The sequence below is a fragment of the Centruroides sculpturatus genome, unplaced genomic scaffold (genome assembly GCF_000671375.1).
Source record: "Centruroides sculpturatus isolate CEXI.00-Female unplaced genomic scaffold, Cexi_2.0 scaffold244, whole genome shotgun sequence".
In the NCBI taxonomy this organism is placed as follows: Eukaryota; Metazoa; Arthropoda; class Arachnida; order Scorpiones; family Buthidae; genus Centruroides; species Centruroides sculpturatus.
This window is the reverse complement of record NW_019384450.1, coordinates 314,185-547,264: the sequence shown is the minus strand read 5'-3', so window position 1 is coordinate 547,264 and position 233,080 is coordinate 314,185. Positions and strand designations below refer to the sequence as shown.

Below are 233,080 nucleotides of genomic sequence, written 5' to 3'. Positions count from 1 at the left end.
CTCCCACTATCCTGTCTCCTTCGTAAAAGGTCTTACTGACTCCGCAAAGACCATCTCTTCGTGACACTTTCCCTCGAGGAATTGCTGCTTCGGCTGAAAGGGATCGAATCATATTTGACAAGAGGAAGAAGTTAGATTAACTCCTTTAGCTTCATCCCATTTACTTACTACTGACGTACGTCCCGAATATTTACAATTTTATCACTAGGAATATTCATTTTTAACACGTTAAATCTGGGGTAAATCGAAAAATATTCCCGTTTTCTATATATAAAGTCACTTTATACTTTTAAAAACTTAACACTAAGATTAAACAAAAGTTAAAACGTTAAAAATTTATTAAATTTAACTCTTATTTTAAATGTTTCATACGATATTTTATATAAAAATACACTAAAACATTAGTTTGTCCGGTTAAAACCGGACACACTAACATAAAATTTCCCATTAAAAACATTAGCGTGTCCGGTTTTAACCGGACACGCTAATGTTTTTTAATGGGAAATTTTATAACTTTAAATCAAATTTTTTATTGCAGAAACCCATAACTTAATTATAATATTTATTCTTTATTTATTTTTACAAAAAATAATGATAAATTGAGAGTAAAAACGTCGAGCGTATTCCGAAACTAACTTAATTAAAACTAATAGAATCAAAGCGAAAGAGGTCGAGTTTTTAAATGTATTGTTATATAAAAATATAAAACATTATATAAAAATAAAATTTAATTTAAAAAAAAAAGATAAAAAAGGGTTATTATTATTTTTTTTTCCTGTTATATCTTCTTTAAAGTAAAAAGATAAGTTACAAGATTTCAGTACTCTTTTGTAATATGTTTCATAAGCGAATTGAAATCTTAATGTGACATTGTAATAACGAGACAATGCCAATGTAAAATCAGATAGAGAGTCTGAAAGCCCGGAGGTTTGTCTGTCGGCATTAACTAAGGCAACAACAGGATGAGAGTTATTAACTTACCAGCCCACTATTATCGAAATTCCGATCGCTTCGTCCTCGAATTTAACATCGAGAGTACGTATCTTAAAATACATTAAAATTCGAAAGAGGAAAGGTTTTTAAACCCCCCCTCCGAGTACTTTTGTCTATCGGGAGGTGGAGGGTATTCGATAAACACGCTAAACGTTACAGAAAACGCGATAAAATTGTGTTCTTTACCATTTTTTTTTAAAGCTCTCAACGATACTGAAGAACAACGTTCCCCCTCCGCTAATAAATTACAAAAGAAAACTTTTCTTACCTAAATACAGTGCAAGAGTTAGAAGTAGAAGATGCAAAAGAGACATTTTTAAAAATATATATATATTCTTTTCTTGTATTTAGTTAATGGAAGCGAATGATTCGGAGGAGGGACATTTCTTTTACTTATATACAAAAGCGGATCATCCCTGTATAAACAATACATAAGACAATTTGGATAATGATGACAGCGGGGATTTACGACCCGGATAGAAAAGTTCGGGAAAAGATAAGTTCGAATATTAAACGTTCCCGAAAACGGTAAAGGAACGTGGCACCCTCCCTATTCTACAACCGTTTCCCACCCCTCTCCTAAAGAAGGTTCGAAGAAATAATAAAAGATGAATCGATATTAAAACCATTTTTACGTATTCCGCATCGATCCAAGGTAAAGGAATTATCTCTGTAATAATCGAACGGATTTATAAGGTTATCTAAACAGTATTAGAAGATAATAAATTCTTCTCCTTAATCCCCTGCTCAAGGACTTCGATAGGAAGAAGTAAAAATAAGGCATCGAAGCTAATATAAATTCCTATAATACAGACGTCTAAAAACTAGTAGAAGAATTTTAATGTTTTTTACCAATACGGGGTGGCCCAAAAGTCACTTAACCGAAATCATAGCCGACTTTTGGGCCATCCCGTAGGCAGGCAGGCATTTGGAAGGTATCTTTTATATAGAAAGGTATATAAAGGAGTATCGGGTAGGCACGGCATTAACATGAAAGTTAATAATGCCGTGCCATCTAGTGTTGTCGAAATGTACTATGCAAAATTATGTAGTAATAAAAAGAGGATCGTTTGATACCCCTTTAACTAATTTTAAAAGGAATTAATATTAATTTAAGAACATTATTAAGTTCTCCCGACACCACACCATTTATTATAGGTGTATAATAGTAATTAATACGTATATGTAACTAATATTGTCCAGAGCATTCCTGTGATCGATATAAGAATAAATTGGATTAATACAACGAACTTAATCCGAGCTATCTTAAGTAAATTCATTTATTATTTCGTGTATAAGCCCTGTTAATCCACGGTTTATCTAAAGATATAAATAAATTCCAACTCGTATTGATGAATTAATTCGAAGTTTACGTTGATTTCTATACATACAATGAGGGGAAAAAACACCTTTAAAATTAGTCTTACATGCGAATTAGAACGTTGCAAATGATTCAGGTATTAATAAATGAGTAATTACTCGGTAACTTTATCATACGCTACAGAATTAAGTAATGGAAAATGTAATTAGTTTAGTTATTATTGTGGATAAAGAACGAAATACGAGAAACATAAAAAAATGGTCGCTGTTCGGGGGTTGTTTTATATACACTTTTATCTAAATAAACACTGCCGTTATTGCAGGTTCGACTGTATTTATTTGTCCTTATTTTCACAGAATTTTGTGTAAAAAGTAAATATTGAGTAGAGTTTATATGCCATTTAATTCCCACTGTAGCTGTATTGTTCGTAATAAAACACATAAAATCACTTTTAATTAATTTAAATGAGTTTCCTTGTATTACCTTTTCACGTCAATAATTTTATGCCACGTCCATTCTTCTCATTTCGATCTAAATATTTTAATTTTTTTGCTGTTTGTGTCTTAATATATCGAGTGAACAACACACAGAATTGTTAAGTCACACGTGGCACCCGTGGTATTAAAATGCAATATAAAGCTTTACCGTATATCCGCAATTAAGGGTTCGAAACTCTTCATTTTTGGGTGGAAAACGTATTGTTTTCTATTATAGAAATTATATAATTAACAATTTACAATTTTCGTGGAGTTAAAATCATTGTTTTAAAATCGATATTCATATTTTAGTACAGATATCTTGCACTAGATGGAAGCATTTATCGAATTTAGTATCGTTTCGCCGAAAATTCTAACCGAATAAACGATTTTATTTTTTATATATTACCTACAAAATAACTGCAAACTGCTGCCAGACGGCTGGCAGCAATTAAGGCATCGGCCTACCTCACGTTCTTTACTGACCCGTTGTGGATCTGGCAGAACCCATGCTGAGCACGGAGAAAAAAAGGCCTTCTTAACTAAAGACTACGGCATTACAGGGTGTTTTGCCGGCGAAAGAAAGGGAAAATAGGGAAGAAAAGGGGGCGAGAAGATAAGGGAAAGAGGAAGGATTCCTTTGAGTACATATGTTCGGTTACTGCAGCCTCTAGGCTTTATTTTGGCGTATAGTTTTTAGGTTGCGTGGATTTAAAAGAATACCCGAGTTGTATCATACAATATGTAACGAAGCTACATAAAAGCCTGACAGAGTAGAATTAGTGTCAAGTGGCTGTTAATGGAGGTTTAAACTAATACAAATCATTTTTTAAACTTCGCGCGTTAAAGACGTAAACGATGATTAGTCGAGGAAATGGTTATCTTAACGCTGATTGGACGAAGAAGCAAAAATTTAAATATGCATATGTTCGCTTCGTGTTTTATTAAATTAATCGTTTTTTTACTTTTTTTATATAACCGCCATTTCTTTTATAGAAAAGAATAATATTTTCTTTATGATTTCGTCGTTTTACAAGTTATTTCACTTTGCGCCATTGGAGTCCATCTGTGCTAACGTTTAATGTTGTACCAGAAAGATTTATTATAGATAAAACGTATCTGTTGTCGTATTTCAATTATTGATGGTTTCAACGGCGAGTTATATTAAAGATTGAGAATTAATAAAGCTAGTGTTAACAGTTTGAAATTTTTAGCAACGTTCCGTGAAGTTACAATTCTTCTTCCTATTCCGAAAATTGTCGTGTTATAAATTTTCATTTGTAGAATTCTACACGAAAATTATAAGATTTAATTTTTCAAATAATGTTATAACTTAATGTGTTAGACATCATTGGAATAAATTGGGTTGAATTGATGGTATAAAGGAAGCGCAACACACGGGAGAAGAGGAATGTCTTCCAACAGGACTTTCTATAGGAAATTGGCTCCTATTTAGTTACGTACGCGAAAAAATCCGAAAAATCCCACGTGCCAATCCATTTGTCGGTAGAAAAACCACCATTCTTCAGTGGTTTTATGGCTTTACTGCCGGATGGTGGCAACTTACGGCTCTGGGGAATCCGGGATCAGAATCCGGACGGGTAGAAAAACCCCCAGGGCTGGATTTTCCGGGGTTGGTCCGTCCGGATATCCATTCAACCGCCCCATTGTGGGTCTGACTCAACCCACGATGAGTACGAAGAAGTCTCCTTTAGTGCCTACAGAATGGAAAGAGCCAAAAAAAAAAACCTATGTATATACAGGGGGACGTACAAGTCTCTACGTAAAACAAACACATACCTTAAAGGATACACGTACAGTACGTACGCATCATACGCGTTAAATTTGATTATTTATCAGAAAAGTAATAAAATTTAAAAGAATTTTGAAGTAGTTGTTATCGATAAAATAGCAAATCGATGGACGAAAATTCGAAATAAAAATCTTTATTTAGCATATTAAATTATTTTATGTGATTTTAAGAGTTAAAGTTTATATAAATAATGATTTAAAACAATTTCTGTACGTTCCACAAACGATTTGACAGACAGGAAAAGTAAATGTAAGTGCAAAATATGGAGCGTGTTATATAAGAAAATGCCGACAGGAAACGTCAATTGAAAGCGATTTCCCCAATATAACCAAAGTGAATCTTATATATTAAGTGTAATTGGTTGTAGTAGAGGAAATTCAAGGACAAAATCTTTGTAAATATTCGGAGAAACTGTTTCCTTCTCTTGTCATTTGTCTTAATAAAAATCGTGTTGCGAGTATTCAAAGTAAACAAAATAACACCGAATAACTGGGGACGTCGCTTCGACTGATTCTTTTAGCGGGGAATATAACGTATGACATGGACCAAAAGTCGATTAAACGTGTTTCATTTTGGTGCATTTCTGATATACCTCTCAATATAAATCGTAAACGATGCGCTTATCGGCAGTACACCTGCAACGGGTGCACCCGCGCAGGGTCCGCTTGGAAGGGGGCCCCAAAATGCACGTATTTGTTTTATTATTTTCAAAAACCTAATTAATTTTAAGGGGCCTAAATGTAAATTCTTGCACAGGGCACAGGAATGTCTAGTTACGGCACCGCTTATCGGTACAATCGATACCAAAAATACAAAGAAAAAAATGGTGTGTTAACATTGGTAGAAGGGAGTAGCCGGAATAGGAGTACTATTGACACGGACACAAGCTTTTATACTTTTGCACGTGTTGATTCGAATCGTTTCGTATATAAAATGAGTAAGAAAAATTCCTCATTGTGAGGTTTTGAGTAAATAAGGCGCGCCTATTGTGTACAGTGTACTCGGTTCTATTGTATTAGAGTATAAAATAAAAATACGTATATATCTTGGAGGGACAATTTACTGGTGCAGAAATATTGGGAAAATATGCCGTTCTTTACTGATCGACGTCGGTATCGATGTATAAAATAAATCGACTGTACACCAGAAAGGAATAAGGCAATGCAACACTTGGGCGATCTGTGAAGAAAGAGGTGTCTCCCGGGAGGACTTTGTCTGGAAAACTGGCTCCTATTTAGATGTTAGACACGGGAAGAAAACCCGGAAAACTGCACGTGGCCAGCCACTAACCACCAGTGTTTTCGGTGGTGTTACGCACCAAAACACCAAATCGAAGACGACCTTTTAAAAGCGAGATGACATTAAATGGAGTTAAGCTTTATATGAAATTCGCATCTTTTACAAGCACGTAACTACCGTCGTCTTTTAAAAAGTGGCGAAAATTACGTATTTTGATTTTACGTTCAATTATATCAAATACGAGGCGCGATAATTAATCATCATCAATCATTTGCTGTTTGTCTTTCGAGCATTCAGTCTTTAAAATGCTCTCTTTTCATTAAACTTCTTATACATCATCATTTCTAACATCTGGTACTTAAGATGCAAATACTAGCAGATGCCCCCCTTTTTTTGTTTTTAAAAACAACCCCGTGATGTTTTTTGGGCCGCCATTTCCACGCTTCTCTTTTCTAACTTTAAATTCAATTTTCTTCAATTATTAAAATCCAAATCGATTCCAATTTTATACACTTTATTGGTTATACATATAGAAAAATCAACATCCTCTTAGTATAAAGTGAGCGACTCTCGATATCAAAAGCAATGATTGGTTTATTTGTATACGACAATGGGCAATCTACCGAGGGGTGCCATCCGGAAGAAGTTTTATGGGAAATTAGCCCCTATTTAGGGGTTAGAAAATACAAAATTATTCGCTATATCGGGTGTTCGCCACACCAAGTGTCGCCGTTTATATACATTGAGTAGGTTTATGTATTCTCGTAGTGTTTACAAGGAACGAAGACATCTTCTAAGTCTTATAGCAGCAATCTGGAACGTTTAAAATGTAAAGGACAGCGAGAAAACTAAAAGTTTTATCGGAAATTATCTCCGATTTCACGTCTTGTGAATAATCAAGCGGAAGGATTAAGTTTACGCAGCATAAATAAGTGTTAAAACGATGGAAAGAAGACGGAAAATTGCCCTCCTAACACGATGACGATAACGCCGTGACACTATTGATAAATGTTAAATGGAGATAGGGATGGATATATTTGTGAAGGAATAATGAAATATTCATTATTCTTTACGTATGCATCTTAATTAAGAGATAAACAAATCGATTTTGGATTGATCGAGAAGAATTTCCGCCGAGAAAAGAAAAATAATGGAAGGATGAAGATCGTTAAGAGATTCGATGACCGAAGAGCGATGTAAAATTATACAAAGGTCGTTGGCATTCGTATGCCATGAAATTAATGCTCGGAGCTTTATTGAAGCATACTTGAACAAGAATTCATACCAGCAATTAGGAACGTTCTCAATGAAATAAGAAAATTGTTCTGTTAAAAACACATTTACTTGGCTTATTTCCGGCGCTGTTTGCTGAGTTTTCTTATTCGGAGTTTTGCAAACAGTTCATTCACGAATCAAATTTAAAATGTTAACCGGATGAAGCTTAGGAGAAACCATTCTTTACAGTCCATATTTGCTTTACACTCACGTAAATCCATGCGTATACGTAACTTCAATAATACTGACAATGCTTCATTTTGTATGGATCAACTACGTATTTATTTCGTTTTCTTAATTTTTCTCCTATTTATTCGTATCTTCGATTAGATCTCTCCGCGTATTGATTAGATTTCTCTGTCAAATGTTGGATTTTTGCCACTTTGCATCATCCGCAAACAGGCGATTCCGGCTTCGTGTGCCTTTACGCTTACGGTTGGGATAATTTCGGAGGGGAAAAGGGAATTTTTAGTTAGAATTTAAATTAATTTTTACAATTTCTTACGTCTCAAAGATTATATTTGAAATGCCTTCACGAAAAACTCCTCCCCGTACGGATCATCTTATTACGTTCAGATATTCACGACTTCGAAGTATCTACGTCATATTTCATAGTCTTATTCTCCACATCCTTTTACATTCTAACGTCACTACAGCATTTCTTATTCGTCTTTTTTTTTCTCACTGGAAATTATTCACCCTTCGCATTTCCTCTCTCTCCATTCCGGGATTTTTTTTTTGCTGGAACCTATCTTAGAGCTTAATCAATAGAGAATATATCAGAGTGAAGAATTAGCCCAGAGCCAAAAAGAAGTCGGTAATTCCGAAAAGACACCTCACAGCACGACCCGTTGAGTTATTACTTGGTCATTAGCCAATAAAGAAAAGTCGATACCTTCGTTTCCCCAAGGCTTTAACTTGTGGCCAGTTCTTTCTCTTCGATTTTTGTGGATTTAGATCCGAATTCGACTTTTTTCAATACCGTTTCCTCAAAATAATACTCGATATTAGTTAATTTTTTAACTATTACGACCGTTTCTGTACGTAAATTCTTGATCCTCCGCATCGCTTACGAGGAAATGCTTCGTTCTGAGTAGTGTCCGGAATTATTAGAAAGAATTAACAGGGAAAATTACCCAAATTTTAAAGATTAATTTCATATATATTGTTTCAAATATCTTCTGTTCTTGCTCGGATGAAAATACTCTTCTCGAAGAATATTTTTGACTCAAATCCAATGTAATTTTCTCTTCGTTGGATATATTGCAACTAACGCATCGCCCTGATTTACTGCAATACAGAAGATTCCTTCTTATGGGAGTTATTTCTTCCATTAGCAAGATGGTCGCGCGGTAAAGATCTCTCCAGCTGAGGAATTTATACAAGATCCTTATAAATTTTCATGGATATTTCGTTTTGAGACGTCGTTCGTCGTTCTCAGTATGCTAGCGAGTCGAACTAATTCGTAATGGATATAATTATAAGTATTTGGATCTCGTGTAGTGTTGTCACGCATCACGAATCCTCACGGAATATCCTATCACGTGGAGCATCTCTTCCTAAATTGAAACAATTCTCTTCGATTTATTCTAATATAAGGAGCATTCACGTACTTGTTTCGCCTGTCGCATCTCTTTCTATACAGTTAAACTTCTCTTGCAATATAATTCGTATCGCCCACGTTTAAAACATTTAACACGTTTAAAAATTATCATATGTTTAAATATTTTACCCTAATATAAACCTACACGTTTATATTATATATACGCATTATTTATACGTGGTTTAATAGAGCTCTTCTATCGTAAACGACAACAAACCCCATAAAACTAGATATAAATGTCTTCTAATCATCCCTACCTTCTACTATTGAAGTGTTTTTTATACGTAGCAATTTACGATAAACGATAAAAAAAATAATATAATATAAAAACATTTTAATATTTGGAGTATTTCGGCATTTAATGCATACAAAAATAAAAAAAAATACATTTCTGACTATTAATTTCCTAATGTTATCGGGTGGAGGAAGCGCTTGTAAATCCGCTGTCGACCCCGAGTTTGGGCCATTAAAGGAATTTTTATGATCCCGTAAAGATTATAGTGAAAATTGGATGCTTATTATATGGCCAAAATGTCTGTACTATGGCAAACGAGTGTTTGAAAGGATCGTAAAAGTTCGATATGTCCAGTGTGAGAAGAAATAGTAATTACTCCAACAAACGAAGACATTTTAGGCGTATAACAACACAACGTCTCTGAAGAAAATACATTTCTTTAATGTCGTAAACTTAAAGAAATAACATTAAATTTAGCTTAGTTTCAATGTTTATATGGACACAACACCCACAACTATTCCTCTTTTACACCGGATTGATGATTCCTCGTGTATTTCTATGGAAGAATTGGAATTTCTTGTCCGTACGGGTGTTAAAAATGTTTAGTTTTAATCATTTTCACTAAATACGAAGTGATTTTTCACACACGAACGGTAGAGTTTTCAGGGTTTTCTCGGAGGCACCCTCCCTCGACAGATCGCCCACGTGTTGCATCGCCACAAATAAACCATTCGTCTTACGTTATAATACGTGTACTAATCGATGTTTCGGGGGTCTGGCAAGATGCCGAATCGCTCAACTTTTATTTTAAGTTCTCGACAAGACAACGCCCGGTTTAAGAAGGAATTGAAATGGTCAATGAGAGCGAAGATAAGGTGGAAAAGTTGATATCGATCGCAAGATACGTGGCAACCGACTGTCGACAAGTTGTGCGAAAGTTTACGCAGAGATATCGATCCAAATAATATTTGCAATTTGGACATCATTTAATAATATCGTCGCTTTGATTTATTCCAATGCAGCAAACGAAACGGAAATGCGCCAGCGTAAAAAAGAGAAGCATTAAATCCTTTCGAGTCCAATGTTAAATTAATTATATCTCAGCAGATGGAACTGTTTATACAAAATTACTAATAAGTTTCTTTTTTTTTTTTCCTCTTTCTCCTTCTTCTTTATTAATTATTCTCGAAATTCCATTAATTCGAAATTATTATTTCTCCGACGAAAAGTTAAAAACTTCAATGGTTACAACATTTATAAAATCTTTTCTTGGATCTAATAACAAATATTAAAGAAGGAAAATTATTAAAAAAGTATTTTATTTATTTCTTCATTTTTCATTTTGTTTCCATCGAAAAAGCTCACTTCTAAACTCTTTTTTTTCCCCTCCCTTTTAATTTCAATTAACCATTCTTGATGGATCTTGCTGCTCTTTTCTTCTTCTTGTTTATTATTAAATCGAAGAATGGCGCATTTTTAAGTTTTACTTTTCTTCCTTTTTTATAATCGGTGCTTTTTTCTATTTGTTTCCTTCTTCGTTGGAAAGTTCTAAAAGTCGATTTTCGGTAAATGTTTTAATTAAAAATTGAAGGAATAAAAAGAAAAAAAAGGAGGAAAAAATGTCACCGGTTGATACAGATACCGACTCACTCGAGAGTTTATCTTTGTCCAATTTCTGTTACTTTTAATGTAAACTACTTTCGATCTGACACCGGAGGAAAAAAAAATTACAATCGATGGCTCGAGTTTTTAATTTTAACAAATTTTCGAATTTTTCTTCTACGTCAATCGTTTCTACTCGTGTTCGGAGCCGTTTTATCCATTAGGCACGTGCCTAAGGCCCGAGAAAAGGGGGCCGAGGCACGATAAGATGTTAAAAACAGGGACAAATACTGTTTTATAAAAATCACTAAACCTTTCTATAAAGGATTCTATACGTGGTACGTGGTAATAGAATCTCTACGTGGTACGTCTTGTACGTGCCATGGTTTACATATATGGTTTACATTGTGTAGCATCAACGAGCAGTCATTATGTAAAACCACCCTAGAAATTGCCAGGCATTGATAGGGCATTAGCTAATAATAACATTTTATTCGCTTTAAAATGTTACGGTATTATACCCACGAAATGTGCTTTGCCGAAGAGCCATAGAAATATTTTTGAAAATGTCAATATAATTCCTTGGGAGATCTTCAAATTGAATGTAAGCCTATATACTGTGGTCCATAGTCTGTTTATGGTAAGAATAGACTTGGATATTAACCGATGACATTGCTTGACGTATTAAGTGACGAGTGCTGACGTAATTAGGGAATGTTCCGATTGGTTTAACTGAAACGACATCGCGCTCGACGTTGCTCTCGAGTTGATTCTTTCCATAGACGGACTATAGTACTTACCATACCGGGGCAAGGGTAAAGGATTGAAGTGCCGGAAGGGACCCGAAATACCCGAATGTCTAGGGGTCGTGGGTTAATACCGCCCTGCTCGTGGAAAAGGATTACTCTTGATAACTTCGTATCAAGAGTAAAAAGGATATGGATTCGAATTCCATCCGTATTTTGTGATTTTGGGGTCGAAGATTCATTTCTTTCCTTCGGTGGTGCCCATTCTTTGGTTTCGTTTGATGAGATACGGTAACGCGAGACGTGGGTGATTTTCCAAGAGGGTGCCTCCCAAAAGGACTTTCTAGGGGAAACTGACCGCTATTTAGATGTTAGACAGGAGAAGAAAACCCAGAAACACCACATAGTTGGCCTGTTGGTAGGGCGCGAACCCGCCACCATTATTTGGTGATTTTATCCACTCGGCCACCGGTGGGTTCTATTGGTTTTATTTGTATACGGCAACTCGACACTCGGGCGATCCTCCGAGTAGGAATGCTTCCCGACATACCTTTTATGGAAACTTGCCCCTATTTAGACGTTGAAGAAGATAATGGGCTCGATAAGTCGAATCTTATAATTTACATGTTATTGCCAATGTAAAGAGCATAAAATCTAAATACATTACTTTTTCTGTTGAAAAATCTTTTCCACGGGCACTAATTCCTTCGTTTGATATACATTTGCAGTTTTTTTTCTGCCCTGTGTCCACTAACAGTAATCATACCATCGTGATTTCCCACCAAAAAGTTAATTTCTGCCCGTCAAAATATATTTATTTAATTAATTTCGTGTAGCGAATTGCGAATCTGAAATTTTCTTTAATTTAAAAGAGGAATTTACAAATTTTCGAGTATTAAATTGTAGTCATTTTACTAAGTTTTCTATAATTCTTTTTTTATGTGATCGAAGTTTGGAAACATTGCAAAACAAAATAAAATACATTTCATCTTTTTATTTTAGAGAGTTTTCTTTAAAATTGTAGTCAGTTCGAAAACGTTTTTACAGCTTGGAAACGACTTTATCAAGTTGTCTTTCTTCACTTTTCTTTCATTTCTGCCGTGTCATTTTTCACCGAAAGCCGTTTCGCATCCCGTCCGATAGTGTTTTTTTATTTTAAAAACCAATTGTGAGATCGTTTCGATTGTTTTCTATCGACGTGGCTACTCCGTTGACCACGTAATGGCAATATTAGCTCCCGACAGGCTGTACAAATTCTGTGGAAAGAAATGGGTAAGACAGAATTATCTACGATCCGAACGAAAATGGACCAATTTCTATTCTATTCCTATGATATATCGTGTTTTAGGGAACGTTTCTACTAACGAAATAATTCCTTTTATGCCTAGAAATTGCTTGGAGATTGTAAACGTAAAGAGTATTTTCTGAACTATTGAAATCTCTCAAAAAAGGGACCCGTTAAGCACGTAAAAGTAAACTTGAACTCTAATGATCTCTCGTAGTTTCACACAACTAGTTCCTTTCCTTGGTACAGAGGAGTGTATTGCTATTCCCTTGTACTCTGAAGGGAAGAAGAGATAGGAAGTAGACCGCAAGAGCTAGACTTATAGAAGACGGCCGGAAGGTGGTGTATAGCATCCCTCCCGGGAGGACTTTTATAGGAAGTTGGCCCCTATTTAGGCGTCATCTGCAAAGAGAAAACCCGGAAATATTCAAACTGCCAGCCTGTCCGATCGAGGCGCGAACCCACAACCGAATTTCCTAGTGTTTAGGGTCTGGTCACCTCCACTATGAACTGATATGGGGTCCACTCAGCCACTGGTAGGATGCAACTAGTTCGTGATACGCAATGTTATTTATAGCTTACGATCAGACGTAATTATTCATAGAAACCGCGCAGAATTCTTTGCAATTTCTATAAATCCTACAAGAATTGAATGTAGATACGAGCATTTAAGAGCCCAAAGTTAGTAAAATATAACGAAATAGTACCTTATGAAATTATCATTTAAATGTTAAATTTGAGAAAGAAGAAATTGAAAATTTCATTTGTACAAAAGAACTTTCGGGTTTCACAACCGTAAATCCACCCTCGGCACTATTCCAACACCTTATTTCAGCCGAGAAAATGTTCAATAAACGTACACAAACGTTGAATTGTGTACATTTATCGACGGAAACTCGTAAGTTTCCTTCTTCTCCAACTGTTTTTCAGCTTCATTTCGAGAAACAGAATACATAACGTTGATTCTTTCATCCACAACACTACAACAAATTTCGAGATAGAACATATTTCTACATTTCATTGATATTCCGTTTGGATTCTACCAAGAATCACCCATTTATTTATGCTAATTATTCTATAAAATCCAGAATAGAACTGGACATTTGGAGGAGATCAGTCATAGAAAGTTATACAGGAAAGGTCTTACGCGCGATTCTTTTCTTAAAGAAATACTTCGACCCCCTCCAAAACAAAAAAAAAGAATCTTTCTAGATTATTTTCAGTTTGTTTTTTCTGTTTTTTACCGCAAGATCATCGTCGATATGTGGAGGAGTTTGACGATTTTTTCCATTCAAAGTGATCGAATTCTTCAATCGCCAGTCTCCACCACTTCTGTTTACTGTTGCAGAATACTTGCAGATTGACCACAAATGCCTAACGGTTTACTTGATTTTTTTACTTAAGTTCGAAAGTTAACGTTGGAAATTAATGAGTTTACTCTAAATGTGCGTGATCTTTCAAAAAGTACGGAAATTAATGTGCGTACAGAGCAATCCGTGACGTCCAACGACGGTCTCCGTGTTTATCGTGATTTTTAACAAGTAATTTATAAAGAATATAATAGTTTTATAATTAAAAAAGATTGTTTTTTTTTAAATACAAGATTCGTGAATTATCGTTCGCCGTTGTAATAAGGAATTTTTTTAAATGTAATTTTCTTGGACGAATCTGGGACAAAATGCCGTGTATTTAATTTAGTAAAAACTTTGTTTTCGTGTACGTAAGAAACAAGGCGACTTTACAAGAATTATTTTTAATTTATTGAGCCCAATAAATTATACAAAAGACACGGAGTATTCCGACTTTTCTTCACGCGTGCAACACCTAAATAGGAACCAGTTTATAATAGAACATTCTCCCCAGAGGCATCCACGTGTTGCGTTTGCCGTATCGCATCAAACCAAACCAAACTTTTCATCGACAAATATCAATCCCCGCCCGAAAAGGACCCCCCTTCTGACCGATGAGATTGAGGCATTATCTACTGATCGTACTCTTTCCTGAAGTACTGTACCTCTACCAGTATTATATAAGGATTATTTTACTTTTTATACAGCATTATAATTAAGTAACATTTTATCGACGTTTGTTTTGTACACAAGAAAATGCAGCGGATTCGGAGAAACCGCCAAAGAAATCCATAAAATCGAATTGGTCTTCCGCCAACAAAGGGCGTTGTTCAATGTAATTCGGCCGACGAGTGCCTTTTTTCGTCAATAAATAAAGATCGGAAATAAACTGTAGCTTCCAGCTTAAAGATTCTCACAAATTAAGATAAATTACGCCGAAGTTCCAACGCGCTGAGTAACAATTTTTCGTTTTGTTTTATGTGGATCAATTAAAATTACGAGAAATTTCTAGTAATTAGTGTAAACAAAATGGAATTAAATGGATGTTTAATTAATTATTTTACTCCTCTTGACCAGCGTAATTTGCATATTTACGCGTTTGATATCCTACAACAGTACTGTACAAAGTAGCGCCCCAATACAATAGATCGATTGCTATTTTATGCCAGTAAACTCGAGTTTTCAGTCGGTCTTGCTGGTGCAGAAAAAGCGGGATTATTCCATTCTTTGGCATTATCAAACCACCTGATTATTTGCCCTCGTGTTTTCCATTCGAATCTTTTCACTGCGTTTATACATTCCGCTGTAGAATTTAGAGAGATTTCGCTAACGTATTCATCGAGAAAACTTTTCATTTATTATCGTAGACTTCACGAATAAAGATGATTGTGTAAATAACAAAAAGAATTCCTAAAATGATCGAAAAGATGTACTGAATTGCAGCGTCTACTCCTCTTTGAGTGCCCATTTCTTTGCCAGGACGTAACACTGATATGTGGAGGAGGAATATAGAAAACCTCCCCCAAAGGTTTTTCTTTAAAAGGATAGTTTTATGAAAGATTAATAATGCTATAGGATAATGGCGATTGCTACCACGATAGAATAGCTTATAGGCTAAGTAATTTTTGTCCATTCTCGGTGATCTTTCTCAAAGAAACCAATATTCCAATCACAACTGTTCGGCGAAAATCACGAAAGTCTGGATAAGATTTCAGTCCGGATTCTTTATGGCTAAATCTATATATTAGCATGCCTAGAATCCTTTAGTACAGCCTTTTTTTGGTCCAAACCGGAGCCTTAACAACGTCGTGTCTAATTAATACGTAGAGGAGATCTAAATGGGTAGTTTACCATTAGCGGCGAATTGGTTGATCCGCATCCTAGTTGAAGGAGGAATACTACTTTCATCTATTCAAGCGGATATTATGGATATGAATAGGCATAAATGAAATCTATCGGGTGTAATACAGTCGACCCCCCTATAACACTGTTGATAATTCCGTTTTATATGAATTCCATGTTGTACGAGTCACTTAGATTTTACAAATAAGCGAGTCGTTCACAGCCCGGCATACGTATTTGTAAAATCTAAGTGATTCGTACAACATGGAATTCATATAAAACGGAATTATCAACAGCGTTATAGGGGAGTTGACTGTATTTACTCGAAAGGTCATATCGGATCACGTGCTTATCTGAGGGAAGAAAATTCAAAGGACCGATTATTATTGGTGGTGATAGACGGAATGGCTCGCGACATTTTTCCGTTATATTTCGACTCGTCAAGGAGTCCCGATCATTAAAGGTCATCTTAAATGTTTTTTATTATATTATCGGCGGGGTGACCTTTCACGCGCGAAGGCGAAAATGGATTAGAAAATTTCTTTCAAAATGTGAATCGATAATCGTATATTGATCACAATAAGCGTAGGTAATTAAATTCTGTATTCAGAAAAAGAATTGTTATGGATTAGTAATTTATTATCATTGTCGTTTAAGAAATTAAAGTTCACTTTATCGTCAGCAGATGGAAGCACTTTATTACGTAAATCATTATTATTATTTTTGAATTTTATAAGTTAAATAANTTTGAAATTTTAATAATGATAATGGCATTATATTCCATTGTTTATAATTTTTTTTTTAATTTAATAATATTACCAAACGCCATTTTTTCTCACCAGAGGGTACACGATCGAATATCGTCTGCTTCACTAAAGACTCGAATAAATTACAATAGAAGGTAATTTATAACGAAAAGCTTCAACGATTTGTACAGAATTTGTATCAAAAGATGTTTTTTTATAGATATTGAATACTTTTTTCTATTTTATTTTATTATAAATACATAAAAATGTTAAATCGATAGCCGAGTGAATATTTAACAAAGGCAACAACGGCTAATCGATGACATTTTCAAGTGTTAAAATATTTAAATTTTAAGAAAAATATCGATTTTTCTTCCAAATATTTCTTATTAAATTTGTTTTTCAGAATAATTTCTATCCAATTTTATCGTCTATGGCTCCTGACATGCTAAATATCCAAATTAAGAATAGGGGGGAAAAAGCACATAAATGAAGTGAAACGGCGTTATATCGAGGAGTTATAACTAAAATGTTGCCGATCTAAAAAGTACAGTCGAAAGAAAGAAAAATCAGGCAGACAAATGTTCTAGAATATTCCCCATGCATCTAGAAGGAAACTTGGAGAACAAACTCTATTCAAGAACGGGTGGCAAACCGGAGGCCCGCGGGCCCGATACGGCCCTTAAAGGCTTGGTATCGGGCCCGTGCCTCAATTTCTAAAAAAAAATCAACGTTTCTAACATCTTGAGGGGATTAAAACAAAAAATTCGTAAAGGCCCGGCCACAAAAGGGCCTTTACGACTTATTTTTAGTTTAAAGTATGATTTGATTTACCGAATACAAGTCGACCCCCCTATAACACTGTTGATTATTCCGTTTTATATGAATTCCATGTTGTACGAGTCACTTAGATTTTACAAATACCTGAGCCATCCACAGCCCGGAACACGTATATGTAAAATCTAAGTGACTCGTACAACATGGAATTCATATAAAACGGAATAATCAACAGTGCTATAAGGGGGTCGACTGGTAATAACGAATAACGAATAGAACGCCCGCATCTATTTGAATGGCTCTATGCGTTTGAGATCCCTATTCTAGAACAATGCAGCGCGATCACGTAGTATAATTAAGCGATTGATAACAGAGTATTCGTGTTTTTACTATTAAAAAAAAATGAAATGATTGATATTGAATTATTTAAGACGAAGTATTTTTAATTTAAATTTTATTCTTAAAGCCTCCGGCGAGGGATCCAACACCCGCATCACCCCCATAAGTACGTCACAGTACGCAGGGAAAGAAAAGAGCCAATTGGAGATAAGGAAATTAAATTTTTTTTGGTAAGCTTGATTTTCCTTTCTAGATTATTCAAAGATACAAATAATCGACTGAGATCTTTTAGGAAAAAAATTAATTTATCGATTTGCTATTTGGATATAATTTCGTTAATTAGGTTATAAAAATTCTTTTGGTTTTTAACAAGGATCATAAGAGGAACCGGATATAATAGGTTATATCTCCGCCCCGTTTGATCGATAAACTCGAGTGAAAAGAACTTTTCTAACACTAAAATCATCAAAATTTAACGTGGCAGTTTTTTTAAAATCAGACACCAAAGTGAAAAAGTTACCGCAGTAGTCTGGAATTAGCCCAGGGAAAAATTGTAATCCTGTGTCTGCAGATGTATAGAAACAAACATCCAAAACAAATGTCATAACAATGTTTACATGCTCAACAAATAAATATAACCAGTTAATTATATAAAATAATTCATAATTAATATGCTGACATGAAGTATATGCAATTAAATCAATCTCATTGCAATTTTAATTAGAATACGAGCAGTCAATTATTTATTGTGACATCTTCACAATGATCTCGATTTTAGTGGTGTTTTCCCTGTAAAACCTACATAATATTTATCCTCTTAGAGTCGTGCCATTTATCTAACTCCTTTCAGGGGAAATTTTTGAACTAAATCCACGTGGCTTCTGGTGTAGACTGGAAGTTCTTATAAAGTTAATCGAGGCCTACTAGTATAACATTTCAATATCTAACCTCGGCTTTCATCTGTCTCCGTTCTTGAGATTAAGGAAGGACAGACAGTGCAAATTCATAGGTCTACAATTTTTCAAATTTCAGCCTAATTAAGTTAATTTTGCATAATCAAGCAAAAATTTGTGTTTATATCCTATTAATACATATAACTCTCGTTGTTTGAGGTCTACCAATTTAGCACCAGCCTCTGTAGAGAACAATTGGAGGCTATAAATTGAGGTTTAATTGTACTGTATTAGAAAATAGTTTCATATGACTAAAAGCAAATGTTGTCAAGTTTCAGATAAAATTATGTACAGTACATTTTATTACATTTGTAAATATTTATAAAACATATGTAACTTTTTAAAACATATTAATGTTATACGTTTATGGAAAATTTCTGAAATTTTGCAGGGAGGATTGTTTATAAGGGGATTGATGCTATTCGATTTTTGTGGTTAAAGGTCGTGTGTCATATCTCGAGTATGGTAGCACGTTCCTCGAGGACCTTTTAGCTTGTTCTTTTCTTAAAAGAAACAATAGTTATATAATGATGCAAGTTTTCCTTCAGTAAAATTATTATGCAGTATATTTTATTACTCATAAAATTATTTTGCTTTTCTTATAGTTATAAGAAACATNATTTTTGTGTTCTTATAGTTATAAAAACTTATACAATCGTTTTTTAAGTATTAATTAAAAATATTAATAAGCAAACAACGCATCAAAAAAGTAGTTTAGGTTTTTCTTTATCTTCGCATAAGTGAAATACACGTTAATAATTTTTGTATGTAGGTCAAGCCTATGCAACAAATGTATATAAAAACAATGATATCGAAACTATTTTATATAATATGAATGTCAAAAAAATATAATATTTTGTTTTGTACGAAATTCAAAATTTACTATTGTATAATAAAGTTAAATTGCATGTATATTTATATAGTTAAATGCTTATAAGAAAAATCATTTATATAAATTTTTAACATATTCTTATTGTTTTGAATTTTTATTTGTGAAAATTATTTAGGAATTGGCTACTGTAAATGATGAAAACGACCATGAAAAAATTTGGTAATTCACAAAAAATAAACTAAAATATTTTATGTACAAATTATTTTGTATGAAGATGATCATTTTTATTTGGCTCGGCTGCTACTTTCTGCCTCTTAGACAATGTCACTTTTTTGCCAGTTGGTTTCTTAAACTTGCCAAGATGCCCATTTTCTTCCAGCTTTGACACCAAGCTCTTCAACTGGTCCTTAGTTATTCCATAATATGGAACAAGTTCTTTTTCTGTAAATCTGCAACTCTCTGGTTTGTCTGAGGCAGCAATCACTGTAATGCCTGAAGTCATAGAGATACCAGTGATCAGAACTCGTTGAATAGGATACTCACCTATAGGTGGCCTCACAACCTGAAGAAGGATCTGCATCATCAGACCAACTGTCACTCAACTCTTGACTTTTTGATGCATCCACCCCTTTCAGGGCTGCATTAATAATGGAGTCGTGCTCATCGATGAGCACCACTACTTTCCTTCCAAATTACAAATGCAAATATTTGCAGAGACTTTTCAAACCCTTCTCTGGGTTAAGACCCTCATAACTGACTACATCACACCACTTTTCACAGAATTGTTGTGCTGACTTATTCCACGTATCATCATCATCATCGATTTTGACAGGGTTTAAATACCTATGTTCACAAAAAGTCTTGTGAATCACTCTTTTGGCGTGGCTCAGTGCATCCTCATGTGATCTAACTCTGCTTGTCTTGAAATCTAAATGAACCACAGGATATCTTCAAAGATGCTCTTCTACAAATGTAGAGCTGGCCATGATTTCACACTTAGCAAAGAGTCCGTAGTTTTTCAAATTCTGAAGCTCCTTCCTCCCTGCTGGTTGTTCCACACAATCCTTGCATCCCGGCATTTGTTTTCACAGACTTTCCAGCAGAAGAATCCCATTGTTATTTACCTCAATTTCAAAAAAGGCCTTGATCATACAAAGGATGCAGTCTTGCAGAAATGAGAGGGGGCAGCTATGAACTTCCGTCGCTCTCCATCTAACATCAACGTTTCAACAAGCTTTGTGTGATCAACAAACGAGGGCTGCTTGACAAGGTCTTTGAACTCTACAAAATCGGTCTGGAAAATCTTGGTAGATCAAGACATCTTGAATGTTTCAACCTATAAACACAAAAAATTGCCATTAATCTGTTAGCCTGCTACAGTATCATTATTGAATGAAAGCACAATCCAAGATCACAATGAACTTATTAAACAGGAATAATAAATTGGGTGATTGGTCATTGATCCATTGCGGGAACTCCCAGATGGAACAGTTGCACTGGTTAAACTAAAACAAAAAAAAAATAAATATCACATTGAGCACATAATTATGATCTCCACTTCTATAATCACACATTTATGGCATACTAGTGCCTGATTGCGGGAGATGGAAATACTACCCTAACCACATGTTTATCATCATCTCATTAATGATTGGCACAGATAAAAGTATCGACGTAATAATCATTATTTCACTAAGGCAGAGTTTAGCCTTCAGCAACAAGGAACTTCCTCACATTAATCATACTGGTACCTTACACTTTCTTTGTAACTACATGTGTACCATCAATATTGGTGTGGGTGTATTGATAGCTGTAATACTGTTTATAAAAAGTCTTCAATTTCTAGAGTGTGTAGCATTTGATCCCTAAAATTAGCCCCTTTCTTAGTGGTCTTCATGTTTTTAACTTGCTTTTGGTATAAGTATGAACTCCTTCTTCCATGAAAATTGGTTTAAAATCATCATGGAATTTAATATCTTTAATGGTTCTTAGATCAAAGATTTTCAAAATTTCAAAGCTGCCTCAATCCACCTCACTTTCTCTGGATAGGTTAGGCTTACAATGAGAAAGAAAAACACGCAAAAGTTAGTATTCCCGGAATATCATTATCCTTAACTTTAAAATAAATTATAATAAAATTATTATAAAGTTTTAGGCCCCTTACCGCTCAGAAAGCACAAAGAGGCCAATAATATTATTATTATTATCTTGGGTTTTTTTAATAATCTTGGGTTAATAATAATATTATTACAGTAGAGCATTGATTATCAGACCCCCGATTAACCGTCACATCGGTTAACCGACCGTTCTAGTCGGCAAATTTCAAATGTCCGCTAGTGATGTGGCACTACAATATTTGTCTGTCTTGGCTACTTTAATATTATTTTTGTTAAAATTTTGCGTGGTTCAGTTGGCAACATGGCTCGACCATTGAAGGGAAGCCAGTATTTAAACGAGACTTAATTTTCTAATTATGAATGGTTGTTTGTTTTGTGAGCAATAAAATAATTTACAAATAATTTTTAACGATACAATAGCAACGATTATTATTAAAAAAAAAAAAAAATTGTTAGGCTTAACATCGATGAAAATTCAACGCGAAGTTGGTTAATAGCGATATACTAATATACTAATTACATGGGATATAATAATACACTATATTAATAATGTATTTTTTCATTTTTTCGGTTATCCGATTTTTTCAGTTATCCGACCAACCCGAGTCCCCAATTGAGTCGGATAATCGATGCTCTTCTGTACAGTAGAGCCTTGATTATGCGACCCCAGATTAACCGACACCTCGGTTAACCGACCGTCCTAGTCGGCAAATTTCAAATGTCCGCTAGTGATGTGGCGCTACAATATTTGGCTATGTCTTGGCTACTTTAATATTATTTTTACGTGTTTTAGCTGGCAACACTCATTCGACCATGAAAGGGAGCCAGTATTTAAACCAGGCTTAATTTTATAATTTTTAACGATACAATAGCGACGATTATTATTTAAAAAAATTTTTGTTAGGCTTAACATCGATGAAAATTCAACGCGAAGTAGGTGAATAGCGATATACTAATATACTAATATACTAATTACGTGAGATATAATAATATACTACACTAATAATTGATTTTTTCATACTTTTCGGTTATCCGACTTTTCAATTATCCGACCAACCCCAGTCCCCAATTGAGTCGGATAATCGAGACTCTACTGTATTATCATTATCTTGGACTGATGGAACTGTCTCTCAATCATAACGTCGGTGAGTCGCTTGACACGGCTAAAAAACATATACCTTAAATAGTTTGATAGAAATTTAAAATTTGCGATGAGAGGAAGGAGTTGAGCGTAACTGCTGACATATGGACGAAAGGAAAGAACAATTGGTTGAAATCGGCACAAAATCCGGGCATGCAGTTACAGCAAAGGCCATGGAACGTGGTTCCATATAGTGGGGATGAGGGACGTAGATCTGTTTTTTTTTTTTTTTTTTTTCTTTTCTTTGAACTCGGATTACTTTACCATAGTCTAACCAAAATTCGCCAAACTCCGCAAAAGTATAAAGCAACTGTCTAGCTTTATAATCCAGAAAACAGCAGCCAAAAATGTCAAAATACTTTTTAGTTAAATAACGAAATGTATTTTGACATTTTTGGTCAAAAAGACGAAAAGTCGACACTTTTATTTTTTAATATATCTTTTCTCGGCCTCAATTATATTTTCCAGAAAACAATTTATGCGCATGGCAGAGTTTTATCGAGCATTGTAAGAAAATAATTGGCAAAGCTAATAAGAGAAAAACATAAATTCGAGAAGCAGACTCATTAGAAAGTCATTTACAAAAGGATTTTTCTGTAAGTTATAATCATCGTGTAATATTTCATTCTTTTTCTTCAATTAAAGGAATTTCTGTATTAACAAATGAATTATTATTATTATTATTTTTGAATTTTATAAGTTAAATAAATTTAAAATTTAAGTAAATGCAAAAAAAACATAAATGGGTTGTTTATTTTACTTTAAAATTTTTCTTTAGTCAAAACGGTAATGTGTTTTTTCTTTTTTTTTTTAGTTATAAAAGACAAAATTGTATATAAATCCGTATGTGGCCTAACAAAATAAATATTGTCGAGTAGACAAGTTCACAAAAACATCTTTCAGCCAATCATACGTTACTTATTTAATGATTCTTTTAAATTAATAGTCGGAAGCAATTTTTATCAATTTTCTTAATCGTTCGGCTTCCTGTTTCATCCTTCCTAAATTATTTTCCCTAGCTACTGTTACAGTATCATCGACTGTACTGAAACAATATCTCTAACTGTTATTTTTTATTACATATATATATTTTTTTTAAACCATTATTTCTAATTCCGACATTCTAAATAAAAATTGAATAGTCGCAATGAATTATCGCTCCTAATTTTAAACAGTATTAATCTTTACGCTATTCTCTAATGTACTTATTTATGTACAGTACACTACATTTTTTTGAAATTCCTTAATTAAAATATAAATTTATTAATATTTCCTTAGTATAATACAAGCTCGTTTTACATTTGAATATAATAGCGAGGTTGAGCTTATTTTGACATTTTTTTTCTGTCATTTTACTGCTTATGAATTAACTCTTTTTTAAAAATTTATAATTGAATTATTTTTGTTAGACATTTGTACTAAAATATTTGAATTTTTTTTAGTATTTATTTCTTATTTTGAAAGTAGATGGCGCGTATGTTTATCGCAGGCCATTGTTGTATTAACAGTGACGTCTGACATCCTGCCATTTTTTATTTCTTGAATACAAATTGAACATTTAATATATTAACGAATAGATTTGTCTACTGTTTTTTTTTACATTATCTCTTATAAGAAATAAATGTCCTGATTAAATTTATTAATTTTTTCTACCGTAGAAATTTATCATCGTTTAAACCGGGGCTTACTTAGATTCACACAATTTGCCATTTTGTTCCAGTCGATTCTGCGAAGTGTTTTTTTTTTTTTTTCTTGATCCGAGAAGCAGATGAATGTGTTTTATTTTTATAGCCTTTTTTTCTATTTTCCTATAATAAATCTGAAATAATGGCGAGTTTCTTTTTTTTTTCTTTATTGAAATCTAATTGGTTTTTGTCTAGCCAAGATGGGATCTAATTTAGAATAGTCTGTATCTTTTAAGTCTAAAACAAAAAATTTACTAAAAATGCCGACGACTTTTGTTATTTAGTAAACGAATTCTGGTCTAACTAACTATAAAATATTTTTATTTTTTCGACTCTGTTATACGTAAGAGGGAAAGTATAACCACCGATCAAATGATCTACTAAGATTTTTACATTTTTGTACTTCGAAACGTCGAGAAATGCGAAAAATTCGGGGGGTTTCTTCTGTATATACGGATGTTAGTGTATGTAGGGACACGATTTTCTTCACTCTCTTTGAAGTTTAATGATGCCCGTGATTTTTGTCGAAAATTTCTGAAATTTTGTATGGAGATTCGTGTATTATGAACATTGTTGCTATTAAATTTTGGTGGTTAAAGGTCGACGGGGTGGAAAGATAGAGGGGGGTCGAGTATCGTATCTCCAATAGGATCGGACTTAATGCCGATTTTCCTCGTTATTACCATTTATAGATTTTATAAAACCCGTTTATACCCTCAAATTTAAGTTTTTTTTTGTAATTTTATAATAATTAAAAATATTATAATAGATAGATCTATCAAAATTTTAAATGTTGCCAGGAAAATTAAGCAACTCTTTGCTGGATTGTTTAACTAATGAAAACATTGTTACCTTACTCGATTTAACCTGATTCATTATAATCAATCAATATTTTACATAAATATAAACTTATACAGCGTGGATCTAACGTTTATCATACCTTTTAAGCTATCAAAAGATGAAAGTTTTTAATACATCGATCATTTTCGCAGCATCTCCTGTATTTTTACTTTTTTTTTTACGAGCGGTGCCACGTTATAATTAACGGTAGTATGTTACATAGTACATGATACTGATTATGCAGTAATGCATCAATTTGATTGCATAAACTACTTATGAAATATTCAACTGTCAAACTATAGTTATAGGCGTAATGGCGATAATTATAACTTTGTGGCTAAAAGCACCTTCGATATTTCATGATAACATCTTCATAAAAACACTTTAATTTTAAAAGATATCAAATTTTTAATTCTAAAGCTAAACTTTACATTTACTAAACTTTATAATGGTCAGGATTGTTAATAGACCAGGCACAAACATCGATTCGCTGCAATACCAGATGTGTTGAAGTTCATTTGTAAGTGTAGGGGAGATCGGGGCAAGATCGGCATGTTAAGCTTTACTTAAATTTTGTGTAATAAATACTGCTGTAAACTGAAAAAAAAGCTTTGCATATTGTCTATTGGAATGTTACCTTACTATAGAACTGGTTAAAATCAGTTTGGAAATAAAAATAATTAAAATAATTACAACTTTACAAGAAGAGAGAAATTGACGAAGTTGCCCCGGGTATAGGGGCAAGATCGGCAACTTCTCTCTTTTTGTAAAGTTGTAATTATTTTAATTATTTTTATTAAAGTTGCCCCTGGTATAGGGGCAACAGTAATGGGGCAAGATAGGCACGTATATAAAATTATGTTATTAACAATGTATAAGTTGGAATTCACTATTAAAACAAAGAAATACAAATCCAACACCCATTTAATATTATTACAACGAAATGCAAGTTCAAAGACATATATACATGAATAACAAATGCAAACATGTTTTCATTTATCATCTGTTTGATTTTTATCCTTTGCTTCTAATGTGGCTTTATGTTGCCGATCTTACCCCGCTAGTCATGATTTCGAAACATTAAGTACAACCCTGAGAACAGAATGCCAAGCCACGATCTGGCCACGTGAATAAGTTGAAGTTACATCCTTCTAACAGGAAAAGTAACTTTCGTTATCATGGAATTATAACAAAACCTGCCAATTCAATATAAATGGAAAAAAAAAATATTATATGGAATTGAACGAAAATGAAAATTTGCTTGATAATTCAACTACGCTTGTTGGAGAACAATAAAAACACTACACTCAACAAGCCACCAATAAAACTCAACTCCCTAACCTATAACCAAAGTCTCCTTTTAATTTGTTTTTTAAAAAAAGCGCTTGACAAACTTGCCCCGCATGCCGAAGTTGCCCCGATCTCCCCTATATCCAGGTTTAGTTCTGTCAAAGAACTCCTATCTGGTCGAAGAATCTTAAAATATGAGAAACTTGTCTTAACTTTATAGTAAGCAATTTTAATACATGGAATTTTCTGCTTGGCAAAACGGTTCGACTCCTCCGGTGTTGTGTATATTGTATAGGTGTAAGTTGTTACAAATTACACGCATCCTGAAAATTTGCTAAAGAAAATTTGACGTGGTAGCTTGTATATGAGGGCATTGATGCTATTAAATTTCGGTGGTGTAAGGTCGAGAGGACAGGGAGATAGAGGGAGATCGTGTATCTCGAGAGGAGTAGGACTTACCAAGATTTTATTCGTTATTACACTCTTTTATACAGCATTTTAATCTCATTATTATTATTATAAACAATAGAATTGAGGTAAATTATAGATGGACGTCGAAATGTTATATCAAATTGAGTGTCGAGACAAATTCTACGACCGAAAGAGGATATAGTTGACGTTCTGTACCGTAACAGGCACACTTTTCAAAGATGTAAGCTCCTTGTCCAATTTTTCTAAATCGGCTTGCAGAATAACCTGTAAAAACAGCTATTTCTATCTCGTTAAAGTGTGTCCTTCTCGTATATTTCAAATTAGCGAATTAAAAAGATCCACGCCAGTTTTAATATCCTTCGTTCCAGTCGACACGATTCAGTAATTCTCTCCCCGAACGAAATCTTTTATAATTTTCCATAAAGCATTCTATTATCTGAAAGTAAAAACATTGTACGAACAAATAACAAAACTATAAAACGGCATAAAAGTTTACCTTTGAAGTATTCGTCGATCCTCCTATGTGAGGTGTGACGATAATCTAAAAATAAATTATATTTTTGGAGGAAATATATTTAAAATGACTAATTATTCAGGTGTAAACTGATAAAAACTAGTGTAATAATCGAACAACAGATGGCGAGAGGATTACTTCGACTGTTCTAAAGTGACATTGATCAATAACAATGTTTATTTACACTACTAAAATAATATTTAAACTTCATATTTGGTTTGGTTTCGTTTGTTAAAAGACGTGAAAAATGTATAACTTATTTCATTCGCGCTAACATACCCGCATTTGCTATTCAGAAAATGCTCGTTCGTTTAAACAATTTCCATATGTCTTTTTCTATATTTAAACTTACTTTCGGGTGGCTCCACAAAACGCTGTCGGCTGGTAAGGGCTCTTCTTTGAACACGTCTAAAATGGCCTTACGTATCCAGTTTTTTCTACGAAAAACGTTTATCGATTGTTTATTTTAAGACATATTAAAAAGTCGGTTTTATACTTAGAAAATTGGGGAGGGGGGTAAAGAAAAGCTGACAATACTCAATGGCGTGGAGTAAATCTTCCTCGTCGATGACGTCTCCTCTGCCCATGCTAACAAACACCGGCTTCTGTCAATAAATCGGATGTGTGGATAAAAATGTTCGGGGGGGTGCAGGGATGTTATAAACGACCTACCTTTTCACAGCTTTCTAATGCATTTCCGTTTAGAAGACCCCTGGTAAGATGCGTGCTTGGCAACACGCTACAGACGTAATCGCAGTCTTTCAGAAATTCGTTCAAATTCGTAAAAATTCTGAAATATTCAATTATTTCGTCTATTATTTTAAATCAATGTAGTAAAATAAGGTTTAATTGTAAGAAAATTTACTGACTTATCGCAATATTTCGTATCGGAATTCTTCCTTATTTTTCTAACCAATCCGTAAACGGTAGCTCCTCTTTCTTTAACAGCCTTTGCGACTTAAGATGAAAAAATTCTCACTTTTCACTAATACAAAATAGCTATAAAAGGGTTTTTCAATCTCTTTTCTACTCACTTTGACCTCCCAAAACGCCGATTCCCATTATTCCTATAATCAATTCGGAAACTGTTCGACAATTCAGGAACACTTCTGTTCTCCTGAAATGTTTGTTTTTGTTTTAAATAAGCGTATGAATCATCACGTAGGATTTTATATTCGAAAGCTTTTCGTGTTGTAATGCTATTGTATGGTTTTGTTTTACTGTAATGTAATCAATACGGTAAGACTAATTTTCTAGTGTAAGCATTACTTGAAAATGACGTTTTACAGTTTGTTGCGGTTAAAATACTTAATTCTATTGTTTTTTAATTTAAAAATTAATATTTATGTAGATAATTTTTAGTGTAATTTTCAAATTTATTAATACTTTTTTCTATATTTATTTACCATTTACTTATCTTTTGATTATCCCACATTTTGTACATAGATCGTTCGTTATTAATGACCTGGGCTAGAAAATATTCGGCCATGGAATCACCAAATCTACTGTCGCCGTATCTCGTTAGAGTAAAGACAGGTAAAGGCTGTAATTATCATAAAATGATATATTAATATTTTAAGCAAGATAAATAGTAAATTAATATCGATTATTATGGGCCTAGTCGGATCTAACGGGAAATCCGCCACCGTCCCTACTTACTATACCATTAAAAAACTTAAAACAGACATGTCAGCATGCAGACGGATACTTCTTGACAAATACACCTATAAATTCCCATTGTCTTTTCTTAATCTCGAGAACGAAATTAGATAGATGAAATCCGAGACCAGATATAGAAACCTTAGGAGCAGGAGGCTCCGATTAATTATATACAAACTTCCAATGCCAACCGGTAGTCATGTTGTTTCAATTCAAAAATTTTCATCCGAAAGGTATTAGATAGATGACCGGCACGACTCTATTGTTTATCGAGATTGGGGTGGAAACGCCCTACAATATGAACTGTAAATGAACTGTAACAATGTTGTTACAGTTCATTTACACACGCGCGTGTCATGATTAAATTCTACATTTGGTTATGCTTATCGGGTTCGAGATGGGAGGGATGGTGGGGGGATGGTGGAAATCCTATGCACTAATACAGAAACACAACCTAACAGAGCTTCTATAAGCACACAACTAATTAACACTCAAATTTATTTCGAGAAACACTCGCGAAATACACTGGATTAGACCCAACACAGAGAACCACAAAATATAGGCCTATACGTGAAAACAACTGGAGAAAATTTTTCTTATCTGATTAACCAAAATCAACACTTTAAGCAAACATATCCATACAATTAAACTCCAAAACCTTCACGTGTACAGCCCACATATCAGTTTGCAAGCATTTAGTACTGTACATACAGATTACGAACATCGATATAACCGAATATGAAACATAATAAATCAAAAAAACTTAAACACAAATACAAGCTATTACACATTCGGGACCATACTACAAACATCTATCGTAGAAGACCATAGAAACAACACAGATAAAATCCATCACAACAGAGCAGACATCATAGACATAGCTGTACAAAACACCCACAACACACAAAAATGCATACACACACACTAACATCCATACATACAGAAAAAAACCCGATTTTTTTTAAATTTCTCGACGTTTCGAGGTGTCTCGAGTCCAAAAATGTAGGGCCATTTTTTGATCGATGGCCATACTTTCCTTCTTATATATAACAGAGCCGTGAAAGTAAAAATTTAGAACGTTACGGCTTTACAATAGCATATACATTACGCTAAAGAACAGCCGTAATAAATATACGTCACACGGATACACAAACGAACATCACGTAAACAAATTAATAACTTTTTCTTTAGTTATCCACAATGATGAACTTAAAATATTTCGTGTTTTATTTAAATTTTTCTATAATTTACAGTAAAAATACTTTCCAACGACCTTGGAAGATTATCCAGATAAAAATGTAATTAAGAGTTTCTACAAAGATGCCTTTCCTCCGATAAAGGTTACATAAGATATCAAATGTTTGGATAAAAGACCATTTTGGTATTGATTGATTGAGGAAGACGAGAGATACACTACGGCTAAATCTCAAATATTTTTAAAATATTTAAACAATTAATTATTTCCAAAACTAATAATATCCTACCGGTTTTTATTAAATAAGGAACAAACAATTTTTGTACATCCCTAGGCTTTTTCAGTTACGTGTGCATGATGTTCTATTGTTTTTTTTCGATAAAGGAGTTTTAGAAACTATAGAACAATATGAATGTTTGGTTGAAAAAGCCTTCAACACTAAATTTCAGTCTTAAATGCGAATATTAATACACATCGCCACCATTAAGAAGGAGCCCATACACTCCATTGTGATAGGTTAAGACCAAATACAGAAGGTGTTATCGCCCATTAAAAGAACAGAATCACCACCTTCACTAGATTACGGTGTGACGTACTGATTAAGGATATTGTCCCGATACCTCTGAGTAAGCTATTTAAAGTTCCTCTAGTAAAAACATGGAGGTCAGTATGGCTGTCCAAACAGATCCTTATTCAAATTATGACACACTGCCGCCTGTGTAATTGTCTCGTTCAAGAATATTAGATTGGCTGTTCCGTGTTCTCTCCAGAGCATATGACACGAATCAGATTGTAAAATGAATACAAATTCAGCTGTGAATAGTACTGAATTTCATTACCGTATGCTAGAGGTAACGTACTGTCTCGTTCATAATGGAACTTCTCTGTGTGATAGAGTAACCCAATACAAACAATCTCCTTTCATTTTCGTAGCAGATATTTTTCCAGTTGCTACAGAATGTCCAGCTACGAGCTAAGCGATGATGCACTATCGTATTCTTCCTGTTTTGCGCCGAAAGTACCACAAAACGGTCTTTCGGAAGGGGTTGTAGCACGCGGGCATCTGGAATATTCACAATCTTAACTTTAAAACGGGACAACATTAGGATTTTTTAATAATATATGTTTTATCCGTCTTGCTGTCTCAAACAGCGATAATCCCCTTCCATTAATTTTCTGTTTCCCATATTAATAAATCGGTCGTCCGTATGTCTGTCCGTCTGTCTTTCCTTAATATCGAGAACAATATTAGATAATTGAAATTCAAGACAAGATATGGAAACCTTAGGGGCAGGGGAGCCCGGCATTGTAACCACGTCACAATAAATACTTGCTCATTTTCTTAACGTTTTGTCTTTGGTTTCGTCAAATTTTTTTACAGAAAAACTGTTTGTACCGTAAGTTTTGGAGGACAGTAGACTATATTCAATTTAATTTTCTCCTTTCCGTAGCTTAATATTATTTTAAAAGATTTAATAAAAACTACACGTAAATTTGACATTTGTTCTATTACGCTAGTGTTATATTATAAATGAAGACAAACCTTTTCGGGATCCAAACGCTTGAATATAGAATCCACACCTAGTATAAATAACAATAAAACAATAGATTATTTTTAATCATTTTAAATAATATTTTTCAATACAGTATTACAATTTCTTATCGTACTTTTTATGTATTAATTATAATGCGGGTCTGTATTTATCCCATTGTGATTTTAGTATGAAATTTGCGATAAGATTAAAGTAGGACAAAGTATAATCAATGCAATAAAAATCGTGAATAAATAACGATACGCCATATTAAAAGTATGCAATTTTTTAAAATATTTTGTGTGTCTGTCCGAAGATAAAAATATAAGCAATTTGATTTTTTTTAAAGAAATTTTGCTTACCTGCCCACACTGTTTGGACCCATTTTAGTTTGGGTAAAGAGTACATCAACTGCCCCACCGAAGTATTGTCACAGAAGAGAATCTCCGCATCTTTCACCAGGTCAATTATTTTTGGATCTAACACTCGATGCCAATCGAATTTCGCTTTATTTAGGGGGAAAGAAAAGAAAATCATCAAAATTATCCAATTTTCTTCTTATTTTTCTAAATTAATTAAAACTTCGATTTGCAAATTATAGTTTTACGTTAAAAATTAATTTCGAATATAAACAATTTTCCTATTTGCAAATATTAAATTAAATGATTAATGACGTAACAGTATTAATTATTTAATTAAATATTTAAAATTAATTCGAAACTTAATTAAATGTGATAAATAGATTTTTTTTTCCTATTAATCTGATTTACGAAATGAATTAGCCTAACCTATTTTCGAGTAAAACTTAAATCTATCCTTTGGCCTACTTAACACTTAGTTTTTTTTATTATTACTTATATACTGTCGTACATTATATTTTAATACGTACGGTACAACTGCACTTTAAGTGAGTTAAGCGCGAAAGAAACTTACAACGTAGTAGGCCCGGCAAAACTTCATAAAGATACGTTAATATTTGCGAAATTAATTTCAAACTCTCACCTGGTAGGGTGATGTTCTTGATACGTGTATGAGGTAATCTTTCTTGTAATAGTTTACCTAAATTAGGCACCTGAGAAACGACGTAGATCGTATCCGACTCCATGTCTAACGATAAGAGTTCATGGAAAAAGGATACATCTATGTCAAGGTGACGGAGTAACCAGTCGACCTTTCTTCTGTTTACAGTTTAAACTTGGCGTTAAATAACCTCATTTTACTGTGTTTTATACGCCGAACGGGCGCGGCAATCGATTTATCTCTCGATTGATTTTGACACGGAGCGATGAAAGATGGAACTTATAATGAATTTCAAATTTTTTGATAAAGATCTACGTTATATCAGTTTTAATGTACAAGGTAGTTTACACGCTAAAATTTCGGGTTTTTTTTTCTATATGTATGGATGTTAGTGTATGAGGGGCACGATTTTCTTTATACAATTTAAAGCTTAATAACTCCCGTGCTGTTTGTCGAAAATTTCTGAAATTTTGCAAGGAGGTTTGCGTATTAGGGGGATCGATGCTATTAAATTTTGGTGGTTAAAGGTTAAAGGGTAGGGGAGATAGAGGAGAGTCGTGTGTCGTATCGCGAACAGGGTCAAATTTAATGACGATTTTACTGGTTAAAATACGAGGAGCTACTCTTAAAAAACTCCCTCGTACTCTCTTGCTAATCGATTTAGTTACTTCTTATTTTATAAAGTAGAATTGGAGTTAAATTTTATATTAAAGCATGTATTTTGTACTTTATTCCCCTTTATAAGAGAGGTATCTGAACTTTTATAAAGGTTATCCTATCTCGAAATATATGTGATAAAGTATATCATTTATATACTGTAATTAGATCTTTCTTATCTTTTCAGTGGTCGAATGTAAAGTTTTGTGAGGTAACGACGAATTAAATAAAAAAAGGGGGAAAGAAAATCACGTGGAAATTAATGGTTACAATCAGTTTATGGCTTTGTCTTTTATTTATTTTTGTAAAAGTCGAATTAAGAACTTGGCTTAAGAGATTCGTTAAATTTCTATATACTATTTCGATAGTTCAAAGACCACCGGACTAAGTTCACGTGGTGATCGAAGAGGTCGTTGTATAGTTTATAAAAGGAAAAAGTTGTGTACGAAATATAATAAACTGCCGACAAGATTTTAAAAAAATGCATCCGATAAATGCTTTAACGGAGTGTTAATTCCCTAGTAACAGTGTCACGTGTATAATTCACCGTGTTGTACGGGAAAGGCGAATGGAAGGAGAACTATCGAGCGTGTCTAACCTTTAAAGCTGGGAGACGTTGATGCGAGCTTCGCAGCAAATACGTCAATGTTGTATGCCTCATTACCGCTGCACATATTGGCAGCGGGGGTAGCAACACCAACAGCCTTTCATTTGTCACGTGGACATATATTACTTTTTAATCCCTTGGGTGGTGTGACATGATGGATAACGGCGGGCCAAGAAATAGATGCCGCTGCCTCTATACATCCCAGAATGCTGCTGAACTTTCATGAAATTCATGAATCTAGAGAATTCTTTTCCTCGCTGTTTGATTATTTGGAAAAGTGACTTATGGATAAAAAATAGTACAAAGTTATAAGCTCTGATAAATCTTAAATAAATCTAATGCGGTTTGATGTTTGTATTTTTTTTTCTATATTTCTTCTACATCAATCCACTCCGAGATGAAAAAAATAAAATAAAACACGCAGAAAAGTCGATAAAAATCGGAGCTTTGACCGAAAAAATCGCTCGATTTATGGCATTTTTCTATATTACCGGAAACACGTCGAGTCGAAAAAGTTTTCTCCAATTTACTACGTAGAAAAATTCTTAGACAAGCAGAAAATACAAAGTGTTTCTTTTACCTTCGAGGCGTTTGACCGTATCGAGAACTCGTCTCCAGGGATTCTGCATCCAGCTCAACAGTATTGGTAAGAATAGCATCGGCGGACAAGACAGAATTTATCTGTAATCTACGTTCGAAAGATAAAGTATTTTCGAAATTACTTTAACTCCTGCTCGCAAGAGTTTCTCGTAATCTTTTATAAGCTTCGGAAGTGATAAGCGCAAAGAAATGTTTCCACCATGTATACGAACTTTTCTTTTTCTTTTCTTTTCTAAACCGGCAATTCCTCTCACAAACTTCTAATGTTTTTTGGTTTCGTGCCAAAAACAGTCCATCATTTAATCTTCGGTTACTACTAAATTAAACTTTTTTTTTTCTTTTTCTACTCTTCTCCGATACATCAATGTAGATTTATGGACTTTTAAAGCTTTACAATTGCATAATATAGGTCTAATGGCTGTAATATAATTACCCAAGTTTTTCGACTCTTAAGAAAATCATCAAGAAAGTAAATTGAAAAAAAAAATAACTCGATATTTTTTGTCCGTTTCCTGGTACCAAATAGGAAAAAAGAAGTAGGAGAGAATAAAAAAAAAATAAAGTTGATAAATTTCTAGAAAGAAATTGAAGTGGATGTGAAGGAATCAGTTTTAACACGAATAACCCGATGTGACTTGCAAGATTAATTTGTCTACATTGATTGTGTTCATCCCTTAGGAATTCTCCCGACTCATACATTACTTCGGACTTTGTACGTTACTTACACTTCTCTAGTTTTATTTACAAATGCATATTTACTGTAGCTTTCTCACACGTCTGGTTAATGGCGACGTCTAGTTTTATACTTTATTTCCTTCTCTGTCGTATGTAAATTACGTCGGGAATAAACGTCGTAATTAATAGCGAGGTTGAGGCGTTTGGAATGTCGAGCATGATTCAAACGCCATTGTCAAACTTCTAGGCTTACAGGAAAACGTCGCCGAACGTCCGACGTACACGTTTCGAGTTTAAAACTTCGGCCTCAACCTCGTTAATTATATTCGATTTTCTACGTCTATCCGCCGAATTCGTTTGGTCTTTGTTATTCGAACAAACCGATACAAATCGGATAATTACGGAAGGGTTTTAATAATACGTTCTAAACGGGCCCATTAAATGTTACTAATGTTACGAAATTAGCTTATGTATTTTATCCGTACTCGTTAAATGGTTTAAACGGGCATCGGAAACCATTTCATAATGGTTAATCTGATAATTGTAATTAATTACGGTTAGTTAGATTGCCCCGAATAAAAATACCGAGCGATAAAGTTTATCGCCACAATTACGAATCTATTATATTATAACGTTTAATAGGTGGGAAGATAAGCAAAATTTAGCAATTTTAAAAAGCATTTAACTTCGAAGAAATCCGCTGCAGAGAACCGACAGTCATTAATTTGCCACCGCGGCGGCCATACTGGCAAACTAGACAAATATCCAGCAGTATCAATCTACTCTCCATTAGCCAGGCTAAGATGGCGTGACCGTTGTAAGATTACAGGGCACTTCTTGGTTTCTTTCTGTCGTCTCTCGCGGAGGGTGAAAAAAAAAAAAAGCGTCGGACATAATAAATCTTGGCTTTGTGCCGTTACCCAATTAAAACGTGAATTATAATCCCGGTTTGCGTCGGGAGTAAACAGCATCCGGATAATAAATAACGGGGGATAGAGAAAGATTCGGTAGTTGCTGCGTGGATATTCAGCGGCCAACCTGGAAATCCTTTGGCCATCCATTACTCTTAAAAGTCATACGTCACTGTAAAAAAAATTGCAGGTAAAGAAGGGAGATATCGTTTAATAAACGATAAAAGTGGAAGACGTTCGGAGGCGAAGATTGTAGAAGAAGTGTCGGATCGGAGGCGCTTTTAATTCCTAGAGTACCACCGGTACAAAAAAGTATCCGGCTATTGGTTGCTTCCTTTCTGGAGACGTCCAATGGTCGTCATTTGCATCCTTCTTCCACGCTGGATTTACCATTAATGCCGGATTTTCTCACGACTATTACTACTGCCGAAGTATAGAATGAAGGCGGAAGTTGCATCATTACTCCATCTCCATCCAGATGTGGGAGACGTTTCCGCCAAACGACCTTCTCCGCCATTAGAGGACCCCGGGAAAAACTTTTAATGGCGCCGACCGCATTGATCTTTTGTGGTGTGCAGACGCCAAGCGGTAAATGTTTGATTATTTACTCGCGTGGACTACAATTCGCCCCCGTCTATCGATTGTTTAGAGAATGGATGCGCCGGTCGATACCCGGAATTTACATGCAAATTTCCCTACCGGAAAATTCTTCGCTTTCCATTATGCGGCCCATTTTCCTCCGCCAGTGAATTAAAGAAGTTTAAATATGGCCAAGATGAGCCTCGCCACCGTCTCCTTCTTCCAAATTTATGTCTTCCATCTTCGGCCGTAGCGTTGTGCGACGTGGGAGGTAAAACCCAATGTAAATATCGTCCGTTGCCTATCGGATCGATTCTAAACTTTTCGTAAACAAGAAGAAAAGAAGGGAAAAAGAAACTCAATTCTTTCTCACTTTTTTACAAAAACTTGGACTAAATTCGGGAAAGAATGGCTCTTTTTCTTTTTTCAATTGTCTGAATAACTTATAAAAACAATCGAATTTCTTTTTTACTCTAATTTTATTCTATTGTATTACATTCTTCTATGGCGAAACTTGAAATTAGTAAGAATCGAAACTCATTTATTCGGTGTTGATTCGTATGTATGGATTGCCATTTCCTCCTAATCATCAGTCGTCCATCTTCTGGCATTTGCCGTGTCGTGTCACGTGATTTCTGTAATACCCGCATTTGAGCGACGATTAATCGATGTAAATAGCCAGAAATGTGAATTATTTGTACGGGGGGTATCGACCGCACTTTATGAATTTTGCTAATTGTTTTCTAATTTAATCAATTAATCTATGTATAATTTTATTGTTTAGTTTAGTCTCTCGATTCCTATTACTTAAAAGTCTGTCTCGGAGAGAAAGACAAAAGAAACCACTTAACAATAGTTTTCGGCATTGCTCTCGGTTAATAAATGAATTAAAAAAGGCAAAATGTTTATTTCATTTTTACTAATTTCTCATTTAATTGTTGTATAGATCATAATTACATCTTTTCTGTATTATATTAAGGGTCGGCGTGTCTACAGTGGGGCGTTATAATTTCGTGGGGCCCAGGCAAATTTGAATTAGGAGCCCCACGTACTGCATAGTGAATTTTTCTTCGGGAGAACTTTTTGGGGGAAATATCTTCTTATAAAACGTTGACTCGGGGCTCCCTGTTTGGGGGGACCCAGGCAATTGTCTTTTCTTTTCTTTTCCACCCTTTTCTTTCCAAAATCCCAGGAAATTTTCGGGGGATGGCCCATTTTGACACGCGAGATCCGGCCGAACCCAATACAAAAGCCCTTTTAAGTATCCACGGGGTCGAAATAGTTAAAAAAAACTATACAGTTTGGCTCTTCTATTATTTATTATTGAAAAAGCCGCTACCCCGATTCGGATATATCACGAAAGAGCCGTGATAATTTATATTTATTTCCGAATTTAGAGTACGAATGTTTACGCTCGATCCAATTACTACACTTTAAAGTTTAGATAATAAGATTTAAAAGTGGATAAACTTAAAAAGGACCGGGCATATTACGGATACAATTCGTTACGGATACAATTCGTTACACCAACACTTTCTTCCCGGAAAGAGGGAAGAGTCGTGGAGTTTTTATTTTATTTTTGGGCCGTCACTAAAATAATTCGACGGTTCTAAATTCGAAAAAAGCCACTTTTAGCTTTGTTCGCTTTCACTTTTATTCCAATAAAAACGAAAAAAAAACTGGAATATTCGCATTTTTATTTCCTCGGAAACTAAATTCCCGCTCTTAGCTACGAGATAAAATGACATTCCCGTAAAGTATTGCTCGGAAAATCGCCCCTTTAAAAGGAACCCGAACCGCGATTCCGACTACGAAATGTAAAAAAAAAAATTGAAACACGCAAACGTCTTTCAATTTTTCTATTTCGTAGTCAAAATTCAATTTTATCCTCCTTTTTTGATAAATAATTACGAATGCGCCGAACTTTCTTCGATGGGAAATCTTCCCTTCTATTTAAAAGTAAAAACACATTCTTCACTACGAAAATCAGTGGCGAGTTGTCCTACGGGCAAAAGGGCCCACCGGTGGCCTAACACTGGGAGTTCTGGTCGTGGGTTCTCTCCTCGCTCGGACGGGTTGACCACGTGGAGTTTTCCGGGTTTTCTCCGCATCTACAACGCCTAAATAGGAGTCAGTTTCCCTTAAAAAGACCTCCCGGAAGGCAGATCGCCCAAGTGTTTCGTTGCCGTAACTAAACAAACAAACCTACCGACAAAAAGGGCAACATTATCCGAGGTTCCCGCTAACAGAGGATCCAAATCGATAAGAAATTATTCCCCCCCGAAGAAACGTGTCCTAAATCGACACCGCACGCGGTAGACCCCTAATTCAAATTAACCCCTTTGTATTGTGCCGTAAAGGTTTGGTTAATTAATAACCCTACAGACGTATACAGTACATAATTATACACATAAAGTTAGTTTTTTTTTTCCAGGAAAATGCTGCCGTTTTACTTTACCAAATTGGCTTCTACACTTGCAGATAATAATGTAGAAAAATTGCGGAAACGGAATGACACTTGGTTGGTTCTTCCGGGTTATTCCGACTCGGAATATTCACGTGTTAAAATACATTTCCGTGTTTTCTTTTCTTCGCTTTTCTCTCTGTTTAACGTTGAGAGACGAATTCTTCTCACTCTTAATTTATCGAGCGCGGCGACTAAATTAAATTTAGTCAATTAAATTGCGGAAAAGAATTCGACCGGGCTGCGGTTTTTAAAATCTAATTTTATAAATTTTCAAAGAAAACATCTGGCATCCCTCTTCATTTTGTTTTTTAATTTCCTATTTCTTTTTGTGTTATTTAACTTAATGTTTGGATTATTTTGATTGTCGGAAGTTAATTATTTTCTATTCTTATTAAAGAAAAATCCGTTTGTTTGCCGCCTCGTTCGCTAATATACAGCCTATATATATATATATATTTTTTCCGGAATTTCCAATTCGCTTTATTAATTTCCCCGTAGGAGAATGCCGGTTTAAGATGGTCTTTAGCCTATTAAAATTTAATTGGAAACAAACGGAAGCGGAAAAATTGTCCAGAAATAAGTAAACAAATAAAATGCCTTCTGACGAATTAGTCGAATTTTTCACGTGACATCTTTTCCCTGAAAGTTAGGTAATATTTCTTTGGAATTGCAGCCAGCTCTCAACTTAAGACCGGAGACTCCATATTTCTTTTCCCCTGTAGAAAAAGAAAGAGTAGAAGAGAAGTTGCTGTTCTGTCAGAATTCCTAGAAGTAACTTGTGCCGAATGCCAGCCATTAGATTTTTTGACAATTGATGGTCTTCCACTAAAATATGTATACGTCTAGGTAGGAATAATTTCAAACAAGTCCTTCCTCAAACAATATTTTATACTCCTTTATTTATCTTTAAAATGGAATTTTTCTTGTTTTCTTCTATATAAATAAGTATTAACAAGTTTGGCTTCGAATTTATTTATTTATTTCTTATTTCGGCTTATTCGCTCCCTTCTACTTATATCACCTTTATGTATAGCCTACCTTTTATCCAACACGTGCGAATTTCTTTTAAAAATATACTACTTTATACAGAAAGACGACATTGTAGTGGTGGGGGACACTCTCGATTTACGCGTAAGTAGACTACTACTTGTGTCAAAAGCACAATATACCGTACTACCGGCCGCTTTAATAATCGTAATGAAGGAATGTAAATAAATGTAGATCTTTATCAAAACCGGATAATAAAAGTTTATAATCGATAGAGGGATAGACATTTTTATAAAGAAGTTTTATTTTGCGCTCGATACGACTCGATCCGTGTAGCGAGGTGGGCTACGAGGTGTGGCAAATGCCACAAAATGTCGTAAAACCACAGAATTGAAAATCGATACGGCAGTTGCTGTTTTCTAGATTGTATTTCTAACAAACTAGTTAAAGAACCTTCTCTCTTATTTTATTGCCTTTCCTTCGACTTCCACATCTCCAGATAACTAACGACTTCGATTAACGTTGGAAAACATTTTATATCCAATTTCCAAGGAAGGAAACGATAGGAATTCTTTCTAAATTCGTCAGCGCGTACATCGTTAAGCCAATTTATGCGCCGCTAAACTTACTCTACGCGCCGTAAACCCTTCCGTTTCGCGAATAAATTTACCTGTCTAATGCCTTTAATCCGGCGATAACCTCTCCCCGTCTACGCGCCTTAATAATTAGCGTAGATATTAAGCGCGCAATTCTTTATTTACCTCACTATTTACTAAAGGCTTTACCAGTTTACCACCGAACTCGCAAAATGGAAGGAAGGTACTAACGAGGAAGGTAAATACACGCGTATAAATAATAATAATACATTAATAACACTCTCCTTACATTTTAAATAAGGAAATAATAAGTCGATTTACAAGTTTTTCCGGGCCACCTCCTTTAATTAAAATCCGGTGGTGGCCGTAATTATCCTCTCTCCGACTATTGTGACGTACTGTACGTAGACAGAGATAATATAAGCAATACTTTCGACACAAACCGGAGACGAGCGGAGGAACCGAAAAAAGTAAATTTACGGAATTTTAAATATTTAAAGGGAAGAAATAAATAAATAAAAAGGGGGGAATAGGTAGAGAAGAACATTAAAATATACGGGGGGGAGAGAGAGAGAGAGAGAGAGTAGCCAGACACGAAAGCATTAGAGTAATAGGTAGTAACGAGAGGAAAATCGTCATTATAGAAGAGAGTGCAAATAAAAATCTATCTTGTGACGTAACATAAGACGAGACGGCTTCGGTTCTAACGGAAATATTGATCTAGTCGGAAGCGGCCATTGAATGTTTCAAAAGGCGACGGATATTTTCCGGGGTGGACCAAGCGCCCGCTTTGTATTATTCACAATACCGCTTCAGTTATTTAAAAGCGGACTAAGTTAAGCATTAACGTCGTCCCGGCTTTCTCTCTTCCTCCACTCACGTTTCTTACCATTCTTCTCACGATCGCCCCCTTCCTCCCTCACACCACTCCGATAAAGTACGCCCTCCGATTTCCTAATCCGACAACGGAATAAAAACTTTATAATTATCCCGCTGGTCCTTCGCGTAGCCCGTATATTCGTGCGTAACGCGTTCGGGTTACTTTATATATCGTGGAGGGACGGTTGCGGTAATTATATTTTTTTTTTCGGCTAAAAAATCGAAAATCTTGCCGACAGATGGAGGCACGTCGAACGAATTTAAAATTCGGGAAGAATTAGGTATAAGAATCCACGCCACCGTAGTGATTTATCGCGGTAGAGAGCGGCGCGCTGACGTATTAAGCCGTAACTATAAAGACTCGACCTCGATATACTGCCTTTAATTAATTAAAACGTGCGTAACGCCGCCGAATAAGTTAATTATAAACCCGGTTACGTGGCGGATTAAAACCGAAAACAAGACCCGTTTCCGCGTGACTCGGCCAATTAACAGTGGCCAAAACAAATTTCGGTGTCTGTTCGCCTTCAAAGTATTCCGCCCTTCCCCCCTCTCCCGTTTTCGCTGTTATTGGCGTAATAAACGGGTAAAAATTAATCGTACACCCGTTAATAAAAATTAGACGTCGTTATAAATAACAGAAATTCGCTTTTATTATAAACGGGGATGAGTAGATTTGAACGGCGTTAACTCGAAATACCCCTTTTATTAAAAAAATAAGGCATTTCTATTTAATTTATTAAATATATTATCGATCTTTACCTCCGTAAACAATGCCGTTTGTGATTTAATTAACCTTTCTTTTGCCTGGGGGAAACTTCTTTTTTTTTCTTTCTTTGGGAAAGACAAACAGAATGGAGGAGTTTGGGAAAAACCACGCTCCTGTATTTATAATCTTTGCACGAGTTACACGCCATTTATTAAATGCTTGTGTGTGGAAAGTTTTCACTACATTTTATCCTTGCGCGTAATTTTTAATATTAATTATTAATAGCCAGGTCGCGGCCGAAGTTTTCATCTCTAAAACGTGAACGTCGAACGTCGAGCGCCGCTTCTTGTAAGTGTCGCTCGACGTTCGACGTTCACGTTTTAGAGATGAAAACTTCGGCCGCAACCTCGCTATTGAAATTCTCGTACGAAAACGGTACTTATCCACGCCGGGTTATATTTTTTTCCACGTGTTATCGCCGATGATACCGCCGAGGTGACGTTTTCTAATAACAAAGGAGTAAAGAATTCATCGGGAAACTCGTCTGTTTCTAGAACTTAATTGTCTTTAATCACGTTACTGGGTGAAGAACGGGAAACAGCGGCATTACACGGGCAAAAATGGGCAATTTCCCGAAGCCCCAAACCCATCTTTTATAAGAAAATATTCTCTCCCCAAATGTACGAAGTCGATACCGTACGCTGGGTCCCCCCAATTCAAATTAGCCTGAACCCCACCGAGCTATAAGGGAGAAAATTTGCCGACGACTCCTGACGACAAATAATTTACGCGAAATGCGGGGTGGAAGTAAATTAAGAGAGGTGGCCGCCCCACCGGGTAAAATCGAGTTAACGACGATTTTCGTGGCGTAGCGCGTTCTCGAAGTGTATTACGCGCACCCTCGGTGTTGGGCGAAAGATCGTTATTAAGAAAAAATGCTGCTGGTCCTATATATTTTATATGAATTCTTCTACTCGAGGTGTGGTGAGTGCCCCACACACAAAAATGACTGTACCGGGCACTCGGTACTTAGGAAAGTTTATGGAGTAGCCTAAATCTTTGGGAAACGAGGAACCGCGAAAACAGATTTTACGGTTAATCGGATAGCGGAGGTCTGGTATCCGAATTTTGTACGGGTGCCACGGCTACCACCCATGGTTAAAAATACGTAAACCGCCGGTCCTTATCTAATTTCAGCGGAATAATCTTTATACGCAAGAGGAGGGGCGGAAGGATTAACGGGTACGTGTATTGGAAATTATTAAATATAAAACACGGGAAAGAAAAGATTTGGACCGTCACCAAATTCTATATAAAGCCATTTCCGAGAAATAAATGGAGTTAACTCAACACCCGACGCATCTAAATCCGGGTTATGAATCAATGCTTCAAAATATATACAGTACTCTAGTCACAGACACCGACTTCTGGGAGGAGGAACCGGAAACCTCTTCCCCGATTTCTCGCGCGGCTACGTTACATCGGGGTCTTTCTCACTCGAAGTCGGAACCCGTTTCCCGCTGGTTTACGGACCGATGTTTAATTTGAGGGGGAAAGTTCCCGGAAGGAGAAACACCGCGCTAACGGACGGGGAAAAATCCCGTTTTCCATTGCGATTTCGGGAATTCTCGGACCGGACGGAGGAAATTAGCGAGAAGCGAGAAAAGAAAGGGAGGCCGAAATAAAGCGTCCGGGTCTCGATCTACCCAACCACGCGCTCCGGAAATTCGCGCACTTTTAAAACGGCCGTCCGGGGTTGGCCCTCCGGCGCTCACGTGACTCGAAGGAGTGACGGGCGCCATTGGTCGGAGGGCGCGACCGACCCGCGACGCCGTCCCCCTGACGGCGGAATGCGAAGTTAGAGTCATGGAGGTCGTCTGCGGCCGAAGGGAAGAGACGGGCGTGTGATGGTGGTCCGAGTCGAATACGTTTTCGTTTATTCGTGCGTATCGGGTCGACGTTCGACGCCCGGATATCACCGGAAGACATGAAGACGTCTTCGACGCGTCTACCGGCCTTCGTTTACTGGATCGCGCTGTGGACCGGCGCCTCGTCTTCCAAAGGTGAGACTCTCGAATATCCGGATAGAAAAAGCACGGCCTCTTCTTCCCCGCCGACGTCCGGCGTCGGTGCCCTTCCGCCGCCATAAATATTTACGGCACGAGCGGTGGCGGTGCCCTCCGATCATTCCCCTCCCCGCGCCACGGCACGCTTTCCGTCGTCGACGGTAATTAGCGCCCCGAGCGGGCACGGCGCGCGCTTTCTCCCAAATGTCGGATGGTCGACCCTTCTCTGCCGACGGAAGACGACGACGCTGCCGAAATCTCCATCCGACGCGCGGCGCCGGGAGGGAAGAAAGCGCGAGAGGCGCTCCGCCGCTCCGTTCCAAACAAAGAAATCGGAAGCGGAGACGGGCGCGCGGAGGCGTCGCGAAACCCGTCCGGGGAGGACGGCGGAGGGAAAGGAAGGTGGAGGCATTCCTCTCCGGTCGGTGGCGGTCGGGGCCCTCCGACTTCGGGCCCAGGATTCCGACCTCGGCTCCCGTTCCCCCCGGCCACATTGGACGGAAGTCCGGGACGACGCGCCATTCGCGGGCTCGTTAAGAAAGACGCTCTCCGCCTCCGGCCGCGGATTTTTCGCCCCAGCCCCCCGCCCGTCCACCCTAGCTACGCGACGGCGCCTCCTCCGTCTCTCCGAACGCCGGGGGCCACCCCGGAAAGGAGCCACTCGGACCTTTCAGGCGGGCGGCGCCCTTTCCCTCCGCCCGCGGGGCCGAGATAGAAGTCGACCTTCGCGGCCCGGGGAGGGGGAATTCCCGTTTTCGGACGATCTACCTTCGACCCGGAGGGAAGTGGAGATTTTCGGGCGGACCGGGCGGCTCTTCCACCTTTCTCCCGCCATCCGGAGCGCCGCAGGGATCCCGACAAAATTAATTAGCACGCGCCACCGGGAACGGAGGAGCGTCTAATTAACGGAGTCGGTGGAAGGAGCGTCTCGCGGCCTCCTTCCCCGTCGCCAGGGAAGGGACCTTCTCGTCCCTCTCCGCGGGAACGTCGAGCCAACGGCAGAGGTCATTCCGCTTTCAGAGAGAAGAAGACTCTTTCGGAGAAGGGAAGACTCTCCGAAGATGAACGTAGCTTCCCGGGAAGAGTTTTCTCCGGCTGACGGAGAGAAGGGACGAAGGATCACCCGTCCTATTACGGGATGCGGTTCCTATTTTCGCCGCGAAATTTCACCGGTTAGCTTCTTAGCCCGGAAATTCCGCTCCTTTGGCCCGTCCGACGGGGCGGAAGTGGTGTCTCTCGTCGCCAGGAGGATTCTTCTCCTCTTCTCGTCCCGTCCGAATTCTCGCGGGACCCTCCCCCTCCGCCCGGGTAATTCTCCTTCCTCGTTCTCGGAGCGGGCCGAAGCGCCGGAACAATTGCGGAAAAAATTGAAATCCGACGTCTCGACCGACCGACGGACACCGGAATTTGTACCCGGCGGTATCTTTCCCCCAACCGATCGATTTTCTTCACCGTTCCCCGTCGACGGTGGGCGACGCCCGTTCCCGACGCGCTTCTTACCTTCCGGTATAAGTAAATAAAGCGCCGACGCGTCGCGCACCGAGGAAATTCGATTAATCGGAATTCCCGACTAAAGCATAAAGTAACGGGTGAGAATCGAGCGCGGGCATGGAAAACCCGGGCGACTCCCCCTCGTCCAACCTTCCTTCTCCACTTTTCCGTCTCTCATCTAGGATTTAATCGCCTCTTCCGGTCGAAAACTGCCGACGCGGCTTTCCCTTCCTCCGTCCCGTGCCTCTGCCAAAGTTTTCTTCTTCCGGTAGTCGGAGAGAGAGAGAGAAATCCGACCGGAAACGGATATTTCCACTCCATTCGGAAACTCTCGGACCCATCCGATTACGGAATGCTCCCTTAAAAGCGCCCATTAAACTTGCGCACCGGAATTTTCTTCGCGCGTTAATTTAAAGACTCGTTCTTTCTCCGTCGTCACCCTTTCTGGAAATTGCCATTCGGAGGTCGGCGTTGGCGGTTTAACCCTCCTTTATCGGTTTAATAAATATTTACGATTCGTAATGAAAGTTAAATTTGAAAAATACGCGTAAAGGTGACCCGCGTGGCGCTTCCGCTTCGATTTCCGACTCCCGGCGCATTCCTCCGCGCGCTGGCTTTCGCCCCGCCGACGTAAATAACCGGAGATTTATTCCAATAATAAAATGCCGATCTCTTTTATTTCTCGTTATTTACGAGACACTTTCCGACGGGTCTTTTTTTTTTTTCGACCGTCGAAACCGGAAAGACCACGGTTCGTTTCGTAGGCGCAAGTCTCGGACCTTTCGCACCGTCCCGATTAATTTATTAGGTTATTGCAGCGCGACGCGCGGGCGATCTGCCGAGGGGTTGCCTCCCGGGAGGACTTTTTTTTTTTACTTTTATAGGAAACTGGCCCCCTATTTACGTGTTACTAACGTGAAGACAACCCGGAAAACACCGGCCACGCGGAGTATTCCGGGTTTTCTTCACGTTAGTAACACCTAAATAAGGGGCTTATAAAAAGTCCTCCCGGAAATAAAACTAAATGCCATTGGTGGGTTAGGAACGTCCCGCCACGCCGGCTTCGGATCCTTTCCCAATTCTTTTAAAACGGAAACGGTCACTTATTCCCGGAGCCGAGAAGTTGTCCCCCTTCTGGGAATGTCGAGAGTCGAAAAGATTCCGGGGAGCGCGTGCCTGGTTTATTTGTTAGTTGTTAACTAATTACTAATACGGAAATGTTATTTATTTATTTATTTTCTATGGTCAAGTAGGCCTTTCTCGAGTATCTTAGAAGAAAAAAAAAACAACAAATAAAACCATAAGTCCTTTTAGTTTAATTAATAACAATTCATTCCTCTTATACCAACAGTTTTAGAATTATTAAAAATAACACAGCTCTAAAGTCGTAATGGAAGCAAATTACTACGTAACAATTAAATCAAACACCATAATTAACTGTATTCAAAGACACGGAAGAAAACGGTAACGATGACAAATGTTTTAAACTTAATAATTCCGAGCTTTATAAAGAGAACTATCCGAATTCTTTTCCAAATCTCGAATACCCCCCTCGAGTTTTGTTTTCGATAACAAACTACTCTAGTATTTTAACGAAGGGGGCGATCAAAGGATACAAAGTCCTTTCCGCCACACTAGCGTTAAATAAGCGCGTAGTTTTAAACTTTCCTTTCTGGCGTCGTTCGAAGGCCGAAAAATCGAGAATTTCCCGGTAAATCGGGAGGTTGCCCCCCTCCGTCTTCCGCTCCTTCACTTCCGAGCGCGGAGGAAAGTAACGGGGGAAGAGGATCGTCGCGAACGGATAATCGAATGCCACTCTTTGTTTTCCTGTGTTAAAAATGCGACGTTGAGGCGATTATCGCCGGTAGTTGCTAACCGGTAACGAATTTTCGCTCTTATCGGATTAGCGAGTAAACGGAAGTGGATAGACGAGCGGTCTACTTTTTACGCCACCCATAAAATAATTAAATACGTGACGTATTTTTTATATTATTATTATTATTACACCTCTCGTCGGCCGTCGGGATCGATGGGAAATCTCGTACGTCACCGGAAGTTCTCCGCGTCAAATCCGCCGTAGTTTACGCGTCCGGATTATTATTATTATTATTTTTTTTTCGAAGGTAAAAATCCGGTGTATTCTGCCTTAAGAGAAAAACCTCCCCTTTAAAAGTTGGGCGTTCGATAAGCGGAGCGTCTTTGTCTGATAAGAGGGAGAGGGGTTCGTTTTGGCAGGTTGCCAGAAAAGACGGCACCCGACGTTGCCAGGTGCGACTACACTCTTTTTATTTGTCTCCCTTCGATAAACTCCTGACTTTTCTCTGCGGTAAACCTCCGATTCACCTTTTACCTTCGTTTTATCGGGTTTTAAGTGTTCGTTTTCGGAACGGAAGAGTTTTTAAAACTTCGATTTAACGCCGAAATTGGCAATAAATCGAGCCGAGCGCTAAACTGGAGGAATAATAAGAATCGTACGAGTGCCATAATGTCGTTAGCAATGCGGAATACGTTAGTTTTACACGGGTATCGAAGGGTTGTGTAATATTCTATAAGCAGGATACGTTTGACTGTATTCATTGGCGGTATATCGAGGTTCGAGGAATGCGTCGAACGTGACTAGCGTGTCGTAACGTATCGATGTATTTATCTCTCGTGTCCTACTTGTGTATAAGTTCTACAATGAGGGACGCTTGGGGTTTTTTTTTAAACACATCGATTCCTTCCCGGAAAAAAAGGGCACGCGAAAAATACACCCCGTTGAATATCAGTAACCTTTCGGTCATTGAAATTTCGATATATTTTCTATTTTCTTAAGCGATAATGGAAAAGATTATAGGGCATTTATTGCAGACGGAATCGCCTATGTACACTTTCTAATCTTAATCGTTTAAATAACGAACGGGGCGAGGAGGGTATCTTCTCTTGTTAATAAATTAATTTTTCCCTTTAAAATTAATTTATATCGAGTTTAAATTGGGCTTGGATGCCGTTCAAGTGTAAAAATTCGTGTTCGAAATTAATTTTTAAGGCTTATTTTGCTACGTTACGTTAATAACGTGACTTAATAAGCCGTGTCCGTTTTAATCGATGGCGGTAAATATAGCCATTTTTATGACTCACCGCTACAGATTTCGATTAAAAATCCCCTGTTTTAATTCCCCGAGGTTGGAGCTTGATTGCTTATTACGCCAAAAGCGCGTGGATTTGGGGGTTCGAATCCCCTTAAGGGGAGAGAATCCAAGCCGTTTTAAAATTCTATAACGTAAAAGAAATGGAGGAAGTAGACCAATTACCGTGAAAATAAATAATTAAAGACGGCGAAATTCGTTTCTCTTGTACCCCGTTACGCGGCCAATAGTACCGGTTACGCAGTCGATACATTCCCCCCGGAGCCATATGTCTCGTATATAAAGGTCGAGTCGCTAAAACGTTCTTACTTATCTCGATTTATCGAATTATTTACTAACATTACCGGGGCATCTTTTACGTCACGGGCGAACACTACCTTCTCCGATAAACAATGCAAATTTCGGCTAAAAATTAATCCCTTTATAATAATTAAATACGGACGTGTAAAATTTAAAAAAAATGGCCGAACCCGTTAATCGGTTTTGCCACTTTAAATATAATTTTATACGCTTTAAATTATCGAATTAATATGGTAATTAAAACTTTAATTCGATTATACGGCGTATTGCTTCGGCCAATTTAATTAATGTAATGTTTACGTCCGAGCACGAGCGATTTATAAACATTTGGACTACGTTACCGTACGTTCCAACGTTTTATAAATAACGTAACTCATTCGTTACGATGCTCTGTTCGTGTTAAGTAACGGTTCCGCTTCTAATTTGTTACGCTAAATAACCCAGTATCCACGTAGAGGAAAGTCTTATCGGCTTTTAATAGTAGTTACGAATGTTCGTTTTCGAGTAGTTTCGAACGTTCGATGATAATCGAAATCGATTCGAATCTTTTGATAGCGTAAAGAGCGTTTAAAAAATTCGGTTTACGTGCCCGGTACTTAAAACAAATAGAAAATGGTGGGAAAAATGAGAGTAATGGCCGCAAAATTTGTAGTTGGCCAACTATTATTATTATTATTATTANTTTTGATATTTAGTATTCTTTTTCATTTTCAAAGCCTCATGGAGTTAACCAAGTGAAATTTTCAGTTTTGGGGCTACAGATTGAAAGAGAACCTTATGACTTCTTCAAAGATTCTCTTCAATCCTTCCAACTTGGCTTTTGTTAGAATTTTTGCTTTTCTACAAGACCCCATTCTTCTCTTTGGTGATAATCCACTCTTAAAATGGAGAATACAATATACAGTCCATTTGAAATTCCTTCATTTGCAAAATGGTTCATAGTAAACTTTTTCTCTATACAATACACAATTCAACTATTATTATTATTATTATTATTATTATTAGGCTACTGAATTTATTACACAAATAATTATACCAAATTAGACGGGTCGGGATTTAGATTCGTGACCCTAAATTATAATATACGAGGCCCTTTTCTTCGAACGAATAATAAATTTTAAAAGAGCGGGCCTTAACTCGTAGCTCGAGGCCCTAGCATGGTTAGTTTACGTGCAAATCCGGTCCCGTCCGTAGTGCGTTATTCAGTTCTATTCATTGCAGTTATTATAAACGGAGCAAAAAAAAAAAGGGGGAATAAATATCTGGTCGCGGGACTGGCGTACTTCATCAATTCGTAGCTGTAATGGAAAAGGATTTGAATGGCAACAAATGACGTCGGAGGTTACCTCCTGTTGCCATTCAAAACCTTTGCCATTGAAATTTACTTCTTCTTCACCCGGGGCTAAGGAACGAACTTGTAGAACTGGGCTTCTATAAACTAGTTTGACTGCCTCACCGTTGGCCGTTACGGGGAGGAGAATTCGAATGTTTTATGTTTTAGACGCAAATAAAAAGTAAATAATCTTCCGTTTGGCCACGGCGTTTAATTAACAATGGATAACACACGATAATTGACAAGTTACGTATTAAACAGTATGGAAGATCGATTTGTGTAAATGTATGCAAAAATGGGAAACGAAATGCCATTTTTAAAAATTTTAATGAGATTTAAGAATAGAATTCGAATAAATAAATGCGAATTGGAAAATAATTTGTAAACCAAATGACTTTTACTTGTAGATTATCGATCGTTTTTAAATAATACGACTAGAAAAGTGAAAAGTTTCTAATCTAAAACTTTTTAAAATAATAATAATAATAGAAGCAACGACGTAAACGAAAAATGTATTGTGTTTCTTAAATCATTAACAGTTCTAAACAGGAAAAAAAATCATTTTGATATTTTAAATTTAACAAAATGGCTAGAAATTGTTCGGTCCAGTTAAATAAATAGATTAGATTCTCTGTTTTGATTGTTTAACTCGTTGCTTCTATCATCTGAAGTGTTAATTTACATACAGGATATAATTGTAATGCATTTAAAATGCTGTACTGGAAAGGAGTTAACTTTTATGTTGTTCCATATTTTATTTTGAATAGAAATTGCTTGTTATTTTGAAAGTTTTTGAGAAACTGTTTCGCTTTAAACATTGCGAACATTACGTCTTTCCTGTATCAACACACCAATGCATGAAAATCCAGTCTGGAGAAAGAATTCATTGGATTGTAATGAGAAATAAGTAGCAGACTACTTAATACATTAGTCTGCTACTTACTTAATAAGTACAGTACTACAGTGTACAGTTTTATATTACTGTATAAACAAAGTTTAATTATTATGTGCATAATTTCTGGGGCTTTCGAGAGCTCGTACGGAAGAAATATATAGAATATTTCTTTAGTAAGACATTAATTTATAGGGGATATCAACCGCTACAGATCCATAAATTTTATCTGGGCATAAGTTGATGGAGAAATTATTTTTTTATTAGGTAGATATAATATTTATTTCAGAAATTTGAAGTATATAAATATCCTTATCTTTCCCATTACAAAATGTTTTCTTTAATTTATTTATTTGTAACCGTATAAATATTAAATATAGAGTTAAGTTCGACGTCTAAGTCTCGAAACATAAAAAGAACGAGAAAGGTGTCTTGCTGCAACCGATGTTGAAAACTTTGGATAATAATTATTTTATATAAAAATTTGTTTTGTGTCACATTAACAAAAAATGATAATGAAGTAATTATTAAATATTTAATTAAATATTGTAAATCAGGTTAATTAGCCCATTTTTTCAAAAAATTTTTAATTGGTCCCATTATTGATGAGAGATGGAAAGAAATTGCAAAGGCAGTCTTTAAAGAAAGTTATTAATTCAAAATATGAAAAAATAAATGATTAACGTAAGGCAGTAACAATTAATACCGAATACCAGAAAATAATCTTGTCTAAGTAAATATCTAAAAGTAATGCTTCGGCATTGTGTTCCGTAACTGAATTTGTGAAGGCCGATTCGCTCCTTTAATTTTGTGCATTTGGATTCGTTATTCAATCTTTAGACAATGCTCGAGCTTTCTTCTTAATGCCATATCTTTATATTTGCCCTACCAAATTTCTGCTAGAGTGTTGTGGGTATATCTTTATCTTCTGGAGCAATTATTTTCCAATGATTTATTTGATTTTTAAAAGAATGCAGTTTGCAGTATCATTTATTTTACAGTTTTCTGTAATTATAGTAGATTTTTGTTATTCGACAATTGGACGTTTCAAATTGAGTACGGCCGGATGGTGAGAGACTGGACACTGTATTTGAACCGGACTGTCTCAAGAAACTCCCGAGGAGCCTACTCCTATTCAAAGCATGTACCATTAGCATGTTTTTTTCAATCCAAATGGCATTATTTTCCAATGAAACAATTCGCTACGAATGACAAATATATGATATTGACATTTTAAGATCGAGGAATTTTATTAATACCTCAAGTCCTTCTTTTAAGTGAGGGCAGTTAAATAATAAAATGAGCTTTGGTTACTTCTAGGATTAATTAGTAGGATAATGTAAATATAAATTCAATGTGAAGCAACCAAATCTGTATCAATATGTTGCACGAAATATATTGTTGTAATTTGCTAAATTTTTCTCATTATTTTTCTTTAGTCAGGATTAATGTTGTTTATTTGGTGAGGAAATTTTATTTACTACATTCTAAAATCAATTTTTCAGCCATAAAATGAAATATTATCTAATTATCCTCTGTTCCTAGTCTGAATTCTGCTCTGACTGAATTGTAATTTGATAAATCAATTTATTATTGAGTTTTGTTTTGTTTTTACTCTATATTTTCTCTCTAGATGACCTAAATTGTTGCAGTTATCGTAAATGAGCTTTATCCTCTCGATCGTGCTTTTTCGTAAAGGCATCATCAACCCAATCCCTTTATCGATGTGACACTGCTATCTAATAATAAGATAACATTCCATAATACTGATAATCTTTTATACTTGAATTTATTTATCAATAAAATTCTGTTAGTGTCTTCTGTGTGTTTCTTATATATTACCATTTAAATTATCTTTTACAATCCTGTAATAAGTGCTTGATGCTTATAGTGAATGTTTTAAATGGTCTATGATAATTTCAATATTCTAGAGATTTTACTTCTCTGTTATTAATATATAAAGAGTTCAAGTTTCTGCAAACCAACCACAATTGTCCTATTTGGTTTCTTATGAGAGAAAGTTGCTATTTTGTCATCACAGACTTTAGTAATATTGTTTGTAAGGTACAAACAATATTACTTGGCTTGAACTTTTATTGAACAAAGGGACAAAGCATGCTTTTCAAACATTTTTAAGTTTTGCAGAATATATTATCAAAGACTGCATGGTTTAGCGGGAGTGTACTTTACTTGTTTGATAGATTACTGGTTTGCATCTCGACGAGTGAGCTTTTTTAAATGTGATCTTTACATAAAATAATTGTAAATTACATGGATTTATACATTAATTATTTATTTTCTATTAAAAATGTGCATTTTCTTTGAAAATTTGTTTTCGGAATTGCTGTCTTCCCTTGTTAAATAAAAGATTTACCGTTCTAAAAATTTTTTGAATAATTTATTTAGAACCATTAATTATTTCTATTAGTGTTCGGACATTGCATAAATTTCCATTATTATACCGACGGTTACTTTCTTTTCAGATTGCGGTTTCCCTGTCAAGCATTTTTAGAAAGCCTATTTGATACTTCTTATCAGTTAATCGTTATTAAATTGTCTGTACCGTAGAAGTAGCTGGTAAACTTTCTTTTCCTAATTCTAATATACTTAAAATCGTAGTTATTCAGTTTTTCTGATTTCTTGCAACTTTTTTAATATCCGAAGTTTATATATTTTCTCATTTTATATATATCTTTTCGATTTCTGACCAATTCGACAGTCAAAAAGATCAATTGAAAATGGGAATATTCTGCTAAAGACAGTTTTAGCTTTCCTTAGATACTAAGTTCTGGTAGAAGAATTGAAACTATTTATATATCAGATATTTAGAGATCTTATTGATTTTATTTTTCTTTCTTTTTATTCCGACTCAGTTCTTCTATTTTATGTTCTGGTATTTCTAGATAGCAATCATTTTATAATTTAAAAACATCTGTAATTTTTTTTTATCCTGGATTTATCAATAACACCTTGTCTTTGTTATAAGTTTGTCATTTTATTATTATTGGATTTTTTATATTGAAAAATCCAGTCTATTTCATGCTTTCCACTCTTCAGTATTTTTAGTTTTTCATTGACTTTCTATGACATATGTTCATTGATTTCACTACTATCCTTGTCAACTGTACCAATAAAGTTTCAGAAATGTAATGCGATGGTAAGATTTGACAGAAAGACACTTCTAATACATGATACAGTAGATGTCACTTTTGGATGCTAGTTTTCATAGATTCAGCTGACTAGTCTAGGAAGTAGCTTTTCAAAAATACAATATCTTACTGCAGATGATCCTTGTAAGAACATTGTAGATTTACCTGTCTTTATTTCTTATCAAGGTTTTCTCTATGAACTACACCATTTTTTTTTTTAATTTTTTTGTGAAAACATCCACTTGACAGTCCAAAAGTAAGAAGAATTTTCTGCTCTTTCTCTAGTTTCCATTCTTCCTTTATAGTTTTTTTCTTACCTCTCTTCTGTGCTTTTCTGCTAATACTTAGAATATTTTATAGCAGTGGCTTAAATTTTAAGTAATCAATTAGACGGATTTATTCAGAACTTCTAAAAAGAGTGCTACCATTTTAAATTACTGTAATTATGTTAATTATTACTAGACGAGTATGCGATGTACATCAATCAATAGAGTAAATGTCCGAGTTTGTCTACCATTTGCATATAAATGTCTTTTTATTTGCTGCCTCCAAGAAGTACTGTAAACAAAAATGGTGACTCTGTAACAGAGAAAGCATTTTGTGTTCTGCAGTTCACAAAGTTGGAATCGGTCGATGTAGCGACGACTGTCGTCGTGCAACGTGAGTGTCACAGATAATTTCGGTGATCCACCATATAATGCAAATATTTGCATTGCTTGATAATGATTGATTTCAAGTCTGTCGACAGTAGAACACAAAATGTATTCTCAGTTGTGGAGGCACCATTTTTTACGGCAATTCCTAGAGGCAGCAGACAAAAAGATGTTTGTATGCAGATGGTAAATGAAACTTAGGCATTTACTCTATCGACTGATGTACATCTCACACTTTTCAGGTATAATTAATATAATTACAGTAATTTAAAATGGTAGCATTATTTTTAGAAGACCTTGTATTTATCTACCAAAATTATCTGTCACATCCGATATCAAAAGACATACCAATTTTACAATCCATTACTTTGTCATTTCTATAGACAAATTAATCTGCTCATGTTGAAGCACATATTTCTTAGTTTCATTATTTTTAAACTTAAGCATAGCTTTGCAACTCAAAGTCTTTTACCTTTCAAGATAATTACGCATTTAAAAACTATAATTTTCTGACAGATTGCTTTTTAAATAACAAATAAATTTAATGTGCTAGCTTAAAATTTAAAACATGAATTATTCTTAATTCTATTGGTCGTTGAAGAAAGAATGCAAAGTAATAAATTCATTGAAATATTATATAAGTTTATATAATATATTTATAATTATTTGAGAATTTGGAACATTGCATAAAATCCTTTCTAATAGTGTAACAAATTTTTGAGTGTTAAATCTTTGAAGATGATTATAGTTAAAAAAATCTTAATTTCTTGGGTTACAGCTTATCTTCATGTTTTTTGTGTTTAACTATAAGATATTCCAACAAAAAGTCAGGATTTTAATGTTTAATACCTCCTGAACAACTCATTTTAAGCTTTGCACTTTGCACTTCTTTTTAAGTTGAAATACCATTTCTTTACTTTCATCATTTGCCTAGAAACAGTATTTGCATTCTTGACACTTATAAGAATTAGTACTGAACAATATATCTATATTCTTAAATAGTTTTATGAATATAAAAGCAAAAAAAAAATTGAGGAAGTGTGGTTCATGCAAGATGGGGTCTCATACCTCAAACATCAAACAACATTTTGCATTTTCTTAAGTCAGTATTTGAAGAGAGAATGATTTCTCATTGCTATCCAGAAAAATTTAATGTTGGTTACATTTGGCCACTCTCCAGACATTAATCCATGTGATTATTGAATTATTGGTCTCTTCAAGTCTTCAAGGCTTGCTATGTGGCATCTGAATACTTCAGTTTTTAAGAAGTCCCGCAATAAATAAAGTTTTGCAGACTAACATTTCAAACCATAACTTTCACGCTGACATCACCCTTTCCCACAATTTGTAAAGGTTCACTATGAACAAAGACTGGCAGTTAGAAACTGATCTTTGTCAAATGTGACATGATTTGTTGCCCCTGACTCTATGATCCATTTGTTCCAAGTTTTTGAATCTACCACAGAAACAGCAGACTGGTCGCAGCTATTTGAGTGACTTTTATCTATATTTGTCTATGGCATTCCTTTGTTTTATGTTCAATTTTGTGACATTTAAAACATTTTCCTTTAAATGAAATTTCATTATCAGGATATTTCTTGTCAAACTTACTAACTAATCATTTAGATTTTTCTAATTCAGGTGGTCATTCGTTTCTGTTTTATCTCTTCTTGAACTAATTTTTCAAACACAACAGCAGACAGGGGCTTATGGGAACTTTGGGTTAATGCTATTATTAAACTATTGAATTCCCTATGTACTTGAGAAAATAACAAACCTTGTCCTCACCTTGTCCATGCTGTTTAGTTTGTTGACTATATTTTGGAGTGTACAGATGTAGTGTTCCATGCCTTTACAGTTGCTATAATTAATAGAATAGAGCTGCCTCTGTAGTTGGATTTGATATAGTAGTCCATTGTCTTCAAAGGCAAGGCAAAGTGAACCCTGTGCTCCCTTAGCCATCTTTATATATGTATTCACACTCAGTGAATACATATAAAGATGCAGTGCAGTCATCACTAGAACTTACTGAACATTGATCTTTTTTGATGAATTGGCCTGGTTGATTTCCACTGGTTACTTCTCCTTCAGTCGAACTAATCATCACATGGTTATCTTCAATGGTGAACTGCAGATATTTTATTAGTTGCATCTTCATAGACTTAATATTTGTAAAATATTAAGTTATTTTTATTTACAGGATTGATTTCTTTTTATATATAGGCTAGCTTAGATTTCAGAGTTGTTTTTGCTTTTTACTAAAACACAAAATAATTTTACATCAATACAAATTTTGTTCTGTATGCATTATTATTTAATATTGTCAAATATCATTAATAAAAAAATTCATGTTATAATCTCCATTATTTGAAGTATCTATAGTGGTTCTCTAAACTAAATATAATAGCTTCCAACTTCCAAATAATGGAATTTATTCTAATAACTGATAATGTAACTGTTATAACATGAAATTTATTTTACTTGTATTTCTTTCTCTGTATGATATATTTCTCTTTCACAAAATAATAAATAGGTATTTAAAGTATTTTAAAAGGGAATTTAAGAACAAGAGCTCAATGGAAAGTATGAATTGCATGCACTTAAAGTTACTGGCAGAATAAGGATGTAGTTGATGTAGTTGTTAGGTTAAATTGATGATCAGGAACTACAATGGCTTCTAATAACAATTTGCAAAGTAAGAAACTTTTTCTGAAGCATATTCTATCATAACTTTATAGTGTATAAATCAAATCATTTATAGTTTCCAAGTATTACTAATATTTAAAACTTTAGATAATTTTAAATATACGAGTAGTTTATTTTTTATTAGTTCAATGTATAATACTTATTAATAGTTTTTACAGTTTTATTCATGAAATAGTTCCTTTACGATTTACTCTAGTAATCCCCAGATTCAGTAGGTTTTGCTTTAAGTAATCAAGGATTGATCTAAGAATTTATTAAATGGACAATATTCGTAACTGGCAAATAAAACCCCAGATAAATAAATGTAATGTTAGAAATGCATTTAATGATACAAATAAATATATTGGTCAGTCTGAATGTTTGTAAAATAATTTAAAACTAGAAAATGATAGAAATGAAAAAATAGATATTAAAAATATTTTTATTTTATGGGAAGTGATTAGAGTTCTACCAAATGAACTGAGTTGAGCTGAGCTACATCTCAGAATTTTGACAGTTAACTTAACTCTCAACTGGAGTCTAGAATGACAGACTGGCTCTCATCTCTGGTCTGCAATCACAGCTTTGCTCATAGCTCGCCTGTCAAGACCTCAGCTCAGCTCGTTATTTCCAAATAGCTAATCTGAGCTTTGCCAAACTCTACGAACTACTGTGATTGGTATATTTGATTCCAGTAAGCAAATATACCGATCACACTATACCTTACACACTGTTCCAGCATTAGTTTAATAAAAAAAAATGTTTTCAACCCCATTCAGAGGTCTACATTATGTTAAAAACATATTAAAATACAAATTAAAGAAAAGAACTGAGTTCTAATGGTAGAACTATAACTGCTATTTTTAAATTTACAAAAAGAACTCTGTTTTTTTTTTTAAATTTATATTTTAATATGTTTTTTAACCTGATGCAGACCTCTGAATGTGGTCAAAAACATCTGTTTTGATTAAACTAATGCTCAAGGGTAGTGTGATTGGTCTTCCATTATAAGTCTACATCATATATTCTATTAACAATCACACTTCTGATGATTTTTTGATTGTTAATTAAAGAATTAACAGAGTCATCAAATGTACAAACTTCATAATCTTGTTACTTTAAACTTATAACCTGAGGCATCATAAAAAATGAAATCAGATAAATGGATATCAATGAAATATAAAAAATTCAGTAAAATTAATTAGATTTAGACTTCAATAAAATATAAAAGCTTGCATTTTATTGAAATAAATTTAGTTTTTTTATATACTGATAATCATAAGTTAAATTACAACAACATGATTGTTTTTATAAATACTTTATTAATTACTCGGACACTCAAGAAACCTTCGTTGACAGCAAAAAACGATTTAATTACAAATTTTTTGGTTACAAAGATTTCCCGAGTGTCGGAATATCCAAAGTTGCAGTTTCTATTTCTTACTTTATTAATTACAAAAGAACTCTCAATTAACGGCGTAATAAATTTACAAATGGAAATTTAATAACTACATAAATACATATTAGATTAGATTTTAAAAATATTATCAATGATTGAAAGGCTCATACAGTGAGAGTTATTGAAGAGATAGAAGAAGAAATATTTCATAAAAATAACATTAAAAGTTGAATAGGAGTAGAAAGTTGTGCACAGTTGAAAATGACCGTTCTCGGTAGGATATTATTGATATTCTGTACTTTCAATTTCTGTAATAAGAACTTTGACATGATGATGAAAATATTGATATATAAATATGTCAAAATTACTTATAAATCATCATAGTGATGTACTTTTAAAATAGTTTGTGCCAGAAGGAATATCAATAAATTTGTGCTTTAATATTGTATTTCCTATCTTAGAATATTTATTCGCATTCAGATTTTTATATATATATAAAATTATAATGTTGTGCTTATTAGTATTAAATTTTTTGTTGTAAGTAATTTAAAGTTTTGCATATTAAATGTTAGAATTTACAGTTTAAGAATGAGTTTAAAGCTTTTAAATTTAATAAGTTAAAGTGTTTTTATTGTAAAGAATGTTTATTTATTAATAAGTACTACTAATAAAAAATGCTATTTAATAATAGAACTTATTTATGTATAATAATTTATTTATTTATTTATTTTTTCAGATGTTAAATTTGCCAACTTTCATTTTACCATTGAGCCTAGTGATAATGTCATAGTCAAAGATAGTTCGGCAATTTTAAAATGTTCGGCTGTAGGAAGTCCCGAACCAGTAATTCACTGGAAAAGAGAGGGTTCGGTTGTTCAATTTGACGACGACAACAGAAGGTAAGTAAATGCACTAGTGTTATGTAAAAAAAATCATAGGTTTAAATATTTTAAAGGTATTGAAGTTTACTTTTTCTTTAATTACAATTTTTTTTATATTAGTAAAAGCAGTATTAAATGATAAAGAAGAAAAATATATTTATTTTATAATTATTTTTTATTAATTTCGATGACAAATTTATACAATATTTTTATATAAAAATCATCACTTAAAATAATAACAATGTTAAAGGCTTGATGCATAAAAGATTCATTAAATAAATGCCTTTTTATCCTTGAATCATTTCGTTCAGACATTTTTTTTTTTTAGAAGGTAATGCTTTGCTATTTTATTTAATTATCTACAAAGCAGTGATACTAAACAATGCACAGAAGTTAATTTTTCATCCATCATTTTGGAACACAAAGAGGAAGTACTCCACTTAACAGTGATTTCTATTATGTAGTCTGTCAAATGCTTCTTGTCATTCATCTTGTCTATCATTAGCAGTTGCAACAATTTTAAATGATTTCTTTAGAATAGATGTATTTAAATATTTTTATTATATGGTTTATTATTAAATATACTAAATGAAAATTATTGTCTTAAAGACCGTTGGTTGTAGTTATTTACGTAAGACATTTTTCTGTAAAAGATTTTTATTGATTTTTTCCGAGAGTTTATCCATTTTAATAATAAATTTAGTTTTATTTTGGTATTGATGATTATTTTATTAGAGAAACGTTTTGAAATTATAATTGGATTAAGAAGGAATATTTTATTAATCAAGTTTTATACAGTATTAAAATGATATATTTTATGTAATATACATGTAGATAAATTTATCTGGTTTATAAATAAATTCATTTTATATTAATTTTAGTAAGAAATATGAAAATTTGTAATTCCAAAAATATATTAAATGGTTAAAGATATATCATCATTCTTTTGTTTTAGTGTTATGAGACATAAATATGCAAATGAGATCACCTATCAATGAAGGAAAATTCATGCAAGTTTGCATGACATCTGTTTTGAACAAATTCGGAACAGAGCAATGGCCTGTGAAATTCTCCATGTGCTTCATGATTAAAGATTGTGTACTTTGTCATATGCTAATTGGAGTATCATATAATGAAAAACTGTTAGAATAATTTAAGTATCGCGCATGACAAGTTTTAAATATAAAACTTTTTATACGTGTAGGCTACAAATTAAAATAAATTAGAACTATAGATTTTTGGTGAATAAATTTTATTTCATTAGATTTCTGTAAAAAAAAATATATATACACATAAAAGAAATTATTTTGTAATAAGACATTATAGTTTTTATTTGATGATTTGAATCAGTTTTTGTAGCTAGAAATAAATTTTTTTTTTTAAAAAGTAATAACTGTATTCAAAAATGGATTATTTAAAAAATTATTTGTTTTAATATATTTAATGGTTTTATTATTCTATTTGTTAATATAAAAAAAAGTTTTTATTCGAGCTTACAATTTCATTTTCGTTCTTAATTTTTTTTCAATTTATGAAAGAAAAACAATAATAATAAAATCCTTTTTTTATAGTTGCTAAAGATGGGCAAATACTATTGGCATATACTTGAATACTTGATACTAGAAAGTATCTGATATTCGAGATCTCGTGTATTAAGTTAGTTAAAAAACTAAATTCAAATACAATGGAATCCCATTTATCCAACTGAAATGGACTGGGTCTAGTCTGTATAATTTGGAAAATTCATTAACACGTTGACTACATGAGAAGTACATTTTTATTCAACAGGAAAGTAGCAATTTTTTATAATTAAAAATCTTAAAACGTTCAACAAGATATTAAGTAAACTGAAAGAACGCTCCCATGAAATGCATAACAATGAACGTCATGTACCGATTCATAGAAAACAAGTCTATTCTTGCAAGCTGCAACGTTACGCTCAGACAAGAATGTATTTAGGAGTTATTGGATTTTTTTGCAGTTATAGGTTATCTGTATATCTATCTTTATACTTCTGAGACAGGGATTGTTTTATAATCCTGATAAACTGGAAATCTGGATTAATGGATTCCACTGTATTACAAATACCTCCAATATCGTGCCATACATACATAGTGGCACGTCCATAAGTGCCTAAAGGGAGCTAACTCAAAAGTTAAAAATATTTGAATAATTAATAAGTACCGGTACCTTTTATTAACAAATGCACAACAATCTTATTGCAGATGGACCAATAAACGATATTTGTTACCATAGATGTTTTATAAAAACAACATTTTGAAGTCTGAACAAATTAATTTTTTTTGTCAATAGTATCTCCNAAAGGATTGGAAATATTCTTAGGAAAACTTTTCTATGAATCTCACACTTTGTGCCCTTACTGTACATTGTTAACAAATGCACAACAATCTTATTGCAGATGGACCAATAAACGATATTTGTTACCATAGATGTTTTATAAAAACAACATTTTGAAGTCTGAACAAATTAATTTTTTTTGTCAATAGTATCTCCTTATATCCACCACTGTGTACATAGTCTGTTTGGCAGCTCTAGTTTAATTTATGACAAGAAAAGAAGCAGACTAGATCATGAATATTTTTGAATTCCTTGTTTTCTTAAATAAAAATCCTTAGTAAGTGAAGATGAGAACATTTATTTGTTAAATTAATCTTTTGTAATTGAGTTAATAGTACCTAAAACAGTTTAAAACTTTAAGCGAAGTTGTCTTGTCACAATTAAAAGTTTGAAATTTCATTTTTTTTTAATTTAGTAAATTGTTTTTCTTTTTGCTTTCTGTTTTACTCAATTAATATATTAGAATATATTAAATATATTATTAACTAAATAAGTTACATAAGGTAATTAAGTATACTAAATATTTGGGGTGTTCAAATATTTGAGATCTGGTTAATATTTGAATTTGAGAAAAAGTGATATTTGTCCATCTGTAATATTTACAATAAAATAAATAAGAAGTTTATTGAAAAGAATATTAAATTAAAATACTAGTTTCAAAATAAATTAAATTTAAAAAATAGCCATTTCTATCAATCTACTCTATATTTTAAAATAATACATAGTATATAAATACAAATATAAACATCTGTAAGCCTTATAGTTGTATTAAAGCCATACGATTGTCAGATTTGATGGTAAAGCGATAGCCAGCTGCGTGCCATAGTGGGAGTTTATAGGCCGTGGGCGTTAAGTCGTCCCCAGTCAGCAACATGTGTAATTGGTATGGTTATATCTAAATTAGTAATAAATTTAATAAGAGATGGCACCTGACACATACATCTAGGCCAAATTACTTAGCATTTAATTATTAATAGTAGAAGTAATATAGCCCAATCTAATCCAGAAATTATTTGTTTTAATATATAAATAGTCTATAATATAATATAATAAATAATCTTAAAATTGTCACAACACTTTTTTCTATCACAAAAAAAGAAAAGAAATAGAAACAGTGGCATTAGGAAAATGATTAATTATCATAAAAATTTTTTATGAAATGAGTGAAGCAAGGTTAGAGCAAAGCAAGTGGGGGTTGAATTGAGTGAAGCAAGCAGGAGTGGGGGATTGGCCCTCATGGGGAAGTTGAATCAGCACAAATTATTTAATTTTTTTTGTCTAATAACCATTTCTGCACACTAGGAATATCATTAATGCCCCTAGCATTGACCACTTCACTTTTCTTACACTACCTATAAATCTACCTTTTCCACCGTCAAGATATTTACCCTCTCCCTATCTTCCATCACTGTTCTATCCCTTTCAATTTCTACATCCCTACTATATGCATCTATCACTAAAGTTGTTCCTACTCTGCTTTACTTTACATCTTCCTGATGTTCGCTGATCCTCTTTCTCAAGGTATCAGGGAACCTTCCATATGTAGCAGCTGTGAGACACTACTACTACTCTAATCCTGGAAAAAAATGGATGTCTAGTCTACCTTGTGATGGAAATATGGTCACATGCTACTCAAGGAACAATGCCGTATAAAACTGTAATCATGTAAACTCAGGCTAAAAATCATAGTGTCAGCTGCTATGAATAGTAACAGTATCTGCTCAAAGATAACAGGTTTGATAGAGATCTTATAAACATTGGGTATACAGAAAGGTTTCTCAAGCAACATATTCCTGAACACAAAAATGATATAGAAAAGAGGAGAAAAACCACTGCCTTAGCTATATTTGCCAGTGAGAATGGGATTAAACCAGAACTACAACAGGCTACCCTAATATGACAAATGTGTCATATAAACAAACTTTAGAGTTTGGAGGCGTCGGAAATATTTAAAGCAGACCACCAGGGCCTATCTATCAATTTCAAGGATGAAAAGCAAATCTCAAAGGCATGGCAAGCTATGTTTGACCCAACATTATGACAAACAATGTAGGTGCACCTGATTGGATAACAAAAAAAAAAACATTCAAAATTCGAATGTGTTGAAATCATATGCATTCCAAAATAGAACACTACTAGCACCAGAAAAAAATATATTTTAGAAGGTTCTGCCTGAGGAATTGTCCTAGAAGTGGACGAAAAACGTTAGTAATGTAATAGTTTTCAAACCACGTGCAAAACACAATAAGGTTTGTAATTTTTATTTATAATCAATGCTTTGTTGTTAGAAGATTACTTTATAGAAACAGTCTGTTATATTTTGCTGTAAAAAAAGCATCTGTAAATGCTCACCTTATACCTGTAGTTTTAAATGAAACTCAAAGAGGAAAATACTCAAATCAGTGATGCTTGTTTTGGATATATGTCCTTTTCACAAGACAACAAAGATATGTCATCTGCTAGTCTCAGGAATATTGTCTAGAGCAGTGATTCTCAAACTTTTTCGATCCACCGCCCCCTTTGTTCCATAAAGTTATACCCAACGCCCCCTAACCCATTTTCTCTTGTGTGAGAAAAGGATTGGAAATATTCTTAGGAAAACTTTTCTATGAATCTCACACTTTGTGCCCTTACTGTACATTGTTCTCATCATCTGGAAACCATTAAACGCAATGTTTCCTCTTATCAGCCCCAATTTTGCCTTTGGTCACCGTTCAATACCCTGCCTCTATCATAGATCTATTCATCGCGCCAGAAGGGGGCGTTATTGCTTACTTTGAGAAACGCTGAGCTAAAATAAAAGTCAATGTGTTAGAAATATTCAAGTTGTGACCTTCAATAAAAAATAAAAAATATATAAAATGTCAACATTTTATATATATTCCGTCAAATTTTTATATATAGAATTTGTCTGCCGTCGCCCCTCTATATTTCCTTAACGCCCCCCAATTCTCTTTGAGCCTTCTACTGCCCCCCTGAAAGCCTCCAGCGCCCACAAGGGGGCGTTATCGCCCACTTTGAGAAACGCTGGTCTAGAGTTTTAGCCATCTTAGTTTCCAATTAAACCCTATTAAAGAATTGTTTGCAAAATGGAAAGCACTGTTACATGCTAGAAACTGTTGCAACCAGGTGAAATGTACAGATTCTTTTACAGATGACTGCCATGGACTGTAATCACTTTTTTGAACTCATGAAAACATTTATTGTCAAGACCCAAGATAAGGACAAATTCTAAACCTATAAAGCTATGTTTCACAGAATAATTATCCAAACAAATTGTTTTTACTGCATGTTGTACTTTTACTTTTGCATATTATATTATCTGTTTCACACAAATTATTTAACTAACTGAACTTTTTATTTGTCTGCTAGGAATATCTATTCACTTAAGTGACATTTTCTTTTCACAGTGAAGACAGTATTATTCTCTGACTGTAAGTTATTACTAAAAGTGTGACTAACTATAATATTACCTTTTCATAGTCTGCAGATTTGTAAAAAATTCTGGCATGATTATAATTTATTAGCTGTATTGAATAACTTCTTGCCACTTGGCTGCATATTTTGAAAGCACCCCATTACCTAAATATGGGCTTGCTTCACTCATGCATGCATGAGTGAAACTAGCTGGGGTACATGCCAAAATTCCTCATGAATGAACAATGAACAATGCATTCACACTCCGATTTGATATTTTAAGTTAATTTTGATGATTTGACTTAAAATGTTAGTGTACCATGTATAAATAAGTAAGTCTGCAGTCATTAATTCATTTCATTCAGTACCCTTTCCTTTAAAAATGTCTCCAAATATTGCTATTGCTTCTGGAGTCCCATTTTCCTGGAGGCAACCATCCCCAGACTCTGCAGCTTCCTTGCAAACCACAAATGGGAGAATTTCCCATTCCTATTTCTTGGTCCTTCATATCTTCACCTTCATGAAAAATGATTCTCTTTCACTGTCACATGCATAAACATGATGTTAAATCAAATTTACTCACATGAAATGCAACTATGCAATTATTAATTTTTGTTTCTATTCAAATTGAAAATGGCTGATAAATGTAGCTTAAAACATTTGTTATTTCTTCAATTTATTGATTTGCTGGATTAAAGATTATTGAACACTTTGTAAAGTAGCAATGTACTGTACATTATTAATTAATATTTAAATGTATTTGAGATTTCATTATCTTGTTCTTGGAAGTTACATGAATTTATTCAACTCAAACAGAAAAATAGGTAGCATGTTTGCACTTAATGCAATGCAGTGAAGAATAGATAAGCAGAAGGAAATTATATAGAGTGGTAGAGAAACAGTATATAATATTAGCACAACAAATATATAAAAAGTTAATAATCAGATAATACTATCTCAGTATCAATACTGATGATCAATTTTATATGAACAAAGAGAATCTTTTAGTATATGACTTATGGAAGAAATGACAATAGAATTGAAAAATATAGAGGAAAGCTATAAAAAACATTTGGAAGGAAGGAATGAGATGGATCTATGGATATATCCTTTTTTTATTAGCAGTAGATCATAAAGATATAAAGAAAGAAAAGATATTGTAGTTAAAGAATAAGTTGTGTGAAACAAGTAGATAAATTTGATAATTGCAATGGTGTAAAATTCATTTGATATTGAAATTGTAGAATTAAAATACAGTCAACCCCCATATAACACTGTTGATAATTCTGTTTTATATGAATTCCATGTTGTACGAGCCACTTAGATTTTACAAATACGTATGCAGGGCTGTGAATGTCTCATGTATTTGTAAAATTTAAGTGACTTGTACAACATGGAATTCATATAAAACAGAATTATCAACAGTGTTATATGGGGGTTGACTGTATATAAGAAAATCTTTACACCAGAAATCCAGTAAAAATAGGTAATATTTATTAGTGAAACGTTTGATTCACTATAATCTCTGGGCAGCAAAAGAGTAGACATAAGTCAGTTTGAGTGGTATGAAAGTGATGGAAGAAGAAATGTGGGAGGTGACACATGTCTTCTTCCATCACATTAATAAAATTTGAAATAAACAGTAAAACAATAAAATTTTTTATGNCATTTTGGTTGCTATGCCTTGACTCTGGTCCGGCATAGTACACAGCCACCAGTGTGAGTCGAGTATAATCCACTCGATATTGTTAATAATTAAAAAATAAAGTTCTTAAAAAAAATTGTTCATTCGAATTCATTAAATTTTTATATGTTTAAATTTGTTTACATAAAGTCTTTTATAAATAATAGTACATATTAATCAACTATATTTTGAACCTCAGGTTTTTATGGTTTCATTAAAAATTTATTTTTAAATTTTTCTGTAAATTTGTATAAAATCATGCCAAAATATTACATAAAATATGGAAGGAGAGGGGGGATCAAAGAAAATATTACGGTTTCTTACACAGCGGTGAGTGGGACTAGAATTGCCGAAATCGCCCTTACGTAATTTAAGGACGGCTCCTTATCCTGGATCCCTTAGAGTAGTAGGCTCAAGATTTAATCTTTTGGATTTTACGTATTAAAGGCACGTGACACTAAAAGTGCATTCTTATATAGTGGTAGCTCTTTGTATCTGCCATTAAATAAGTGTGTCACTGATTGTTTATACATATCTAGAATCAACAGTTAAAAAACTAAATCTAGCAACGAGTTGCATAATTTTCTCGGCTGTTACGAGTATAATTTAGAAAATAACTTTTGTATTATTAAAGCAAAAAAAACATTTTTTTAAAAATATAAAATAATTGGCTGATCTGGCAGCCAAATGTGTTAAGATGTTATTTCTAGTTCACTAGACTGTGGGTTTTAACCTTATTTTGGTTACAGACATTTGTGATTGCCAGATTTTAACAGGGATTATTGTTTTGTGGAAATACCTGAAAGCTACTAGTATGACATTAGTTATTAATTTTAAAAAATTAAAAATTATTTTATTCGTTAATTTAAAGCCACACCAACTGCCATATAATATCGAGCTATATTCTGGCGATAATAATTTGAATTACTGATTAATTTGCTCCTAAAGTTGGTATGGCTTTATAGTAATGAATCAGGTTTCAGAAGATGTTTATATATTCATTAGTTTTTTTAAGTGTTATAAATGTTTGTACTAGTTTTGTGAATGTGATTGTTGATAACATTGTTGAAAAACATTTACAAGGAGAATTTAATTAAAGCCAGACAATCTGCTGAATTATTGGGTTATGATTAGGCTAAGTTAATAATTAGATACAAAGTAATTTATCTAGAGGTAGGTGGTTAAATCACCATCTCATGATAATTCTAATAAATAATTTAATAAATCTTCTAGACAAATTACTTCGTTTCTAATTACTAACTTAGCCTAATCATACCCCGATAATTTGCGGATCATCTGGCTTTAATCAAAAATCAGATTTGTTGAGTCGCCGTTTACGTGTGCGCCGATGATTACGAAAATAATCTAAGTAAAAAATGGGAAAACGTTGAATTTATTTCACAAACTATTCATAAAACTTTACAATTACAAAATAAAACTATTTTACAAGAATAAAATAATATATTTCTGTTTTCTCTTTTATGATCGAAATAATATATACAGTATATTAATATTTTTAATTTTTACAGATGTCAAAATAACTCCAAATGAAAAATGACTTAGGCCACTTTCATAATCACTGTCATGTAAATTTAATTATTAAATTAGTAAAATCTAAGCAAAGAAAATTAAAAAATAACAACTTTATATAAAACATGCAAAATTAAACTGTTTTGAGAATTTCAGTCTGAAAATTCAAGTAATTCTAAACTATAGATTTTACCTTTTAACTTTTAGAAATTTATCCTATATTAGAAAATCATTACTTCATTTTGTTTAATGTTATCTGACGTTGATTACAACTATTTTTGCTTTCTATTTAATCATTTATTCATTAAAAGAAATGAGTATATAATAAAATTTTAATTCTTACAGTTTTCATTTTATCATTTTAATATCTGTCTAGTCCATATGCTAATCCTTAACATTGTTTTATTGTGTGCTTAAAGATTTAATGGAATGTTGTCATAGATAATTAATGCATATTAAAAATATGGAATGTTGTCATAAACAATTGTATGTATTTGTAACAAAGATAAATTAAGTGTCATAAATTTTTATCGTTAATATGCGCTGTTATGTGCTACAATTACAAATATAGTCAAAATAAGAAGTCACATTTTTTTATAAATTATTGATNAGTTTTTTTTAACTCAAAAAAGTGAGAAAAGATGCAGATAAATATAATAAAAATATAATTATATTTTAATTTAAAACTAAGCTTCAAGTGCCATGACATTTCCAAAGTCTTTAATGTAGAATCCAAATATTATTTTAGTATGTCTGCCATTAGTAATTTTTTTCACATACTCCTGGTTTGGAATAGCTGCTGTAGATGGTTAATTACTAAAGACCATATATTACTGTAAACTGTAATGTCATAATATTTTTTGAGCCAATTTCGAGTAATAATAAATTCAGCAGTATGAGCTATTAAAGTCTAGTAAAACTTATGTTTAAAGCTGATCTTAATACATTACTGTACTGTTTATCCACCTTCCTATTTTCAACATCATGGGAAACCTGCTAAGTCAGACAATCTTCATCCCTTTTAGTCCAAGTTAATGGGGATTTACTGTACTTATAAATTATATAAAAACACAAACTATTCAATGTAATAATAGAATTTTCAACATCATGGGAAACCTGCTGTCAATCTTCATCCCTTTTAGTCCAAGTTAATGGGGATTTACAGTACTTATAAATTATATAAAAATCAAAATGTAATATAGAAGTTAAGATTTTTGTGATTTATAAATACAGTAATTTGAAAATAACATCATATTTAATAATTTTATACGAAAGACATTGAAACTTCAGGAACAGAAACTTTAACTAAAAATAGCTTTATTGGAATTTGAGAAATTCTAACAAATTTCAATGTTTTTACTTATAATTAGCATCTTTTAAGGATATATTTATTCAGTTTTAAAAGAAATGAATAATACATTTTAATTCTGAGTCTTAGAGTTACAAATGCTTCATCAACGATAATGATTCATTTTAGTTTGTTAATGAAATGTTTGCACTTTTGAAAATTAAAATGTTTAATAATTTTTATCGTATGCTTGTTTTTAAAATTAGATTGTAGATGAGTAATTACATCTGAATTTTTATTGTTCTAGTTCTGCCGAACTTCTATAAAAGCTATCAATTAATAGTTTTCGGAGAAGTCCTCCATTGCATGCTCACTAATTCAAACTATAATAGAATCTTGTTTTAATGGATTTCTCGGAATAATGATTTTTTCCCAGGTCCCACCAAACCAATGTAATTTTACCTCCTTTTAGTGGATCCGTAACTTGGAATAACAGATTTTTTTCTAGCCCAATCTGTTGTAAATTTTGCATTTTTTTCAATGTCTAGTTAATATTTGTGTATTTATGGGAATTTGCAGAGTTCAATGATGCATTTCTTATACCTGAGATATGTGCAATTGAAGAATTGTACAAAAAGAGTCAGCAGGCTGATAAGATTTAGGATGAGTCATTTTACCCACAGTTAAATTTTGAAATTGATACAAATTTGCCATATTCAAAATAGTATAATATCACAAAGTAACCCAGTTTATAGTACTTAAAATATAAAATAAACAATGGAAAATAAAGAATGAAATTGTATTTAACAGATTCAAATTAATATACTCCTAAAGCAGGATCTGTTTGATCACTGTTAATTATCTTAAAATGTAGAATACCATGCACACAGCCTAATATATAAGGGATATTCAAGTGAAAGTGAGAATCAGGTTATAAAACAATAATAAATGTGTTTATCCAAAAGAAGTCCTCATGAGCATTGAGACATTTATCCCAATGCTTAACAAGCTGACAAATATCATCTTCAAAGAACTCGGCTAGCTGTTCGGAGAAGCAGGTTTTGAACATTGTCATCTGATGAAAATTGGTGTCTCTTGACATGTTTTTTAAGAGGTCCAAAAATATGGAAATCAGAGGGCTAAGATCAGGGTTATATGCCCTGATCTTAGCCCTTTGATTTCTATATTTTTTTTAACACTTCCCATTCAAAACAGTATACTCTGTCTGTGAAGGAGTGGGTGGTATGTTGTCATGCATTATCATGCAGAAAAACCACACCAGATGACGGATTGCCAGGGTGCTTAGACTTTACGATGTAGTGCAGTTTTTCTAAGAGTTTATAGTATCTGACCAGGTTGAGCCCCTGTGACTTCTGCACTCATAAAAAAACAAGGGTCCTCAGTTTGCAATGGACGAGGTTCAACAGGCTGTGAGAACCTGGAAGGAACCTGGTCCGCCCAGCAGCCAGCCCAGTTCTTTGGGGACAGTATTTGTCAGCTTGTTAAATATTCGGATAAATGTATCAATGCTCGTGGAAACTTCTTTTGAATTGAATACAGTATTATTATATTAAAACCCAATTCTCATTTTCATTTGAACATCCATTATGTATAATGTAAGATGAAAATTAAATGGAAAAAGTAAAGAACAAAGAAAATGAAAATTATAATAAATTCCAAACAATAACTTCCCCTTAACTCTGAGAGAATCTCTTGCGCACGACAGCAATCACACTGAAATTGGCACGGTGTGCTGTTTACGCCATGGAAACCAAAACAAACACCATGGAAACCCAAAGCAGACACATGACAAACGACAGCTGTACTACAGTCCACCAAATTTGAAAATAGCCAGTTTCCTAGTAATTTTGGATTTCTCGAAGCCAGATATTGGTCTGATACTATACATTATTTCAATTCTTTTCTGTTGTTGAATGAATAACGTCATGGATAATTATTATTAATTTGTCTATAGTTGAGAGAGAGTATTGTAAATTAATTTCTGTATGGATTATAATGTTTTAAAACTGTTTATGAATGACATTAATTATTTTATAATAATAGAAAATACTAATATTTTTTATTATTAATTTAAATGTTTCGTAGTTACTGTTCACAGAACTTTATGTAATTTTATATAATTTCTATTAGAAATTATCTATAATATAAGTTATAACAAGTTATAACATGTCACTGAAAAAGATTGATGTGGTTTAATTTATAATCTCATTCTTTTGTCTTTCCAATTGAATTTTATTACTAGTAGTTTTTTAGCTAATGTAATACAATTATTAGATCTACAAAAATCATTTATTTTATTCTATCCTAAGTCAGATTATAGGTTTTCCTCCATTTAAATCATAAATAAGATCATCAATGAATTTATTTTATTGAAAATAAAAAAAATTAATATAAAAATAATAATGCAGCAAATTTGTATTTAATATAATGAAATATCATTTTGAGGAGAAAAAAAATTAAACGAACAATTTAATGCTGTTACATTTATATCATTTTTATTGGAGTTTCAATAAAAAAAATTTTATTCGTAAAGTGCATTATATTTACGATTCACATAATAATGTAGTTGGATCGTCAGAGGATTTTAAAGTTGAGGAGATTAACTCTTAATATTTAATCTATTCCACAGATAACAACAACAATCCATCTATTTATCTGAGTTATTTATTATAATTATTATTACTTTCTCAATTATAGGTTCATCCAAAATAAGCCCCTGTGTGGATGAGTGCCAAGTATCGCATTACTTTTTTAGTATTATTGAATTATAAGAATTAAAAAGATATAATGTAGCTACACGAAATGGCATTTGAATTTGATGTTAAAGAAAAACTAGAGAAGTGAATAACAATTAATAACTTAATTGCTATTCACTTCTCTAGTTTTTATAATTGTCAATTATTAGACAGTAGTAGATTAATTGGAGCAATGTGTATTTGCAAATATTTACAGTAATTGTTTTCTAACTCCATAAAACTATTTTTCTTAACCTGCTATGGTAAAATATAATTTGTTACAAGATGTAAGGTTATTTTTTGCAACAAATATTTTGCTTTTTTTTTATTTATGCTTTACTAAAACTTTTTATTCTATAAAATATAATTTATTCTGCTTATTCTTGCTATATGATTTGACTGCTATGATTATGATATGATTTGTATTTTTGGGATATAACTGAGGTATTTTTTATAAATAATTTTTAATTTAATTACATTATTATAAACTTATTTGAATGAATAATTTTTCTTTATAAACAGTTTAAATTGTTTACACTTATTCAAAATAAAATAATGACAAATTGAATAGAATTTAAGAAAATTTTTCTGTGCTTTTACGATTTTGGAAAACAAATAATTACTGTAGTTGCATTGAATTTGCATGCATATTACAAATAATGTATGTGTCTAAGGCAAAAAAAATTCAAAAAGTAGTCGTAAATGGATTATCTGTATTTGCGGTTGCTAGACTTTTCTTCCGCATCAATCTCGTGGCTCCGGATTTATCCGGCTACCTCTCAAATTAATGTCTGTGATGATTGCAGGGAAAGAAAAAAAATACCGTCACTCTATCTCTTTCTCTTTTGCCAGCATCTCCAATTAGAATAGCTACAGACTAATACATCCTTTAGATGCCTTTTAGTAGGAAAATATAATATAGTTAACTTTATATTATTCTAATATTATTTGTCCAGAAAGATGTATATTTCTAATAAAATATTTAAAATATTAAATTTTTTAATTTGTTTTGTGTTAAAAAATTTATTATGAATTATTCTCCAAATAATTTATTTGAACTATTGCATAATTTATTGTTATCTTTATACAGCATTTTTTTTTTTTTTGGCATCCAGTAATACAAAAAGTACTATAAAATATTGTCTTGCCATTTTAAAGTTCAGTAAATTTGTTTCTTTACTCGATAAGTTGTTATAGCATTTAATAACAAAATGAAGTATGGAAAAAGTCTGTTCTATTTATATCAAAATGAAATAATTCTTATATTCTTGTTAATTTTTGAATATTAATCAAATCCCGAAAAGTTTAGACAGAACAAATTAAATTTATATTGTTAAAAACAGAATTTATTGACTAATTATTATTATTATTATTAATAGTTAGAGATAAGAAAAAAATTATAATTAATGTTTTTATGATGCTTGTATGGGATTTATTTCAAAAACTTTATTCTGTAAAGAAATATTTCTGCAATAGTTAATTTATCAAGACTTTTTAATTACCTTATTGATTAATTTTATACCCAAGAATAATTATTTATAATTTTGGAAGAGGCATATTAATTAAATCATTATTTTTTTATTTTCCTGTAGAATGCATCACAGGTTCGATTTTTATATATTATATGAAAACATATATTTCATTAAAAAATTTTTAATGCTTACACAATTTTATCTGCAGCTCCTCATTAGTTTGTTTTTTTTCTCATTTAAGAATGGAGTAAACTTCTTGTTTTTTGATATCTACCATTAATCATTGTTATAACATTCTTAGTTAAAATTTAACAAAACAGATGTATATTATTCTATAAGTAAAATATAATTTGTAACGATAAAATAAGACTTTTTAGAATTTACAGATTGTATATTTCAAGTTATGTATCAGAATATATATAATAATGTAAGGCCAAACGAACATAATTTATCAACGATATTGTAAACATTATAGATCGTGTCTCGTTTTACAGTAAAGAAAAAGAAGAGAGCGTTGGGGATGAAGTTGAATGTCGATGACAAAGCAGTTACCAATGTTTGTGGTGGAGGTTAACTACTTACTATATATCACATGCTTTAGATGAATGTAAACAGTTGTATCTGAAATAATGCGACAGTCTGTGACGATTATCACTTATAAGTTTATTGGAATTTTAATAATTTAAGCGATTTTAAATGCGTGAGAGGAATATCCTTTTATATTTTCATTTTTACTTGTCTTTAGTGCGCCTCGCCCAAGCGATTCTTATTAAATATTCACATTCTTATCTGAGGTATAAGGAGGGTAAGGAAATGATTTGTTTTCATAGAATAGAAGTGAAAACAAAAATGCTGTTCAACGAGAAAGGTATTAAAATAAAAAAGAAATGAAGTAAAGTTGTTATGGGCATAAAAATATTTATTATCTTATTTATAAATTTGCAAAGTTTATGTCATAAAATAGTTATGGAGCAATTTCACTATACCAAAGCTATTCTATTATTCATAAATAGGTGCAGTGCAATCGTGCCACTAACATTATATATATATTCCTTATACGTTTCAATGCGGATTGTAATTGTTTTCGTTATAGTTAAATAATTATGGATTTTTAGGAATCAATATATGGGCTCATACAGAAATTACTTAACGCTACTTTTATACTCTACCAATACCATCACACTCTCGTAACACTCGAAAATACTGGGTATATACTGTACTCACCCCAAATTAAGATAACACATACTGTACCTTTTAATTTTACTAAAGAATAATGCAATAGCATGAGTTACAAAAAGTTACATTATTGTATTTTATTAATTAATTACATACAAAACAGTGACATTAACAGTACGGTTCCCTATGCAACTCTTTGGGAACAAAAGTGAATCATTCTGTTACCCTAGCATTACGTAATGTTTTTGTAAACAGCACCCCTTTGTAACGCATGGTAAAAATTTGTCCGGAATAGAAATCATCATTGTCTCAAATAACTATAAACACGAAAGTAATTAGCAGTATATATTTATTATACATTTTCCTATCGAAATATATGCAGATTACGATGAATTTTTGAACTGAAAACGTGCTGTAAATATTTGAATTAATTAATGCGATAGAATAATGGCGGCACTTCCAGTTTGCTGGAGTGAAACGTTAGACTTGTATGATTGGCAGAATATAGATCACGTGTCAGAGGAAACCGATTCTGATTGGTTATATGCAACATTTATTCCTTTACCTATAAAAAATAAAGCCGAAACAACAAACAAATTGAAAAGCAAATGAATGATTTGGTATGAAAACAGAAACAAAAGACTTTATCAATAAACTGTAGGCTTTAGGATTTATTGTAAAATTTAAAATGGGTTTGTGAAAGATTAATGAATGATGGATCTCGTTCTAACAATCAAATGATACAGTTTGTTTATTCACGATAAAATATATGTATTAATTTTCAATTAAAATCATTAATTGAATTAAAAGATGCATATGTATATGAATTATAAAGTAAGTGTATATGTATATTTTACATGTAAATTCGAAAGAAAAACAAGTCTAAATGAGCAATTATTTATTGTGACACGGTCACAGTGCCGGACTACAAATTTTAATCATATTTTTAATTAATTTAAATTAAAATATATGCGCTCCACCTCAAAATATTGGCTACCTCATCAAACTAGGTAAAGATATTCGTGAGTAATTAGATAAAGTAACAGCTGCAGACTTGGATTGATGGGATAAATCAATGTAACACGTGGGTCATCTGCAGAGGGGAATGCCACCCGGAAGATTTTTCTATAGGAAAATGACCTCTAAGATGTTAGATACGTGAAGAAAACCTGGGAAAGTCCATGTGGAGTTAGTAAGGCGTGAACCCCCTTACTAACTAACTACTAGTGTTTTCAACGGTGTTACGCACTCGACCACAGATGGGCCTAATTGCGGATTTAAATGCAAATATTCTTACATTGCATTTTTCCAGAATTTGTTGCAGATGACTTTTTAGTTTTAGTTTTCATTTTCCAGTAGATTTATTTGTTAAAAATCTGTTCTGAAAGCAATAAAATTTCATTTAGAATCCACACAGTATGTAAAAATTGGCAAATATTTTGTTTTTCTAAACTCTGTATTCCTTCTATTGTTTAAATTTGATTTATGATAAAGATTTGTAACTAAACCTACATATATATATGCATTATTGTCGGCTATTTAAAATGCCATCAGTACCAAAGAACAAAATAATTTTGAAAAAAATGTGATGGCCGTGATATATTTTGATGAGTTACACTTCTTACAAGAGCGTAAACTTTTTACGATCCTACTCTAAATCCCCTTTAAAATATGAAGAATAAAACTCGACTTGAAAACCAATAAAAGGTTTGGAGTTGAGAATTTATGAGACTTTTCCGAGCACCTTTCTTTTCTTATATGATAAAGATTGTATGGCAACAGCTTTTAAAATACTCCATTATGCCTCGAATTTAAATTATAAAATTAAAAATTTCAATTGCCAGTTGAGTTCAATTTTAAGAATTGATTTTTGAATAAATAAATAAATTTATTTTTAGAATTTAAGTAGTAAAGGGTGCTTCTAAAGGTCAGTTCGTATAAGTGGCAAAATTAAGACGACAACCAATGTCTACAATTGGTCTTTTTTTGATGTTGACAATCGATGGAGATGATTAGTTGATCTTGTCATTGTAATTTTGTGTGTGCAATCCCGTAACTTTTCATCTGAGATATGCCCGGCCTCGCCCCACCACACAATCACTCCCATTGTGGGCCTGGCCAAACCCACAATGGATAATGAATAAAAGGCCCTTTTATTGCCTTCTCCTCCTAACACCAGCTTTGAAGTTTCTTTAAAACTATACATTCATATTTTAATAGCTTTGTTAAGAAGGTTTGTGTTTTCTTGCCAACGTGTCCCCTTTGCAATGAATTGGTGGTCCATTGTTGGCTCTCTTGCAGGCACTACTGGAAGGTGAGGCGGAATCTGTGTGATATGCTCTTGATTTTGGCGTTAGTTGATGTCTTTGCTACTTTGATTTTGATAGGTCCTTCAGTGAGGTATATTTGTTACGCTGCATTTTTTTCCCTTGTTGGCTTAGTTTTTTTTTATTGGTGTATGATGATGCGACGCATGGATGATCTGCTGAGGGGAAATTGCCTCCTGTGAGATCTTTTATGGGAAACTGATCCATATTTAGGTGTTACTAAGGAAGAAAACCTGGGATATGCCACATGGCCAGACACGAGCCCAAGACTGACTACCAGTGTTCGGTGGTTTTATCCACTCGGCCACTGGTGTGTCCCCATTAGGGTTTCTCATTTCCCAGTCTTTTGCTTGTCCCGGGATTCCAGGATAAAAGTGAACTGTTTTCCTGGATTCCGGGAAATCCCGGGATATACTGTAATTAATTATTTTTAAGATATAGAATAAATCTTAAAATAGTATGATATAATTACTTTTCATTTTTAAGTAATTTAGTATGTCCTGCAATCTCTAAAATAATAATAATAATAATGCTGTGTAAAATATGTATAAAAAATTACTTTTGAGTTACATAGAAATTTTCACAAATAGAAAAAGTTTATTAAAGTTTGTTGGAAACTGCATACAACAAAAATGCCTTTGAATTGAGTTAAAAATTTAAAGAAAAAATGAACTTAGATCAAACTTCTAAGTTAGAAGGTAATTTTTGTTATTTAAATAAAACATAATACAAAATATTATTGTAAATTTTTATAATAAGATTTTAAAAAGCAGAGATGGTCAATACTTCAATCACTCGATCTGGTTCTTATTTAACTAATGAAAAGTCCTGCTACCAAGAATGCCCTTTCCGATTCAATTCATGTGGGTGGAATCGTCTTTAATGCATTTGAGAGAAGACAGATGTTATATGTTTTTTCATCCGTAGCCTGTAAGATTTCTAGTTCATTTTTGAGATGCGTTACAGTATTTCTTTTGCCGTCTAGTATTGTTGATTTGTCTACCTTGGCTGCTTTAATAGCAACATCGAGCTTACAGCCCAATAATTTGACAGTTTGTTTGGTTATAATAATCAGGTTTATGAAGAAAAATTTCATACTTGCAGACTTCGTACTCGTTTGCGTCCATGCCCAATTTGCACAACCTGGCATTACGCAGTTATTGAAGCTACCGGCATAAGCACAATTATTCCAGATATTACAGGTTCTGACAAGTAAAGAATTTTCAGAGTTTTGTCACAAATAAGCTACATATTGATTATTGACAATCTGTAATGTACCATAATAAGCAAAAATTTAAAAAACTAATAAGCAGGCTTAAAATAATAAATACAAATGTATTCTGACAGTTTATGGGTTAATAATTATACTTTCTATTTGCAAAATATCTTCGATTTTAACACAAAATAAGAAAAAAGTGTATTTTTAAGAAATTTGCTGGATTTTCCGGGATATTTCCTGGGTTAAAAAATAACCTGGATCCCGTTTGAGAAACCCTAGACCCCATTGATACTGAGTACAGCATAGGGAGGTTGCTGTTTTCCTTTTCATTTTACTCTGGGTCTAAACAGTTGATCACAACTTCAATCCCTGGTGTTGGAGAGTAAGGCAAACTGACCATAACTATGACCGAACAAGAAACATATTTTAACATTTTTATCAGTAAAACATAACAAAACTGAAAAGTATGTTGCAAGTTTATGTGGTTTAAGCAATTATTAAAGCAATGAAACTTTATATACTGTATTACTTATTTCATTACACGAAGTAAAAAATATGGCAATTAGGCCAAAAGAAATGGTCTCTGCTTTGAAAAAGGTCTTAATCTTGCCATTTCTTAATAAATTTAGCCAATTTTAGATGTAATTTAACTTAACAAATTGATCAAAACCAAAAATTTTGCATTGAGGCATCCTCCTCGGCATTGTCGTAATCAAATAAATTAATCTAATTGTCGAAAGTTCAAAATCCTGACATTTAACATTGTCCATTTTTTATGAAAATAATTATTTTCTTGCATTTAACCTCTTTGTTTTTTGTTTTAAATTATACTGTTACTCAGTATTATTATATCTATTATTCAACTTTGGGTGTGAGAGGCCCTAGGCAAGCATGGACACTCCAAACTATTTAATATATGATTATATAATGAGTAAATCTTATTGCAAATACTTGATATTATGTAAGATGTAGGTTACAAGCTAGTACTGAATTCCTAGTTCAAGACTAGGACTTGAGTATCAACAAGCATGTACAGTATTTGTATGTGTTTGAGACCTCTAAAAGTGCAGGACTCAAATGAAAGCTTAGGATGCCTCTGCATAAAACTATCAGTGCTATTATTATAATTTTAAGTAAGCAAAGGTGTCAATTTTTTTTCTTCTAAAGCAATTTTATAATTTGGTTTTTGAAAAACTCAAAAATAAACACAATTTTAAAAGTAAATGCAAGTCTTGAAATCTCTCACATCAAATAAAAAATCAGAAAAGTGTCAAGAAGTAAATAAAATAAAAAATGATATTAAAATGGATTTTTTTCTAATGTAAAAAATGGAAAAAAAATCTCATTTAATGTCACTTTTCGTGTTCTGACGTTCATAAGTTTTGACATCTAGGATTGCTCTAATTATTTCGAAGTAACATGACAACTGCTGCCGACGTTTTTCCTTTCTATTCATACTTTCTTTACCCGATTTCTGAATTGTATTCCCTATTTTTGTTATTTGCTGCATTAATTACTCGTGTCTAAACTTTTTTTTTTGTATTATGCTTATTTATTAATAGTAATTTTCTGTAGTATTCATTTTGACACTCTTTGTATAATGTTGTGTAACTAATAAAAATCATACAATAGCTGATCAATCTTACATAAACCACTAAAGGGATAAAACATCCTTAAGATATTAAGGAAGCTTTATTCTTGTTTATATAGGAAGTAAAGTGGATTATATGCATCATGTAGATATCTAAAAGGCATAAAAGTATCATAAATTAGATCAGACATAATCTCAACTTGTCCTCCTATTTATAAATGGTTCCCTTTATCAAATCACAGGACAATATCATACTAAGAATTGATGTAGTCAGTGAAGTTTAGAAGAAAATTTAAGTAAAGCAATAGGTTTAATTGTATTCATATATATGTACATTTTTTAAATTTAATTTTGTTTCCATTTAGATCAATTCTTCCAAATGGCTCACTTCATTTTGCTCGCATTTATCATACAAGGTCGGAAAGACCAGACGAAGGCATTTACCAGTGTATTGCTACTATAGAAAATATCGGAACAATAGTCAGCAGATCCGCAAAATTACAAATTTCTTGTAAGTTTTATGTATCTAAGATGATTAAAAAATAAATTCTTTGAATTTAGTTCAATTTAAGTTATTAAAAGAAAAAAAATCTAATTAATTTAAATTCAGTAAATGTTTTCGTTAATTGAATTGGACAGATTTCATTTAATTTTTTTGTGATTTCACAATTATAAAATTAAATAATTTGTAAAATGAGTCTTTTTTAAATTAGTTTTTTTAATTTCAATAAATTTTATGATATTTATTATTAATGCTTAATAAAAATTTTAAGGTTTAATTTAATAACACATATTTGAGTAAATGAATTTTCTAATTTACTGATTAATTATTACATTTGTAAGTTTCGGATAACTTAATTAAAGTTTTCAATTAAAGTATCATTAACCGTATGAATTTGATACAAGTTAAATTAGAATTTTTCTTAATTTTAAATGATTTAATTAAATAATTAGTGGAAATTACTTGAAAATAAGAAATCTTTTTTCCAAAGCGTATATAAAATTTGTCTTACTTTGAGTTGAGATATAATAATTCACATTTTTGTTAGCTTTACCCCGATTTGATGAACAACCAGAAGATATTAATGTTCATTTGCATCAGAGCGCATATCTTCCTTGTGCCATACAAGGGATTCCTCCCGCTACGATAACGTGGCTGAAGGACGGACATCCGTTAAACGTAGAATCTTCTCGCATGATGGTACTGCCGAGCGGAGCGCTAGAAATTGACTTTGTTAAGAAATCCGATGCCGGAATATATCAGTGTAATGCGACAAATATCGAGAAGTTTCGTCTCAGTTCTCAGGGTATTCTTAATGTCAATGCAGATTACGGTAAGTTTTATAATTTTATTTTGAGATTAAATATTTCCATAGTTTTAATTATTGATTTATTTAATATATGGTAGGCTCTTGATTTAATAGACAAAAAATTTCTGTCATAAAGGAAAAAATTTAGAAATATTATTCTAATTTCCAAATAGAGAATGCAAAAGGCAAAAATGAGTATAAATTACTCAATGTACAGTACTGTACATTATAATAACATTTTATTTATAATTAAACATAGAAACATCATTTAAATAAATTTTATACATTGCAAATTTGTTAGTAATATATCTTTTTAAAATACATTTGAATTAATGGACTTTGCAACAGTAGAACATCCCTTCCCCAATTTATCCATTAAATCAAGGGCCTACCGTATTTTAAATATTTAATCATTTTAATAGATGCAAACAAATCGTTAATGTATTTGCAGCAGAAAGAAAAAGGATATCGGCTCCTCAATTTATCGTTACACCCAAGAACATGATTGCAAAAGAAAATGATACAGTAACATTAGAATGTGCAGCTAATGGTGATCCCAAACCTAAAATTCTGTGGCTAAAAGATGGTATCACAATTGATATGGCGTAAGTTCAATATTCGACATTTGTTAAAATGTATTCTAAAACGAATGTGTTAGAGATACAAAATAACAATAACAGAAACGTATGTTTGAGTGAATAAACATTTTAGATGTATGTTTGGCATCAAGCATGCTTTCAACTTTTTCAATAACAAAATTTTACAACTGCAAACATAACAGTATAATCAGACTTCATCTCTATATAAAATATATAATTAATTCCAATATGTAATTTTTAAAAATAATTCCGAATACAAAGCACAGCATCATTATTCACTTTGTAACATTTCATAAAATTCAGTATTTTGAAAGATTCAATTTTTTCTTTAAGTGCCAAATGAATAAATTTTACTCATTGACTTCCTATAAATAATTGAATACTGTCATTCTTATTTTAAGTATGGCACCTACATTATTAATTCTGTATTATTTTCAGTCATTTAGATAGTCGTTTCCAAGTAGTAGGAATAGGAAGTCTGCAAATAGAAAACATTCGAGAAGGAGACGAAGGTACCTACATGTGCAGGGCCGAAAATCTCGAGGATTCCGAGGATGCCAGTGCTACATTAGAAGTGCAAGGTAATCAAATCTTTATTCTATTCATTAAATTAAAAATTAAATAAAATTTAAATCCAATATATTTCATTTGTGCAATACACAAATACAGAATACAGTTTCTAATATAGTTGTTTGAGAAATATAACCTGTAATTAAAAGATCATGATTAAATGCTAAAACCAAAACATTTTGAATAGGTTTTTATATATTTAACAAATTTTAGAAATTAAAAAATTTTTTACAGTCCGAACACTTTACAAATGAGTAGATATTTTAGATACCAAATTTTATATGGATAACTAGTGGATTATTTGTGTTGGCAAGTCAATTTGAAAGTGGGTAGGAGTAATGCAACAGTGTGGGTTGTCAGCTGATTTTAACTCTCAATTAAGAATGCATCATATAGCTTTTTCTTTAGTAAAAAGAAAAACCGACGAAACGATAAAACAATTAATATATAATGGGGAAACCTATAATGATGAAGATAATATCAGCAAAATCATTACTGCAAAATGGCTGGTTTTACAACAATTCAACAAACTTCTATGTTATTTCAGTCAGTCTCAAATAGAAGTTCTTCTAATTCCGTTCTTGTCGAGTGTACTTCACAAGAAATATATGATACAATTATAAATCTAAAGAGCAATACATCGGATATAGACAATATTAATATTGGAATATTAAAACAAATAGCCGACGTAGTTGTGATGCCTATTTCATGTTTAATAAATAAATTGTTTAGTACTGGGATTCTTCCACATGAATTAAGTCATGATCTTGTTTTAACAGTTTACAAGAGAAAAGGAACCAAATCAGATATTGAAAATTAGATTGATAATTTCATTATTATTATTATAGTTTTAGTTTTAGCTAAGGTTATTTAAAACTTTTTTTTTATAAGAGATTTAGCAATAAAGTTCAATACAGTTATAAAAAGAATTTCTCCACTAAACTGACACTTTGTTACATTTCAAGCTATCGGTTATTATTGAACTTGACAAATCCCACTCGGTAGTATCATTATTTGTTGATATCTCCAAAGTTTTTGATGCTGGCTATTATCTTATTTGTCAAATCATATAATACATGAAAATAAAAAAGCTGTATTTCAGATTTGTTTATATCTAACAAAGGAGTCCCTCGAGGGTCCATTTTAGGTCTCTTATTGTTTAATATTTATGTTAACGATCTTTTTGAATTTCTACCAGAAATTAACCATATAATGTATGTAGATGATACTGTAATATCGTACTTGGACTTAAATACAAAGATTACTCAAGATAATTTAAACAATATATTAAAAAACTAACTGAATATATGTAAATTAATAATCTGTGTAACAACACTGATAAGACTAAATTTCTGTGTTTTACAAGTAAAAATAAATATATATATCTGATCAGTTGCAAATTAAAAGAAATAATAAGAAAATTAGTCGAGTCGATAACTTATAATTCCTAGGCATTAAGACAGATGATAAATTTTGATGGAATCTGCACATAAACAGTCTTACTTCAGCATTGGCTAAATTCACTGGAATAATGAAAAGTATACAACCATCTTTAAATTTTAATTTAATTTAACATCTTTGCCAAACTTGTATCCAAACGAAACTTAAATACGGAATATCAATCTTCAGTTCCTGTTCATATTATTATTTTAAATAAGTTGCAAATACAACAAAACTATTTTATCATATAAATTAATAATTTGTACTGTAATGATTCTGTCTACCTATTATATTCAAGATAAAATATTTAAAATATTAACTTTATATAAAAACGACTACTCTTGGATGGCTTTAAGTTAATTAAACAACAAAAAACTGACTGTTTTCTTTTTGATTTAATCAATAACTATCATAGACCAAAGAACTACAGTTTCAAAATAAAAAATAATTATTTGTTGCCAAAAATTAAACTAGCAGTGGACCAAACAGGTACCTTTGTTTCAGTTGATAAGATTTTGGAATGGTTTAAACAACAAAATGAAAGAGTTAAGCAACTATAAACTTTTTAAAAGGAGCTTAAAAAAGCATTTTTGATTTTTTTTTTCTTTTTGTAGTTTTTCTTAGTTTTTGTTTGCTTGTTTTCTTGTATTGTTTTCATCAAACACTTTGGAAAAGGCCGACAGGCCAAAGTGTATTTTAAACTGTTAAATTATTAAACTTTGTCTAAATTCATCAAGAGTGTCTTTAGAAAATGTGAAAAATCCTTTAAGGGCCACAGACTGTTATTATTTTTTATTCTAAAACCATCAAGAAAACCTATATTCAAGTCTTGCCTTCATTTTATGAGTCAACCTTGCTTTTATTATTATTAGACACACCTACTTTAATTTGAAAGTGGATAAATTTCTGGTTAATTCCTCCCCTGTGTACGGTCATCAATTTAGAGAACTATTTAAAAACTGACTGTTGAATTTATATGTTAACTCATTACTTTTTTATTGTTGTAAAGTAAATTTTGACAATTGAAGTAATTATATGTTTAATATTGTAACAACTATGAAGGTCTAAAATATCATAGAAACCATCCTTGCACCAGAGTTTGTAAAAATATCAAAAACTTTATTAAACTTAAAGTTTCCAAAACTTGACTTTCTGACTACAAAACGTTTTACAATGCTAGTAATTAGTATAAAACTCAAATTTTACAAATTTCAATTTGGTATTTACAACAATAAAATCAACTATTCGTACATTTTACAAAATTACAATTATTTAAAATATCAAACATTTAACATAATTATGGAAAAGAATGTAGCAGAAAAAGACCTTAATCAGTACCAGTTAATTGCTTACAGTTCAATGGCCATGCACTGACCAGCAGACATTAAGGTTAACTCACTGTGCCAGTTTGACGATGGTCTTTTATACATCGTTCATCTGCATACTGAACGTGCTTACAAAATCTGATAACAAAAGTTATACGTAGCATATTATTTAATATTTTAGTCACATTTAAACCCTGACTTAATAGGATGCAATTGTATTCATTATTCAAATGTCATTATGAAAATGAAGCTCTAGCTGGGGAGTGATGAGACAACAGTCAAGATTTAACATAACTCAATCTAAAAACTCAAAATAACTGAAACAAAATGAAAAATAAATAATATAATTAACTAAATATAAATATAAATATAAATACCAATTCTTCTCTTGTTACCTCACAATTAATCTAGTGCACTGATTTAATTATTGTACAGGGTTGCTTGGATTAGCGAAAACTTAAATTAGCTGAGTCTTGTATAAAGAAAAGAAAACCAAAATAAATACACGTTAAAATTGTATGGTATAAATGTAGATCTGAATGAGGCACTTGACAGTGGACATGGTTTACAGCTCTAACTATGCCCATAAGAGTAAAAAAGTCAGGCGAACCAATGTGAGCCTTCTCAAGATATAGCCCCTCGAATCTGCCTGTCCACAGTTTTGAAGATCCTCAAAAATGGTGTAAAATTTAAAAGTGAAAAAAATCTGGAGCTATTTTTCAAAACACTATAAACTGTTTTCCACTTTACTAGAGCAAAACATGAGAAAAAGCATTGCACCGACTACTTCCAGGGCACGATTGGAATCACACTGCACACTCCATTAAGTCTGTTGCATGTTCAACAGATAAAATTGTAGATGGACTGATTTCAGGGGCTTTATCTTGTGAAGGGTCACATGTAAACCATCAGTTTCTTTGACTTTTTTACTCCAATGGGCACGGTGTACAGGTCTCATAAGGTTTCAACTATTTCATTTAGAGCTGCATTTGTACCTTTTTAATTAAAAGTAATATGATTTCTTTTTGTTTATGGCTGGAACATTTTAGCATTAAAGTAAATAAAATTGAAGTGCACTGCAATTAGATAAGATTCATAAGTAGATTTGAAAGTTTATTTTAATGATCACTAATACATAATATATAAACATAAAAATATATTTAAATTCAAACAGTTATTCTGTATATATTTCTTTCATTATCTATATTTCTTTTCATTTGAAATAATAAAACTTTCATTGCAGTGCCTCCACATTTCATAGAACAACCAGAAAATAAATACGCTTACGAAAAGGAAGATATTGAATTTAAATGCGAAGTTTATGGTAAACCACAGCCGACCGTTCAATGGTTAAAAAATGGCGAAATAATTACTCAAACTGAATATTTTCAAATTGTGAACGGATACAATCTTAGAATTCTAGGATTAGTGTATTTGGATGCAGGAATGTATCAATGCGTGGCTACTAATCCCGTTGATAATATACAAGCATCTGCTCAACTAATTATTTTGGATAATGGTAATTTATTGCAAATTTAATTTTTTAAAACAAACCAAGGTTTTTATTTCTTTTTTTAACATTACACATGTAATTCCAAATTATGACTGAGAAGGAGAGGGTCATATGTTCAGGTCTCTAATTTGAACAAAACTTGGTCAGCATGAAGCCCTAAACTCAATCAGCTCCTTTCCACTTCTCAAGCATTTCTGAAAAACGGACCTTTGAAAATTGAGTGTTTAGTTTATATATCTTTGAAAGTTTTGTCTCTCTTTGGAAAGCTGAGTGGATATCAGATGCTAGTCAATGGAGCTACACAATGTAGATTCAACTCTTTGCAATTTTAGTTTTTTTTGTGTGTAACATAATTATTTTATTATTCTTTTGTATCATTAGCATTATTACTATTATTCCTCAAATTTAAAGCTTATAAAACAAGAGATTAAAAATCATGATGTAATTTCTTGTTTAGTGAAAAAGAAATCTCTTGATTTAACTCTTTTATGTCATTAAATAAAATTTTCATTTCTTCATATTTATTTTCAGATATGGTGTTATTGTTATATTTGAAGTGTAACAAACATGAGAACATGAGGAAATTGTCCCTGAAATTAACAATTAAAAGGAAAAACATTGCAAATACACTACACTATTTTAATATCAGACTTGTCTTTCTCATCCATACATAGTAATGTCTGAAGTTTATTTGTGGTGACATGGTATGTAATCATGAACAGAAATATCTAAAAATAAATATGAAGATATGAAAATTCTACTTAGCAACATAAAAGAGTTTAAATCTACAGAAACTTCATTTTTGCTAAACAGGAATTGTTGTCACAATTTTGTAATCTCTTGTTTTATAAGCTTTAAATTTCAGAAATAATAATAGTAATGATAATGATACAATAGAATAATAAAATAATTATGTTACCAAAAAAATAGAAAAAAGCTAAAATTGCAAAAATTTGAACATACGTTGCATAACTCCACTGCCTAGCATCTTATCCACTTGGCTGTTGCCTTTCGAAGAAGACATGAAACTTCCAGACTTATAAGCTAAACACCCAATTTTCAAAGGCCCGTTTTTCGGAAACACGTGAAAAGTGGGTCCTATTATTTGGACAAGGAGCTGATTGTGTTTAGGGCTATATGCTCACCAAGTTGTTTGAATTGAAGACTCAAATGTCTGACCCTCTTCTTGTGAGTTCTATACTAGGATTCTATAAAAGTTGGATTAGTCATTAGCTCAAACATAAAATTTAATGGCAATAAAGGGATACAGTTCTCATTATCACATACAAGTTATAGAATACTACATATAAATATCATTGCAGAAGCTGATTGGTTTATTTATTTTAATGTTAGTTAAAGTTAATTGAGTTTAATAATAAATAAAATTATTATAAAATTGATATTAGAATAATAATCCTGGACTCGAGCATCTCTGCAGAAAGTTCCTTTTCCTAATCAAACATCTTTACATACCCGATATGATTAAAGCTATCCATCTACCAAAGCTGTATATTACCGGGCTAGAAATGGCTATAATACTAATAATTTAATAGACAATTTGGCATTAGAGTTAGGTGCCATCTCTTGATAAATTTAATAATTNCAAACGAATTAAACAACAATGATATCGTCATTATTCTTTCTTCTGCTGGGACATTTTAAAAGTTGCTAGTGCATTCTTATCAAAAATATTTTTCTTAGCTTGCTTAACATGGGCAATTTCATTTTACTTTTAATCACAGTTTACACATTTGAATAGATTTATAAACATCAATATTACTAACACTATTTTTTTCATGATGTAAACCAACTCTTTCCTTCATGAATTTCATTTGAAACATCATTAACATTGAGCATACACCCTGAGTGGAATTAGTACTTTATGACCAACTCGTTAGTAATTTGTTTAAGTTGTTGGACATTACAAACATATCCTACACTGAATGGTTTGTTTCAAAAATGTATGCACTCTTCAAGGCAAAATCATCCACTTTTTTGAACTTCATAACATCAAATATTGAAAAATATTATAATACAAATGGTTCAATATATATTTTTGGAATATCTCAAATAAAAGCTTTACTTTTTGCATTCAATATTTTGTTTTACATATGCACAATTATTTGCATGAGCACAACTAATTATTTTATAACTAAGTAAAATAATAAGTACAGGTAACTCTTGTATAACATGGTAGTTAAGTTCGAAGAAAGTGTCGTGTTATGCGAATCTGTGCTATACGAAAGGACTAATGCAAAACACAAGGTTAGGTTCCAGAAGTTAGCAAAAGTATACAATTTTCAAAAATTATAAATTCAAAAAGTATACAAATTGAAAATTTGTTGTAGCAGGTTGTTTGTTCAGTTGAGCACTGAGCAACTTTTTTCCAAAATTTGTGTTTGAATAATGAATTGTACTTGAACAATTTTGTTTGTCATTTTATGAATTATTCTTTTTCTATGAATTATGAAAAAAAAGTTTCACGGCACTCATCTAAATATATTTAAATAAACTTTACTAAATGTGAAGATTAATGTATAAAAACAAAACACAGTGACAGTATTAAGTCTGAAAGCAATGACAATGATACTCGTACTTTGTCAATAGGAAAGCTAGGACAAGGAAGGAAAAAATTGTACTGTCAGTTTTCATTAAAGTAAACCTGATGAAAGGCACAAAATAATTTGAAAATTTCAATATTCTGAAATCCATGGGCAAATTTGAGACAACGTGCGCACTTGCTTCAATAAAATAAAACATTGAATAATGAAATTTACACTTAAATTTCTGAAAATTGTATGGAGGTTTTCCAAAACTGTTAGAGCAAAACTGGAAGTCGTCATGTACAGGGGGATATCCTCAATTTCCAAACCGTGTGGTACGGGAGACAACTGTATATAGTATAATACAAAAATGTAAAACAATTGTGAAAAATTCTATAGAAATAGCTTTGTTATAACATGTTTTCTATAAAGTTTTTCAAAAGAACTATTTAACATTGAAAGTTATAAATTCTTAAATCATCTCTGAGTCATTTATAAATTGAATAAAAAATTTAAAAACTTTTATTGTGTTTAAAATAAAAGTTTAAATTCTTTATTTGTTAAGATATGTTTTCTAATGATTATTTACAATGATAACAGCATTATGGTAATTTTTCCATTCACAACTTTCAGTTAAACAGTTTGGTATGATTCTATATAATATAAAATGCAAAAAAGAACTTAAAAATATTCATTGTAATATTTATATTTGGATAAAATCAGTTTATTATTATTATGGAAACTGGATGGTCATTCTACATTTCAATAAGCAATGCAGTGTTTTAAATTATCTGTTTAATCACTGATTAAGAGCGAGCGTCAAAATGCATATTTCACAAAGTACTATAAACTATGCTATTATAAGTTAATTAGATAGAGCTAAGATTTTATTTTTTTTAAGTACAAAAGAAATATTTACACTTACACTTGATTTGCTAAATCCTATTTTTCTTGGAGTAAAGGGATTGATATCGAAAGTAGTTAATCATTTGGTGAACGTATAGAGTAAATACTGTATGTGAAGAAGTACACTCGTTCTCTTTTATATACCTCGTATTACTAAATGTAAGGATTGACTTGATAGAATTGCCTACTCGTACGCTGACTAAGCCAATGTTTATGTTTATTTTGTATTTATTATAATGTAAAAAGACATAGTAAATCTAATTAAGGCTCAAAATTAGCTTTCTGGTAATATAAAAAAGGGAATGTTAAAAACCAGATATTAACAGTAATATACAAGAAATTGCAAATTATACAAAAAACAGAAAAAAAATTGATGTAGTAGTATTATATTTTTAAAAAGTTGAGATATTTAGGTAAAAATTAATATTAATACTATAATCTGTAGTTTTTAATTGGTTTTGTATAAAATGAATGTCTCAATGGAGAATCTAAATTAGGTGCTTATTACCAAAAGTATTTTTATTTCAAAACAAATATAGTTTGTAACGTAGAGAAACAATAAATAAGAATATTTCATCTTTATTCGGATCTTAAAAATAGACACAGTTTGACGTTGGCACCGTTTCAGACAAACTTACAGCTGTCATTAATTTTCTTTATGCTTATATCATCTTTCCTAGCTTTATCTTAGTATTGGATATTGTNTTTTAAATGTTCTATATATTTATATTTATTCCCTTTATGAAAATATAATGAAAATTTATTTGAAGTTTGTTTTAATTCTAGTTTGTGATATTTATGTATATTTAACGTAGATATTTTTTGTTTTTTTCTCCTATTCTTAAATACTATTTTCTTGTGTCTATGGTAACTGTTCCTTATTTATATAATCTAATTATTACATTAATAATATTCAAAACTGACTTATTCTGGTATTCCCTTTGCCGTTTTGCTAATCTCATTACATTAAATACGTAAACAAAATTTTCTGCATGTACTATGATCTAAAAATAGACTTTCCCCATCCCACTACTCATGCTACTATCACTACTTTACATCTGGATCGAACTTCAGGAGATCAACCTCATTCCAAAGATGCACCTTCTCAGCCTCAAGATGTTTCTGCAGTAATCGTATCCACTAGATTCGTTACCTTGTCCTGGCGCGAACCCGCCAAAGCAAATAATATCTTTGCTTATTCTGTTTATTATAGAGAAGAAGGTTCTACTAGGTAATTTATATTATTTATTAATATTTTAAAATTTTACATAAAATTTACATAGATTTTTTATTAATGTTCAGAGAACGGGTGGTCAATACTTCCAAATCGAGATTAGAAGAAGTGAGCATTCAGGGATTAAAACCGTCTACGTCTTATTTCTTTCGAGTGGTCGCTTATAATCAGCATGGAGCCGGAAAGAGTTCCGAAGAAATTATGGTCGAAACACAGGATGAAGGTATTTAAAGCTTAACTTTAGTGGTATGAAAAACTTACAACGTATATAGCAAGGGTGGGCAACCTTTTTTATAACATGGGCCAGAATAAATTTTACGTTTTTTCCGCGGGCCATAGTAGTTAATTGACACCTTGTGACCTGTAAATTTTTAGTCTGCAAATATGAAATAAATAAATAAAAGGAAATTAATTACTACAGTCGACCCCCCTATAACACTGTTGATTATTCCGTTTTATATGAATTCCATGTTGTATGAGTCACTTAGATTTTACAAATGCGTGTGCCGGGCTGTGAACGGCTCACCTATTTGTAAAATTTAAGTGACTTTAAACACAATAAAAACAGCACTATGCAGTTGGATACGACAGACATTACATTTTCTAATTGCATAGCTTTTGCACATAGATTTTCTTGATGGATGATGCGATGAAATATAATTTAGAAAAATTCTGTTCTCCCATTTTTTGTTTGAATAAAGAAATGACTCCCTTATTTTTTCCTGTCATTGCTGCCGCAACACTTCAGAAAATAATATTCAATTTAAATTAGACGAATTACTTCGAAAAATATTTATTTATAATTTCTTCTAAACATCTCGCGGGCCGGATAGAAACTCTTCGCGGGCCGTAGCTGGCCCGCGGGCCGGGGGTTGCCCACCGTTGGTATATAGTACACATTTTAAGATAATCTTATTCTTGAATAAATACAATAATAATTATTTTTCTTGCTCTGTGCTAGAGTGAGCAAAGTCAACTTCAATCTTTTCACAACAATATATTCTTAGAAACATAATGATTTACTTTTAATGCTAGTCTGGGTGAGGTTTTATTAATTCATAGCCATAACAAAAACATTTTAACGTGTTAAAGTTAAATATAAGAAAATTCATTCATACAGTTCTTGAAACGATTTGGTTGGCAGCACTGTCATTTTCTATGGGTATGTTTGTAAAGTCAAACGAATTAAACAACAATGATATCGTCATTATTCTTTCTTCTGCTGGGACATTTTAAAAGTTGCTAGTGCATTCTTATCAAAAATATTTTTCTTAGCTTGCTTAACATGGGCAATTTCATTTTACTTTTAATCACAGTTTACACATTTGAATAGATTTATAAACATCAATATTACTAACACTATTTTTTTCATGATGTAAACCAACTCTTTCCTTCATGAATTTCATTTGAAACATCATTAACATTGAGCATACACCCTGAGTGGAATTAGTACTTTATGACCAACTCGTTAGTAATTTGTTTAAGTTGTTGGACATTACAAACATATCCTACACTGAATGGTTTGTTTCAAAAATGTATGCACTCTTCAAGGCAAAATCATCCACTTTTTTGAACTTCATAACATCAAATATTGAAAAATATTATAATACAAATGGTTCAATATATATTTATTTTTGGAATATCTCAAATAAAAGCTTTACTTTTTGCATTCAATATTTTGTTTTACATATGCACAATTATTTGCATGAGCACAACTAATTATTTTATAACTAAGTAAAATAATAAGTACAGGTAACTCTTGTATAACATGGTAGTTAAGTTCGAAGAAAGTGTCGTGTTATGCGAATCTGTGCTATACGAAAGGACTAATGCAAAACACAAGGTTAGGTTCCAGAAGTTAGCAAAAGTATACAATTTTCAAAAATTATAAATTCAAAAAGTATACAAATTGAAAATTTGTTGTAGCAGGTTGTTTGTTCAGTTGAGCACTGAGCAACTTTTTTCCAAAATTTGTGTTTGAATAATGAATTGTACTTGAACAATTTTGTTTGTCATTTTATGAATTATTCTTTTTCTATGAATTATGAAAAAAAAGTTTCACGGCACTCATCTAAATATATTTAAATAAACTTTACTAAATGTGAAGATTAATGTATAAAAACAAAACACAGTGACAGTATTAAGTCTGAAAGCAATGACAATGATACTCGTACTTTGTCAATAGGAAAGCTAGGACAAGGAAGGAAAAAATTGTACTGTCAGTTTTCATTAAAGTAAACCTGATGAAAGGCACAAAATAATTTGAAAATTTCAATATTCTGAAATCCATGGGCAAATTTGAGACAACGTGCGCACTTGCTTCAATAAAATAAAACATTGAATAATGAAATTTACACTTAAATTTCTGAAAATTGTATGGAGGTTTTCCAAAACTGTTAGAGCAAAACTGGAAGTCGTCATGTACAGGGGGATATCCTCAATTTCCAAACCGTGTGGTACGGGAGACAACTGTATATAGTATAATACAAAAATGTAAAACAATTGTGAAAAATTCTATAGAAATAGCTTTGTTATAACATGTTTTCTATAAAGTTTTTCAAAAGAACTATTTAACATTGAAAGTTATAAATTCTTAAATCATCTCTGAGTCATTTATAAATTGAATAAAAAATTTAAAAACTTTTATTGTGTTTAAAATAAAAGTTTAAATTCTTTATTTGTTAAGATATGTTTTCTAATGATTATTTACAATGATAACAGCATTATGGTAATTTTTCCATTCACAACTTTCAGTTAAACAGTTTGGTATGATTCTATATAATATAAAATGCAAAAAAGAACTTAAAAATATTCATTGTAATATTTATATTTGGATAAAATCAGTTTATTATTATTATGGAAACTGGATGGTCATTCTACATTTCAATAAGCAATGCAGTGTTTTAAATTATCTGTTTAATCACTGATTAAGAGCGAGCGTCAAAATGCATATTTCACAAAGTACTATAAACTATGCTATTATAAGTTAATTAGATAGAGCTAAGATTTTATTTTTTTTAAGTACAAAAGAAATATTTACACTTACACTTGATTTGCTAAATCCTATTTTTCTTGGAGTAAAGGGATTGATATCGAAAGTAGTTAATCATTTGGTGAACGTATAGAGTAAATACTGTATGTGAAGAAGTACACTCGTTCTCTTTTATATACCTCGTATTACTAAATGTAAGGATTGACTTGATAGAATTGCCTACTCGTACGCTGACTAAGCCAATGTTTATGTTTATTTTGTATTTATTATAATGTAAAAAGACATAGTAAATCTAATTAAGGCTCAAAATTAGCTTTCTGGTAATATAAAAAAGGGAATGTTAAAAACCAGATATTAACAGTAATATACAAGAAATTGCAAATTATACAAAAAACAGAAAAAAAATTGATGTAGTAGTATTATATTTTTAAAAAGTTGAGATATTTAGGTAAAAATTAATATTAATACTATAATCTGTAGTTTTTAATTGGTTTTGTATAAAATGAATGTCTCAATGGAGAATCTAAATTAGGTGCTTATTACCAAAAGTATTTTTATTTCAAAACAAATATAGTTTGTAACGTAGAGAAACAATAAATAAGAATATTTCATCTTTATTCGGATCTTAAAAATAGACACAGTTTGACGTTGGCACCGTTTCAGACAAACTTACAGCTGTCATTAATTTTCTTTATGCTTATATCATCTTTCCTAGCTTTATCTTAGTATTGGATATTGTTAAAGTAATTAAATTTGGCCTGAAAAAGTTATATCAGAAAAAGGATGAAACTTGTTTGTTCTTAAGTTGACTATTCTTACTTAAAAAATGTTTCTTAAATTTTAATTTTGCAATTAAAATAATAATTTAACATGTAAAATCTATTAATATGAAACATTACTATTTATTGAAGATATATAAAATCTAGTTTTACTATAAGGCAATGTATTTTGACTCCTGGAACATTAAAGGTTAAATAAATAAAATGTCGTTACTATTTTCATATTTTTATTTTAACTATTTCAGTCGATGTTCCTGGTCCTCCTCTCGAGTTGTCGGCGCAGCCGCTGTCGGCGACTTCTATTCTCGTACAGTGGCATCCTCCGGTTATTTTAAACGGACCCATCCAACAGTATAAGTTGTATTACATGGAAGTGGGCACGTCGGAGGAACACGAAGTCATTACGTCGGAGCCAAAGTACATTTTGCAAGGATTAAAAAAGTATGCGGAATACAGTTTTTGGGTGATTGCGGAAAATCAGAACGGTCCCGGACAGAGTACAGACGAAGTTGCCGCCACAACGTATCAGGACAGTACGTATACTTGTACTTTAATGGGAAGTTAGTAAACAAATTGTCATTTTATGAAGTTATTATGTAAGGATTCATAATCAATAATAATTTTATATGAAACATACCAACACAAAGTCATTATTAATTGTGGATTTTTAGTTTCCCGAAGTCTGATCCATTTTAATTCATAAAATGAGGAGGATTTTAATAAAAAAAAATTTTGATGTATTCAATGAAAAATAATTTATAACAATAATCTATTTCTAATAGTATATTGAAATTCTTGCTAAGATGAAATTTCTAATAAATTTTAAAAATATTATTGAATGCATAAAATTCCAAAATTGAGTATTAAACAAAATATATACTAGAATGCTTTAATGAAGTTAACATATGAACTGAATTAAATCAGACCAAATTCACACAGTTTAAACATACTTATGTAGTTGTTGCTAAGTACAGTCAAACCTCAGTTTACGAAGTTAATTCATTCCTAAAAGTTGTTCGGAAACTGATTTGTACTCAAACCAAAACAAATTTTCCCATAAGAAACAATATAAAATGGATTAATCCATTCCTGACCCCCAATACAAATTTTTTTTTAACTTTTTTAGCTGTATTTCATGCATAAAATGCCTATAAAGCATTTATGGAATGGAATGGAAACCTACCAAAAAATGGAAATAATGTCTTTCCCGCATATACATTGATATCTAATTTAAATAGCAACGTCGTCGATGATTCGTTACGTGATACCAGGCTATCTCAGTGCCACTAACTTACAAATCGGTAGTCATGTCATTGATTAGTCGGGCCATCGACTTTCTTTAACATAGGAAATATAGGAAGTTGACTGTCAGTAGCTGGCTCTGCCGAGTAGCTTGTTTGGAAACTGAGTTATTGTAGGCAACCAGAGCAAATATGGCATTCAAAATTTTGTTCAAAAGCAGGGCTGTTAATAACCTGAGATTTGACTGTAATGATTAAACCAATACAAAATTGTTACATTTTACAGAATGTCTTGAATATGATGATAAAGAATTAATACTGTAGTATAAATTTTGTTTAATATCATTAACTTCTATGAATCTGTTTCCCGATCCTAAACAATACCCCTTTCGATAAACTTAAACAGCAAATACACATAATTTAAGGTAAAAATAAAGCAATTAAATGCCCTAAATAATAAATTAAAACACAAAAACAATAAATAAAATATGTAAACACTGTATAATAAAATGAAAATTGCATTTACTGTATGTTAATGATTGATGATGTCCCATTTCTTAAGGTCATACAGCTTGCTTGGTTTTCTCACAAATAATCCTCTCAGAGATGATGTCATCACCCAATTGCTTTTCATTTACCCACACTGGGAGGAGTATTTTCATGTTGTCAATAACGTGATCTAGAGATCAATGTTGTCACACCTTTAGCCACATTTACTGCTTTTATTGCTCCCTTGCACTTAAGAATGGTGCATGCCATTGACTTTGGCATCTTAAACAGATCTGCCACATGTGTACCACTTTCTTGTTTAATTTAGATTCTAAACTATTTAGACATAGTAATTGGATTATTTATTAATTATATTATTGATTGTAGAATTTTAATATTTACTATTTTTTATTTTTGATGGTATTTAATATATTAAGAGTTTTATAAGCCAAAATAACAAATAAATAAATTTTTATCTTAGTTCCCAGTGATACACCACAGAATGTGACTTTAGAAGCCGCTAGCTCAACGGTATAAATTTTAAAATGTGTAATTATTAAATTATTTATGTAAAAGTATTCATAAGAAATTTGAAAAAATTTTCAGAGTATTATTGTCAGATGGGAACCGCCACCGAAAGAATCGCAAAATGGAATTATTACGGGATATAAAATAAGATATAAACAAAAGGGGAGCCGGAGAGGCGAAACCGTTACGACTGACGGCAATAGACGATTGTACGCTCTGACAGGTATTGTACTAAGTGTATTTTTATAGAAAATATAGAAAGTATAAATAAAACACGATCCATGGTGGTCTAGAGATATGTGGGCAAACTACCGAGTACAGGATCCGAGATCAAATCCTAGTAGTGAGTGCTTTTTTCTTGTCAATAATCCAAGATCATCCAAGTTTTTTCCCAATGGATGTCTAAGTGATCTCTGGGAAGTAAAGTTGACTTGAGAAGTGAATAACCTACTCTATTCATGTCTCTGACCAGGTTATGAATAGGAAAGGTTGTATGCCTTCTTTCTCCAATGCATCTTATCACCTATAATACACTTTAAGTGACTGCTCCTATAGATATAAATTAAGTGTAGTTTTTAAGTAATACATAAAATGATTACTTAAATTGTTAAGTTATTAATTCCTTCATTACCTGAGGGCATTTATTATAATTTTCTTATCATGACATAGTTACACATACATTACAGCTTATTACACAGAATCTTCTCAACAGAAAAGAAATGCAATAAAATGAAATTTTTAATGAGCCAATAAATAATTTTTTTTCCCAAAATATTTGAAATGCTTTCAATTAAAAGCTAAAAATATTGTTCTAATTACCTAGTGTACATCATTATACATTATTTTTACTAGAGAGATGAATTTGCATTTATAATAGATCATTTACTCATTCCACTTTTGAAGTAGGCAGGGAAAAAGAGCTGCAATACAGCAAAAAAGTGGCAAGGAAGCACAGATTTTGTAACAGTGTTATAAACAATATGATAAAAGCTGCCACTACAAGATTTCAAATGAAGGTATTTTTCTAAAAGAAGAAAGATACAGAAAATAATCTATCAGTCACCAATAAGGTTTTGGTCACATTAGCTTCTAAGTATACAAGAAATTGTGATATTAAGTTGCTCATTAGAAGACTACCTACAGTAATGGATACTCTTTGCAGCAATAAAGTCAAAGTTTTTCTGTTTTAAGTCTGCAATTTACACCCCGCAGTTAAACAAGAATGGTAATAATTTTTATCACATAGGTTCTACTGCCTGGTCACTTTATAAAAGAATTAAAGAGCTCTTTCAATTGGTTGAAATTGCATCTCAGTTTAATACATGCTAATAATGCAGCAGACTTAGATGAATATTGGAAATTGGTGCTCAACAAAATATTGACATCTTGGTTAATCCAAAGGTTAATATCATCATCAACATAATATCTTTTCATCTTTTCATTTAGTTTTTTATTAACATTGTCAAGAGTCACGGCAATGACTCTGTGCCAAGTAAAAAGTCACTAACTGATTATATATACAGGAATCAGAGTTGCCAATTTTTGAGGGTTGATTTCACCACCCATGAAACACATATAGTAATTCTGAATATCTTGTTCGAAAGAAAATTGTTTTCTTAGGTAGTGTGCAAAATTTCACATTTTTCTATAAAGGGGTTACCAAAATATAAACAATTGAAAATGAAAAAATTACCAAAAAAAGCCGTGTCTTCTTTTCTCCATCCGGCATTGTGGACATTCCTAGAGAAAAAACTACTGGATCTAGAAAGCTCAAATTTTAAACTTATGCTTTTTTCATTGTCAATGAGTTCCTCACACGACTTCTGGATTGATAGGTCAAATATCATGGGGGGTTCTCCATAGAACTATTTACTTTTATGCTTAATTTTATACCCATAAGGATAAAATTGCATGAAAACAAATGATTTCATTTAAAATGTTATCCAGAATAAAAAAAGAAAAGCTCAAATTGAAGCAAATTAAAACTTTTTGTAACGATTTTACTAACAGCATATCAAAAGCATTTGATCAGTGGCTGTTTTGTTGCCAAGCACCAACTGAAGTGTATTTTGTTGTCTTAAGTTTCGATGTAATAACAATCATTAACCAAAACCCAATTGATATTCAAACAAAAGCATCTGAGATTGACCAAGTAAAAAATTATGACAATTTAGAAGACAGTCAAAATTCTTTTCTTAAGAATTTTTCTTTAATAAAGATGAGCTTGGTACTTCAAAGTGAGATGTAGGAAAGAATAATGAAAATGTTTTGGGTACCTCTTTGAAGCATCAAACTTATCTGTACCAAAGAAAAACTCCCAAGAAAAAAGTTTATCTTCTAGATAAATTGTCATAATATTTTACTTGGTCAATTGTTTTACATCTCAGATGTTTTTGTTTGGATTTGTATATATCTTTTATCATATTTTCTAAAACATTCTATATTTCAAAACTTAAAAAAGTTCTATAGATGTTTTATTCTTTTTATGGCCGAAGCCAGCTCTATAGAGCCTAAAACATTTTTGAGAAATCTATTCATGTTTGGTTTCCTCAACTAGCAGCTTTAAGAAAAAGACAGATAATAAACATGGTGCCAAGTTTTGATTATTGTAATAAATAATATGTTTATTTAATATCCTTTAAGAATTGATGTTATTTAGAAAAAGTATGGTGTTAAGGTGGCTTTATGATTGCATTGCGATTTATTGGATGTTTGTATTGTGATATTGTAGTGACTGTAAATTGCAATACAAAGCCGATACAAATGAAATACGGCATAGAATATCTTCATGGAAATACAGTAATTATGTGACAAGTACAGTACATAGATGAACAGATCGTAATAATTTGTGTGTGAATGACTATAAAATACTCATCTAGAAATACAGACTGCCATGGAAGATAATTTCTCACCCTTATTCTCCACCTATAAAAATTTAAATAATTAATTAATTAATATAATATTTTTACTTACATAAAGTAATTTCTTTTGTATAAGGTCTAGAAAGAGGACTTCAGTATTACGTAAAGTTATCTGCTTTATCCATTAACGGAAGTGGTCCTTCGACCGAATGGATTGCGGTAGAAACTTATCAGAACGATCTGGACGGTTAGTAACACGCTCGAAACAAATCTAATTTTCGAACAAAAGATTAAATTCTAACTACTTTCAGAGAGCAGAGTACCAGACCAACCTCACTCTCTCCGGGCTCGACCGTCGTCCAATTCCATTTTTGTAAGTTGGGCACCGCCTAGAAATCAAAATATTATGGTGCGTGGTTATACTATTGGTTGGGGAATTGGCTTTCCGGATGTTTATACAAAAGTACTGGATGGAAAACAGAGATATTATGCTATAGAAAATTTGAGTGAGTTTTTCAATGTCAGATTATTCATTTTTTTAATAAAATTGTTTAATTTATTTTTAAAATATGTGATAAATATGCTAATATTTAAATTTTAAACATTATAGTGTTGTAATTTTATCAAGAAAATATGAGTAAATGGAAAGAGACTTGCAAAATACAAAGTATAAAATGTATTGAACAATTAAGAATATAAATTATTAAAAGATTGTAAAAGAATTTGTTTTAGATATTTTTCAGTAATATTCATTGGTATTTTTCTGTTATCTGGCTTGCGAGATCATTTGATCGATTTCGTGGATTTTTAACTCGGAATCGTCTTAAAAATAATATATTTTTAGGCATACTCGTACGAATTTGGCAATAAAATAATTGCTCAAACAAAATACAATAAGTACTATATGTCTTCTAAAATAATTAAAGGTAATGTTTGTAAAGCTAGGTTCAGATTGGCATATAATCCATTGCAAAGTAGATATGAACTGCTGGTTCGTTCCTTTCGGCAAGTGTTTGACCAGTTTCTTAGATGTTAAAAAATATCTTGACTTTTGATGAACGTCAGTTTGTTCAACCGATCGTCTTTTCACAACTAGCGTTCGAAATCTTTTCGACGTATCTAGTTCTAACTCAGTGTATCTTATGTACTACGATGCAAACAACATTTCGTTTTGATTAGCATTCGTTTCGCTCTTTCTTAGTGGTTCATATAACAGAATCTAGCTTAACATTGAAGGAAGATTCTAGTTTGTAATGTAATATTGTAAAGATTCTAAATAAGCATATATTTGTTAATGTCTATTATTTATTTTAATTATTCTTATTTAAATAAATAAATTATCATTATAAAGTATTTAATTTTTAGTGCACGTGAATGAAGATTATTAGTCATTCTAATATCCATTTCTATGTGCATTTCTCTATTGTCCAGATTGGTCTTATTGCATCTGTTTTAGTATTTAGAATATGTCTGATTTTACTCTTACCGTCATGGCACCCCTCTTTGCCATTTCGGCTATTAATTAAACTTACTTCCTTTGGATATAAGAATGCTTCCAAAAAGAACTTCTAGAGTTGACATTCTTTTGTCGGTTTGTTATCATTTTTAATCTTATAATACAAATAGGAACATTATCTTAAATTAAATTTTGGTTGGGACGACCAAATAAAATGGCATCTAAACAAAAAAGAACCCTATGGGGTAGAGACAAAGAACTACATTTGAATTAACATCATTGACTTAATGTTTAAGGACAGATTTTCAATCGAGGTTATATTTATTTTCCATGGCCGGTGGTTAGATTGGCAGACTATACGTTACCACATCTATGGATTTTAAATATCTTTTTAAAATCTAAAGCCTTCGGAACAAGGAAAGACACCTAACCTGAAAAAGTATTTATAGAAAAAAATTTGTGCCAAGAAATTTTATTAGTCTTATGTTAATAAATTTATTTGCTTTTTTATTTTTCTTAGTTATTTATAATTTAACAATATTTTACAGCCAATATTCTGATGGCTACAACTAGTTATTGCCGTTTGTCGTCGTCTGACTTTTCTTTTTCATATTAATTAATATTTGGAATTTCTTATTCTTTCATTGCCTGTTCTAATATTCTTAAATTTCATTTGTCAATATTTTCAGTGATGATGTATCCCTCTACCCGTTTGTCCATTGCATGTTTGGATGTATTCATCTGTTTATTCCAGCAAATTTTATAACTGATGTCTTCTGCTTTAAAATTTGCTACTTTTACTGTCACAAGCACAAAAAAAATCCAGCAACATTTAAAACTGCACGTTTGGTGCCGTCTGTTAAAATATTTTAAAACTTTTTTATATTTTTAATTATTATAAAACGGCAAAAGTTTTAGATTTTTCAGAAAAATTTTAGAAAGGGAAAACTTTTTTGATTTATTAGAAGCATAGAAAGGACTGAACTTTACTCTGTTACACATTTGGGAGAGTCAATGATGTCCAATATACTAATTGATTATTGATATTATTAATGACGGCGTGCAGGTTACTTATTAACCGTTAGATTTTTTTAAATAAACCGCCTCTTCTCTCTTTTTATTACCTGTTCTATTAATAAAATGATCCTTGCATTAATTTTACTAAGCAAAGGATTCTCTCTAAATATACTGTTTTTTAGGTCAATCAGTTTATGTAATTACACAAACATAATAATAATATTTTAAATATTTATAATATGTAAATAAATAAATAAAATTTAATAATTAAAATGTATTTTGCATACAGTTCCCTCTTCGGAATATGTCATAAGTTTACGAGCTTACAATCAAGTCGGGGACGGAAGACCGATTTATGAGACCGTAAAGACACTGATTGAAACAAGTATGTAAAACATACTTTCGTATCTGACATTAACTCGTTCTTTTTTTCTAGGACTAAAAATTTCGTTATTTTAGCCCCGGAACCTCTAACGCCGATGATACCGCCGGTAGGCTTGAAGGCAATCGTTTTATCTTCTACAACGGTAGTTCTGTATTGGACGGACACGACTCTGTCTCGGAACCAAATCGTCACCGACAACAGATACTATACCGTCAGATACACTAGCTATTCCTACTCTGCAAATCCAAAGTACAGATATTTCAACTCGACGGAACTGAATTGCATGATTGATAATTTGAAGCCCAATACTCAGTACGAATTTTCCGTTAAAGTTACGAAAGGGCGCCGAGAGAGTACGTGGAGTATGAACGTCTTGAACACCACTCAGGAAGCCGGTAAGTTGCAGCGAACTTATAAACATTACACAAGTTTCACATTTATTTAAGAAAATGCTTCAGAAAGTAAATCACACTGATTTACAATTGCATTATCATTTAGCTCCATCATCTCCTCCTAGAGATTTAACCATATTTGCTAGTGAAGATGATCCGACTACTATAAATTTGCATTGGCAGCCTCCGAAATTTCCAAATGGACAAATAACAGGTTAGTTAAGAATTTATGTATATTTTAATTATATTTTAATATATATTCAAAAATTACCTTGTGCCTTACATGCTGACTACTGTAGGCTACTGATATTTCTATCTAGTATAATTTCATAATGCTATTATTTTCGCAAACAATACTATTATTATTATGTTGCGAATGTCGTGCTCGGTCGATACTAGTGCCAAGTACTATACCAGACTAAAGTTAAGGCTACTCAAATAAGTGTTACATTAGGCTTTTGTGTAGTGTATGTGGTATAACACCAGTAGAAGAGAGGACAACAGGTACAATAAATATCTTATCCATTCTCCGTGTCTATCTTATTTCTTGAGTAGAGTGGAATGTACTTGTTGATTTTTTTTAGTGTGAGCATTTTTTATGTCATGAGTGTTTGGAACAGAGATGTCTATTATATTAATGTAAGCGATCTTACTGCATTTGTTTATAATACTGTTATATAAGCAATCATTATTGCATTCATCACTCGTGTCAGATCTATTGTGATGAATTGTTTTATCTGTGATTATGGCTCTGTTGTTGTATATTTTGTGTCTGTCATTTTATAATACTGCCTGTGGAGTATATTTGTAGTATATTTGCAAACAAGCACAGATTATTAAACACCCAGGTACCAACCTGGGTGTTTAATAATCTGTGCTTGTTTGCAAGCTGTTGGTGTATTATATTTGCTATTTGATTATGCCTATGTAAATAGCCTGTTTGTGCTAAGAGCTTGCAACCAGAGGTTATATGTTGTATTGTTTCTGGTAGAATGTGGCATTTTCTGTAAGAGTCATTTGTGAGTGATATATCCTTCAGAATGCGTTTTCTATAGTTTTTAATATTTATGACCTGATCTTGAGTGGCAACCATAAACCACTCAGTCTCTCTAAATGGACAGCTCCTGGTCAGCCAGTAGTTTGATGCAGTTTTGTCAATGTAGTCCCGAGCTAGGTCGTAGGCACGCCTGCCACAAAGTGGTTTAATGATGTGATTAATACAAAAATATTTTTAAGTCTTCTATGCGTCCATTCCGACTGTCGAAATGCAATTTGACGCTAGTGGAGTCGATCTTTCTTTATAAGCACTTCTCTGCCTAGACGTATACAAATTGTTTAAAAATTCCTCTGGCATCGGATACTTGTAAAAGTACTTTAATTCTTATTCTTTATACTTTTGAGAAATTTTGATTAGGAGAACTAAAAGTTAATATAATAAAGACGTCTTAAATGTCCTAAATGTGCACAAAAGAAAGATCATTAGTTTAATTAATCTTTCTGCACATGTCACTGTTCCTTTTAACAGACTTGTCTTGATGATTGGAGGTGAGATTAAAAAAATCCAGAATGTTGATCTGGAGATTTATATTCTGTTAAATATTTTTAAGCAAATACAATCACCTAAGTACGAATACAAAATACTGAAAGCTGGCAATATATTTTAATGTTATTTCCTGTGTTTTATTGTGTTACATTCCTGCATTTTTTTTTAATAGTTTAAAACATTTTATGGTTTGAAATATTTCTTTAAATGCTTTAAAATTTTTTTATTTGAATTTATTTAAATTTATCTTTTTCTTTCAGGTTACGTAATATTTTATACCACCGACAACACGCAAAAAGACAGAGATCGTGTGGTCGAGGGCGTGGTGGGAGACAAAATGACAGCCACGCTGAAAGGTCTGACCGCCGACACCACATACTATTATAAAATTCAAGCCCGAAACAACAAAGGTTACGGTCCGATGTCCGCCGAAGTCACTTTTCGTACCGGTTCCGGTAAGCACAAACCTTTATAAAACTCTAATTTTAGTTTTTATGAATAAATTGCAAAACAGTTAAGAATTAAAAAATAACTTTTATCCTTATAATAGACAGTACTTATGTGAGATATTGCATAAGTACCATCTATTATAGAATCAAATGTATTTCTTAAGTACCGTACATCTACATAAATTAAATTACTTTTTGATGATGAAATTATTTACAACTATGTATTGCTTTACCATTAATTAAATTGTATAATACAATTGATTTTACACTCTGCCATCATTAGAAACTTACAATTTAGATATACAAAACCTTTGTCGTATGGAGATTGTATTACATAGTTACCTTGTTTTGTTTAGCATCTTAATGTATTGCAAACTGTATTTCAATTTCATTTAGTTACTTAATTTATAAAAATTTGCATTATTCAACCCCGTAAAAGACATATTGACAATGTTCTAAGGCATTTTAAGTGGTCCTGCTGTTAAATTATCCAATTAAAATTACACCACAAATAATTCCTAACTTTAATCTTTATTTACTTATAGAAAATTATTATTATTATAAATAGTTATCGAGAATCTAAACTGAGAAAAGAGAATAGATTTATTGTCGGTTTATTACTTAAAGTTTTAGGAGGGTCTTGATCAAATTTTGCATCTTTAAATTAAAAGATTACCATATAAATAACTTTTATTTCAGGATTTATCTAGCTTTTACATTATTAGTAATTAACAACACAGACTTAAGGTCAGTAGCACCAAGTAGTATGGAATGTACTACTGTACTAAACTCTATTCACCAATTTCTTCTATTTACTTTTCTTTGTTGCTGTTCCATTTTATCATCTTATCTTACATTTTGTTGTATGGAGTATAAAATCAATATATTTATACTAGGTTTTGTTTTCTTTAATTATTATTTGTGATGTTAGGTGCTTGTTTATCTATATATATATATATATATAAATGGACATGTATGTCCCTATATTTCACTTTTCTGCCAAAACTACACATCGCACGTGAATGGTGTTTGTATGTGGTGGTAGCCCCAAGTNAACAAAGGAAGAAAGCAAATTCTGAAAGAAGAAGATTTACACAAAGCCTCTCAATATCACACCTCACAGTATCTTGGGGATCTACTTCAAAAGTAAGTTTACTATTTAGTTTTGAATATTCATATTTCAGTTATTATTTCCTAATATTTTAAGCTTCATTATGATTTTCTGAAGTTTAACTAAATAATTAGAGGAAAAACTAATATCGTTTCATTTCTTTTATTCTTTTGTATATATTAATTACTTATTGTTACTTTTGTAATGAAACACTTAACTGAATATTTGACGTTATAGAAAGTTATAACAAAATTCATAGTATATAGTTGATTGATAGTAAACTGTTAATTAAATAAATTAATTTAAATGTCACTTTAGAAGCCGCTAGCTCAACGGTATAAATTTTAAAATGTGTAATTATTAAATTATTTATGTAAAAGTATTCATAAGAAATTTGAAAAAATTTTCAGAGTATTATTGTCAGATGGGAACCGCCACCGAAAGAATCGCAAAATGGAATTATTACGGGATATAAAATAAGATATAAACAAAAGGGGAGCCGGAGAGGCGAAACCGTTACGACTGACGGCAATAGACGATTGTACGCTCTGACAGGTATTGTACTAAGTGTATTTTTATAGAAAATATAGAAAGTATAAATAAAACACGATCCATGGTGGTCTAGAGATATGTGGGCAAACTACCGAGTACAGGATCCGAGATCAAATCCTAGTAGTGAGTGCTTTTTTCTTGTCAATAATCCAAGATCATCCAAGTTTTTTCCCAATGGATGTCTAAGTGATCTCTGGGAAGTAAAGTTGACTTGAGAAGTGAATAACCTACTCTATTCATGTCTCTGACCAGGTTATGAATAGGAAAGGTTGTATGCCTTCTTTCTCCAATGCATCTTATCACCTATAATACACTTTAAGTGACTGCTCCTATAGATATAAATTAAGTGTAGTTTTTAAGTAATACATAAAATGATTACTTAAATTGTTAAGTTATTAATTCCTTCATTACCTGAGGGCATTTATTATAATTTTCTTATCATGACATAGTTACACATACATTACAGCTTATTACACAGAATCTTCTCAACAGAAAAGAAATGCAATAAAATGAAATTTTTAATGAGCCAATAAATAATTTTCTTTCCCAAAATATTTGAAATGCTTTCAATTAAAAGCTAAAAATATTGTTCTAATTACCTAGTGTACATCATTATACATTATTTTTACTAGAGAGATGAATTTGCATTTATAATAGATCATTTACTCATTCCACATTTGAAGTAGGCAAGGAAAAAGAGCTGTGATACATCAAAAAAGTGGCAAGGAAGCACAGATTTTGTAACAGTGTTATAAACAATATGATAAAAGCTGCCACTACAAGATTTCAAACGAAGGTATTTTTCTAAAACAAGAAAGATACACAAAATAATCTATCAGTCACCAATAAGGTTTTGGTCACATTAGCTTCTAAGTATACAAGAAATTGTGATATTAAGTTGCTCATTAGAAGACTACCTACAGTAATGGATACTCTTTGCAGCAATAAAGTCAAAGTTTTTCTGTTTTAAGTTTTTGCAATTTACACCCCGCAGTTAAACAAGAATGGTAATAATTTTTATCACATAGGTTCTACTGCCTGGTCACTTTATAAAAGAATTAAAGAGCTCTTTCAATTGGTTGAAATTGCATCTCAGTTTAATACATGCTAATAATGCAGCAGACTTAGATGAATATTGGAAATTGGTGCTCAACAAAATATTGACATCTTGGTTAATCAAAAGGATAATATCATCATCAACATAATATCTTTTCATCTTTTCATTTAGTTTTTTATTAACATTGTCAAGAGTCACGGCAATGACTCTGTGCCAAGTAAAAAGTCACTAACTGATTATATATACAGGAATCAGAGTTGCCAATTTTTGAGGGTTGATTTCACCACCCATGAAACACATATAGTAATTCTGAATATCTTGTTCGAAAGAAAATTGTTTTCTTAGGTAGTGTGCAAAATTTCACATTTTTCTATAAAGGGGTTACCAAAATATAAACAATTGAAAATGAAAAAATTACCAAAAAAAGCCGTGTCTTCTTTTCTCCATCCGGCATTGTGGACATTCCTAGAGAAAAAACTACTGGATCTAGAAAGCTCAAATTTTAAACTTATGCTTTTTTCATTGTCAATGAGTTCCTCACACGACTTCTGGATTGATAGGTCAAATATCATGGGGGGTTCTCCATAGAACTATTTACTTTTATGCTTAATTTTATACCCATAAGGATAAAATTGCATGAAAACAAATGATTTCATTTAAAATGTTATCCAGAATAAAAAAAGAAAAGCTCAAATTGAAGCAAATTAAAACTTTTTGTAACGATTTTACTAACAGCATATCAAAAGCATTTGATCAGTGGCTGTTTTGTTGCCAAGCACCAACTGAAGTGTATTTTGTTGTCTTAAGTTTCGATGTAATAACAATCATTAACCAAAACCCAATTGATATTCAAACAAAAGCATCTGAGATTGACCAAGTAAAAAATTATGACAATTTAGAAGACAGTCAAAATTCTTTTCTTAAGAATTTTTCTTTAATAAAGATGAGCTTGGTGCTTCAAAGTGAGATGTAGGAAAGAATAATGAAAATGTTTTGGGTACCTCTTTGAAGCATCAAACTTATCTGTACCAAAGAAAAACTCCCAAGAAAAAAGTTTATCTTCTAGATAAATTGTCATAATATTTTACTTGGTCAATTGTTTTACATCTCAGATGTTTTTGTTTGGATTTGTATATATCTTTTATCATATTTTCTAAAACATTCTATATTTCAAAACTTAAAAAAGTTCTATAGATGTTTTATTCTTTTTATGGCCGAAGCCAGCTCTATAGAGCCTAAAACATTTTTGAGAAATCTATTCATGTTTGGTTTCCTCAACTAGCAGCTTTAAGAAAAAGACAGATAATAAACATGGTGCCAAGTTTTGATTATTGTAATAAATAATATGTTTATTTAATATCCTTTAAGAATTGATGTTATTTAGAAAAAGTATGGTGTTAAGGTGGCTTTATGATTGCATTGCGATTTATTGGATGTTTGTATTGTGATATTGTAGTGACTGTAAATTGCAATACAAAGCCGATACAAATGAAATACGGCATAGAATATCTTCATGGAAATACAGTAATTATGTGACAAGTACAGTACATAGATGAACAGATCGTAATAATTTGTGTGTGAATGACTATAAAATACTCATCTAGAAATACAGACTGCCATGGAAGATAATTTCTCACCCTTATTCTCCACCTATAAAAATTTAAATAATTAATTAATTAATATAATATTTTTACTTACATAAAGTAATTTCTTTTGTATAAGGTCTAGAAAGAGGACTTCAGTATTACGTAAAGTTATCTGCTTTATCCATTAACGGAAGTGGTCCTTCGACCGAATGGATTGCGGTAGAAACTTATCAGAACGATCTGGACGGTTAGTAACACGCTCGAAACAAATCTAATTTTCGAACAAAAGATTAAATTCTAACTACTTTCAGAGAGCAGAGTACCAGACCAACCTCACTCTCTCCGGGCTCGACCGTCGTCCAATTCCATTTTTGTAAGTTGGGCACCGCCTAGAAATCAAAATATTATGGTGCGTGGTTATACTATTGGTTGGGGAATTGGCTTTCCGGATGTTTATACAAAAGTACTGGATGGAAAACAGAGATATTATGCTATAGAAAATTTGAGTGAGTTTTTCAATGTCAGATTATTCATTTTTTTAATAAAATTGTTTAATTTATTTTTAAAATATGTGATAAATATGCTAATATTTAAATTTTAAACATTATAGTGTTGTAATTTTATCAAGAAAATATGAGTAAATGGAAAGAGACTTGCAAAATACAAAGTATAAAATGTATTGAACAATTAAGAATATAAATTATTAAAAGATTGTAAAAGAATTTGTTTTAGATATTTTTCAGTAATATTCATTGGTATTTTTCTGTTATCTGGCTTGCGAGATCATTTGATCGATTTCGTGGATTTTTAACTCGGAATCGTCTTAAAAATAATATATTTTTAGGCATACTCGTACGAATTTGGCAATAAAATAATTGCTCAAACAAAATACAATAAGTACTATATGTCTTCTAAAATAATTAAAGGTAATGTTTGTAAAGCTAGGTTCAGATTGGCATATAATCCATTGCAAAGTAGATATGAACTGCTGGTTCGTTCCTTTCGGCAAGTGTTTGACCAGTTTCTTAGATGTTAAAAAATATCTTGACTTTTGATGAACGTCAGTTTGTTCAACCGATCGTCTTTTCACAACTAGCGTTCGAAATCTTTTCGACGTATCTAGTTCTAACTCAGTGTATCTTATGTACTACGATGCAAACAACATTTCGTTTTGATTAGCATTCGTTTCGCTCTTTCTTAGTGGTTCATATAACAGAATCTAGCTTAACATTGAAGGAAGATTCTAATTTGTAATGTAATATTGTAAAGATTCTAAATAAGCATATATTTGTTAATGTCTATTATTTATTTTAATTATTCTTATTTAAATAAATAAATTATCATTATAAAGTATTTAATTTTTAGTGCACGTGAATGAAGATTATTAGTCATTCTAATATCCATTTCTATGTGCATTTCTCTATTGTCCAGATTGGTCTTATTGCATCTGTTTTAGTATTTAGAATATGTCTGATTTTACTCTTACCGTCATGGCACCCCTCTTTGCCATTTCGGCTATTAATTAAACTTACTTCCTTTGGATATAAGAATGCTTCCAAAAAGAACTTCTAGAGTTGACATTCTTTTGTCGGTTTGTTATCATTTTTAATCTTATAATACAAATAGGAACATTATCTTAAATTAAATTTTGGTTGGGACGACCAAATAAAATGGCATCTAAACAAAAAAGAACCCTATGGGGTAGAGACAAAGAACTACATTTGAATTAACATCATTGACTTAATGTTTAAGGACAGATTTTCAATCGAGGTTATATTTATTTTCCATGGCCGGTGGTTAGATTGGCAGACTATACGTTACCACATCTATGGATTTTAAATATCTTTTTAAAATCTAAAGCCTTCGGAACAAGGAAAGACACCTAACCTGAAAAAGTATTTATAGAAAAAAATTTGTGCCAAGAAATTTTATTAGTCTTATGTTAATAAATTTATTTGCTTTTTTATTTTTCTTAGTTATTTATAATTTAACAATATTTTACAGCCAATATTCTGATGGCTACAACTAGTTATTGCCGTTTGTCGTCGTCTGACTTTTCTTTTTCATATTAATTAATATTTGGAATTTCTTATTCTTTCATTGCCTGTTCTAATATTCTTAAATTTCATTTGTCAATATTTTCAGTGATGATGTATCCCTCTACCCGTTTGTCCATTGCATGTTTGGATGTATTCGTCTGTTTATTCCAGCAAATTTTATAACTGATGTCTTCTGCTTTAAAATTTGCTACTTTTACTGTCACAAGCACAAAAAAAATCCAGCAACATTTAAAACTGCACGTTTGGNGATGATGTATCCCTCTACCCGTTTGTCCATTGCATGTTTGGATGTATTCATCTGTTTATTCCAGCAAATTTTATAACTGATGTCTTCTGCTTTAAAATTTGCTACTTTTACTGTCACAAGCACAAAAAAAATCCAGCAACATTTAAAACTGCACGTTTGGTGCCGTCTGTTAAAATATTTTAAAACTTTTTTATATTTTTAATTATTATAAAACGGCAAAAGTTTTAGATTTTTCAGAAAAATTTTAGAAAGGGAAAACTTTTTTGATTTATTAGAAGCATAGAAAGGACTGAACTTTACTCTGTTACACATTTGGGAGAGTCAATGATGTCCAATATACTAATTGATTATTGATATTATTAATGACGGCGTGCAGGTTACTTATTAACCGTTAGATTTTTTTAAATAAACTGCCTCTTCTCTCTTTTTATTACCTGTTCTATTAATAAAATGATCCTTGCATTAATTTTACTAAGCAAAGGATTCTCTCTAAATATACTGTTTTTTAGGTCAATCAGTTTATGTAATTACACAAACATAATAATAATATTTTAAATATTTATAATATGTAAATAAATAAATAAAATTTAATAATTAAAATGTATTTTGCATACAGTTCCCTCTTCGGAATATGTCATAAGTTTACGAGCTTACAATCAAGTCGGGGACGGAAGACCGATTTATGAGACCGTAAAGACACTGATTGAAACAAGTATGTAAAACATACTTTCGTATCTGACATTAACTCGTTCTTTTTTTCTAGGACTAAAAATTTCGTTATTTTAGCCCCGGAACCTCTAACGCCGATGATACCGCCGGTAGGCTTGAAGGCAATCGTTTTATCTTCTACGACGGTAGTTCTGTATTGGACGGACACGACTCTGTCTCGGAACCAAATCGTCACCGACAACAGATACTATACCGTCAGATACACTAGCTATTCACTCTGCAAATCCAAAGTACAGATATTTCAACTCGACGGAACTGAATTGCAATCTTTATTTACTTATAGAAAATTATTATTATTTTACGAAAGGGCGCCGAGAGAGTACGTGGAGTATGAACGTCTTGAACACCACTCAGGAAGCCGGTAAGTTGCAGCGAACTTATAAACATTACACAAGTTTCACATTTATTTAAGAAAATGCTTCAGAAAGTAAATCACACTGATTTACAATTGCATTATCATTTAGCTCCGTCATCTCCTCCTAGAGATTTAACCATATTTGCTAGTGAAGATGATCCGACTACTATAAATTTGCATTGGCAGCCTCCGAAATTTCCAAATGGACAAATAACAGGTTAGTTAAGAATTTATGTATATTTTAATTATATTTTAATATATATTCAAAAATTACCTTGTGCCTTACATGCTGACTACTGTAGGCTACTGATATTTCTATCTAGTACAATTTCATAATGCTATTATTTTCGCAAACAATACTATTATTATTATGTTGCGAATGTCGTGCTCGGCCGATACTAGTGCCAAGTACTATGCCAGACTAAAGTTAAGGCTACTCAAATAAGTGTTGCATTAGACTTTTGTGTAGTGTATGTGGTATAACACCAGTAGAAGAGAGGACAACAGTTACAATGAATACCTTATCCATCCTCTGTGTCTGTCTTATTTCTTGAGTAAAGTGGAATGTACTTTTTGATTTTTTTTTTTTTAGTGTGAGCATTTTTTTGTCATGAGTGTTTGGAACAGAGATGTCTATTATATTAATATAAGCGATCTTACTGCATTTGTTTATAATACTGTTATATAAGCAATCATTATTGCATTCATCGATTGTGTCAGATCTATTGTGATGATTTATTTCTATGTGCATTTCTCTATTGTCCAGATTGGTCTTATTGCATCTGTTTTAGTATTTAGAATATGTCTGATTTTACTCTTACCGTCATGGCACCCNTCAAAAATTACCTTGTGCCTTACATGCTGACTACTGTAGGCTACTGATATTTCTATCTAGTATAATTTCATAATGCTATTATTTTCGCAAACAATACTATTATTATTATGTTGCGAATGTCGTGCTCGGTCGATACTAGTGCCAAGTACTATACCAGACTAAAGTTAAGGCTACTCAAATAAGTGTTACATTAGGCTTTTGTGTAGTGTATGTGGTATAACACCAGTAGAAGAGAGGACAACAGGTACAATAAATATCTTATCCATTCTCCGTGTCTATCTTATTTCTTGAGTAGAGTGGAATGTACTTGTTGATTTTTTTTAGTGTGAGCATTTTTTATGTCATGAGTGTTTGGAACAGAGATGTCTATTATATTAATGTAAGCGATCTTACTGCATTTGTTTATAATACTGTTATATAAGCAATCATTATTGCATTCATCACTCGTGTCAGATCTATTGTGATGAATTGTTTTATCTGTGATTATGGCTCTGTTGTTGTATATTTTGTGTCTGTCATTTTATAATACTGCCTGTGGAGTATATTTGTAGTATATTTGCAAACAAGCACAGATTATTAAACACCCAGGAACCAACCTGGGTGTTTAATAATCTGTGCTTGTTTGCAAGCTCTTGGTGTATTATATTTGCTATTTGATTATGCCTATGTAAATAGCCTGTTTGTGCTAAGAGCTTGCAACCAGAGGTTATATGTTGTATTGTTTCTGGTAGAATGTGGCATTTTCTGTAAGAGTCATTTGTGAGTGATATATCCTTCAGAATGCGTTTTCTATAGTTTTTAATATTTATGACCTGATCTTGAATGGCAACCATAAACCACCCAGTCTCTCCAAATGGACAGCCCCTGGTCAGCCAGTAGTTTGATGCAGTTTTGTCAATGTAGTCCCGAGCTAGGTCGTAGGCACGCCTGCCACAAAGTGGTTTAATGATGTGATTAATACAAAAATATTTTTAAGTCTTCTATGCGTCCATTCCGACTGTCGAAATGCAATTTGACCCTAGTGGAGTCGATCTTTCTTTATAAGCACTTCTCTGCCTAGGCGTATACAAATTGTTTAAAAATTCCTCTGGCATCGGATACTTGTAAAAGTACTTTAATTCTTATTCTTTATACTTTTGAGAAATTTTGATTAGGAGAACTAAAAGTTAATATAATAAAGACGTCTTAAATGTCCTAAATGTGCACAAAAGAAAGATCATTAATTTAATTAATCTTTCTGCACATGTCACTGTTCCTTTTAACAGACTTGTCTTGATGATTGGAGGTGAGATTAAAAATATCCAAAATGTAGATCCTGGAGATTTATATTCTGTTAAATATTTTTAAGCAAATACAATCACCTAAGTACGAATACAAAATACTGAAAGCTGGCAATATATTTTAATGTTATTTCCTGTGTTTTATTGTGTTACATTCCTGCATTTTTTTTTAATAGTTTAAAACATTTTATGGTTTGAAATATTTCTTTAAATGCTTTAAAATTTTTTTATTTGAATTTATTTAAATTTACCTTTTTCTTTCAGGTTACGTAATATTTTATACCACCGACAACACGCAAAAAGACAGAGATCGTGTGGTCGAGGGCGTGGTGGGAGACAAAATGACAGCCACGCTGAAAGGTCTGACTGCCGACACCACATACTATTATAAAATTCAAGCCCGAAACAACAAAGGTTACGGTCCGATGTCCGCCGAAGTCACTTTTCGTACCGGTTCCGGTAAGCACAAACCTTTATAAAACTCTAATTTTAGTTTTTATGAATAAATTGCAAAACAGTTAAGAATTAAAAAATAACTTTTATCCTTATAATAGACAGTACTTATGTGAGATATTGCATAAGTACCATCTATTATAGAATCAAATGTATTTCTTAAGTACCGTACATCTACATAAATTAAATTACTTTTTGATGATGAAATTATTTACAACTATGTATTGCTTTACCATTAATTAAATTGTATAATACAATTGATTTTACACTCTGCCATCATTAGAAACTTACAATTTAGATATACAAAACCTTTGTCGTATGGAGATTGTATTACATAGTTACCTTGTTTTGTTTAGCATCTTAATGTATTGCAAACTGTATTTCAATTTCATTTAGTTACTTAATTTATAAAAATTTGCATTATTCAACCCCGTAAAAGACATATTGACAATGTTCTAAGGCATTTTAAGTGGTCCTGCTGTTAAATTATCCAATTAAAATTACACCACAAATAATTCCTAACTTTAATCTTTATTTACTTATAGAAAATTATTATTATTATAAATAGTTATCGAGAATCTAAACTGAGAAAAGAGAATAGATTTATTGTCGGTTTATTACTTAAAGTTTTAGGAGGGTCTTGATCAAATTTTGCATCTTTAAATTAAAAGATTACCATATAAATAACTTTTATTTCAGGATTTATCTAGCTTTTACATTATTAGTAATTAACAACACAGACTTAAGGTCAGTAGCACCAAGTAGTATGGAATGTACTACTGTACTAAACTCTATTCACCAATTTCTTCTATTTACTTTTCTTTGTTGCTGTTCCATTTTATCATCTTATCTTACATTTTGTTGTATGGAGTATAAAATCAATATATTTATACTAGGTTTTGTTTTCTTTAATTATTATTTGTGATGTTAGGTGCTTGTTTATCTATATATATATATATATATAAATGGACATGTATGTCCCTATATTTCACTTTTCTGCCAAAACTACACATCGCACGTGAATGGTGTTTGTATGTGGTGGTAGCCCCAAGTCTCCATTCGTGGATAGGGGTGGTTGCGTCTCGATAGCTATAAGGGTGCGGGAGATATGAGGCTGAAAGTGGTTGAAAGTGGCTTTCTATTTCGAATGTTTTGTTCGAATTTGTTCGAATTAAATTCGAACATAAAATTCGAATATTGGTTCGATTATAGAACGATTGTAAACGTTCCAGAAACGTTGAAAATAGTTCGTTTGACTAAACGTAAAAATTCTCTAATTAGTCTGGAAACGGGGGACCTAATTCTTGCATTCTGTGAAAACGGGTAAGATTAGCTATAATGTAATTATCTTAATCTTCACTATCGTTACTTTTTGCCCAGCGAAGCGGGTCCTTGCAGCTAGATTCTATATTACTTAGAAAAACAGCCTTTTATATATATAAAAAAACTATATTACATAAAAATAAAAACCCAGCGAAGCAGGTCCTTGCAGCTAGTTTAGTATAAAATGAAAATTATTCATTTTTCTGCATGCGGATGTAAAATATATAAGTAAAAGTACATACATAAAATGACACAAAATCAAATTGAATGAGCAAATATTTATTGTGACACAGTCACAATGCTGGGCTGTAATTTTTCATTTATTTAATTTAAAACAGATGCTCTCCACCTCAAATTAGTATCAGCATGATCCCATACATCATACTTTTCCTTTAACAATAGGTCATCTAACACCTTTTGGGAAAAATTTTGGAATTGCAACAACACAACTTCCGGTTTGCGTCGGAAGTTCTTATATAGTTAATCGGGCTTCCCGCCCCTAGAGTTTCCATATCTGGACGTCTGGTCTTTGTCTATCTAACTCCATTCTCTAAACTTTTAATGTTTCTACACCAAAAAGGAAATTATGAACAAGCATCACTTTTTACAATAATATGCCATTTTTTTTAATTGTATAAAAAATATTGTGGATTTTAAAGAATTAAAAGCTATTGTTTTTTTTTTTTTGGTAACATATCACACAAGAAGCAGTTTGCGGATATAGGCTTTATCGACAGAGGAAATGCATTTCGGGTCTTAACGATCCCTCTTCAGTTCGTATACTTTACAAAAGGAAGATTTTATGTATGGTATAATCCTCATCTAATACATATAATTTTTTTTTAACTTACCTAGTTGAGTATTGGTTACAAATTGACATTTAAGAAAATATTGAGTGATTGACTGGGTAGAATCTGTTTACAAGGGTTGCCATATAAGATAAAATATAAAAGAAAATATTTACTTTATGACTGTTTTAATTAAAGTTTAAGACTGTCATATTATAAAATGGTATAGATTGTTATTACCGGTAGACGGGTAGAAAATACAAGGTGGGCGGCATTTAAAATACCAAGAGAGTAAACTAAGTATTTAATGTTACCCGCGGGCAGAGTTCGGATCATCCTCGAGTTCGCGGCCGCACTTGCGGAATGCAGTCGCATCTGTACGGGAAGGCACCAGACGGGGCCATCTAGGGAGGTGGGGCGAGACGGAATCACTTACCGATACTACCCATGGAGGAGAAGTGGTTTCCAGACGTCACTAATAACTAAGTTTTTATTTTAGTAATTTCCAAATGTTCAAATAATTTCCTTTTTATAGTATTTTTGTTAAATCGTGCAACCTTCACTATTGCAATGTACGGTTACGGTAGAATTAGCGTAATTAAATTTAATAGCACGCAAATGTTCTTTTAGTTTGATTTTTAGGGTTCTTCCAGTTTCACCTATGTATTAGTAATATACTTTATAACTGTTTTACTTATCCTCCTTTATTTTATCTTATACAGCAACAGTTGTAAACAGATTCTACCCAGTCAATTACCAAATATTTTTTTTAATGTCAATTTGTAACCAATAATCGACTACGTAATCCTCATCTAACTTCCTTTTGTAAAGTATGAGGACCGAAATGCATTTCCTCCGTCCATAAAGCCTATATACACAACTGCTCCCTGTGCCACACGTTACCAAGAATAAGCCAATAGCGTTTAATTCTTTAAAATTGCAAAGCCACACTTTTATATTCGGTTTTCCATCAAACCTCAAAGAAGGAAAAGAAAAAAAAAAAATACGAAACGAACAGCCGGATTCCTTTATCGGGCTATTGGAGCTAAATAATTACTAAGCAATTTGGCAAGACGCCAGGCGCCATCTGTCGTTAGATAAATGAATTAATTTTACAATTATTTTATACAAGAATTATTGTGTTTTAATAACCGTACTTATAATTAATGCGTATCTTAATAATCCATTAATTAAATTTAAATTTTTCGTGTCTCCGTTAATATGGAAAAAATGAAAAAAGTTTAAAGGTCGGGCCTAGGACGTGGACATTTCCGCAACGATTATAATAACCGACGAACGGATCGATTGCAACGTCAGATTCACCTAATTAGTTTTTAAATATGTTTTTTTCTTTTTTACCAATTTTATTTTTGCATGATTTGCCTGTTGATAAAATTGTTTTATTTTGTTGCAACCATTTATAGGTTTAGCTAATGCACCCGGAGCCTCTTATCAGGGTAAGAAATTTTCTATGAATGAATGTTTTATTAAATTAATATTTCTTTTCATTCTTTACTTTAATTGCACGATTCTGGAATGTCTTGGCTCTCTCCCCCTCCCGTAGTAAATTAAAACGGATAGAATTAACCTGCCGTTTGTGGCTTCCATTTTTACAAACAATTGGAGCGCGTGCTAGACGTTTAACCACGAAAATCAAAGGTTGCGGCCGAAGTTTTCATCTCTCAAACGTAAACATCGAACGCCGCTTACAAGATGGCGGCGCTCGACGTTCGGCGTATCCGGCCAAAGACAAAATAAACGGGGCGAATTTTAGGTTTTGTTCCGGCCCCGTCCACGTGTTTTTTGGGTGTCGACATTATCCGTACGATACGTAAGAATTCTAAAGAAAATGGCGAAAAGTCCGGCCGGTTTTATCGCATTTAAAATTCGTGAGGATTAAAGAAATAACGCAAAGCGTGCACTTTGTATTATCGTAGGAGTTACGTTATATACACTAATATTCCCACGAGGAATTTATCGAGGAGCCGCCATTTGAACGTTTAATAAAATTGGAAGTCACAATGGCATTTTGTTTAACGAGTAAGAAAGGTACGTAATATATCTGAAGGAAAAAAAAAGTAGTGTGTTATTTATAGCGGTGTTCTTCGATCTCGGGTCCGCGGACCGGCGGAAAATTTTATAATAATAATATATTAATTACGAGTTTAAAATCTCATTTAAACGGGTTTAATTTTTACTTTCCCGGCAGTTATATATAAGCGGGAAAGTAGGCCATCGGTCAAAAAATGCCCCCGTCAGATTTTTACATTTTTGGACTTAGGACATGGCGAAACGAAAAAAAATTCGGGGGTAATTTCTATACGGTAGGATGTTAAGTGTGTGGGGGACACGGTTTTGTTCGCCCCGTTTGAAGCTTAATAACGCTCGCGCTTTTTGTCGAAATTTTCTGAAATTTTGCAGGAAGGTTTGCGTATTAGGGGATCGATGCTATTAAATTTTGGAGGTTAGAGGTCGAGGGGGTGGGGAGATAAAGCGGTCGCGTGTATCTCTAGTAGAATGATTTTACCGGTTACTAGCATTTACAATTTTTTTTATAAAACCCGTCCCTAACCTTAAAATTTAGGTTTCTAACATATACTTTTAATTATTATTATAAAATGGGAACGGATGTGGCCGGATTTTTATTATTAAAAGTGCAGACTCGGGAGCGAGTAACGCCATTGTAATACACAGTACCTGGTGTCTCGTTACGGCCAGTTACGACAGTGGCACTCGCGTCTTTATGGACTTCGGCCGGTTCGCGGGTGCGAAAAGATGGAAGAACGCAGATTTATAGAATATAAGTTTCTTATTAACTTTACCGGGTTATTCGGTAGAAATAAAGCGGAATGCATCCGTTTATTTAGAAATAATTTTTCCTTAATAATAATGAAAAAGTTCGTTTATTCGAACATTGCCAGGGGGCCAACGGTGGCCGAGAAGGTCGATCCGCGGGGCCGACTTTATGTATTTATAAATTTTTGATTTAATATTTAAGAGAAAGCCGAGAGTTAAATGTCTTTCCGTCGGGGTAGATGGCCGCGGTCTGACCAACAACATGCTGTACATCATCATCGCCTGCGTGTCCGGATTCACCCTGCTGGTCATCGTGGTGGTCAGCGCCGTCGTCTGTCGTCGTCGTCGGGGTTACCTCGGACCCGTCAGAAACAAAGGGTAAGTCCCAGGCGCGCCGGAACTCGAGTTTCGGCACTTGACGCCGATCTTGACCCGGCTGGCCATTTTCGTCGCAGGTACGGCTCGGGAAAAGGAACAGCCAAAGGTAAAAGCGCGGGCAAGGAGATAAAACCTCCCGACCTGTGGATTCACCACGACCAGATGGAGCTCAAGTCCATGGACAAAGGCAACAACGGGGAGACGACCATGACCGTCACCCCCATTCCTCGCAACTCGCAGGAGCTGGGAGACGAGTCGCTGCTGGACACGCTGGAGAGAAAGAAGGCCGCCTACGTGGGTAAGACGTCGCTTTCTTCGGCACCGACGTTGCTCTCTTCCCAACCACCTCTAATCTTCCGCTCCTCCGCAGCCGTGGCCCCCGCCGTTCCGGTTCCGGTTCCCGAAGCGGGACCCGACCGGCCCCACGAGGGATCCTCCGGCAGTCTGACCCGGCCGCCCTATCCCCGGACGCAGTACAACATCCCCCGGGCCCACGTGACGTTGGACGCCGCCCGGCCGGGCACCTCGTCGGAAGCCGCCGGCCTTCCCTCCTACGAGCAGGTGACCACCTCCTCGCCCCGGCAGCCCCCTCCAGCCGGCGCCGGGCCCGGCCCGGGGCAGCGGGCCGCCTACACAAGTGCACTTATCGTGGCCGGCGCGGCCGAGGCGGCGGGCAAGCGAGCGGCGGGTCACCCGCTGAAGAGCTTTAGCGTGCCCGCTCCCCCACCGCAGAGCGCGCCGGCCACGCCCCAGCCCAAGCACGCCGGTGAGTAGTCGTTTCCTTCCCGACTCTTCGTTCCTTCCGTCCTCCATTTTGTTCTTCTTTCCGGCAGTCAAACCGCCGCAGAGTTGCAGTCCGCACAAGAAAGCGTCGGCGGTGCCCGGCGCTCCGCCCGCTCCCGCCCAGCCGTCGCGTCCGGCGGCGGCCCGGACGCGCGAAGCGGAGCAGCAGGACTCTTCCAAGGACGACGCCCCGCCCGTAAGTATCCATTCATTTCGCGTCGATTGCTGGCTAATGCCGAGGAAAGAACTAGAATGCGGCGCTTGTCTTTTCAGTTGTCTTACAGCACGGAGGAGCTGAACCAGGAGATGGCCAATCTGGAAGGACTGATGAAGGACCTGAACGCCATCACCGCCTCCGAGTTCCAGTGCTGAGATCTCCCGTGCCATCCCCTGTACATAGCGCTCCCTTTTTCTTTTTGTAGAAACGCGCGGGCGGAGGCTCGTCTCTCCTCCCGTCCCTCCCCGCCCCGGAGGGGGTCGGGCTCGTCCGAAGACTCCGCCCTGTGTACATACCACCCGAATATTTATTGCGGGAGCCGTTCTCCGCCTTCCCCGAAGGAAATACGTAATTTATGCGGACTCGGCCGTACTTTTTTATACGAATTTACACTCGGTCTCTCTCCGCCTCGTCTCGTGTACCGTTCGAACGATTTTATAGTAAAGATCTTTTTAAATAAGTCGTCTGCCTCCCTGCCAAAAATCCAGCACACCCTCGGACGGGACAACACTTTATTTAAACCACAACGGAAAGACAAAACGGACAAAAGGCGGGTTCCGCTCACACCACCACTTCGTTTCCCAAACGGGATATCTCTCGGACGATGAAGTCCATGTCGGAGCGGCTAGGAGGAGGGGTGCAGTGCAGGGGAACTCGGAAAAAGTTGACGTACGACTTGGACCCCAGCGGATGATAGTCGATGATCAAGGATCCCTCCAGCACCATCTTCTTCTTGATGGCCGGCGCCACCTGCCGGAAGAGAAGAAAGTTACCGCCGGCAGGTTACGTGCCAGAGATAAAGACGGATGCCCACCTTGGCCATTTTGCTCCAGAATTCGGGCGAGTCTTCTCGTCCTCGCAGACAGGGGGGAACGAACCAGAAACAGACGTTGGTGCACTCGAACTGAAACGGAACGGAAAGGGCGTGGGTTGGGAAACGGAAACGCGGGCGAGAGGTCTGAGTCACTTACCCGCGGAAGAACCAGTCGAAATCCCTCGGTCTCCCTCAGTCTGTCGGCCAGGTATCTGAAAGGAGACGGATGGAGCGTCTTTATTATTAAAGAAGGAGAAGGACGGGTCGAGCGGGAAAAGGTCGTACTCGGCCATGGCGAAGGCGTTATCCACCAGTTTCTCCATGCCGCGACTTCCTCTTCCCTTCCACACCAGCCACAGCTTGAGCGAGTCCACCTTCCTGCCGCACTGGATGCTCTCGTCGCCCACGTCGTACGTCACGTCGTAGTATTTGTCCGGCTGGAACAGGTACTCGGCCGAGAAGCCGTTGCATCCGTACAGCATCCCCTGCGGTGGCGACCGGGGTTAGCCTCCGGGGCGGGCGGCGGTCCCTTCCGCCCCGGTTACCTACCTTGTGTTTGGAGAGATAGACGCTACACTGCAGGGGCACTCCGGGCATCTTGTGCAGGTCCCAGGTCACCGAGTCCACCCTGTCTCCCGAAGAAGAAATATAGAATTTTCGACCGGGACGAGGGGCGCAAGGAGGCGAGAATGTCTTACCTGTCGATGCCGTCCAGCAGGTGGCGGTGTTTTTCGGAGAAGGCGGCCGCTCCTCCCCAGGCAGCCTTGGAGATAAACGAGAGGCTTAGAAAGAAAGGGCGAGAGGAAAGGGTTGGGGGTGGAGTTTACGTACGTCCACGTGTAGCCACAGTCCGTGTCTCTGACAGACGTCGGCCAGCGGAGACAGGGGGTCGTAGGCTCCCAGCACGGTGGTTCCGGCCGTGGCGCAGACGAAGTAGGGTTTGTTTCCCTGAAAGAGTTGCCACGTTTATTGCAGTTTCGGACAGGTCCGAGTAAAGTAACGGAATAGCACCGACGCCCCCGGGAAACGGAAACAATTGTCGTTTAATTTATGACACTTTAGAAAGCTCGTTCCGGCCCGGAAATTATAATAAAAAGACAGAGGCTTAATTAATAATATAAAAGTTATTATTTGATTTTTTGCGTCGGCCGGGAAAGTTAGGCCACTCGTGGCCGAATTTTACATTATTTATTCTCGGTGGAATCATTAAAATACCGTAAGGATGGGGAGGACAAATGAACCCCTATAAAATAATCGAAATAACGGAAGCCGGGTGCCGGCAAACGAATAAAATACAGCCACGCGTCTCTTAAAATTCGGTGGTAGAAAATGTTCAACGACCCAAATATAAATTTAAATTTGGTAGGCGGTTTGGTTTCGTTATTTGGCTTACGGGCACGGCACTACCCACGTTTTTCCCGTTTACGGGGATTTTAACGCCTTTAGTAGCGCCATTTTTCCCACCGGCGGCGGTGGTGGGTTCGCGTCTGGTCTTTCTATGGGAAACGAAGGAAGTCTTATGTAACGCCTTTGTGGAGAAAAATTTTAATCGGAATCACGAGAGTTTCGGTCTAGCCAGAAGCTTTATCTATCTGGTCTCGACTTTCGTCTATGTAACATTGTCCTCGGGTCTTCAGTAAAATAAAGCCGGTAGGGGGAATTCGTAACAAATATTTAAAACGGAATTAGGAGAAATGTCCGAAAGTAAATAAAAAGCAACGTTTCCCATGGAAAAGATTAAAAATAGTCTCGGCTTCCTCGTAAAATTCTATTACGGCAACCGTCTTTTCTAAAATTTGGACTGGGGTAACGGCGCGGGACCACGTCATCTGGCGGTTATTGGCACGAGACGTATTACCTCATAATTCGCGATAACAACTGCAATTGCTTAATTGCAAAACCAAATAGTTCGTATCGTTAAATTGCCGATTAGCCTAACGACGCGTACGGGGAATTCTTTATCACTAAACGGCCGGTTCCGAAGATTTTTAATTNTACTAAACTGGAAAAAAGAACAAAGTAATTGCAATACGTCGAATCTTTGGACAGGGTTTGCTATTGGTCAGAACGAAATTTACTCGTTCTTTATGAACTGTTTGAAGTTCGTCGCCGGGCTTCAAAGTACAGTCATCGTCCTTGTAACCCAAGGACAATGTTACATGTTTATTGGGTCTGCAGTCCAATAAATTCGTAAAAAGTATTTAAAACGGAATTAGGAGAAATGTTCGAAAGTAAATAAAAAGCAACGTTTCCCATGGAAAAGATTAAAAATAATCTCGGCTTCCTCGTAAAATTCTATTACGGCAACCGTCTTTTCTAAAATTTGGACTGGGGTAACGGCGCGGGACCACGTCATCTGGCGGTTATTGGCACGAGACGTATTACCTCATAATTCGCGATAACAACTGCAATTGCTTAATTGCAAAACCAAATAGTTCGTATCGTTAAATTGCCGATTAGCCTAACGACGCGTACGGGGAATTCTTTATCACTAAACGGCCGGTTCCGAAGATTTTTAATTCTATTTAAGCTGCGACTTAACCCAAATAAAAGCGAAAATTCCGCTTATTTTTCTGCAACGGCGTTGAGCGACTTCGGGCTCGGGGTCCTCCTCGAGTCTCGGAATTGACCCGAACGGAGAATTTTCCACAACCAGCCAGGAAGGAAGTTCGTCCACGACTCGTACCGAAGTGACCCGAGAACCAATTGTAAAGAAATCTCACCTTTCGTTTGGCCTCCAAAATGGCCGCTTCCAGTTCTCCCGGGATCATTCTGCCCAGGGAATCGGTCTTGACTCTGACCACGGTTTCTGTGCCCATCCCCAGGAAGTTCTGACCCTTGACTATGGAGTAGTGACCCTGTCGAAAGGGAAAAAATCGTGGGGAAAAAAGCAGGGGGAAAGAAAGAGACGGCGACTCTTACCTCGTCCGAGACGAAAGTGACCAGAGGAGGGAGGTAGCGAACGCCCTTCTCCTTCACCGAAGGAAACAATTTGTACCGGGCCAGGGCCATCCCGTACATGTTGGCCAGGGATCCTCCTGAAAAAAACGCCCGCGCCCGGCTAAATTATCTCGATCCGGAGGAAGAAACCGAGGCGGGGGGAGGAAAATACCTGGACAGAAGATTCCGTCTCCGGTCTCCCATCCGATGAGTCTTCGCAGGTGGTCGAGCAGGGCGCGTTCCAGCAGAGTGAAGACCGAAGCCACTTCGTAGGTGGTCCTGTCGGGTAAAAGAGTTACTACCGTTGCCCCGCAAACCGGGACTGCGGCCGAGGTACCTACTGGGTGGTGTTGAGAGCTTCGGAGAGCCAGGCGCCGGCCAGTCCGTAGCCGTCCACTCCGTGGTACAGTCGGCTGAGGAAGAGGGGATGGCCTGCGAGAAGAAGACCCGGGTCAGCCGGGATCTGTCCGCACGTTCCACGCGCGCGCGCCTCCACTTACTGGTTTTCAGGCTGTAGCGCACGAAGTCTTCGCAGAATTTCAACAGGCTCTTCCTGTCGGCCGGTTCCTCCTGAACGTCGAAGTCCATGAATTTCTGCCGGAGGAAAGGTAATTAGGGGGGAATTTTTGCCGAAAGAAAGGATCCAATTACCTTTAGTTCCTCGGGCTGTCTGAAGTCGATGACCCGGTGTTTCTCCTTGATGGTGGCCGCGTTTCCGATGATGTCGGAGCGCAGCATCATCTTAGTGACGTCTTCCAAAAATCCGACGTCGTCGGCCTTGGCTGAAACGTACAAAACGCGTCACTTTTGCCCGTTATAACCGGCAAGACGCCATTTTATCGGTACGCGAAAATAGTTTTGTCCAGATTTGTGCCGGATTATCGGAGGTTAAAACCTTCGACAATCCGCACAAAACTAAAATTCGACAGGTTATACGAGTTCCGGAGTCCGTAACGCTGGCTCTCCGCGTAGCGGTTGCCCTATGTGCCACGCACTCGGCGAGAAACGGAAGGCGATTTGCGACGAATTACGGAAATTTGTACAACGGCGGCAAACCTTTCGATTTTAAAATAAAGTTTAAAAATAAAATGTCTGATATTTGCTATTTTTACGTACCTTTTCGAAATTTCCACCCCACGTAAAGACGGGTAAAAATACGACGTGGCGTACGGGTGCCGCGTGTTTCTCGGTGGCCAGGCTAAAATACGCGTTACCCCGGTACTCGAAGCGATTTTACCGTGCACGAGCGGCGACGAAATCGCCCGAAAATCGTGCCAACCGGAGTGTCGTCATAAATTACGGTGACGGCTACCGTATACCGCTAGTTTCTTTACGCATTCTTTTATCGGCTCGAGACGATGCGTTGTGCGAAAATAAGGCGCAAGATTACTTCCCTTCGAAGAAAAGGCAAAGGAACCTTTAGAATTATCGCGTAAAAATCGATGATTCGCGCGCGTTTGTTTTCCGGGGTCTTTAGCGCACCACGCGTCCGTTTTTAACGGGCAATTCCGGAACCTGGGATAATTTCGGCTCCGAGGGAATTAAGAGTTTGGCGGATAAAATAGCCGAAGGCGGGTTTGCGCCCTACCCGCGGCGGCTACCCGGGTTTTGACGGTTTCGTAACCACGAGGTTTTTACGGTCGATTCGCCATTGTTTACAAAAATCGCCGTAGCTATTTACTATTCCGCGTTAAGTAACGCGAGCGGAGAATTTGGAGGAAGGAACCGTTGGTGGTTCCGGTCCGACCAAAGGTGCAACGGGAGGGCAGGAAAACACAAGGTACTGTACTCACTTTTGTTATTTTGACCGTCCATGGGGCGGGAAACGTCGAGTCTCCGGAGGTAACGAGTTTTCTAGATTCCACTTTCTGGCGATATCGTCGGAGTTTGCCGAATCGTCCGTCCGAACAAATAATTCTGAAAAACAACCCGTCGGTCGATCAGTCCGGCACCGGGAACTTCCTCCGCTCCTCTTCTTCTTTTAACGGCGGCTCGGCGCTACTTTCTACGTTCCGACTTCTTCCGGTTCCTATCGAAACCCGTAGAAGTGCGGCCCGGTGCGCGCGGAAAGAAATTAATTTCGCCACGGTAGCGAAATCGCGGCCGTGGCTATAGTCAGTCTGCGGAAATGACTTCCGGTCGGTAAAACGGAATTACGGATGCTCGGCCACGTTATCGGAATATCGTACTGGGAAGTTGGCTGTAGCAGTCGTTAAATACGCGATTCTTTACGGTTAATGCCCGCGACGAAAATTAACGCCGTTAACGGAAAACTCGTCCCGCCATCTGGTGAGAGAAAATAAAATAAAGTTTACGCATTGTCTGGCATTAACCCGAATCAACTTGACGCGTAGACAGATCGTAAATAAGAAACGAGAGAGAGTTTGGTCGGAATGGCGGGCGATTTTTCCCGTCTCCTTTAGTTTATAAACTCGGGACCGACCGACGTACCTCTCGGAAAACGTTTGAAAAGTCGGCCGGACGACGGGAAAAAAATTTCCAACTTAACACGAAAACAAGCGATAACCCGGCGAAGAATCCGCCTCGTGACGAAACGACGAATTTCGGTTCGAAATTCTATTATGTAATTCGGTGCGTAAATACACAACTTTTTGCGACGTGTTTTACGTCATAATTATAAACGCGTAACGTTAGATGGTGTTGGCGCACCCAAGCCGTTACGTCGTAGGTCGGTGGGAAACGGCCGAGGTTGCGCGGCGGCATTAAAAATCAATTAGAGAAGACAAGTAGGGAAGCAAAAGCAATACGTCGATAAACGACGGGTTCCGCAATTTTATAAACTCGTAACGCCTATCCATAAAATTATAACGGACATTTTCGTAACGTAAAATACGTCGACACCCCGCAACCGCGGGACCCGGTCGAGTTTTAAACGCGCAATTACGTGTTTTTTCTGGTTTTCGTGCAGAAAAAGGAGACTCTTTCGGGATGTAGCCAAAAACGGAGATGGACCGTTGGCCAATTTTTCTTTTATAAAGGCTTAAGCCTAAGGGAGGGGTGGAAGTTGGATTTATTTCGTTAAATTTTATACATTGTATTATTGGTAAAGTTGGGAGAGGGAGTAAAAGTACGTTTACTTCTACGGCCCTGGTTCTCAATCTTTTTGAAGTCGGGGAACACTCGGTCTAGTTTACGACGTCGTCGGCATTTGTCGATTACATTCCCATACAAAAATTATTTTACATCGTATCGATTTTTGCAACAATTTTTAATTGTATATTGGATTTTTTTCGCGGAACGCTCGAAGCGGCTTGAAGGAGCACCCGTGTTCCGCCGACCACGGATTGAGAACCAAGGTTCTACGGTATATAAGAGGGGGCGGAATAGGTCGGGCGCCACCGGAAACCATCCGTCTTCCGCGGCAACCGAACGGGGAATTTCCACAACGTCCGTCGCCCTGTCGTCGACTCGACGTCGTTCTGCCACCCTCGGAAGGCAGAACGACGTCGAGCAGGTGCGCGCGGCCGGGAAAAATCCGTGGTCGAGCCGCGTCACTTCCGCCCAGGTAGCGGGCGGCGGCGCAGTTCCGGGCACTCGTCCTAATTAAGTAATCGCGCGGGTGGCGGTCGGGCTACAAATTGCTTCCTTCACCCACGCGAAGCAATCGGACGGGGCGAAAGGTCATTGGAAGCCTTCTTCCTTCGTCCCGTTCCCCCATTTCGGCGGTCGACCTCCTCCCGCCCGGTTGACGGCGAGAGAAACCGTGCGGCCCGACCCGCCCGCCAGGGGGAACCATCGACGGCTAAAATCCCGCGGGAGATACGATTCCGGACGAGAAAAGTAAGACGTTTCCCGGGGTTTCCCTTCCGCAAAGGACCAAAACAAAAAGTCTTTTTTCCGGCGGTCCCGTCCAGCGTCCCGGTTGCCACCCGCGCGGCCGCGGAAGGGAGAGAAGACTTCCGTCTGGACGCGTGGAAGCGGAAAGAGGCGCCCCGTCCCTTCCCTCCTCGGGCGGTGGCGGAGACGGAAGGGGCCGCCGACCCAAAGGCGGAACGACCGGAGAGTATCGAACGGTTACTTACGAGACGAGCGACTCCCGACTCCCGCGCGCACCCCGCGCCTTTTATACCCCGCCCGGACCACGTGCCGGGCAGAGGCGGAGTCCCGATTTTTCCTTTCCCCGCCTCCCGCATCCGGGGAAACTAAACGGTGGCTCCCCTTCTCCGGCATTTTTCCACCCGAGATGTCGTCCGTCTTATCGCCGGGGGGGGGGAGGCCGCGGCCCGCAGCTCCGCGGACGACGCCCGACGCTCTCGGAAAATTCCACAATTATATTCGACAAAAACGGAATTAAAAGAACCGCTTTATTCGTGTTTGGGGCGGGGAGGGAAGGGGGATCAGTCGGGATTCTCCTCCTCCTCTTCTTCGCTCTCCTCTCGGTCTCCTCGGGCTTCCAGTTTGGCCATCAACTCTGTAAATACAAAAGAATCGGGCTTCAGTCTCCGCGGGGAAAGGGTGGACGCCGGTGGGAATCCGTCCCCGGTCTTTCCCGCCCCTTCCACCCACTTCTCTCTTTCGAAACCGGAAGCGGCTTATCCGAAAATCGCGTCAAGACCCGGTGGTTGCGTCCGTCGTCCCGCCCCGCACGTGGCATTTTTCCAAATATTACCGCTATCTTTTCCCGCCGAGTTTGGGTGAAAAACGCCGCGCGCCCTTTACGAAGTTTACCGTAACCACAGACGGGACGGATTTAAACCCGAGGAGGAAGGGCGATCCCTCCGGAACTCCACCGATCGATTCTTTAAAACGGAAGATACGTCAAAGAGCTTCCTTTCTCGCCGACCGGAAGTCCGGTTCCATCGACGTAATTAACTCCCTACCGAGGGTATCGGATCGGTAACCGATTAAATGGCAAAAAATAAACGGTAGGAAATCGGTGGGTTACCTTTGGCCGGGTTGAAAATGCCCATGGTCTGTTTACTGCACACGAAACACCTTTTGGATTTCTTGTAGTGCTGCAACGCGCATTTCTCGCAAAAGTAATGCTTGCACCTGCAAAAAAGCATGGAAACGATTATTAAAACGTAGGTTGGGTTGGGACAGGATAGAAAATCTCCAGCCTTTGTTTTCCCATCACCGGTTTCAATTTTTGGGAGCGTATATCCGGAAAGAAAGTCACCCTTAGGGCGCGACTATGCAGACGCGAGCGAGCGAGAAGAGGCAAGACGCGATAAATATCAAACCCTGTCAGATATGTGCGAGAACCAGAAACTCGCCAGCGATATTTCTCGCTTCTCGCTTGTGCATAGTTTTCCTTTGCGAGAACTATTTCGCTCGCTACTAAATTCGCGTCTGCATAGTCGCACCCTTACGCGTGCCACAGACGGAATGAATAGGGGATTCCCTATCTTAACGCGCGCCCGTTAATAAAGTACTGTATAAGAGTTATAAGCGACGACTGGATATAGATTTATCGTACTTTTCGTCCGAGCAAGTAAATGTAAATAAATTACACCAGTGTACGTAAATAAACCGGGAAAATGTATTAAATTCGAGCAGATAATAATAAAGTATTGTTAAGATTAACGAGGAGATTGCTTTGATTCGCTGACTCCGAAATTAATCCCGTCCACTTTAAACCGAAGAGTGATGCATATTTAATAATGTTTCCCGAAACAGAAGACGACGTTAAAATAATAATAAAATAAATGCAATTGTAGTTTGCAATCTTCCTAAAATCAATGGAAAAGGACCACACAATTGTAAGATTAAAAGCTACATTTGTACAAGCTTTCCCTTATTAATCTACACTTATTCTACTTTACAATCTTCAACTGATTTTTTACAAAATTCGAGTTTGGCTGGAGGATAACCTGGTGTCTCGCATACTTTCCAACCGAAACGCGTCTCCGTCAGTATCCTTAGAGGCCGTCCATAAATGACGTCGGCATTTTTCTGGAAATTTTTACTCTCCCTCCTCTCTTCGGACGTCCGACGAAACTCGACCCTTAAGTCCTTTATCGCCTTACCGAGGAAAGATACAGTAAGAAGAAATGAAACGTACGAGAAATTTTGGAATAAATGTAATCAAATGCGTAAAATGTAATGAAATAAACAGAGTCCACGCCGAAAAGAAGGGGAAGGGTCGAGCTTTCCCCTCCCCCCTCCTTTTCGCAATTTGTGTGTATACGTTCGTGATAAAAGCTCCACGGACGAATCGCAACCGGGCTTAAAAGGCAAAGTAAACACCGTACGGAAAATCCGGCGAGTTGCCTAACTTTCCCGGCAAAAAAGTTAATTTTCAGGGTAGAGATAAGTTTTATAAGAAAAAAAATTTATTATAAATGCTAATAACCAGTACTATCTACGTTAAATCCGACTCGCTCCGGATACGACGCGCGACGTTCCTCGACCTTTAACCTCCGAAATTTAATGGCATCGATCCTCCTAATATCCCAATCTCCGCGAAAAATCTGAGAATTTTCCACAAAGGGCGGGGGAGTAAAGCTCCCGGGGGACGAAGAAAATAGTACGGGGAGCACGAACGTCCGTACAGGCGGAAGAAACCGGCAAATTTCTTTCCCGAGTCCAAAAACGTAAAAATTTCGGGGATGACTTTCGACCGGCGGCCATACTCCCCCCCGTTATATATACAACAGCCGAGGAAGTGAAAATACGCGGATAAGTCGAGTAAAAAATAGAAACGAGGGGCCAAGACCGTTACTAAACTAGAAAAAAGAACAAAGTAATTGCAATACGTCGAATCTTTGGACAGGGTTTGCTATTGGTCAGAACGAAATTTACTCGTTCTTTATGAACTGTTTGAAGTTCGTCGCCGGGCTTCAAAGTACAGTCATCGTCCTTGTAACCCAAACCGCGGACAGATTGCCTCTAATTTGCGAAATAAATTTCCTGCACCTCACCTCCTTAAGACCAACGTATTGGAGGACACGGTAACCTACTTAACGGCGGCGTTTGGATATTTGGTACGAGAGGATTCGCTATTAATTTAACGGGGACGATGGACTTATCGAGATAAACTATTTTGTTTCGCAATACGTCCGTTATCTGAAACCCATAATCTGCTAATCTATTAACTCGATTTTCCGGTCGTCCGCGGCGCGACGAAAGGCAGTTTTGACCTTAAAGCAACGCGCGACGTTATTTCATTTGTAAAAATACGTTAGCGTTTTATACGAATCATCAACGGCATCTTTCTTTTCTAAGCGACTTACAACACAGTAGTGTAAGAATGGTTACGATTTATAGCGCGATGCCGAAAAAACCCACGGAAACGAAAGAATAAATGGAATTTTGACACTTTGCCACCGGAATTACGCAGTAGGCGTTAGTATCTCCACCTCCATTGTTTACGATTCTGGTCCGGTTCGTGCCATTGTCGTCACGGCGATAATTGGCAAAACAGTTTACATTAACCGAAGGATACGATTATGCCGTAAACTGTTAAATGTCGAGTTACGTATGGCCGAAAATGCCGGAGTAGACCTACGACGCCAGTGTTATACGCAACTGTCAAGAGCGTTACTAATCTTTTCGCCCAGTCTCGCGCTAATAAGCAGCGAGCAAAGAGAATTTTGCCCATTTCCCGTGTCCGAAAAATTCGGCGGAGTTATCTTTTAGGAACCGTCGATTACGGACAGATCCCTTTCCTTTACCGACGACAGTTTCGTAACGAACAGCCTATCGCGAATTTACGGTTCGTATTATAAGTACAGATTAGAACCGTGGTATTACTTTGCGCCGTTTTATATATTATATAATAAACTAAAACCAACGGTGTATATACTTCCTTTACAAATATATACAGCCTATATTATGTAAGGTAATCATTTTTACTATGTCTGCATAATCTTTAACTGTACATTGTTTAAACACGGATCACTGTTTACTTCGTATAGGTAGATGCCAACGAATTCTTATAACGATCCTTCGACGATTATAAACCGATTCCTCTACTGTAAACTTTCGATTTATAAGTGATGTGGTTTCGACATTCGTCGAAAGAAGGATGTTTACGTATCGGATAATTACACCTACGCGTAAATGTTTACGCGGAATAAAACGTCGTACGCGATTTTTTTTCTTTCCTCCTCCGATAGGTAAACGAAAAAGACGAGGAATTTGCCACGGAGACCACCGATGCGATAGCGCTTCGATGGTCTCCGTGGCAAATTCCTCGTCTCTTTCGTTCATTATCGGAATTCACTCTTACCATTCAAAACTAGAGATTTTTTGAAATCTCCTCGGACTGCATTAAGCCAAGCGATTTACATTTTTATTTTGACTTTCTTCTAATAACAACCGACGTAACGTTATTCCATTAAAATAATAATAATAAAAGTATTTGCGGGCGAAGACACTCGGAGGCGACGCAATAATTTCACGTGTGTCTTCACGTGTTTCTTCGCGTGTCGAAACACCGCGATAGGCCGAGTGAACTACGATCGTGACGCACCGACCCCGTATGTATTTAACCACTTCAAACCGTCCTTCGATCGCCGATAAAAAAACTAATTTAAACCATCCGATTATCGACGAATTAAAGTTCGTTTCGGGTTACTTAACGTTTCACTTTCTCCTCGTTATAACGTAAAAAGACAAGATTACCGCCGCCGCCTTATTCGCCACAGTAACTAACTCCGTTGTATCGCTACGCCCGGTAGTAGCCATGGAATCGCAGTCACCTTTAACTTGGCGGTTCGACGATCCTTCGATTTTAGCCCAACTTTTAAGCTAGCCTATAATCGCCCGTTATCTCTTTTTTATTATTAAACCATTTTTAATGATAATTTTTTTACAAAGCGATTAAGATATAGAATTTGATCCTTTTCGGGTTCCGTCCATCGATCATAGAATGAAATTCCGTCCGAGCCGTTTAAATTCGTTTGTTTTAAACACATTTCGATGAAAAACCGTCGGATCCTTCGTCCACCCCTACAGTCAAACGATAAAACATTGAAATATTAAAGCGGAAAACACAAAATCTTTCCACTTATTTCTGGGCCACCCTTTAAGGCTGAAGGATTGGGTATAACGCCCCACCCACCCGATACCGTTCCGAAATAATTCGAGTTTAATACCAGACACTACTCGGATTTGAAAAATTATCTGTAACTAGAAACGGTTTCCATTATTAGCAGACTATCTTTGTCTACGCCTGCATTTCTCTCTTCGAAATCTCCCGACAAATCTATTATAAAACAGACGTTCCGAAGATCGTAGCGTAATATCGGGGTTTTCGTTAAGAGCGATACAGCTTTTTTATTATTATTATTCCGGGTTAATTTACGTGCGCGTTCTCTACTGTTTGGCAAAATGACGGCGGAAAGATTTACTATTATGGGATGACATTAAATCCCCCGTTAACTTTTTACTTTAAATATATATAGCAACGAGTTGCCTAACTTTCCCGGCAATAAAGTTAAAATTACGCGTGCCGCCATCTATTACGAGATTATTTTTTAAAACTTTTTATATTATTATTAATTATAAAAATCACAAAGCTTAATTTCGAAGTTACATTAAAAAATTTGTAAGTGCTAACGAGTAAAATCTTCATTAAGTTCGACCTCCTGGAGATACGACACGCTACCCCTTATCTATCTCCCCACCTTTAACCTTGACCTTCGGCCACCAAAATTTAATAGCAACAATGCCCCAAATTCACAAACTTCCCCGCAAAATTTCAGAGATTTTCGATAAAAGGGACGAGTTATAAAGCTCGAAAGAACGAGGAAAAATCGTGCCACCCCGGGCGCACTAACATCCATACATACAGAAAAATCCCCCAAACTTTTCTCGACGTTTCTAGATGCCGCCAGTCCAAAAATGTCAAAATCTGAGAGGATCATTTTCGACCAGTCGCCATACTTTCCTCGTAGGCCAATATAACGGCCGGTAAACCGAAAAGTCTCGCGAAGAGATAAGCCGGATGCACACATGCGGTGCGGCAAGGAAAAGCGGTGACACAAACACATCTTCGCCGCGCGGCAGCACAACCACACAAGCGGCAATCCGCTTACATTTCGGCGCATGCGTTCAGTATTCAAGATGGCGAACGATATCCACGTGTTTACACACTGTCCCTATCCACGTGTTTACAAATTTTGTTTTGTATGACTCGCTTTATTTAGCTAAAAGATTTTGTCGAAGATTTGAATTAGAGATACTTTTTTGGATCGAGAAAGAACTGGTGTACAAAATAGACTTATTCGTGGATCAAGATCTCTCGATAAAGAATACTATTTCGAGTAAGATTCGGTTGTTTTGTTCTTTGAATTAAATTATATATGATTATTTGTGTAGAATTTGTTTTAAATTTGTTATCCTTTCCTCTTTATTCTGATTTTAATTATCTCGGTTAACCGCCTCGAACTTTCCGCCATTAAAACACCACGTGATTGTATTTTCTCACGTGACTACGAGACAAACTGTTATTGGCTGATAGAAACGCGTCTTGGCGGCGTTGCCGCAAAAGATAGAATTCAACCAACTTTTGCGGCACGAGAAAAGCGGCACAAAATCGACTTCTGCGGCGAGAAAAACTGACGTCATTCTGCCGCTTTTCCTTGCCGCGCCGCATGTGTGCATCCGGCTATACGGAGCGATACCTATGGCGATTCCTCCCTCTCGCGCCTGTCGGATAATTTAAAAATCTTCCCTAGACATTTCGATATCGATTTTCTAGAGAGGACATTCTGACATTTCCCGGCCGACACTTTAAATTGGCAATTAATATGTATAAACCGCTGGAAAAGACAGTCGACGGGCGCTCCGACAAAAGTTAAGACACGTCAATCTGTCTATTCCTACCAGTGGCTTTTAAATGGAGGTAATTTAGTAGTGACGTCCATGGGGTGGTGTTTTTTTTTCTTGTTAACAACGGGCCTAATTATACTGTACAGTACATTTTTCTCTTCTGATGCTGTAACTTCATAGAAACAACCCTATTTGTGGTCAGACGAGTAAAATGAGGAAGAGGACACTATAACCATAAATCTCTATTAGAAATATTAGTACAAAGAATTGAAAAGTACCTATATGCTAATTATAATCATCATCATCGCCGTCAAAATAAGTAATTTATATAAAAATAGGCGAAGTTCTCGGTTAGTAATCAGCCAGTGAGGATGATATCTAAATTAAAATACGGACCGTGGAAAAAATCGGTCATTGGTTTACTTTAACTGACAACAAGTGACGCAATTCGTACGAAATTTTCCATTCACACAGCCCGGTAACACGTCATCGCTTCTGTTAAACAACAACAACGGTAATAAAAATGGCGCGTCGTCTAATCATATTACGTTGGTTAAACGGAAAGAACGAATAAAATAAAATGATTTATTTCCGACAAATTCGCGAATAAGCGGGTAGAGTTTTGGTGACGTCGGAAAAAGTTCCATCGTTAGGAGTTCAATTAGAGTGGCACCGGCGAAAAGTGCAGTTACACGGACCAGTGATTTCCTGTATCCTGTCCGATCAAAGCCCGGTGTCTAATAATAGCACTCGGAGGCCGGCGCTCGAGATAACTAACACAAGCTTCTTTGTGACGTTAATCCTTTTCCTTCTACGTCACCATCAATGTTAAATTGATTAGGGAAGCATTCTTGATGAATATAGCATTGATACGCCGGCGTTAATTTGCAGTGACCCCAGTCCATTGGACGATAGAAAATAGCCGGTCGTCGGTCGCCCGTATTCGTTCTAAATTATCGTTCGCTAGGGTGTAATTTGGCGCCCTTAATAACGGCCAATTATTATTATTTTTTATTTGCTTTGTTTATTAGATAATTAGCAATTTATTTAATTTACGTTTCGGGGCGCGTCGATTCCGATAACAATAAGCGGCGCGTACCGTAACGGATCCCTTCGTTAGGCCTACATATAGGAACGACGGAGTAATAAGGTCTATGTAAAACTGGATTTAGCTGTCTTCTCGACCAACGATATTGGCCAAGTGTGATGAAAACGTATTGAAATAATAATAAACTGGTTACTGGACCCATTTCTACGGCCTAATATACAAAGTATCCCGACTCTCTCTGACGTATCTCCTATATTCTGGCAAATTCTACAGCGTAACGCGGATAAATCGATATTTTACTTATAGGCAAGGCTACATTTAGTATAAAAAGGCTTCTCCTTATAACTGGAGATAAATTCGACAAGTAAAATAAATTTTTCCACGAAAAAAAGCATTGGTTTCTCCAAGACGATAACAATTTGCATCGTTCGATTTACACAGAAAAGTAACGACGCCAGACGAAACAATGCCACGAAGAATTAAAAATCAAATATAAAAATAGCGAGGTTGCGGCAGAAGTTTTCGTCTCTAAAACGTGAACGACGAACGTCGAGCGCCGCCATCCTGCCTAGAAGTTTGGCAATGGCGTTTGGAACGTCATCGGAATTATGCTCGACTCTATTAACACTTAATAACATTCGTATGAGTTGTGCATAAATTTATCTTATAAGAATTGATAAAATAATGTCAAACATCGTCACAATGCCGGGCTGCAATTTTTTTTATCATATTTTTAATTTTAATTTAAAATATACGCTCTCCACCTCAAATTAGTAGTGTCTGGCCTCCATACTTCATACTTTTCCTTTAACAAAACGTTCGTGCCAGTCGTCTAACAACTTTCCGGGGGGATTTTTGCATTAAAACGACGTGATTTCCGGTTGGCACCGGAAGTTCGTATACAGTTAATCGGGCCTCTTGCCCCCAATCTTTCCAAATCTGTTCTCGACTTTCATCTAACTCCGTTCTCGAGATTACGAAAAGACGGAAGTGGGAATTTATAGTACTAAACCCACTCCTTAAAAATCATTAGCGTTTTGTTTTAAGGATGATGCCATGACAGTGAAATGACACAAAACGATAAGATATCCCAGAATGATAATCTAATATCTACAGCCAGGCAAATGTTCGAGGAACAAAGGAGTGATTTTACTGAACGAATTCTATGGAAAATCTAAGGACCGTATTCAAATTTTATGGAAGAAAAACCGTGTAACAATAATTAATGATAGCTCCAATAACATCTGAATGATAATTTATTATGGTGAAGCAATTAATTCTAAGTGATGTTTTCCTATTCAAAAGTGAAATGCCACCCTTAACTATTAGTATACTGCAGGACTGCTTTCGATTTCTGCTGTTACAAATAATACAATGTTGTGAATAATTTGCAGCCAATCGTTATCTCTGGGAGAAATCTTCCCTCTCCAAGACACAATACAACCGGGCAATATCAATTTTAGGCCACTTATATTCCTAGAAATATGAAAAGAGGGATGCCAGAATAGAACAAAGGAAAGTTTTAGAAAACACATTGCAATATTTTTCTAGAAATTCCCAGTATCTATTATATTCTTATGAAAGAAAAGGCATACAAATAAAATATACCATTGTCAAAACAAATAGGAAAGCTTTGGAGATAGCACAAAATGACGTATAAATGATAATGATGTAGAAATGTGAAATTTACAAACAGTACTCCACTGTACTGCCAGGTTATTGTAACACAAATTATCGGAATTGAACTGTATCTAATCTTGTTACATATTTAATTTTGTTTACTTGTGATATGAATATACAAAAATGTAACTTGTACAAACACACTTTAAAACGAATACTATATTATATTTAAATTAATGTAGCCGTCACTTGTTTTTGTCCGGTTATACATAATTTATACATTATAATTATACATTGTCTTGATAAAAATTATTTTATAAGTATAAAATACATTTTTATTAAGTCAATGTAGGGTTATACGTTGAGTTTACACACTTTACAGTTCTGGTCTGTAATATACACAGGGTGGCCCAAAAGACAGTTAACGTTTATATTTTAATTCTTTCCAGAATAGATACCGGTCACTTTATTGGAAGTAACTGAACGACAAACAATAGGTGCCAAATGTGCTAATCATCCTTAGAAATCTTAAAATACATCTCTGTTAACCAACTTTTGGACCATCCCGTATTTACAACCTATTCAGTTTTCAAACAGACTACTGACAAATTATTTATATTGGAAAATAATTTATTGTCCAATTAAAAATTTAGCTTCAATTAATTAAAAATGAAATAACTAATTTTTGTAGTCTAAATTGTCATTAACCTTAGTGTTTAGATCAAAACCAGAATGTTTCCTCAATTATTACAAGCTTATTTCATTATTAGTTTGACTTTTGATCCTTTCAAAAGGAAGTCATGCAAATATCATCAAAAGTAAATATAACAATCTTACTAAAAATAAATATTACCATATCATTTTGGACCGTGTTATATCTATCTGTTAGAGTCTGCAGGCCACTCCGAAAAATCCAGACTCAAATTATTCTTGATTAAATACTTAAATATCATCGAATAAGATATAACGTTTAAAAATTACAACTTTAGATTCAAAAAACAAATTAATAATAATCATCACAGCATATAAAAATTAATTCATTATTTTCTTGGCCAAGTTTAATTTAAAGCAACCGAGTTTTATCTATTTCCAGATTCAAATATATTGTTTCCTGAACGGCAGAAGAAACTAAGGGATCTTTACAAACCCGGGCATTTAACCATAAATGGCATTTTGATCGCCGATGTAAATGCTAGCCGTCCCGTTGAAAAATATTCAAATACTGTATATAATTTATGAGCACTCCAATACTTTTTCGGTTGAATAATAGCCAAATGATAAGCATAATAAAGAGCAAGAAGCTTTTTTGGATATTGTCGCCAATTTATTATAAGAGTATGATGATGATGATGATGATGTGTGGAAGCACAATAATTGATAGCAGCAAAATCAAAACAAACAGTGCTATATAATTGATCTTCTTGACATTGTAAACCATATAAAACATTCACTCAAATTCATAAAATTATATGAAACTGGAATCATAGATAAATTTTAAATTATGATTAAACTCGTCAGAGTTTTTAACATCTTATAACAAACAGCATCTTTATATCAAATTAAGTTTCAGTGACAACTGCATGTACAGAATGATCAGATTAAGTCAATAAAATGTCCAATGGTCCAAAACATATCGACATTGCAATAACCGGTCCTGTCCAAGCTCTTCGTAACCTCTGGTTATTATGGTTAAGCACGGTTATGAAATAATTACAACTATTGTGCCCATTTTGAACTTTTATTTCTAAAAATCTAATGAATTCAAGTTAGACCTTACAAATAACATTTTTTGCAGCCTGCGGATTAAACCTAGCTCTGCAAATGGGGTATGTTTATATCAAACTACTGTAGTTAAAACTATGTCCTCTGAGAACGGCAGTCACTGGAGTTAATAATAAGCAGAGTGTAATTAGCCTAAACTTTACAAACTAATTACAATTTGATCGCGGATTGATTTCATCTAGTAATTTCTCTTTGACTGTAAATATATATTTTGAAAATAAATCAACTTAATTTTCAATCACATGCTTAATTAATATTGTCATTGCAAGTAACATAATGCAAGAGGTTACCCGGTAACTGCAAAGCATATCCATTGTAGTAGAAGAAAATATTTATAAAACCATCTTACATAAAGAATCTAAACTAGATTTTATAAAAGCAATAACAAGCTGACAATATTAAAACAACTGAAAGTAAATTTCAAAGCAAATTTGATTTTAAAAAAATGCACAGATGCATAAATGATGACTATTTTCATAAAAATTGCAAAAATCTTTTAAAACCATTATAAAATTTTATAAAACTTTGATGAATATAAATATGAATTTCGAACATGACAATCATGAACAAAATGAACGGATGTAAAATGCTGACTATTTTCATAAAAATTGCAAAAGTCTTTTAAAACTATTATAAAATTTTATAAAACTTTGATGAATATAAATATGAATTTCGAACATGACAATCATGTACATAAAAGAATGAATATGATAAAAGGATTATACAAATGGCAAGTTCTAAAATATTAACTTAAATGCAGATATGATCTGCATTTTTTACAGATTTGTTTTATTTCAAAATCAGTAATGGTAATCAATTCCTTGACAGCCAAAATGAATAATCTCCATCAAAGAGCTAGTATATGTTGGGAATAGCAATCAGGTCTAATGTAATCAAAGCATTCAATCATGAAACAATGCTATTGCTAGTGCAAAAATATATTAATTTTCAAAAATTATTATTACAGAATTAATTTTTGTTTTTACAGTTATTCTATGTGTAACATGAAATATTGTTCAAATCAAGTGTATACATATTTTTTCAATAACTGACATGTCGTCATAACCATGCGTGGTTGTGGTTACTAAAAGCTATGAGCTTCATGATTATGGTTACAGTAATTTGCAACCATTTAAAATTCTACATCATAACAACAATGATAACGAGAAACAAAAAAAGAAAAAAATGAAAACAAAAAAGAAGACTGTGAATTATTTACTGTAGTGAATTGCTCAATTGAATTTTCTATTATTTTAATTTTAATTTTCTTCGATTTACAATGTTTCTATTATGTGCACTCAATGTAAATACATCAATAACAAATTAATATATTAATCAGATTTGTATTTTCCTATATCCAATCTTTCAAACTTAAAATAATTTTTAATAATTTTCATTCATTACAAGTTCATTACATTTTTTCCAGTCATCCAATTAAGTTTTGTGTGTTTTCCACCAGAGGTGCCTCTATGTTAGTACTATTTCAAAAAATCATATATATATTCAATGATTATCAATGACTTTCTATTACTTTATATTAATAAATTAAGAGTTTACTTTTATTTTCATAATGTATTACTAACCATAATATACAGAAAGTCTTATGGCTATATTCCATCACAAAATCAGATTCACGTGATCGACTCATGTCGTAAAATTAAATTTTCTTAATTTGAGGAGCTGGGAAATTCAAAATAATTTACATAGAATAAATTGCACACTCTGTGAGAGGAAGAAATCACTTATTGCATGCTATTTTCAGTCCAGCAAAGACCCTTTCAAGGTCATTACATTTCTTCCCATCCCTCCATGAAACTTATTTAGAAGCAACAGAGTTTTAGTGGGAAAGTGGATCATTCTCAATAACATTTTTGAAAATCCAACTTTAACTCTATGGCAATATTTTGTATGCTTTTGAAATTCTACAGGTTATTTGAAGATGAAAATTTGCAGTTAAGAAAAGACATATCACAAATCATCAATCTGTCAAGATTGGCAAGATTATTATATCCACATACTGTATGTGGCCAGCAGCAAAAAACCCTCTATCCAACAAACTTTTAATTTTTAGATTAGCATTTATAGTTTATGAGATATAAGTGCAACAAATCTTGCCATTCTTTTGGTCACTCCAGTTTCCATAGAACCCCCTATATCGAACTGAATTTAAAGACGTATTCAGGTCAAAACTGAGTGAGAGTTACAGACAGATTACAGGTATAACTTATGTGGATTCCCTGACTTTCAATCTGATCTGTATGGATCCTGTATATTGCAAATTCATAAAATTATAATAAAAGCAATCTTTTTGAAAGAATGTACTAATTACATTGTTTGAAATACATCTNATGAATATAAATATGATAAAATTATTAAGTTCAAAAAATTATTAACTTAAATGCAGATTTAATCTGTATTATTTTTAACTTCAGAAATAATCAACGTAATCAATTCCGTGATCATCAAAGTGAATAATCTCCATCAAAGTGTATGTTGGCTGAGGCAATTGGGTGTAATGTAAACAAAGCTTTCAATCGTGAAGCTATTACTATCCCAAAAATGTGCTAATTTTCTAAAATTATTATTACAGAACTAATTTTTGTTTTAGTTATTTCACATGATATAAAATGTTCACATCAAGAGCATGCATATTCTCAATAACTGACATAATCATTGTAATCTCAAGCACTTATGATTACCAAAAATCACAAGCTCCACATTTACAGCCTGGTTACTGTTTCAGAAATTTCTAACTGTTTTAACTCTAACGTTGAATGAAGACAAAAACATGTTTCACGTTATGAACATATAAAATCTATTTAAAATTAGTATACTTTTAATCTATTTTACAAAATAATTTATTGGAAAAGTAATGTTTTGGACCAATTTAATCTGGCATTAGTTCAAGTATAACAGTCAAAAGATATGGGTCTTGATAACTGTGTTTTTTGTCATTTTTCAAAAATTTAGTGGTAGGTTTGGCTATATGACTGATAGCTATATTATAATGGAGATCTACTCTTTAAAGGCTCTGTTGATAAAGAGACAGTGTTTCTTTTTTAAATACAGGCTTTAAAACATTTTGGAAATATGTAGAATTGATTTTAACATTCTTCACTTTTCTTAACTTTAATTTTCCATTGTACAAAATACTTGTAATGATCATAAATCCCAAACTAAAACTTTCTTTGGATTCTCGGAACCAAGTTTGGAATTCTCTCTCTTCTTTGTTGATAGTAAATCACTCTTTATTTCATTAATCATTTAAGTAGAATTATGATTTATCAATAATCACAATATATTTCAATCTCTCTCTGGCTAAATGATCCAAGACAAAGCAATTTATATTGTGTTCTGCAACTAGGAAAATGGCAGTGAATGATGTTTTTTGGATGTTTTAAGATTTAAATCTTTGTTTATTTTCTTGTTTACAGTTGATACAGAGAGATTTATAGACATTGCAAACTCTTCTTTGAGTTGGCAGATTTTCTTTTAAGACTGTAGATCTTACTTTTGAAATTGTTGAAGATGAATATGCCTTCTTTGAATATCTGTTTGTTGTTCTTCTGGTTGAAGCAATGCATTTTTTTTTTCTATTATTAATAATATTGCTTATTTTGCACCTAGAAATGTTAATTCCATAGATTTTGTATTTTTCTAACAACAGACTAAGAATATTTCTCTTCTGGAAGAGAGACCAACCTTCAATCCAAAGTTTAAGTGCTCCATTTTGAAAGCACACCACTATTTTCACTTCTTTTTATAACCTGTTGCAACATATATATAATCTTTTGAATTATTATTTTTTCAAAATTGCTGTAAAAATGTGTAAACACCCTTTGGATATTATATCTCCTAATAACTATAAAGTTAGCATAAAATGCTAAGGTTCATTAATTTAGCAGGTTATATTTGATTTTTAAAACATCCAAACTTTTAAAATGGAACTGCTTATTACTTCTGAAATATTTTCCAAAATCTAATTTTTATTGAATTGCCAAATTTCGATACTTGTTAAGAACAAGAAAGCCATTTCATTACTGCTAAAATATTTCTATGTTTTATGTATAGTAAAACGCCAATATCAACATATATGATATAATTTTCAAGAAAAATTGTATATAAGAAGAAACTTTTACAAATACTTCTGCAATTCAAGCAAATTATCAGTATGTAGTCAAATATCCACTTGACAATATTGTACTAGAAAATAATCATGGATACCTTATAACAAAACATTATTATTAGAATTGTACTAATTTACAATTTATTTATTAAGTTTTTGCTGTATATATTATTCCCCTTACTATTAGAGAAATAATTATCATAGTAATTTCACAGAAGTTACAATACTTGAATCTATCAAAATACGTGAATCTATCAAAATTTTCAATTTAAAAATTAATGACAGACTTTAGAAATGCATTGCATTTAGAGAAACAAAATACAAAATTATTATAATCATACCATAAATTCATATGACAATTTATATTACTGCAATTATTTGTGACATTTAAATAAAATCTTTTATCATATTAAATCAATTGAAAACAACCATAAATCTGAATAATTATTTTTGTAGTATCAAGTTGTGAGGAAGTAATAATTGGAGAAAGTTAATAAACAAGTATGATCTAATTTATTTCAAAATAAAATTTCAAAAAAATAAAAGCAAAAACCCTAAAAACGTGCTAAAATCAGAAATACTTTTCTGCCGAAATTTTTTAAAACTAACATCATCCAAAATAAAACACTACTGCGTAAATGACATTAAAAATTAGTGTGTAAATCACTAATAATGATCTGATTTTATTATTGATTTTAATAGTTAAGATGTCAACCTACCCACAGGAGAGCTAGAATGAATCCATATGAATCAAAAACCCAAGAAAATTTTCAGGGAGTTGTCAAGCCCTGTCCCTCACCCTATTGCTAAACCCACAATAGACTTTCTTTCTTAGTGCTCTTTAGTATTAACAGAGTAAGCCTAACTCTTTCCTCTAATACTCTAATCAAATTTTAAAATTTTTATATTTTACAAATTTCAAAATATTCTTACTTTGTCACCACAGGATTTTTATACGAATGACGACAAATGAAACATTTAAAAGGAAACTCGTCGTCGTCAGAATCGATTTCGTATCGACTAGTATCTTCTTCTCCATATGTATTATTTGCCATTTCCATCTCGAGTTGCCAACCATGTTTATAATCCGAACGATCGTGCATGAACTTGCAACTATCTGTAAATTCAAGTCTATACTTAGGCACAAAGATAATTGCTTATTCATCTAATTAAATTTCAAACAATTTATATTTCTCAACAATTTTTAAATAACATCAATCATTTAAAAAACAATTACCTCCAAATCCACAAAATCCCGTTTCTTTATAATCTTTACATATATCGGGTTGGTAATCCCATCTCACGGTGGCTCGGAGATTTTCGGGAGCTCTTATTGGCCCTTTTCTGATCAGGAAAATATAAACTATTATTTTTTTCCTTAAGCAAAGTTATTTATAAGTATTTAATGCTTAACCAGACTATTATACTAAATATTAAAAACTTAAATAGAAAAATTAAAGTTTAATGAATACTAAAAACTTAATACTAATATTTATATTAACATACAAATTAAGAATACAGTCATCTCGCGTTAATAAAAATCACTAGGGAACAGTAGTTGGGTTTGCTTTGTCGAAAATTCATATTAACGATTTTTGGGGTCAAGGTTGTATAATTTAGTGAATTAAGACTTAATAGGAAATTGAAATCTTTAAATTGTAATATTCTGAATTAATTTACTAAATAAAGTTAAATTTATTTACACAAACAAATTAATGTTCTAAATGATTTTCAAATCAAACAAAATGAGGAAGAGACAGTATTCACCATTTAAGTGTGGAGCAATATATCAAAGTTGTTAAACAAAAAGCTAAAAAATAATCTGCAATTTGTTTTTTCTGCTGAAGATTGATTGAAAAACTAAAAAATAATTTTTGGTGCCAAAAGAGTAAAAAAAAAGCCAAATTTGGCATCGCAATATGCAAACAAGCAGGTATTTGCATAAAACTGCATCTATTTAAAGAGGTGGGCATTCATAACAATTATATTATTATGTTATAATAGCCAAAAAAGTAACATACATTTAGTAATTCACAGATATCGAAAGATCTTTTATTTAGCATTTTTGAAAAAGATCTTATTCATTGGTGTTTTACAAGTGTGGTGTTATTTATGGAGTATTACATCAAAATTTGACTATTTTCAAAACAAAACAAAAATGTTAATTAGATAACAGAAGAACTTAGCTTTGTAAGAAAACACACATAAAAATGTAATTGTATATAAAAAAATCATTTAAAAGAAACACAACTTTTTCTTGAAAATACATTTCCTATAGTGAATTTTCTAAATAAAACACGATACTTCATTGGTTGAACATCCTCTGTATTCATCAGATTTGACTTCCTCTGACTTTTTCCTTTTACCAAAATTGAAAACTGCATTAAAGAGAAAACTTTCAAAGACATGAAAGCCATACAAAAAAAAGTGAAAAGAATTCAAGGCCTTTCAAAATCTGAGTTTCAGAACTGTTTCTAGCAGCTCCAGAAATACTAGAAAAGGTGTATTAAATCTGAAGGAGAATATTTTGAAGTGGCGTCTTCAGCGACAGAAAGTGCTTTCGTTTACTTTTAAAAAATAATTCTCAGAACTTATTGATCACATCATGTATGTCATTTTCTTCTTTATTACTAGATAAAAACTTTGCTACTTGAATTTAAGATAACTTCAATGACAGAAATATCCTCAGGGTTGAAATTAAGTAACACTGCAAGCTAAGCAGAAGAAAATGCTTATGGCTAAACAGAACTAATATTCTTTTAAAACTTTATGAATTAAGAATGTTTTAAATAATTATTCTTAAAGTTTTTTTCTTTATAAATTTAGTAAAAAAGATATATTATTATTATTATGTTGGGTTTAGTGGGTTATACTTGGTTGATACCGGTGGCTGTGTACTATGCCGGACCAGAGTCAAGGCATAGCAACCAAAAACAAAAATTAAATAAGTGTGTATTCAGGAATTTCCTAAAAATGTGGCATGTTTTCAATATAGTGGCCTTCTGTAGTGTGATGTATGTATTTCTATTCAATTGTAATGTTCCCAGGCTTTTGTGTAGTGTGTGTGGTATCACACCTATACAGGAGAGAACGAAAGGTACTGTACAATAAGCACCCTTTCCATCCTCCACAGATGCCTTATTTCCTGGGTGAGTTCTGTGTACTTGCTAATTTTTTCAGTGTATATGTTTTGTACATTTTGAGTGTTTGGAATGGATATGTCTATAATGTATATGATTTTATTGTGTTTGTCAATGAGTGTGATGTCTGGTCTGTTGTGGTAAATTGTTTTATCTGTGATTATGGCTCTGTCGTAATACATTTTGTGCGTGTTATTCTCCAATACTGTCTGTGGAATATACTTGTAGTATGGTTTGTGGATGTCTGCCAATTTGTGTTTCTTTGCAAGCTCTTGGTGTATTATATTTGCTACTTGATTGTGTCTATGTAAGTAATCTGTCTGTGCCAAGAGCTTACAACCAGAAGTGATGTGTTGTATAGTTTCTGGCATGATGTGACATTTTCTGCATGTGTCATTTGTGAGTGTTGTATCTTTGAGTATGTGTTTTCTGTAGTTTTTAGTATTTATGACCTGATCCTGTATGGCAATCATGAATTCTTCCGTCTCCCCAAAGAGGCATCCTCAATTTACCAGCTGTTTGATGCAGTTTTGTCAACAAAATCCTGGGCCAGGTCATAAGGATGCCTGCCATGGAGTGCCTTTCGAGCCCACGATTGCTTAATGGTGTCTATGCTTTTTATGTGTTGTGTCAAGTCTGTATGATGTGAGTGTAAGTTTAATGGTGTGTTATTTGAGTCTACTAGAGTTATTGCTTTATGTAATTGTGATGTTTCTTGTTTTCTGTAGAAAAACTCTTGCAGTGACTGTATTTGCTTGTAGTGAAGGTTAACTATGTCAATCAGGCCACGTCCGCCATCTTTACGTGGAAGGGTTAATCTTTCTGTGGCGGATTTAGGATGATGATGTTTATGTTTAATAAGTGTTGTTCTTGTTTTCCTTTGGGGTTGCTTGAGATCTGTGCGAGTCCAATGTATAACTCCAAAAGAGTATGCGAGTACTGGGATGACATATGTGTTTATTGCTTTAACTGTGTGTTTTGCATTTAACTGTGATCTAAAAATAGCATTTAACCTACTTTGGTATTCTTTAATTAATCTTTGCTTTATTTGTGTATGTTCTGTTAGTTTGGCCTGTTGGAGTCCTAAATACTTGTAGAACTTACCCTCTTCCATGGATTCAATAACTTCTCCATTTCCAAGTGCAAAATCTTCTTTCTTCAGGACTCCTTTTTCTATGTAAAGTGTTTTGCATTTGTCTAGGCCAAACTCAATTTGTATGTCTTTAATGTATGAATGTGTGATTTGTAGGAGTTGATGAAGTTGTTTTTGTGTGGATGCATAAAGTTTTATGTCGTCCATGTACATGTACATGAGATGTGACAGCGTAAACGGTGTTGTTTTTTCATGTCTGATATTGTAGCCATATTGCATGTTGTTTAACATGCTGGATAATGGGTTCGGGGCTAGGCAGAACCAGAGAGGACTCAAGGAATTTCCTTGAAAAATTCCTCGCCTAATGAATATTTCGTTTGTTTGTATGGAAGTGTTACTAACCCTGAGATGTAGTGTTGTTCTCCAGTGCTGCATAGTGTTTTCGAAGAATGCAATGAGTGATGGATGTATTTTGTACATGTGTAGAATATGTAGCAGCCAACTGTGTGGAACACTGTCGAATGCTTTTCTGTAGTCTATATATGCCATGTGTATGTTTCTGTGTTGTTTGTGTGCTTGCCGTAGAATGACTGAATCTATGAGTAACTGTTCTTTGCATCCCCTGTGATTTCTACGGCAACCTTTTTGTTGTTCTGTAAGAATGTCGTGTTCTTCAACATGTTTGTATATTTTGTTTGTGATACAGGATGTCAATAATTTGTAGTGTGTTGGAAGACATGTAATTGGTCTGTATTGTATGGGGTCTGTGGTTTTGTTGTTTTTAGGTTTCATGTAGGTAATGCCCCGAGTAAGAAATTTTGGCATGTCTAGTGGATTGATGATGATGTGTGTTAGATGTTTAGCTAGTTCCTGGTGCAGTGATGTAAACTTTTTGTACCAGAAATTGTGAATGTTATCTACACCAGGTGTCTTCCAGTTGTGTGTTCTGTTCACAGCGTAGCAGATGTCGTGTATGTTTATTTCAGCACAGGGCATAGTCGGTATGTTGTGCAAGTTTCTGTTCTCCTCCTTAATCCAGTCTGCATCAGCATTGTGTGTAACAGCATTGGACCAAAGAGAAGACCAATAAGTTGCGAGTTCTTCTTCTGTTGGTGTGCCACTATGCCGTGTATCAGTGTTTGTTTTGGTACTGATTTGTCTGTAGAAAAGTTTTTCATTGTTTGTGAATAATTTATTTTGTTGTTTTTTATTATTATTAAAAAAAAATCAATGAACATGTTCTTATCAGGGTTTGGAAATTTATGTTTTTTTTTTTTTTAAATAAAACTATAATACATGTTTTATTTAGAATTTTTTTTTTTTAAACAGTTTTATATTACATTGTAAAATACTGCTTTAAAACAATGTTTTATTATATAAATTTAGTAAATAAACTTTTACTGACTTGTGAGCTAAATGTAAGCATGGGAACGGGGAATTTTTCTCTCTCATAGGTCATGAAAGTACGTGACACGTGACTTTTATCACTAAGAGGAGAGTTCGTGACAGCGCATCCCAGTTCATGCTGTTAGCAATATAGCTAATGTATTGTAATACTACTTGGATGGAAAAAAACATTATTATTATTGTTGTTACTTGTTAAGTGAAAAATGGGTGCAGGAAAAAGGCTTGATAATATCTGGAACCAGTACAAACTAATTTATGGAAATCCAAGAAAACCAGCATGCAGGGTGCAATGCAAAATATGTATGAAAGAAATGGCTGGATTAGTCACTCATATGAAAAAACATATTGAAGATAATCACCTACAAGATGATATACAGGAATTGCAATAACTGGGAGTGTATTTCAAACCATTATAATTTTTAAAATTTTCTATTCACTTGTGCCAACGATCGATCTGGCATCTAGCGGTATTAGCGCAAACTACATAATGGCGACTACTATGGGTATAATGCAAGTCTGTGGTCAGTAAGAATTAGAAAGTGTTTAACCTACAATGGTAAATAAAAAAGCAAAATCAGTTAAGCAAGCATGATTCACTGGAAACTGAAGAAATAGCAAAGGCCAGGGTACATGTTGAACGTGCTATTCAGAGAATGAAACTATTTGCTGTTTTAAAACAAAAATTAGACTGGACTTTACTGCCACACATCGACAAAATTCTAACCATTATTTGTGGTGTAGTAAATTTATCTAGACCAATATTGGGTGATGACAAATTTTGAAAAGTAGTGCAAGCATTTTCATTTTGACTATAAAATGAATGAAGCAGTATTAAACAGCAATTTAAATTAATACTGTTTTTTCATAATCTCATAGTTAATAAGGCTTACTTATTTTTGTTTTTCAATTTTTGTATGATAAAGAACTCAAACACTAGTTAGGACAAAACATTTTATTCCAAAATAAAGCAAAACATAACATAACAATATGTTTTATAAAATTATTAGTGCTTAACTCTATAATTATTTTGTATAAATCTGTAAGAAAATATCTTTCTTTGCAAATTATGAATAAAATACTGAATAAAAGAAAATGACTATACTTTAATTTGTTGCATCATTCATTTTGTATTATTTACATAAACATTATGGGTGCTAATATTGTTATAAGTTAATAAAATTCAAAGTAATATGTATTTTCTTCTAAAAGTGATTTCTGATGGAAAAAGCAAGATCATTGTATTTAAGAATTATTTCTGCATAGATAAGGAAAAATAACTTTGGTAAAATCATTTAATAGCTTTTCTGCCATAGCAAATCATCTGTTTTAACATTTCCTCTCCTTCTATAAGACATCTTTTTGGATCACCCACATACAGGTAACCCCTGTATAACACGGCACTTCTATAGCACGGATTCACTCTAACACAGTTCGAGAATTGGTACCATCCCCTGTATAACACGGTACTTTTATAGCACGAATTCACTCTGACACAGTTCGAGAAATGGGTAAACCCTCGTACAACATGAAATGTAATAAATTTTTACATACTTAAGTACTAATAGTTCACGAAAATTAAGGCTTTTAGGCTTAAAAAAAAACTTTTAGGCTTACGGGAAAGCGGCGCCGAACGTCACACGTACACGTTTACACGTTTAAAACGTGCGCCTCAACCTCTCTATTATTATCAGAACTGAATTTTGTGGGTTGGATCCTATTTTAGTCCAGATAAGCCTAAAAAATATAAGGGTAACCAGAAAACAGCTCTCCAAAAAAATTTAGAGATACATCAGTAATCGGAATAAAAATATACTTGAGTCTAATAATTTTCACACATCTGTATATATTAGTAATTTTAAAAATTTACACCTAATTAGTAATTAATTTATTGTTTCTATATTTATTATTTAGATTGGCAGAAGTCAGCAAATCAGGAGCCTGAGTCTGAGACCAGTGGGAAGCACTCCTCCACCAGTTCTGCCTCCACTAGTGGCACTAGCACTGCATCACAAAGCAAAATGAAATTGCAATGTATTGATTCATTTATTATGAAAACATCAACTAATCAAAAAATGCAATTGGATGTCCAATGCATAAAATTTATATATGCCACAAATTCAGCCTTTACTTATGTAGAACACTCCAAATTTATAAAATTTTGTCAGATGTTGCAACCTGTATATGACCCTCCACACAAAAAGGAAGTTGATGGACCCTTGCTGGACATTGTATACAATTCCACTGAGAATGAATCAGATGATGAGTTAAAGGATATTACAGTCTGTATAGCTATTGATGGGTTGAGTAATATCCATTATGAACCAGTGATTTGTGTGTGTGAGACTGATCCTAATGGAACAGTTCATTTGATTGACTCGATTGATACAGGGCACAGAAAGTCACACATCAAACTACTTAGAAATTATTGCAATTGCAGCAATAAAAAAATGCAATCAAAAGTATGGCTGTAAAGTAATAAGCCTGGTAAGTGACAAAGCAAGCAATATGAAAAAATGAGAGAGACATAAACAATAACAGAAAATTTAGATATTGTCACTTATGAATGCTATGCTCATATTTTAAACTTACTGGTTCAAGATATCAATATTAAAGATGTTAATGAGCAAGTTAAGCACATCATTGTATACTTCCGGAATCCATTTCCCGAAAGCCAAACACAAAGAGGCAGGTGGAAAAGATTGATATTACCACAGAATGTACGTTGGAACAGCTTAGCTGATTGCCTAGAGTCATACATTCAGAACTGGCCTATCCTAATGAAGATACTATAATCTTTCTGTAATTTTTATTTTCTTATTTTGTACTGTGGGCAAAGTCACTAATTCATAAAGCATATGCTAGCTGTGTTGAAGTGTGATTACTTATAGTAATAATGATGAGATGAATTATAAGATTATTTTGTTTTGTAAAGTGACTGTTTACTCTAACGCTAGTTATTCAATACTCATTGAGTAAAGTTAACGAGTATCAAGTGTTTAATCTTAAAAACCATTACAAATCTTATGTTAACAGGTTTGCGACGAAAACAGGCTTGTAATTCACAAGGATATTGTGGCCAAAGTTCAAAATGTTGGAATTAAGCATGATGCTGAAGATTTGCTGACACATTTAAAGATCATTGTTGTTACATTAGATAAAATACAAAGAAATGACTGCAAAATTAGTAAAGGAGTTGAATTATGGTTTGGATAAGTTATATTAACCAGAATTTTTTTTTTATCCAATCTAATTTCAAAATTGTGTTCATTAAATTAATTTATATTCATTAAATTAAATTTATATGTCTAATGATATTATTACTTTTATAGTGTTCAAAATGACTTGCAACAACTTGGGATCATTGGAGTCACGCAAGCAGCCATAGATAGATTTGATATGGTTATCACAGACTATCATCTTTTAGCAAATCTTCTGGACCCAAGATACCAGGGTGCAAAGCTCACAGACAAGTATGAAGGATGCTTCACTAACTGTGTGCCACACTTACTACCCAGACACTATGCCTTCAGTTTTAAAATACTTGGCAAAAACTAGCTCATTTCTGCAACACATATTTGCAGAGTCTGTGTTAACTAATATCACGCCTCTTACATGGTGGCAGAATTGATGAACCTGTTTTAAAATTAGTTACAGAGCTGCATACAGCAGTGGCTTCTTCAGCGGGAATTGAGAGAATTTTTTCTACCTATGGACTTGTTCATTCAAAACTTAGAAACCGACTTGGACAGGAAAAGGCAGCAAAGCTTGTTAAAGTTTTCAAGCACTGAAACAAACACTACTGGCATTGTACATTTCTGAAAATAAGAAATTCTTCAAGCTGCAGAAGCCACTGCTGTCAATCCTGTTTTGGTGTTTGTACACGCAAATCTTAAAAATGCCATTGCATAAAGAAACATTTAAAAATGCTATATTTTATATTAAATAAAACATTCTGTACATTCTTGAGTCTTACACTGAAGTTTTTCTGTTTTGCTTTTTTCTTTTTCTATTTTACTATATCAAATGTTTTATTTCCAAAAAAAAACCATGTTTTAAATTTGATGCCTATGTTTTAAAACATTTTTTTTAAAATCATGCCAGCACTGCTTTCAAATAAATTAAAATCTAGTAAAACCAACCAACAATCAAGTGACAAGTGTCAATTTGGTTCTTTAATGGCATTTATTAAGCAAACCATACTGATATTTTTTTACTTCAATTAGACAAAAATAATATTAGTACACAGTAGTGATTCTCAACCTTTTCTTTGTCACAGTAAACTTTTAATAATTTAAAAATTTGGCAGCACACTAAATATAAGATAAATTTTAAGAAATTTTACTTGGTTAATTGAGGAATGTACCTATAATATGTTTTGTAAAAATAACATACAATAATAATTTTCAATAAAATTATTGTATGGGTTTCAAAGGTCACCTTTTCTAAATGCCTTGGAACTACCGGCAATTACAGGTAGGCCTCCTACAACGCAGCAGATATGTTCCTTGAAAATACCGCGTTGTGGGAAATCACGTTATAGGAGACACAAACTCAATACAAAAACTGAGATTTGGTTCTAAAAAGAGAAAAACTTGGCGTTTGAATGGTGTTTTTTGAATTTTTCAAACCAGCCATTGGTAGCCACGAATTTAACACTGGTTTCATCAGCTGACCAGTAGCGTAGCATAATGGGGGCGCCCGCCCCATGCGTCACTTTTAGGGGGCAGCAAAATTTCACAATAAATAATAATAATATCTTGTAAAAATTTGAACCATTTCATATCATATTTTTGTCGTACCTACGATTCGGACCGATTGAAATGTGCACGGAATTGTTCATTACTTATTCTGTGACAAAACTGAATTTTAGTCTTTTAAATTGAGATACCTAAATAGGGGAGCAGCGAAATTTTCCTCCGTCCCGGGCGGCTGACATCCACGCTACGCCACACTACTGACGACTGTCCCATTTGTTTTAAATAATCAAATATTTTTAAGGCTTTGTGTTTAAGTGCAGTTTTATTTAAAGGCAACCATTTCTTGTTCATATCTTCTATCCATAATATTAGCGNCCCCCCCACGGGGGAAGTGTTATAAATTTATAATAGATACATTTTGAGCCACAACAACGTGTGGCGGGGTCTGCTAGTTAAATATATAGGTACAGCACATTCAAACTTTTGTGTAAATTATATTTTTAAACTGAGTTTATTTTAAGGCATCACCAACAAATTTTCATGCAATTTCTAACTTAAATGTTAACAATAATATATTTCACTAAAATAATAAAAACTCATTAGCTGTTGGGTATTTGATCTTATACCTGTAATGTTCGTTATGAAAAGTTTAGAAATTTAATTTAAAATTATATTATTATTATTAAATCTATATATTTAAAAGCATACAAAGTGACTTAGTTCACACACTTACCATTGATCAAATTCAGAAAATGAGGTCTTAAATTAAACCTCCTGAACTCTAGTATGTAGAAAACTATAAAAATTTCAATATATTTTGTTTTTATCAAATATTAATGATCACAACAATTTTTGACTGGTCAGATGGCCATTAATACTGTAATCTGATCAATTATTATAATCATTACCACTGTATGATAATTTTTGTCTTAATCACCTTAATGTATGTATTTCACAAAAACATGTAATGCATCAAATATATTTGTAACACTTATGTTTAGAAAAATATTTACATTTTGTCAGGTTTTACATTTACATTTGTGTTATTCCATGCTTCACTTTGATGGCATTATTTGTAAGCAAGATGGTCAAAATGTTAAATTTATTACATCTTACTTTATATGTTAAAATTATTTTCTGTTCATTAAAGTTTGATTAACCATTGATTAAAGCATTGGAGGTCCCAAGCAACTTCCAATGAATGCAGTCTACTGTAAGGTCTCGTTTTATGCGGTGGATACGTTCTACAGAAAAGCGCATATAAAAAATTTGCATAAAAAAAATACTTTTTACTTGCCTTGAAAAAGTAGGGATATGTTCCGTAATTTTCTAAAATCGCATAAAACCAAAACAACGAGTTAAAATTAACTTAAAACCACATAAAAAAGTTTGCAGAAATTAAAAGAAATAGGCTGCTTAATAAATTATTTCAAATGTCTGAAAGAAATTCATATAAAAGCTTAAAATAAACTTGTATTCAAACTTAATTCAGTTTATTTTATTGAAAAGTAATACAAGGGGAATCCCCGAATTGCAAAAGCTCACTCTAAAAACAAATCACTAACATCTGGATGTGAAGAGTTAATTAAAACCCTTTTAGTTCCTCGCCCGAGTTAACTCGGGCAGAATACATAGAGTTAAATAAAACACGGTCCTTAAGGCCATTTTTCAATTTTTTTTTTTTTTGAATTTTTGGAATGTTTTTTAAGTCTCCAAATTTTTAAAAAATATTTAAAAATATACGGCCAGCTAGTGTTCACCCTACTTTAAACCCTTGTCCTCCCGCGACGTCTATAAGAATGTCCTGGAAAATCCAACTCCAGCTGTGTTCAAGGTCATCCAGATGTGTAAACAATGACTCATCCGTGCTAAATTTCACAGAAGGGCGAGACAAAGGAAGTTAAACTTTGAAGCTTTTTCTTCAAAATTAACGCATTTCTTTTGTTTTTTTTTCAGTTTTAAGTATTTTTTATGTTTAATTACATTTACATCAAAAATTGCTAGGAACTAAAGTGATTAAGGTAGATCTAGCTGTCCTTTACATCCATAAACGTTATATGTCAGTGGAACAAATGGAGTGAGCTTTGAGCGTTCCACGATTTTTGGAGACTGTCTATACACGGGCTTCCTAAACAAGCCTATATGTATGTTTGTCCAATAAATTTTTGGATGAAATACAAACCGCACAACTTCCTCTAGCCAAACTGCTTTGTATCTGATTATTAATTAACTTAATACAGCTGATAGAAGATCCAGCAGTTAATTTGGTGCTCAGACTTTTCTTATTCACTAATTCAAAATTTCCATTAAAAAAATCTTTGATCTAAAAAAATAATTCTTCTTTAAAAATTTTCACACTTATGTGAGGACCCAAACGGGGTCCGAAAGCAGGCCAATAACGACTTTTTAAAAGAGTCAATTTTCGTAGTGCGAAAGAGCGAACTTAAAGATCGGATTTAAACAATGAACCTTTTGTCTTGTTAAAAGATTTTAAACAATAGATAGAGTAAAGTCGAGGAAAACGAGGTTGGAGAGGAGTCGTGTTCCGACGCGACGTTGAACTCTCCCGCGCCCTTCCTGGAGTTTCGAATTGTCACCATGTGACGAGGAGAGACCAATGGAGAGGCGACCGCGGTGGAAAAATTGATAAAACCGCGTTTTCGGGAACTTTACGGAGTCTTGGGTTTTGGTGCGTAGCGCTACCCTGCTGGGATTTGGTGCTCACGACAGAGACACAACGAAGGCTCTTTCGACGCCCTAGGAGCTGGTTTCGACAACCCGTTCTGTCCAGAATCGCCGAGGTTCGACTCGTTAACCGAGGACATCGCGACAAGTGCTGGTGCGTGCTCCGGGGACATCGTTCTCTGCGTCCGACGTGCGAAACACCCAAGGACCGACCGAACTGTCGAAAACACCTCACCCCTAATCGGCTGGCCTCACACTTATAGAAAAAATTATATACTCAATAAACTAATAATAAAATAATTTTAACATACAATTTTTACTAAGATAGTTATTTGTTGGTAAATACAAATGGCAAACTATTATTTAATAAATAACTTACTGCAGATTTTTTAGATTTGTATGATAAACTAACAGGTGCTTCGTCACTGTCGCTGCTATATTCAATATTGTTCTTTTCTTTTTTGGATTTAGTCTGTCAAAATAATTTTAAAAATATTTTAATTATTACTATTTAATTCTATATAAAATATTTTCTAATATTTCATAATTTTTAAAGAAAACATTTAAAACCAATCCTACATTTAATTTTAATCATACACTGAGTGACCAAATTATTAGAGATACCATACTAATAACAAGTTTGTCTTCTTCAAGCTTTGATCACAGCCACAATTCTTCTATAAGTTGATCCTAAAAGTTTTTTAAACTATTGGAATATTGGCCCATGCTAACATAATAGCAGTCATTAGTTGGTTCATATAAGATAGTGGCATTTATAGGCTTTGAATGGATCATTTCACCTCATCCCATAAATGCTCAATGGGTTGAGATCAGACAACTGAGTCAACTAATGAAGCAAGTTGTACTCAGTTGTTTTCATTGATTAATCTGAGACCAATCGAGCACAGTGATACAGTGCGTTGTCCTGCTGAAAGTATCAATCTGTAATGGGAAATACCATAGCCACAAACAGGTATACCTGGTTGGCAACAATGTTGAGGTAGCCCGTGCCATTAATTATCCACTCAGCAAGTAGTCCAATTGTGTTGCTCCTGGCCCACAGCAGGCATGCTTTCTTGTTTTTCTGTGTTAGAAAACCCATCCAAGTGAAGGGTTGCTCTAATAACTGGCCACTCAGCACATATTATTTAAATACATTCAACCAACCAACAGCCAAAATAATCAGACAGAAATTATCCTACAAATATTATTTTTAGAAATTACATGATAAGAACAACTAGAGGTAGATGTTAGGTGCCATCTCTTAACTAAAGTAGAAACTATAATTTAATTTTAAATTTAGAATAGTCTGGAAGAAAGGAATTGGCCCAGAGCAGGAGTCGAACCCACAACCTCCACTTACCATGTGGTGCGCTGACCAGTTAAGCCACCTGGACCTCCAAGGAACTCATCTCTTCAGACACATTTAAACTTTAGATATAACAATCCAACAGTTACCCAAGGCATGTAATTTCTAAAAATAATATTTGTAGAATAATCTCTGCCCAATTATTTTGGCTGTTGGTTGGTTGATTATTAATACATCACGTTATTGGGTTGTTGATGTGTTTAAATACATTAATCGCTATAAAAATTAGTACACCAAGGAGGAGTTGTTGTATTGCTGTGACACTTGGCATGCAGATAATCTCAAGCAGATTGGAAATGATTAGAGTTATACTGTGTTGGCTCATTGCATAATGCCAGCAGAAGGCATTAAAGTGCATCTCCCTTGGCTGTCAAAAAAAGTATGCAAAGACATCCTGTCTACAGTTTACCTGTTGCAGAGGGATGCTGTATCACTAGAGAGACTAACCAAATTTGAAAGGAAAAGGATAAGGTTGAGAGAAGCTGGATTGTCATCTCACTGAATAGCCTGCCACCTTGGCCATTCTCACAACACTGTGAGCTGGTGTTGGGACAGTGGATGAGAGAGAGTTCACACACACACACGCTCAGGATGCCCTTGGCATCCTGAGCGTGTGTGTGTGTGATCTGACGCTGTGATCTGACGCTCAGGATGCCAAGGGCATCCTGAGCGTCAGATCACAAATCCTAGGCAGATCACTAGCCTGAGAGGCTAGTGATCTGCCTAGGATCTGTGAATCTGTCTAGTGATCTGTTGGAGGATGAGTGGTGAACTAGCCTGAGAGGCTAGTTCACCACTGGTCCTCCAACAAACATGCACACAGTCAACTGTATCATTGTCCACTATCCAGACACAGGTGATGTCATCATTACAGGCCCGAGTCTGTCCATACCATTTAGAGGCACCTGGGTGAAAAACATTTAGTATTGCGGTAGCCATTACATCTGCTGCCATTGACAGCCACCCATTGTTGCCTTTGTTTGAAGTGGTGTCACTGTTGATGGAATCAGACCACAACAGAATGGAACCAGGTCGTCTACAATGATGAATCCAAATTCAGTTTGGGCATCGACAACAGCCATGTTTGTGTCTGGAGGACCTGTGGTGAACACCTCAATCCTGCCTAAGCTTTAAAGAGGCACACTGCCCCACAGCCAGTTTGATGGTTCAGGCAGCCATCACACATGACAGTCAGTCACCTCTAGTAATGATCCAAGGGACCACAATAGCTCAGCTGGTATGTTAGTTATATCCTGCAGCCATGTGTGTTGCCTCTGATGGCAGGGCTCTCAAAAGCCATTTTCCAACAGTGTAATGCTGAACTACACAAACCATGGGTAGCACAAGACTGCCTCCATCACATTGCAACACTTTCCTGGCCAGCTCTGCCCCATGATTTGTCACCAATCAAACATGTCTGGGATCACCTGGGATGCCAAGTTGGATAGTCTAGGAGTTTGGCCAAACTAGAAGACCGAGATGCCGCAGGACACCCTACGGAACCTGTATGCCTCTACACCCATCCATATCACATCGTGTATTCACACTAGAGATGGTCCAACAGGATACTAGAATACTAGAACCTTCTTTCATTTGTAGTTTTTCCTGCAATAAATGATCCTTTTGATTTCATTTTGTAATCACTTATATCAAAATTACACCCGCACATGTACAATTTTGTTTGATTCCAACTCCTCCTTGCTGCACTAATTTTTATTACAACAAGTGTATTATAAATATAAGCTTTAATATACTTAAGAGTTTATTTTACTAAACAATTAATAATATAATCAAAAACAGATTTAGCTTTATTGAAAATGAATGGAACACAAATATAAATAAACATCAGTGTATCATCATTATACAACTTTCTTTTAATGCCAAACTGTTCAAGGAGTTACTATCTTGTTTTGGATTACATTAAAACCCAACATGATGTGTTGTATAGTTTTGTGCATTACATGGCATTTTCTAAAAGTGTCATCTGTAAGTGTTATATACTTTAAAATGTGATTTCTGTAATTTCTTGTATCTATGACCTAATTTTATATGGCAATTTAGCTGACTTACAGATGTCTTTGCAAAGAAACATCTGTAAGTCAGCCAGCAGTTTGATGCAGTTCTGTCAGGTCATTAAGATGTGTACCACAGAGCTCCTTTCAAATCCAAGACTGCATGATGATGATTGTGTATTTTGTGTACTATGTTATATCCATGTCAGAATGTGTAATTTTAATGGCATAATATTTTTGTCTGCAACAGTGACATCTTTGTGTAATTGTGGTGTTTCTTGTTTTCTGTAAAAAAAACTCTTGCAGTGTCTGTATTTGTTTGTAGTGGAGGTTTAAAACAACTGAGACCATATCCTCTCTTTTTATAATGAAGAGGCAGCCTTTCTGTGGATGACTTAGAGTAGCATTTCTTTATATTTCATTAATGTCATTCATGCTTTCCTTTTGATGTTTTCTAATTCTGTGCAGTACCATAGATAGCTTTTCATGTGCCCTGTGTAAGATTTTATTTTTGATCTTCATCTTTATTCCAGAAAAAATGAAGAAATAAATACAGTAGACCCCCCTATAATGCTTAGATACGTTCCACGCTAACCGAAAATTACGTTGTAGGAATGATTAAATACATGAGCCAATCGCAGCCCGATAGGTGGGAACTTTACGGACTAAGGCTGTTTGAAAGGTTTTCTTCTATAAAATTAACCGATTCTAGACTAATTCCACTCAACATTTCCAAAACACGTATAATTTTTTGGGAATAATCCGTATAAACTACGCTATAAACAAAAAATTATAGGATTACTTACCGAGTGTGTACCGTTCGACTACGCCGTTGCTTAAAGCTGGTTTTCATCGCGGAACAGCACATGAAACGGCGGCCGCGATTTCTAATAACGAATTTTTCGCATAAAAATAACTTGACCTTTGGAGACATCATTAATATAAATAATTTTTATGGCCGTTGAATAAGAAGTGTTTCTTTCACAAGAAATGTATAAAATTAGTGCTGTATTAGACTTACGGTACCTAATTTACATACTGTACAGACGATAATAAACTCAACTTACTAGCCTAAAATCTCCGTAGCGTGTTGCCAGGCGGCAGAAAGCATATATATAATTATAATAAAGTTACAATAAATTAAGTTAATATATAATTATATATACAGTACCTAATTTATATATAATTAATATATAATTATATGTACAGTACCTAATTTATATATAATTTATATATAATACTAAACAGACGATAGCAAACTCAATTTAGCCGCTCCGTAGCGTGGCGCAGGGTCGGAGGAAAGTAGTTCGGCTGCTCATCCACTATTGGTCCAGACTCTATCAATCTTGTCGCGAAACGACGTTATAGGAGGTATTTTATACGAAAGTTTCTACAATTTTTTCGCTACGTTATAGGAATTGTCGTTATAGGAACGTACGTTATAGGGGGGTCGACTGTACAATAAAAATGGTCAGTTAATTTTCAACCAAAAGCTTTACAGAATCAGTTCCCATGGTAGCAAAATTTAAATGAACAAGCTTGACAACTTAATTCACATTAATCTTGTGTCTTAAGTAATCTTATGTTGATGAACACAAACGATTTCATCCTCTCTGAAGCCATCTTCAGGCTATCGTTCCAAATACAAAAATGACACAACCATACTTGGTTGCTTGTCTAAATGAATAAGTTGTGAAAGTGAGAATTGGATGAAGGTCCAGGCAGCATAACTGGCAACTCAATCACACAATAAGTGGGAGTTGTGGGTTCAAGTCCCAATTTGGGCTGATTTTTTTTCTTCCAAAGCCTTCTAAATTAATTATTAAAATATTAACTTGATTATAAATATTAAATTTAGCAAGAGATGGCACTAAATGCTCCTCTAGTGTCAAATTACTTAGCATTCAATTAATAATAGTAGTAGTAGTAGTATAGCCCAATATAATTCAAAAATTATCTGGATTTACACAAAGCATATAAAAAAGCATACAATAAAATAAAAAAATATATATAACATAGTGAACTACAGCTCAAAGACAGATTTCCATGCCTTGTACTAGTACATTTCTATTTGCTCCAAAGGTTTTAAGCAGCCACTCCATCTTGTGGGACATATTATAGAGACTAGATCCCAATGAACTTATACTCCAGATTCCATGGGATACATGGATAACACAGTGGTGCAGATCCCTTCCTAATGTTGATTTTGTGCTCACGCAGCCAATAAGCACAAGCATGAGAAGGATAAGCAAGATGGTCACAGAATACCAGGAGTCTACAGAGTGCCAGCGGTATAAAACAGATTTAACATGCAAAAGGAATACATAGACACTCATAACATGGCAAAAGTAAAATAAATTTTAGATTGGCAGTGGATGTAGATTTCAAATGTATTCTGAGCACTTTTCTGTTTACCTATTTAGAGAAGAATGAATTAGGTCCAGCAGATGAAACTGTTTCAGAGAATATGGTGCTTCACATTTTGAAGTTATACCTAATGCAAAGGAAGAAATGTAACTAATTACAATTTCATCACTTTTCTCAAACTGGCAGAGAAGTTAGAGAACAAGAATACCACAATTTTAAAATTTCACAAAATAATTGAAGAAACATGTAAAGTCTTCACCTTTTGTCCATGTCACACTTCGGGAAAAGTCTTATTGCAGAGTCAATCTTTTATTATAGGCTCTTATCTGCCTAATTATGTAAAACATGCAAGATAAAATTTCATTTGGCGATAGCATAATTATACACACATATATTAATGAAAAGTATAAAATTTTATCTTACATATTTTACATATTGAGACAGATACGAGCCTACAATAAAAATCGACTCTGCTGTAAGACTATTTGTTCCCAAGGTGTGAAATGCTGGAAATGTATGTAAAGGTGTGTATTTATTAAATATAATTTAGGTGTGATATGGATGAAAGATGAAGAGTTTACATGTTTCTTCAATTATTTTCTGAAATTTATTATATAATTGTTCTGACTTTTTTTTTAATAATTTTTATTAATATTAATTAATAAATACCACAATTGTCAATACAATGAATCAGTATTGCAAAGAAATTCCACCTTCCACAAAAAATTCATGACAAAAATAATATTCCACAAAACTCCTGCACAACAATGATGTAACATACCTTAAAAATAAACTAAAATTAAGTACACTCCATGGGTGTCCAAGAGGTTACATCATGCACTGTGTTTTTGTTCTTGTAAAGAAGATACCAAGACATCAGAACATACTGCTGTAATGGGCAAGTATAAGGAATAGGCTTAATCATGATCATGGCAGAGTTTGATACAGAGCCAAGTTCATCAAGAAGTTCTGTAAAGATTATCTAGTGTGAGAAGAAAATGCTCCTATCACTGCATTCTTCAACTTCACTCTTCTGTTATCTGGTAGTACTGTTGACTAACTTTGTTCTTGAAAAACTCCATAAAGCATTGTCTGCATCATAAGAAGGCCATAGTGGCCATAGGAGAGGTGCTGGAAATGTCTCAGATCCATGGCCAATTCATATTTAGAGTTGTCAGTCAGCAGTGTTACCACACAACAAAAAAGTTGTCTGGTAACACTGTTACTGTCAGATTCTGCCATGATCACAATAGAGCCCATAATAATATTTTACCTAATTGTGCATTTACAAATTCAATGTGTTCAAAAAATAATTTTACACTGAACTTGTATTCCATTTTAATTTGTTTGTTAGTTCTGCTCTCTATGTATTTTTACCTGATGTTTGTTACAAACATATGAAAGCATTAGTAAAATTACTATTTTGAGTTAATTCATGCTAGTTTTGAGTGTTGATCTTCATTTACAAGAGCTCATACTGATGTTTTGAACAAGTGTAAGTTATGTTTTGACATATGTCTATGTATCTCCTTTAGAAGAGCAAACTAACAGTGTGAATTACTTCCCAGTCATGCTGTACAATATCCATGGAGCAATTAAAAAAGTATTGAATAATAGATTCTAAAATGGTATAATTTAGATTAAAATTCAACATTAGCAAATTTACTTACTCCTTGTATCATAGGATTAGTAGGGCCAAGCTTCTTATCCTTTCTGACTATTACAGTTTCATCTTCGCTACTACCTAGATAACAATTTAACATTAAATGTAACTTTAACAAAATAAAACATATCTTAAACATAATCATTACCTTTATTACATTGTCATTTTTGAGTTTATTTGACAGAAGGTAATTTCTATTATATAAAAATGTATTAAAATATTAATTTTTTAAATTCATAATATTCTTCAGAGAGAGCATAAAAAAAAATTATTTTAAGCTCTTTCTCAATAATATGATTTATAAATAATTCCATTTTAAAATAAAAAAAACTTCAATTTCAATATAATTTTATTACAATGCCCATCTAATCATAACCAATCTATTCCAATTTATTTTTTGTTAAAAACATAGTCATTATTAATCAATATTCACACCTCCTTTAATGTTTGCAATGATGTCGGAGGACATCAGTTTGAACAACTGTTGTATTTGACCACACATACCATATTCAAAACTACCTGCCGTACATCACCCAATAATAATAAAACGTGTCCGGCCCCTAAACAATACATTTCTAGACACTTGTTAATGAGATCTAAGCTGTTTAATGTATCATTTTACAAACATGGATAAAGTTTTACACTATAATCACCCCATATATACGCTTTCTAAAATAATATAAATCAACACGAAGAAAACCCAGAAAATACAAAGAGGCGAGGCTGGCCCGTCGGCGAGGTACAAACCCACCACCGACTACCGGCACCCGGCCAAACTATTCGGACTCCGATAAAAATATTTATCATTTTATAAGATACCGATATAATTTCTGTAGTTTTTGAATAGTTTTAGACGGTGCACAGTTATATCACTTGTCTTCAACTTTTAAAGTTATTTACCACAAAATCCTATAAAATGATATCATGTGACGTCACTCGATGCCACTTGTAGACATTGACGATGCCTGATACCAACTGACAATTGCCTTCAAAATGTGAATAAACTTTACATGTGAATAAACTTTAGACTGTTTGATAACAATTCACATCCTTTTGATGACTTAAACCCGTAAGAATTACCTTCGGTTGCTTTGTATATACATAAACATACATAAATAAACAAATGGAAATGACCTAAAGATACTTTCTACCCGCACTTGAACCATTTAATTCGGCCGTCTTTGAGTTATTAATTAGAAAAACTTACTCGTTTCTTCTTTCTGCGCTCTCCTCTTTCGCGAATTTTGGTTTCTTACGTTTCTTTTGGCAAAAATACAAACTTTCTTTTCTTCGATTTCGACAGATTCGTCGGCCATCTTGCTCCGAAATCAATAACCGAACGACCCGAAACCCAACAGACGATATTTCGGAACGCGGGAACCCTGGCGGAAAAATTCGGTAATTACAATAATAAATCACACACACCTGAATTTTTTGCCGAGTTATTTTTGTTTATTCCAAACGTTTTCGGCCAATTCGTATAGGCCATCTTCAGGTTTTAATAGTTTTCGTTGTAATGGAATCATTCGTTCGAAATTCGTTTGAATTTGAACTTATTACAACTTTTATGTATAATAAATAAATTAAACTAAATATATGATAAAATGTAATCTAAAAATCGCGTTTCAATTTAACAATAAAATAAAAGAAAATTTATAACTTTGAGTTTGAAATACTAAAAACTCCAGAACATGAAAATGTTTATGGATTATTAAAACCCATATTTTTCTCAATTTTATATTTCCAAGCCGTTGGTAATGCTTTTGCATCTTTTGCATTTAGGCATCTGTCCCTCATCTTACTTCTGTAAATCTCTATTTTCTCCATTTCCATTGCGATGGAAGGTGAGTGTCCCGTCCTAACAATCTTGGCTTCATCCCATTTGACTACTGATCCGTCTGCCTGTGCCATACTTGCTAATATCGTACTATTCAGTTTTTTATTTATACTATATTTGTGCTCCTTTAGTCGTACTTTCAGGTTTCTTCTGGTTACTCCGATATACTCTTTCTCAATACCTAATTGTTGGTTCTCAAAGGGTATACTGTATACACCCGGTTGGTCTTCTAAATTAATTTTGTCCTTGTCGTTTCTTAATAATCTATAAATATTGGGTGCTCTTTTATATATTATCCTTGCATTTTTGTATTTTCCTAATTCCTTCACCACCTTCTTCGTTTGTTCATTGTATGTGAACTTATTGAATGTAGTATTGTTGTTATGGTTTGGATTCGTAGCTTTTTGTTTACCGTAGCTTTTTACAAGGCCTATGATTGTGGACTTTCTGTATCCTAAAGTCCTTGCTATCTGTTGAATTCTATTAATTTCTTTATCCCTGTCTTGTACATTGGTGCAGTACAGGAAGGCCCTTTTGATCAGTGCCTTAAACGCAGATAATTTATATTTATATGGGTCTTTTGACCATGCCGGTATGTATAAAGGAGCGTGTGTTGGTTTTAAATATACGTTCGTTTGTATGTTTCCTAATTTGAATTCCATGTTAATATCCAAGAAATGGATGTTCCTTCGGCTTTTTTGTTCTAATTTTAGCTTCAATCCGTGCTCATTATNATAAACCTTGTTGTTAATAAGGTAATAACAAGAGTAGATTACTCTTGTACTCTAAATAATACTTGTTTGTACAGCACTCAACAGCTGTAATGTAAAAATAGACAATACAGTGTAGGCTATTTGATTTAATAAGAATCTTAATTAGCTTTAATAAAATGAATTCCTTCATAAATGTTAATAAAGTAATACTATATAATAATTGATTGCTAGTGATATGATTTATTATCGATCTAAATTCTTTTACTTGGCTACAGCACATTTACTATGCTTAAAAATCCCACTTAAAACCAATATAAACATAGGATGATACAGCCAGTGTAGCACAACGATTGACAGCAGCGCCTCTTGCGGCAACCTCCAATATAGGGACAGAAAATAAGCTCGATTTCGACACTATATTTTCTAGCCACTGTACTGTAAACCTAGAAGTTTGACAATGCTTACAGGCGGCGCTGAACGACCAACGTACACGTTTTCGTGATGCAAACGTCGGCCGCAACCTCTTTAATATTTATTTATATTCGGGGTGGAAGACATTGAAGAAAAAGTGATCCTCGAAATGAAATAACACAAGACAGAATATATTATAAATATATTGCAAATAAACTAAAATTTCATCAGTTTTCAACTCGAAGAATGCGCTTTTCGATTTCAACTCGTTTCTTTCTTTAAAACTCTTTCCGCCCCGTAGGCACAAAGAGAGCCTTTTTAGCAAGTCCATTACGCGTTCGACTAGGCCCACAATAGGGCGGCCTGGTGGTGGACTGAGCCCGACATATCCGGACGTGGCACCCATTCTTGGATTTTCTCGACCCGTCCAGATTCTGTGTTAGGTCCCGCGAGTGGTAGGCTGCTACTGTAACCGTTCGGCCATCCGCCGTTTTGGCTTTTGGAGGCATTCTCTTTTAGTTTGGTTCATAACCCGCCACTGGTCCCTGAAATTAGGCCTTTCTATTGTGAACCCGGCCTAGTTGGTCGGGTTATTAGGCCAGAGTGAAAAGACCAAAAATGAAAAAAGAAAAATTAATTAACGATACCAAACTTTAAATGACTTTATCTTTATAATTTATTTTTAAAATTTATATTAGTAAGACAAATTTTATGTAAATATATTAATACTGTATTCCTTTTATTCCATTATAAAATATTAGGAACGATTGATATTAACTTCGACCGCTAGGTGAAATGTTGTCGCTTTTTTCGCGGAGGGAAACATGAATTCTCCTTTGTTACGACGAGATCAAACGGAAAATATTTATCAATTTCATCAGGTTTTAAGAAAGAAATTGACATTTTGCTCGTACACGGAAAACCTTTTAGGTCTAGAAGAACAGGAAAAGTAAGGAATCGAAATGAATTGCCACTTAATTTTTATAACGTTTAGAATTAAAGCTTATTTAAATGTCAATCTTGGATGAAGGCTGCAACGTCATCCCTGTGTGAAAACGAAATATTTTCCCCAAAATCACGTGTTTGTATATGGAAACACTATTCTACTATATGCTACTTGTGAATGGTAATGTTGAGACCTTAACAAAGCTGTAGACCACGCCTGTAGGAGCAAAAAAGTTAAAGAAACCATACTTTTGCGTGTGACCCTTTGCGAGATATATCCCTCCGAAATCGGCCAGCTTCTGGGGCGCAATCGGGAGTCGACCATATAAACCATTCTATATGAAACGTAGTCGAGATGTTCGACTGATGCCGTGGAACCAATATTTTTTATTAGAGTTCCTGTAAATGATTAATTCACTTCTTGTAAATAAGTCTCAAAAAATTTTTTTTGGGATTAGGGACAAACAATATAATGTATTCTTGAACTTGAACTCTAAGTAATATAGTGTGTATGCTCTTTTTATGTGATTATGATGTGCAAATTAAATATAATAATAGTTCAAAGAATTATGTTTTTGAAACCGGTAATAGTTTGATGTGGTTCTGTTACCTGCTGCCGTCGTTTTGGCGTGACGTTTGAGAAAGAAACCTTTATTGCCGTGGCATGATTGGCATGTTTTTTGTCTGTGACTATTTTAAATGTGCAATCTCTTAATGCGATGTAAACTGGAATATTAGCATTGCTGCTCGTCGAAATATTCACGTTTCCCATTTGAAACATGGTATTGAAATGATACTTAAAACATGTTATGCTATCTCTAGTTATAAAAATAATTTTTTGGATTATTATTATTATTAATCTGCATGATGTAATCGTATAAGAACATTATATATGTACTATATTACTTAAGTAGAGTTTGAAAGTATAAGTTACTTTGGTTTTCCTTAAAACTATGTTTGTACCATTATAAATATGTAATCGCTTTTATTGTGTAGGCAATGTGACACAAAGAAAATAAGTTAATACCACGTATAATCATACAAAATCTGCTTATTGTAATCACTCGCTCACACTAATAACGATAACCAAATGGTAACATTGTTATGCAGAGTATAAAGTGAAGATTACAATTAATGGAAATTCTAGTCTTATTGATTTAAACCACTGAAAAGACATTTTGAAATAATTAAAACAATATATTTCAATTATAAATAATAAATTTATAATTGAAATATATTTATTTCATTAATTGTATTTTATACTTGTTGCATATGTAGATTTCTATATTACGATAAAACCATCAGTGGCTGAATGGAGAAAACTGCCAAATGCTAGAATTGGTTATAGGTTCCCTGTCGATCAATGGGCTGGCTGCGTAGAGTTTTTTAGGTTTCCTTTTAATGTATAATGCCTAAATGGCAGCCAGTTTCTTGTAGAATATTCTCTATAAGAAATTATCTAGTGTATAATTGAAGTAAGAAATATCAACAATTATACAAAAACAATACTATACTGAATGCAAATAATGTTTAATTTTAATTATTAAAGTGTTGGTTTAAGACGTGACGTAACTGGTAACAATTGTGTTTTATCAATTAGCGTGTTGAAGCAAATAGTGCAAAAAATTTGTTTGCCTATTTACCTGAGGATAATAACTGAACTCTGATTAAAATAAGTGAAATTTTTATAATTTATTTTAATTTATATATTTTGGGCTTTATTAATTCTGATAACATCAGACAACTATGATTACAGTAAACAGTCTATGCTATTATACTTTATAAACTTCAATGATTTTATTTTTTTTATTTGCATTAGTGGCTGATACTCAATGCTAAATTAAACATACAAAATTCACTTTCTCTTGTCTTAGAAAATTATTAAATATGTAATACATCTCTTTGTAGCATATTATCTTTATCTTTCTTTCTGTTATTGACTATTTAAAAAATAGAAGAAAGTATAAATGTCTTCATTATGTCCTTTCGCATACCTCGGAAACAAAACTGTTTTTCCCGGCGAAGTTGCCCATTTATTAGAGGTTACTTGTCTGCCGCAATGTGCAAAAAAACACTCTGGGTTGATGTCATAGTAAAATGATAAAAATATATTCATTAACACATTGGTCAGGACAACATTAGTATTTAAAGAATAGAAATTACCTTTTTCTAGTAAATCCTTTTGTAAATGTTTGTATACTTTAATTCCACAACCTTGACTCACAACTTTACAATTCTTCCTACAGTTTTATTTGTAAGATGCCTTTGCACTTGCTTGCTTACTTCATTGCATTGCAAACAAGCTTATAAGTTTGTAGGTTAAGAATGCATCTGTTTTCATTGCATCATATCATATTCGGCATTGCTCGCTCTATGTAATTTATGTGGTATTATTTAATGTGATGAATGGTTATTAAACAGAGAAATGCTGAACTATCTAGTATCTATTGTAAGTAGATATTAAAAGAAGACAGATAACATGTTGCATTAAAACAAATTTCAATTAAAATTTACAATTTTATACTATATGAAAAAGACAATATCATTAACTGTGTAATATTTATTTAACAGAATTTTGAAAGATCTTATAAATAGATCAATCAAATTGGGGGAAAGCAACTCCGTTCTACTTATTGGTCCCAGAGGAAGCGGAAAGACTGCGGTAAGTTTATAAATATTTGTTGTTGCTACACGAATCAAAATTATCACGAAAATTAAACTAATAATAGATATTTTCAATAAATTTTTCATTTTTTATATACAATATGTGTATTTGAATTAATAATAATTACATTAAATAAATACAGTAAAATCCAGATTGATTGATACCCATTAATATCAGTGTATAAGCTCATTGTTTCATTATTTATGTAGTGTGATCTTTTTAATACTAAGCTATCCCCACTTGAACTTTTACCTATCCTGTAAAATCAATATTGATATGAGAAAAAATTAAATTAATTCAATACAGAGATTTTGTATATTAATATCGATTATTAATTAATAATTTTTTTTTACTTAGACATTAGAAAAAGTAAAGAAAGAGCTGTTTCAATTATCTGAATTAGCATCTAATTGTTTGCAAGTTAACTTAAATGGTAAGAATTAAAATTTTTTTAATAATCTTGTTACAAAAAGACTTTGTAACCTAATTAAATGAAAACATAAGATTTATTACTTAATATATAATTTGCATATTATACAGATAACACATATTGTGTTTAAATTATCTAAGATTTTATAAATCAATGTTAGAATTCTAAATTTATATTAAATCATTATGGAATGTTTTTGAGGGTTGTAAGAAATGTATATTTTCATCATATAAATAATATAGTCATATTGACATTTGTCAGATTGGCTCATTTGGCAGAATATTGGATTGGTTTTCCTAAGGTCGGCACCCAAATCACTCATTTCAGAATTGCCACGTATAGGGTCGGCCAATAAGTCCAAGCGACTTTTGTTGATAGATAGAGGTAAAAATGTTAACGAAAGCAAAAAGATGCATAACCAAAACAAGCATTTTCAATATATTATGCTTTTATATTTTAAAAAAGGCATAAACACAGTGCAAACATATAAAAATAAATATGTGGTGTATGATGAGATGTCTTGAAAGTACGTATGCCAGAAGTGGTTTACAATGTCTTGTTCTGGAGATTTTTCTGTTCGAGACACATTGAATTTGGGCCAGCCACAAGTGATCGGCATTGGCAAAGTTAAGGAGCTAATCGACACCAATCACACTACATGACACAAGAGATTGCAGACATTCTCCAAATATCTAAATCAAGCATGGAAAACCATCTGTATCAACCTGGCTGTGTTAGCAAGCTCAATGTTTGGGTTCTGCGCAAATGACTTAATCAAATTTCCATCAGCAACTCATTAAGAAATCTGATGTAAGAGATACACTTCTAAAGCAGATGATAAAGGGTGATGAGAAGTGGATCATGTACAACAATATTGAATGCAATTATCATGGGGGCTGCATGACAAACAGCCACAAACTACTTCAAAGGCAGGGCTTCACCTAAACAAAATCATGCTCTCAATTTGGTGTGACTGGAAGAATGTTGTGTTCTACGAGTTGCTTCCAATGAACAGAATAATCAATTTGGATGTGTACTGTGGCCAACTGGTCAAATTTGAATTCAGCTATCTACAAGTGTCTGGAATTGGTAAATTGGAAGATTATGCTCTTCCAGTGACGACAACAGACCTCATTTGTGTTTGCAAATCCAGCAAAATTGTTGGAGCTGGGGAGGAGATCTTGTCACATGTTCCTCATTCACTGGATATTGCCCCCTCTGATTCCACCTGTTTTGTTCTCTTCAAAATTCTTTAAATGGATGGCATTTGTTTCCAAGGAAGACATTGAACAGAACTCGGAACAGTTTTTTGCCAAGAAAAGATTGGAAGTTATTTGAGCAAGAAATTATAGAGATAACCAGAAGATGGCAAAAGATGAATGAAATGATCTGTACCTTACTGAATAAAGCTATTGTTTTCCCTGAGAAAGTTATCTTCTAGTTACTCATTAAAAAAACTGCAATTAAAATCTTGGACACTTATTTACTAGACTTGAGAGCTTGGTTTGTTTGAGTTATGGCAACGCAACACTTGGGTGATCTGCCTAGGGGGATGCCTTCCGACAGGTCTTTTTAAGGGAAACTGGCCCCTATTTAGGCATTACAGACATGGAGAAAACCTAGAGCAAAACTACCAAATGATTATGTATAAGTTCTTAAAATATTTTATGTATTTAATAAATTTAAATTATAGGTTTAATTCATACCGACGACCAGATAGCATTAAAAGATATCATCCTTCAGTTACAGTTAGAGAATAAAATAGAAGAAACACCATTGGTAAGTAATTTGTTTAAATTACTTATTCTAATTAAAAATAGTCTTTTAAATTATTTAATTTATTTTAGAGGAGTTTTGCTGAGACATTGTCATTTTTATTGGAAGTCTTAAAGAGTGGTAAGTGTTAATTCGTTGATTAATCATATTGAATTTTTAGTAATAATAACTATCTAGCAAAGTAAATTATTTTTAATATTCATAATTATCATTAGTTTTTGTATTTCAAATATAATTTTATTGTAGATCCTCATAATGGCCAAAAACATTTGTTTACTATAACTTTACTGGATTAAAATATTTCTGCTGTAAATTAAATAAAATTGTTCTATCCAGTTCATTTGCTTTTTTATTTTCAAGTATTTACAAGAATTAAAACAATTGAAATCTGTAATTGATTCCATTTTATAGATAAGATAATCTGTCTCTGCATTGAAATAGTCATTATATTTAATTGAAAATTACATATAAATAAATTACAGTGATTCCTCCGGAAGTACTGTAAAATTCCACAAACTTGGATTGATACAGGGTGTCCGAAAAGTTACCATGCAGTGAGAAATTCGTAACGACATTAAAGCTATTCATATAGCATTGCATATTAAACCTATAAGTCTTACAACATTTCTACTTCTCTCTCAAACTACACTTTCTCCACTTTACTCTATGAGTGAGCAATGACGTAAGTCGTACGTCACTGCGCATTCCCGGACATTCTAGAATTTTGACTCCAGTTTTTGAAAGACTTCTCTGCCAATCACGTAATCTCCTGTGGAATCTAGCCCACTAGGTCTCAGTCCTCACTCCTGGGGATTTTGGGTCATCGGGTGGATATTTCTGGCACTTGCCGTAGGAGAAACTACAATATTGAATGTAAAACTTTACTTAAACCTTTTCCACTACATAGTAGCTTTTCAGACACCCTGTGTAACCACAATGATAACATAATTCAATTTATTCAAAATGCTTGAATTAAACTGTTTCTTCTATTGTTAAATTGCCAATTTCAGAACTTTTTAAGTTAATAATTATTATTTTTTAATTGAATCAAGTATAATGATATTTGATCTTTTTAATACTCTTGTTTTCATTCCAGGTAATCAAAATAGCAAATGTATTTTATTTACTTTGGACGAATTTGATTTGTTTTGCCAACATAAAAACCAAACATTATTATATAATATTTTTGACGTTTCACAATCAGCGCGAGTCCCTGTTGTCATCGTAGGCCTTTCTTGTCGATTGGTTAGTTTAAATTAATTTTGTTACAACTGTTTCATTTCGAACTTATCGATTCGATTTATTTCAGGACGTAATGGGATTATTAGAAAAACGCGTGAAATCTCGTTTCTCTCATCGCACCCTGTATTTTTTCAACAAATTGAACTTTAAGGATTATATGAAAATAGCAGAAGATTTACTTACACTTCCAAGGGATTTTCCTACACCCAAATTCAGAAAGGATTGGAATACTCATGTGAAGGTATGTAAAATAGTTTTTATGTAATATTTGTTTAGGAACATGTAAAATAAATACAGATGGAAACAGAAAATGTAAAAATATTTTTTGAAATTTTCACCAGTATGAAGTAGAAAATTCATTAAAGTCAATTTTTACTTTTTGTGTGGTAAAAAATGTTATCAGTATCCAACCAGTGATGACAGTATAACCACATAGTATATTTTTGTTCAGATAATGACAGCAAGTATTACACATGTGTTCAAAACTTAAGGATGGATGACATTTGTATATGAATAGAGACAACGGTAGACAAATATGACAAAGAACTGTATTACTCAATGTCTAACACAGGATAATACACAACAACTTATAGGATTAGGGCAGTAAAATTAAGTCAAGATAAACACATTAACACACCAAAAACCATCAACAGAGAATAATTTTAATGCAAAAACACAAAAACAAACATTTTCCACCATATTAAATGGTCATCTTTGGTTTTCTTAAATGGAGCATTAACAGAAATCTAAAGATACCGTTTAATATGGTGGAAAATATTTATTTTTGTGTTTTTTTTACATTAAAATTACTGTGCAACTTGAACACCAACTATATAATGTATTCACTCGTACACAAGGTCAGAGCCGGCCCTACCATAGGGCGAACGGAGCAGCAGCTCCAGGCGCTAAGTCCTAGGGGGTGCCTCAGTGGTAAAGAAAATTAAAGGGTATAAATTAGGGGCAACCAAGGGGGGCACCATAATAGGATTGCGCTCCATCCTAAAACTTGCCTCGGGCCGGCACTGCACAAGGCAAATCTCAGTCCAAGTGAATACACTATATAGTTGGTGTTTGAGTTGCACAACAATTACCGGCACGGTTTCATAAATACTAAATTAAAATTACTCTTCATTATTGGTTTTTGGTGTTTTAGTGTGTTTATCTATACTATATACATCCAGTATTCTGTTGGTGATAAAAGTAAATCTTTGGTGAGAAAAATGCATACAGTAGTTGGCCATAGATGGAGAATGGATGGAAAGTGCTTACTGGTACCCGGGCAGAGAGACGTGTCGATATCAATTATGTCCATGTCGAATTGCAATGCAGCACTTGCAACATTGCAACAGGTTTGTCGCCGAGCAAGTCTGCGACAAACCTGCTACGATTTATCAATCTTGACGTACCGTTTTTCTAGTTATTGCCGCTAGCAATCGTATTTGCTCTTTAGTTTTGGACATGCGTTTGTAACAGGTATATGTGAGAAATCTAAGAATTTATTGAAAATGTTTCATCAGTAATATCTATGTTTATGTAGTTTTAAAATTGTGTGTAAAGATAGTTCGTTTAAATGCGGTACACGAATAGTAAAGTGATTTTATATTTGTGTGTGTATATGTGATTTTATATATATTCTCTTGGACAAGTGTGTTCTTGGGTTTAAAGTAATTTTGTTCTGAATCTGTTCTCTGTTCATTGCAGGAAATTTTGCAAGATAAAACAGTCTCGAATGCTTTCCAAAGATTATATAATACATCAAATGATATTAGAGCTTTAAAAAAGTTTTTGGTATGTTTAAAATAATTCAAAATTCATTCAGAAATTTTAAATTCTATTCTTCTGTTTAATTCTATGAACCATATTATCTATTTTTAAGATATATCCTGTAAGTACAGTTGATGAAACTCATCCTTACATGGAAGCCAGTGATTTTCTAGATTCGCAAGCCATACAAATCTTGGATTCAAAGGCAGTAATGCTACATGGTAAATTATCTATTTTAAATTCATATTTTATTTAATACATAGAACACAAAATATGTATTATTATGTAGACAGATAAAACATTTATAAAAATTTAATCAGCATTATTCTACATAAAAGGATTAAAATATTTAATATTAAATTAAGATGAACATTTTTAACTCTGAAGAAAAAGATTGACTCTGTTATTTGACTTTATATTGTTGTGGTGTGAAAAGGACAAATCCTAACATTAGTGTTGCCTTCTGTTATGAAGAAACATTTTAAAAATATTAACATAATGTAATTATTTTGTTTTTTCGACTCTTATTAATTATCAAATTAAACAAGAGAGGGCCTTCCAGAAGTCACTGTTTATCAAGTTTTTTTAGAATTATGTTCTCACCGTCAGAACATTCTAAATGACGAATTAAAATGACACAGAGAGTATGAAAGCCAAAGATAACAGCTCATAATTAACATTCCAATGGTGAGAATGTTGAATCCTTGATAATACGAGGGAAAGTCATTAATTAAAGGGAATTATATTATAATGGACTTGAACCCAATGTTTCCTCCAACTTTGCTAGATGATATTACAAAGCAGTTATCCAAGCACATATTACCTGCTCGTGTTGGCAACCTGTTTTAGGCACGTGCAATGTCATATCAAAGATGGCCACCCAGCCATCATAATCCACTGTTGAGGAGGTGCAAAAGTGCTATACGTTTTTTGTGGTCAGAAGTTATGAAAATTGTAAAATTTATTGCGGGACTCTGGATAACTGGATCAATAGGAAGACAGTTGTTTAAGCCAACGTATGGTGTATGATTGTGTCCAGAGATTTGAGGAGGGCAGGTGCATTGTCTGTGATAAGAACCAATAAGGTTGACCGACAACTGTTGCAACAGATACATTCAAAGTGCAGATTTATACACAAATTTGGGAATTCTGGAGAATCAAAATTGTTGACATTAGGGTTTCTGAAACAGGATCCCGGTTGTTTTTTTAACCCGGGAAATATCCCGGGAAATTTTTCTTATCCCGGGAAATCCCGCAAATTTCTTAAAAATTCACTTTTTTTCTTATTTTGTGTTAAGGTTGAGGAGTTTTGCAAATAGAAAGCATAATTAACTCATTCACTGCCAGAATACATTTGTATTTATTAATTTTAAACCTACCTATTAGTTTTTTTAAATTTTTGCTCGTTATAGCATGTCACAAATGGTCAATAATCAATATATAGCTTATTTGTGGCAGGACTATAAAAATTCTTTACTTGTCGGAACCTGTAATATCTGGAATAATTGTGCTTACGCTGTCTTGAGTTTTAACCATGCCCAGTAGCTTCAATAAATGCCTGACGCCAGATTGTGCAAATTGGGCAAGGATACAAACGAGTACAAAGTCTGCAAGTATGAAGTTTTTCTTCATAAACCTGATTATTAAAGCCAAATGAATTGCCGAATTATCGAGCTCTAAGCTTGATGCCGCTATTAAAGCAGCCAAGGTAGACAAATCAAGAATACTAGAGAGCGAAAGAAGTACTACAATCTCGAAAACGAACTCGAAAGCTTCCAGGCTACAGGTGAAAAAACACATAATATCTGTCTTCTCTTAAATGCATTAAACACTATTCCAATCACATCAATTGAATCGGAAAGGGCATTCTCGGTGGCAAGACTTTTCATTACTAAAATAAGAATTAGAGTGAGTTATCGGAGTATTGACCATCTTTGCTTTTTAAAATCTTATAAAAGTTTGCAATATTTTGTATTATATTTTATTTAAAAAACGAAAATTACCTTCTAAATTAGAAGTTCATTTTTTTAATTTTTAACTCAATTCAAAACATTTTTTTTGTTGTTGTTGTATGCAGTTTCCAGCAAACTTTAATTAATTTTTTTCTATTTGTGAAAATTTCTACGTTATTTAAAGGTAATTTTTATTATAGGCCTATAGACCTAACACAGCATTATTAATATGATTTTGGAGGTTACAAAACTTTAAAATTACTTTAAAAAATGGAAAATAATTATATCATTTGATTTCAAGATATTTTGTATACCTTAAAAATAATTAATTCTATCCTGGGACAAGCAAAATACCGGGAAATGAGAAACCCTAGTTGACATCTCTGCTGAATTCAACACGACCCATAGCTGCGCATACATTATTATTCACAATGACCTAGAGTACAGGAAGTTTGCAGTAGACTGTTAAGTCTTTGTAATATCTAGCAAATTTCAGGGAAACATTGGTTTTGTGTCAATTATACTGAAATTGCCTTTAATTACTGACTTTCCCTTCAATAAACATAGAAGTTTTCCTCCTGTTTTATTTAATATATCTGTAAATATTTGATGAATCAAAATGTATTTCAAGAAACTAAAAATGTAATTGCAATTACCAATATTTATTTTGCTCTATAAAATATTATTTTAAATCTTAATATATATTGTCATCTATTGAAAACTTTAACTACTGTAAACTCAAAAATTATTACAAAATAAGAAAATTTGGAGCTACTTTATAATTTGTTATTGTAATGTTAACTTGTTTTAATATACATCATTTTATTAAATGTAAATTTTTACCTTTATTAATGATTTTAAATTGTAATGTTTTATTTCTACAGGTTTATCTATATTAGAGTTTTGTCTTGTAATCACTATGATGCACTTAATATCTGTGCATGAAGGAGAGTCGATTAATTTTGAAATTGTTTATAATGGTAAGAATGTTTTTTGAACGTTTTTATGACATAAGATCTTTCTTAAATTACATTATGATTATATATTGATCAAAAAAATAAAACTGGAAAATCGGTTCATTTTCATGTACAGTGAAACCTGTGTTGACTGGACTCGTACAGTACCAAATATTTTTCAGGTTTGACGGGTTTTTTTTAACACAAAATTGCTGTGTTCCTAAGAATTTTTCCACTGTAGGAAAGTTTCCATTTTATTAAGGTTCCATTTTGGATATGTTTTACTGTATCAAAATGTGATTGAATATCAGAACTTAGAAACAGAACTAACATGTTCATTAAGTTTATATCATGTTATTAAGTTTATATCATGTTATTAAGTTATTCAATGTTAGATCTTTACTTTGACTCAGTCATTCTTGTTGAAAATGTTGATTTGTGAACTCATATTGAACTGAACATAAAATTAAGTTTACAAAAATATCTATCATCAGAAGATTCTTGACAATTAAAATATATTTCCATGTCTCGGTAGCTCATAAATCCACCAAACTTTTAACTCTTCTGTGAAAGCACATTGTTTTTCAGTGCATTTATCTAAAGACAGAATAGCAACAAGCCCTGTGTCCTCATTTAAAGATTTTTCACGATTGGTTCAACTTTGATAATTCAAAACTCCCTTTAAATTTATTGAATTCTAGAAAATCTGATTGAGATTTGTCTGATAAATTTTTTTGGCTACTCCAAGCAAGTTTTCTAATTCCTGTTGAAAATACCACAACCTTCATTTTTATGCAAAGAAGCTCTTCACTTTTTAAAGTGGGTGAAATCATTATTTTTATTTTGTGTTAAATGGCAATTCATTTCAGAATTGAATGGCATAATATAATTCTCTTGATCGCACATGATTTTATTCTAACCTGAATTCTCACATTAAGTTTGTCTGAGTTAATTGTTACTTATAGCTGTCAAAACATATTAATCACATCGTGCGTGCCATAGTGGACTCTTAGTCTCCGAAAAACTTTTTGGTGTTTTTCAACAAGAAATTTTATAATTTCAGGAGGAAGATGAAGATCTTTCTGATCTTACAAATGTGTAGAATGATCTTCAAATTCAACTTTCTCTACCACCTCAACAAATCAACAACGATTAAGGAAATTCAGCTGCTGATATAATTTATAATTTTTACTATCGGCTTTTAAGTCTTTTAATATATTCAAACAAACAGATTTTCTCGATGCAAGATGCAATGAAAAGAAAGCAACACAGTTCTTACATTAAACTGTTCCAAATATTGTTTTGAGAGAGAGAGACAAATTATGTAAATGCTTCCAATCATTGAAGATACACCATCAGTTGTAACAGAAGCTAATTTTTTTTACATAACAGGAAAGCATTGAATAAATCCAGATTCCAAGTTTGACCTGACAGGGTAAAGAGGGAAAAGTGAATTGTAAACTCGGGGAGTACGTGGCCAACCTAAAAAATTCGTTTTGCCACATTGATGACGTTGCGTATTCCAATATGGTTTTACTTGTTCGTGTTTTACATATTTCCGATATTATTCAAACAGTCATCTGTATGCATGTTTTTCCTTATTTTATTTATATTGGTATTTGTTTTATTTGATTTTTTTTCACTTGTTACAGAATATAACAAATTCAAACGTGCCACTTGTTTATATCTAATTCTCTAAGTTAATGGCTATTGGAATGGCCACCTCCAATATAAAATATTTATTATTTTCTAAGAAACACTCGAAATAATAATAGAAAATTTGAAAGAATTAAAGCAGCCAAGTCTCAGTGGTGCAATTCTTTCGAGAGTTCTTACTTGGTAAATACTTGGTTGTGTGCGTTTCTAAATAAGTCACCGGGAAAGAACATAATGCTTGTTTTGAATGTCGGTCATTTTATTTTTTATGCTTTGTGTATAATTTTATGTCTTCTGTCAATATGACCACTAATTTGGCTATTAATGACTTCACACACACCCCACATTAATTATATACACAGATCATTAATAGCCAAATTAGTAGCTATATTGATAGAAGAGAAAATATTATAAAGGATGTAAAGCATTTTATAACAAGTAATTTTTTTATTTATATTTGCAATAAAGTAACAAATAATTGAAATATATATATTTTTTTTTCATAAGAATTTCAGAAGTATGTACAAAAAAAGGCATCATTGCAGCATTTTGAAAGGCCAGTTGTTTTTAAGGTTATTGTCATTCTAAACTTTCTTTTTCACTTATTTAAAAAAAAAAAAAAAAGCTTTAATTATTTAGAAATTGGCTTTATTTTCGTAGGCATTCGAGCACTTACTAGCCATAGAACTTATAAAAATCAAGCCCGGCAATTCTTGTAACATCAGAAAAAATTATGCCATGGTGGAAGTTCTCTTAGAACCATTGCAAGTGAGAGAAGCTCTTCAGAGATACCCAAATTTACCCACTGAGCTGCAGCAGTGGGCTTCCACTGTGCCAATATTTACATTTTAAACTCGATTCTCGGCACACAGGTTCTTGTCAATCACTATTTAAACTATACAAAAATTATTTTATATATCAGATTTTAGCAAATTAAATAAATTTTTATACAATGTAATTTTTTAATTCTGCATTGCAAAATTTGGAAATTTCAGTGCCAGGAAATGTTATCAAAGTAATTTTTATTATATGTTATTAAAATATATTTATAAGAATGTTGCTTCTTTATTTGGAATCGTATCACTGTTTGGTTAGAAGAGGGAAGAAACAAAGCACAGAGTGTACTAAGATAGAAGGATTGGTGAAAGAAGTTATTTGGATTTTTCATGAACTATAGAACACGCTTTACTTCCACAAAATGGCTACTTTATCTGGGTGGCCTGTAACTAGTCAACATAAAATGAATCATATATTACTGTCGGATATAATGATTTATGCTACTTGTAGCTGTTTATCCAGATATTTTATAGGAGGGAAATAATTAATAATAATCCATAAAATGTTTTGATAAACAGCTACAAGCAGCATATATATTAATTTTTTGGGGGTGGTCCGTTCAGATATGTCGGGCCCCGTCCCTCGTGCCATTCTGGGCCTGGCCGAATCTATGATGGACTTGCAAAAAGAGGCTCTCTTAGTTCCCACAGGGTGAAAAGAGTTTAAAAAAAAAAAGCAGCATAATAAGTGACTTGTCCCACTAGCAATTTTTCATAGCGAGACAGGTTGTTTTATGTAGTAGTATAGAAACAAATGAGATCGTTCGATACATATTTGTGCTGTGTTCAAACAGCTCTGACATCTGTCTCACACAAAATTACTGGCATTAGTTATTGTCAGAAGTCGCAGCAGTGATTCCCTGCCAAGTAAAAAAAGTCATCCACTGACTATATGTACAGGAATCGGAGTTGTCGATTTCTTGGCTCCCAAACACCCGAAGTAATTCCGAATCTCGTTCGAAAGAAAATTTCTTAGGTAAGATACAAAATTTCAAGATTCTTTAGTAAAGATAAGCTTGGCACTTAATAACCACTTTACGGCTTCTGAGGTGGACATTAGTATCTCATTCCAGTCTCCTGGGTAAGCCTGCAGTCTACACTCATGGTCAATGTGCTCAACAATCTGACGTGAAGCACCACAGTCACACTGGGCTTGGAACCTTCTTCCATTTGATCAAAGAGTCTCTACACCTGTTATGGCCCATCCTGACATGGTTTAATATGGTCCATGTTTTGCAAGGTAAGTCAAATCCCTGGACTTTTTCTCCGTTACAGAACAGACCATGCAAGTGGGGCCCCATTACTGTTTCCCAGCGGTTTTTCCACAATGTCATGTAGTCACCATTAATTGTGGCCATGTCTTGAGCTGCCCAAAAATTTGGATTCCGAGATTTCAAACGGTTAATACTCAAAGATGGAATGTCTAGGTGAACTTGGAGCTGAGGATTTTTGCTCATCTTTAGGGACTCACGAACAAGGGCCTTAGATCATCACAGGTCAGGTGGCATGACTCTTGCCAATAATGGTAGCCAAAGAACTGGTGTAGATCATATGGTACCAGATCAGGCACATGGTAACATTAAGCTGCGTATCTACCAATCTTGTATGGGAGCTATTCAGTCAGACGGGCACAATACTCAGCACACGAGTAAACCAGTCCTAAAGCTGAGCAGCGCAAGGTGTTAGCAGTTGATCCCCACATGGTTCCACAAAGCTTCTGTATTATATTCCTGCTCTTAAGTTTGCCGACAACATTTGTTAGATGCATCTTGAAAGACAGAGTACGATCAAGAGTGATTCCCAGGTATTTAGGGTACATATTATATCTGCTTAAAGGTGAAATGTAAGGTAAATACGGGTAAAAATCTTGTGGGTGCCGCTTCCGAGCGTCGTCTAAATTGTCATAAATGTTTACTTGTAATTTTTTTACATTATAAAATTACAATGCGGGATCACTATGGTTTCATGTGTCGTGTTTTTCCGAAAAGAAAAAAATAAAGATATTTGATCTGTTGTAACCGGATTTTTTGAGTGACCAGACGACCTTCAAGAACTGTCATAACAAGGAATTTATGTAGAACTGGAAAATAGAGATTCTGAAAACGAAGAACCCAGAGAAATTCTCTACAGATTTCTTCAGTAAAAGTTCAGTAACGATAACCGAAATCGTCGATCAAATTGTAGCGAACGATCCAGATTCTGAAAGGAGTGCAAAGGCAAGACAAGGCGTTTTGCATGCAATCTCCCGCTACCGACATTTGCTTCAGGAAAGGAAAAAAATCGACAAATGAAACTATACGACTTCATGGCAAAAAACCAGAATTCCAGAAAAGCCAGGACCTTCACAAAAAATGAACTTTACATTTCTGTGTGCATATGTTTGTTATTTAACATATATTATTATGCAAATTAATATAAAAATAACTTAAAAAGTAAAATTTGTTTATTTTTGGCCGCGTGTTCTCCTTCCCCTATTTATTCTGTGCAGGGCCGGCCTTCTCTATAAAGGGGCCCGGGTGCAAGAAACTATTTGGGTCCTACATTTTTTGTAAAATAAAAAAAATTACAAACACAAACATATATTAATGCATGTTTATTTAAAGCGTGATTTTGTTCTTGCTAATACATGAATTACTTCAGGAAAATTATAATTTTTGCAATTTCTTTTTCAATGCTTAATATAGCAATTGCATTNCTCGGGAGTTTCCCGAATCAAATAACAAAAACTAAACATTCGCATCACCGAGAATTAGTTTGAAGATTGTCGAAATTCAGAGATTACAATAATAATGTTTACGATAAAATGTACTTTTCGTCATACTGACAACGATAGGAATATTGTCGAGTTTTCTTGTGCATTCTTGACAATGTTAGGGCCCCCTCAATCGCGGGGCCCCGGTGCACAGCATCCGCCGCACCCCCCCGATGGCCTGCCCTGATTCTGTGTTAAAATGATTGTTTAACGCTATTTCATTTAGCGCTTTATCGTCTAGGTACTGTACGTATCGCCCGTGTTAACGGGATCTTATTGTAATGTGTTACTATAAAAATAACTTGTATTAGTTGCAGTTTATATTTAAGGTTCGTTTATCATCTTCCAATGAAATAGTACAGAGTATCTCCGAAATATAATATAGAATTTCAATTATTGTTCGTGATCCCTTTTTATAATGACCGAATAAATTTACGGATAAAACTATGCGGACGTGTACAAATTAGACGGTCCTATTCCGAAGAAAGTACAGTAATAGATATCGATGTATCGTTTGAACAAAAGTTGGCCCTATAAAATTCTATGACCGCTTACTATTGTTACGGGTTATTAGCGCCGCGATGTATAAGTTTTGATTTTGTTTGTGGCACGGTGAAAAGAACGCGTGTAGATACAAAACCGAAAACACGAGGAAATGCAACGTGCTGTTTATGTCAATGGTCCTACCTAAATTACGTTGTTATTGAGCTGCAATTTGAAAAAAAAAATTGTAGACATATAAATTCCCACTGTCGTCCGTCTTCCCTTAACTCGAGAAGAGAGACGGATGAAAACCTTAGAGGCAAAAGGCCCCGAATAACTATATAAGAATTTCCGATGCAAACCGAAAGTCACGTTATTTCAATTCAAAATTTTCATCCCTCGACTTGCACAGAACATACCGTTCTGTGTGATAATGAGTGTACCAAAGAAAATATTTTTGTTATGACAAATGATAATTGTAATGTTTAATTTACGCCTTTGTGTTATACAGTCGACCCCCTATAACACTGTTGATAATTCCGTTTTATATGAATTCCATATTGTACGAGTCACTTAGATTTTACAAACACGAGTGCCGGGCTGTGAACGGCTCACGTATTTGTAAAATCTAAGTGACTCGTACAACATGGAATTCATATAAAACGTAATAACCAACAGTGTTATAGGGGTGGGGTCGACTGCACTGTAAAATGCATACAGTTTCAAGTTAATTTTGAACTGAAGAGCCGTAGAAATTACTTGCACCATATTTAACTATATAAGAATTATATATTTTAAAACAGAACCATCTGTCAAGTTTGTCTGTTTTCACCTGGTAAATATACCACTTAATGTTACGGTACTCGTTATACGTTGAATGTAGCCAGTGTGGTTTAAAATAGTCATAAAGTTTAAACGGGCGTGACAAAAATATTAAAGTATTTAATAAGAGCAGATTGTTTACACGCGTATCACAAAAATGAAGTTTTTTAATATCGACATCCCCCAATATCGGTACTGTACTGTACATATTGTTCTATCGGAGACAGTAGGTTAATTACGAATAAATCATTCGTAGTTATGACCGGAAAATACCACAAATAAGAGTTCTGGCTATTGCCGCAGCGGCATAATTTAGAAATAATGCTAACTCGTTCGTTTATTCCTTCGGCCGCGTAAGGAAAATGAAACAATATTTTAATTAATTAATAAAGGAAAATTCATTTCTTAAAAACGAGCTAAAGTTGAAAAATAAATATTAAATTACCTTTTAAAGTTCGAATTTTTACTTTGCGTAAAATAATAAGACTAACATAAAACTGCGATGGAGGAATCGACTGTCTTCACCGGAAGAAAAAGACAAATACTAAAAAGTATTAGATACTTTCGTTCCGTTTTCATTATATTTTTCTAGGGGGGCCTTCTGCAGAACGAGGCCATAACCTCGTGTATTCGATGCTTATCGCGTTTTGGCCGAGTATAAAGCTTTTGTGGGGTTCAGAAACAATGCAACTTTGCCATTGCCTAAAAATTTGTATTATTAAAACTCGTCCCTACCCTCAAAATTAGCTTTTCGCCATTTTATAAGAATTAAAAATTAGTTTTAGTAAAATGTCGTAGTAGAACACGCAGTTTTAAATGTGACTCTATACCAGACAACATGCCCAACGTCCTGTAAACGATACCGATGACGTCATTCTCGTTTAATTCGTTCGACTTTACGAACGTAGTCCAAGTTCGCGAACCGTTTGAGGGCTGCTCTCGAACGTGTCTTGGCCAAAACATTTGCTCGATTGAGAACTGCTCTCTGCATTTTATTTGCGACTTCGTCGAGTGCTCTCTTTTGTAATCGAACAGTTCTCAATTCTTGCGTTCGAATACTCCCATTTTTAGTCGGAATCGCTTCGGATAAAACTTGCGTATTTAAACGATTCTGCTATAAAAACGGATGCAACTATGCGACATTTATCTGATAATGGAAACTGTTCGACACGGAAAAGAAATTCGGTACCGTGCCATTCCGGTTTACATAGGTTTTATCGTAAACATGGAACAAACGCAGTAATTACAATTCTCAAACTGATAAAGTACAAATATTTATCATCCATATTTCTACACAGATAATGCCTTTTTTTGTACACATTTCTAATCAACAAGAATTACAATCTTATGTTAAATGAAATAATAAACGTAGGTAAAAATTTAAATAATCTCACTACAAATGATTTTAAATTTTTGCAAATCTCTCGATATTTTGAATCGTTTATAACAAAACTCATCCCAGTCGACTGGACGGAAAAACACCAACTGCAGCAAAAAAATAAAAACAAGGAACAAAAACAACTACTTGTAGTATATTTTCTTTTTTTTTTATTAATTTTTTTGGTGGAGTTCTTTCATAAAACTTGTTATTGTACGTGTATAAATATATTTATTAGACTGAAGTTTCCAGACAAGAATGTTTGTGTATCTTAAATACGAATGAAAGACAATAACTGCACACTTACATTTCATCTTTACTGTTTAGGATTAGTAATCCTACATGGGTACTAAGGAGATGTACAGTACGTACATACAAAAAGGTGCGCTGTCACGTTGTGAACATAAAAGCCAAAAACTATATACCCAACGAGAACTTCTACCGATGGGAACTCAGAAATATGGCACGTGTCTCTGTCGGATCCTGTCTTGTTCGAGATTCGAACTCGAACTCGTCGTCTCGACCAAGTGAAAAACGAGGAATATAACCTGAGTGTGTCACTTAAATCGTCATTTCTCTGAGCGTAATGAGGTGATAAACGAGACTGGAAACGAACGGAGCGGTCGGTATGTGGGAGAATAACGCGCACACACCTATGCAGCACACAGCAGAAACAATAGAACTTTGATTCTTTTGTATTTTTTTTTTCTTCTTCTTTTAGAATTTCGACTACAACAAATTTGGAAGTATTCTTGGAAATGACATTCCAAGTATGAAAAATAATATTTATTTTATTTTCTCTTTACATTTTATGAAGCTTTTAAAAACCATACTTGAGAAATAAAATGCTATCTGTGAGGAGAGAAGAGTTCCAGTTTTTGTAAACAATAAAGAGGCACTTTTTTTTGGAAAATGACCAAAGATTGAAAAACTCTGAAACTCTACTCCCCGGTTGCAGGTACTGTCTTCACTCAATTGGATATATCTTGGGAGTTTATTAGGAGGAACATCACAAAATAACACACGTCTGATTATACTTTTCTCTAGGACTTTTACGGATACGGGCTTACGTGACATTAAATATATCTAATATAACACTAATTACATATTACGGATATTATCTAGAAAATTACATGTTATATTTTTGCATCCATTTCATTGTCGATCACGAATATTTGCTTCTGCTCTTGTTTTTGTTACGTCGACCAGGCAAAAAATAAGCCTTGACGCCTTATTCACAGGATATGCTCTTTTTAAATATCTTCATCTATGTTTTATATATATATACGCCATAATTTATCTACTGACGGGCATTGTGTATTTTTTTTTACTGACTACGACAAACCGTAATGCATTTTCTACCGTCCGACGAAAGCCTACTACGTTTTTTTTTTATTTGGATGTTTGTACATGTAGGTATCAGTATGGAAGTTGAAGTTTACTACGTTTCCAAGGGGATGCCAAACATGCTAGGCGAACGGAGTGTCCGTCGGTAAATGCCGTTATCCTGCACGTATTCGGGTAAATTATATGACAAAACTAACAGAACTCCTATATATTTTTTTTGTATTATTTCTGTATTTTTATGTACAATTCATGTTCCCTGATATACAGAAAAGACACAAAGCTCATCTACGCTGAACGTTGACGTAAGGAAATTATATTTTATCTTTTTTTTCTTCTTAAAATCTAATTTAACACAACTAAATTTACCTATTTATATTATCTGAAAATGAAATAAAGGCAAATTAAAATTTTTTCAACATTAACCAATGGAAGACCATCCCTATATTGCAGATTTGTATTTTTGATCTTGACTAAATTTTGATGAAATTAAAGGCATAACTTTGAAAGTCGATAAAAGTCTCTTTAAATTTTGGCACTACTACATTTATAAAATTCCATCAAATTAAATTTTCTTTACATTATTTTTTTTTCTTCTTTCTTTTTAAGCGTAGTTTAATCGAGGCTTGTGCCACTGGATAGGAACATTTAAAGGAAACACGCAATAGGGATTGGTGGATTAAAACAACGTAAAACACTCTGACCACTTCGCTTACACTACTACAACAAACAATAAACAACTGTGTAATAAACCCGTATGTCAAGAAATATATGCACCTGTCGAATTGAATAATTTGCTGGACAAAAACTACACTGGGAAAAATAAAATTGCACAGCATTCAAATAAATGGATGCAACCCAAATAAAGATATAACAACAACTACTGTGCATTTTTTTTTTAACAATCAGTCAACGACAAAAGTTCCCTTTTCTTTAACAGAAAAAGATAAAAACAAAAGGAACTCTCAATAACAATAATAATAAATGTAAAAAAACTAATCATTTGGAAAATAGATATGTTTAAGATAAACTGCTGCCATTTTTCTGGCACCCCATAATAATAATATGCTTAGGGAGTGAAATTTTTAAGTTTATTTATTAACCTCTTTTTTTTTTTTTTTTTTATTCTGCTACTTTTGAAAATGGCACGATTAAAATATTCCACAACTCAAAGTGAGCAAATAATTTGTCTAAATTAAACTTCCCCCATAAGTGAACAAATTACTTGTTTTTCTCCAATGAATCAATCAAATCATATTTCTAGGATCTAATTATTAAAAAGAGAATGATATATGACATATAAAATTGTAAGATATACATACATGGATATATATATTTATATATTATAGAATTATATACTTATGCAGAATAGATTATGTTTGAACCATGACTTTTAACTTCCCGGTGTTTAGATTTGATGATGATGTCCGTTTGGAAATAACTTTGTCATAGTTTGATGTTCAATAAGCTGCACCTACTTCTATTCTCCCGCACTATGAACAACTGCCTAATTTGTAAATGGCTCAAATTTGTCAAAGGCACAAAAAATGTCTGGGGAGAAAATTCTTGATATAATACACAATAAGTCACTTGTAAAGAGATCTGCTGTGTGCTGCTCATTGATTTTTATTTTTGTTCAAGATTTTGAAAAGTTTTTGATTCATTCTTTCTCTCTACAAGAGTTCATATTATTTTACAGTGGACACTTTTGGGTTCGTGGTTTTAGATGCTCGACTCCTTTCGGTAGACAGAGTGCAAATTTCCAGATGTGATAATCATGGGAAGGTGATCTGAGGTAGAATTTTTAGTACCTGTAAATTGTAATATTTTTATTATTATTATGACGTAACGATAGTCTTCTACTTTATGTTTTTTTTACCCTTACTCTTAATGTGATGATTGGAGGAAGGGGGTATTGTCCTGTATAAGAAATTAATTCTTTCTTGTACGCAACTCGCTGACAATCGGGCTTCGGCATCGTGGTCCCAACATTCTTCTATTGTGTCGCATAATGCTGCTAAACCCTGAAATAAAATGAAAGCTAAAATTAATTTTGAATATGAAAATATTAAGATTAATAAAATAAGGGTTTTTCTTTAGCTTTGTCAAATATGAGGGATGTTCAAAAAGCTCCTGGAAAATGTAAATAAAAACTCGACAAATTAAATTTAGCACTTTATTTCAGTTAAAACATTTTCCCATATAGCGTTGCCACCATTCTAAGTCCTTCAAGTAGAACTCAAGAGCTCTTTGATTCTAGCCACTGCACTACAAAACATTTCATTTGATCTATTTACTGCCAGTAAATCTTTTAATGTTTTTTATTAAAATTTGGAAATAAAAAAAAGTCCAATGTGGCTAGATCTGGACTGTAGGGAAGGCAAATCTCCTATCAGTATTCATGCAATACCACCCTGGTAGATCTTGTAAAGTGAGTTGGTGTGTTATTGTGATGGAACAATATACACAGAATAATTTTTCTCAAAATTGTTTTTCTTTTATAAAACGATCTGAAAAATTTTTAAATTGGAGTGAGTAGCCAGTGTAAAACACCAGCTGATTCTTGTGCAAAAGCTTTGGCATCCATTGCGATGAAAGCTTGCTTAGATTTAGCTTATCTTTTAGAATGTCTTCTGCAGATCCTTCCAGATACGCCCAACGTCTAAGCTATCATTTGCGATGTTATTTGGTCATCACATTTTACAGTAGTTTTCATAGCAAATATATTTTCTTCAGAAACTGAAGCTGATGGTCTCCCCCTATGACTTTCATCTTTGATATTCTTTCAATCCCTCACTAAAATGATTAATCCATTCATTAAGAGTAGCTTTCTTTGGTGCATTGTCTCTATAAACATCAATAGACTTAATAATATCAGGTTTTTTCCAACTAATTTACGTAAGAATTTTATGTTAGTGCACACTTCAAATTTAACTGAACCCAAGTTTGCAGATGCAAGAGTAATTTCAAACTGGTGTAACACCATGCACATCATGCAGAGCTGTCGTAAATATCTGATAAAACAAGTTTATGCTCCCATCAATTAATTATAAATATAGCATTCTGTTTATGAATAATAACCACTTTCCGGAAACTTTTTGAACAACCTTTGAATGTTTAACAAAAATAGAGCTATCAAACACTGGTACTAAATGCATCATACATCTATTTTTATAGTTTCTTTTAAATTTAAATTATTAATTTTAATTATTTATTATAATTAAACTATCAAGAACAGATAGTAAAAATTTTCTAAACTAATTTGCAAACTGCTTTCTGTATTTGATAACAGGCCAAAACAAAATAGTAAATAAAATACAAATTTATTACTTTTGATTCCAAAATGAGAAATTTAGTATTTTATTCTTTTATATATTTTTCACAATAAAGCTAAAATTAGGTTACAAGTAACTTAGTAAATAGATATACAATATATAAAAAATATGTTAATAGAGATAAATACAGAAATAGATCTAATTTCTAAAGAAACGTTAATTTTGAATGTTTAATTATTAATCTTGCATTTACCCGTGCCGTTACTTATACGCCATTATATGTAAAATATACCCAACCAAATACTCACAAAGGTCTTTAAAAATAAACTGCCCTTGTGAAACTTGTGATTATTTGATATATCTAAATTCTTCTAAAACTGGCCAATTATACGACTGTTGGAATTGGCAACATTTTTGGGGAAGTAAAAATCAAAAATCAATCAAGATCGTGACTTTAATTCAATACTTCTAAAAGAAACTTTATTTAAGTGAAGTATTAAATACTTCACTTAAATAATCATTAAATTTAATCATCAGAAATCAACACATCTGTAGTGAAAAATCCACATTACTACTACAAGTCTACAAAAAGTTGGTTTAAAGACAAATGCTACTGTTGTGAAGTGGAGCACGGTCACCCGACCTAGACCCAATACAAAATTAGCGGAGATCGCGACACAAGATCTTTATACTGGATAAATAGGTTTTCTAATATTTCTGAGGTGACAGAGGCAATAGAAAGAAATTGGTTTAATAAACTGCAGCTTTTACAAAAATTAATTTTCTTTATGCCAAATAGAATTCCTGATGTTATAAAAGAAAAACAATAAAAATCCAGCAATGAGTCACTTAACTTTTCCAGCAACATTGGTGGTGCCATCTGATATGATATTTTGTTTAAAAAACTTTATATTTTTAACTATTATAAAATGGCAAAAGCTTAATTCTGAGGGTAGGGATGGGTTTTATAAAAAGTTGTAAATGCTAATAACGAATAAAATCGTCATTAAGTCAGACCCTACTGGATATGTAGCACAACCTACTTGACCTTTAATCACCAAAATTTAACATCGATCCTCCTAATGAACAAATCTCCGTGTAAAATTTCAGAAATTTTCAAAAAGCTTTAAGTTTAAGCTGTTTCAACAGCTTCAAAGAAAGTGAAAAAAAGACACACACTCATCCATAGCTGAAATCCGGAATTTTTACCGATTTTTCCGATTAACGTCCCGTATTTTCCTAAACCCCAATTAAATTTTTCTTTAAATCCTAAGCTAAACCCGAACTTGAAAAAGGGGGAAAAATTCCAATCTCCCCTTTTGTTCAAAGTAAACATCCGTCCACTTCGAAAATAATCCCACATTCCAACTCCAAAGTTGATAGTTAGCATGATCCCAAGGACAACTTTGACCCATCCGCGTACCTTTTATCTCACAACAATTGGTCACCTGACCATTCTCCCATGACGAAGCTATAAAAGCCACTTGCTTCCCCCTCTCGGGAGAGTTGTTCATCAACCGTCACCTACAATTTCCTTGAATATTGTGTCCTTCCAATATTGTGTCCTGGTCCTACCGTGTTGGATAAATAATATTTTCCTCAAGGATAACTATAGACATAAAGAGATATGGAACAATTTTTCTGAACTCTCTCTCGGCCCTTCGCGTTTTAGGGACTCAGAATTTTCCCTCGACAATAGTTATTGTACCATCTATATAGGTAGCTAATAAATCGTTGTTTCCTTGTTAAATTGGTGTCCTCTTTTACTCGTATATCGCCTGTCACCTTACCAATGGCACTCCTCCCTCCTCCACTCGACCCAAACAGTTACCCATTACCGCGCGATAAGTACAAGAAACAATTAAGCCATCTCTGACAAGTGAGTAAGTCCCTCCAACTTGAAAGCCAATCCACGGAGGTACGACATAGTCATACCCTCTCGGTTCTCACACATACATCCTGAAATTACCCTCGAAGTTTTTGCATTTCTTGACATTTCAAGGTCCCAAGTCCAAAAATGCAAAATACGGAAGGGAGGGTCATTTTTTCACCAATTGCCATTCTTTTCCTCTGTTATATATAACATCTGGGAAGGTAAAAATGGTTTGCAAGTGTATTATTATTTAATGAAAATGACTTAAACTTTTGAAATGGTAGTTATATTACTTATATTTAATCATTGTAATTTTCATATAAAGATATTTATATAANCACGTGCGGACGTTCGTCCTACTGCTATGTAAAGACTCTTGTACTATAATTCATAGATTAAAGGAAGATACCTTAACCAGTGTAATATGTTTCATCTAAGTGTCTCTCCGCTGATTCTGAATTAACCACACTTATGTCCAAAATGCATATTGGTGTGTAAGATATTCCTGAATAATGAGTGATGTTAAAGATGCCCAGCATCTACCTATGCACCCAGTTGTGAAGTAAAGAATAATTAAAAGAAGACACGGTTTCAGAATAAGTCAATGAATATAATAGCATTCTCAATTCTGAATAAAGGATTTAAATTCCTACCACTTTGTGATCTTATTCACTAACAAAGAAAATTGACATCATCAATCAAGAATAGTTAATATGTTCATATTTAGTTTGTTTTATTTTATATAGCTGTTTAATATGTTTCAACAACTGTAATTATTTTTTGATAAACTATTTAATCAAAGTTAAAAAATAATAATTTATTAAAAAGTTGGGTTACTATTTAAAATGTATGTTAAAATCATTTGATCCTGCTATTGAATATTTATTGTAATTTATATCTGTAATAAAATTTTTTTATTTTTGTATATAATTTTTTTATCATTTTATTATGCATTATATGTTTAGAAAAAGATATAAATTAGAAACATACCAACCACTGCCGTAAATCATCAGGCTATAATTTGGAATAAATAATTATAAATTATGCAATTACAGCCTGACGATTTTGGTGTTTTTGCATTGCATTGGGTTAGTAAGGTTGTTTATTTGATATAAATTAGCTTTATCTATAAGTTGATTGTGTATATAAGAATTTTAATTTTAAATTAAATCCATTTTAATTCTATATAACATATTGTAAAATATAAGTTTGTATTAATCTATTAATTTTTCAATAATTTCATATTACTTATAAATATAGTGCAGAAATTTTTGAACTATATTAATAGTAACAATAAAATGATTCATCATGTTTTCAATTACAATTTTCATAATTTAAATTACACCAATTCAATATATAGGATGTTCTCCTCGAACATTCCTACTCTTAAACTGGTGCTGTAAAATCCATTTGTTTGGCTATGTGAATAAAATGTGGTGGAGAATGTTAGTCAGTACTTGTGCACACACTTGAAAGGGCACTGCTGTCTTTGGTTTAGATTGCTGGAGCCGCATATCTTGGTCTGTCCAATCACCTGACATCGTATCTTTAAACTTTTTTCTTTGTGGGTATGTCAAGGATCGTGTGTATGATGATCCTTGATATGCCCACAAAGAAAAACTTCAAAGAAATTATGTCACACAGACATAAATGGACAGACCTAGAAATGGGCCTCGGCAATCTAGATCATATGGCAGTGGAGATCCAGATTGTCACCACGTGCAGCAGCAATGGTGCTTTCAAGCATATACACATGAAACTTAGGAGTACTGACCAACATTCTCCAACACATTTTATTTACATATCCAAACAAATGAATTTTACAGAAGTTTAAAACTAGGAATGCCTGGGGAACATCCTGTATATGCTGGGTAATTAGTGGGTTACTCAGTTCACAAATTGTAATGATTTATTAAAACTATAACAAGATACACAGTCAAACCTCAATACAATACCCTCTTTGTAATACTCATGAATGGGTCTTCTCCAAAAATATTAAGAGAACCCTTCAATATCTGTTGATTACTGAATGTATGATTTGTATTGCAAACAGCATCATTATCACAGGATCGTGTGACTTTTACACCCAAACTCAAACTTTTATGTAGACTCTATTAATCTATATTTAACTCTTACTGTTTGGGACAATTCAATTTAGTACCATGTTCAAAAAACATGCCAATTTCAGAGGCAAACATATGGTGATGCTAAATCAAAGTTTGACTGTATCTACATTTTGAATAATATTATTTAAAATATTTTAATTTTTGATTTCACTACAGTATGTGTATTTGACTTTTTTAAGACACAAATAATCTTGAGAAAAATCAAATATTTATTATTTTAAATATTTAATCTTTAGTAAGTAATCTGGAAGGAACTTCATACCTGTTGAGGAAATATTTTCACAGCTACATAATCATTTAGAATTTGAGCTTTCCACACAGCACCAAATCTTCCCTGTGCCTTAACTTCAATCAACTGAATAGGTCTTAAACCCAGAAAAGGAGATGGTGGTGGAAGAGGTGATGGTTCTGAGGTAGGCAGCTCGTTAAAGTATACCATTTTATGATGTCTGTATATCCAATAGGCCACGGCTATGACCACCGTTAAGATCATAAACGGTACCAATGTGTACATAAGTATATTAAAAATTTGTGTGCTGTTGTTTGCCATTGTAATTGGAACATTTGCACTTGGTTTAGGTTCTAAAATATCAAAAATAAAATAATTAATATAATTTGATTTTAATTCATAAATTAAAAATATATCCAATTTTTATAATAAAAACATTTCTCAAATATTAATCTAACAATTTTATCAATCAACTTTTGTTTTTTCATTCAGCATTGGAAAATCTATCATCTAAATACATATTTTAGGAGTATTAGGATACAGGAAGAGTAATTTACATTTACCATATTTACTCGGATATAAGACAATCTTGCATATAGAACAAGGTGTGACTTTAAAGATCAAAATAAATAAAATTAGATTTATTAATACAATTCTAATTTTATTTTGTTTAATCACAAATAAAATATCAAATGCACGTAAATGCACACATTGTCCTGCAAAAATTACTGGCAATACTAAGATTCAAGGATAAATCTTGTAAAATCGACAACATAATTTGTTCATGTAAAGCTGGACAATTCGGAACTTTTTTTTGCCAATTCTTAATAGTCGAATCCACTCTCTGTCGATTACACTTATGAGTTTCTCCGAATTTATATCGGGCTCTCATGTAATTTTGGAATTCAATTCAAAAACTTTGCTTTTCCTATTGCTATTAATCTTTACTCCTGATAATACATAAGAACAATTTAAATGATCCAGATAATATACTTTTGTTTTTAAACACCAGATGGTGAGAATCTGGTAAAAAAAATGCAAATACATAGTTTACAAACATTATTACAAAAAACAAAATAAATTCTTCGCTCATGCATATAGGACGACCTAGGTTATTGTACCTAGGTCGTCCTATACGCGTGAGCGAAGAGAATACAGCGTGAGCGAAGCAGTGAAAAATGAATAAAAACCTCGTCTTATATGCGAGTAAATATTGTAATTTAAATAATTAAAATACATAAACTGATATTAAATATTAGAATTTATATGATAAAGTAGTATCTTTAAAACAATACAGAACAAATTATTAAATCCAAGCCATTCTATTACGAATCTTCTAATACTTTTTCTTCAGAAAAGAACTATTTATAGTCATTTAACAATGGATGGAAACTCCTGATCTAAAGCAAAGGCATTTTTACCTATCTTGTCTTCTATGCAAACCATGGATTTTTCTATCTTTGGCAAAAATTACCTTTGTTTTCTAATTAGCATTATGACTGACTTTTGTCACTTTTGTAAACATTTATGCCAACTGAAAACATCCTCCTCAGCTTTTTGCCATTTTTTGGCTCTGCCAAGAAGATTTTTCTGCATTTCATTTGTAAATGTGCAAAATGTAGAGTGGCATTCTTCACATCAGATTCATCTTAAATGCTTCTTTTAGCATTTCTTGCATTGTGCTATACTTTACTAATAAAAAAATTTTTTANTATAACAAACGAGCAATTATTTATTGTGATGACATCACAATGCTGGGCTGCAATTTTTAATGATATTCTTTAAATTTATTTAATTTAAAATATATGCCCTCCCCTTAAATTAGTAGTATCTTGCCCCTGCACATCATACTTTTCCCGTTAGCAATAGTTGTGCCAGTTGTCTATCTATCTCCTTTCAGAGGAAATTTTTGAAATGAAATAACACGACTTCCAGTTTGCATTGAAAATTCATATATAGTTAACCGGGACCTCCCACCCCAAGGTTTTCACATCTGGTCTCGGCTTTCATCTATCTAGCACTGTTCTCAAGAGTAAAGAAGGACAGACAATGGACAATAGTGGGAATTTATAGGTCTACAATTTTTTCAAATTGCAGTCCAATTAAAAGCAGAAACAAAAACTCCATGAATGATAATCATAAAATAAAATAAAATATTAAATAAAAGTATATCAAATACCTTACATAATTATAATTTCAAAAAATTATATTTCTTTTTAAAATCTTTTTAAAAGTGTAGAATGGAAACTGAAATAACAACTAAGTATGATAGTAAATAAAAGAAATTCAAATAGTGTGAATTTAAATAAAAGAAATACATTCATATATGTATCATCTTATCATCTCAAATGTAAGTTGCATAATTATTGCTTGAAACATATAACTTGCCAAATACAATTAAAATTTTTGATTAAAACATTATAGCAGAGCAAATTCAAAATCACATCGCCAATAACAAATCATTCAAATGTTTCCTAGTGCATATATGTAATGTCATTGACTTGTTTGCAATCAAATTAAGTGTTGCATTGGTAATTTTGAGTATATAAACTCAAAACTACAAATGCAACACTTGCCATCAACTCAATGATAAATTACTTTCAATTTTAAACGTATCAATATGCATATTTTTCTCAATACTTTTCTTTCTTTCTCTCTTTTTTTTTTTGTAAATAAATTTACAATACAGAACACTTAAAAAAATTCAGTTAATTTATATCCAAATTGTAATAAAATTTACAACTAATACCAGATTTTTTCGCCACTCTTCCTTAATCGGTGGACGAATCTTTTTCTGTGCAACAACCTCTTGCATGTCCTCCAGTGTTGGATGTTGCCCTACGGTATCTTCGAAGGGTAACATATATTCATCTATGGGGCCTAAAATAAGTCAAATTTAAATTTAATTTAAAATTTTTAATACACACACATAAAATGAATAAAAATAAAATAAATTTCCTCATTACAAATTTTATATTATCTACATCAATTAATTTTATTAATTATACTAATTGCAAATATTAAGTTATTGAATATACATAAGACTATACCAGAAGTGGTGAACCATTTTGAACCCACATGTTATATAGCAGGGATGGCCAACAAGTCGATCATGATCGACAAAGCCAATTTTGGTCAATTGCTTGCAATGTGTAATTACTTTTCGTTTCAGAAATTACTCATGACTGACTTAATGTATTACATTTGTAACTGAACGCAATGCGTGAATGTGACGTGCAAACGCAACTGTAGTGATATCAGACCTCTGTGTCCTCCCTCAGATGTGGTTTTGTCAGTCCATGTGCAATCCATTTGTTTACAGTTGTAAAAAGGGAAAAAGAAATGTAGACAAAGGTTTGTAAAACCCAAAAAAAAAAGGAGGGAACAGGGACAGAGAGTAGGTCGGAACACAGTAGAGAGAGGAAGGGTGAAGTGGTGGTCCCCAAAAGTGACAACATTGAGTTTTAATTTTTCTTCTGTTTAAAATGTAAGTGCCTTTTCTTACCTATCTAAAAATAGTATGTATTTCATACCTCCCCCTCGCCACTTAGACTATGCCTACAACAACAAGTTGATTGCAACACATTTTTAAGATAAAAGTGGATCATATGTACACAAAAGTTGGACACCCCTGTTATATTGTATGCATACTTAGCTTTAATGATGTTTAGGTGTGCCAAAGTTTTAGACTTTGAATAACGATATTTAAATAAATTAAACGAATAAGCTTTAATTAGAAGAAATGTAAAAAACTGATCGATAAATCGAAAGACTGATTGAAAATGACAATGATAAATTGAAATTGTATGATATGGTACTTTGGCACAAGTGCTATAGGTTCACTACTCCTTCCCTATAGTTTTAAAATTAGTTTTATGGACCCCAAAAAAAGTGTCATTTTATCCAGAAANTAAATAATAATTTTAATAAAGCAGTATGTTTAATGTATTTCTTTCATATTAAGTGAATGTTTGTTTACTGAAAATAATAAAAATCTAAGTAAGTAAAGAATTAAAAAAACTATTAAATATTAATTAAAGGGTGTTAGAATTTCATAAAAACTATTAAGATTATTGTGTATGGAAGTTAAACAAAATGAAAACATGTTTTCTGAAATATATGAATTTTATTTCATATTTAATAGAACAGATATAAATATGTAAATGTAAAAAAACCCAAGCCAGTATAGGCAATCTTGGTCAAACCACCATGCTATAAATCCAAACGACATGAGATACAGACCCCAAAATTTATCAAGAGTATTTCTGTGCCTGGCTCTGTATATATATACTCAAGAGTATATATGCCTGGCTCTGATAAGCACTAATTCAAGGTAAAAAGTCCATACAAAGCTAGAGTTAAGCAATACACCATGATAATAGATCAAAAAAGAAAATTGCACCTTTTTATCACAGAGGAGGGACTTAAAGTCTCTCAAAGTCCTTCTGTGAGTAAAAATAATAATAATGATTTTATGAAGATTGATGCTCAAGCTATTACACTTGCACTAGCTCTGTATGCAAGACAATCCTCTTTGAAGAAGCTCTGACAAAGTGTTTGGAAATTTTCTGGAGTAGAACAATATCATCTGTATAAACCTGGGCATAGAAATCAGTACCAGTGAGATCCCTCAAAGTCCATTCACAATGAGATGCCATGGTAAAAGTGAGAAAACACCACCCTGCAGGCAGCATTGCACAGCAAATTCTCCTGGAGAAATCCCAACACCGTGACAGTAAGGGATAAAGTCAATCTGACAAACAAGAACAGGACCTAACACCATGTTCAAGTACAGTGTATCTACTAACTTCAGTAAAATATTCTTTTTAAAATGTATCAATACATCACGAAAGCAAAGAAATTTTCCTCAAGCCAGAAACAGATACCAGAAACAAAAATGTAGATAGAAATAGAAAATGTAGAAATATTTTATGAAATTTCAGTCAAAGCTAAACAGAAAATTGAAGATAGCAAGTTTTTACTTTTTACATGCTAAAAAATTGTCTGCTGAAGTCCAACCAACAGAAGTTTTTCATTGTAGCTATGCAATACTGTCTCAATTCAAAAACTGGCAGATATTCTTTACTAGCATTTGAAGAAATTGAAAAAATCTTTGAATCTAAATTTGATATAAAATTCAATGTACATATACAGTGGTATATCAGTATACATCTGCTTTAGAATATGTCCAATTTGGAATACGTCCAAACAGGACATATTGAATTAAGTTGTATACTGAACAAAAGTTGTATACCAAAACAAATTTTGCTCAGTATACAACTTAATTCAATTATATGCGCCATCTATGAACAAGTAGCACTATCGGTGTACTACACCAGACTAGACGTTCGTGGTGCCACAGTTTATCTCTTTGTTAAATTTCTTCTGATTTTAATTTGTAAGTAAAATTTTATTATTTTTATTAATCATGAATTGCAAAAAGGCAAATGAAAAGCAACAGAAAACTAAAAAATTACTAAAATCACAATAGAACTGAAAAAAGAGATTGTTGAGAAATATGAAGGTGGCATGCGTGTTCAAGATTTAACTGTTGCATACCATATTCTGAGAAAGACAATATTGACAATCGTAAAAAATAAAGACATTATTAAATCTGCTCACGTTGAGAAAGAGGTTAAATCAATTTCTAAGCAGAGATTGAAGACATTAGTTCATGTTGAAAAATTTCTTTTGCTTTGGATAACTGAAAAACAGTGTGCTTGCCACAGCGTATCAGAAGCAATTATTTGCAAGAAATCTAAAAAGATGCATGCTGATCTCATGAAAAATCAAGCAGGAACTAGCTAGGAAAGCGAGGTATTTAAAGCCAGCCATTTTTTTTTTCTTACATGAGAATGGATTAATCATCTTTACATTACTTCTTATGAGAAAGGTTGGCTTGGTATATATCCTATTCAGTATAAGTCCAAACACCAGGAACGGATTAAGGTCATATACTGAGGTTCCACTGTACAAGATTATTTATTAAAGTTTACTAGTTTTTAGACTGCTTCATGGTAGTGGAGAAGTGCTTATGTTAGGACTTTTGTCCGTCTGTCAGATTTCCATGCGCATGTGCAATGACTTCACTTTTGTTACCTAAACATTATGTTCCATTCAATCCATTTGATTCAAATGTTGGAAATTGGGCATATAACTTAAGCCTAAACTCAGTCAGCAAGAAATTTCCAACATTAGACTTGGAAGTTACCTAAGTGTTATGTTCCGTTCAATCCATTTATTGCACATGTCCACATGCATGCGCAAAAGGGAAGTGAACATTTTTGTTTACAGTCACTGTAAGCTATAGTAAAAACTATCCGGTTAGTATATTGTATTAAATTAAATTTTCTAATAATTATAATTTTAATCATTTATTAAATAATTTAGAACCATCTGGAAGAAAAAAAACTGACCTGAGGCAGGGCTTGAAACCACAACCTCCCCTTNAGTAAAATAAACTAATATCCAATGATAATCTGGAATAAATTCAAACATGATTAATAAAATAACTTTATAATAAAACAATATATCATAAAAATGTTTCAGAAAAGTTCTCAAGATATCAGGTGTCCAAAAAGTTACTTTACAGTGAGAAATGTGTAACAACATTAAAACTACACATAGGGCAATTCATACAAGTCTTGTAAGTTGTATGCAATACCACACATATAACGGGTCAACTGGTACCGAATGGATGGATTACGGGTCTTGCATGAAATACTGTACATGTAACTTTAATGTCATTAAAAATTTCTCACTGTAAAGTAACTTTTCAGACACCCTGTATATTCTCTTAAAATGTTTTATATTTTTTTATTTAGCAATTATCACTATATTTAAGATGAAACTTAAATTTATACTAATTTAGAGATCACTTAATGAAATTAGTGATGTTGAGATTTCTTAAAGTGAAAAAGCAAAAGTTGTATATTCAACAAAACTATAGAAATCAATGCACAATTGATTCTGAACTATCCAAGTTTTTAAAATTTAAATACTTCAGAGCCATAAAACTTTATCATACTAAATTTTAATACATTAATATTAACTGTTCTGTTAACTGTTAGAATTTATTAAATTTTAATAAATTCTATATTAATTATGATACTCAAACAAAAAAATTTTGACATCAATACCTTCTTGAACAGAACAGCGAGACACTAGTTCCCACAATACAAGGCCGCATGCATACATGTCTATCCTCAAGAAAGCATCCCTGTTGAAATTAATTGCTCCTTCTAAAACTTCCGGAGCCATGTAACGTCGAGTTCCGACCTGTAAAAAACACCACAAAATATTTATTACATCAATTTCCAGTGAATTAATTTAACTAAAAACAAATAAAACAAAATAACTTTTTGTGTATTATTAGAGTTATTAGATTTTAATTCATCACGTAGATGTATTAAAATATGGCACCAAGCCTACTCTGACTATTACTCAAAAACAATGATTCATATATGCAAAACAGATATAGATGCATGCTAAAATATCTGCAGAACCAATATCCAACTGTTTAGAATAGTTTGCTATAAAAATATAATATATTCACAAACCTCAATCAGTCCAGGAGAAGAAAACATTCAAAGAGTTGGTTTGTTTCAAAAGGTTTGGGAATACGTTACATTTTTATTCTACCATCCAAATTCTCGGAGTAATGAGTTATTGATGCATTTTTATATTTTTGATATATTTTGAATATTTAAAATACTTGAAACAGAGTTGGAAAAGCTTCAATTTACAATTAAAAAGTATGCATAATTGTTAAATCATTTGCATCAGACTGAATTTTTCTTTCATATACAGGTATACCTCGCCTTACGTCGGTAATTGGTTCCAGGAGAACGACTTAAGTCGAAAAATGACGTAAGTCGAATTTACTTGTCTCCAAATCTACTTGTCACTAGGCTAAACCATAAATTGCCAATTCCGGTTCTGTATTTTATTTATTAATGCATTTTTANTTTTTGACATTTCCCCCGCAGGGGAGAGGGACAGGATTAAGGCTTACTGTGAAAAACTAGGCTTCTATTATACTATTTTATATGCGGGTTTTTGCGTTTTTGATTGCGTTTTAATAGAGTACGTCAACAGAATGTACAGTAAGAAGGGATTTTTCGAAAAATTTTCTGCTAGGGGGGAAGTGTTATACATTTATAATAGATACATTTTGAGCCACAACAAGGCGTGGCGAGGTCTGCTAGTATGGAAATAAAATTGGGGCTTTGAATACCCAATAAAACAAGTGTTGAAAAGTTTACGCTCACATCAATTGATTATGAGCATAAAATTCTGTTTACAAATAATAACCATTTTCTGGGAACTTTATGAATGTCCTACTTATTACACAATTTTTCTATTCAATAAAATTTTAGATGATTTACTACAAATTAGCATCAAATCATAAAATTATATTTTATGATGTGTTAAAATTAAAAGATACTGTTTATTTTGACTGATAATTATTTGATTCAAGTAAAAGTTGATACATTTATAATCTGAAGTACTAAACAAATTTAATAATTTTGTCAATAAATTATAAAAAAAAAAGTTAACCTTCAAAAAACCGGAAAAGGAAAATAAAAAAAGAAAAAAAAAAGGAAAAACGGTTTTTTTTTTATAAATTAAATTATTAGAAATACTATGTATTCTTACTGCAATAATGCAGTTAATGAAATAAAAATAAAAATTTTGATAGTATTGACCGACTCGCAAGGTGACGGACGGCACCAAACAGAGTATGTATTTAATAGGAAAAGTGCCGGCGCATTTTGTTTCATCTGCAGCTCCTCTGTTTTATAAAAACATAGAAGGAAATGTGGGTGAAAGCTAAGTGGAATTGATTTCTCATTATTGTCTTCTATCTGTAATGATAAAAGACATTCTATATTTAATATTTGAAAACTTCCAATTTTAGCGACTGTTTTTGCTGCAAAAACAATACATAGACATCCTGTATACTTTAATCACTTTATCACTATCAATCACTACGTATAAATTTTTTTCTTTAACAGTTGCCCACACTGATAACTCATTCACTCTTAGCCACATAAAATTTTAGCAAACGATGCATCTACATAACACTTTATTACATCCAATTTCCAATCTAATGTTAATTATTTATATTTGTTGTGTTTGTTAACATTGCTTTAGTTCCTTTTTACATTCATAATTACGTAGATGATGATGATAATGCCACTGTAATTCTGTATATAATGCAAATGGCTGTAAAGTACCAAAGGCATTAGCATGAGTGTACAATGCTCAGAGATTGCAGTGCAAGGCCAGATGCATTAAAAACACCAATTGTATATGAAAAATTAAAACGCTAGTAAATTTAGACTGACTTATTACTATACTAAAATATATCCAATATTAATTAATTGCACTATAAGGAGTTCTTCAATAATCAGATCCACGTAAATGTGAAGCTCCAGAAGTGGATTGAAATTCATGCACAGAAAATGTTTTTAATTTTGTATGGAAAAAAATTAATAATAATAACAATTATTCTTATAATATTGTAAAAAGAAACCGTCAAACGCAAAATGAATATTTTATGTCCATATAAAGACATATCTGTAGAAATTTCTAAGAAGAGACAAATTTCTCAGAAAGAAACAATAGATGAATTTGAGTACTTAGATCGAACATCTTTGATGGGAATCAAATTGTCAGTCGGAGTTGACTCACCCCGCGATCTGGGCTCCGATCTCGTTACAATTCATAATGAGGAGGGGGGACCAATTAGAGAGCGGGGGCAGATCGGCATCGACCTATCGGAATGTTTGATCTGGGACCCAGAAAAAACTTATAAAAACCGCGCAAAAAAAAAATGTGAGGTTCTTGGTTCGTAGTTTTTGGCCTTTGATTCGCAGTGCTCCTATCCAGGATTCTTGTCATCCAGACGTTCTCCCACAAGAACTTCTCAGATATTCGGAGGACTTGTCTTCACCCTCCCAGGCCATCAAGATCGCTAAAGTCCACCTTGTAGATAGAAGACCTCAGTCTAAATAGTGTTGTGCAGCCCGGAGTAGACGTCTTCACACCACCATCGCCAGAAAGAAAAACTACCGACAGAACAGTTGAACTTTTAGTGTTACAAACTTGTTTCTTGGCTTTTGGATAGGTGTTATGCCATTTTAAGGATTTGTTGTAAGAGAAATTTTTATATTTATTAAATGGTATACAATGGATAACCTGTCTCAGTAAGCTCTTTTTTACTCCCACATGACAGTGCTGACCGCTCGACTGTCGCGACACTTTCTCCCCAATCGGCAAACCTCACATAAAGGTACAATTGTAATTATTTCTAATAGGTGAATATCAAATTTAAAAAGCTATAAGTTATTACAGAATAATACAAATTTTACAAAATAATAATTAAAAAGCAAATTGAACATCTTTACCTTGAGGTAGTCGCATAAAGATCCTTTTTCATGGAATGCTGTGATTAACCAATATTCCGTCTGAATGCTATCTCCCCTTTTTTCAACTCCCACAAACGATAAAATATTTTCATGCTTCATTTGTGGAAGTTTATAAATTTCTTGTTCAATTAACCAGGAATTTTTATCCTAAGAAAAAACCAATGTTTAATTTTAAAAATGTTAGCAAAAATATAGAGTAATCTTCTAATAAGAAGGCATTAATCAATATAAATAAAAGTCATTAACCTTATGTCAGCCTTGTAATTAATTGTGAAAACCATTATGAAAGCTAGAATGCTAGAACTGGAGAGATTAGGTTTTTTTAAAATCCACCCGAGGAAGTGACCGAAGATGTTCATATCAGTTTTCGTAATTATGCAAAGGCTCACATAAGGTTAGCAAGTTTTATTTATATCTCTATTTTCATTGCAAATCAAGAAAAACTTAACTTAGAAAAACATATTAAATTATTATTTTTAATTTATTATGATATCATGTTATTAATTATACAGATATTGTCAAAAAGAATTCATAAATAACGCTTCCCTAAATATAAGAAATGCATGATAAATGATAGAAATAATTATTACATTTCAGTAGTTATGCATTATTAGTCATTTGTCTTACTTAAAAACTTATTGACTCTTCAAGAAATGGAAAAAACATACAGCAATTAAAACACTAACATGCAGAAGTAGACAGTTGTTTAGCTGCTTTAATCATTTGTGTGTTTAATCCTTTGATGAATATGGGGAGCACTGTTATAAAAATTTTATTAAAACACTACTATTAAAAAATAAAGAAGAACAGAAAATGTCCACAATTGATGAAAAAGTTCCACAAACACCGAGACACACACCTCACAACACTTACTTGTAAGCTAAGTGCTGGAGTTAGAATTTTATTATCCTATTAATACATATATATACAACTATTTTTACTTTTTCATCAATTGTGGACATNACAGAAAAAAGTAATCTAAATTTACGAATGCATGTACTGTAAATACAGTATATACTTGTAAATATATATATTTTAATATGATTTTATGTGCTTTAAATGCTTTTCTAGTGATATTACAACTTCAATATTTGTGGCGGACAGACAAAGTCAAATAGAATGACTTAAACTTGATTTTTATTTTTTAATATACTTTTTTGACAAACGACGTAACTCAAAACGACGTAAGTCGAGGTATACCTGTATACAGGGTGCATAGTAAAGTTCTCAAACATTCATGTAACTGATGAATGCAGATAGTTACAGTCATGAATGTGACATATAGTTAGTTACAGTAAAGTGACTATGCAATATGAGATAAGACTGTTTGCAATGCCAATAGCGATAAAATTCAGAAGTTAGCACTCCTATCTCGAAAATGATGCACAATATGGAAAAAAAGGCAACTACAAAGTTGTAGAGCATGACCAAATTTAGTACAAAAGGACACCCTGCATGCACAAATATCATGAATAACAAGCATAGGAAGTAAAACCGTACATTAGACATGGAAATTATTCTAATGACCAACAAGAAGCTCTATCCCAGATACAAATATGTACTTCATAGTCCATTCCTACTTCTCACAATTTACTGCTATGCATTCATCAGTTACGTGATTATAAGGACTTCACTATGTACTCTGTACAGCCAATTTTAATCTTGTGAATTATGAACAACTCTGATCCATAAGAAGATAAAAACAGCACAAATGATAAAATAAAGAAAGAAGCGTTCTTTTTGAAATTATCTACGGTAAAATACAAGAATTCAGATCCATCAATAGTAAGCCAAAACTTCACTGCGTGGCAATGAAATAATCGCATTTAACATATTTAAATTTAGGAAGAGTTAAATTAACAAATGGAGAATTAAATCTATCAACATATCAACATTAATTATGATTGAATTTTAAAAATATTTCTTTAAAAAGGTTTTACTAAGCCTATTCTGAATATTTTTTCCCCTTTTCAGATATCAGCAAAACTGTTCCACAGTATAGCATCATTTAAATATTATACATAAGTTTTAATATGTCTAATTAATGATTAAATAGAGTAATTTTTGCAAAAAGGAGAAAGTCCATCTTTTGACCAAATTACTTTATTTAATTTTTCAAATTATTTCATTAGCCCAAATATAATTGATGGTACTGATTTAATGAATTTCATTTTACATATAATGTTACTAGAAATTTCCCCATCAAGCACAACGGACTACTTTCTATGAGAAAGTGGAGATTGAAGAATTGAGAAGAGCACAGATTTCAAGAAATTCAAGAAGAGTAGCTAATGTTTCTACAAATTAAGTAGCCTATACTACCCATCAAAGCATAGTTAATGCATTTTAAATAACTGGCTCGTTATTCCAATTGGATAATAGAACGTCGTGTGATCACTATAAAAAGTTTTCTTTTTAATTGTTGTAGAAGTGACACAATACAACTCTTTTTTTTAAAAGTTTAAATTTTAAATGCAACAAAGTAAGTTTAAAATATGCCATTTACCAAAATATTTGAAATGTGCAACTTAAAGGAAATTCATTCATCAAGCATGAACTAAATGAGATCATTGACCTCACTGGAATATAAGTGCGATCACTGATACGAAACTGATAAAATGTTTATTCTATAGCTAATATTTCTGAAAAATAAGTAGCCTATACTTTCCATCAGAACATAAAACGAATATACCCAAAATTTCATCTGGATTGAACAAAAATTGCATGAGTTATAAGGCTATGAGTAGCTAGTATGGTTATATCAAAATAAAACTTGATACTAATTGAAATATCCAAATAAATAAATAAATAAAAATAAAAACCAAAGAAAAGTATTCTAATTTTAGTATTAAATTTAACATGTTTGATTTTAAGTACAAAAATATAAAATTTGAATTTAAAGATGCAAGCAGACAGCTAATTAAGGCAACCAAATAAGAAGGCTTCTTCACAAAGAAAGATCTTTGGCTTATCTACAGCTATTAAATGCTTTAAAGGCTACATATAATATAATCTGCTTGCATTTTTTTATACATGGTGCAAGATTCATTCATTTTTTATAATTAAGAACTGCAATAAATTTTAATTTATATGAATTTTTACAAATCAGTCTTGCATTAAAATCAGTGAAATTCTAAATTTTCTATATAATAAACATCCATTTACAACACAATCCAGGAATTTAACATGTCCTGGTCATCGAACTTGCCAGATCTCAGTCCCACTGAGTATCTATGGGATGTTCTCCAATGGAAAAGTCCACTTTGCCAATCCTGCATCTGGAAACCTGCAGGAATTATAAGACCAACTTGTGACTGCACAGTCCCAGATACCAAAGAACACCTTTAGAGACCTTACTGAGTTTCTGCCTTGGAGACTCTGGGCTGTTTTAGCAGTGTATGGTGGAACAATAGCATTTTAGACACACAGCTGTAATGTTTTGCTTGATTAGTGTGGAAATGACTATTAAATTCACAATAAATTAAATAGTGTTTAACAAAAATTAATAAACTTATTAATAATTAAAATATCATCCGATTTAAAATAATTCTGCTACATAATAGTTTTCATTAAAGTACAAAAAAATGTTAAATGAAAAATGTGATTTAAATTTAAAGCATCACTTTTTCAAAATTTTAAGTGTGATCCTTATTTCAATATATAAAACTAAGATAATATTAATTCCATTTTGGATAACTTATTAAAAAGCAAAGAAATTCCTATCTTACTAAATATATTTTAATGCACTACTTTAAAAAATTGGGTTTCATGTGTAGTTTGATATCCACAAATAATTTTGGCACTGCACATGCATGATGTAGAAAAAACAAATGAGTGTCTAAATCATGCAATTAGATGCTTGAACTGAATATATTTTTTCGCTGCACAAATCAGATGTAGACAATCACAGCAACAAATAAGACAGTTTGACATCATTTTCTACAAAATGACTCAGTGGATGAATAAATCAACTGAAAAATTAATAAAAAAATTTTTATAATTTTCCAGAAATTTTTGATAAAAGGGGCGGAAAATATAAAGATGAGAAATAACAAATGGATGTTTTATTTTATTTTTCTTTTTTCTGTAAAGAATAAGTATGTTGTTATAACGATTGTATCATTGTCATCTATCTTTGATTTATCATCTTTCCCACCAGACAGTGCATGAATAAAAATGCAAATTGTGCAGTGGATTCCAACTGTACAAATTGCATGGAACTGTCATGATTATATGCTAGCTTGGCGTGGCAGAATCACTTGTGTGGATTCACTCAGCTTTAGAGCAAAGTTTATAAAAACTCATAAACAGGGAAAAAGGAAAAACAATTATTTTAGAAACACAGTTTACAGTACACTTCTTAAACACAGTACAGTACACTCTTCTTAATTCAAATAGCCTCTTAATTCAAACTAGACACTAGTTCCCATCCAATTCCTATTTTAATCAATATAAAATTTTCTCAGTAATTAGAACTTGATTAAGCCACCTCCTGTTTATTCAAAATTTATTCAAATTGAGAGCATGTTTTAGTAGACTAATATCATCTTCCCATTCTTGATATTTAATTAATAAATTAATTTTAAAAAAAATTAAGTTTAAAAATAAATTAATAAATTAAAATTTAAAAACATTTCAAATCAGTTGGTTGATGATTAGGACAGTTTAAGGTCACCTTGTGGCACTTACTTGTCATGGCTTCTTGTGGATAATACATAACCTTAGACACGAAAACTAAAGTGCAATACTGTATCTTTGTTTTGTATTTCTCATTGACAAAATATCATTCTGCTTGCCATATGGAGTTAATATGTTGTTAAAATCGTTTTTTGTTCTGTAACATCTAGAAATGATCTCCTTTTAATTCAAATGGTTTAAGGCTGTCCCTCCAAGTTCAAATTAATGAGCAAGTACTGTATTTGGAATTCTAACTAAAAGCAAAAGTTATCTAATGTCTTTGAAAGTAATTTAACTTTTTAATACATGTATATTTTTTCAACTTACAGATTTATCAATGTTCTATACAAATTACAATATTTTATATTTTATAATGTGCATTATTATGAAACAGATTATCATTTTAATTAGAGATGATGATAATTTTAATATTGGAGCAAATACTAATACAACAGAAAATAATAATACAGTAGAACCTCGAAAACTCGGCTCTCGATAACCCGGCACTCCAGATAACTCGGCCACACCCTGACAGGGCAAAAAAATCCTTAGTTAATTAATTTTCATTATAGNGTAAAACATAACTTTATTATTTCATTATCTATTTAAATAACATTTTGCAGTTTGCCAGGGAGCCACCAAAGTTTGCATAATTTGGCGCCTTTGACAAACTTCTTACGGGACCCCAGAGGACTGCAGTCCCCCTGTTAAGAAACACTAATCCAGACAATATCACTTGAATATAAAAATTAAATTAAAACTATTTTCCACACAAATTTTAAATTTTTTTAAAATTTCTCATTTCAGAAAGTCACATGGTTTGATGTGTGTGAAGATGTGATTATAATAGTGAGGTTGAAGCCGAAGCTTTAAACGCAAAAACGCATACGTCAGACGTTCAGCGCCTCTTTCCTGTAAGCCTAGAAGTTTGACAATGGTGTTTGGAATGTCAAGCACGATTCCACTGACTATCCAAACACCATTGTCAAATTTCTAGGCTTACAGGAAAGCGACGCTGAACGTCCGACATACACATTTTCGCATTTAAAACTTCGGCCTCAACCTCGCTATTACTTCCAATGTTAAACTTTCACTTAAGATTTTTTAAACTCTTTTAGAAATATGCATTCTCATAAAATTATATTATTAGGCTATTTTAACCTCACAAAGATATAATAGTCTGCTGGTCTTCCTTCTACTCTCAATCCAATAATATTGAACAACTTTTTCTAAATGATACTTCAATTTTAAGCAATACATAATTTTTTTAACACACAAGAATTCATTCCTTGATTTAATCTTTTGTTTAAATAGGCATGAAATGGTTTATTCAATTAATAGTTTTAATTCTGATTATATCACTCTTCTTTTAGATCTTGCCATTTCCCATTCCCATAAAATACGTAGTAACTTTACATCTACAGTCGACCCCCATATAATTACAGTCCCTATAATTACGATTCCTATAAAACTACGAAAAAATTGCTACCGGTATCCATAAAAAATAGTAAAAGTTCCCTATAAACACCTCAAACGTCATCGGGCAGCCGAACTACTTTCCCGCCGTCCGTAGCGCCACGAGAGATACACAGGCTATATGTTCATGCTCGCAGGCGCAGTAGTGAGTTGGGAATCACGAAAACAACGTACCGTCGCACTCAGCTCAACTGAAGCCGAATACATCGGACTAGCCGAAGCAACAAAGGAAGCAATCCACCTTAAAAACCTTCTCTGCAACGTTCACTCAAGATCAGATCATCCCATAACGATATACAACGACAATCAGAGCGCCCAGAAACTTGCCAGAAACCCGATCTTTCACTCTCGCACAAAACATATCGGGATACAACATCACTTCATCCGGGAGGCTCTCGAACGCAGAGACGTAGACATCAAATATCTACCGACCAGCGAGATGCCTGCCGACGCTCTAACCAAACCATTGTTTTCGAACAAGCACCGGTCGTGCGTCGCCAACATGGGTATCGGACCCATAGAAGGTCCACCGTGATATCAAATTGAGGGGAGGTGTCGATACTCTCGACGCAAACCAATTTGACCCACTAGAGGGACCTACCCAATAACCTAACAAAAGGTTTTGTGACCCTTTGTCTTAACTTGTTCCTTTGTTCGGACTACTGTCTGTCGACACGTGCGGATGTTCGTTCTACTGCTATGTAAAGACTCTTGTACTATAATTCATAGATTAAAGGAAGATACCTTAACCAGTGTAATATGTTTCATCTAAGTGTCTCTCCGCTGATTCTGAATTAACCACACTTATGTCCAAAATGCATATTGGTGTGTAAGATATTCCTGAATAATGAGTGATGTTAAAGATGCCCAGCATCTACCTATGCACCCAGTTGTGAAGTAAAGAATAATTAAAAGAAGACACGGTTTCAGAATAAGTCAATGAATATAATAGCATTCTCAATTCTGAATAAAGGATTTAAATTCCTACCACTTTGTGATCTTATTCACTAACAAAGAAAATTGACATCATCAATCAAGAATAGTTAATATGTTCATATTTAGTTTGTTTTATTTTATATAGCTGTTTAATATGTTTCAACAACTGTAATTATTTTTTGATAAACTATTTAATCAAAGTTAAAAAATAATAATTTATTAAAAAGTTGGGTTACTATTTAAAATGTATGTTAAAATCATTTGATCCTGCTATTGAATATTTATTGTAATTTATATCTGTAATAAAATTTTTTTATTTTTGTATATAATTTTTTTATCATTTTATTATGCATTATATGTTTAGAAAAAGATATAAATTAGAAACATACCAACCACTGCCGTAAATCATCAGGCTATAATTTGGAATAAATAATTATAAATTATGCAATTACAGCCTGACGATTTTGGTGTTTTTGCATTGCATTGGGTTAGTAAGGTTGTTTATTTGATATAAATTAGCTTTATCTATAAGTTGATTGTGTATATAAGAATTTTAATTTTAAATTAAATCCATTTTAATTCTATATAACATATTGTAAAATATAAGTTTGTATTAATCTATTAATTTTTCAATAATTTCATATTACTTATAAATATAGTGCAGAAATTTTTGAACTATATTAATAGTAACAATAAAATGATTCATCATGTTTTCAATTACAATTTTCATAATTTAAATTACACCAATTCAATATATAGGATGTTCTCCTCGAACATTCCTACTCNTAAAAAGAAGAAACAAGAAAATCAACCGAGATCCAGCAAACCCGACAGCGGAACCTTTTTCACACGAGAGTCTACTTTTCACACTGGAATGCCATGTGATGCTTGGTGTCTCGACAGCGGGGCCACATCCCACATGTGTTCTGACCAAAGAAAATTTTCAGACTTGAGAACTACTCCTAACACAAAATTGGATCTCGCTAATGATCAAACCATATCCATCGACGCAGTTGGCACGGCCAAAATTCACGTTGATACTGGCACACAGGAACGATCGTTTGACCTGCTAAACACTCTCCATGTGCCATCGCTTCGCACAAACCTCTTATCAGTCTCCAAAATAACAGACAAAGGATATAAAGTAATATTCGATAAGTTCAAAGCACGAGTGATCGACTCAAAGGGAACAACAGCCACAGTAGCGAACCGCATTGGTAATCTCTACTACGTAATACCTCGGAACGATCGAATCCACATTTCCAAAGAAAAATCTCCAATCAATGGACTAAAAATATGGCACGAAAGATTCGGTCATCTTCACGCTACCGCACTGAAAAAATTGTTAGATCAAGGAGGGGTCACTGGCCTAAAATTTGACAGGAAAGATATGCTTGATACGTGCGAGAACAATGCAATGTCAGAAGAATCCGAAATACCGGAAGTCGGTCACAAGACCAAAGCCAGATCACAAAATCACAAGCGATCGGTTACTAACCGTTGTCCTCCCGCGGGCGAATTTCGGTGGGAATGTAATTGCAAACAGAACAATGACGCTGCCACTCGGTATCGCCAGAAGAAACGCAAAGAATCCATGGCAATTAAAACCGAAGAAATTGTTTTGGCAGAACGTAATCAAGAATTGAAAAGCTGAGTCCAGCAGCTCTCTAACGAAATATCCTATCTGAAGGGCCTCCTGAAGGAAGCAAAATTAAGGCATGCAAATTAAATAGAGCCATCTACGGCCTAAAGTAAGCAGGTCGCCAGTGGCATAAAAAACTGGATTCGCAGTTACATAAACTGGGATTTCAACCCATTGACGTCGACCCTTGCCTCTACATGACAAAAAATGATGGGTACATCACCATAGTAGCCATTTATGTCGACGACTTGATAATAGCGTGCAACGACAAAGCGAAGCTCAATACGATCAAATCTGAACTCGGCACAATTTTTAGATTGCGCGACATGGGACCAATTCACTGGGCTTTGGGTATCGAGTTTTCCCAGACCGAAAAGGAGAGGAAGAAAGAAATCACCATGTCTCAGAAGCAATACATTCTAGATATCTTAAAACGTTTCGGCATGGAAGAATACAAACCCATAGCTACTCCACTCGACGGAAATTCCAAACTACTAAAACCGAGCGAAGAAGAAAGCCTTTCTGAAAGTGAACACAAAAAAATTCCTTACCAAAGCCTTATCGGCACACTTATGTATCTCGCCGTCGGTACTCGCCCTGACATTGCCTACACTGTCAGCATGTTGAGCCAATTCAACACTTGCTACAACCATACCCATTGGCAAGCAGCGAAACGAGTGCTCCGCTACCTCAAATATACTGCCGACTACGGAATCACATTCAAAAAAACAGGTAAACCACTCGAAGGTTATGTAGATGCCGATTGGGGAGCATGTCCGAATGATCGACGCAGCTACACAGGCTATATGTTCATGCTCGCAGGCGCAGTAGTGAGTTGGGAATCACGAAAACAACGTACCGTCGCACTCAGCTCAACTGAAGCCGAATACATCGGACTAACCGAAGCAGCAAAGGAAGCAATCCACCTTAAAAACCTTCTCTGCAACGTTCACTCAAGATCAGATCATCCCATAACGATATACAACGACAATCAGAGCGCCCAGAAACTTGCCAGAAACCCGATCTTTCACTCTCGAACAAAACACATCGGGATACGACATCACTTCATCCGGGAGGCTCTCGAACGCAGAGACGTAGACATCAAATATCTACCGACCAGCGAAATGCCGGCCGACGCTCTAACAAAACCATTGTTTTCGAACAAGCACGGTCGTGCGTCATCAACATGGGTATCGGACCCATAGAAGGTCCACCGTGATATCAAATTGAGGGGAGGTGTTCTCGACGCAAACCAATTTGACCCACTAGAGGGACCTACCCAATAACCAAACAAAAGGTTTTGTGACCTTGTTCCTTTGTTCGGACTACTGACTGTCGACACGTGCGGACGTTCGTCCTACTGCTATGTAAAGACTCTTGTACTATAATTCATAGATTAAAGATACCTTACTACACTGGAAGATACCTTACATACTACACTGGAAGATACCTTAACCAGTGTAATATGTTTCATCTAAGTGTCTCTCCGCTGATTCTGAATTAACCACAGTTTTCGCGTTGAAAACTTCGGCCGCAACCTCTCTATTATAAACTCTTTGGTGTAAGAAATATTTTTTCTGTTTAGTAGGATGCATTGCTTATTATATTAATAACAGCTTTGCTGGCATTGCGATTGATTCATTTTTTCTATATCTTATTTGTTTATATTTTATTTGGAATAATATCTGTTTAGTCCCTAAAATTAAAATTCAGTTGGAACAGGGATATTGTATACAGTACATTCTATATTTTCATAACATCTTCTGTTTGTCTGTATGAGTTACATCTTTTATCAATTGAGAAAATGTTTTCATTTCTTTTTCTTTCTCAGAGAAATGATTTGAATAAATCATTTATATAATCTCAACAAAGAATATCATCAATCATTTAGTCTCAATAAAATATAATAAATATAAACAAGTTTGAAATTATCATCTGTTAAGCTGTATTAATCAATGCACCTTTTAACAGTGGGTGAAATTTAAAATAAATGCTAATTGTTTTTAAACTTCACTCACTGTTAAAGATGTACTGATTAATTTAACTGAGAAACTAAAATGGCTAGTTTATCCTTGTTATTTTATTAAGTAATGATTAATCTATAATTAATCTAATTAACAAATTTACTAACTACTTTTAAGTGATTAAATTAATTACTTAAAATTTAATTTATTTATTATTTTTATTATTAAGACTTTTATGTCATGCAAAGCAATCATACAGTGCAATGTTACAATAATGAATCCAATATTATGGTGTCGTCTTGATTATATAATTTTGGAAGAAAGATATTTAATCAAGTTTTACTTTATAATATATAATAAAAGAAATGTTATCAATATTTTATAGTTTGTTTCTAATAATTATACTTTTTGAAAAAGTTGTTTTCATGCATAGAAATAAAAGCTATTGTATGTGTGTGATATTTTGATTAAAAATATATAAAGATTTCTTGTATAGTTCAGCTATCTAGATTCAGAAATCAATGTCTTTTTTGTGAAAGATAAAATTTTAAGAAAAGTGTTTTATCTTTTAAACATTTTTATTTATATAAATACTTTTTTCCAATAATTGTTTATTGGAAAAATTGTATATTTTTAATTAAAGAACTGTCGTTTGCTATATTATTGTATAACATTTAAGAATGATATATGTTAAAATTCATTAAAAGTTTTTTTTGTATTAGTTAACAAAATACAAAATGCTAAAGTAACAATACTTTCAAAATTTATGACTAGTTTCCTTTATTTTTCTTGCTATTGAATTTTTCTTTCATTTTAATTAGAAATTAAAAATTTTTTATTAAGATGTGTTTGTTGTTTAAGTAAATGTAGATGTTGAGTAATAGAAGTTATGATAAATTATATACTAAATTAAACTTTATTAATTCACTGTTATCAAAGAGTATGTCATCTTGGTGTAAAATATACCTCTACATTTGTTTAAAATATAGCATTTAGATTTACATTCAAAGATGTAATAAAAAAAAAATATTAAAAAAATTATCTCTCAAACTGTTACAATTTATTAAAACTGTTTTATATTTCAAGATAGGAATTTTAAAGCAATTGCTATATCATATTATTTTTAATTTAAAAAAATTTTTGAATTTTTGCATAAAATATTAGCATTTTTGAGTATTTAAATGCTTAAAATAAAATTCAGATATCATTAGTAAGGAATAAGAATTTAAAAATAGCATTAAATACAAAGCTATTTCTTTCTAATGATTATATAACTTTTAGTTTTGCTAATGACTTATAGTTTAATGTATGTGTCTTCTGTTGCTAATTATAGAAGTTCTCATAGGTATTATTTTTATTTTTTACTTTAAAGACATGAATATTGTGTTTACAAATGCTGGAAATAATAAAAACCTTCATTTGGTTTAATAAAATAAAATATCAATACATCTGATAAATTATCAAATGGTATATTAGTACTTTTAATCATTATTATAATAAAAAATTTTTATTCTTCAGGAAGTATTTTAGACTATTATTTATTAAATTCGGTATTATTATACTTAATTTATAATAAGTATCAAAATACAAAAATATCAAATTTTGCATTAGAAAAAAAGATAATTATTTTTAGATATATTTTACAATTGCTTCAGGCTATTTAAATAAAAAGGAAGAGAATATTTATTCTTTAGTAATTGATTTTTTCATTTTATTATGATTAATTTCAATGAATCTGCTTGTCACTCATTTATTATCTGATAATGTAATTTCTCTCTTATATTGATGTCATTTTGGAACATGTTTCTAAGTAAAATAATAGTATTAAAACAAAATGTATCTGTAAATTACAAAAGTAGTGCTTATGTAAATAATTCTAATTATAAATAAAATAACATTATTGAGAAAGTTGAGAACTATGTGAGTTAAGAAAACAGTTCGTAATAATGAAAATTATTTAATTTTGGATACAGATAATATATACTTTGTAGAATTTAGTTTAATATTAATATATACAATTAGTGTCTTATTATATTTAATATTTTTCATACAAATATTTTAATGCATTTTAATTTTTAAAACTAATTTGTTTATACTGTAATTAAAATTCATTTTTTAGTTGTTTTTTTTTTTAAATGTTATTACCTTAACTATATTTATTAAATTCTGTCTCAATACTATTTTTATATATTTTATTTTAAAAATTGATTATCTTGTACAAAATAAATTAATATATACGAAATTATAATTTTGTATTATAATGCAAAATTTGATGAATTTTTTTATTGATATTTTGATAAGTTAAATGATGATTTTTAATTTAAAATTTAAATTAATTTCAATAAAATTTAATTTTTTTTTTGTTTTTAAACTTAAAAAAGTTCTGTACAGAGGAATGTATAAACTGTTGTTTAGAAAATATAATTATTTTTTATGTAATAAATAAAAGAATAAATCTGTTTAAAAGCATTATATATAAAGAAATTTCAAAATTGGATGTTAAATTCAGATCTTACATTTATTAGAAATACTGAAAAATTTATAAATTTTAATTAATTTTTTTTATGAAAGTGCATTTTGGTTTTGTATGTTATTTAATGTATCTTTCAAATAAGAATAAAAGAGAATTTAACCAGTTTTGAATTAATTTTTCTAATTTCATTTTATTTCTTAATTTATTTTTTAATAAAGTTTGTTTTAAAGCTTCTAATGTTATTTATACTAATAAAATACCAAATCTATTACACTATTTAATATTTAAAGTAATATATTAACATTATTAATTATTAATTTGAATTAAATAGTTTTAATGTACAATGTAACTCTATCCAGGACTTATCAGATATATAATTTCCTGCTCTCAAAAAAACAATAAAATTAATATTGATGATTTTAACGACAAGATGATTTTTTAAAGTATTTAAATAATTTCAGAATGAATGTAATGCTGAATACTTTATAATATTTAATTTTCAGTTTTCCTATTAAACTGTGTACAATGAGGTTACTAATGATTTTATGCGACCTTCACTTATTTTTAACACTTATTTAATATTTATTTTTCAACTAGTCATGCACATGTCCAAATACAGTGTATTAAATTTTTATCTCTATCAATGAATCATTCACTAATTGTATTATGTAAGATTTAGTGTTTTAAATTTTATATAAATATATATTGAAAACTTTTANAAAATGTCTTCTAAATTACTAACAACAAATATGAAAGACTAAGTGCAACGTTGTAACAAATTTCATTTCCGTCTAAGTTAAGAATGATATGACTCATTGAAAACTGCGCGAACGAACATAAACAGTGGCGTAATCGTCCGTTATCGACCGACTCCAGACCGATTTTGAATTTGTAAACTGTCATTGCAACGGACAGTTGAGATTGTGCTCTGGAGGAAACAATTTGTATTACTCTTGCTACGGATACAAGGTCTGTTTAAAAAGTATCGGACCTTTGGTCAGCAAAAATAAATTTATTGACTTTGAGGTACAAAACCCCTATCCCCTTCAAAGTAGTCTCCTTGGTAATGTATACACTTCTCCCAGCGTTCCTGCCATTGCTGGAAACACTGCTGGAACGCATCTTTTTTGAATGGTTATCAGCCGGTCCGTCGCATTTCGCATGATATCTTCTCTCGACTAAATTTGGGTTCCTTTTAGCGGCATTTTCAGCTTGAGAAATAGCCAAAGGTCACGCGGAGCCATGTGGAGAGAGTACGGAGCGTGACGAACCACAGGAGTGTTATGTTTTGCGACGAAAGCCCGAATCAGATGCGCAGAATGGGCGGATGCGTTATCACGATGGAGCTGCCAAGTTTTGATCGACCACAGATTCGGTCGTTTGCGTCGCACTGTATCGGAAAGACGACGAAGGACCTCCTGGTAGTACTCCTTTGCGATGGTTTTGCCTTGTGGTGCGTACTCACGACACACCACCCCACGAGAGTCGAAAAAACTGTCAACATGACCTTTGATATTGCTGCGGACCTACCGCGCTGTTTTTGGCCTCGAGGATTGTCCCCGAAAGCCTGCTGAATCATGGTTTACACTCGGGTATCGCCAAGGTTTTTGGCAAAATGTGATGTAATATCGCTGCTCACGTTGTTCAGTCATTTTCCAGCTTAGTGAAATCCGACGAGAGCGCACTACATGACCTCACTCATACGCCGATTGCCAAAGACTGACGCTTCCTGCAAGCAGGAAAAAATTCAGGGCTGTTCATGACTTTCCCCACCACAACTTCACCGAAGGAGGCCTCTCTCGCATCGTTGGTTTACGCGAAAAAAAGGTCCGATACTTTTTGAACAGACCTTGTATAATTTGTAATCTGAAATTTTTGCATACCTTTTTAATACGTATTTAATTGCAGCTCGCAAAAAATTTCAATTTTGAAAAATGGCTCGGACTATCAAGAAGCTTGGCCACCCTGGACTTATAACATTGTCGCGGTAACTTTTTTTAATTTTAATCTTTTTCTGAAGAATTACATTTCGTTTATTATTTTGTTAAAGTTTGCGAAAATATTTTGTTGCCTGTAATCCCAGAAATTTGAATGTAATCGAAAACCAATTGATATATAGAAATCCAATGATTAATGTTGTAATTAATTTTTGACGTTATTTTAAAATAATGTAAACGTAATTGTCGAGTTCTGTAGAAGTTTGTTTAGAGATAGGTTAAAATGTTTTGAGAATTTTTTAAAATGTATTATCAAGTATTAAAATTGCACGGTTTAAAATTTAATAAATACAACTTTCATACAATAACATTTTCAGAGAATTGGAATTATTGATTGAAAACTTTTATCTAATAATTTTAATTCGCTGCAAAAAGTTACTGAAAAAAGTTAGAAGCGAAAATAAATTAAAATCAAAATTAAATCTCTTTGAAGAAAACGTACTTTTAATTAACAACAAAAATAACATAATTTTATTTATTTATTTAAATTTGACAATCGTACATGTATGTATATGACAGATGGTTTCCAATCCCGCTTAACGGTATAACTCAGATACATAAAAATAAAATACAAGGAAATAAAACAGTAAAAAGCAAGTTAGAAATTATTATTGCAGAACGTGCTATTACTATTGTAATTATTTTTCCAGAACGTGCATCTCATCTTGCAAGAAGGTTTACAGTTAGCATCTTAATGTCGTCATTTGTTGTAGATCCCTGGAACACTTATAACCTTTAACTCATGAACATCTGATCACGTGGTGGAAATTCCCCACTAAACCCTATAAAAGACCATTCTTACCCTTTCTCGGGGGAGTCTACGAACGAACGCAGGACTAACGACATCGCGTCGATCTTCTGAACCGGCCGAATTCCGATCTCCGATGAACCTCGAATAAAATTATCGCAAAACTCACGAATTGTTTACATTTGTGCTCCTGTGGATAATAGATTTGAACATTAAAATAATAATAATAATAAATATTTACATTCAAAATTTATATATATGTTAAAATAATAAGTCAATGAACTTTTAGTAAACCTCTAAAAAACATATTTTATACATCTACACAGCTGTCTAAATGGTCGTTCATTACATCGAATTTTACCACCACTTTAAATTGATTTTTATGTATAGCTAAACACCGACCGTATGCCGAAAAATCTATCGGGCTAGTTTAAAGCTAATTACTAAATGAATTACGTAACCAATTTGGCTCTAGAGGTAAGCGTTAGCCCGATTGATTTTCGGCATACGGTTGGTGTTTAGCTATATATTAGATATCGGGTTTAGCGATGTTTGGATTTTTATATATTTTGATTTCAAACTTGCAAATTGGAAGCTACTAAAGACAATCAGTAGCACGTTAATTTCAAATCTAAGTAATACAATTTTTTGTTACTACACAATTAAACTTTATAACTTATCACATTGACTAAATAAACAATAGCAGTTTATTAAATTGATGAAACAGAAAGTAACTACTGTATGTCGTTAACCTACTTCGTGTATTTTCATCGATGTTAAGCCTAAGAAATTTTTTTTTAAATAATAATTGTCGCTATTGTATCGTTAAAAATTATTTTTTAATTATTTTTTTGCTCACAAAACAAACAACCAGTTATAATTAGAAAATTAAATCTCGTTTAATTTAAATACTGGCCTCACTTTCATTCTCGAGCCAGTGTTGCCAGCTAAAACACGCAAAAATTTAACAAAAATTATATTAAAATAGCCAAGACATAGCAAAATATTGTAGCGCCAAATCAATAGCAAAGATTTGAAATTTGCCGACTAGAACGGTCGATTAACCGATGTGACGGTTAATCGGGGGTCGGATAATCGATGCTCTACTGTAATTTATTCTAGAATGTTATTTTATATACTTTAAAATTTAAACCAGAAATTATCCTGCAGATCAGCATAAAATTCCAAGTATCTCGGTATCTTGCTCTTTCAGTTGATGTTGCATTAGGATGAACGTTACTCACAAAGAAAACTCTCATTTCATTAATTAACTAAAAACTGTATTCGTAAATGTTACGGCTTTTAAAGAAGATATTCAAGATAATAAAAAATATGGCCAGGAAGAATTTAGCAGTATATGAAGAAATTTTTTAAGGATTTGTTATGTACTGATAAATTCGTTATGGCAATATTTTTATATTAAATGTATTTAATTTTATATGAAGTAGCCATGCTAGAAAGATATTTTAAGTGTTTTACGTTTAGAGCAGTGTTTTTCAACCTGTGTGTCACGACCCCCAGGGGGTCGCAAAGCCTTACACGGGGGTTCGCGGGAAAAAAACAAGTGTTTGTAGGTCCTACACTACAATAAATAAAACTACAATTTTAGTGAAAAGGTTTTGCGTTTTATTTTAAAGTAAATTTGGTTTTTCGATCGATATTTAGGTCTCAACAGAAAGAGAATTAAATACGTACTTTTTAAAATCACTGATATAGTTATAATATGGCCCTGGGGGTCGCCAGAATTTTTATTAACTTGTAAAGGGGTCGTGTATTCAAGAAGGTTGAAAAACACTGATTTAGAGTAACTGTATGACTGTATGACGTGATAAAAGACATTATCTAAAAAAAGTAACTGTTTTCCTGAAGATTATAGAAACATAAGTGTCGAAACAATGTTAATAATTGATCTGGACGAATGCAAAGTACTTTTACTTATGTAAACAATTTACAGCAAATTTTCTTGAAAAGAAGCGAACATAATAAATATTTTTTAAAACTTTTTTTTACAATTTAATTCTGAATTACATTTTATCTATTTTAAACGTAGATCCAATGATACGATACTATATAAAGTGGATAATTTTTTATTTATTAAGTTAACATGAAACGATAAACCTTATATATTAAGATTGTGGTACAGTTCGCTCTACCTCTTAGTTAATGTAGGAAAAAGAATAAGTCCAAAGAGTACATCAGATTGTCATTCTTTTTTCTTTTGATATGAGTTCACTCTGATGTAATGAAGATTCATCAAAGTTTAATAATTTATTATTCAATATAACACACTTTTTGACCAAACCAAATTTGAAAATTATAGTGGATGGATTTATTTAACAATGGATACACTTGTCAAATTTAATCTAACATTTTACTATAAAATTTTTATGTTTATTACTTAATTTAAATTTGAATTAAAAATTTTATGTATTTGTAAAGTTAGTTAAATAATCGGTTTATCGAACGACATTTACAGAACACAGCACGAATTCAACAATGCGAAAATATAAAACTGATTATATCAAGCAACTAATGAAGTTTGTAATTTCTATTTTAAAATTTTTACCTATAATAGACATATGCGTAAACATTTAAAAATTAATAAATACATTGATTTTTAAGCTAAACAGGCGATTTCCAGTTCGAAGAAACTACAGGTGACAAACACGACATTAAAAATTATAATTGTTCAAAAACAACTATTTTTAAAATTGTCAGTTGTGACATTCCAATTCCTTTCACACTATAAACTTAAAAGTCTTTCTAACATGTAAGATTTTTCCGGTTTTAAACAAAACTCTCAAAGTTAACTCAGAAAAAAATTTTTTTGTTGATTTCTATTTGTGTTTTAAGTTTAAAGTTATAAAAAAACGGATTACATCGTACAATGTAGTTTAATTGTTATTAACAACTTATATACCATATATTTAACTTTATGTTTGTGTTGTAGCTTAAAATTCCAATATACAATCGCATTTAATTTCATGTTCGCTTTCCATGAGTTTTACGATGAGCATCAATTTTTTCTCTGTAATTTATTTTCATTCCAAAAAGGACGACGTTCGTAATCTTGTTTAGAATCTGAAATATATTTATTTAGGGAAAACATTTACTCTAAAATATTTGAAGATTAAAGTTATCATTATTTGCATTTTGACAACTAAGATAACAACCTCAACAAGGCTGAAGTTTAAAACACTTTAACATAAAGTTAATCGAACTTTATGTTAAAGTGTTGAGACCATTGAATCGATGTATGATTTTTCACTCTGCTATACACAGGAAATGTTTAACGTTATGTTTGAATTTCCATTAACTCTGCTCTATTTGGTTATTTGTAAAAGTGTGTATTTTAAAAGAGTTGTTGAACCTTTTTAGAAACCAGTAGTTTCTTACTGATAATAACAATCGATGCTGGAAATATAAACTTATAATGTAAATGTATATATATACGTTTTGATAATCTTTTATAAAATGTGTATTCTTCATTGATATTTATATAAACTTATCATATAAGGAGTAATCCGATATTCAGCATTCACATAATTTTAACGCTGCCACCAACAACAAAAATAAATATGATCAAAACGGTATTCTAAATTCGTTTTTTCTATTACCGTGTTTTCCCAGAAAAAGACAGTTGTCTTATATTAATTTTTGCTCTGAAAGATGCGCTAGGTCTTATTTTCAAAGGATGTGTTATTTTTTCCACGAAGAATTCACATTTATTATTGAACAAAATAATTCACAAGTCGAACTTAGACGAAAGTGACCTATATCCGGTTGTGTCGAACTTCGCTTTTTTATAGCGTCGACATCGGGCTCGATGACCAATTAGTGCTTATTGAACCGTAGCACTATGCAAATGTGATGTGGCGTGATTCCCGGCCGATCAATTAGCCATCACCAGCCGTAACGTTATGCAAATCTGTGATTCCCAACAATAGTTTTATGCAAATCATGCCGTGTGGCGTAATTGTCTGCTGACCAATCAGTGGCTGTACTTTCAAATAACCAACGGCCACTTTCAACCATCTGTCGATGACCGTTACGAGTAAAAAAAACTTTGCTAGGTCTTATTTTTGGAGGGAGGCCTTATATTTACCAATTCAGCAAAACCTATGGTATGTCTTATTTTCAGAGGATGTCTTATTTTCGGAGAAACACGGTATTATTCTTTATAAATATATGAGTGTCTGCTTAAACGCATTATAACAATTGCGAATTATATTACGTTAAAAACTTATTATCACCTGTCTGATTTAAACTAAAATCTTCTTGTAAACGTACTAACAACACTACTGTAATTACTTAGTTTATATTTAGTTCAAAAATAGAATAAGTTAATGTAGTCAATTAATATATAGATTATCTTAAAATATTATTTAGAAAACACAGAATATAGTCAATACCGCGAGAACAGTTAATTTTATAACACATAAAATCAAACTTATAATACACTTTTTAAAAAACTCTTGCACAACAAAGTTTGCGTGTCTATTCGAAAATTAACAACTGCATTAATTTTGAAGTGGCGAATTCAATTTCCAATGAAAAAACTACAAACGATAATCTTTGAAAAATTCATTTTTAGAAATGTGCTGCTACAGAAAAAAAATTTATAATGTAGGAAAATGAGGATTTTTTCGGTAAGTAAGATTTATCGTATTGTAAAGTCTAATGAATCTTCTACGGGTTGAATCTTCTACGGGTTTAACCCAAAACTACCAATTATATGACTTAGAGGAAAACGAGTCAGTTTAATGATGTGAATTCGAGTTCATTCCAAAAATCTCCAGACAAAGAGCCAAAATTAGAGATTTTGCGTAAAGCTAACAAGTCTTCCGAGTAAAAATTACATCTTTTTAAAGCATATAAAAGAAAAAAACGGATTGTCTGGAAATGGAAACGCTTCTAACCTTAACTGTTCTCTCCCATCAACCAGAAATTCACGGAATCCGAATTGTTCAACTGACATTAAATTTCTTCAGGATTACATCTTAGAAAATAATTTTGGATTATTATGTAAAATTTTACATTTAAATCTTTATAATTTAACAACAGTCATATTTTCAAAATATAAGCTAGCAACCTGTTCTAAGCATTTTAATATTTAATAGTTACTATCGATTCAATTCAAAAACTTTATAAATCCATAAATNTTTCACGCAGAAGTGAGAAATTTCTACTTACTTCACTTGAAAGCATCATATTTGTTCTCCAATTACAAACAAACCCGATGGGAATCCGTAAAACAGGAGATCAATTACAGCAAGCTGAAATTTGATATGTTTATTTTGCGTTTTTCGTTTCAAATAACCTGAAATTCGACGCAATTACATCATTTGTGGCAATTTAAAAATATTTTGCACTGTTTAGCTCGTCACCACTGTTGTCAGATTCGTGTTAAAGTAACGAATTTTTATTGTATTATGAAAAGAAACTCTTTGATTTCGATTGATATATAACAGAAGATTTCTGTTTAAAAAGCAATTAAAATAACAATAAATATAATGACTACTTTTGCAATTTGTATTTTGTTAAATCTAATATAATTAATTGATCTAATTATGTGTCTTATAAATTTAATTAGTTATACCATTGTTAAGCCGTTAGACGTTTTTTACGGGCGATTATTGGAAAATGGAACGTGGACTGAAATGGTTGGAAAACTTTCAAGAAAGGCAAGTAAAATAATTATATTATTATACGATAACTTGAAGTATATAACAGTCTATTTAATAACATTTATGTACATATTTGTCGGTAAAATTGCTCTTAAAAACACAGAATATTTATATAGGAATTAATAATTGTTCATTGTTTGAACGTTAAAATTTTATTTGTCAGAATACAATTAAATTTTTTTACAACGTAAATGTTTATTAAAACTCAAAAATTCAGATCAGTTAATAAATTAATAAATGGCGCTATGCTGTTATTTATACAATATTAAATAGTTTACATTTATGATTATTATAATTATTGTAACTATTATAATTACTTGTTAATTATTGTAATTAAATACAAAATAATCCGTGGAAAATATATCTACGTTTTTAAAAATTTTCTATTGGGAATTCATATAAAAATAATTGAAAAAAGGTTTTCGTTGACATCTGACGACAAATTAGTGAGTTATCATTGCCCAGTCTGCTAATAAAATCGTTTTGTATGATGTCAAATTTAACATTGTTGTAACAGTAATTATCTCGGAATTTCCATAACTTTTCAGAATTTTCTGAACCAAAGAATCTTGGGTAAATTAGCAAATAACTATAACAATAGTTATAACATACAATAATAAGGTAATGTAAATTATAATTATTTAAAATATATTATATATCTATATATAATAAAACGGATTACTGTCTGTATTATATACAATGATAAACTTTTTCTATCGTATTTTACCAACATTCCTACAAACATCAAGTAGAATTTAAATTAATTATAAGAACACACCTGAATTTTGCCGAGCTAAAATTATTTTATTTTAAACGTTTTCAACTTATTTATTATAGGCCATCCTCGGCGTACGATTATCGTTACAAAATAGAACGTAGAGTTTTTTGAACGTAACATTCGAAATATAAACAAACAATTTCAGAATTAAAAAATCTTCGTTCATAGATAATATTACCGCAGAAAATTTACTACGGTGTCTTATGACTCCAAATATTCTGTCCGAAAATTTCTTTCTGCAAGTCAAGTATAATAAAATCATTTTTCTTTAATTAGGAAGCAGATATGGGAATTACTCCATTTTATGTTACTTTGGATCGTTTCTTTGTATTGGAGTATTCTACAACAATAGACTTCCAGCACACCGTTTTCATTGTAAAAGCTCCGGAAATATTCACAGACTGGAAATCTATCACTGCCCCATTCTCCTTTATGGTAAGAAATTGTTGTTTAGAAAGTGACATTTGACAGTAATTATACTGTTTATATATTGTAGTTATGGATCCATATATTTCTAACCGTGATTATGTATGGTTTGATATTACATAAAGTACTTCAACGAGATTTTATAGCACAGGATATGGAAGTATATTGGTCAAGAAATAAGATCTTCTGGAATTTATTTTGCATTTTTTTGTATAAAGGTAAGATCAATCATTACTTCTATACAGTACTATTTTCTCTTTTTATATCGAAGTTTGTATATTTAGGAATAAATTTGGATTCAGTGAAGAAGTTCTCGTCCAGATTTCTGATAGGAATATGGTGTTTGTCTATCTTGGTTCTAGTATCAAGTTATAGCGGAACACTAATGTCATTTATGACGTATCCTATGTCTAAACAAGTTCCGAAAACATTTGAAGAATTAGCAAATTCTGTCTTGAGAGGTGAATATTCTTGTGGAGTTAACAGTAAAGCAGCATTATGGCTATCCATTCGTGTGAGTAAATGTATTGAATAAACTAAACACTTATAAATAGTTTATATTATTTTATCACAAATCAGACTTTAATACTTTCTCAGAATTCCAAATTGCGCACTGGTAAAATACTACGAGATCACATCATACGAAACGACAACTTTTTAAAAGCATCGAAAGCCATAGAAAGAGTAGAACAAGAAAAATTCGCTCTCATACTAAATACTTATATGATACAGAAATTAATTAAAAAAGAAGATTTACACAAGTTTGTAATTTCGACGGATTCATTTTCTGTATTCGAAGTAGCTTACGGAATGAGGAAAGATTTCCCTTTTTCGAAGAAAGTAAAGAAAATGTAAGCTATTTTTTTCTTAATTTAATTATGCTTGGAAATAGTTCAAATGAATTTAGTTTTTGTTACAGCATACGTCATTTATTTGAATCCGGAATTGTGCACAAAATCGATTATGCTGCTAATTCTAAAATGATCTCAACTTCGGAATACGACACTTTATCAATCGATCATATTATAAGCCCTATACTATTACTCTTATCAGGTTATGTATTATCTCTTCTATGCTTAATTATCGAAAAAATTCACAGAAAATTTTTCGCTTATTAATTACACTGTAAATATGCTCAGTATGAAGTAGAAACCAAAACTTTTTGTCATATCTGAAACAGTGATGTTATTTTTCAATATAGTCAAATTGTAGCTCTATACACTTAAAACATCTTGAAATTAACCTTTGAACACCCTTGAAAGTTAGACGTAATATTGATTTTACTCGGTGTTAGCATTAACAATTTTTTATGATAGTTCAGTATACAAAAAATTTTTAATGAAATATTTATAACGTAGAGCGCATTCAATTTTTGGGAAAGCTAACCAATACGTTGTTGTACTTTAAAATTAGTACAGAACAAAATGCAGAGAATCGATC

General features: G+C 33.2%; 7 protein-coding genes and 1 long non-coding RNA gene across 12 annotated transcripts; 3 read left to right on the top strand and 5 right to left on the bottom strand.

Annotated features, from left to right (window-relative positions):
- Positions 1-16,605: 16,605 nt before the first annotated feature.
- On the top strand, positions 16,606-34,454 carry LOC111620543. Its single transcript, XR_002755931.1, has 5 exons — positions 16,606-16,680; positions 17,769-17,871; positions 23,153-23,280; positions 28,892-28,981; positions 33,696-34,454. It is a non-coding gene; the product is annotated as an uncharacterized LOC111620543 (long non-coding RNA).
- On the bottom strand, positions 26,949-37,074 carry LOC111620542 (glyoxylate/hydroxypyruvate reductase A-like). Of its 2 annotated transcripts, none has more exons than XM_023362475.1 (11): positions 37,001-37,074; positions 32,194-32,337; positions 31,843-31,880; positions 28,852-28,988; positions 28,480-28,562; positions 28,315-28,402; positions 28,118-28,235; positions 27,983-28,050; positions 27,798-27,882; positions 27,428-27,472; positions 26,949-27,367 (listed from the first exon to the last, which is right to left on the bottom strand). In XM_023362475.1, exons 1-11 carry the CDS (start codon positions 37,032-37,034, stop codon positions 27,281-27,283), a joined length of 927 nt encoding a protein of 308 aa, XP_023218243.1. In that variant the 5' UTR covers positions 37,035-37,074; the 3' UTR covers positions 26,949-27,280. The 2 variants fall into 2 exon arrangements, with proteins under 2 accessions (XP_023218243.1, XP_023218242.1); XM_023362474.1 differs by lacking the exon at positions 37,001-37,074 and adding an exon at positions 32,834-33,075.
- A 7,296-nt stretch (positions 37,075-44,370) lies between these two features.
- On the top strand, positions 44,371-123,895 carry LOC111620540 (neogenin-like). 3 transcript variants are annotated; one of them, XM_023362472.1, is made up of 24 exons: positions 44,371-44,581; positions 60,351-60,513; positions 81,679-81,824; positions 82,363-82,647; positions 83,075-83,228; positions 83,661-83,803; positions 87,801-88,076; positions 92,594-92,750; positions 92,822-92,976; positions 96,770-97,057; positions 98,736-98,785; positions 98,861-99,005; positions 101,780-101,890; positions 101,955-102,149; positions 104,406-104,501; positions 104,576-104,896; positions 114,692-114,799; positions 116,962-117,156; positions 120,686-120,718; positions 122,297-122,435; positions 122,513-122,733; positions 122,806-123,201; positions 123,269-123,414; positions 123,492-123,895. In XM_023362472.1, the coding sequence occupies exons 1-24, from the start codon at positions 44,506-44,508 to the stop codon at positions 123,588-123,590; spliced, it is 4,098 nt and encodes a 1,365-aa protein (XP_023218240.1). In that variant the 5' UTR covers positions 44,371-44,505; the 3' UTR covers positions 123,591-123,895. The 3 variants fall into 3 exon arrangements, with proteins under 3 accessions (XP_023218240.1, XP_023218237.1, XP_023218239.1); XM_023362469.1 differs by having other exon boundaries at positions 92,534-92,750; XM_023362471.1 differs by lacking the exon at positions 120,686-120,718 and having other exon boundaries at positions 92,534-92,750.
- A 38-nt stretch (positions 123,896-123,933) lies between these two features.
- Positions 123,934-130,641, bottom strand: LOC111620541 (cysteine sulfinic acid decarboxylase-like). Its single transcript, XM_023362473.1, has 14 exons — positions 128,983-130,641; positions 127,841-127,971; positions 127,690-127,783; positions 127,531-127,621; positions 127,362-127,468; positions 127,172-127,287; positions 126,973-127,107; positions 125,081-125,197; positions 124,948-125,012; positions 124,799-124,877; positions 124,535-124,734; positions 124,407-124,461; positions 124,250-124,339; positions 123,934-124,185 (listed from the first exon to the last, which is right to left on the bottom strand). Exons 1-14 carry the CDS (start codon positions 129,002-129,004, stop codon positions 123,997-123,999), a joined length of 1,491 nt encoding a protein of 496 aa, XP_023218241.1. The 5' UTR covers positions 129,005-130,641; the 3' UTR covers positions 123,934-123,996.
- Positions 130,642-131,500: 859 nt separating this feature from the next.
- LOC111620527 (RING finger protein 113A-like) lies at positions 131,501-148,030 on the bottom strand. Its single transcript, XM_023362454.1, has 5 exons — positions 148,012-148,030; positions 147,743-147,868; positions 147,439-147,622; positions 132,096-132,202; positions 131,501-131,621 (listed from the first exon to the last, which is right to left on the bottom strand). The coding sequence occupies exons 1-5, from the start codon at positions 148,028-148,030 to the stop codon at positions 131,548-131,550; spliced, it is 510 nt and encodes a 169-aa protein (XP_023218222.1). The 3' UTR covers positions 131,501-131,547.
- Positions 148,031-158,964: 10,934 nt separating this feature from the next.
- On the bottom strand, positions 158,965-168,336 carry LOC111620539. The gene is made up of 3 exons (XM_023362468.1): positions 168,146-168,336; positions 166,946-167,019; positions 158,965-159,999 (listed from the first exon to the last, which is right to left on the bottom strand). The coding sequence occupies exons 1-3, from the start codon at positions 168,252-168,254 to the stop codon at positions 159,856-159,858; spliced, it is 327 nt and encodes a 108-aa protein (XP_023218236.1). The 5' UTR covers positions 168,255-168,336; the 3' UTR covers positions 158,965-159,855.
- A 2,361-nt stretch (positions 168,337-170,697) lies between these two features.
- Positions 170,698-184,286, top strand: LOC111620537 (origin recognition complex subunit 4-like). Of its 2 annotated transcripts, XM_023362466.1 has the most exons (12): positions 170,698-170,848; positions 173,416-173,506; positions 173,867-173,942; positions 175,633-175,718; positions 175,787-175,835; positions 176,812-176,960; positions 177,025-177,198; positions 178,659-178,745; positions 178,834-178,942; positions 181,558-181,653; positions 183,793-183,857; positions 183,946-184,286. In XM_023362466.1, exons 1-12 carry the CDS (start codon positions 170,724-170,726, stop codon positions 184,135-184,137), a joined length of 1,299 nt encoding a protein of 432 aa, XP_023218234.1. In that variant the 5' UTR covers positions 170,698-170,723; the 3' UTR covers positions 184,138-184,286. The 2 variants fall into 2 exon arrangements, with proteins under 2 accessions (XP_023218234.1, XP_023218235.1); XM_023362467.1 differs by lacking the exons at positions 183,793-183,857; positions 183,946-184,286 and adding an exon at positions 182,693-183,745.
- A 6,586-nt stretch (positions 184,287-190,872) lies between these two features.
- Positions 190,873-209,004, bottom strand: LOC111620526 (activin receptor type-2B-like). The gene is made up of 5 exons (XM_023362453.1): positions 208,777-209,004; positions 205,543-205,729; positions 201,153-201,283; positions 192,786-192,924; positions 190,873-192,711 (listed from the first exon to the last, which is right to left on the bottom strand). Exons 1-5 carry the CDS (start codon positions 208,933-208,935, stop codon positions 192,623-192,625), a joined length of 705 nt encoding a protein of 234 aa, XP_023218221.1. The 5' UTR covers positions 208,936-209,004; the 3' UTR covers positions 190,873-192,622.
- Between the last annotated feature and the right edge of the window lie 24,076 nt (positions 209,005-233,080).

Bases quoted from the DNA above. Each gene is read 5' to 3' on its own strand.
- LOC111620526 (XM_023362453.1), bottom strand. From the start codon at position 208,935: ATGAAGCATGAAAATATTTTATCGTTTGTGGGAGTTGAAAAAAGGGGA. The intron at 205,730-208,776 runs AAATTTGTATTA...TTTAGTTAAATT, and splicing joins TTTTTAATTATTATTTTGTA to AATTCACTGGAAATTGATGT. The intron at 192,712-192,785 runs GTAAGGGTAAAA...TACAATTTACAG, and splicing joins CTCCAATCATCACATTAAGA to GTACTAAAAATTCTACCTCA.
- LOC111620537 (XM_023362466.1), top strand. From the start codon at position 170,724: ATGAATTCTCCTTTGTTACGACGAGATCAAACGGAAAATATTTATCAA. The intron at 177,199-178,658 runs GTATGTAAAATA...TGTTCATTGCAG, and splicing joins ATTGGAATACTCATGTGAAG to GAAATTTTGCAAGATAAAAC. The intron at 183,858-183,945 runs GTTATTGTCATT...TTATTTTCGTAG, and splicing joins AAAGGCCAGTTGTTTTTAAG to GCATTCGAGCACTTACTAGC.
- LOC111620541 (XM_023362473.1), bottom strand. From the start codon at position 129,004: ATGGACGGTCAAAATAACAAAA. The intron at 127,784-127,840 runs GTAATTGGATCC...TTCCTCCGGCAG, and splicing joins GACAGCCCGAGGAACTAAAG to AAATTCATGGACTTCGACGT. The intron at 125,013-125,080 runs GTACGTAAACTC...TTTATCTCCAAG, and splicing joins GACTGTGGCTACACGTGGAC to GCTGCCTGGGGAGGAGCGGC.
- LOC111620539 (XM_023362468.1), bottom strand. From the start codon at position 168,254: ATGGCCGACGAATCTGTCGAAATCGAAGAAAAGAAAGTTTGTATTTTT. The intron at 167,020-168,145 runs GTAAGTTTTTCT...ATTGTTATCTAG, and splicing joins AGCGCAGAAAGAAGAAACGA to GTAGTAGCGAAGATGAAACT. The intron at 160,000-166,945 runs GTAAGTAAATTT...TTATTTTGACAG, and splicing joins CTAATCCTATGATACAAGGA to ACTAAATCCAAAAAAGAAAA.
- LOC111620542 (XM_023362474.1), bottom strand. From the start codon at position 32,936: ATGGAGTCGGATACGATCTACGTCGTTTCTCAGGTGCCTAATTTAGGT. The intron at 28,563-28,851 runs GTAAATAAATAT...CAAACATTTCAG, and splicing joins AATCAAAAGATAAGTAAATG to GAGAACAGAAGTGTTCCTGA. The intron at 28,051-28,117 runs GTAGGTCGTTTA...ATTTATTGACAG, and splicing joins CATTAGAAAGCTGTGAAAAG to AAGCCGGTGTTTGTTAGCAT.
- LOC111620527 (XM_023362454.1), bottom strand. The intron at 147,623-147,742 runs GTAATTGTTTTT...TTGAATTTACAG, and splicing joins GGGATTTTGTGGATTTGGAG to ATAGTTGCAAGTTCATGCAC. The intron at 131,622-132,095 runs GTAACCCACCGA...TTGTATTTACAG, and splicing joins CATTTTCAACCCGGCCAAAG to AGTTGATGGCCAAACTGGAA.
- LOC111620540 (XM_023362469.1), top strand. From the start codon at position 44,506: ATGAAGACGTCTTCGACGCGTCTACCGGCCTTCGTTTACTGGATCGCG. The intron at 81,825-82,362 runs GTAAGTTTTATG...CATTTTTGTTAG, and splicing joins CGCAAAATTACAAATTTCTT to CTTTACCCCGATTTGATGAA. The intron at 101,891-101,954 runs GTTAGTAACACG...AACTACTTTCAG, and splicing joins TTATCAGAACGATCTGGACG to AGAGCAGAGTACCAGACCAA.